The 245,000-nt window shown below is 40.9% G+C and overlaps 1 protein-coding gene across 1 annotated transcript; it reads left to right on the top strand.

Moving 5' to 3' along the window:
• Positions 1 to 80,401: 80,401 nt before the first annotated feature.
• Positions 80,402 to 207,949, top strand: mtnr1bb (melatonin receptor 1Bb). The gene is made up of 4 exons (XM_061740642.1): positions 80,402 to 80,651; positions 202,008 to 202,126; positions 202,222 to 202,566; positions 207,478 to 207,949. The coding sequence occupies exons 1-4, from the start codon at positions 80,402 to 80,404 to the stop codon at positions 207,898 to 207,900; spliced, it is 1,137 nt and encodes a 378-aa protein (XP_061596626.1). The 3' UTR covers positions 207,901 to 207,949.
• Positions 207,950 to 245,000: the final 37,051 nt, after the last annotated feature.

Genomic DNA, 245,000 nt, shown 5'->3' with positions numbered 1-245,000 from the left:
GGAAATAGGAAACACATGGGGAAATAAAGGCAGGACCAAGCAGAAAACAGGAAACACAGGGGGAAATAAAGGCAGGACCAAGCAGGAAACAGGAAACACAGGGGGAAATAACGGCAGGACCAAGCAGGAAACAGGAAACACAGGGGGAAATAAAGGCAGGACCAAGCAGGAAACAGGAAACACAGGGGGAAATAAAGGCAGGACCAAGCAGAAAACAGGAAACACAGGGGGAAATAAAGGCAGGACCAAGCAGGAAACACAGGGGGAAATAAAGGCAGGACCAAACAGAAAACAGGAAACACAGGGGGAAATAAAGGCAGGACCAAGCAGAAAACAGGAAACACAGGGGGAAATAAAGGCAGGACCAAGCAGAAAACAGGAAACACAGGGGGAAATAAAGGCAGGACCAAGCAGAAAACAGGAAGCACAGGGGGAAATAAAGGCAGGACCAAACAGAAAACAGGAAGCACAGGGGGAAATAAAGGCAGGACCAAGCAGAAAACAGGAAACACAGGGGGAAATAAAGGCAGGACCAAGCAGAAAACAGGAAGCACAGGGGGAAATAAAGGCAGGACCAAACAGAAAACAGGAAGCACAGGGGGAAATAAAGGCAGGACCAAGCAGAAAACAGGAAACACAGGGGGAAATAAAGGCAGGACCAAGCAGAAAACAGGAAGCACAGGGGGAAATAAAGGCAGGACCAAACAGAAAACAGGAAACACAGGGGGAAATAAAGGCAGGACCAAGCAGAAAACAGGAAACACAGGGGGAAATAAAGGCAGGACCAAACAGAAAACAGGAAGCACAGGGGGAAATAAAGGCAGGACCAAACAGAAAACAGGAAACACAGGGGGAAATAAAGGCAGGACCAAGCAGAAAACAGGAAACACGGGGGAAATAAAGGCAGGACCAAACAGAAAACAGGAAACACAGGGGGAAATAAAGGCAGGACCAAACAGAAAACAGGAAACACAGGGGGAAATAAAGGCAGGACCAAGCAGAAAACAGGAAACACAGGGGGAAATGAAGGCAGGACCAAGCAGGAAACAGGAAACACAGGGGGAAATGAAGGCAGGACCAAGCAGGAAACAGGAAACACAGGGGGAAATAAAGGCAGGACCAAGCAGAAAACAGGAAACACAGGGGGAAATAAAGGCAGGACCAAGCAGAAAACAGGAAACACAGGGGGAAATAAAGGCAGGACCAAGCAGGAAACAGGAAACACAGCGGGAAATAACGGCAGGACCAAGCAGAAAACAGGAAACACAGGGGGAAATAAAGGCAGGACCAAGCAGAAAACAGGAAACACAGGGGGAAATAAAGGCAGGACCAAGCAGGAAACAGGAAACACAGGGAAATAAAGGCAGGACCAAGCAGAAAACAGGAAACACAGGGAAATAAAGGCAGGACCAAGCAGAAAACAGGAAACACAGGGAAATAAAGGCAGGACCAAGCAGAAAACAGGAAACACAGGGGGAAATAAAGGCAGGACCAAGCAGAAAACAGGAAACACAGGGAAATAAAGGCAGGACCAAACAGAAAACAGGAAACACAGGGAAATAAAGGCAGGACCAAGCAGAAAACAGGAAACACAGGGGGAAATAAAGGCAGGACCAAACAGAAAACAGGAAACACAGGGGGAAATAAAGGCAGGACCAAGCAGAAAACAGGAAACACAGGGAAATAAAGGCAGGACCAAGCAGAAAACAGGAAACACAGGGAAATAAAGGCAGGACCAAGCAGAAAACAGGAAACACAGGGAAATAAAGGCAGGACCAAGCAGAAAACAGGAAACACAGGGGGAAATAAAGGACCAAGCAGAAAACAGGAAACACAGGGAAATAAAGGCAGGACCAAGCAGAAAACAGGAAACACAGGGAAATAAAGGCAGGACCAAGCAGAAAACAGGAAACACAGGGGGAAATAACGGCAGGACCAAGCAGAAAACAGGAAACACAGGGGGAAATAACGGCAGGACCAAGCAGAAAACAGGAAACACAGGGGGAAATAAAGGCAGGACCAAGCAGAAAACAGGAAACACAGGGGGAAATAAAGGCAGGACCAAGCAGAAAACAGGAAACACAGGGGGAAATAAAGGCAGGACCAAGCAGAAAACAGGAAACACAGGGGGAAATAAAGGCAGGACCAAGCAGAAAACAGGAAACACAGGGGGAAATAAAGGCAGGACCAAGCAGAAAACAGGAAACACAGGGAAATAAAGGCAGGACCAAGCAGAAAACAGGAAACACAGGGGGAAATAAAGGCAGGACCAAGCAGGAAACAGGAAAAACGCCTCTATTTAAAAAAATGCAAACAATAAAAGAAAAATGAATCAGATTCTCACTAGTGTTCTTTTTGGCCTTTTTCAATTTTAGTTTTAGTCTAGTCTTTGGGTCCAGCTATCGTTTTAGTTTTTATTAGTTTTAGTCACGTTCATTCTCCTTTTAGTCGTGTCAAGTTTCAGTCGACTAAAAGTCTGAGCATTTTAGTCTCGTTTTAGTCAGAATTGTCCATTTTAGTCTGGTTTTAGTCAAAGATTGTATTTATCCAAACCCATTTTACAATTCAAACAAGGTTATCTTATTATTATATTTATATTATTTTTACCTTATAGACTCAAGAATACATTCATTCCAGATACAAAAGACTCTCATTTGAGTTTAAAACATCTTTTTTTATGGATGGATGGATGGATGGATGGATGGATGGATGGATGGATGGATGGATGGATGGATGGATGGATGGATGGATGGATGGATGGATGGATGGATATGGATATATGCATATAAAGCCCTAAACGGCTTAGCTCTGCATTATTTACAAGACCTGATAGTGCCTTATGTTCCTGGCAGAGCTCTCCGCTCTCAGAGTGCAGGTTTACTCGTAGTTCCTAGAGTATCTAAATGTAGATTTGGAGGGTGGGCGTTCTGCTATCAGGCACCATTACTTTGGAACCAACTTCCAATCTGGGTTAAGGAGGCTGACACCACCTCCACCTTTAAAACTAAACTTAAAACCTTTCTGTTTAGTAAAGCCTATAGTTAGTGTTTAGTAAACCTCTAGCTGGTGTTGGTAAATCTCTAGGTAGTGTAAACTCTAGTGTGTTAGAGTCAGTAGTCATAAGCCCCTTTCACACAGAGATTCCGCAATATTGGTGTAAAGAAGTCCTGCCAATACGCCGCCTTTGTTGGTTCACACAGAACCATACAACGCCGGCATAACGCCGCTCCCGTCTGTAAATTCACACAGCATGCCGGCGTTCCGCAATCAGAGGCGTGACGACAGCGTCAGTCCGACCGTCATGTCAGCGGCATGCCGGCTGTGTCATTCACACAGACCCCGTTTCGGCTCTGTGACTACCTCCGCTGCCGGCTTATTGGTGGGGCCACTTGGCCCCCCCATTCCGCCTCCGTGACTTTCACACAGAACAGCGAGGCGGCTTAAAGGCGCAACGTTCCCGCCTCGAACTGGCTGTGTGAAAGGGGCTATAGTTGCAGCTATAGAACAAGACTATAATAGTTAGTCTCAAATATAGCTTGGTGGTAGATATGCTGCTATAGGCCTATGCTGTGTGCTGCTGTCATAATTTTTGAAAGCAACTTTAGTTCTCAGCAAGTCTTACATTAAAGAAGAGTGAAGAGGCTCGGGGTGGGAGTGAGACGACCTTGAGGACGACCTTGAGAACGACCTCTCGCCCTGGCGGGGGTTAAAGAGCGAGCAGCAGCCCCGTGATTTATCTGATTGATCTGATTTAGCGAGGGTTAAAGAGCGAGCAGCAGCCGCGTGGTTTATCTGATTGATCTGATTTAGCGAGCATCAGCATCAGCAGGAGCGAGCGCCGCCATAAAAGCTGACGTGGGAGTCTGAGTGTGAGTGTAACGCGATGCCCGGAGGATCAACCTCGACCTTGAGACGGAGGAGTTGATGCTCAACAGATCGGGAGGCGTTAGACGTTTCCAACACGACCTGCAGCCGGGGGAACGTTTCACTCGCGTGAAAATGAAAAGTAATGCTAGGAGGGAATCTGAAGGAAAACACAAAGCTGCACTGCAAAAACTCAAAATCTTAACAAGAATATTGGTCTTATTTCTAGTTAAAATGTCTCATTTTCAGTCAAAAAAAATCTCATTACGCTTAAAACAAGACTCATAACTGGAAAAAACAACAATTTTCACCTGTTTCAAGTAGATTTTCACTTAAAATAAGTAGAAAAATCTGCAAGTGGAACAAGATTTTTTTTGCTTGTAATGAAAATATAAATCTTGTTCCACTGGCAGATTTTTCTACTTATTTCAAGTGAAAATTTACTTGAAACAGGTGAAAATTGTCAACAATAACAAGTTATTTTTCTGGTAACGACTCTTGTTTTAAGTGTAATGAGATTTTTTGACTAAAAATGAGACATTTTAACAAGAAATAAGACAAATATTCCTGGTGAGATTTTGAGTTTTTGTAGTGCACCTCATCCTCCAACACCACAGAAATTATACTTTCACATTAAAACTATGCAGATTTACAGCACAGACGGTTGAGAGTGTAAAAGTCAATTTTGCTTGATAATTGCTAAGATAATTGCAGTAAGATGGAAACCACCACACACACTTAACATCTCCTATTGGTATTTGACTTTTCTTGATATTATCTATGTGGAAATATCTACAGCCCCAAGCCATGATGCAAAACAACAAAATATTTTATTTTGGTAAACGGCAGCAGATCAAATTAAAGCCAAACTTGAAAGATGTATTTAAAATTGATATAGACCTTGTTGCAGCTATCCTTGTCCAGTTTTTGATATTATGTTTTGCCTTTGTTTTATTTTGTCCTTTTTTTTGTTTGTTTGTAAGACAAATATTCCTGGTAAGAGTTTTTGCAGTTTTCAGGACAGATGAGGCAGAAGTGGACGCTGGATGAGAGGAAGTGGGCCGTCCATCACGGACCCCCCACTGTACAGATATTAACATTTAATCTGCACCCAACTACACAGAAATCAGAAAAGGCTTGAAACTCAAACTGTTCAAACTGTCAGCTCCTTTAAATCAGGGGTTAAAAACATTACCGTTTACTGAAGCGTACTCTTAAAGGAGACATATTATGGCATTTAATGTATATTTTAAAAAGGCCTTGAATGTCTTAAAAACAATCTAAAGCTTGTTTTTTCTACATAAATCAGAAATTCAGTCTCTGGGCCATGTCTATAGTTTTACCGCTTCTAAAGCCTTTTTCTGTGCTTCATTCTGAGGGGGGGGGATTTGATAATTATGCTCTGCTCTGATTGGCTGCTTGAATGACGTGTAGCAGGGGAAGGAACAAAGCGTCGCTCCGTAGCAAAGCGTGTCCACGGTTCTGCGTTAAATCGACGCGTACCCTACGCTGTAGTCTCTGCGTTGGTGTAACGCGGAACCATAAATCAGCCTTTAGTCACCTCGTCTTCACACAGGAAGATTGAATTTAATCCTAAACAGTTACACCACGGTTATTTACTCCAATTCCTCATCATTTTCACTTCTTATGTTACAAGACAAATGAATCCTGTAACTTTAAAGAAATCACAACACTGAATTTTCACAAATGGCAACTTTATTGTTAAAATATATAAATAACATGTATGCACTATTGCTGGCTCAGGAAGGACCGCGCGTCTTCTGAATGTGAACAGCTCCAGGTGCTTGAAAGATCTGAAACCACAGAAGAAAAATGTATTACGGTACTAATAGAGCCCCGAGCCCGGAACTCCGGGTTCGGAGCTCCGGGCCCGGGGCTCCTCGACGGTCCGGTCCGTTAGCAGCTCCGGCAGCAGCTCTGGTGCTCCGGAGATAAGCTAAATACCATGCAAAGATCATACTTTTTAGACAAATATAAATAACATAAAAAAATAACGTCACTTACCGCTGACTTGTGTGCAGTTGCCGGGTCCGTACTGTTGGAACTGATCCTTTTTTGAGGGTAAATGTCGATGCAAAACCTCATTTTAACTGTCCCTCGCTGTGGAAACAGCCAGCGCTTCTAAACAATGGCGGAGCTCCAGCCGGCGTAGCTGGCTGGTTGTGGGCGTGGTTTCAGCAGCGGAGGACGGCCTCTGGAAATCTGCTCCTGTCTTTACGTAACGACGGGAGGCTGAACGGCTCAAAAAAGTCACGTGACACTGGGGGATTCTGTCCGGCGGGGGTCACAGACCTTGCAGAAATTCATGGTATTTTGTCTCCCCTGTGCTGGCAGGGTGAGGGGAGACCACTTTATATATGTTAAAACAAGAAAAAACGTGTTTTTCATAATACAAAAAATACTTAAATACATAGCTGCTGGATCTACTGCCCTTACTTTTTAACAATTTGTGCTTTTTATTATTTTACCTCTTTTCTTATCATTTTATTTCATTTTATTTGTTTTTTTACTGTTTAATTGTGTCTTGCTGCTTTTAATGTTTATGTAAAGCACTTTGAGTTTAATTGCAAATAAACTTGCCTTGAAAGAGAGGACTGGACTCATGTAGACTCATGTAGACTCATGTAGACTCATGTGGACTCATGTAGACTCATGTAGACTCATGTAGACTCATGTAGACTCATGTGGACTCATGTAGACTCATGTAGACTCATGTAGACTCATGTAGACTCATGTAGACTCATGTGGACTCATGTAGACTCATGTGGACTCATGTAGACTCATGTAGACTCATGTAGACTCATGTAGACTCATGTAGACTCATGTAGACTCATGTGGACTCATGTAGACTCATGTAGACTCATGTAGACTCATGTAGACTCATGTGGACTCATGTAGACTCATGTGGACTCATGTAGACTCATGTGGACTCATGTGGACTCATGTAGACTCATGTAGACTCATGTGGACTCATGTAGACTCATGTAGACTCATGTAGACTCATGTAGACTCATGTAGACTCATGTGGACTCATGTAGACTCATGTAGACTCATGTAGACTCATGTAGACTAGACTCATGTAGACTCATGTGGACTCATGTGGACTCATGTAGACTAGACTCATGTAGACTCATGTGGACTCATGTAGACTCATGTGGACTCATGTGGACTCATGTAGACTCATGTGGACTCATGTGGACTCATGTGGACTCATGTGGACTCATGTAGACTCATGTAGACTCATGTAGACTCATGTAGACTCATGTAGACTCATGTGGACTCATGTAGACTCATGTGGACTCATGTAGACTCATGTGGACTCATGTAGACTCATGTAGACTCATGTGGACTCATGTAGACTCATGTAGACTCATGTGGACTCATGTGGACTCATGTAGACTCATGTAGACTCATGTGGACTCATGTAGACTCATGTAGACTCATGTGGACTCATGTAGACTAGACTCATGTAGACTCATGTAGACTCATGTGGACTCATGTGGACTAGACTCATGTAGACTCATGTAGACTCATGTGGACTCATGTAGACTAGACTCATGTAGACTCATGTAGACTCATGTAGACTCATGTGGACTCATGTAGACTCATGTAGACTCATGTAGACTCATGTAGACTCATGTAGACTCATGTAGACTAGACTCATGTAGACTCATGTAGACTCATGTAGACTCATGTAGACTCATGTGGACTCATGTAGACTCATGTAGACTCATGTAGACTCATGTAGACTAGACTCATGTAGACTCATGTAGACTCATGTAGACTCATGTGGACTCATGTGGACTCATGTAGACTCATGTAGACTCATGTAGACTAGACTCATGTAGACTCATGTAGACTCATGTAGACTCATGTAGACTCATGTGGACTCATGTGGACTCATGTAGACTCATGTAGACTCATGTAGACTCATGTAGACTCATGTGGACTCATGTAGACTAGACTCATGTAGACTCATGTAGACTCATGTAGACTCATGTAGACTCATGTGGACTCATGTAGACTCATGTGGACTCATGTGGACTCATGTAGACTCATGTAGACTCATGTAGACTCATGTAGACTCATGTAGACTAGACTCATGTAGACTCATGTAGACTCATGTAGACTCATGTAGACTCATGTAGACTCATGTGGACTCATGTAGACTCATGTAGACTCATGTAGACTCATGTAGACTCATGTAGACTCATGTAGACTAGACTCATGTAGACTCATGTAGACTCATGTAGACTCATGTAGACTCATGTGGACTCATGTAGACTCATGTGGACTCATGTGGACTCATGTAGACTCATGTAGACTCATGTAGACTCATGTAGACTCATGTAGACTAGACTCATGTAGACTCATGTAGACTCATGTAGACTCATGTAGACTCATGTGGACTCATGTAGACTCATGTAGACTCATGTAGACTAGACTCATGTAGACTCATGTAGACTCATGTAGACTCATGTGGACTCATGTAGACTCATGTAGACTCATGTAGACTCATGTGGACTCATGTAGACTCATGTAGACTCATGTAGACTCATGTGGACTCATGTAGACTCATGTAGACTCATGTGGACTCATGTAGACTCATGTGGACTAGACTCATGTAGACTCATGTGGACTCATGTGGACTAGACTCATGTAGACTCATGTAGACTCATGTAGACTAGACTCATGTAGACTCATGTGGACTCATGTAGACTCATGTAGACTAGACTCATGTAGACTCATGTGGACTCATGTAGACTCATGTAGACTAGACTCATGTAGACTCATGTAGACTCATGTAGACTAGACTCATGTAGACTCATGTGGACTCATGTAGACTCATGTGGACTCATGTAGACTCATGTAGACTCATGTAGACTAGACTCATGTAGACTCATGTAGACTCATGTAGACTCATGTAGACTAGACTCATGTAGACTCATGTAGACTCATGTAGACTCATGTAGACTAGACTCATGTAGACTCATGTAGACTCATGTAGACTCATGTAGACTCATGTGGACTCATGTAGACTCATGTGGACTCATGTAGACTCATGTAGACTCATGTAGACTCATGTAGACTCATGTAGACTCATGTAGACTCATGTGGACTCATGTAGACTCATGTGGACTAGACTCATGTGGACTCATGTAGACTCATGTAGACTCATGTAGACTCATGTAGACTCATGTAGACTCATGTGGACTCATGTAGACTCATGTGGACTCATGTGGACTCATGTAGACTCATGTGGACTCATGTGGACTCATGTGGACTCATGTAGACTCATGTGGACTAGACTCATGTAGACTCATGTAGACTCATGTAGACTCATGTGGACTCATGTAGACTCATGTAGACTCATGTAGACTCATGTAGACTCATGTAGACTCATGTAGACTCATGTGGACTCATGTAGACTCATGTAGACTCATGTAGACTCATGTGGACTCATGTAGACTCATGTAGACTCATGTGGACTCATGTGGACTAGACTCATGTGGACTCATGTAGACTCATGTAGACTCATGTAGACTCATGTGGACTCATGTGGACTCATGTGGACTCATGTGGACTCATGTAGACTAGACTCATGTAGACTCATGTAGACTCATGTAGACTCATGTAGACTCATGTAGACTCATGTAGACTCATGTAGACTAGACTCATGTGGACTCATGTGGACTCATGTAGACTCATGTGGACTCATGTGGACTCATGTAGACTAGACTCATGTAGACTCATGTAGACTCATGTGGACTCATGTGGACTCATGTAGACTCATGTAGACTCATGTAGACTAGACTCATGTGGACTCATGTAGACTCATGTAGACTCATGTAGACTCATGTAGACTCATGTGGACTCATGTGGACTCATGTGGACTCATGTGGACTCATGTGGACTCATGTGGACTCATGTGGACTCATGTGGACTCATGTAGACTCATGTAGACTCATGTGGACTCATGTGGACTCATGTGGACTCATGTGGACTCATGTGGACTCATGTAGACTCATGTGGACTCATGTGGACTCATGTGGACTCATGTGGACTCATGTGGACTCATGTAGACTCATGTAGACTAGACTCATGTGGACTCATGTGGACTAGACTCATGTGGACTCATGTGGACTCATGTAGACTCATGTAGACTCATGTAGACTCATGTGGACTCATGTAGACTAGACTCATGTGGACTCATGTAGACTCATGTGGACTCATGTAGACTCATGTAGACTCATGTAGACTCATGTGGACTCATGTAGACTAGACTCATGTGGACTCATGTAGACTCATGTGGACTCATGTAGACTCATGTAGACTCATGTGGACTCATGTAGACTAGACTCATGTAGACTAGACTCATGTGGACTCATGTGGACTCATGTAGACTCATGTAGACTCATGTAGACTCATGTAGACTCATGTGGACTCATGTAGACTCATGTGGACTCATGTAGACTCATGTGGACTCATGTAGACTCATGTAGACTCATGTGGACTCATGTAGACTCATGTGGACTCATGTAGACTCATGTGGACTCATGTGGACTCATGTAGACTAGACTCATGTGGACTCATGTAGACTCATGTGGACTCATGTGGACTCATGTAGACTAGACTCATGTAGACTCATGTGGACTCATGTAGACTCATGTGGACTCATGTGGACTCATGTAGACTAGACTCATGTAGACTCATGTAGACTCATGTAGACTCATGTAGACTCATGTAGACTCATGTAGACTCATGTAGACTCATGTAGACTCATGTAGACTCATGTAGACTCATGTAGACTAGACTCATGTAGACTCATGTAGACTCATGTGGACTCATGTAGACTCATGTGGACTCATGTAGACTCATGTAGACTCATGTAGACTAGACTCATGTAGACTCATGTGGACTCATGTAGACTCATGTGGACTCATGTAGACTCATGTGGACTCATGTAGACTCATGTAGACTCATGTGGACTCATGTAGACTCATGTAGACTCATGTAGACTCATGTAGACTCATGTGGACTCATGTGGACTCATGTAGACTCATGTGGACTAGACTCATGTAGACTCATGTAGACTCATGTAGACTCATGTAGACTCATGTAGACTCATGTAGACTCATGTGGACTCATGTAGACTCATGTGGACTCATGTAGACTCATGTGGACTCATGTGGACTCATGTAGACTAGACTCATGTAGACTAGACTCATGTAGACTCATGTAGACTCATGTAGACTCATGTAGACTCATGTAGACTCATGTGGACTCATGTAGACTCATGTAGACTCATGTAGACTCATGTAGACTCATGTAGACTCATGTAGACTCATGTGGACTCATGTGGACTCATGTAGACTAGACTCATGTAGACTCATGTGGACTCATGTAGACTAGACTCATGTGGACTCATGTAGACTCATGTGGACTCATGTAGACTCATGTGGACTCATGTGGACTCATGTAGACTCATGTGGACTAGACTCATGTAGACTCATGTAGACTCATGTAGACTCATGTAGACTCATGTAGACTCATGTAGACTCATGTGGACTCATGTAGACTCATGTGGACTCATGTAGACTCATGTGGACTCATGTGGACTCATGTGGACTCATGTGGACTCATGTGGACTAGACTCATGTGGACTCATGTAGACTCATGTGGACTCATGTAGACTCATGTGGACTCATGTGGACTCATGTAGACTAGACTCATGTAGACTAGACTCATGTAGACTCATGTAGACTCATGTGGACTCATGTAGACTCATGTGGACTCATGTAGACTCATGTAGACTCATGTGGACTCATGTAGACTCATGTAGACTCATGTAGACTCATGTAGACTCATGTGGACTCATGTGGACTCATGTAGACTCATGTGGACTAGACTCATGTAGACTCATGTAGACTCATGTAGACTCATGTGGACTCATGTAGACTCATGTGGACTCATGTGGACTCATGTAGACTAGACTCATGTAGACTAGACTCATGTAGACTCATGTAGACTCATGTAGACTCATGTAGACTCATGTAGACTCATGTGGACTCATGTAGACTCATGTAGACTCATGTAGACTCATGTAGACTCATGTAGACTCATGTAGACTCATGTGGACTCATGTGGACTCATGTAGACTAGACTCATGTAGACTCATGTGGACTCATGTAGACTAGACTCATGTGGACTCATGTAGACTCATGTGGACTCATGTAGACTCATGTGGACTCATGTGGACTCATGTAGACTCATGTGGACTAGACTCATGTAGACTCATGTAGACTCATGTAGACTCATGTAGACTCATGTAGACTCATGTAGACTCATGTGGACTCATGTAGACTCATGTGGACTCATGTAGACTCATGTGGACTCATGTGGACTCATGTGGACTCATGTGGACTCATGTGGACTAGACTCATGTGGACTCATGTAGACTCATGTGGACTCATGTAGACTCATGTGGACTCATGTGGACTCATGTAGACTAGACTCATGTAGACTAGACTCATGTAGACTCATGTAGACTCATGTGGACTCATGTGGACTCATGTGGACTCATGTAGACTCATGTAGACTCATGTAGACTCATGTGGACTCATGTGGACTCATGTGGACTCATGTGGACTCATGTGGACTCATGTGGACTCATGTAGACTAGACTCATGTAGACTAGACTCATGTAGACTCATGTAGACTCATGTGGACTCATGTAGACTCATGTGGACTCATGTAGACTCATGTGGACTCATGTGGACTCATGTAGACTAGACTCATGTAGACTAGACTCATGTAGACTCATGTAGACTCATGTGGACTCATGTAGACTCATGTAGACTCATGTGGACTCATGTGGACTCATGTGGACTCATGTGGACTCATGTGGACTCATGTGGACTCATGTGGACTCATGTAGACTAGACTCATGTAGACTAGACTCATGTAGACTCATGTGGACTCATGTGGACTCATGTGGACTCATGTGGACTCATGTGGACTAGACTCATGTAGACTCATGTAGACTCATGTAGACTCATGTGGACTCATGTGGACTCATGTAGACTCATGTGGACTAGACTCATGTAGACTCATGTAGACTCATGTAGACTCATGTAGACTCATGTAGACTCATGTAGACTCATGTGGACTCATGTAGACTCATGTGGACTCATGTAGACTCATGTGGACTCATGTGGACTCATGTGGACTCATGTGGACTCATGTGGACTAGACTCATGTGGACTCATGTAGACTCATGTGGACTCATGTAGACTCATGTGGACTCATGTGGACTCATGTAGACTAGACTCATGTAGACTAGACTCATGTAGACTCATGTAGACTCATGTGGACTCATGTAGACTCATGTGGACTCATGTGGACTCATGTGGACTCATGTGGACTCATGTGGACTAGACTCATGTAGACTCATGTAGACTCATGTGGACTCATGTGGACTCATGTGGACTCATGTAGACTCATGTAGACTCATGTAGACTCATGTGGACTCATGTGGACTCATGTGGACTCATGTGGACTCATGTGGACTCATGTGGACTCATGTAGACTAGACTCATGTAGACTAGACTCATGTAGACTCATGTAGACTCATGTGGACTCATGTAGACTCATGTGGACTCATGTAGACTCATGTGGACTCATGTGGACTCATGTAGACTAGACTCATGTAGACTAGACTCATGTAGACTCATGTAGACTCATGTGGACTCATGTAGACTCATGTAGACTCATGTGGACTCATGTGGACTCATGTGGACTCATGTGGACTCATGTGGACTCATGTGGACTCATGTGGACTCATGTAGACTAGACTCATGTAGACTAGACTCATGTAGACTCATGTGGACTCATGTGGACTCATGTGGACTCATGTGGACTCATGTGGACTAGACTCATGTAGACTCATGTAGACTCATGTAGACTCATGTAGACTCATGTAGACTCATGTAGACTCATGTGGACTCATGTAGACTCATGTGGACTAGACTCATGTAGACTCATGTAGACTCATGTGGACTCATGTAGACTCATGTGGACTAGACTCATGTGGACTCATGTGGACTAGACTCATGTGGACTCATGTGGACTAGACTCATGTGGACTCATGTGGACTCATGTAGACTCATGTGGACTAGACTCATGTAGACTCATGTAGACTCATGTGGACTCATGTAGACTCATGTGGACTCATGTAGACTCATGTAGACTCATGTAGACTCATGTGGACTAGACTCATGTAGACTCATGTGGACTCATGTAGACTCATGTGGACTCATGTGGACTCATGTAGACTCATGTGGACTCATGTGGACTCATGTAGACTCATGTGGACTCATGTGGACTCATGTAGACTCATGTGGACTCATGTAGACTCATGTGGACTCATGTGGACTCATGTGGACTCATGTAGACTCATGTGGACTCATGTGGACTCATGTAGACTCATGTGGACTCATGTAGACTCATGTGGACTCATGTGGACTCATGTGGACTCATGTAGACTCATGTAGACTCATGTGGACTCATGTAGACTAGACTCATGTAGACTCATGTGGACTCATGTAGACTCATGTAGACTCATGTAGACTCATGTGGACTCATGTAGACTAGACTCATGTGGACTCATGTGGACTCATGTAGACTCATGTAGACTCATGTGGACTCATGTAGACTAGACTCATGTAGACTCATGTGGACTCATGTGGACTCATGTAGACTCATGTAGACTCATGTGGACTCATGTAGACTAGACTCATGTGGACTCATGTAGACTCATGTAGACTCATGTAGACTCATGTAGACTCATGTAGACTCATGTAGACTCATGTGGACTAGACTCATGTGGACTCATGTGGACTCATGTAGACTAGACTCATGTGGACTCATGTAGACTCATGTAGACTCATGTAGACTCATGTAGACTCATGTGGACTCATGTAGACTCATGTAGACTCATGTAGACTCATGTGGACTCATGTAGACTCATGTAGACTCATGTGGACTCATGTAGACTCATGTAGACTCATGTAGACTCATGTAGACTAGACTCATGTAGACTCATGTGGACTCATGTAGACTAGACTCATGTGGACTCATGTAGACTCATGTAGACTCATGTAGACTCATGTAGACTCATGTAGACTAGACTCATGTAGACTCATGTGGACTCATGTAGACTCATGTAGACTCATGTAGACTCATGTAGACTCATGTAGACTCATGTAGACTCATGTAGACTAGACTCATGTGGACTCATGTAGACTCATGTGGACTCATGTGGACTCATGTAGACTCATGTAGACTAGACTCATGTGGACTCATGTGGACTCATGTGGACTCATGTAGACTCATGTAGACTCATGTAGACTCATGTAGACTAGACTCATGTGGACTCATGTAGACTCATGTGGACTCATGTGGACTCATGTAGACTCATGTAGACTAGACTCATGTAGACTCATGTAGACTCATGTAGACTCATGTGGACTCATGTGGACTCATGTGGACTCATGTAGACTAGACTCATGTAGACTCATGTAGACTCATGTGGAATCTTTCTTTCTTTCTTTCTTTCTTTCTTTCTTTCTTTCTTTCTTTCTTTCTTTCTTTCTTTCTTTCTTTCTTTCTTTCTTTCTTTCTTTCTTTCTTTCTTTCTTTCCTTCTTTCTTTCTTTCCGAAAATACGTACGAAAAAACGCCCCAAAAAATCGTACGAAAAAACGTACGAAAAAACGTACAAAAAAACGCACCAAAAAAATGCAAAAACGCAAGAAAAAACGCACCAAAAAACGCACGAAAACGCATGAAAAAACGCCCGAAAAAACGCCCGAAAAATCGTACGATAAAACGTACGAAGAAATGCAAAAACGCACGCAAAAACGCACGAAAAACGAACGAAAAAAAACGCACGAAAAAACACACGCAAAAACGCACGCAAAAACGCACGCAAAAATGCACAAAAAAACGCACGAACTCACGCAAAAACGCACAAAAAAAACGCACGAACGCACGCAAAAACGCACAAAAAAACGCACGAACGCACGCAAAAACGCACAAAAAAACACACGAACGCACGAAAAAACGCACGCAAAAATGCACGAAAAAACGCACGCAAAAACGCACAAAAAAACGCACGCAAAAACGCACGCAAAAACGCACGCAAAAACGCACGAACGCACAAAAAACGCACGCACGAAAAAACGCACAAAAAAAACGCACAAAAAAACGCACGCAAAACGAACGCACGCAAAAACGCACATGTGGACTCATGTAGACTCATGTAGACTCATGTAGACTCATGTAGACTCATGTGGACTAGACTCATGTAGACTCATGTAGACTCATGTGGACTCATGTAGACTCATGTGGACTCATGTGGACTCATGTAGACTCATGTGGACTCATGTAGACTCATGTGGACTCATGTGGACTCATGTAGACTCATGTAGACTCATGTGGACTCATGTGGACTCATGTAGACTCATGTAGACTCATGTAGACTCATGTGGACTCATGTGGACTCATGTAGACTCATGTAGACTCATGTGGACTCATGTAGACTCATGTGGACTCATGTGGACTCATGTAGACTCATGTAGACTCATGTAGACTCATGTAGACTCATGTAGACTCATGTGGACTCATGTAGACTCATGTGGACTCATGTAGACTCATGTAGACTCATGTGGACTCATGTGGACTCATGTGGACTCATGTGGACTAGACTCATGTAGACTCATGTAGACTCATGTGGACTCATGTAGACTCATGTAGACTCATGTAGACTCATGTAGACTCATGTAGACTCATGTGGACTCATGTGGACTCATGTAGACTCATGTGGACTCATGTAGACTCATGTGGACTCATGTGGACTCATGTGGACTAGACTCATGTAGACTCATGTAGACTCATGTGGACTCATGTAGACTCATGTAGACTCATGTAGACTCATGTGGACTCATGTGGACTCATGTAGACTCATGTGGACTCATGTGGACTCATGTGGACTCATGTAGACTCATGTAGACTCATGTAGACTCATGTGGACTCATGTGTTTTGCCTTTTTGCGTTTTTTCGTGCGTTTTTGCGTGCGTTTTTGCGTGCGTTCGTGCGTTTTTTCGTGCGTTTTGCGTGCGTTTGGCGTACGTTTTGCGTGCGTTTTGCGTGCGTTTTGCGGACGTTTTTTCGTGCGTTTTGCGTGCGTTTTTTCGTGTGTTTTGCGTGCGTTCGTGCGTTTTTTTCGTGCGTTTTTCGTGCGTTTTGCGTGCGTTTGGCGTGCGTTTGGCGTGCGTTTTGCGTGCGCTTTTGCACGCGTCTTTGCGTGTGTTTTTTCGCTCGTTTTTGCGTCCGTTCGTGCGTTTTTTCGTGCGTTTTGCGTGCGTTTTGCGTGCGTTTTGCGTGCGTTTTTTCGTGTGTTTTGCGTGCGTTCGTGCGTTTTTGCGTGCGTTTTTGCGTGCGTTCGTGCGTTTTTTCGTGCGTTTTGCGTGCGTTTGGCGTGCGTTTTGCGTGCGCTTTTGCACGCGTTTTTGCGTGTGTTTTTTCGCGCGTTTTTGCGTGCGTTCGTGCGTTTTTTCGTGCGTTTTTCGTGCGTTTTGCGTGCGTTTTGCGTGCGTTTTGCGTGCGTTTTTCGTGTGTTTTTGCGTGCGTTTTGCGTGCGTTTTGCGTGCGTTTGGCGTGCGTTTGGCGTGCGTTTTGCGTGCGTTTTTGCGTGCGTTTTTTCGTGCGTTTTTGCGTGCGTTTTGCGTGCGTTCGTGCGTTTTTGCGTCCGTTTTTTCGTGCCTTTTGCGTGCGTTCGTGCGTTTTTGCGTGCGTTTTTTCGTAATTTTTTTTGTACGTTTTTTCGTGCATTTTTTCGTACGTTTTTTCGTATGTTTTTTCATGCGTTTTTTCGTTCGGTTTTTCGTACGTTTTTTCTTACGTTTTTTCGTATGTTTTTTCGTACGTTTTTCCGTATGTTTTTTCGACTCATGTGGACTCATGTAGACTCATGTAGACTCATGTAGACTCATGTGGACTCATGTGGACTCATGTGGACTCATGTAGACTCATGTAGACTCATGTAGACTCATGTGGACTCATGTAGACTCATGTAGACTCATGTGGACTCATGTGGACTCATGTGGACTCATGTAGACTCATGTAGACTAGACTCATGTAGACTCATGTAGACTCATGTGGACTCATGTGGACTCATGTAGACTCATGTGGACTCATGTAGACTCATGTGGACTCATGTAGACTCATGTAGACTAGACTCATGTAGACTCATGTAGACTCATGTGGACTCATGTAGACTCATGTAGACTCATGTAGACTAGACTCATGTAGACTCATGTAGACTAGACTCATGTAGACTCATGTAGACTCATGTGGACTCATGTGGACTCATGTAGACTCATGTGGACTCATGTAGACTCATGTGGACTCATGTGGACTCATGTAGACTCATGTAGACTAGACTCATGTAGACTCATGTAGACTCATGTGGACTCATGTAGACTCATGTAGACTCATGTGGACTCATGTAGACTCATGTGGACTCATGTGGACTCATGTAGACTCATGTAGACTAGACTCATGTAGACTCATGTAGACTCATGTAGACTCATGTAGACTCATGTAGACTCATGTGGACTCATGTAGACTCATGTGGACTCATGTAGACTCATGTAGACTCATGTAGACTCATGTAGACTCATGTAGACTAGACTCATGTAGACTCATGTGGACTCATGTGGACTAGACTCATGTAGACTCATGTAGACTCATGTGGACTCATGTGGACTCATGTAGACTCATGTAGACTCATGTAGACTCATGTAGACTCATGTAGACTCATGTAGACTCATGTAGACTAGACTCATGTAGACTCATGTAGACTCATGTAGACTCATGTAGACTCATGTAGACTCATGTAGACTCATGTAGACTCATGTAGACTCATGTGGACTCATGTGGACTCATGTGGACTAGACTCATGTAGACTCATGTAGACTAGACTCATGTAGACTCATGTAGACTCATGTGGACTAGACTCATGTAGACTCATGTAGACTCATGTAGACTCATGTAGACTCATGTGGACTAGACTCATGTAGACTCATGGAGACTCATGTAGACTCATGTGGACTCATGTAGACTCATGTGGACTAGACTCATGTAGACTCATGTAGACTCATGTAGACTCATGTGGACTCATGTAGACTCATGTAGACTCATGTGGACTCATGTAGACTCATGTAGACTCATGTAGACTCATGTAGACTCATGTAGACTCATGTAGACTCATGTAGACTCATGTAGACTCATGTAGACTCATGTAGACTCATGTGGACTCATGTGGACTCATGTAGACTAGACTCATGTAGACTCATGTGGACTCATGTGGACTAGACTCATGTAGACTCATGTAGACTCATGTAGACTCATGTAGACTCATGTGGACTCATGTGGACTCATGTAGACTCATGTAGACTCATGTGGACTCATGTGGACTCATGTAGACTCATGTGGACTCATGTGGACTCATGTGGACTAGACTCATGTAGACTCATGTGGACTCATGTGGACTCATGTGGACTAGACTCATGTAGACTCATGTGGACTCATGTAGACTCATGTGGACTCATGTAGACTCATGTAGACTCATGTGGACTAGACTCATGTAGACTCATGTAGACTCATGTAGACTCATGTGGACTCATGTAGACTCATGTGGACTCATGTAGACTCATGTAGACTCATGTGGACTAGACTCATGTGGACTCATGTAGACTCATGTGGACTCATGTAGACTCATGTAGACTCATGTAGACTCATGTAGACTCATGTGGACTCATGTAGACTCATGTAGACTCATGTAGACTCATGTAGACTCATGTAGACTAGACTCATGTAGACTCATGTAGACTCATGTGGACTCATGTGGACTCATGTAGACTCATGTGGACTCATGTAGACTCATGTAGACTCATGTGGACTCATGTGGACTCATGTAGACTCATGTGGACTCATGTGGACTAGACTCATGTAGACTCATGTAGACTCATGTGGACTCATGTGGACTAGACTCATGTGGACTCATGTAGACTCATGTAGACTCATGTAGACTCATGTAGACTCATGTAGACTAGACTCATGTAGACTCATGTAGACTCATGTGGACTCATGTAGACTCATGTAGACTCATGTGGACTCATGTAGACTCATGTAGACTCATGTGGACTCATGTGGACTCATGTAGACTCATGTGGACTCATGTGGACTAGACTCATGTAGACTCATGTAGACTCATGTGGACTCATGTAGACTCATGTAGACTCATGTGGACTCATGTGGACTCATGTAGACTCATGTGGACTCATGTGGACTAGACTCATGTGGACTCATGTAGACTCATGTAGACTCATGTGGACTCATGTGGACTCATGTGGACTCATGTGGACTAGACTCATGTAGACTCATGTGGACTCATGTGGACTCATGTAGACTCATGTGGACTCATGTAGACTCATGTGGACTCATGTGGACTCATGTAGACTCATGTGGACTCATGTGGACTCATGTAGACTCATGTGGACTCATGTAGACTCATGTGGACTCATGTGGACTCATGTAGACTCATGTAGACTCATGTAGACTCATGTGGACTCATGTGGACTCATGTAGACTCATGTAGACTCATGTGGACTCATGTAGACTCATGTGGACTCATGTGGACTCATGTAGACTCATGTAGACTCATGTAGACTCATGTAGACTCATGTAGACTCATGTAGACTCATGTGGACTCATGTAGACTCATGTAGACTCATGTAGACTCATGTAGACTCATGTAGACTCATGTAGACTCATGTAGACTCATGTAGACTCATGTAGACTCATGTAGACTCATGTAGACTCATGTAGACTCATGTGGACTCATGTAGACTCATGTGGACTCATGTAGACTCATGTAGACTCATGTAGACTCATGTAGACTCATGTAGACTCATGTAGACTCATGTAGACTCATGTGGACTCATGTAGACTCATGTGGACTCATGTAGACTCATGTGGACTCATGTGGACTAGACTCATGTAGACTCATGTAGACTCATGTGGACTAGACTCATGTAGACTCATGTGGACTAGACTCATGTGGACTCATGTGGACTCATGTAGACTCATGTGGACTCATGTAGACTAGACTCATGTAGACTCATGTGGACTCATGTAGACTCATGTGGACTCATGTAGACTCATGTAGACTCATGTGGACTCATGTAGACTCATGTAGACTCATGTAGACTCATGTGGACTCATGTAGACTCATGTGGACTCATGTAGACTCATGTAGACTCATGTAGACTCATGTGGACTCATGTAGACTCATGTGGACTCATGTAGACTCATGTGGACTCATGTAGACTCATGTAGACTCATGTGGACTCATGTGGACTCATGTAGACTCATGTAGACTCATGTGGACTCATGTGGACTCATGTAGACTCATGTAGACTCATGTGGACTAGACTCATGTAGACTCATGTAGACTCATGTAGACTCATGTGGACTCATGTAGACTCATGTGGACTCATGTAGACTCATGTAGACTCATGTAGACTCATGTGGACTCATGTAGACTCATGTAGACTCATGTGGACTCATGTAGACTCATGTAGACTCATGTAGACTCATGTGGACTCATGTAGACTCATGTAGACTCATGTAGACTCATGTAGACTCATGTAGACTCATGTAGACTCATGTGGACTCATGTAGACTCATGTAGACTCATGTAGACTCATGTGGACTCATGTAGACTCATGTGGACTCATGTAGACTCATGTAGACTCATGTAGACTCATGTGGACTAGACTCATGTAGACTCATGTAGACTCATGTAGACTCATGTAGACTCATGTAGACTCATGTGGACTCATGTAGACTCATGTGGACTCATGTGGACTCATGTAGACTCATGTAGACTCATGTAGACTCATGTGTTTTGCCTGGGTTCGTGCGTTTTTTCGTGCGTTTTGCGTGCGTTTTGCGTGTGTTTTTTCGCGCGTTTTTTCGTGCGTTCTGCGTGCGTTTTTTCGCGCGTTTTTTCGTGCGTTTTTGCGGGTGTTTTTTCGTGTGTTTTGCGTGCGTTTTAGCGTGCGTTCGTGCGTTTTGCGTGCGTTTTTGTGTGCGTTTTTTCGCGCGTTTTTTCGTGCATTCTGCGTGCGTTCGTGCGTTTTTGCGTGCGTTTTGCGTGCGTTCGTGCGTTTTTTCGTGCGTTTGGCGTGCGTTTTGCGTGCGCTTTTGTGTGCGTTTTTTCGTGCGTTTTGCGTGCGTTTTGCGTGCGTTTTTGCGTGCGTTTTTTCGCGCGTTTTTTCGTGCGTTCTGCGTGCGTTTGTGCGTTTTTGCGTGCGTTTTTTCGTGTGTTTTGCGTGCGTTTTGCTTGTGTTTTGCGTGCGTTTTTGCGTGCGTTCGTGCGTTTTGCGTGTGTTTTGCGTGCGTTTTGCGTGCGTTTTGCGTGCGTTTTGCTTGCGTTTTGCGTGCGTTTTTGCGTGCGTTCGTGCGTTTTGCGTGTGTTTTGCGTGCGTTTTGCGTGCGTTTTGCGTGCGTTTTGCGTGCGTTTTGCGTGCGTTTTGCGTGCGTTTTTGCGTGCGTTCGTGCGTTTTTTCGTGCGTTTTGCGTGCGTTCGTGCGTTTTTGCGTGTGTTTTGCGTGCGTTTTGCGTGCGTTTTGCGTGCGTTTGGCGTGCGTTTGGCGTGCGTTTGGCGTGCGTTTTTGCGCGCGTTTTTTCGCGCGTTTTTTCGCGCGTTTTTTCGCGCGTTTTTTCGTGCGTTTTGCGTGCGTTCGTGCGTTTTTGCGTCCGTTTTTTCGTGCCTTTTGCATGCGTTCCTGCGTTTTTGCGTGCGTTTTTTCGTAAGTTTTTTTGTACGTTTTTTCGTGCGTTTTTTCATACGTTTTTTCGTATGTTTTTTCGTACGTTTTTTCGTATGTTTTTTGTATGTTTTTTCGTACGTTTTTTCGTATGTTTTTTCGTAAGTTTTTTCGTACATTTTTTCGTACGTTTTTTCATAAGTTTTTTCGTACGTTTTTTCATACGTTTTTTCGTACCTTTTTTCGTATGTTTTTTCGTACGTTTTTTCGTATGTTTTTTCGTACGTTTTTTCGTATGTTTTTTCGTACGTTTTTTCGTACGTTTTTTCGTACGTTTTTTCGTATGTTTTTTCGTCAAAACCTCTAACCCCCCCCTCTACCTTGACTCATGTGGACTCATGTAGACTCATGTGGACTAATGTGGACTCATGTAGACTCATGTAGACTCATGTGGACTCATGTAGACTCATGTAGACTCATGTAGACTCATGTGGACTAGACTCATGTGGACTCATGTAGACTCATGTGGACTCATGTGGACTCATGTAGACTCATGTGGACTAATGTGGACTCATGTAGACTCATGTAGACTCATGTGGACTCATGTAGACTCATGTAGACTCATGTAGACTCATGTGGACTAGACTCATGTGGACTCATGTAGACTCATGTAGACTCATGTAGACTCATGTAGACTCATGTAGACTCATGTAGACTCATGTAGACTCATGTGGACTAGACTCATGTGGACTCATGTAGACTCATGTAGACTCATGTAGACTCATGTAGACTCATGTGGACTAATGTGGACTCATGTAGACTCATGTAGACTCATGTGGACTCATGTAGACTCATGTAGACTCATGTAGACTCATGTGGACTAGACTCATGTGGACTCATGTAGACTCATGTAGACTCATGTAGACTCATGTAGACTCATGTAGACTCATGTAGACTCATGTAGACTCATGTGGACTAGACTCATGTGGACTCATGTAGACTCATGTAGACTCATGTGGACTCATGTGGACTCATGTAGACTAGACTCATGTGGACTCATGTAGACTCATGTGGACTCATGTGGACTCATGTAGACTAGACTCATGTGGACTCATGTAGACTCATGTGGACTCATGTAGACTCATGTAGACTCATGTGGACTCATGTAGACTCATGTGGACTCATGTGGACTCATGTAGACTCATGTAGACTCATGTGGACTCATGTAGACTCATGTAGACTCATGTGGACTCATGTGGACTAGACTCATGTGGACTCATGTAGACTCATGTGGACTCATGTAGACTCATGTGGACTCATGTGGACTCATGTAGACTCATGTAGACTCATGTGGACTCATGTGGACTAGACTCATGTGGACTCATGTAGACTCATGTGGACTCATGTAGACTCATGTGGACTCATGTAGACTCATGTGGACTAGACTCATGTGGACTCATGTAGACTCATGTGGACTCATGTAGACTCATGTGGACTCATGTAGACTCATGTGGACTAGACTCATGTAGACTCATGTAGACTCATGTGGACTCATGTAGACTCATGTAGACTCATGTGGACTCATGTAGACTCATGTGGACTCATGTAGACTCATGTAGACTCATGTGGACTCATGTAGACTCATGTAGACTCATGTGGACTCATGTGGACTAGACTCATGTGGACTCATGTAGACTCATGTGGACTCATGTAGACTCATGTGGACTCATGTAGACTCATGTAGACTAGACTCATGTAGACTCATGTAGACTAGACTCATGTAGACTAGACTCATGTAGACTCATGTAGACTCATGTGGACTCATGTGGACTCATGTGGACTCATGTGGACTCATGTAGACTCATGTGGACTCATGTGGACTCATGTGGACTCATGTAGACTAGACTCATGTAGACTCATGTAGACTCATGTAGACTCATGTGGACTCATGTGGACTCATGTGGACTCATGTAGACTAGACTCATGTGGACTCATGTAGACTCATGTGGACTCATGTGGACTCATGTGGACTAGACTCATGTAGACTCATGTAGACTCATGTAGACTCATGTAGACTCATGTGGACTAGACTCATGTAGACTCATGTAGACTCATGTGGACTCATGTAGACTCATGTAGACTCATGTAGACTCATGTGGACTCATGTGGACTCATGTAGACTCATGTAGACTCATGTAGACTCATGTAGACTAGACTCATGTGGACTCATGTAGACTCATGTAGACTCATGTAGACTCATGTAGACTCATGTAGACTCATGTAGACTCATGTAGACTCATGTAGACTCATGTAGACTCATGTAGACTCATGTGGACTCATGTAGACTCATGTGGACTCATGTAGACTCATGTAGACTCATGTAGACTAGACTCATGTAGACTCATGTGGACTCATGTAGACTCATGTAGACTCATGTGGACTCATGTAGACTCATGTGGACTCATGTAGACTCATGTAGACTCATGTGGACTCATGTGGACTCATGTGGACTCATGTGGACTCATGTAGACTCATGTAGACTCATGTAGACTCATGTGGACTCATGTGGACTCATGTGGACTCATGTAGACTCATGTAGACTCATGTAGACTCATGTGGACTCATGTGGACTCATGTGGACTCATGTAGACTCATGTGGACTAGACTCATGTAGACTCATGTGGACTCATGTGGACTAGACTCATGTGGACTCATGTAGACTCATGTAGACTCATGTAGACTCATGTGGACTAGACTCATGTGGACTCATGTAGACTCATGTGGACTCATGTAGACTCATGTGGACTAGACTCATGTGGACTCATGTAGACTCATGTGGACTCATGTAGACTCATGTGGACTAGACTCATGTAGACTCATGTGGACTCATGTGGACTCATGTAGACTCATGTAGACTCATGTGGACTCATGTAGACTCATGTGGACTCATGTGGACTAGACTCATGTAGACTCATGTAGACTCATGTGGACTCATGTAGACTCATGTAGACTCATGTGGACTCATGTAGACTCATGTAGACTCATGTGGACTCATGTAGACTCATGTGGACTAGACTCATGTAGACTCATGTGGACTCATGTGGACTCATGTGGACTAGACTCATGTAGACTCATGTAGACTCATGTAGACTCATGTAGACTCATGTGGACTAGACTCATGTAGACTCATGTAGACTAGACTCATGTAGACTCATGTAGACTCATGTGGACTCATGTGGACTCATGTGGACTCATGTGGACTCATGTAGACTCATGTGGACTCATGTGGACTCATGTAGACTCATGTAGACTCATGTAGACTCATGTGGACTCATGTAGACTCATGTGGACTCATGTAGACTAGACTCATGTAGACTAGACTCATGTAGACTCATGTAGACTCATGTGGACTCATGTGGACTCATGTGGACTCATGTGGACTCATGTGGACTCATGTAGACTCATGTAGACTAGACTCATGTGGACTCATGTAGACTCATGTGGACTCATGTAGACTCATGTGGACTAGACTCATGTAGACTCATGTAGACTCATGTAGACTCATGTGGACTCATGTAGACTCATGTGGACTCATGTAGACTCATGTAGACTCATGTAGACTCATGTGGACTCATGTAGACTCATGTGGACTCATGTAGACTCATGTAGACTCATGTAGACTAGACTCATGTGGACTCATGTAGACTCATGTGGACTCATGTGGACTCATGTAGACTCATGTGGACTCATGTAGACTCATGTGGACTAGACTCATGTGGACTCATGTAGACTCATGTGGACTCATGTAGACTCATGTAGACTCATGTAGACTAGACTCATGTAGACTCATGTAGACTCATGTAGACTCATGTAGACTCATGTGGACTCATGTAGACTCATGTGGACTAGACTCATGTGGACTCATGTAGACTCATGTGGACTCATGTAGACTCATGTAGACTCATGTAGACTAGACTCATGTAGACTCATGTAGACTCATGTAGACTCATGTAGACTCATGTGGACTCATGTGGACTCATGTGGACTCATGTGGACTCATGTAGACTAGACTCATGTAGACTCATGTAGACTCATGTAGACTCATGTGGACTCATGTAGACTCATGTAGACTCATGTGGACTCATGTAGACTCATGTGGACTAGACTCATGTGGACTCATGTAGACTCATGTAGACTCATGTAGACTAGACTCATGTAGACTCATGTAGACTCATGTAGACTCATGTAGACTCATGTAGACTCATGTGGACTCATGTGGACTCATGTAGACTCATGTAGACTCATGTAGACTCATGTAGACTCATGTAGACTCATGTGGACTCATGTGGACTCATGTAGACTAGACTCATGTGGACTCATGTGGACTCATGTGGACTCATGTAGACTCATGTGGACTCATGTAGACTCATGTAGACTCATGTGGACTCATGTAGACTAGACTCATGTGGACTCATGTAGACTCATGTGGACTCATGTAGACTCATGTGGACTCATGTAGACTCATGTAGACTCATGTAGACTCATGTGGACTCATGTAGACTCATGTAGACTCATGTAGACTCATGTAGACTCATGTAGACTCATGTAGACTCATGTAGACTCATGTAGACTCATGTAGACTCATGTAGACTCATGTAGACTCATGTAGACTAGACTCATGTAGACTCATGTAGACTCATGTAGACTCATGTAGACTCATGTAGACTCATGTAGACTCATGTAGACTAGACTCATGTAGACTCATGTAGACTCATGTAGACTCATGTGGACTCATGTGGACTCATGTGGACTCATGTGGACTCATGTAGACTCATGTAGACTCATGTGGACTCATGTGGACTCATGTAGACTCATGTAGACTCATGTAGACTCATGTGGACTCATGTAGACTCATGTGGACTCATGTAGACTAGACTCATGTAGACTAGACTCATGTAGACTCATGTAGACTCATGTGGACTCATGTGGACTCATGTGGACTCATGTGGACTCATGTGGACTCATGTAGACTCATGTAGACTCATGTAGACTCATGTAGACTCATGTGGACTCATGTGGACTCATGTGGACTCATGTGGACTCATGTAGACTCATGTGGACTCATGTAGACTCATGTGGACTCATGTGGACTCATGTGGACTCATGTAGACTCATGTGGACTCATGTAGACTCATGTGGACTCATGTAGACTCATGTGGACTCATGTGGACTCATGTGGACTCATGTGGACTCATGTGGACTCATGTAGACTCATGTAGACTAGACTCATGTGGACTCATGTAGACTCATGTGGACTCATGTAGACTCATGTAGACTCATGTGGACTCATGTAGACTCATGTGGACTAGACTCATGTGGACTCATGTAGACTCATGTAGACTCATGTAGACTCATGTAGACTCATGTAGACTCATGTGGACTCATGTGGACTCATGTAGACTCATGTAGACTCATGTAGACTCATGTAGACTCATGTGGACTCATGTGGACTCATGTAGACTAGACTCATGTGGACTCATGTGGACTCATGTGGACTCATGTAGACTCATGTGGACTCATGTAGACTCATGTAGACTCATGTGGACTCATGTAGACTAGACTCATGTGGACTCATGTAGACTCATGTGGACTCATGTAGACTCATGTGGACTCATGTAGACTCATGTAGACTCATGTAGACTCATGTGGACTCATGTAGACTCATGTAGACTCATGTAGACTCATGTAGACTCATGTAGACTCATGTAGACTCATGTAGACTCATGTAGACTCATGTAGACTCATGTAGACTCATGTAGACTCATGTAGACTAGACTCATGTAGACTCATGTAGACTCATGTAGACTCATGTAGACTCATGTAGACTCATGTAGACTCATGTAGACTAGACTCATGTAGACTCATGTAGACTCATGTAGACTCATGTGGACTCATGTGGACTCATGTGGACTCATGTGGACTCATGTAGACTCATGTGGACTCATGTGGACTCATGTAGACTCATGTAGACTCATGTAGACTCATGTGGACTCATGTAGACTCATGTGGACTCATGTAGACTAGACTCATGTAGACTAGACTCATGTAGACTCATGTAGACTCATGTGGACTCATGTGGACTCATGTGGACTCATGTGGACTCATGTGGACTCATGTAGACTCATGTAGACTAGACTCATGTGGACTCATGTAGACTCATGTGGACTCATGTAGACTCATGTGGACTCATGTGGACTCATGTGGACTCATGTGGACTCATGTAGACTCATGTAGACTAGACTCATGTAGACTCATGTAGACTCATGTAGACTCATGTAGACTCATGTGGACTCATGTAGACTCATGTGGACTCATGTAGACTCATGTAGACTCATGTAGACTCATGTGGACTCATGTAGACTCATGTGGACTCATGTAGACTCATGTAGACTCATGTAGACTAGACTCATGTGGACTCATGTAGACTCATGTGGACTCATGTGGACTCATGTAGACTCATGTGGACTCATGTAGACTCATGTGGACTAGACTCATGTGGACTCATGTAGACTCATGTGGACTCATGTAGACTCATGTAGACTCATGTAGACTAGACTCATGTAGACTCATGTAGACTCATGTAGACTCATGTAGACTCATGTGGACTCATGTAGACTCATGTGGACTAGACTCATGTGGACTCATGTAGACTCATGTGGACTCATGTAGACTCATGTAGACTCATGTAGACTCATGTGGACTCATGTAGACTCATGTGGACTAGACTCATGTGGACTCATGTAGACTCATGTGGACTCATGTAGACTCATGTAGACTCATGTAGACTAGACTCATGTAGACTCATGTAGACTCATGTAGACTCATGTAGACTCATGTGGACTCATGTGGACTCATGTGGACTCATGTGGACTCATGTAGACTAGACTCATGTAGACTCATGTAGACTCATGTAGACTCATGTGGACTCATGTAGACTCATGTAGACTCATGTGGACTCATGTAGACTCATGTGGACTAGACTCATGTGGACTCATGTAGACTCATGTAGACTCATGTAGACTAGACTCATGTAGACTCATGTAGACTCATGTAGACTCATGTAGACTCATGTAGACTCATGTGGACTCATGTGGACTCATGTAGACTCATGTAGACTCATGTAGACTCATGTAGACTCATGTGGACTCATGTGGACTCATGTAGACTAGACTCATGTGGACTCATGTGGACTCATGTGGACTCATGTAGACTCATGTGGACTCATGTAGACTCATGTAGACTCATGTGGACTCATGTAGACTAGACTCATGTGGACTCATGTAGACTCATGTGGACTCATGTAGACTCATGTGGACTCATGTAGACTCATGTAGACTCATGTAGACTCATGTGGACTCATGTAGACTCATGTAGACTCATGTAGACTCATGTAGACTCATGTAGACTAGACTCATGTAGACTCATGTAGACTCATGTGGACTCATGTAGACTAGACTCATGTAGACTCATGTAGACTCATGTGGACTCATGTGGACTCATGTAGACTCATGTAGACTCATGTAGACTCATGTAGACTCATGTAGACTCATGTGGACTCATGTGGACTCATGTAGACTAGACTCATGTGGACTCATGTGGACTCATGTGGACTCATGTAGACTCATGTGGACTCATGTAGACTCATGTAGACTCATGTGGACTCATGTAGACTAGACTCATGTGGACTCATGTAGACTCATGTGGACTCATGTAGACTCATGTGGACTCATGTAGACTCATGTAGACTCATGTAGACTCATGTGGACTCATGTAGACTCATGTAGACTCATGTAGACTCATGTAGACTCATGTAGACTCATGTGGACTCATGTAGACTCATGTAGACTCATGTAGACTCATGTGGACTCATGTAGACTCATGTAGACTCATGTAGACTCATGTAGACTCATGTGGACTCATGTAGACTCATGTGGACTCATGTGGACTAGACTCATGTAGACTCATGTAGACTCATGTGGACTCATGTGGACTCATGTGGACTCATGTAGACTAGACTCATGTAGACTCATGTAGACTCATGTAGACTCATGTGGACTCATGTAGACTCATGTAGACTCATGTGGACTAGACTCATGTAGACTCATGTAGACTCATGTGGACTCATGTGGACTCATGTAGACTCATGTAGACTAGACTCATGTAGACTAGACTCATGTAGACTCATGTAGACTCATGTAGACTCATGTGGACTCATGTGGACTCATGTGGACTCATGTAGACTAGACTCATGTGGACTCATGTGGACTCATGTAGACTCATGTGGACTAGACTCATGTAGACTCATGTAGACTCATGTAGACTCATGTAGACTCATGTAGACTCATGTAGACTCATGTGGACTCATGTGGACTCATGTAGACTAGACTCATGTAGACTCATGTGGACTCATGTGGACTCATGTGGACTCATGTGGACTCATGTAGACTAGACTCATGTAGACTCATGTGGACTCATGTGGACTCATGTGGACTCATGTGGACTCATGTGGACTCATGTGGACTCATGTAGACTCATGTGGACTCATGTGGACTCATGTAGACTCATGTGGACTCATGTAGACTCATGTGGACTCATGTGGACTCATGTAGACTCATGTAGACTCATGTAGACTAGACTCATGTGGACTCATGTAGACTCATGTGGACTCATGTAGACTCATGTGGACTCATGTGGACTCATGTGGACTCATGTAGACTCATGTGGACTCATGTGGACTCATGTAGACTCATGTAGACTCATGTGGACTCATGTAGACTCATGTAGACTCATGTAGACTCATGTAGACTCATGTAGACTAGACTCATGTAGACTCATGTAGACTCATGTGGACTCATGTAGACTCATGTAGACTCATGTAGACTCATGTAGACTCATGTGGACTCATGTAGACTCATGTGGACTCATGTAGACTAGACTCATGTGGACTCATGTAAACTCATGTAGACTCATGTGGACTCATGTAGACTCATGTAGACTCATGTAGACTCATGTGGACTCATGTAGACTCATGTGGACTCATGTGGACTCATGTAGACTAGACTCATGTAGACTCATGTAGACTCATGTAGACTCATGTGGACTCATGTAGACTCATGTAGACTCATGTAGACTCATGTAGACTCATGTAGACTCATGTGGACTCATGTAGACTCATGTAGACTAGACTCATGTAGACTCATGTAGACTCATGTAGACTCATGTGGACTCATGTGGACTCATGTAGACTAGACTCATGTAGACTCATGTAGACTCATGTAGACTCATGTAGACTCATGTGGACTCATGTAGACTAGACTCATGTAGACTCATGTAGACTCATGTAGACTCATGTAGACTCATGTGGACTAGACTCATGTAGACTCATGTAGACTCATGTGGACTCATGTAGACTCATGTAGACTCATGTAGACTCATGTAGACTCATGTAGACTCATGTAGACTAGACTCATGTAGACTCATGTAGACTCATGTGGACTAGACTCATGTAGACTCATGTGGACTCATGTAGACTCATGTAGACTCATGTGGACTCATGTAGACTAGACTCATGTAGACTCATGTGGACTCATGTGGACTCATGTGGACTCATGTAGACTCATGTGGACTCATGTAGACTCATGTAGACTCATGTAGACTCATGTGGACTCATGTAGACTCATGTGGACTCATGTAGACTAGACTCATGTGGACTCATGTAGACTCATGTAGACTCATGTGGACTCATGTAGACTCATGTAGACTCATGTAGACTCATGTGGACTCATGTGGACTCATGTGGACTCATGTAGACTAGACTCATGTAGACTCATGTGGACTCATGTAGACTAGACTCATGTAGACTCATGTGGACTCATGTAGACTCATGTAGACTCATGTAGACTCATGTGGACTCATGTAGACTCATGTGGACTCATGTAGACTAGACTCATGTGGACTCATGTGGACTCATGTAGACTCATGTGGACTAGACTCATGTAGACTCATGTAGACTCATGTAGACTCATGTAGACTAGACTCATGTGGACTCATGTAGACTCATGTAGACTCATGTAGACTCATGTGGACTCATGTAGACTCATGTAGACTCATGTAGACTCATGTGGACTCATGTAGACTAGACTCATGTAGACTCATGTAGACTCATGTAGACTCATGTGGACTCATGTGGACTCATGTGGACTCATGTAGACTAGACTCATGTAGACTCATGTGGACTCATGTGGACTCATGTGGACTCATGTAGACTAGACTCATGTAGACTCATGTGGACTCATGTAGACTCATGTAGACTCATGTGGACTCATGTAGACTCATGTAGACTCATGTGGACTCATGTGGACTCATGTAGACTCATGTGGACTCATGTGGACTCATGTGGACTCATGTAGACTAGACTCATGTAGACTCATGTAGACTCATGTAGACTCATGTGGACTCATGTGGACTCATGTAGACTCATGTGGACTCATGTGGACTCATGTAGACTAGACTCATGTAGACTCATGTGGACTCATGTAGACTCATGTAGACTCATGTGGACTCATGTAGACTCATGTAGACTCATGTAGACTCATGTGGACTCATGTGGACTCATGTAGACTCATGTGGACTCATGTGGACTCATGTAGACTCATGTAGACTCATGTAGACTCATGTAGACTAGACTCATGTAGACTCATGTAGACTCATGTAGACTCATGTGGACTCATGTAGACTCATGTAGACTCATGTAGACTCATGTAGACTAGACTCATGTAGACTCATGTAAACTCATGTAGACTCATGTGGACTCATGTGGACTCATGTAGACTCATGTGGACTAGACTCATGTAGACTAGACTCATGTAGACTCATGTAGACTCATGTAGACTCATGTAGACTCATGTGGACTCATGTAGACTCATGTAGACTCATGTAGACTCATGTAGACTAGACTCATGTAGACTCATGTGGACTCATGTAGACTCATGTGGACTCATGTAGACTCATGTAGACTCATGTAGACTCATGTAGACTCATGTGGACTCATGTAGACTCATGTAGACTCATGTGGACTAGACTCATGTAGACTCATGTAGACTCATGTGGACTCATGTAGACTCATGTGGACTCATGTAGACTCATGTGGACTCATGTGGACTCATGTGGACTCATGTAGACTCATGTGGACTCATGTAGACTCATGTGGACTCATGTAGACTCATGTAGACTCATGTAGACTAGACTCATGTAGACTCATGTGGACTCATGTAGACTCATGTAGACTCATGTGGACTCATGTAGACTAGACTCATGTAGACTCATGTAGACTCATGTAGACTCATGTGGACTCATGTAGACTCATGTAGACTCATGTGGACTCATGTAGACTCATGTAGACTCATGTAGACTCATGTGGACTCATGTGGACTCATGTAGACTCATGTAGACTCATGTGGACTCATGTAGACTCATGTAGACTCATGTAGACTCATGTAGACTCATGTAGACTCATGTAGACTCATGTGGACTCATGTGGACTCATGTAGACTCATGTAGACTCATGTGGACTCATGTAGACTCATGTAGACTCATGTAGACTCATGTAGACTCATGTGGACTCATGTAGACTCATGTAGACTCATGTGGACTCATGTAGACTCATGTAGACTCATGTAGACTCATGTGGACTCATGTGGACTAGACTCATGTGGACTCATGTGGACTCATGTGGACTCATGTAGACTCATGTAGACTCATGTAGACTCATGTGGACTAGACTCATGTAGACTCATGTAGACTCATGTAGACTAGACTCATGTGGACTCATGTAGACTCATGTAGACTAGACTCATGTAGACTCATGTAGACTCATGTAGACTCATGTGGACTCATGTGGACTCATGTAGACTCATGTAGACTCATGTGGACTCATGTAGACTCATGTAGACTCATGTAGACTCATGTAGACTCATGTGGACTCATGTAGACTCATGTAGACTCATGTGGACTCATGTGGACTCATGTGGACTCATGTAGACTCATGTAGACTCATGTAGACTCATGTAGACTCATGTAGACTCATGTGGACTCATGTAGACTCATGTGGACTCATGTAGACTCATGTAGACTCATGTGGACTCATGTAGACTCATGTGGACTCATGTGGACTCATGTAGACTCATGTAGACTCATGTAGACTCATGTAGACTCATGTGGACTCATGTAGACTCATGTAGACTCATGTAGACTCATGTAGACTCATGTAGACTCATGTAGACTCATGTGGACTCATGTGGACTCATGTAGACTCATGTAGACTCATGTGGACTCATGTAGACTCATGTAGACTAGACTCATGTAGACTCATGTGGACTCATGTAGACTCATGTGGACTCATGTAGACTCATGTAGACTCATGTAGACTAGACTCATGTAGACTCATGTGGACTCATGTAGACTCATGTAGACTCATGTGGACTCATGTAGACTAGACTCATGTAGACTCATGTAGACTCATGTAGACTCATGTGGACTCATGTGGACTCATGTAGACTCATGTAGACTCATGTAGACTCATGTGGACTCATGTGGACTCATGTGGACTCATGTAGACTCATGTAGACTCATGTAGACTCATGTAGACTCATGTAGACTCATGTAGACTCATGTAGACTCATGTAGACTCATGTAGACTCATGTGGACTCATGTAGACTCATGTAGACTAGACTCATGTGGACTCATGTAGACTCATGTAGACTCATGTAGACTCATGTAGACTCATGTGGACTCATGTGGACTCATGTAGACTCATGTAGACTAGACTCATGTAGACTCATGTGGACTCATGTAGACTCATGTGGACTCATGTAGACTCATGTGGACTCATGTAGACTCATGTAGACTAGACTCATGTAGACTCATGTAGACTCATGTAGACTCATGTAGACTCATGTAGACTCATGTAGACTCATGTAGACTCATGTAGACTCATGTAGACTCATGTGGACTCATGTAGACTCATGTGGACTCATGTAGACTCATGTGGACTCATGTAGACTCATGTGGACTTCTTTCTTTCTTTCTTTCTTTCCTTTCCACAAAAACGCGTGAAAAAACTTACGAAAAAACGTATGAAAAATAGTACAAAAATACGTACGAAAAAACGCCCGAGAAATCGTACGAAAAAACGTACGAAAAATCGTACGAAAAAACGCACGGAAAAACGCAAAAACAGAAGAAAAAACGCAAAAACAGAAGAAAAAACGCAAAAACGCATGAAAAAACGCATGAAAAAACGCACGAAAAAACGCACGAAAAAACGCACGAAAAAACGCACGAAAAAACGCACGAAAAAATGCACGAAAACGCATGAAAAAACGTACGAAAAAACGCCCGAAAAATCGTATGAAAAAACGTACGAAGAAACGCAAAAACGCACGAAAAAACGCACGAAAACGCATGAAAAAACTTACGAAAAAACACCCGAAAAATCGTACGAAAAAACGTACGAAGAAACGCAAAAACGCACGAAAAAACGCACGAAAAATCGTACGAAAAAACGCACGACAAAACGCAAAAACGCATGAAAAAAAGCAAAGCGTTTTTTCGTACTAACGCACGCAAAAACGCACGCAAAAACGCACGCAAGACGAACGCACGCAAAAACGCACGCAAAAACGCACGAACGCACGAAAAAACGCACGAAAAAACGCATGTGGACTAGACTCATGTAGACTCATGTGGACTCATGTAGACTCATGTAGACTCATGTGGACTCATGTAGACTCATGTAGACTCATGTAGACTCATGTAGACTCATGTGGACTCATGTAGACTCATGTGGACTAGACTCATGTAGACTCATGTAGACTCATGTAGACTCATGTAGACTCATGTAGACTCATGTAGACTCATGTGGACTCATGTAGACTCATGTAGACTCATGTGGACTAATGTGGACTCATGTGGACTAGACTCATGTAGACTCATGTGGACTCATGTGGACTCATGTGGATTCATGTAGACTCATGTAGACTCATGTAGACTCATGTGGACTCATGTAGACTCATGTAGACTAGACTCATGTAGACTCATGTAGACTCATGTGGACTCATGTGGACTCATGTAGACTCATGTAGACTCATGTGGACTCATGTGGACTCATGTAGACTCATGTAGACTCATGTAGACTCATGTAGACTCATGTAGACTCATGTAGACTCATGTAGACTCATGTGGACTCATGTAGACTCATGTAGACTCATGTGGACTAATGTGGACTCATGTGGACTAGACTCATGTAGACTCATGTGGACTCATGTGGACTCATGTGGATTCATGTAGACTCATGTAGACTCATGTAGACTCATGTAGACTCATGTAGACTCATGTGGACTCATGTAGACTCATGTGGACTCATGTGGACTCATGTAGACTCATGTAGACTCATGTGGACTCATGTAGACTCATGTAGACTCATGTGGACTAGACTCATGTAGACTCATGTAGACTCATGTAGACTAGACTCATGTGGACTCATGTAGACTCATGTGGACTCATGTAGACTCATGTGGACTCATGTGGACTCATGTGGACTCATGTAGACTCATGTAGACTCATGTGGACTCATGTAGACTCATGTAGACTCATGTGGACTCATGTGGACTCATGTAGACTCATGTGGACTCATGTAGACTCATGTGGACTCATGTAGACTAGACTCATGTGGACTCATGTAGACTCATGTAGACTCATGTAGACTAGACTCATGTAGACTAGACTCATGTGGACTCATGTAGACTCATGTGGACTCATGTAGACTAGACTCATGTAGACTCATGTGGACTCATGTAGACTAGACTCATGTAGACTCATGTAGACTCATGTAGACTCATGTAGACTAGACTCATGTAGACTCATGTAGACTCATGTAGACTCATGTAGACTCATGTGGACTCATGTAGACTCATGTGGACTCATGTAGACTCATGTGGACTCATGTAGACTAGACTCATGTGGACTCATGTAGACTCATGTAGACTCATGTAGACTAGACTCATGTAGACTAGACTCATGTGGACTCATGTAGACTCATGTGGACTCATGTAGACTAGACTCATGTAGACTCATGTGGACTCATGTAGACTAGACTCATGTAGACTCATGTGGACTCATGTAGACTCATGTGGACTCATGTGGACTCATGTGGACTCATGTGGACTCATGTGGACTCATGTAGACTCATGTAGACTCATGTAGACTCATGTGGACTCATGTAGACTCATGTGGACTCATGTAGACTCATGTAGACTCATGTGGACTCATGTAGACTCATGTGGACTCATGTGGACTCATGTAGACTCATGTAGACTCATGTGGACTCATGTAGACTCATGTAGACTAATGTGGACTCATGTAGACTCATGTGGACTCATGTAGACTCATGTGGACTCATGTAGACTCATGTAGACTAATGTGGACTCATGTAGACTCATGTAGACTCATGTAGACTCATGTAGACTCATGTAGACTCATGTAGACTCATGTAGACTCATGTAGACTCATGTAGACTCATGTGGACTCATGTAGACTCATGTAGACTCATGTAGACTCATGTAGACTCATGTGGACTCATGTAGACTCATGTGGACTCATGTAGACTCATGTAGACTCATGTGGACTCATGTAGACTCATGTAGACTCATGTGGACTCATGTAGACTCATGTGGACTCATGTGGACTCATGTAGACTCATGTAGACTCATGTGGACTCATGTAGACTCATGTAGACTAATGTGGACTCATGTAGACTCATGTAGACTCATGTGGACTCATGTAGACTCATGTAGACTCATGTAGACTCATGTGGACTAGACTCATGTGGACTCATGTAGACTCATGTGGACTCATGTGGACTCATGTAGACTCATGTGGACTAATGTGGACTCATGTAGACTCATGTGGACTCATGTAGACTCATGTAGACTCATGTGGACTCATGTAGACTCATGTGGACTCATGTGGACTCATGTAGACTCATGTAGACTCATGTGGACTCATGTAGACTCATGTAGACTAATGTGGACTCATGTAGACTCATGTAGACTCATGTGGACTCATGTAGACTCATGTAGACTCATGTAGACTCATGTGGACTAGACTCATGTAGACTCATGTAGACTCATGTGGACTCATGTAGACTCATGTAGACTCATGTAGACTCATGTGGACTAGACTCATGTGGACTCATGTAGACTCATGTGGACTCATGTGGACTCATGTAGACTCATGTGGACTAATGTGGACTCATGTAGACTCATGTGGACTCATGTGGACTCATGTGGACTCATGTAGACTCATGTAGACTCATGTAGACTCATGTAGACTCATGTAGACTCATGTAGACTCATGTAGACTCATGTGGACTCATGTGGACTCATGTAGACTCATGTAGACTCATGTAGACTCATGTAGACTCATGTAGACTCATGTGGACTCATGTGGACTCATGTGGACTCATGTAGACTCATGTAGACTCATGTAGACTCATGTAGACTCATGTAGACTCATGTAGACTCATGTGGACTCATGTGGACTCATGTAGACTCATGTAGACTCATGTAGACTCATGTGGACTAGACTCATGTAGACTCATGTAGACTCATGTGGACTAGACTCATGTGGACTAGACTCATGTGGACTCATGTAGACTCATGTGGACTCATGTAGACTCATGTAGACTCATGTGGACTCATGTAGACTCATGTGGACTCATGTAGACTCATGTAGACTCATGTAGACTCATGTGGACTCATGTGGACTCATGTGGACTCATGTGGACTAGACTCATGTGGACTCATGTGGACTAGACTCATGTGGACTCATGTAGACTCATGTGGACTCATGTGGACTCATGTAGACTCATGTGGACTCATGTGGACTCATGTGGACTCATGTAGACTCATGTGGACTCATGTAGACTCATGTGGACTCATGTGGACTCATGTGGACTCATGTAGACTCATGTGGACTCATGTGGACTCATGTAGACTCATGTAGACTCATGTGGACTCATGTGGACTCATGTGGACTCATGTAGACTCATGTAGACTCATGTAGACTCATGTGGACTCATGTAGACTCATGTAGACTCATGTAGACTAGACTCATGTGGACTCATGTGGACTCATGTGGACTCATGTGGACTCATGTAGACTCATGTAGACTCATGTGGACTAGACTCATGTGGACTCATGTGGACTCATGTAGACTAGACTCATGTGGACTCATGTGGACTCATGTAGACTAGACTCATGTAGACTCATGTGGACTCATGTAGACTCATGTGGACTAGACTCATGTGGACTAGACTCATGTGGACTAGACTCATGTAGACTCATGTAGACTCATGTGGACTCATGTAGACTCATGTAGACTCATGTGGACTAGACTCATGTGGACTCATGTAGACTCATGTGGACTAGACTCATGTGGACTCATGTGGACTCATGTAGACTAGACTCATGTAGACTCATGTGGACTCATGTAGACTCATGTGGACTAGACTCATGTGGACTCATGTGGACTCATGTAGACTCATGTGGACTAGACTCATGTGGACTCATGTAGACTCATGTAGACTCATGTGGACTCATGTAGACTCATGTGGACTCATGTGGACTCATGTAGACTCATGTAGACTCATGTAGACTAGACTCATGTAGACTCATGTGGACTCATGTGGACTCATGTAGACTCATGTGGACTCATGTGGACTCATGTAGACTCATGTAGACTCATGTAGACTAGACTCATGTAGACTCATGTGGACTCATGTGGACTCATGTAGACTCATGTAGACTCATGTAGACTCATGTAGACTAGACTCATGTGGACTCATGTAGACTCATGTGGACTAGACTCATGTGGACTCATGTAGACTCATGTGGACTCATGTAGACTCATGTAGACTCATGTGGACTCATGTAGACTCATGTGGACTCATGTGGACTCATGTAGACTCATGTAGACTCATGTAGACTAGACTCATGTAGACTCATGTGGACTCATGTGGACTCATGTAGACTCATGTAGACTCATGTGGACTCATGTAGACTCATGTGGACTCATGTGGACTCATGTAGACTCATGTGGACTCATGTAGACTCATGTGGACTCATGTGGACTCATGTAGACTCATGTGGACTCATGTGGACTCATGTAGACTAGACTCATGTAGACTCATGTGGACTCATGTAGACTCATGTAGACTTATGTGGACTCATGTAGACTCATGTGGACTCATGTAGACTCATGTAGACTCATGTGGACTCATGTGGACTAGACTCATGTGGACTCATGTGGACTCATGTAGACTTATGTGGACTCATGTAGACTCATGTAGACTTATGTGGACTCATGTAGACTCATGTGGACTCATGTAGACTCATGTAGACTCATGTGGACTCATGTGGACTAGACTCATGTGGACTCATGTGGACTCATGTAGACTCATGTAGACTCATGTGGACTAGACTCATGTAGACTCATGTAGACTCATGTGTTTTGCCTGGGTTCGTGCGTTTTGCGTGCGTTTTGCGTGCGTTTTTTCGTGCGTTTTGCGTGCGTTTTTGCGTGCGTTTTTTCGTGTGTTTTGCGTGCGTTTTGCTTGCGTTTTTGCGTGCGTTCGTGCGTTTTGCGTGCGTTTTTGCGTGCGTTTTTTCGCGCGTTTTTTCGCGCGTTTTTTCGTGCGTTCTGCGTGCGTTCGTGCGTTTTTGCGTGCGTTTTGCGTGCGTTCGTGCGTTTTTTCGTGCGTTTGGCGTGCGTTTTGCGTGCGCTTTTGTGTGCGTTTTTTCGTGCGTTTTGCGTGCGTTTTGCGTGCGTTTTGCGTGCGTTTTTGCGTGCGTTTTTTCGCGCGTTTTTTCGTGCGTTCTGCGTGCGTTCGTGCGTTTTTGCGTGCGTTTTTGCGTGCGTTTTTTCGTGTGTTTTGCGTGCGTTTTGCTTGCGTTTTGCGTGCGTTTTTGCGTGCGTTTTGCGTGCGTTTTTGCGTGCGTTTTTTCGCACGTTTTTTCGTGCGTTCTGCGTGCGTTCGTGCGTTTTTGCGTGCGTTTTTGCGTGTGTTTTGCGTGCGTTTTGCGTGCGTTTTGCTTGCGTTTTGCGTGCATTTTGCGTGCGTTTTTGCGTGCGTTCGTGCGTTTTTTCGTGCGTTTTTGCGTGCGTTTTTGCGTGTGTTTTGCATGCGTTTTGCGTGCGTTTTGCGTGCGTTTTGCGTGCGTTTTGCGTGCGTTTTTGCGTGCGTTCGTGCGTTTTTTCGTGCGTTTTTTCGTGCGTTTTGCGTGCGTTTTGCGTGCGTTTTGCGTGCGTTTTTCATGTGTTTTTGCGTGCGTTTTGCGTGCGTTTTGCGTGCGTTTGGCGTGCGTTTGGCGTGCGTTTGGCGTGCGTTTTGCGTGCGCTTTTGTGTGCGTTTTTTCGTGCGTTTTGCGTGCGTTTTGCGTGCGTTTTGCGTGCGTTTTTGCGTGCGTTTTTTCGCGCGTTTTTTCGTGCGTTCTGCGTGCGTTCGTGCGTTTTTGCGTGCGTTTTTGCGTGCGTTTTTTCGTGTGTTTTGCGTGCGTTTTGCTTGCGTTTTGCGTGCGTTTTTGCGTGCGTTTTGCGTGCGTTTTTGCGTGCGTTTTTTCGCACGTTTTTTCGTGCGTTCTGCGTGCGTTCGTGCGTTTTTGCGTGCGTTTTTGCGTGTGTTTTGCGTGCGTTTTGCGTGCGTTTTGCTTGCGTTTTGCGTGCATTTTGCGTGCGTTTTTGCGTGCGTTCGTGCGTTTTTTCGTGCGTTTTTGCGTGCGTTTTTGCGTGTGTTTTGCATGCGTTTTGCGTGCGTTTTGCGTGCGTTTTGCGTGCGTTTTGCGTGCGTTTTTGCGTGCGTTCGTGCGTTTTTTCGTGCGTTTTTTCGTGCGTTTTGCGTGCGTTTTGCGTGCGTTTTGCGTGCGTTTTTCATGTGTTTTTGCGTGCGTTTTGCGTGCGTTTTGCGTGCGTTTGGCGTGCGTTTGGCGTGCGTTTGGCGTGCGTTTTTGCGTGCGTTTTTGCGTGCGTTTTTTCGCGCGTTTTTTCGTGTGTTTTGCGTGCGTTTTGCTTGCGTTTTTGCGTGCGTTCGTGCGTTTTGCGTGCGTTTTTTCGCGCGTTTTTTCGTGCGTTCTGCGTGCGTTCGTGCGTTTTTGCGTGCGTTTTGCGTGCGTTCGTGCGTTTTTTCGTGCGTTTGGCGTGCGTTTTGCGTGCGCTTTTGTGTGCGTTTTTTCGTGCGTTTTGCGTGCGTTTTGCGTGCGTTTTTGCGTGCGTTTTTTCGCGCGTTTTTTCGTGCGTTCTGCGTGCGTTCGTGCGTTTTTGCGTGCGTTTTTGCGTGCGTTTTTTCGTGTGTTTTGCGTGCGTTTTGCTTGCGTTTTGCGTGCGTTTTTGCGTGCGTTCGTGCGTTTTGCGTGCGTTTTTGCGTGCGTTTTTTCGCACGTTTTTTCGTGCGTTCTGCGTGCGTTCGTGCGTTTTTGCGTGCGTTTTTGCGTGTGTTTTGCGTGCGTTTTGCGTGCGTTTTGCTTGCGTTTTGCGTGCATTTTGCGTGCGTTTTTGCGTGCGTTTTTGCGTGCGTTCGTGCGTTTTTTCGTGCGTTTTGCGTGCGTTCGTGCGTTTTTGCGTGCGTTTTTGCGTGTGTTTTGCGTGCGTTTTGCGTGCGTTTTGCGTGCGTTTTGCGTGCGTTTTGCGTGCGTTTTTGCGTGCGTTCGTGCGTTTTTTCGTGCGTTTTTTCGTGCGTTTTGCGTGCGTTTTGCGTGCGTTTTGCGTGCGTTTTGCGTGCGTTTTTCATGTGTTTTTGCGTGCGTTTTGCGTGCGTTTTGCGTGCGTTTGGCGTGCGTTTGGCGTGCGTTTGGCGTGCGTTTTTGCGTGCGTTTTTGCGCGCGTTTTTTCGCGCGTTTTTTCGCGCGTTTTTTCGTGCGTTTTGCGTGCGTTCGTGCGTTTTTGCGTGCGTTTTTTCGTAAGTTTTTTTGTACGTTTTTTCGTGCGTTTTTTCGTACGTTTTTTTCGTATGTTTTTTCGTGCGTTTTTTCGTGCGGTTTTTCATACGTTTTTTCGTATGTTTTTTCGTACGTTTTTTCGTATGTTTTTTCGTACATTTTTTCGTACGTTTTTTCATACGTTTTTTCGTACGTTTTTTCATACGTTTTTTCGTACCTTTTTTCGTATGTTTTTTCGTACGTTTTTTCGTATGTTTTTTTGTACGTTTTTTCGTATGTTTTTTCGTACGTTTTTTCGTACGTTTTTTCGTACTTTTTTGGGAACGTTTTTTCGTGCGTTTTTTCGTACGTTTTTTTCGTATGTTTTTTCGTGCGTTTTTTCGTGCGGTTTTTCATACGTTTTTTCGTATGTTTTTTCGTATGTTTTTTCGTACGTTTTTTCGTACATTTTTTCGTACGTTTTTTCATACGTTTTTTCGTACGTTTTTTCATACGTTTTTTCGTACCTTTTTTCGTATGTTTTTTCGTACGTTTTTTCGTATGTTTTTTCGTACGTTTTTTCGTATGTTTTTTCGTACGTTTTTTCGTACGTTTTTTCGTACGTTTTTTCGTCAAAACCTCTAACCCCCCCCTCTACCTTGACTCATGTAGACTCATGTGGACTCATGTAGACTCATGTAGACTCATGTAGACTCATGTGGACTCATGTGGACTCATGTAGACTAGACTCATGTAGACTCATGTGGACTCATGTAGACTCATGTAGACTCATGTGGACTCATGTAGACTCATGTGGACTCATGTAGACTCATGTGGACTCATGTGGACTCATGTGGACTCATGTAGACTCATGTGGACTCATGTGGACTCATGTAGACTCATGTGGACTCATGTGGACTCATGTAGACTCATGTAGACTCATGTGGACTCATGTAGACTCATGTGGACTCATGTGGACTCATGTAGACTCATGTGGACTCATGTGGACTAGACTCATGTAGACTCATGTGGACTAGACTCATGTAGACTCATGTAGACTCATGTAGACTCATGTAGACTCATGTAGACTCATGTAGACTCATGTGGACTCATGTGGACTCATGTGGACTAGACTCATGTAGACTCATGTAGACTCATGTGGACTCATGTAGACTCATGTGGACTCATGTAGACTCATGTAGACTCATGTGGACTCATGTAGACTCATGTAGACTCATGTAGACTCATGTAGACTCATGTAGACTCATGTAGACTCATGTGGACTCATGTAGACTCATGTAGACTCATGTGGACTCATGTAGACTCATGTAGACTCATGTAGACTCATGTAGACTCATGTGGACTCATGTAGACTCATGTAGACTCATGTAGACTCATGTAGACTAGACTCATGTAGACTCATGTGGACTCATGTAGACTAGACTCATGTAGACTCATGTAGACTCATGTGGACTCATGTGGACTCATGTAGACTCATGTGGACTCATGTGGACTCATGTGGACTCATGTAGACTCATGTGGACTCATGTGGACTCATGTGGACTCATGTAGACTCATGTGGACTCATGTAGACTCATGTGGACTCATGTAGACTCATGTAGACTCATGTGGACTCATGTAGACTCATGTAGACTCATGTAGACTCATGTAGACTCATGTAGACTAGACTCATGTAGACTCATGTAGACTCATGTGGACTCATGTAGACTCATGTAGACTCATGTGGACTCATGTAGACTCATGTAGACTCATGTAGACTCATGTAGACTCATGTGGACTCATGTAGACTAGACTCATGTGGACTCATGTAGACTCATGTGGACTCATGTAGACTCATGTAGACTCATGTAGACTCATGTAGACTAGACTCATGTGGACTCATGTGGACTCATGTAGACTCATGTGGACTCATGTAGACTCATGTGGACTCATGTAGACTAGACTCATGTGGACTCATGTGGACTCATGTAGACTCATGTAGACTCATGTAGACTCATGTAGACTCATGTGGACTAGACTCATGTAGACTCATGTAGACTCATGTAGACTCATGTAGACTCATGTAGACTAGACTCATGTGGACTCATGTGGACTCATGTAGACTCATGTAGACTCATGTAGACTCATGTAGACTCATGTGGACTAGACTCATGTAGACTCATGTAGACTCATGTAGACTAGACTCATGTGGACTCATGTGGACTCATGTAGACTCATGTGGACTCATGTAGACTCATGTAGACTCATGTAGACTAGACTCATGTAGACTCATGTGGACTCATGTAGACTCATGTAGACTCATGTAGACTAGACTCATGTAGACTCATGTGGACTCATGTAGACTCATGTAGACTCATGTAGACTCATGTAGACTCATGTAGACTAGACTCATGTAGACTCATGTGGACTCATGTAGACTCATGTAGACTCATGTAGACTCATGTGGACTCATGTGGACTCATGTGGACTCATGTGGTCTCATGTAGACTCATGTGGACTCATGTGGACTCATGTGGACTCATGTAGACTCATGTGGACTCATGTGGACTCATGTGGACTCATGTAGACTCATGTAGACTCATGTAGACTCATGTAGACTCATGTGGACTCATGTAGACTAGACTCATGTAGACTCATGTAGACTCATGTAGACTCATGTAGACTCATGTAGACTCATGTGGACTCATGTAGACTCATGTAGACTCATGTGGACTAGACTCATGTAGACTCATGTAGACTCATGTAGACTCATGTGGACTCATGTAGACTAGACTCATGTAGACTCATGTAGACTCATGTAGACTCATGTAGACTCATGTAGACTCATGTGGACTCATGTGGACTCATGTAGACTCATGTAGACTCATGTAGACTCATGTAGACTCATGTAGACTAGACTCATGTAGACTCATGTAGACTCATGTAGACTCATGTAGACTCATGTAGACTCATGTAGACTCATGTGGACTCATGTAGACTCATGTAGACTCATGTGGACTAGACTCATGTAGACTCATGTAGACTAGACTCATGTGGACTCATGTGGACTCATGTAGACTCATGTAGACTCATGTGGACTCATGTAGACTCATGTGGACTCATGTAGACTCATGTGGACTAGACTCATGTAGACTCATGTAGACTCATGTGGACTCATGTAGACTCATGTAGACTCATTTTCAATTCAATTTCAATTTCAATTTTATTTATATAGCGTCTAATACAACAGAGTTGTCTCTAGACGCTTTACAGAGACCCATACCCAGAACATGACCCCCGAGCAGATATTACATAAACAATGGCAGGTAAAAAACTCCCCTAGTGGGAGAAAAACCTTAAGCCAAACAGTGGCAAGGAAAAACTCCCCTTTAGGAGGGAAGAAACCTTGAGCAGGACCAGGCTCATCAGGGGGGACCCTCCTGCCGAGGGCCAGACTGGTGGGTCAGGGACGGCAACAGCACAGCAGGCAGGTGGAAGCAGCAACGGGATGACCGGGGGTGGGGACCGCAGGCCAGCACACAGCTCCCGAAGCTCCGGCCCAATCAGCAAGTCCCAGGTTGGGGTGCAGGGTCAGGAAAAGACTTGTGCTCCGTAATGCAAGCTACAAGCCACCCACGGCCACCTGCAGGACAAAAGAGAGAAAAGGGAGGAGAAGGGGGGGGCAGCAACGGGATGACCAGGGGTGGGGACCGCAGGCCAGCACACAGCTCCCGAAGCTCCGGCCCAATCAGCAAGTCCCAGGTTGGGGTGCAGGGTCAGGGAAAGACTTGTGCTCCGTAATGCAAGCTACAAGCCACCCACGACCACCTGCAGGTTCCGGTGTCCGGCAAAGGATGCTGCAACATGGACAAAAGAGAGAAAAGGGAGGAGAAGGGGGGGCCAGCACAAGAAACTACAGGAGCGACTCTGACACACTAAAGTTTACACTACCTAGAGATTTACCAACACCAACTAGAGGTTTACTAAACACTAACTATAGGCTTTACTAAACAGAAAGGTTTTAAGTTTAGTTTTAAAGGTGGAGGTGGAGTCAGCCTCCTTAACCCAGATTGGAAGTTGGTTCCAAAGTAATGGTGCCTGATAGCAGAACGCCCGCCCTCCAAATCTACATTTAGATACTCTAGGAACTACGAGTAAACCTGCACTCTGAGAACGGAGAGCTCTGACAGGAACATAAGGCACTATCAGGTCTTGCAAATAATGCAGAGCTAAGCCGTTTTGGGCTTTATACGCAAGTAATAAAATTTTAAATTGGATTCTGAATTTTACGGGTAACCAATGGAGCGACGCTAACACTGGAGAGACGTGGTCTCTCCTGCTAATTCCTGTCAGTACTCGTGCTGCTGCATTTTGGATCAGCTGGAGCCTATTCAGCAAATTACTTGGACATCCTGCTAACAACACATTACAGTAATCTAGTCTAGAAGATACAAACGCATGAACTAGTTTTTCTGCATCACTCTGTGAGAGGATTTTCCTAATCTTTGCAATATTACGGAGATGGAAAAAGGCTATTTTACAAACCTGATTGACATATGGTTTAAACGACAAATCCTGATCGAAAATAACACCAAGATTTCTCACAGTTGCACTGGAAGCCATCGCAACACCATCTAATCCCTTCCTAAGATGCTCTGGACCAAGAATGATAACCTCTGTTTTATCTGAATTTAGAAGCAGGAAATTTCTGGACATCCAGTCCTTGATGTCCCTAAGACATGCCTGAAGTTTAACTAACGGTTCTGTTTCATCCGGCTTCATAGACAAATAGAGCTGCGTATCATCAGCATAACAATGAAAGTGTATGCCGTGATTCTGGATTATACTTCCCAACGGCTGCATGTATAAACTGAACAAGATTGGCCCTAGCACTGAACCCTGCGGAACACCATAACAGACCCTTGACTGTTCTGAAGAAACCTCATGTACATGAACAAACTGGAGCCTGTCAGATAGATATGATTTAAACCAACATAGAGCTGTCCCTTTAATCCCAACAACATGCTCTAACCTGTGCAGTAAAATGCCATGATCTATAGTGTCAAAAGCAGCACTGAGGTCCAGTAGAACCAGTATGGACACTAATCCCTTATCTGAGGCCATAAGGAGGTCATTCGTGACTCGAACAAGTGCTGTCTCTGTGCTATGATGCATTCTGAACCCTGACTGAAAGACTTCAAACAGATCATTTCTATACAAATAGTCACATAACTGGCTTGAAACTGCCTTTTCCAGAATTTTAGACACAAATGGAAGGTTGGAAATTGGTCTATAATTAGCTAAGGTGTCTGGGTCAAGAGAAGGTTTTTTAAGTAAAGGTTTAATTACTGCGACTTTGAAAACCTGTGGTACATATCCTAAACTTAGGGATAGGTTAATTTGGTCCAGTATTGTCGTACCAATAAGAGAAAAAACATGTTTGAATAGACGAGTCGGGATGGGGTCTAACATACATGTGGTTGACTTAGCTCTATTAACGAGTGAAGTCAGCTCAGGGAGGTCTATAGGATCAAAACAGTCTAGAGACAAGTCAGAGCCTAGGGAAGTCGCTAAAGCTGAAGAAACGCCCACAACCGGCTGGTTGATTTCTTCTCTAATTCTCGTGATTTTACTGTTGAAGAAGCCCATAAAGTCCTCACTACTGAGAGCTGCAGGAATGCACGGCTCAACAGAGTTGTGACTCTTTGTCAGCCTGGCTACAGTGCTGAACAGAAAACGTGGGTTACTTTTGTTATCCTCTATCAGCGTTGAATAATAAGCTGTTCTGGCTTTGCGAATGGCTTTTTTATATACTATTAGAATATCTTTCCATTCACGATGAGAGTCTACAGACCTACAAGAGTACCACTTCCTTTCCATTTTACGCACGTTTTGTTTCAACATGCGGATATCTGAATTGTACCAGGGAGTTAAGCTCCTGTGGCTAGAAACCCTCCTTTTCAAAGGAGCAACTTCATCTAAAGCTGAATGCAACAAATCAGCAGTGTTACTAGCAAGGAAATCAACATCTGCAGAGGTAGAACCCAGGTCACTGGCCTCGACTACATCACTATTTCGCACTGTCGTAAGATAAGCAATGGCCTCCCTAAATTTAACAATAACTTCATCAGACAAACATCTGCTAAAATAATACCTCCTATTTTGCACTTCAACATCAACAAAATTAAATTCAAACGTTATTAAGTAATGGTCGGATAAAAGGGAGTTTACAGGTGACACCAACAGACCATCAGTTTCAACACCGTAGGTGAGAACGAGATCGAGAGTATGATTAAAACAGTGCGTCGGTTTATCCACTTTTTGTGAGATACCCATTGATTCTAGAAGAGAATCGAAGGCTAATTTAAGATTATCGCTTTCAACATCCATATGAATGTTAAAATCACCCACTATGATGAATTTATCTGTGCTGATCAATAATCCAGAAAGGAAATCTGAAAATTCAGACAAAAACTCCAGATACGCACCAGCAGGGGGCCGGTACACTACCACTAACACAACTGGCTTCTCTGATTTCCGGCTCGGAAATTTCAGACCAAGCATGAGGCTTTCAAATGTATTATAGTTGCACTTGGGTTCAATTTTTGTTTGGAGACCGGAGTTATAAATTGCTGCGACTCCTCCGCCTCGGCCCGTGCTTCTAGGAATGTGATGATTAAAGTAGCCGGGCGGAGTTGATTCATTCAAACTAACATACTCTTCCTCCTGTAACCATGTTTCTGTTAAGCAGAAAATATCACTCCTGCTCTCTGTAATTATATCATTTACTAACAGAGACTTAGAGCTTAATGATCGTATATTTAGTAGTCCGCATCTAATTTTTCGGTCTGTAATTGGTACCAAATGTGCATTGGTTTTAATTTTTACAAGGTTATCTTGGTTAACGCCTCTATAACGCTGCACCTGGTGAACTTTTGGAGGGCGGGGAACTGCAACCACTTCTATTTTGCTAGGCACCTGGCCAGAGTCGCCAATATCATGTAATCCTACAGTTTTAGAGTCGCTAATTACATAATGCAATCCTACAGTTTTGTTGGCAGGCGTTGGTCCTTGAGAAGCAACAGATGTGTCGCTGAGCCCTTTAAGACTACCCTTCCTCCGAACCGTCACCCAGCTGCCCTGCCTGGCCGGCTGCCGGGGAGCTGCAGGGGAGCGGTTACGCTCAGCTGCTACGGGCCGGTCCGCAGAGGATTCTATCGGACTATGGTCTGGTTGGCCAAACCGGACCTCTAACTGACTAAGCCTCGCCTCCAGCCCTGTTAAACTACAGCTCTGCATCCTGGCCTGGACCCTGGCCTGACTCATGTGGACTCATGTAGACTCATGTGGACTCATGTAGACTCATGTGGACTAGACTCATGTAGACTCATGTAGACTCATGTAGACTCATGTAGACTCATGTAGACTCATGTAGACTCATGTGGACTCATGTAGACTCATGTAGACTCATGTAGACTCATGTAGACTCATGTGGACTCATGTAGACTAGACTCATGTAGACTCATGTAGACTCATGTGGACTCATGTAGACTCATGTAGACTCATGTAGACTCATGTAGACTCATGTAGACTCATGTGGACTCATGTAGACTCATGTGGACTCATGTAGACTCATGTAGACTCATGTGGACTCATGTAGACTCATGTAGACTCATGTAGACTCATGTAGACTCATGTAGACTCATGTGGACTAGACTCATGTGGACTCATGTAGACTCATGTAGACTAGACTCACGTGGACTCATGTAGACTAGACTCATGTAGACTTATGTAGACTCATGTGGACTCATGTAGACTCATGTAGACTAGACTCATGTAGACTTATGTAGACTCATGTGGACTCATGTAGACTCATGTAGACTTATGTAGACTCATGTAGACTCATGTGGACTCATGTAGACTCATGTAGACTCATGTAGACTCATGTGGACTCATGTGGACTAGACTCATGTAGACTCATGTAGACTCATGTAGACTCATGTAGACTCATGTAGACTCATGTAGACTCATGTAGACTCATGTAGACTCATGTAGACTCATGTGGACTCATGTGGACTAGACTCATGTAGACTCATGTAGACTCATGTAGACTCATGTAGACTCATGTAGACTCATGTAGACTCATGTAGACTCATGTAGACTCATGTGGACTCATGTGGACTAGACTCATGTAGACTCATGTAGACTCATGTAGACTCATGTGGACTAGACTCATGTAGACTCATGTAGACTCATGTAGACTCATGTAGACTAGACTCATGTGGACTCATGTAGACTCATGTAGACTCATGTAGACTCATGTGGACTCATGTAGACTCATGTAGACTCATGTAGACTCATGTGGACTCATGTAGACTCATGTAGACTCATGTAGACTCATGTGGACTCATGTAGACTCATGTAGACTCATGTAGACTCATGTGGACTCATGTAGACTCATGTAGACTCATGTAGACTCATGTAGACTCATGTGGACTCATGTGGACTCATGTAGACTCATGTAGACTCATGTAGACTCATGTGGACTCATGTAGACTCATGTGGACTCATGTAGACTCATGTAGACTCATGTAGACTCATGTAGACTCATGTGGACTCATGTAGACTCATTTTCAATTCAATTCAATTCAATTTTATTTATATAGCGTCTAATACAACAGAGTTGTCTCTAGACGCTTTACAGAGACCCATACCCAGAACATGACCCCCGAGCAGATATTACATAAACAATGGCAGGTAAAAAACTCCCCTAGTGGGAGAAAAACCTTAAGCCAAACAGTGGCAAGGAAAAACTCCCCTTTAGGAGGGAAGAAACCTTGAGCAGGACCAGGCTCATCAGGGGGGACCCTCCTGCCGAGGGCCAGACTGGTGGGTCAGGGACGGCAACAGCACAGCAGGCAGGTGGAAGCAGCAACGGGATGACCGGGGGTGGGGACCGCAGGCCAGCACACAGCTCCCGAAGCTCCGGCCCAATCAGCAAGTCCCAGGTTGGGGTGCAGGGTCAGGAAAAGACTTGTGCTCCGTAATGCAAGCTACAAGCCACCCACGGCCACCTGCAGGACAAAAGAGAGAAAAGGGAGGAGAAGGGGGGGGCAGCAACGGGATGACCAGGGGTGGGGACCGCAGGCCAGCACACAGCTCCCGAAGCTCCGGCCCAATCAGCAAGTCCCAGGTTGGGGTGCAGGGTCAGGGAAAGACTTGTGCTCCGTAATGCAAGCTACAAGCCACCCACGACCACCTGCAGGTTCCGGTGTCCGGCAAAGGATGCTGCAACATGGACAAAAAAGAGAAAAGGGAGGAGAAGGGGGGGCCAGCACAAGAAACTACAGGAGCGACTCTGACACACTAAAGTTTACACTACCTAGAGATTTACCAACACCAGCTAGAGGTTTACTAAACACTAACTATAGGCTTTACTAAACAGAAAGGTTTTAAGTTTAGTTTTAAAGGTGGAGGTGGAGTCAGCCTCCTTAACCCAGATTGGAAGTTGGTTCCAAAGTAATGGTGCCTGATAGCAGAACGCCCGCCCTCCAAATCTACATTTAGATACTCTAGGAACTACGAGTAAACCTGCACTCTGAGAACGGAGAGCTCTGACAGGAACATAAGGCACTATCAGGTCTTGCAAATAATGCGGAGCTAAGCCGTTTTGGGCTTTATACGCAAGTAATAAAATTTTAAATTGGATTCTGAATTTTACGGGTAACCAATGGAGCGACGCTAACACTGGAGAGACGTGGTCTCTCCTGCTAATTCCTGTCAGTACTCGTGCTGCTGCATTTTGGATCAGCTGGAGCCTATTCAGCAAATTACTTGGACATCCTGCTAACAACACATTACAGTAATCTAGTCTAGAAGATACAAACGCATGAACTAGTTTTTCTGCATCACTCTGTGAGAGGATTTTCCTAATCTTTGCAATATTACGGAGATGGAAAAAGGCTATTTTACAAACCTGATTGACATATGGTTTAAACGACAAATCCTGATCGAAAATAACACCAAGATTTCTCACAGTTGCACTGGAAGCCATCGCAACACCATCTAATCCCTTCCTAAGATGCTCTGGACCAAGAATGATAACCTCTGTTTTATCTGAATTTAGAAGCAGGAAATTTCTGGACATCCAGTCCTTGATGTCCCTAAGACATGCCTGAAGTTTAACTAACGGTTCTGTTTCATCCGGCTTCATAGACAAATAGAGCTGCGTATCATCAGCATAACAATGAAAGTGTATGCCGTGATTCTGGATTATACTTCCCAACGGCTGCATGTATAAACTGAACAAGATTGGCCCTAGCACTGAACCCTGCGGAACACCATAACAGACCCTTGACTGTTCTGAAGAAACCTCATGTACATGAACAAACTGGAACCTGTCAGATAGATATGATTTAAACCAACATAGAGCTGTCCCTTTAATCCCAACAACATGCTCTAACCTGTGCAGTAAAATGCCATGATCTATAGTGTCAAAAGCAGCACTGAGGTCCAGTAGAACCAGTATGGACACTAATCCCTTATCTGAGGCCATAAGGAGGTCATTCGTGACTCGAACAAGTGCTGTCTCTGTGCTATGATGCATTCTGAACCCTGACTGAAAGACTTCAAACAGATCATTTCTATACAAATAGTCACATAACTGGCTTGAAACTGCCTTTTCCAGAATTTTAGACACAAATGGAAGGTTGGAAATTGGTCTATAATTAGCTAAGGTGTCTGGGTCAAGAGAAGGTTTTTTAAGTAAAGGTTTAATTACTGCGACTTTGAAAACCTGTGGTACATATCCTAAACTTAGGGATAGGTTAATTTGGTCCAGTATTGTCGTACCAATAAGAGAAAAAATATGTTTGAATAGTCGAGTCGGGATGGGGTCTAACATACATGTGGTTGACTTAGCTCTATTAACGAGTGAAGTCAGCTCAGGGAGGTCTATAGGATCAAAACAGTCTAGAGACAAGTCAGAGCCTAGGGAAGTCGCTAAAGCTGAAGAAACACCTACAACCGGCTGGTTGATTTCTTCTCTAATTCTCGCGATTTTACTGTTGAAGAAGCCCATAAAGTCCTCACTACTGAGAGCTGCAGGAATGCACGGCTCAACAGAGTTGTGACTCTTTGTCAGCCTGGCTACAGTGCTGAACAGAAAACGTGGGTTACTTTTGTTATCCTCTATCAGCGTTGAATAATAAGCTGTTCTGGCTTTGCGAATGGCTTTTTTATATACTATTAGAATATCTTTCCATTCACGATGAGAGTCTACAGACCTACAAGAGTACCACTTCCTTTCCATTTTACGCACGTTTTGTTTCAACATGCGGATATCTGAATTGTACCAGGGAGTTAAGCTCCTGTGGCTAGAAACCCTCCTTTTCAAAGGAGCAACTTCATCTAAAGCTGAATGCAACAAATCAGCAGTGTTACTAGCAAGGAAATCAACATCTGCAGAGGTAGAACCCAGGTCACTGGCCTCGACTACATCACTATTTCGCACTGTCGTAAGATAAGCAATGGCCTCCCTAAATTTAACAATAACTTCATCAGACAAACATCTGCTAAAATAATACCTCCTATTTTGCACTTCAACATCAACAAAATTAAATTCAAACGTTATTAAGTAATGGTCGGATAAAAGGGAGTTTACAGGTGACACCAACAGACCATCAGTTTCAACACCGTAGGTGAGAACGAGATCGAGAGTATGATTAAAACAGTGCGTCGGTTTATCCACTTTTTGTGAGATACCCATTGATTCTAGAAGAGAATCGAAGGCTAATTTAAGATTATCGCTTTCAACATCCATATGAATGTTAAAATCACCCACTATGATGAATTTATCTGTGCTGATCAATAATCCAGAAAGGAAATCTGAAAATTCAGACAAAAACTCCAGATACGCACCAGCAGGGGGCCGGTACACTACCACTAACACAACTGGCTTCTCTGATTTCCGGCTCGGAAATTTCAGACCAAGCATGAGGCTTTCAAATGTATTATAGTTGCACTTGGGTTCAATTTTTGTTTGGAGACCGGAGTTATAAATTGCTGCGACTCCTCCGCCTCGGCCCGTGCTTCTAGGAATGTGATGATTAAAGTAGACTCATGTAGACTCATGTAGACTCATGTGGACTCATGTAGACTCATGTAGACTCATGTGGACTAGACTCATGTGGACTCATGTGGACTAGACTCATGTAGACTCATGTAGACTCATGTAGACTCATGTAGACTCATGTAGACTCATGTAGACTCATGTGGACTAGACTCATGTAGACTCATGTAGACTCATGTAGACTCATGTAGACTAGACTCATGTGGACTCATGTAGACTCATGTAGACTCATGTAGACTCATGTGGACTCATGTAGACTCATGTAGACTCATGTAGACTCATGTAGACTCATGTAGACTCATGTGGACTCATGTAGACTCATGTAGACTCATGTAGACTCATGTGGACTCATGTGGACTCATGTGGACTAGACTCATGTAGACTCATGTAGACTCATGTAGACTCATGTGGACTCATGTAGACTCATGTAGACTCATGTGGACTAGACTCATGTGGACTCATGTAGACTCATGTGGACTAGACTCATGTAGACTCATGTAGACTAGACTCATGTAGACTCATGTAGACTCATGTAGACTCATGTAGACTCATGTGGACTCATGTAGACTAGACTCATGTAGACTCATGTAGACTCATGTAGACTCATGTAGACTCATGTGGACTCATGTGGACTCATGTAGACTCATGTGGACTCATGTGGACTCATGTAGACTCATGTAGACTAGACTCATGTAGACTCATGTAGACTAGACTCATGTGGACTCATGTAGACTCATGTAGACTCATGTAGACTCATGTGGACTCATGTGGACTCATGTAGACTCATGTAGACTCATGTAGACTAGACTCATGTAGACTCATGTAGACTCATGTAGACTCATGTGGACTCATGTAGACTCATGTAGACTCATGTAGACTCATGTAGACTCATGTAGACTCATGTAGACTCATGTAGACTCATGTGGACTAGACTCATGTAGACTCATGTAGACTAGACTCATGTAGACTCATGTGGACTCATGTAGACTCATGTGGACTCATGTAGACTCATGTAGACTCATGTAGACTCATGTAGACTCATGTAGACTCATGTAGACTCATGTAGACTCATGTGGACTCATGTAGACTCATGTAGACTCATGTAGACTCATGTAGACTCATGTAGACTCATGTAGACTCATGTAGACTAGACTCATGTGGACTCATGTAGACTCATGTAGACTCATGTAGACTCATGTAGACTCATGTAGACTAGACTCATGTGGACTCATGTAGACTCATGTAGACTCATGTAGACTAGACTCATGTAGACTAGACTCATGTAGACTCATGTGGACTCATGTAGACTCATGTAGACTCATGTAGACTCATGTAGACTCATGTGGACTCATGTAGACTCATGTAGACTCATGTAGACTCATGTAGACTCATGTAGACTCATGTAGACTCATGTGGACTCATGTAGACTCATGTGGACTCATGTGGACTCATGTAGACTCATGTAGATTCATGTGTTTTGCCTGCGTTCATGCGTTTTTGCGTGCGTTTTGCGTGCGTTTTTGCGTGCGTTTTTGCGTGCGTTCGTGCGTTTTTGCGTGCGTTTGGCGTGCGTTTTGCGTGCGTTTTTGCGTGCGTTTTTGCGTGCGTTTTGCGTGCGTTTTGCGTGCGTTTTTGCGTGCGTTTTGCGTGCGTTTTGCGTGCGTTTTTGCGTGCGTTTTTGCGTGCGTTTGGCGTGCGTTTTGCATGCGTTTTTGCGTGCGTTTTTGCGTGCGTTCGTGCGTTTTTGCGTGCATTTTGCGTGCGTTTTGCGTGCGTTTTGCGTGCGTTTTGCGTGCGTTTTGCGTGCGTTTTTGCGTGCGTTCGTGCGTTTTTGCGTGCGTTTGGCGTGCGTTTTGCGTGCGTTTTTGCGTGCGTTTTTGCGTGCGTTTTGCGTGCGTTTTGCGTGCGTTTTTGCGTGCGTTTTGCGTGCGTTTTGCGTGCGTTTTTGCGTGCGTTTTTGCGTGCGTTCGTGCGTTTTTGCGTGCTTTTGGCGTGCGTTTTGCATGCGTTTTTGCGTGCGTTTTTGCGTGCATTTTGCGTGCGTTTTGCGTGCGTTTTTGCGTGCGTTTTTGCGTGCGTTCGTGCGTTTTTGCGTGCGTTTGGCGTGCGTTTTGCGTGCGTTTTTGCGTGCGTTTTTGTGTGCGTTCGTGCGTTTTTGCGTGCGTTTTGCGTGCGTTTTGCGTGCGTTTTGCGTGCGTTTTTCGTGTGGTTTTCGTGTGTTTTTGCGTGCGTTTTGCGTGCGTTTTGCGTGCGTTTTTGCGTGCGTTTTTGCGTGCGTTTTGCGTGCGTTCGTGCGTTTTTGCGTCCGTTTTTTCGTGCCTTTTGGGTGCGTTCGTGCCTTTTTGCGTGCGTTTTTTCGTAAGTTTTTTCGTACGTTTTTTCGTGCTTTTTTTCGTACGTTTTTTCGTATGTTTTTTTGTATGTTTTTTCGTACGTTTTTTCGTATGTTTTTTCGTATGTTTTTTCGTATGTTTTTTCATATGTTTTTTCGTACGTTTTTTCGTACATTTTTTCGTACGTTTTTTCATGTAGACTCATGTAGACTCATGTGGACTCATGTGGACTCATGTGGACTCATGTAGACTCATGTGGACTCATGTAGACTCATGTGGACTCATGTAGACTCATGTAGACTCATGTGGACTCATGTGGACTCATGTGGACTCATGTGGACTCATGTAGACTCATGTGGACTCATGTAGACTCATGTAGACTCATGTGGACTCATGTGGACTCATGTAGACTCATGTAGACTCATGTAGACTAGACTCATGTAGACTCATGTGGACTCATGTAGACTCATGTGGACTCATGTAGACTCATGTAGACTCATGTGGACTCATGTAGACTCATGTGGACTCATGTAGACTCATGTAGACTAGACTCATGTAGACTCATGTAGACTCATGTGGACTCATGTAGACTCATGTAGACTCATGTAGACTCATGTAGACTCATGTAGACTCATGTGGACTCATGTGGACTCATGTAGACTCATGTAGACTCATGTAGACTAGACTCATGTAGACTCATGTAGACTCATGTGGACTCATGTAGACTAGACTCATGTGGACTAGACTCATGTGGACTCATGTAGACTAGACTCATGTGGACTCATGTAGACTCATGTAGACTCATGTAGACTCATGTAGACTCATGTAGACTCATGTGGACTCATGTAGACTCATGTAGACTCATGTGGACTCATGTAGACTCATGTGGACTCATGTAGACTCATGTAGACTCATGTGGACTCATGTAGACTAGACTCATGTAGACTCATGTGGACTCATGTAGACTCATGTAGACTCATGTGGACTCATGTAGACTCATGTAGACTCATGTGGACTCATGTAGACTCATGTAGACTCATGTAGACTCATGTAGACTCATGTGGACTCATGTGGACTCATGTGGACTCATGTGGACTCATGTAGACTCATGTAGACTCATGTAGACTCATGTGGACTCATGTAGACTCATGTGGACTCATGTAGACTCATGTAGACTCATGTAGACTCATGTAGACTCATGTGGACTCATGTAGACTAGACTCATGTAGACTCATGTAGACTCATGTGGACTCATGTGGACTCATGTAGACTAGACTCATGTAGACTCATGTAGACTCATGTGGACTCATGTAGACTCATGTAGACTCATGTAGACTCATGTAGACTCATGTAGACTCATGTAGACTCATGTAGACTCATGTGGACTCATGTAGACTCATGTAGACTCATGTAGACTCATGTGGACTCATGTGGACTCATGTAGACTCATGTGGACTCATGTAGACTCATGTAGACTCATGTAGACTCATGTGGACTCATGTAGACTCATGTAGACTCATGTAGACTCATGTAGACTAGACTCATGTAGACTCATGTGGACTCATGTAGACTCATGTAGACTCATGTAGACTCATGTAGACTCATGTAGACTCATGTAGACTCATGTAGACTCATGTAGACTCATGTAGACTCATGTAGACTAGACTCATGTAGACTCATGTAGACTCATGTGGACTCATGTAGACTCATGTAGACTCATGTAGACTCATGTAGACTAGACTCATGTAGACTCATGTAGACTAGACTCATGTAGACTCATGTGGACTCATGTAGACTAGACTCATGTAGACTCATGTAGACTAGACTCATGTAGACTCATGTAGACTCATGTAGACTCATGTAGACTAGACTCATGTAGACTCATGTGGACTCATGTAGACTCATGTGGACTCATGTAGACTCATGTAGACTCATGTAGACTCATGTGGACTCATGTAGACTCATGTAGACTCATGTAGACTCATGTGGACTCATGTAGACTCATGTGGACTCATGTGGACTCATGTAGACTCATGTAGACTCATGTAGACTCATGTGGACTCATGTAGACTCATGTAGACTCATGTAGACTCATGTGGACTCATGTAGACTCATGTGGACTCATGTGGACTCATGTGGACTAGACTCATGTAGACTCATGTAGACTCATGTGGACTCATGTGGACTCATGTAGACTAGACTCATGTGGACTCATGTGGACTCATGTAGACTCATGTGGACTAGACTCATGTGGACTCATGTAGACTCATGTGGACTCATGTAGACTCATGTAGACTAGACTCATGTGGACTCATGTGGACTCATGTAGACTCATGTGGACTCATGTAGACTCATGTAGACTCATGTAGACTCATGTAGACTCATGTAGACTCATGTAGACTCATGTAGACTCATGTAGACTCATGTAGACTCATGTGGACTCATGTGGACTCATGTAGACTCATGTAGACTCATGTGGACTCATGTGGACTCATGTAGACTCATGTAGACTCATGTAGACTCATGTAGACTCATGTAGACTCATGTGGACTCATGTGGACTCATGTAGACTCATGTAGACTCATGTGGACTCATGTAGACTCATGTAGACTCATGTGGACTCATGTAGACTCATGTAGACTCATGTGGACTCATGTAGACTCATGTAGACTCATGTGGACTCATGTAGACTCATGTAGACTCATGTGGACTCATGTAGACTCATGTAGACTCATGTGGACTCATGTAGACTCATGTAGACTCATGTGGACTCATGTAGACTAGACTCATGTAGACTCATGTAGACTCATGTAGACTCATGTAGACTCATGTAGACTCATGTGTTTTGCCTGCGTTTTTGCATTTTTTCGTGCGTTTCTTCGTGCGTTTTGCGTGCGTTTTTTCGTGTGTTTTGCGTGCGTTCGTGCGTTTTTTCGTGCGTTTTGCGTGCGTTTGGCGTGCGTTTGGCGTGCGTTTTGCGTGCGTTTTTGCGTGCATTTTTTCGAGCGTTTTTTCATGCGTTCTGCGTGCGTTTTTTGCGTCCGTTTTTTCGTGCGTTTTGCGTGCGTTTTGCGTGCGTTTTGCGTGCGTTTTTGCGTGCGTTCGTGCGTTTTTTCGTGCGTTTTGCGTGCGTTTTGCGTGCGTTTTGCGTGCGTTTTGCGTGCGTTTTGCGTGCGTTTTGCGTGCGTTTTGCGTGCGTTTTGCGTGCGTTTTTCGTGTGTTTTTGCGTGCGTTTTGCGTGCGTTTGGCGTGCGTTTTACGTGCGTTTTTGCGTGCGTTTTTTCGCGCGTTTTGCATGCGTTCGTGCGTTTTTGCGTCCGTTTTTTCGTGCCTTTTGCGTGCGTTCGTGCGTTTTTGCGTGCGTTTTTTCGTAATTTTTTTGTACGTTTTTTTGTGCATTTTTTCGTACGTTTTTTCATATGTTTTTTCGTGCGGTTTTTTGTGCGGTTTTTCGTACGTTTTTTTGTACTTTTTTTCGTACGTTTTTTCGTATGTTTTTTCGTATGTTTTTTCGTATGTTTTTTCGTATGTTTTTTCGTACGTTTTTTCGTATGTTTTTTCGTACGTTTTTTCGTAGGTTTTTTCTTTCTTTTTTCGTACGTTTTTTCGTACGTTTTTTCGTACGTTTTTTCTTACGTTTTTTCGTCAAAACCTCTAACCCCCCCCTCTACCTTGACTCATGTAGACTCATGTGGACTCATGTGGACTAGACTCATGTAGACTCATGTAGACTAGACTCATGTAGACTCATGTAGACTCATGTGGACTCATGTGGACTCATGTGGACTCATGTGGACTCATGTAGACTCATGTAGACTCATGTAGACTCATGTAGACTCATGTAGACTCATGTGGACTCATGTAGACTCATGTGGACTAGACTCATGTGGACTCATGTGGACTCATGTAGACTCATGTGGACTCATGTGGACTCATGTGGACTCATGTGGACTCATGTAGACTCATGTAGACTCATGTAGACTCATGTGGACTCATGTAGACTCATGTAGACTCATGTGGACTCATGTAGACTCATGTAGACTCATGTGGACTCATGTAGACTCATGTAGACTCATGTAGACTCATGTAGACTCATGTAGACTCATGTAGACTCATGTAGACTCATGTAGACTCATGTGGACTCATGTAGACTCATGTAGACTCATGTAGACTCATGTAGACTCATGTAGACTCATGTGGACTCATGTGGACTCATGTAGACTCATGTAGACTCATGTAGACTAGACTCATGTAGACTCATGTGGACTCATGTAGACTCATGTAGACTCATGTAGACTCATGTGGACTCATGTAGACTCATGTAGACTCATGTAGACTCATGTGGACTCATGTAGACTCATGTAGACTCATGTAGACTCATGTAGACTAGACTCATGTAGACTCATGTGGACTCATGTAGACTCATGTAGACTCATGTAGACTCATGTAGACTCATGTGGACTCATGTAGACTCATGTGGACTCATGTAGACTCATGTGGACTCATGTGGACTAGACTCATGTAGACTCATGTGGACTCATGTAGACTCATGTGGACTAGACTCATGTGGACTCATGTGGACTCATGTAGACTCATGTAGACTCATGTGGACTCATGTAGACTCATGTGGACTCATGTAGACTCATGTGGACTCATGTAGACTCATGTAGACTCATGTGGACTCATGTAGACTCATGTAGACTCATGTAGACTCATGTGGACTCATGTGGACTCATGTGGACTAGACTCATGTAGACTCATGTGGACTCATGTAGACTCATGTGGACTAGACTCATGTAGACTCATGTAGACTCATGTAGACTCATGTAGACTCATGTAGACTCATGTGGACTCATGTAGACTCATGTAGACTCATGTGGACTCATGTGGACTCATGTGGACTAGACTCATGTAGACTCATGTGGACTCATGTAGACTCATGTGGACTAGACTCATGTAGACTCATGTAGACTCATGTAGACTCATGTAGACTCATGTGGACTCATGTAGACTCATGTAGACTCATGTGGACTCATGTGGACTCATGTGGACTAGACTCATGTGGACTCATGTGGACTAGACTCATGTAGACTCATGTGGACTCATGTGGACTAGACTCATGTAGACTCATGTAGACTCATGTAGACTCATGTGGACTCATGTAGACTCATGTAGACTCATGTGGACTCATGTGGACTCATGTAGACTCATGTGGACTCATGTGGACTAGACTCATGTAGACTCATGTAGACTCATGTGGACTCATGTAGACTCATGTAGACTCATGTGGACTCATGTGGACTAGACTCATGTGGACTCATGTAGACTCATGTGGACTCATGTAGACTCATGTGGACTCATGTGGACTCATGTGGACTCATGTGGACTCATGTGGACTAGACTCATGTGGACTCATGTAGACTCATGTGGACTAGACTCATGTGGACTCATGTGGACTAGACTCATGTGGACTCATGTAGACTCATGTAGACTCATGTGGACTAGACTCATGTAGACTCATGTAGACTAGACTCATGTAGACTCATGTAGACTCATGTAGACTCATGTAGACTCATGTAGACTCATGTGGACTCATGTAGACTCATGTAGACTCATGTAGACTCATGTGGACTAGACTCATGTAGACTCATGTAGACTCATGTAGACTCATGTAGACTCATGTAGACTCATGTAGACTCATGTAGACTAGACTCATGTAGACTCATGTAGACTCATGTAGACTCATGTAGACTCATGTAGACTCATGTAGACTCATGTGGACTAGACTCATGTAGACTCATGTAGACTCATGTAGACTCATGTAGACTCATGTAGACTCATGTGGACTCATGTAGACTCATGTAGACTCATGTAGACTAGACTCATGTAGACTCATGTAGACTCATGTAGACTCATGTAGACTCATGTAGACTCATGTAGACTCATGTAGACTCATGTAGACTCATGTAGACTCATGTAGACTCATGTAGACTAGACTCATGTAGACTCATGTAGACTCATGTAGACTCATGTAGACTCATGTAGACTCATGTAGACTAGACTCATGTAGACTCATGTAGACTCATGTAGACTCATGTAGACTCATGTAGACTCATGTAGACTCATGTAGACTCATGTAGACTCGCTGGGCGATTTTGGACAAAAATAAAATCCCTATTTTTTTCTCTGTAAACCCGATTTTCGATTTCGATTTTGATTTTTTTGGTAAAACTACAAAAGACAATGGAATAAATTGTTTCAAATATTTTATTTTTATTTTTAAAGAAAAATAGCAAACTAATGTCCCTATTGGGAATGAAGTGCAATTAAAATATACTGTAAATCCTCTTTGAGTTTAGTAAAGTGACAACATTTACAATTTTCTTTCTTTCTTTCTTTCTTTCTTTCTTTCTTTCTTTCTTTCTTTCTTTCTTTCTTTCTTTCTTTCTTTCTTTCTTTCTTTCTTTCTTTCTTTCTTTCTTTCTTTCTTTCTTTCTTTCTTTCTTTCTTTCTTTCAGGCTCATTTCCCTGGACTGACTTGTCTTGAAATGTATGAAAAATGCAACTTTTAAATAAATGAATAAATAAACAAAACAGAGACTCAATTTAATTCACTTTGACTTCCTCGTCTGAGCGACAGCAAGAAGCCAAGACGTTTCATTTGTCAACTCCATTTCTGTTTGTTGATACATCCATTTTTACTGTTTTTTTTTATTTCAAGCCAACAATATTCCAAAAGAGTGAAGAGTGTCAGGTTGTGGTATATGAGGACCCAGATGCAGGAGAGCAGAAGGCAGGAGTTCCAAAAATGATGATTTATGAACTAAAACGGAACCAAAATGCTGCTAAGCAGGATACAAAAACATTCACCAAGAATCAAAAACTACAAAAGGACCAGAGGTTGAACATGATCAAAAAGTACAAAAACATGACACAGGGAGGACAAAACAATACGGACCAGGCCAACGCATAGTCAGAGCTCAGGGGGCCGTCCCCGGGCCGGGCCGTCCTCAGGGACATCTCTCCTCCTAGAAAAAGAGAAAAATAGAGAAACATATTTTCTCATCAACAAAACATATTTTACATAAACATATTTTAAATTTTTCAAGTAAAAAAATAACATATTTGAACCATTTTTTCAGATTTTTTCAGTTATTTTATTGTCTGAAAAATGGTTCAAATATTTTGTTATTTGAAAAATGTTTAATTTGTTTTGTTGATGAGAAAATATGTTTCTCTATTTTTATTATTTTTGTGAGGGGGATATATATTGTTTTTCGGCACTACCTTGTTCTCTATAGCTGATAGAATATGAATTACTCCTATGTGGGATCAATAAAGTTCTTATTTTTACCATCTGAGGAAATTAAATATATTATATTTGGTGCCTAACTGTTTCCCAAGTATATTAGTGCGTGTGTGAATGAATAAATGAGACGTAAAACGTACATTTCTTTGTAGAAAGGCGCTTTATGAAAATAAGGAAAAAAGAGGAAAAAAAGATGGGAAAAAAAGAGGAAAAAAGAGAAGAAAAGAGGGAAAAAAGATTAAAAAGAAAAAAAAGATGAAAAAAGATGAAAAAAGGAAAAAGAGAAGAAAAGAGGGAAAAAAGATGAAAAGAGAAAAAAGATGAAAAAATGATGAAAAAAAGATCAAAAAAAGAGGAAAAAAGAAAAGAGGAAAAAAGGAACAAAGAGGAAAAAAAAATTTAAAAGCGGAAAAAATATGGGAAAAAAGGAGGAAAAATAGAGGAAAAAAGTGGCGTGTGTGAATGAATAAATGAGACGTAAAACGTACATTTCTTTGTAGAAAGATGCTTTATGAAAATAAGTCCATTTACTTGTATTAGTTTACAGTCTTGAACATCCAATATGGCGGCGACGTTGACGTATCAGCAGCAGCTCTATGGGGGGGATACGTTTATGTCTATGGTCAGGACCGCAGGTCTGGCCCAGTAGACCTGGACCTCCGGGGGGGGGTCAGGACCTGGACCTGGACCTCCGGGGGGGGGTCAGGACCTGGACCTGGACCTCCGGGGGGGGGTCAGGACCTGGACCTGGACCTCCAGGGGGGGGTCAGGACCTGGACCTGGACCCGGACGCCCCCCTTCCCCGTCCCTCCTCTGTGATGTTGGAACAGTGTGGTCTGGTTTTGCATTCTCAGGTATTTTTCCGGCAGCTTTAACATCTCTGCTTCACGCTCCCATCACAGGTCACCCTCATCTTCAACCGTCTAATGATCTATTACTCTGGAGGAGCCTGTAAAATACTGTAAAATACTCCAAATACTCCCCAAACTTTCTTGATGAGCATTGTTTTGATGACTTGCATCTTTGCTCGTCTATGAATCAGGATGTTTGGAATTCATTCATTCATTCATTCCTTTGTTCAGGAAAATAAATATCCTCCCAACTTTTTCTGATTTGAGGTTTTATATATATATATATATATATATATATATATATATATATATATATATATATATATATACAAAGGACTGTCTCAGAAAATTAGAATATTGTGATGAAGTCCTTTATTTTCTGTAATGCAAAAATGTCATACATTCTAGATTCATTACAAATCAACTGAAATATTCCAAGCCTTTTATTATTTTAATATTGCTGATCATGGCTTACAGCTTAAGAAAACTCAAATATCCTATCTCAAAAAATTAGAATATTCTGGGAATCTTAATCTTAAACTGTAAGCCATAATCAGTAATATTAAAATAATAAAAGGCTTGCAATATTTCACTTGATTTGTAATTAATCCAGAATGTATGACATTTTTGTTTTTTTTAATTGCATTACAGAAAATAAAGAACTTTATCACAATATTCTAATTTTCTGGACAGTCCTGTATATATATATATATATATATATATATATATATATATATATATATATATATATATATATATATATATATATATATATATATATATATATATATATATATATATACACACATTTATGTGGCACATTTACGTATTTCAAAACATAAGTCAGAGCACAACAAATAATTTCTTTAACTGAAATCTAAAAACAATGTTCAGCGTCACGGTCGTTAGATATCTAGATATATAAGAAAATACATAATTTTAGAAACTGATTTTTTTTTAATTATTGAACTTTCCAACCACCTTCACTTAATATCCATCAATAAAAACAGTTTCTGCTGCGAGTGAGACGAGGAACGTTCGTTTATTTCTCACAATTCAACAACAAAGGGATTCAAAGCTTCACAGACGTCAGAACATCAGGAGGAAAAAAAGCACAACTTAAAATAGAAACAAGAAGAAAGGAAGAAAAAAGTGCTGTAGATAAAGACGGTGGTTTAAATGCCATTAAATGTGCAAACTGAAGCTTAAAAGTACCGGTGGAGGTTCAGTACTGGGTCAGGAGGAGCTTCAGTACGGAGTCAGGAGGAGCTTCAGTACTGGGTCAGTACTGGGTCAGGAGGAGCTTCAGTACTGGGTCAGTACTGGGTCAGGAGGAGCTTCAGTACTGGGTCAGTACTGGGTCAGGAGGAGCTTCAGTACTGGGTCAGTACTGGGTCAGGAGGAGCTTCAGTACGGGGTCAGGTGGAGCTTCAGTACTGGGTCAGTACTGGGTCAGGAGGAGCTTCAGTACTGGGTCAGTACGGGGTCAGGAGGAGCTTCAGTACTGGGTCAGGTGGAGCTTCAGTACTGGGTCAGTACTGGGTCAGGAGGAGCTTCAGTACTGGGTCAGGAGGAGCTTCAGTACGGGGTCAGTACTGGGTCAGGAGGAGCTTCAGTACGGAGTCAGGAGGAGCTTCAGTACTGGGTCAGTACTGGGTCAGGAGGAGCTTCAGTACTGGGTCAGTACTGGGTCAGGAGGAGCTTCAGTACTGGGTCAGTACTGGGTCAGGAGGAGCTTCAGTACTGGGTCAGGAGGAGCTTCAGTACGGGGTCAGGAGGAGCTTCAGTACTGGGTCAGGAGGAGCTTCAGTACGGGGTCAGGTGGAGCTTCAGTACTGGGTCAGTACTGGGTCAGGTGGAGCTTCAGTACTGGGTCAGGAGGAGCTTCAGTACGGGGTCAGGTGGAGCTTCAGTACTGGGTCAGTACTGGGTCAGGTGGAGCTTCAGTACTGGGTCAGTACTGGGTCAGGTGGAGCTTCAGTACTGGGTCAGGAGGAGCTTCAGTACTGGGTCAGTACGGGGTCAGGAGGAGCTTCAGTACTGGGTCAGTACTGGGTCAGGAGGAGCTTCAGTACTGGGTCAGGTGGAGCTTCAGTACTGGGTCAGGAGGAGCTTCAGTACGGGGTCAGGAGGAGCTTCAGTACTGGGTCAGTACTGGGTCAGGAGGAGCTTCAGTACTGGGTCAGGAGGAGCTTCAGTACTGGGTCAGTACTGGGTCAGGAGGAGCTTCAGTACGGGGTCAGGAGGAGCTTCAGTACTGGGTCAGGAGGAGCTTCAGTACTGGGTCAGGAGGAGCTTCAGTACTGGGTCAGGAGGAGCTTCAGTACTGGGTCAGGTGGAGCTTCAGTACTGGGTCAGTACTGGGTCAGGAGGAGCTTCAGTACTGGGTCAGGAGGAGCTTCAGTACTGGGTCAGGAGGAGCTTCAGTACTGGGTCAGGAGGAGCTTCAGTACTGGGTCAGGAGGAGCTTCAGTACTGGGTCAGGAGGAGCTTCAGTACTGGGTCAGCAGGTCCCTGGTGGGTTCTGGTCCTGGACAATTCAGAGCTTTATACACCAGAATCACAACTTTAAAGTCTGTCCTCTGACGGACAGGTAGCCGCTAAAGACCTCAGAACTGGACTGATGTGGTTCAGTTTTCTGGTCCTAGTGAGGACTGGACCAGCAGAGTTCTGGATGAGTTCTGGATGAGATGAGATGAGTCTTATTAGGGCCCGAGCACTTACAGTGCGAAGGCCCTAATGTGTCTGTAGGAATTATTATTTTTTTTTCCTTCTTCCGACTAAATTAGGTTCTTTTCCCCCTAAACGGGCCCCAAAAGTCACCAAATTCTGCACCAAGCCAGGCCTGGAGATAAATGTGATATTTAATGGTTTGCATTAATGGGCGTGGCCTAACGGCTCAACAGCGCCCCCTAGAAAACTTTGTTCCTCAAGCCCCACAATACGGTTTGACGTACATGCACAAAAATCGGTACACACCTGTATCATGTCACAACTTAAAGAAAAGTCTCTTGGCGTCATGGCCCAAACCCAACAGGAAGTCGGCCATTTTTAATCAATCGTGTAATTTTGGCGCAATTTATGCCATTCCTTCAGCCGTTTCTTCGCCCGAACCGTAACGTGCACCCAGGTGTGTTATACATCAAAATGTGCGTCTCCATCCTGCGACGATGCGCATTACTTTTCTCAGTCAAAAGTGTTACCGTGGCTACGATAGACGCCAAAAAGCGCGCCCCCCCTTCATCTGATTGGTCCATATTGATAGTTCCTACTTTCTGCCATAACTTTTGAATAGTTTGATAAAGAAAGTCATGGCTGGTTTCATCCACTAAATGAACAGGGTGCGAGGTGCCGTTCATCACTGCTTAGAGCTTTAATTGATCTTTTAGGTGGACTGTAAAGACGCTGTTACAATAAACAAGCTACTAAAGATGGATGCTGGACTAGTGTCTCCAGGTCCTGCTGAGACATCAGGGACCTCATGTACGAAACGTGTGGCGCACAAAAAACGTGCCTACGCCACTTTCTACGCTCACGGTCGGATGTACAAAAAATGACTTGAATGTAGAAAGTTTTGGTCTTTCACGCACACACCAAGTGTGGCGTACGCACTTTTCTGAGGTTTGGTCCGTTGGCGACACTCACTGGTGATGCAGTGAAGTGCAGAATATGAGGAAACGTAACGTCAACAATAAATTCACGACCACGTGAAGGACATGACAGTCCCCACATCACCAGATAAGTTACACAAGAGTGGAACTGCAACAATCTCACAATCAACCACATGATCTGAACAAACAACTAAAGGAGCTCAACGATGGAACCTGCAAATCCTGATGGAGCTTTGGCTCCGTTAGAGCAGGGGTCGGCCCAAAATGTTTTAGATCCATATGGGACCAAAAACACAAAAAACAAATATGTCTGGAGCCGCAAAAAATGAAAAGTCTTGTATCAGAATTAGAATGAAGAAACACATGCTGCATGTTTCTATATTAGTTAGAACTGGGGGAGGTTTCTTTTTTCCACTTTGAGAAAAAAGTCGAAATGTCGAGAAAAAAGTTGAAATGTTGAGATTAAAAAGGAAAGGAAAAAGAAGAAGAAAGGAGAAAAAAAGGAAGAAAAAGAAAAAGGAAAAAAAGAAGAAAAAAAGGAAAAAAGAAAGAAAGAAAGAAAGAAAGAAAGAAAGAAAGAAAGAAAGAAAGAAAGAAAGAAAGAAAGAAAGAAAGAAAGAAAGAAAGAAAGAAAGAAAGAAAGAAAGAGAGATCACATCTGCTGGTCCAGGACTAAGACTGGACCATCAGCTGGTTTAGTCTGGACTTTGTTATCGTCTTACAGGCCCTGACACACCAAGCCGATTTTCGGCCGTTGGGCCGTCGGTGAGCGTCGGTGCGTCTGTCGGGCTAGTTTCCCCGGTGTGTCCTGCACGTCACCACAGGTCGGCCTCCCGTCGGCAGCTTTTCAGCCGATTCCACATGTTGAATCAGAGTCGGCCATCGGTCAAACAGCTCACTGTGATTGGCTGTTCCCGGAATTTCCCAGAATGCTTTTCGTTTTCATTTGCGGACTGAATCAAAAAAAAAACATGGCGGACATTTCTTAGTGAATAAATCAATATTTTAAGTTAGTTTCTGTATAAAAATGCGTTTTGATTACATTTCTAGCGACAAATCTATATTTTACTTTCATAATATTCACTCAGTGAATGTACATAATCCCTTTTTTGTCCATTGTTCGCTAAGATCGCGCCGGAGTAAAGGCTGTTAGGTTACGTCGTAGGCTACGTAAGCGACGCCGTAGGCTACGTAAGCTACGCCGTAGGCTACGTAAGCTACGCCGTAGGCTCTGCATCGATTTGACTCGACGGCAAACAGGCAGAGTCGTCTCAGATTGTGACCGAGGGAGCAAGCATTTTTTTGTGGGAAATAGAGAGAAATAATCCTGTGACTCGTCAGATTTGTTTTGGATGTTTCTGATATAATAATTTTCAGAAACCACAAAGTAATCCAGCTGTTATCTGGGTAATTTACACACTTTCAGATAAAGTTGCTGAAGATCACGCCAGAATAAAGGGATTTATGGTTCCGTGTTACACCAACGCAGAGCCTACGGCGTAGGTTACGTACCCTACACCGTAGGCTCTGCGTCGATTTAACACAGAACCATAAATCAGCTCTAGAGCCGGCAGACAGAAATCTCGAAATTTCGGAGCAAATTTCTTAACAGGCGTAGCTACAACTGTTAGATTTCATCTATTAAACCAACATTTATCTTCCTAAATGATTTATTTCAGCCAGCGATAATTTTCCACAGAGTTTTGCTTGTCTGTTTTGTATTGCACTTGTGTTTTCTCAATAAAGCTTTGAAAAAAAAAAGCGCTGTCCTCCTCCTTGAGCCCCTGAATACAGACTAGCGCTGCCTGCTGGTCTGGAGGGGAATTACCTCTCACGCATGCGCAGAACGTACGTGCTAGTTCGCCGTCGGGTGTCGTATTTGCGGTGTGTCTAGTGAGCCCGACACAGCCCGACACAGGCGACGCGAGCCGACGCATCAGTCGGCCGAAAGCGGGCGACGTCGGGTTGGTGTGTCAGGGTCTTAATGTGTTTGTCCAGATTCAGGTCTGAGCTACACCCAGGTTCCTGTCCCGGTTGGTTTTCAGGTGTTAGATTGAATCTGGACGTGACCTGTGATCAGAAACATACAAAAACCTCACAGATAATTAAACTTACTCCTCTAAACTTGTTCAGCACTTAAGCATCAGATGTTTTTGTGCTGATTTTTTGGCAGGTTAAAGACTCAGAGGGTTCCCCTTGTTTCCTCTCACAGATTGGCCTCGTTCTCCCGTGTTTTCTCCAACATTTCCAGACATTTGTTGTGCTGGAACCATCTGGCCGTTTCCACTAACCCTCCACGGAACAATGAGTCAGGTCTGAACCAGGCCGTGTTATCAATATTAATACTCCATATTGTCCTGCTGAGAGGAAGCAGAGACCCGTCCAGATGGAGCAGCTGTTAGTATTAGTTTATAATACTAATATCAGAGTATTACATCACTAATGACGTATTAGTATACTAATACTAATATCAGAGTATTAGTATACTAATACTAATATCAGAGTATTACGTCACTAATGATGTTCTAGTATACTAACACTAATATCAGAGTATTACATCACTAATGACGTTCTAGTATACTAATACTAATATCCAGAGCCGCCTAGGAGATTTGCGAGGCCCTGTGCGAAATGGCTGGGGGGGCCAAAATTTTTGGGTTTTTCGGGTCGGATCGGGTGTCTATATGCACAATTTTAACTCTCCAATAATCAAAATACTGGATACCTTCCCCTGCCTCATCATCATCTCTTGCCTCGACGCGGGGCCCCACGGCTGCTTGAGACCCGGTCGGATCGGTGATTTTTGTAACAAATTTATCAAACGAGCCTTTCAGAGAGGCATTAAACTCTTCCATTTTCTTTAGTTTTTTTCTTTTTTCATCCCCTGATGGAAATTTCCTGAATCTGTCTCGTTCTCTCGACATTGTGTGACAGTTTGTTCCAACTCCACCGTCTGGATCAGAGCAGCTTGTGTCTGCGCTTGGTCTGATCAGTTGTATTGAACAACAGACACGCGCATCATTGCACATATATTTATTGATATGCACAAACTAGTAACATTTAGGTCTGTAATGGAACGTAACTGTTGATATTTATAAGGGAAAAAACGAAAAAAAAACGAAAAAAAAAATTGAAAAAAAAAAGTTTTGAAAAAAAAAAATTGAAAAAAAAAAAAAAACGGCCCATAGCGCGAGGCCCCGTGCGGCCCTGCTAATATCAGAGTATTACATCACTAATGACGTATTAGTATACTAATACTAATATCAGAGTATTACATCACTAATGAAGTTCCATACCACCGGTCTCTGATCCGATATTGAGTAAAATATCGGCGATACCGATACACTGTGCAAATACACCTAATGTCCCAGATAAATCAAAAAATGTGTGTATTTTAGAGAGTTTAAGAATACAACATGTCCTATCTCATATTAATTCCTGATAAATTGATGCGTATGTCTAAGGATGGATTTTTTTTTATCATTAAATTACAACTTTTGGTATTTTTTTTTTTGTTTATGCCCAAAAAAGGAATGTTTTGTTGGACACGAGAATAACTGGCGCCATGTTTTTGCCTTTAAATATGTTTAAAGGTATGAAAACATTTATACCTTTTTCAGTTATAATTGCATAAATTGTATATATTTCATTACTTTATATACTGTTTTGAGGTTACATTTGCATAAAATGGTAAAAACCAAATTCTCATAAATGGGAAAAAGTAAAACTGATTTCATCCGTCTCTGTTTGCTGCTCTGGATCTGTTTGGTACGACGGAGTATTAGGGCCAAATTTAGACAAAAACAAATTGGAAATTACGAGAATAAAGTCATAATGTCGAGAAAAAAGGCAAAATGTCGAGAAAAAGTCGAAATGGCGAGAAAAAAGTTCAAATTTTGTGAATAAAGTTGAAATGTTGAGAAAAAGGCGAAATTTCGATTTTACTCACAAAATTTCTACTTTATTCTTGAAATTGTACATGTATATATATATATATATATATATATATATATATATATATATGCATTGGCGGAGCGTGGGTCTCTTATGATAGTCATTTTAACGTTCAACAACACCTCATCCTACCCATCAAACAACATTTATTCTCACTTTTATTGAGCTAAGCCTATAGGCCTATGCTGCAGAAAGCAGAGTAAAGTAGAACACACACACACACACACACACACACACACACACACACACACACACACACACACACACACACACACACACACACACACACACACACACACACACACACACACATAGTCACGGACTGACTCAGTACATGCACGAAAATCGGTACACACCTGTATCATGTCAAAACTTAAAGAAAAGTCTCTTGGAGCCATGGCCCAAACCCAACAGGAAGTCGGCCATTTTGAATTAATCGTGTCATTTTGTCACAATTTATGCCATTTCTTCGGCAGTTAATTCAGCCCGAACCGTATCGTGAACCCAGGTGTGTTGTACATCAAAATGTGCGTCTCCATCCTGCGACGATGGGCATTACTTTTCTCAGTCAAAAGCGTTACCGTGGCGACGACAGACGCCAAAAAGCGCGCCCCCCTTCATCTGATTGGTCCATATGTGATAAAGAGTCATGGGTGGTGTCATCAGACTCGATTTTGAATCCTTGAACATAATTGCTGCAAATTAGCCCCGCCCCTTCTTCTGATTGGTCCATATCTGATATTTTCTACTTTGAATGTCCAGACCTGAAGAATCTACATCAAGTCATACAAGCTTCCACTGCAGCCTGAACGTGCACAAGGGTGGAGGACCGTTCATCACTGCTTGCAGCTTTAATTTCTAGTTAAAATGTCTCATTTTTAGTCAAATAAATCTCATTACACTTAAAACAAGAGTCATTACCAGAAAAATAACTTGTTATTTGACAATTTTCACCTGTTTTAAGTAAATTTTCACTTGAAATAAGTAGAAAAATCTGCCAGTGAGACAAGATTTATCTTCTCATTACAAGAATAGAGAACATGAACAAAAGAAATGAAAAAAAAAACAACCAAACAATTGGAAAGGAAATCAAAGAAATACAAACAATTTTCAATTAGAAACATAAAAAGACAACAAAGCAAGTAGTCAACAAGTTAAAAACTATTCATGTGTACACTAGGAATGGGTGATATTTTACCGTTCACGATAAACCGTCCAAAAAATTCCCCACGGTAAGAATTTGTATCTCACGATAAAAATGATAAATTCCTGTTGATGATGTTTTTGTGTAAAACTGATTTATGGAAGGAAGGAAGGAAGGAAGGAAGGAAGGAAGGAAGGAAGGAACGAAGGAACGAAGGAAGGAAGGAAGGAAGGAAGGAAGGAAGGAAGGAAGGAAGGAAGGGATGAAGGAAGGAAGGAAGGAAGGAAGGAAGGAAGGAAGGAAGGAAGGAAGGGATGAAGGAAGGAAGGAAGGAAGGAAGGAAGGAAGGAAGGAAGGAAGGAAGGAAGGGAGGAAAGAAGGAAGGAAGGGAGGAAAGAAGGAAGGAAGGAAGGAAAGAAGGAAAGAAGGAAGGGAGGAAGGAAGGAAGGAAGGAAGGGAGGAAGGAAGGAAGGAAAGAAGGAAAGAAGGAAGGGAGGAAGGAAGGAAGGAATGAAGGAAGGAAGGAAGGAAGGAAGGAAGGAAGGAAGGGAGGAAGGAAGGAAGGAAGGAAGGAAGGAAGGAAGGAAGGAAGGAAGGAAGGAAGGAAGGAAAGAAGGAAGGAAGGAAGGAAGGAAGGAAGGAAGGAAGGAAGGAAAGAAGGAAAGAAGGAAGGGAGGAAGGAAGGAAGGAAGGAAGGAAGGAAGGAAGGAAGGAAGGAAGGAAGGAAGGAAGGAAGGAAGGAAGGAAGGAAGGAAGGAAGGAAGACGTTTAGTATTTAGTATCTTTTAGAGCAGTGTTTTGGCTCCAAAGACTGAATGTGGTGATAGATTTATATTTACAAAGATGGAGTTGAATTGGTATTTTTTTTATCATCATTTTTATCGTTATCGGGATAAATACCAGAAATTATTGTGATACATTTTTTAGTCCATACCGCCCTAGTGTACACTGCTGATTAGATTTTAACTGATTTGAAGATTTTGACTGCATGTAAACGTAGTCATTGTGGCAAAAACTAATACAGATGAAACAAAGAAGCATCTGTGTTCGTGTTTAAGTGTTTAAGTGTGTAAGTGTGTTAGTGTGTAAGTGTGTAAGTGTTTAAGTGTTTAAGTGTTTAAGTGTTTAAGTGTTTAAGTGTGTAAGTGTGTAAGTGTGTAAGTGTGTAAGTGTTTAAGTGTTTAAGTGTTTAAGTGTTTAAGTTTGTAAGTGTTTAAGTGTGTAAGTGTGTAAGTGTGTAAGTGTGTAAGTGTGTAAGTGTTTAAGTGTTTAAGTGTTTAAGTGTTTAAGTGTGTAAGTGTGTAAGTGTGTAAGTGTGTAAGTGTGTAAGTGTGTAAGTGTGTAAGTGTTTAAGTGTTTAAGTGTTTAAGTGTTTAAGTGTTTAAGTGTTTAAGTGTTTAAGTGTTTAAGTGTTTAAGTGTTCAAGTGTTTAAGTGTTTAAGTGTTTAAGTGTTTAAGTGTGTTTGCCACTGAATCATCTCTCTGCCCCGTCAGTACCGGGACTGTTCATATTTACAGCTCCACAGTCACCTTGCATAAAGTACAATTGACATCAAAACAAAGAAAAGGTGATTTTATCAATTGATGAGCCATCTGTAAAATATGTCATGTTAGTGGCTGCAATTTCTGTCACGTCTTCTGACTCATTGTGCTATTCCCATAACAGAATTGTAAAACTAAATGTATGTGCATTGCTTTATAAGGGAATTGGTTTCATTAAAATGCTAAATGTGACAGTAGATAATAGGAAAGAATAAAAATAGGTGTTCATTTCTGGGACTGGTTGACAGCAAATGCAAATACCTTGTGTTGTATATTACTATTATCGACATAATGAGGGTAAATACTCATGGAAAACACTGTGGTACATTATGTGTTTCACTTTTTATGTGAAAATACGAAGGTTCAAATATATTTGTAAGCCAACTCGCTGCAAAGACGCGACTCGTCTATGCCTGTTCTCCATTTAACGCCACAATAACACTTTCTGAATGAACATTACAAAAGTTTTTGAGTCTTTCAATGAATTTAAACCATCGCTACACTGCAAAAACTCAAAATCTTAACAAGAATATTTGTCTTATTTCTAGTTAAATTGTCTAATTTTTAGTCAGAAACTCTCATTACACTTAAAACAAGAGTCATTACCAGAAAAATAACTTGTTACAGTTTTTCTCTATTGCCAAAACACAAAACCCAGTACTCTAAACCAAATGACCAGTTGCCTAAACACATTTAGAAAAACTACCCCCCTTTTGCCACAACCACAAACACAATTCACCTGTAGACACTTTTCACAAAACCCATCCCCTTTTTCTCAAAACTCTAAACACATTTTACCGTGCTAAAACACATTTTGCATATAACTCTGCTCCAATATCCATTGTGAAGCTCATGTGATGCAAAATGCTACCCACAATCAGCAAAACTTGAACACAATGAACATACCTGGTTTCAATCAGTAAACACAACTACTCATAATTGAAAACACCTATTGCAAATGATGTGACCACACCTATATAAGTCAGTGCAGTTTGCTGAAGGCTCAAAAACAAAAATAGATGATCAAGACAGAAGAAGAGGAGTTCGTGTCAGATGTGTTTGGCATTTGAGAAGGAAATACCATTTAGTGAAGAGTTAACACTGTTTTGAGGGTAGAGTGTGCTTTTGCAAGAGAAGTGTAGGATTTTGCATTTTGTGTGTGAGTTTTGTAATTTGTGTTTAGAGTTTTGAGAAAGTGAGGTAGTCTATCAGGAAATGTGTTTAAACAATTGTGAAAAACTGTAACATCAATCAGCAATTCATTAGTGTATGTCTGCCACCCTACTCTCCGTTCCTAAACCCAATAGAGGAGTTCTTCTCATCATGGCGGTGGAAGGTCTATGACCGCCAACCTTACACCAGAGAGAACCTTCTCAGGGCTATGGACCTGGCCTGTGATGATGTGGCTGTGGAGGCGTTCCAAGGCTGGGTGTGGCATGCCAGGGCATTCTTCCCACGTTGTTTGGCTATGGACAATATTGCCTGTGACGTTGATGAGGTCTTGTGGCCCGACCCAGCCCAACGTGATGCCGCCCCATGATTTCGGTGTCAACATACAACATACTGTGTCAATTTTCAAACGTACTGTAATAAAAGAAATCGCACCCTGAACATTGTGTTCTCAATTGTTACTGTACTGTATCTATTGTGTGTAATGGATCCTCTATGGAGTTTACAGTACTCATTTTTGCATTGAGTTGTGATATTACTGCATTTTCTGCATTATGTAACTATTCCCATGAAATGCACAAATCTATAGTAAATGCCCAAAACATATTTGAGAATAAATAAGGGTTGCTCAAATGCATCCTGGCAGTTGTGAAACTGTAAAAAGAACAGTCTCACACTGTGAACATTGTGTTTTAAATTTTTTTGGTAATGTGGTTAATGATGCTCAGTAGTGTTTACATTTTCACAGGCCTTGAGTGGTATTTTGGTGTCAGAGTTTGCTTTTGAGCATATGAGCAACTGTTTTGGTGTGATGGGTTGGTTTTTGTGCATATGAGCAACTGTTTTGGTGTGATGGGTTGGTTTTTGAGCATATGAGCATCTGTTTTGGTGTGATGGGTTGGTTTTTGAGCATATGAGCATCTGTTTTGGTGTGATGGGTTGGTTTTGAAAAGAAACTGTGAGGTTTAGTGTACGTAGCTTTAGAAAAGTGTTTTGTGTTTAGAGTTTTGTGAAAAGTGAGGGCAGTATCGTGAAATGTGTTTAAGCAATAGTGAAAAACTGTATTTGACAATTTTCACCTGTTTCAAGTAAATTTTCACTTAAAATAAGTAGAAAAATCTGCCAGTGGGACAAGATTCATCTTCTCATTAAAAGCAAAAAAATCTTGTTCCACTGGCAGATTTTTCTACTTATTTTAAGTGAAAATCTACTTGAAACAGGTGAAAATTGTTGTTTCTTCAGTGATGAGTCTTGTTTTAAGTGTAATGAGATTTTTTTTTACTAAAAATGAGACATTTTAACTAAAATAAGACAAATATTCTTGTTAAGATCTGGAGTTTTTGCAGTGGATCTGAGTTTTTGTTCATGGTCTGAGTTGCACTGCAAAAGCTCAAAATCTTACCAGGAATATTTGTCTTATTTCTAGTTAAAATGTCTCATTTTTAGTCAAAAAAATCTCATTACACTTAAAACAAGAGTCATTACCAGAGAAATAACTTGTTATTTGACAATTTTCACCTGTTTTAAGTAAATTTTCACTTGAGTAGAAAAATCTGCCAGTGGGACAAGATTTATCTTCTCATTACAAGCAAAAAAATCTTGTTCCACTGGCAGATTTTTCTACTTATTTTAAGTGAAAATCTACTTGAAACAGGTGAAAATTGTTTTTTTTTTCCATTGATGAGTCTTGTTAAATGTAATGAGATTTATTTGACTAAAAATGAGACATCTTAACTAGAAATAAAACAAATATTCTTGTTAAGATTTGGAGTTTTTGCACCCTAAGGCGCACCCTGCTGGAGGATCCGCTCCATCAGCGCTGCTGCGTGAACTTGAACACCTCCATAACTCCCTCGATCCACTGACGCGCACGTTGTTTTGTTGTTATTGTTGTTCATTCTAAGGATTTCACGCGAAAAAAAAAAAAAAAAAAAAAAAAAAAGCACCCATTTGAATCCGTCTAAAAATAGAGAAGTATGCGCGTCTTCTTCAGAGACGCGTCTCCTCCGTCCCGCGGCGCGCTGATGCGCTGATGCGCTGATGCGCTGATCGGACTGTGCTTCGCTGCGATCTGCGATCCGACCCCTCCCCACCCAACCCCCCCACCCCCACGAGCGGGGACGTCACGCGTGGATCCGGCAGCAGGAGCCGGGAGGAGGAGGAGGAGGAAGGATCCGGGTCTGCAGTCGGAGGAGAGACGCGCAGGGGACGTGGGAGATGAGCAGCAGCGGCGGCATGTGAGGGAGGATGTCTCGCCACGCAGCCCGTTAAACCCCCCCCCCCACAACCCCCCCAGCCCGATCCCAGCCCCACGGGAGGCTCGCAGGACCGTGGATGTAACAGAATCCTCGCGGTGTGGACGCGCTGACAGCTGACAGGACGCAGCGCGTCACGCATGAGCGGCTGCGCTTTGGGGACGCAGGACCGTCCAGATGTGAGGACCGTGGGAGATAAACACCCCGAGTAAAAGTACCGACCCCCGGCCCGTGGGGGGTGGTGGGGGTGGGAGGGGGGGCTCCCATGTTTCACCCCGGACCTAAACAGAGATGCCGGACGCGCTGACCCTCGTGAAGAACCGCACCGAGTCCGAGCCGCCGCCGCCGCCGCGGCTGCAGCTGCAGCCCGGCCAGCTGGAGGAGCGCGTCCTGGGGGTGGGGGGGCCCGCGGGGGCCCCGCGCCCCGCCTGGGTCATCGCCATCCTGGCCAGCGTGCTCATCTTCACCACGGTGGTGGACGTGCTGGGGAACCTGCTGGTCATCATCTCCGTGTTCCGGAACCGCAAGCTCAGGAACTCGGGTAAGACCCCCGGTCTCCCCCCTGGTTCCCCCGGTCCCCGGTCCCCCCGGTCCCCGGTCCCCCCCAAACCCCCTAAAGGTCACGCAGAGGTAACCCGGATGAGAGGTCGACCTCTCATCCTCAGGGACCCCCATCCCCTTCTGCTGCTTGTGGGTCACTGTTATTACATAGGCTACTGAATGCTTTGTTTACCTTGATTTGTTTGATTTTGACTATATAATTGAGTATTATATCAGAAATATTTGCATTATTTGAAGAGGTTGGATTACAGTATATGTATAGGAATAACTTAACCTGTTCAATTACTTCAATTAGTGATACGTTTTTTGCTTTATTTAAGACAAAATGGTTAAATGAGATTTTGTTTAAACCCAAATTACGAACATACATCCAAATCAAGCACAATTATGGCCCTGAACCTTCTGTTAAAGCAAAATAACAAGAAATCAAAGGTGTTTAATGGCTCAGCTGAGAACAGGAATCCTTCCCTTGAATCTTGAAGTTGGCAGATTTAAAAACATTCCCGAAGATGAAAGGTTGTGTGAATTATGTGAACTTAACGAAGTGGAAAGTGAATCACATTTTTTGTTATATTGCCCTCTGTATGATGAACTGAGAACTCCATTATTTACCGAAATGTTTGTTAAAAAACCGGAAATGTTCTGGTGCTCTGACCATGATAGAATGGACGGGTTGTTTAGCTTCAATGTTTTTAAGTTGGCTCATTTTGTTTCTGAAGCCTGGAGAAAGCGTCAGGATTGTTTATATGTTTAATTGGTACAGGGTCTGTTGTCTGGCTTTCATTTGCTTTATGTTCCTTTCTCTCTTTTTTGGTGTCTTGTAAGCCCACTCGGGCTGGGAACGTCATGTGCATGCCACGTAAATAAAAAGATCAAATAAAAAAATATATATATATATCAAGAGTATTAAGGCCAGGCAGGAGAAAAAATAAAAATAATATTTTAGAGGAGGAAGATTTTTTTTACATTATGCACTTTGAGAAAAAAGTCGAAATGTTGAGAAAAAAGTCGAAATGTCGAGAAAAAAGTCAAAATTTCGTGAATAAAGTCAAAATGTCGAGAAAAATGTCGAAAAGTCGAGATTAATGTTGAAGTAGAATTTCGAGAAAAAAGTCAAAATGTCAAGAAAAAAGTCGAAATGTCGAGAAAAATGTCGAAAAGTCGAGATTAATGTTGAAGTAGAATTTCGAGAAAGAAGTTGAAACGTTGAGAAAAAAGTCGAAATGTCGAGAAAAAAGTCGAAATGTCGAGATTAATGTTGAAGTAGAATTTCGAAAAAGAAGTTGAAACGTTGAGAAAAAAGGCGCTGGGGAACCTGCTGGTCATCATCTCCGTGTTCCGGAACCGCAAGCTCAGGAACTCGGGTAAGACCCCTGGAGAAAAAAGTCAAAATTTTGTGAATAAAGTGGAAATGTCGAGAAAAAAGGTCGAAATTTCGAGATTAATGTTGAAGTGGAATTTCGAGAAAAAAGTCGAAATGCCGAGAAAAAAGTCAAAATGTTGAGAAAAAAGACAAAATTTCGTGAATAAAGTCGAAATGTCGAGAAAAAAGGTCGAAATTTCGAGATTAATGTTGAAGTCCCCCGTCCCATCATCCCTTCTAGCTCTATCCAAGGATGTTAAAGGTTCTAGTTCTATCCAAGGATGTTAAAGGTTCTAGTTCTATCCAAGGATGTTAAAGGTTCTAGTTCTATCCAAGGATGTTAAAGGTTCTAGTTCTATCCAAGGATGTTAAAGGTTCTATCCAAGGATGTTAAAGGTTCTAGTTCTATCCAAGGATGTTAAAGGTTCTAGCTCTATCCAAGGATGTTAAAGGTTCTAGTTCTATCCAAGGATGTTAAAGGTTCTAGTTCTATCCAAGGATGTTAAAGGTTCTAGTTCTATCCAAGGATGTTAAAGGTTCTAGTTCTATCCAAGGATGTTAAAGGTTCTAGTTCTATCCAAGGATGTTAAAGGTTCTAGCTCTATCCAAGGATGTTAAAGGTTCTAGTTCTATCCAAGGATGTTAAAGGTTCTAGTTCTATCCAAGGATGTTAAAGGTTCTAGTTCTATCCAAGGATGTTAAAGGTTCTAGTTCTATCCAAGGATGTTAAAGGTTCTAGCTCTATCCAAGGATGTTAAAGGTTCTATCCAAGGATGTTAAAGGCTCTAGTTCTATCCAAGGATGTTAAAGGTTCTAGCTCGATCCAAGGATGTTAAAGGTTCTATCCAAGGATGTTAAAGGCTCTAGTTCTATCCAAGGATGTTAAAGGTTCTAGCTCGATCCAAGGATGTTAAAGGTTCTATCCAAGGATGTTAAAGGTTCTATCCAAGGATGTTAAAGGTTCTAGTTCTATCCAAGGATGTTAAAGGTTCTATCCAAGGATGTTAAAGGTTCTAGTTCTATCCAAGGATGTTAAAGGTTCTAGCTCCATCCAAGGATGTTAAAGGTTCTATCCAAGGATGTTAAAGGTTCTAGTTCTATCCAAGGATGTTAAAGGTTCTATCCAAGGATGTTAAAGGTTCTAGTTCTATCCAAGGATGTTAAAGGTTCTAGCTCCATCCAAGGATGTTAAAGGTTCTATCCAAGGATGTTAATGGTTCTAGTTCTATCCAAGGATGTTAAAGGCTCTAGTTCTATCCAAGGATGTTAAAGGTTCTAGCTCCATCCAAGGATGTTAAAGGTTCTATCCAAGGATGTTAAAGGTTCTAGTTCTATCCAAGGATGTTAAAGGTTCTAGTTCTATCCAAGGATGTTAAAGGTTCTATCCAAGGATGTTAAAGGTTCTAGTTCTATCCAAGGATGTTAAAGGTTCTATCCAAGGATGTTAAAGGTTCTAGTTCTATCCAAGGATGTTAAAGGCTCTAGTTCTATCCAAGGATGTTAAAGGTTCTATCCAAGGATGTTAAAGGTTCTAGTTCTATCCAAGGATGTTAAAGGTTCTATCCAAGGATGTTAAAGGTTCTAGTTCTATCCAAGGATGTTAAAGGTTCTATCCAAGGATGTTAAAGGTTCTAGCTCCATCCAAGGATGTTAAAGGTTCTATCCAAGGATGTTAAAGGTTCTAGTTCTATCCAAGGATGTTAATGGTTCTAGTTCTATCCAAGGATGTTAAAGGCTCTAGTTCTATCCAAGGATGTTAAAGGTTCTAGTTCTATCCAAGGATGTTAAAGGTTCTAGTTCTATCCAAGGATGTTAAAGGTTCTAGTTCTATCCAAGGATGTTAAAGGCTCTAGTTCTATCCAAGGATGTTAAAGGTTCTATCCAAGGATGTTAAAGGTTCTAGTTCTATCCAAGGATGTTAATGGTTCTAGTTCTATCCAAGGATGTTAAAGGCTCTAGTTCTATCCAAGGATGTTAAAGGTTCTAGTTCTATCCAAGGATGTTAAAGGTTCTATCCAAGGATGTTAAAGGTTCTATCCAAGGATGTTAAAGGCTCTAGTTCTATCCAAGGATGTTAAAGGTTCTATCCAAGGATGTTAAAGGTTCTATCCAAGGATGTTAAAGGCTCTAGTTCTATCCAAGGATGTTAAAGGTTCTATCCAAGGATGTTAAAGGTTCTATCCAAGGATGTTAAAGGTTCTAGTTCTATCCAAGGATGTTAAAGGTTCTATCCAAGGATGTTAAAGGCTCTAGCTCTATCCAAGGATGTTAAAGGCTCTAGTTCTATCCAAGGATGTTAAAGGTTCTAGTTCTATCCAAGGATGTTAAAGGTTCTATCCAAGGATGTTAAAGGTTCTATCCAAGGATGTTAAAGGCTCTAGTTCTATCCAAGGATGTTAAAGGTTCTAGTTCTATCCAAGGATGTTAAAGGTTCTATCCAAGGATGTTAAAGGCTCTAGCTCTATCCAAGGATGTTAAAGGTTCTAGCTCTATCCAAGGATGTTAATGGTTCTAGTTCTATCCAAGGATGTTAAAGGTTCTAGTTCTATCCAAGGATGTTAATGGTTCTAGTTCTATCCAAGGATGTTAAAGGTTCTATCCAAGGATGTTAAAGGTTCTATCCAAGGATGTTAAAGGTTCTAGTTCTATCCAAGGATGTTAAAGGTTCTATCCAAGGATGTTAAAGGCTCTAGCTCTATCCAAGGATGTTAAAGGCTCTAGTTCTATCCAAGGATGTTAAAGGTTCTAGTTCTATCCAAGGATGTTAAAGGTTCTATCCAAGGATGTTAAAGGTTCTATCCAAGGATGTTAAAGGCTCTAGTTCTATCCAAGGATGTTAAAGGTTCTAGTTCTATCCAAGGATGTTAAAGGTTCTATCCAAGGATGTTAAAGGTTCTAGTTCTATCCAAGGATGTTAAAGGTTCTATCCAAGGATGTTAAAGGCTCTAGCTCTATCCAAGGATGTTAAAGGTTCTAGCTCTATCCAAGGATGTTAATGGTTCTAGTTCTATCCAAGGATGTTAAAGGTTCTAGTTCTATCCAAGGATGTTAATGGTTCTAGTTCTATCCAAGGATGTTAAAGGTTCTAGTTCTATCCAAGGATGTTAAAGGTTCTATCCAAGGATGTTAAAGGTTCTATCCAAGGATGTTAAAGGTTCTAGCTCTATCCAAGGATGTTAAAGGTTCTAGTTCTATCCAAGGATGTTAAAGGTTCTATCCAAGGATGTTAAAGGCTCTAGCTCTATCCAAGGATGTTAATGGTTCTAGTTCTATCCAAGGATGTTAAAGGTTCTAGCTCTATCCAAGGATGTTAAAGGTTCTATCCAAGGATGTTAAAGGTTCTAGTTCTATCCAAGGATGTTAAAGGTTCTATCCAAGGATGTTAATGGTTCTAGTTCTATCCAAGGAGGTTAAAGGTTCTATCCAAGGATGTTAAAGGCTCTAGCTCTATCCAAGGATGTTAAAGGCTCTAGCTCTATCCAAGGATGTTAAAGGTTCTAGTTCTATCCAAGGATGTTAAAGGTTCTAGTTCTATCCAAGGATGTTAAAGGTTCTATCCAAGGATGTTAAAGGTTCTATCCAAGGATGTTAAAGGCTCTAGTTCTATCCAAGGATGTTAAAGGTTCTAGTTCTATCCAAGGATGTTAAAGGTTCTATCCAAGGATGTTAAAGGCTCTAGCTCTATCCAAGGATGTTAATGGTTCTAGTTCTATCCAAGGATGTTAAAGGTTCTATCCAAGGATGTTAAAGGCTCTAGTTCTATCCAAGGATGTTAAAGGTTCTAGTTCTATCCAAGGATGTTAATGGTTCTAGTTCTATCCAAGGATGTTAAAGGTTCTAGCTCCATCCAAGGATGTTAAAGGTTCTATCCAAGGATGTTAAAGGTTCTATCCAAGGATGTTAAAGGTTCTAGTTCTATCCAAGGATGTTAAAGGTTCTAGCTCTATCCAAGGATGTTAATGGTTCTAGTTCTATCCAAGGATGTTAATGGTTCTAGTTCTATCCAAGGATGTTAAAGGTTCTAGCTCCATCCAAGGATGTTAAAGGTTCTATCCAAGGATGTTAAAGGTTCTAGTTCTATCCAAGGATGTTAAAGGTTCTAGTTCTATCTAGGGATGTCCCGATCAGGTTTTTTTGCCCCCGAGTCCGAGTCCGAGTCCTTTGATTTTGAGGACTTGCCGATACCGAGTCCCGATCCGATACTTTTATAAAACAATAAAAAATGAAGAAGAGAAAAGAAAATTATGCAGGATGACCCTTTTATTATATTTTAACATGTGTACTGTAAACTGAGCACATAGGAGGTAGGCAGCTTGAACATTCTTAAGTCAGTATAAAAAAATCCTCGTTCACTCTGAAGTAATTCCACACAACAGACATGATAGCATAGGGCTGCTTCAGCTTCAAAACAAACAGGCGTGCTCTGCGCGCATGCGGTGTATGGCTGCCGCTCCGAGCCCACTACTCCACGTGTGCGTTGATTTATGGTCCCGCGTCACACCAACGCAGAGCGAACCCTACGCTGTAGACTCTGCGTCGGTGCGACGCGGAACCATAAATCAACGCACACGTGGATGTCGGCGCCGCAGCTCCGCTTCCTCCCGGCTCCCGGCACCGGGGCTCGGCGTGTCCCTCCGCGGTGCTCCCGGGGACTCTAGTCCCTAGTCCCGCAGCCCCAGTGAGTATTTTCACCGGACATTTTGACCGGAGAGATTATAAAATACCGGACTTCTGCATATTTTACCGGACAACGGAAACCCTGATATATATATATCCGATTCCTGATCGGCTCATAATGCCCGAGTCCGGATCGAGTCTGCAATCACGTGATCGGCCCCGATTTCCGATCACGTGATCGGATCGGGACAACTCTAGTTCTATCCAAGGATGTTAAAGGTTCTAGTTCTATCCAAGGATGTTAAAGGTTCTAGTTCTATCCAAGGATGTTAAAGGTTCTATCCAAGGATGTTAAAGGTTCTAGTTCTATCCAAGGATGTTAAAGGTTCTAGTTCTATCCAAGGATGTTAAAGGTTCTATCCAAGGATGTTAAAGGCTCTAGTTCTATCCAAGGATGTTAAAGGTTCTAGTTCTATCCAAGGATGTTAAAGGTTCTATCCAAGGATGTTAAAGGTTCTAGTTCTATCCAAGGATGTTAAAGGTTCTAGTTCTATCCAAGGATGTTAAAGGTTCTATCCAAGGATGTTAAAGGCTCTAGCTCTATCCAAGGATGTTAAAGGTTCTATCCAAGGATGTTAAAGGCTCTAGTTCTATCCAAGGATGTTAAAGGTTCTAGTTCTATCCAAGGATGTTAAAGGTTCTAGTTCTATCCAAGGATGTTAAAGGTTCTAGTTCTATCCAAGGATGTTAAAGGTTCTAGTTCTATCCAAGGATGTTAAAGGTTCTAGTTCTATCCAAGGAGGTTAAAGGTTCTATCCAAGGATGTTAAAGGTTCTAGTTCTATCCAAGGATGTTAAAGGTTCTAGCTCCATCCAAGGATGTTAAAGGTTCTAGTTCTATCCAAGGATGTTAAAGGTTCTATCCAAGGATGTTAAAGGTTCTAGTTCTATCCAAGGATGTTAAAGGTTCTAGTTCTATCCAAGGAGGTTAAAGGTTCTAGTTCTATCCAAGGAGGTTAAAGGTTCTATCCAAGGATGTTAAAGGTTCTAGCTCTATCCAAGGATGTTAAAGGTTCTAGTTCTATCCAAGGATGTTAATGGTTCTAGTTCTATCCAAGGATGTTAAAGGTTCTAGTTCTATCCAAGGATGTTAAAGGTTCTAGCTCCATCCAAGGATGTTAAAGGTTCTAGTTCTATCCAAGGATGTTAAAGGTTCTAGCTCCATCCAAGGATGTTAAAGGTTCTATCCAAGGATGTTAAAGGTTCTAGTTCTATCCAAGGATGTTAAAGGTTCTAGTTCTATCCAAGGATGTTAAAGGTTCTAGTTCTATCCAAGGATGTTAATGGTTCTAGTTCTATCCAAGGATGTTAAAGGTTCTAGTTCTATCCAAGGATGTTAATGGTTCTAGTTCTATCCAAGGATGTTGCATCCGGAGTTCGGACAGGGAGATGGCGACGTGCTAGGAAGCCAGAAAACCAAGATTCACCTAAAACAGTAGATAATACATTATTATAAGATTAAGCTTTGTGGCAATATCAGTTCGTTAACCTACAGTACACAATCATGTGATCTCTTGCATACCCTAGCCAACCTACACATTGGTTCGTTGTCCAATTGTCAGGGACAGGGATATTGTTTTTATTTGCATATTCAAATGCCAGTTGGCGGCACTTGAGTGGATTGAGGCCACGGCACTGGTCAGATACTTTAGTCTATATTCTGATCCTTGAAGTCCCTTAAGGACTTCTTTCCTGCATGGACCTTCTCCATCTCCTCAAAGGATGTTTGGCCCCAGGTCATCTTTCTGGTGTACTTTATTGGCATCATGGCTTCTACAATGGTTAAAACATAAAGAATAAAACAAATGTAATGTAATATAACTTTAAAATACCTTTCAGACTGAAAGGTATTTAAAGCCAACTTGTTATCTGTTAAAAGCTGCTCAGCTCTGTAACCATTAATGTGGCCTCTCTTCTGGGTGTGTGTATGTGGGATAAGGGGATGGGTGGGTGGGGGCGTGTCGGGGTGGGGGGATTGCACGTAGATGTGTGCAGCCATGTTGTTTTAAATTGTGTTTTAAATATCCGTGTATTTCTTTTGTTACTGTATTTTTTTATTGTGACCTGCTAAGGGACTGCAGATGCAAATTAGCTTAAAGCTATAATCTGGTACAGAGCATCAGATGGCAGCATTTATGTTTTAACTGTACACTGTCCCTTTTTAAATAAGATTGAATTGAATTGAATTGAATTGAATTGAATTGAATCACCCTCAGGGACCCCCCATCCCCCGCCCCCCCCCCCCCTCTTCCCCGGCCACCCCCTTGTCCCTAGTCCCGCCCCGGAACTCTGGCGTGTTTCTGCTACTTGTGGGTCACTATTATTACATAGGTAATGTGAGACACTTTTTACATTTCCTCCCCTCCATGCAAGCTAAAATGATATATCAATACTATTTGCACATTTACTATTAGTTCAGGATGTTTTCTAGCAACATACATAGTCAGAATGTGTTTAGGACAAAGGGCAGTGAAAATACGATTGTTTTTAGAAAAGTGGTCAAGTGAGACGGACCAGAAAAGTCAAGGGTGTAAAGTGAGACAGCTTGGGGTAAATGATACACTTACCTTTTCCCCTTAAAAACGACCATAACCACATGTTGTAGCAGTAAGACTCCTGACAGCTATACATTCTAGAAATAATGTCACACTGTTAACAGAATAATGGGGATTGGTCAATAAGCACAAGTTTTTCTCAACACTTGAAATCACTCTAAACAAAATCAGAATCAGAATCAACTTTAATGTTGAAAAACTTTAATGTTGGAAAATTGTCTGTACAACAGTTCTGTTTGCTGCAATAAAAGGGTAGTGAACATTCAAACGACAGAACCAATTAGATTAGAACACGTGACCCAACTATTGCTAAGTCTGGGGTAGAACAATTCAATTCAATTCAATTTTATTTGTATAGCGTCTAATACAACAAAAGTTGTCTCTAGACGCTTTCCAGAGACCCAGAACATGAACATAAACCCCCGAGCAGTTATTACATAAACAATGGCAGGTAAAAACTCTCCTAGTGGGAGAAAAGCCTTAAGCCAAACAGTGGCAAGAAAAACTCCCCTTGAGGAGGGAAGAAACCTGGACCAGGACCTGGATCATAAGGGGGGACCCTCCTGCCGAGGGCCAGACTGGTGGGTCAGGGACGTCAGCAGCACAGCAGGCAGGTGGAAGCAGCAACGGGATGACCAGGGGTGGGGACCGCAGGCCAGCACGCAGCTCCCGAAGCTCCGGCCCAATCAGCAAGTCCCAGGTTGGGGTGCAGGGTCGGGGAAAGGTTTAGCAGGGGCAGGGCCAAGGAGAGGAGTCTTGACGGACAAACCTCTCCCCCGCCTGACCGGGCCGTTACCCTGACCGTTACCCTGCCCCTCTCACTCCCACGCTGCAGGATCCGGTGTTTTGCATTCAGAGATGCTCTTCACCACCAGCAGAGGATGCTGCATCATGTACAAAAGAGAAAAAAGAGAAGAGAAGGTGGGGCCAGCACAAGAAACTACAGGAGCGACTCTAACACACTAAAGTTTACACTACCTAGAGATTTACCAACACCAGCTAGAGGTTTACTAAACACTAACTATAGGCTTTACTAAACAGAAAGGTTTTAAGTTTAGTTTTAAAGGTGGAGGTGGTGTCAGCCTCCTTAACCCAGATTGGAAGTTGGTTCCATAGTAATGGTGCCTGATAGCAGAACGCCCGCCCTCCAAATCTACATTTAGATACTCTAGGAACTACGAGTAAACCTGCACTCCGAGAACGGAGAGCTCTGCCAGGAACATAAGGCTCTATCAGGTCTTGTAAATAATGCAGAGCTAAGCCGTTTTGGGCTTTATACGCAAGTAATACAATTTTAAATTTTAAATTATATAAATATTATTATTACAACAACAATTATTCTTATTATTGTAATCGTTTCATATAATATGGAGCATTATATATATATATATATATATATATATATATATATATATATATATATATATATATATATGGTTTTGTATCACACTAATTTCCTGTATCTTTTGATTATATTGGATTTATACATCATTTTACATTTATTTATTGAACTACAGTTTTTTAATTCATTATTTAGGCTGTTCTATATTTTATATGCATCTTTCTTTAGTATTTATCCTGGTTTTGGTTGTTATATGTGGCAGGGGTAGGAGGTGATAAGTGTTTACGTCATTCCTGCTCTGTTTCCAGCGTGTTGGTGGATCCGTGAGTCCTCCCTCCCCGCCCACTAACGCGTGAGTCCTGCCCTCCCCGCCCACTAACGCAGCTCCAGCGTCATCGCTCGACCTGCTGATTAAAAAGTGCAGATTTGACTAAACACACAAACGTGATCCTGAGCAGAAGCTTTTAATGCCCCTAACTGACAGAAGTGACGCGATCCAGACCAGCAGAGGATTTAGAGGAAATGTTGCTGCTGCTGCCGGACATCTGGACCAGAGTATCACTCCATCCCTCCATCACTCCGGACATCTGGACCACAGCTGGGATTCATCATGACGTTACACTCTCTGTCAGAGTATCAGAGTATCACTCCATCCCTCCTTCCCTCCGTCACTCCATCACTCCATCCCTCCATCTCTCCATCACTCCATCCCTCCCCCTGATCAGCTTCACCAGCGCTGCGCGTTCAGGCGACAACAAAGATGCGCGAGTCATTTTTGTAATGTATTTATTTCCAAACAGGGACAGTAAGACATTCCTCTTTTACAGCAGAACAGCCTATGATTGGTCCAGGTCGTAGCAACTTGCTATTTTCCACCTGTACTGTCGTCCCTGGGCAGGTTGGTGGAATAGTGCATACAAATTAGTAGTTATAGAAAAAGAAAAAATAAGTAAAAGAGCAGAACAAAGTAAAGAGACAATAGATGAAATAGATAAATAAAAACGTGGGAGCAGATTCAGCAGAGCTGTCAGGTGTTGACACCTATTGAATCCCCACCCGTAGGGTTTGGTGTCCATCCTAGATGAAAACATCCAAATTGGCTTCCCCGTCCCCTGGACGCATAAGAATGCAGTGGGAGGAGGAGCTAGGGATAGAAATGTCCGATCTGGAATGGCAGCGCAAAATAAAATTTGTACGCTCGTCTTCTGTGTGCATCAGACACGAGTTACAGTTTTTCACAATTGTTTAAACACATTTCCTGATAGACTACCTCACTTTCTCAAAACTCTAAACAAAAATTACAAAACTCACACACAAAATGCAAAATCCTACACTTCTCTTGCAAAAGCACACTCTATCTTCAAAACAGTGTTAACTCTTCACTAAATGGTATTCCCTTCTCAAATGCCAAACACATACATCATTTGAGTAGACATTTCTAAGCACCCACTGAACACTGATGTGCAGAATGGAAGACTATAGTATGAATGGAAAACACTATATGAATGTCTCAGTAGAATCATGCATTTGTATGTTCAGTGTTACACCTTCAGCTGTTGGATGTAATTTATCACCATATAGTATTCATATGTATAGGCTACTCAAATAGAAAACACACGATTCTTTACTGTAACAACAAATAATATCTTACAGTATTTGGACTCAAAATGTGCAGTCCACTGGACATCACAGCAAGCTGTGGATGAAAACTTGACAGAAAATAGAAACAGAACAAAAGTTTTAGGCTGCATCCTGCCTTTCATCCCTGGCTGGCCACAGGACCTCGTCCACGTCGCAGGCGATGTTCTCCCTGGCCAAGCAGCGGGGGAAGAATCTCCTACAACGCCGCATGAAGCTTGACAGACCTCAGCAGTGACATCGCCCCATGCGTCCTCCATGGCCTGCAGCAGTGGGATCCGTGACTGAGGATTTCTCTCATATACCTTCCATCTCCAGGCAGAGAAAAACTCCTCAATTGGGTTGAGGAAGGGAGAGTATGGAGGGAGATATAGGACATCAACTTCTGGATGGACCCTGAACCAGAGCATCCCAATGGAAACTGACATTGTCCCAGATAACAACAAACCTGACCACCTCTGTGTCCTCCATCTGGTCTGGCTGGACAATGATGTTGTAGAGCTGGTCCAGGAATGCTAGTAGAAGTGCAGTGTTGTAGGGGCCAAGGGTGGCATGGTAATGGAGGACGCCGTGGTGATTGATGGCAGCACACATTGTTATGTTCCCTCCACGTTGGCCAGGGACCTCTGTGATGGCACGCTGGCCGATGATATTCCTCCCTCGGCAACTTCTTTTTACAAGGTTGAACCCCGCTTCATCAATGAATATCAATTCAATGGCAAATTGCTGATTGCATATTGCACAACAGCCTTTGGAGTTTAGAAATGTGACTGACTGTGTGTTCTGTGTGAACAGCAACAGAGAGAATTCAGGAAGAGTGTGCAGGGTATTGGGAATTGTGTGTAGTGTTGTGAGAAATGTGTGGTATGGAATGGGAATGTGAGTCTAGAGCAGTAAATGTGCTTGGAGTTCAGCAGGAGGTTCAGCCACCTGAAACATGAGTTTCAGGTTGTGCACATTGTGTCTGATGTTCCAATAAATGTGTTTAAACAATTGTGAAAAACTGTAATACAATTCAAGGTGCTCTATAGGATGATCTATAGGGGGGGAGACACTGATCTATAGGCTACATCTGTCCAGGAGCAGACTAGCCCTAGATGTAACCTGGATCTGATCTCAGACACATGTTCTGTTCTGTCCCAGGCTGGCTAAGTTCTGGGCAGATGTATTCCAAACCTTCTCATCTGTAAACCCAACAGGAAGTCGGCCATTTTTAATTAATCGTGTAATTTTGCCGCAATTTATGCCCTTTCTTCGGCCGCTTCTTCGCCCGAACCGTAACGTGCACCCAGGTGTGTTATACATCGAAATGTGCGTCTCCATCCTGCAACTACGCGCATTACTTTTCTCAGTCAAAAGCGTTACCGTGGCGACGCTAGACGCCAAAAAGTGCGCTCCCCCTTCATCTGATTGATCCATACAGAAAAAACTTTGTGCCTCAAGCCCCACAATACGTTTTGACCGTACATGCACAAAAATCGCTACACACCTGTATCATGTCACAACTTAAAGACAAAACTAGACGCCGAAACGCGTGCCCCCCTTCATCTGATTGGTCCATATTTGATAGTTCCCCAAAATTCACCAAATTTTGCATGCAAGCCAGGCCTGGCGATAAATTTGATATTTAATGGTTTGCATTAATGGACGTGGCCTAACGGCTCAACAGCGCCCCCTAGAAAACTTTTATCTGCCATAACTTTTGAAAGGTTTGACATAGAGAGTCGTGGGTGGTGTCATGGGACTTGGTATTGAGTCCTTGACCTTCATTGGCCTGAATTAGCCCCGCCCCTTCTTCTGATTGGTTGTCCCTTTTTTCTGCTATAACTTTTGAATGGTATAACATAGGAAGTTGTGGGTGGTGTCATTTCTGATATGCTTATGGGGGACGGTGGCCGTGAGTGCGAGGGCCCGTTCATCCGTTCATCGCTGCTTGCAGCTTTAATTTTTTTTTTTCCTTTTTCTTATACTTTCATTTCTTTTTTTTATTAAATGTAATTTATTTTTATTATTTTTATTTTATATATATATATATATATATATATATATATATATATATATATATATATATATATATACATACATACATACATATATATATTTATTTATTACTTATCTATTTACTTATCAATATTACATTACTTATTTTAAGCCATAGGCTGCTTTTTTTGCTGCTTTGTACTTTGTACTATTGTGCTGCTTCGTGTTTGAATGTTTTATGTGAAAATTCAATAAAAAACATTTGAATAATAAGATGTTGGCACCTAAGATTTAAAGCTAAAACACACACAGACACACAACACACTTCATAAATGTACACACACCTGTCTTGACAGTAACCAACGCTTGGCCAGATGTGAGAAGGTGCTGGACTTCTACCTGAATAAATTCTGTTGGCAGAGTTTTCCATTGAGTCATTATTACAGGAGAACGATGAATGTGCGTGAATCCGTCTAAAAACACTGTAATCCTGATGATGAACTGATGAGAGAATAAAAACATTAACTGCCACATCATTTAAGGGAATGTAACGCTGCAGGTAAAGCTGCAGCTCTTCCTGCTGACGGTAGTTTTTTTGTTCTACTTCAGTTGAACTCAGCTCAACGACGCTTCATTAATCCCCGGAGGGAAATGAGATCCAGTGGTCACCATATGCTCTACGTCCCCGTTCCCAGCTTTCTCACTCTAATCTGCTCCACAGACGTATTTGTCTTTTCAATTAATGAAGCCAAACATCAGTATTTCAGCCTCAAACATCAGTATTTCAGCCTCGCGTGACTCACAGGGAATAGAAGATTCACAAACTGACAAGATGGATATTTTCTGCCACCTTTGCTGAGTGGCTGTTTCGTGCTTTTATCAAACAACAATTAGGGGCAGGAAATGTGCATTTATTTGCATATCCCATAAATCAGCAAATATCTCTTCAGTAACCACAAGTTGTCTGTTCTCCCTTATTAATTAATAGTTTAAAAAGTTATATCCCAAAAGCAGCAGCTGCATGCTTGGAATTGAGAACATAATAAACACGTTTTTGTATTTGCTCAGATTTTACACTGCAAAAACTCCAAATCTTTACAAGAATATTGTTCTTATTTCTAGTTAAAATGTCTCATTTTTAGTCAGACCTTTTTTTTTCTTTTTTTTCCTTTTTTCTCTTTTTTTCTCCCTTTTTCCTTTCCTTTTTAATCTCAAAATTTCTACTTTTTTTTCAACATTTCATCTTTTCTCTCAGAATTTTGACTTTTTCCTCGAAATTTCAACTTTTTTCTCGAAAAAATCTCATTACACTTAAAACCAGACTCATCACTGGAAAAAAAACAACAATTTTCACCTGTTTCAAGTAGATTTTCACTTAAAATAAGTAGAAAAATCTGCCAGTGGAACAAGATTTTTTTGCTTATAATAAGAAGATAAATCTTGTCCCACTGGCAGATTTTTCTACTGATTTCAAGTGAAAATTTACTTGAAACAGGTGAAAATTGTCAAATAACAGGTTATTGTTCTGGTGATGACTCTTGTTTTAAGTGTAATTACATTTCTTGACTAAAAATTAGACATTTTAACTAGAAATAAGACCAATATTCCTGGTAAGATTTTGAGTTTTTGCACCGTACATTTTATTAGAGCGAATCTTTTCGAGTCTGAGTCATTTTGCTCTTTAGGAGGGTTTTATTTGGTCCTAACCTTTAGTTGAGGTTGATCACATGATTCTGAATCATCTTGATCGGATATTATTGTGAAAAAATACTTTTCTCTCAGTCTTTTCTTGAGTTTATGTGCAGAGACAGACGTGTGATCGCTGCACGCCGAGGCTTCTGTCTCCAGATCTGAGATTAAACCTCCTTTTCTGTAACAGGAAGGTATTTTTAACAACTTATCTCTGCTCCTTTTCATTTCTACTCATGCAGAACATGGCAGGACCTGTTAAAACAGAATAAAACACACTGGACACTTGAAAGAAACGCCGCTGCGTTTGGATTCAGCTGAGCGGCTTTAATGGTGAAACTGGTGTTTGAATCTCAGACTTTCAGAGGGAACGCCTGCGGCTCAGATATGTTTCTAAATGTGAGAACTTGTGGGAACAACTGCACTCGCACGAATGCAGGATAAATTCAGAGTTTAATCATACATCTATAGTCTAATGTTCCCAGACCGCTACAGTCATCTTTAAACGGAGTCAGGGAGCAAACGACCCTTTTTACTCCTTTTTACTCCTTTATTTCCTCTCAAAGAGCGACTGACGGAGACGGGATGGGTCACAAGGGCTTTCTTTATCGTTTAATCGTCTTCCTATAACTTGAACACAACTGCCATGTAAAGAAAGGTTTAACAAATCAAGTGTACTTGGATGTGGTGTAGTGGGCGGCTACGCCAGGGGTCGGTAACCCGCGGCTCTTTAGCGCCGCCCTAGTGGCTCCTGGAGCTTTTTCAAAAATGTTTGACCTTTTTTTTCTCTTTTTTTCCTTTTTTTCTTCCTTTTTCCTTTCCTTTTTAATCTCAAAATTTCAACTTTTTTCTCAACATTTCATCTTTTTTCTCGAAATTTTGACTTTTTTCTCAACATTTAATCTTTTTTCTCGAAATTTTGACTTTTTTCTCAACATTTCGTCTTTTTTCTCGAAATTTTGACTTTTCTCGCGAAATGTCGAGAAAAAAAGTCAAAACGTAGAGAAAAAAGTCAAAATGTTGAGAAAAAAGTGGAAATGTCGAGAAAAAAGGTCAAAATGTCGAGAAAAAAGTGGAAATGTCGAGAAAAAAGTGGAAATGTCGAGAAAAAAGGTCAAAATGTCGAGAAAAAAGGTCAAAATGTCGAGAAAAAAGTGGAAATGTTGAGAAAAAAGTGGAAATGTTGAGAAAAAAGTTGAAATTTCGAGAAAAAAGTCAAAATATCGAGAAAAAAAGTCGAAATTTCGAGAAAAAAGTGGAAATGTTGAGAAAAAAGTGGAAATGTCGAGAAAAAAGTGGAAATTTCGAGAAAAAAGTCAAAATATCGAGAAAAAAAGTCGAAATTTCGAGAAAAAAGTGGAAATGTTGAGAAAAAAGTGGAAATGTCGAGAAAAAAGTTGAAATTTCGAGAAAAAAGTCAAAATATCGAGAAAAAAAGTCGAAATTTCGAGAAAAAAGACGAAATGTTGAGAAAAAAGTTGAAATTTCGAGGAAATAGTCAAAATTTCGAGAAAAAAGGCAAAATTTCAAGAAAAATCTCGAGAAAAAAGTCAAAATGTCGAGAAGCTTCCACCATTTTTCCGTAGCGGTGTATCGCGTCATTCAGGCAGCCAATCAGCACAGAGCCTCATTATCATAGCCCCGCCCACTCAGAATCCCGCATAGATAATGAGGTTAGAGAATGGGAAGATAAAGACATGGATTAGAGGCTGAATTTCTAATTTATTTAGCAAAAACAATCAAAAGCTTGTTTTTAAGAGATTCAAGGCCTGTTTAAAATAGGGATTAAGGCTGATTTATGGTTCCGCGTTACACGCACCGTACGGTGCGTGTAACGCGGAACCATAAATCAGCCTTAAGATGCCATAATAGGTCGCCTTTAACTCCTCAGGCCACATGTCAAGCTCAGTGATGGGCGGGTGATGACTTGAGCTGGGTTTGCAGCTAAACCCGAGACCGTGCGTGTGAAAGCTGACGCTTGGCTGAAATCCATTCATCCAACAGGAAAACCATCCCGAGCACTCCAGCAGAAAATGGAGAAGAAGAAGAAAAATACAAGTGTTGCAACAGCCCAAAGTCTGTACTGATTAAACCCCTGCAGCAGAGAGCTGTGCATGAGAACAACAGTGAAGTGAAGCAGCTGTAAAAAGGGACGTGCATCCCTTCACAACCATGTGAGAGACTGCTAATGTCGTACAGAAAACAATTACTGCCCAGTATTTCATCTGAAGGTGATTCCACAGGTAATCCAATCACGGTTTGCACTTTTGCTGAGTCTTTGTTATTGATAGTGACATAGTTGTTCATCTGAGTCCGTGTTTACCAAGTTGTAGGACGTGTTCTGGACCAGAAAAAAGTCAAAATGCAGAGAAAAAAGTGGAAATGTCGAGAAAAAAGTCAAAATGTCGAGAAAAAAGTCAAAATGCAGAGAAAAAAGTCAAAATGCAGAGAAGAAAGTTGAAATTTCGCGAAAAAAGTCAAAATTTCGAGAACAAAGTCAAAATGCCGAGAAAAAATGTCAAAATGTGGAGAAAAAAGTCAAAATGTCGAGAAAAACGTCAAAATGTCGAGAAAAAAGTCAAAATGCTGAGAAAAAAAGTCAAAATGTCGAGAAAAATGTCAAAATGCCGAGAAAAAAGTCAAAACGTCGAGAAAAAAGTCAAAATGTGGAGAAAAAAGTCAAAATGACGAGAAAAAAGTCAAAATGTTGAGAAAAAAGTTGAAATTTCCAGAAAAAAGTCAAAATGTAGAGAAAAAAAGTCAAAATGCTGAGAAAAAAGTCAAAATGCCGAGAAAAAAGTCAAAATGTGGAGAAAAAAGTCAAAATGTCGAGAAAAAAGTCAAAATGTGGAGAAAAAAGTCAAAATGTCGAGAAAAAAGTCAAAATGTGGAGAAAAAAGTCAAAATGTGGAGAAAAAGTGGAAATGTCGAGAAAAAAGTCAAAATGTCAAGAAAAAAGTCAAAATGTCGAGAAAAAAGTCAAAATGTCGAGAAAAAGTGGAAATGTCGAGAAAAAAGTTGAAATCTCGAGAAAAAAGTCAAAATTTCGAGAAAAAAGTCAAAATGCCGAGAAAAAAAGTCCAAATGTAAAAAAAAAGTGTTGCAACAGCCCAGAGTCTGTACTGCTGATTAAACCCTGCAGCAGAGAGCTGTGCATGAGAACAACAGTGAAGTGAAGCAGCTGTAAAAAGGGACGTGCATCCCTTCACAACCATGTGAGAGACTGCTAATGTTGTACAGAAAACAATTACTGCCCAGTATTTCATCTGAAGGTGATTCCACAGGTAATCCAATCACGGTTTGCACTTTTGCTGAGTCTTTGTTATTGATAGTGACATAGTTGTTCATCTGAGTCCGTGTTTACTAAGTTGTAGGACGCGTTCTGGACCAGAGGGTTTTATATTCTGCCCTGCTGTAAAACATTACTGGTGAAATGTTTACTCTCTTTTACGCAGGACGGCCTGCTTTGGGTGTTTTTTTTCACCCACATGCTTCGTTTCTGCCTCCGAGCTGATCTCCTGCGACACCAACAGCCCACTCAGCACTTCACAAACTACTCCCGACTCACAATCATCCACTCGCACGCCGGCTACCGGAGACTGAAACAGCCCGTTGAACATTTGAAATGGGAAAACACTTGGCCCTGTACCTTTAACCAGTACTGGAGTTGAGGGGGACGAGGGGAGATGGCATCCCCCCTGAAATAAAAACAGTTAAAATCATCCCCCCCTGAAATAAAAACAGTTAAAATCATCCCCCCCTGAAATAAAAACAGTTAAAATCATCCCCCCTGAAATAAAAACAGTTAAAATCATCCCCCCCTGAAATAAAAACGGTCCAAATCATCCCGTCTGTAAAACTGCCATCCCCCCTTTCCATCCTTTATGTCATTTCATCAATGAATGTGGTTTTACACTGCAAAAACTCCAAATCTTAACAAGAATATTTGTCTTATTTCTAGTTAAAATGTCTCTTTTTAGTAAAAGAAATCTCATTACACTTAAAACAAGACTCATCACTGGAAAAAACAACAATTTTCACCTGTTTCAAGTAGATTTTCACTTAAAATAAGTAGAAAAATCTGCCAGTGGGACAAGATTTTTTTGCTTGTAATGAGAAGATAAATCTTGTCCCACTGGCAGATTTTTCTACTTATTTTAAGTGAAAATTTACTTGAAACTGGTGAAAATTGTCAAATAAAAATTGTCAAATTATTTTAATACAACTTATTTTAACATGAACTTTGAACAGAAACCCCGGCTCACGTGCCGCTGCAATTAATCATAAAACCCAGTCAAAGGTTAAATCAGCGAGTTACAACATAATAGTTCCAGTGAAGTCAAATCAAATCTGCTCTCATGATAAAAACAATCCAGTCATTCCAAATATTGTAAAATATGTCCCGCTGTGTTTTTCGTTGGAAGGTTAAGCTTTTCCCACTGCAAAAACAAGAATATTTGTCTTATTTCTAGTTAAAATCTAGTTAGTCAAGTTAAAACTTAAAACAAGACTCATCACTGGAAAAAAACAACAATTTTCACCTGTTTCAAGTAGATTTTCACTTGAAATAAGTAGAAAAATCTGCCAGTGAAACAAGATTTTTTTGCTTGTAATGAGAAGATAAATCTTGTTCCACTGGCAGATTTTTCTACTTATTTCAAGTGAAAATCTACTTGAAACTGGTGAAAATTGTCAAATAACAGGTTATTGTTCTGGTGATGAGTCTTGTTTTAAGTGTAATTACATTTTTTGACTAAAAATGAGACATTTTAACTAGAAATAAGACAAATATTCCTGGTAAGATTTTGAGTTTTTGCAGTGTACATTTTATTAGAGCGAATCTTTAGAGCGAGTCATTTTTTAAGTGAAAATCTACTTGAAACAGGTGAAAATTGTTGTTTTTTCCAGAAATGACTCTTGTTTTAAGTGTAATGAGATTTTCTTTGACTAAAAATGAGACATTTTAACTAGAAATAAGACAAATATTCTTGTTAAGATTGGAGTTTTTGCAGTGTGTTTTTGAGAAACAAAAGTTCTGATTTTACTCAAAAGCATTTCCACAGAGTTACTGCCGCCGTGCAGAAACATACAGTATCAAACGGGGGGGAAACTACGGTTGTACAAATGTTGTGATAATACGCTCCGGCTCATATCGCATTTGTGTATTCATAAAGTATCTTGTACGCTCGTGTGGGGCAGGGGGGGTTTTGTCCCCCGAGATTTGTCTTTGAAGACGCTTAGGTGTTACAAACCTCAAAGAGAGTCAGACAGGATCACACATTACACTGCTCTTCTCTTCAAAGAGACTTTATTTACATCATGCTGCGCAACCCCTCCCTCTTATTCCCTCTCAAGATACTCTTTTCTAAAGCTTTCTGTCTTGTACAAAAATAATACTTAAAATATTCCTTGCTTTAAGAGTGAGAAAAGGAAAAAAAAGAAAAGAAAAGGAGCTCTCCACTGGTTCAGAGCTTGATTTCCAGCACCGCTGTCCATGGTGCTGAAACCTCGACAACATCTTCATCTCGCCGCCTCATGATACTGAAACAGACACAACTAAATCACTTTTCATGTTCCTAACTGCATTCTTTTGAACGTGTTTGAACATCACAAGCCGCGGAAACTGTTTCTTTTTCCACTGTGCACATAGTGGAACGCAATCCCAACGAACATACAGTATTTTCTTGCCTTTTCTTCTCCTTTAGAAGCAAAATTAGATGATTAATTCAAAATGGCCGACTTCCTGTTGGGTTTGGGCCATGGCTCCAAGAGACTTTTCTTTAAGTTGCAACATGATACAGGTGTGTACCGATTTTCGTGCATGTACGTCAAACCGTATCGTGGGGCTTGAGGCACAAAGTTTTTTCTGTATGGATCAATCAGATGAAGGGGGAGTGCGCTTTTTGGCGTCTAGCGTCGCCACGGTAACGCCTTTGAAAGAGAAAAGTAATGCGCATCGTTGCAGGATGGAGACGCTCATTTTGATGTATAACACACCTGGGTGCACGGTACGGTTCGGGCCGTATTAACGAAGGAATGGCATAAATTGCGCCAAAATTACACGATTAATTCACATCATGCTGCACAACCCCTCCCTCTTATTCCTTCTCAAGCTACTCTTTTCTAAAGCTTTTTGTCTTGTACGACGGAGTATTAGGGCCAATCTAAGACAAAGAAATGGGAATTACGAGAATAAAGTTGTAAAATTACGAGAATAAAGTCATAATATTTTGAGAATAAAGTTGTAATATTTTGAAAATAAAGTCGTAATATTAAATATATTATAAATATATAAATATAACTTCACAAGATGCTCAATATTCCTCATTTTAACACAGGGAGAAGATGCTCTTCCTGTTAGAGTTCTCATAAATTACCACTTTATTCTCGTAATGTTACAACTTCATTCTCATAAATTACGACTTTATTCTTGTAATATTACGACTTTATTCTTGCAACATTATGACTTTATTCTCGTAATTTCCATTTTTTTTGGTCTAAGTTTGGCCCTAATACTCCGTCGTAGTCTTGTACAAAAATAATACTTAACATATTCCTTGCTTTAAAAGTGAGAAAAAGAAAAAAAGAAAAGAAAAGGAGCTCTCCACTCGTTCAAAGCTTGATTTCCAGCACCGCTGTCCATGGTGCTGAAACCTCGACAACATCTTCATCTCGCCGCCTCGTGATACTGAAACAGACACGACTAAATCACTTTTCATGTTCCTAACTGCATTCTTTTGAACGTGTTTGAACATCACAAGCCGCGGAAACTGTTTCTTTTTCCACTGTGCACATAGTGGAACGCAATCCCAACGAACATACAGGATGTTCTCGCATTTTCTTCTCCTTTAGAAGTCGTGAAGTTGAGTATCCCAATTTGTTCAGTACACTGCAAAAACTCAAAATCTTAACCATAATATTTGTCTTATTTCTAGTTAAAATGTCAAATTTTTAGTCAAAAAATCTCATTACACTTAAAACAAGACTCATTGCCAGAAAAATAACTTGTTATTTGACAATTGTCACCTGTTTCAAGTAGATTTTCACTTGAAATAAGTAGAAAAATCTGCCAGTGGAACAAGATTTTTTTTCGTTGTAATGAGAAGATAAATCTTGTCTCACTGGCAGATTTTTTTACTTATTTCTAGTGAAACTGGTGAAAATTGTCAAATAACAAGTTATTTTTCTAGTAATGATTCTTGTTTTAAGTGTAATGAGAGTTTTTGACTAAAAATGAGACAATTTAACCAGAAAGAAGACAAATATTCTTGTTAAGATTTTGAGTTTTTGCAGTGTAGCGATGGTTTAAATTCATTGAAAGACTCAAAAACTTTTGTAATGTTCATTCAGAAAGTGTTATTGTGGCGTTAAATGGAGAACCAGGCATAGACGAGTCGCGTCTTTGCAGCGAGTTGCTTACAAATATATTTGAACCTTCGTATTTTCACATAAAAAGTGAAACACATAATGTACCACAGTGTTTTCCATGAGTATTTACCCTCATTATGTCGATAATAGTAATATACAACACAAGGTATTTGCATTTGCTGTCAACCAGTCCCAGAAATGAACACCTATTTTTATTCTTTCCTATTATCTACTGTCACATTTAGCATTTTAATGAAACCAATTCCCTTATAAAGCAATGCACATACATTTAGTTCTACAATTCTGTGATGGGAATAGCACAATGAGTCAGAAGACGGTGACAGAAATTGCAGCCACTAACATCACATATTTTACAGATGGCTCATCAATTGATAAAATCACCTTTTCTTTGTTTTGATGTCAATTGTACTTTATGCAAGGTGACTGTGGAGCTGTAAATATGAACAGTCCCGGTACTGACGGGGAGAGAGATGATTCAGTGGCAAACACACTTAAACACTTAAACACTTGAACACTTACACACTTACACACTTAAACACTTAAACACTTAAACACTTGAACACATAAACACTTGAACACTTGAACACTTGAACACTTGAACACTTGAACACTTGAACACTTGAACACTTGAACACTTGAACACTTGAACACTTGAACACTTGAACACTTGAACACTTGAACACTTGAACACTTGAACACTTAAACACTTGAACACTTGAACACTTAAACACTTAAACACTTACACACTTACACACTTACACACTTACACACTTACACACTCAAACACTCAAACACTCAAACACTCAAACACTCAAACACTCAAACACTCAAACACTCAAACACTCAAACACTCAAACACTTAAACACTTAAACACTTAAACACTTAAACACTCAAACACTCAAACACTCAAACACTCAAACACTCAAACACTCAAACACTCAAACACTCAAACACTTAAACACTTAAACACTTAAACACTTAAACACTTAAACACTCAAACACTCAAACACTCAAACACTCAAACACTCAAACACTCAAACACTCAAACACTCAAACACTTAAACACTTAAACACTTAAACACTTAAACACTTAAACACTTACACACTTACACACTCGAACACTCGAACACTCGAACACTCGAACACTCGAACACTTAAACACTTAAACACTTAAACACATAAACACTTAAACGCTTAAACACGTAAACACTTAAACACGAACACAGATGCTTCTTTGTTTCATCTGTATTAGTTTTTTCCACAGTGACTACGTTTACATGTCAGTCAAAAAAAGTGGTTAAAATCTAATCAGCAGTGTACACTAGGGATGGGCGGTATGGAGTAAAAAATGTATCACGATAATTTCTGGCATTTATCCCGATAACGATAAAAATGAAGATAAAAAAAAAAATACCAATTCAACTCCACCTTTGTAACTATAAATCTATCACCACATTCAGTCTTTGGAGCCAAATCACTGCTCTAAAAGATACTAAATACTAAACTACACCAATTAAACTGAATTAATTATTTCTTTCAGGCTCATATCTTTCTTTCTTTCTTTCTTTCTTTCTTTCTTTCTTTCTTTCTTTCTTTCTTTCTTTCTTTCTTTCTTTCTTTCTTTCTTTCTTTCTTTCTTTCTTTCTTTCTTTCTTTCTTTCTTTTCTTTCTTTCTTTCTTTCTTTCTTTCTTTCTTTCTTTCTTTCTTTCTTTCTTTCTTTCTTTCTTTCTTTCTTTCTTTCTTTCTTCCTTCCTTCCTTCCTTCCTTCCGACTTTAAACAAAAACATCATCAACAGGAATTTATCATTTTTACCGTGAGATACAAATTCTTACTGTGGGGAATTTTTTTGATGGTTTATCGTGAACGGTAAAATATCACCCATTCCTAGTGTACACATGAATAGTTTTTAACTTGTTGACTGCTTGCTTTGTTGTCTTTTTATGTTTCTAATTGAAAATTGTTTGTATTTCTTTGATTTCTTTTCCAATTGTTTGGTTGTTTTTTTCATTTCTTTTGTTCATTTTTTTCATTTTCATTTATTTATTTTATTATTTTTATTCTTTTCCCATTCTTGTTATGTTAATATTTTATTGCTCTCTATTCTTTTCAAAAGCTGCCCATGGACAAGTGTTGCGAATTAGCACTTGTGCTAAAACACTTAAACAATGCATCTGGTTTGTCCAATGGAATTGCTATGTCCATATCAAATAAACATAAAAGAAATGCATTGCATGAAGTTAAGGTCAATATTCCAGTTACTGAAACATTGGGAATAATGTGTTTCCATGCGTGAGCAAACAGGGTTATCCCTGTAAACATGGTGATTAATCATTCAGGATATCTGGATTAAACCAGCGACGCACGGAGAATGTCATGACGCAATTCCCCTCATTTCTGCTTCTTCTTCCTATATCCAAATTCAAAACAACAATTAAAGCTGCAAGCAGCGATGAACGGGACCTCGCACTCACGGCCACCTCCCCCCATGAATATATCAGAAATGACACCACCCACGACTCTCTATGTCAAACCATTCAAAAGTTATAGCAGAAAATAGGAACTATGAAATATCGACCAATCAGAAGAAGGGGCGGGGCTAATTTACACCAATTATTGTCAAGGACTCAATACCGAGTCCAATGACACCACCCATGACTCTTTATGTCAAACCGTTCAAAAGTTATGGCAGAGAAAAGTATTCTAGGGGGCGCTGTTGAGCCTTTAGGCCACGCCCATTAATACAAACCATGAAATATCAAATTTATCGGGTGGAAAATTTAGTGACTTTTGGGGAACTATCAAATATGGACCAATCACATGAAGGGGGGGCGCTTTTTGGCGTCTATCGTCACCACGGTAACGCTTTTGAAAGAGAAAAGTAATGCGCGTCGTTGCAGGATGGCGACGCATATTTTGATGTATAACACACCTGGGTGCACGTTACGGTTCGGGCGAAGAAGTGGCCGAAGGAATGGCATAAATTTAGCCAAAATGACGACGATTAATTCAAAATGTTGAAAATTGCTGACTTCCTGTTGGGTTTCGGCCATGGCGCCAAGAGACTTTTCTTTAAGTTGTGCCATGATACAGGTGTGTACCGATTTTCGTGCATGTACGTCAAACCGTATTGTGGGGCTTGAGGCACAAAGTTTTCTAGGGGGCGCTGTTGAGCCGTTAGGCCACGCCCATTAATGCAAACCATTAAATATCACATTTATCACCAGGACTGGCTTGGTGAAAAATTTGGTGACTTTTGGGGCACGTTTAGGGGGAAAAAGGACCTCATTTTGTCGGAAAAATAAAAACAACGAGAACGAGAACAATTCCTACAGATACATTAGGGCCCTAGCACTGTCAGTGCTTGGGCCCTAATATCAGCAGCACGGAGGATAATCAACAGCCCAGTAGAAGTCGCCTTTTTCAGCGTCTTCCAGCGGAGCTTCATCTGGTCTGGCGTTCCTACAAATGCTGCTTCGTGCAACTTTTCTCTCACCTTCTTGTAAATCTTCTATCCCGGTACTTTCTACCGTCTACAAATGCAGAAATGTTCATATCCTTCATTACATTTATGAAGTGATTAGTCTCCTCCTGGTCTTGGTTTCTCCGTGTTTATAAGAACTTGGACTCAAAAGACCAGGATTCCTTGTGAACAGAGCATGTGCAGAAAACAAATTCCTGTTCCGTTTGATGGGGATATTCCGTTTGGCGTTTACATGACCCAATATTTGGGTTAGAAAAGGACTAACCCAGGGCTCATATTGGGGTTTTTAAAAACCCGAATATGAGCAAATTCAGGTTATTCAAAGGGGTTTATTGGTGTTTACATGGCCGTGTAACCGGGTTATTGCAAATATTCCGGTTAGAAAAGGATTATTGATGCTGGAAACGTAGTCGGTGTTTTCACATGATCCTTCCTGCGTGCAACATTCTGCCAGCTCTAACTTACACATGTCTATATCTGCTCTCCAAGCTGTATTCACGTTTTAAACACTTGCTGTAAAACAACAACAACAACCAGAAGCAGCCAGCTGAAACACCGGGGCAGGAATGGAAAACGGTGGTGCGATAAGACACAGACGCTCGCTGGTGAAACAGATGGATGTTTCTATGAATAACGGAGACTAGGATGTAAATGTGGAGACTGGCAGGTTCAGAGTGGCATCACTGGCAGTTTAGACGGGATTGTTTCATCGTAGTTTTATCCAAACCCCCACAACCTCAGGAACCAGGACCAGGACCAGGGCTGGGGTTAGGGCTGGGCGGTATGGACTAAAACATTTATCACAAAAATTTCTGGCATTTATCCTGATAACGATAAAAATGACGATAAAAAAATACCAATTCAACTCCATCTTTGTAACTATAAATCTATCACCACATTCAGTCTTTGGAGCCAAATCACTGCTGTAAAATATACTAAATACTAAACTATACCAATTAAACTGAATTGATAAAAACAGTGAAATGACTTACACCTGTACTGCAAAACTGGAATGATTCTATCCTTTTTTCTTTCTTTCTTTCTTTCTTTCTTTCTTTCTTTCTTTCTTTCTTTCTTTCTTTCTTTCTTTCTTTCTTTCTTTCTTTCTTTCTTTCTTTCTTTCTTTCTTTCTTTCTTTCTTTCTTTCTTTCTTTCTTTCTTTCTTTCTTTCTTTCTTTCTTTCTGGCTCATTTCCTTCCTTCCTTCCTTCCTTCCTTCCTTCCTTCCTTCCTTCCTTCCTTCCTTCCTTCCTTCCTTCCTTCCTTCCTTCCTTCCTTCCTTCCTTCCTTCCTTCCTTCCTTCCTTCCTTCCTTCACGTACGTTGTGTGTGGATTTAACGCAGAACCATAAATCAGTTTTACACAAAAACATCATCAACAGGAATTTATCATTTTTACCGTGAGATACAAATTCTTACCGTGGGGAATTTTTTTGACGGTTTATCGTGAACGGTAAAATATCACCCATTCCTACTGGGGATCCATTCAAATGTCAAGAATCGATTCCATTCAGATTCCTAAGATTCAGAATCCATTATCACGCTTTGATTCGATTCCAATATTGATTTGGGTTAGTGTTATTAAAACAGTTTTTTGAGCTGTTGCATGAATGATATGAGTGTAGTTCTGCAACATATTAATACTAGTATTATATTGAGATTCAACAGCAAGTATTGCAGCTAATGTTGAAGTACAATTTCAAGAATAAAGTAGAAATTTCGCCTTTTTCTCAACATTTCAACTTTATTCACAAAATTTTGACTTTTTTCTCAACATTTTGACTTTTTTCTCGACATTATGACTTTATTCTCGTAATTTCCATTTTTTTTTTTGCCCTAATGCTCCGTCGTACCAAACAGATCCAGAGCAGCAAACAGAGACGGATGAAATCGGTTTGACTTTTTCCCATTTATGAGAATTTGGTTTTTACCATTTTATGCAAATGTAACCTCAAAACAGTATATAAAGTAATGAAATATATACAATTTATGCAATTATAACTGAAAAAGGTATGAATGTTTTCATACCTTTAAACATATTTAAAGGCAAAAACATGGCACCAGTTATCCTCGTGTCCAACAAAATATTCCTTTTTTGGGCATAAACAAAAAAAAAAAAAAGTTGTAATGTAATGATAAAAAAAAAATCCATCCTTAGACATACGCATCAATTTTTAGGAATTAATATGAGATAGTAGAAAGAAAAAAAAAAGGAATTAATATGAAAATCGATTTAGAATTGGAAAATCGATCTTTTCAACTCAGGCCTACAGGTATTTATATATATATATCTATATATATATATATATATATATATATATATATATATATATATATATATATATATATATATATATATATATATATATATGCAGTTTTTGTCGACATTTCAGCCCAACTGTGCAACTATCTCTGATGCATCACTTCAAGTTGCTGCTAAAAAACAGGTTGTAGGAGGAAATAAAACATCTTATATGTAAAACACAAAGTTAACTAACTCTCCGGTGCCATGCATGTCCAATTTAAATAATATATGTCCAGTGCAGGGATATCTGTGTGTAAATTCCTCCAGCTGCTGGATCTGGATCTGGGCCTGCTCTGCATGTTAAGCCCTACAGAACTGAAATGTCATTCTTTTATTTATATATTTTGTTTTGTTTTGGGCTTTTTTTGCATTGCATGTTCAGCTTTATTTTCAATGACAGATTTAGTCCTCTTGGGCACGGAGGATAGCACTCTTTCAGGAATCTGCAGAGGAATGTTCTCGTTGCTGCCGGGCTTATTCTGCTCTCCGTTCTGAAATAACCACGGCTTCCTCGGCCACATCTTGTTCTTATTTCATGTTTCTCCGGCTTTAACTCTATTGTGTGGTCGATGATGATCCCCCACAAGAAAAAAACAAGAAAAACCTGGCAGACAGTCAGTCGTGTTTATCGGGTGTCGTATTTAAACACGTGATTTCCTGGAGTCCTCAGGCTCATCGTCCCATTCAAACCTGTAATTGTATCTGGAGGAATTTTTATTTTCCTCGTTTTTCTTCTGACGAAATGATGGCCTTTTTCCCCCTAAACGTGCCCCAAAAGTCACCAAATTTATCACCAAGCCAGGCCTGGTGAAAAATGTGATATTTAATGGTTTACATTAATGGGCGTGGCCTAACGGCTCAACAGCGCCCCCTAGAAAACTTTGTGCCTCAAGCCCCACAATACGGTTTGACGTACATGCACGAAAATCGGTACACACCTGTATCATGTCGCAACTTAAAGAAAAGTCTCTTGGCGCCATGGCCCAAACCCAACAGGAAGTCGGCCATTTTGAATTAATCGTGTAATTTTGGCGAAATTTATGCCATTACTTCAGCCGCTTCTTCCCCCGAACCGTAACGTGCACCCAGGTGTGTTATACATCAAAATGTGCGTCTCCATCCTGCAACGATGCGCATTACTTTTCTCAGTCAAAAGCGTTACCGTGGCGACGACAGATGCCAAAAAGCGCGCCCCCCCTTCATCTGGTTGGTCGATATCTGATAGTTCCTACTTTCTACCATAACTTTTGAATGGTTTGATACAGAGAGTCATGGGTGGTTTCATCTGTTAAATGTCCAGTTCTGAAGAATCTACATCAAGTCATACAAGCTTCCACTGCAGCCTGAACCTGCACAAGGGTGGAGGACCGTTCATCGCTGCTTGCAGCTTTAATTCCTCATTACCGTTCTTTTTTCAGCGATGTCCCGTAGCCCCGTAGCCCCCGCCGGGCATGTGCCGGACGCCGTGGGATGCAAATGTCTTTTTTAAAGGTTTCCAACTAAGTTCCGCCCAGATCCAGCAGCTTGTGTTCAGATTACGGAGCAACGTTGTCTCCAGTGATGGATGTCATGCAATTCCTCTGGGATTGGTTGAGAAGTCACTGATGATCCTCGTCCTCAATCACAAGCAATAGTCTGTTTACGTAAAGGTTCATGTTATGTAAAAAGCTAAATCTGCATAAAGTCATAAAGCAAATGAACCTCTAAGACAGGCCTGTTTGTACCTTGGATGACTATTAATTTAGCCGGTTGATCATTTCAGGAGTCAGTCAATCCTGTGGCAGAATTTCTTAAAAAAAATATTTTAATTTGAGGTTTAGATCAATGTTCCTTCTGCAAAAACGATGAAGAAACACTGGATCATTTGTTTTATCAATGTCCTTTGTCTCATTGTTCTGGACAGACAGACACAATATCTCTTAAAATTAATAATGTTCCACCTTTTGAATTAAGCCGTATTATTTTCTTCATGGATGATTTGGAATGTTCTGTTTCTGATATTATTAATATCATTTTGTTAAGTCCCATATTCATTGTGCCAAATGGAGAAATTGCAAACCCTCCTTCCTTCCGGGGTTTTATTAAAGATTTTTTTCACGTCTCAAAAGAGTAGAAAACAAAAATGCAAGTAAAATAAGTCTAGACATTGCTGGTTATTTGTTATTCTAATTGAATAATTCCTCTCCTTTTCTATGCTCCATTATGTGAATTTAAAGGCTTAATTTGGTTTGGTTATTCATATGCACCTTTTAATTCTGAGAGCGCCTTGTTTTTGTTTTTTTTGTATTCCTTACAAGAATCCCCATTTTTATTTGTATTTTCCTTTCTTTTCATATTGCATTTAAATTGATATTTGTCCATTATATTATTATATTAAGTTTTGAATGCTGGTTCAGCTCCAGCCGACCCCGTGACCCTGAAAGGAATTAAAGCTGGAACGGATAATGGAGGGAGGTTTTTTTTTCCACCAAAATGATCAAATAAAAAAAACTAAACCGATGATACTGTTGATTTTGACGTAATCTGGTTCTCTCTGTTTTTCCATGTCAATAACCCTTTTCTAACCGGAATATTAGCAATAACCCGTCTGCACACGGCCATGTAAACACCAATAACCCCTTTGAATAACCAGAATTTGCTCATATTCCAGTTTTTAAAAACCCCGAATATGAGCCCTGGGTTACTGCTTTTAAAACTGAATATTTGCTCATGTTCTTCATGTTGTTTTGAGTCCAAGTTCTTATAAACACGGAGAAAACGCAAGACCAGGAGGAGACTAATCGCTTCATAAATGTAATGAAGGATATGAACATTTCTGCATTTGTAGACGGTAGAAAGTACCGGGATAGAAGATTTACAAGAAGGAGAGAGAAAAGTTGGGCTTCTTGTTTTGGTCAATGAAAATGAAGACACATTTTAGCAGTTTTTATTTTGTAAACTACATTTTAGTCTGGTTTTTATTCCTCTACGATATTGCATTATATATTTAATCATCGTTATCGTCACATGACCAGCATTTTTGTTGCGTCTCGTCTCGTTTTCCTCAGTTTAGTTCAGGTTTAGTTTAGTTGCATTTGTAGGAACGCCAGACCAGATCAAGCTCTGCTGGAAGACGCTGGAAAAGGAGAACTACAGGGACGAGAAACAAAACGACTTCTACTGGGCTGTTGATTATCCTCCGTGCTGCTGTTATTAGGGCCCAAGCACTGACAGGTCGAAGGTTCTATTGTATCTGTAGGAGTTGTTCTCGTTCTCGTTGTTTTTATTTTTCCGACGAAATTAGGGCCTTTTTTCCCCCTAAACGTGCCCCAAAAGTCACCAAATTTATCACCAAGCCAGACCTGGTGATAAATGTGATATTTAATGGTTTGCATTAATGGGCGTGTCCTAACGGCTCAACAGCGCCCCCTAGAAAACTTTGTTCCTCAAGCCCCATAATACGGTTTGACGTACATGCACGAAAATCGGTGCACACCTGTATCATGTCACAACTTAAAGAAAAGTCTCTTGGAGCCATGGCCCAAACCCAACAGGAAGTCGGACATTTTGAACATTTTGAATTAATCGTCATTTTGGCGAAATTTATGCCATTCCTTCAGCTGCTTCAGAGCACGAACCGTAACGTGCACCCAGGTGTGTTATACATCAAAATGTGCGTCTCCATCCTGCAACGACGCGCATTACTTTTCTCTTTCAAAAGTGTTACCGTGGCGACGCTAGACGGCAAAAAGCGCGCCCACCCTTCATCTGATTGGTCCATATTTGATAGTTCCCCAAAAGTCACCAAATTTTCCACCCAAGCCAGGCCTGGTGATAAATTTGATATTTCATGGTTTGCATTAATGGGCATGGCCTAACGGCTCAACAGCGCCCCCTAGAAAACTTTTCTCTGCCATAACTTTTGAATGGTTTGACATAAAGAGTCGTGGGTGGTGTCATTGGACTCGGTATTGAGTCCTTGACAATAATTGGTGTAAATTAGCCCCGCCCCTTCTTCTGATTGGTCGATATTTCATAGTTTCTTTTTTCTGCTATAACTTTTGAATGGTTTGACATAGGAAGTCGTAAGTGTCATGTCTGATATGCTTATGGGGGGAGGTGCGTTGTCAACGCGGCGGCTCGAAGCTGTGGACGCAAGGTCTCCGGTGCCTGTCGTGGCGGCAATCCTAGAACCCGGTGGTGGACACCGGAAGTACAGGATGCCGTCAGACTGAAGAAGGAGTCCTACCGGGCTATGTTGGCCGGTGGGACTCCTGACGCAGTAGATAGGTACCGGCAGGCCAAGCGGGCCGCGGCTCGGGCAGTCTTGGAGGCAAAAACTCGGGTCTGGGAGGAGTTCGGGGAGGCCATGGAGGAGGACTTTCGGTCGGCCTCGAGGAAATTCTGGAGGACCGTTCGGCGCCTCAGAAGGGGGAAGCAGTACTCTGCCGGCACCGTTTATGGTGCTGGTGGGGAGCTGTTGACCTCGACTGGGGACATTGTCGGACGGTGGAAGGAATACTTCGAGGATCTCCTTAACCCGACTGACATGCCTTCCACTGAGGAAGCAGAGGGTTGGGGCTCGGAGGCGTGCTCATCCATCACCCAAGCCGAGGTCACCGAGGTGGTTCGTAAGCTCCTCGGTGGCCGGGCACCGGGGGTGGATGAGATTCGCCCTGAGTACCTCAAGTCTCTGGATGTCGTAGGGCTGTCTTGGTTGACACGCCTCTGCGACATTGCATGGAGGAAGGGGACAGTACCGCTGGGGTGGCAAACCGGGGTGGTGGTCCCTCTGTTTAAAAAGGGGGACCGGAGAGTGTGTTCCAACTACAGGGGGATCACACTTCTCAGCCTCCCGGGGAAAGTCTACGCCAGGGTACTGGAGAGGAGATTACGGCCGATAGTCGAACCTCGGATTCAGGAGGAACAATGCGGTTTTCGTCCCGGTCGTGGAACACTGGACCAGCTCTATACCCTCCGCAGGGTGCTCGAGGGTTCATGGGAATTTGCCCAACCAGTCTACATGTGTTTTGTGGATCTGGAGAAGGCATTTGACCGTGTCCCTCGTGCCATTCTGTGGGGGGTGCTGAGTGAGTATGGAGTCCGGGGCCCTCTATTAAGGGCTGTCCGGTCTCTGTATGATCGAAGCAGGAGTCTGGTTCGCATTGCCGGCAGTAAGTCAGACTTGTTCCCGGTGCATGTTGGACTCCGGCAGGGCTGCCCTTTGTCACCGGTCCTGTTCATAATTTTTATGGACAGGATTTCTAGGCGCAGCCAGGGGCCGGAGGGGATCCGGTTTGGGAACCTCAGGATTTCATCTCTGCTTTTTGCAGATGATGTTGTCCTGTTGGCTTCATCAGACCGGGACCTCCAGCATGTGCTGGGGCGGTTTGCGGCCGAGTGCGACGCGGCAGGGATGAGAATCAGCACCTCCAAGACCGAGGCCATGGTTCTCGACCGGAAAAGGGTGGCATGCCTTCTCCGGGTGGGTGGAGAAGTCCTGCCTCAGGTGGAGGAGTTCAAGTATCTCGGGATCTTGTTCACGAGTGAGGGAACAATGGAGCGTGAGATTGACAGGCGGATCGGTGCAGCGTCCGCAGTAATGCGGTCGATGTACTGGACCGTCGTGGTAAAGAGGGAGCTGAGTCGAAAGGCGAAGCTCTCGATTTACCGGTCAATCTACGCCCCTACCCTCACCTATGGTCATGAACTTTGGGTAGTGACCGAAAGGACAAGATCGCGGATACAAGCGGCCGAGATGAGTTTCCTCCGCAGGGTGGCTGGACGCTCCCTTAGAGATAGGGTGAGGAGTTCGGTCACCCGGGAGGAGCTCGGAGTCGAGCCGCTACTCCTCCACATTGAGAGGAGTCAGCTGAGGTGGCTTGGGCATCTGTACCGGATGCCTCCTGGACGCCTCCCTAGGGAGGTGTTCCAGGCATGTCCCACCGGGAGGAGACCCCGGGGAAGACCCAGGACACGCTGGAGAGACTATGTCTCTCGGCTGGCCTGGGAACGCCTCGGACTCCCCCCGGAAGAGCTGGAGGAAGTGTCTGGGGTGAGGGAAGTCTGGGCATCCCTGCTGAGGCTGCTGCCCCCGCGACCCGGTAACGGATAAGCGGGAGAAGATGAGTGAGTGAGTGAGGGGGAGGTGGCCGTGAGTGCCAGGAACCGTTCATCGCTGCTTGCAGCTTTAATTGTTGTTGTGGATTTGGATACAGGAAGAAGAAGCAGAAATGACGGGAATTGTGTCATGACGTTCTCCGTGCGTCACTGGTTTGATCCAGATATCCCAAATGATTAATCACCATGTTTACAGGGATAACCCTGTTCGCTCACGCATGGAAACACAATATTCCCAATGTTTCAGTATCCGGAATATTGACCTTAACCCCAACTTTGATGCATGTAAACGTAGTCAGTGTTGGAGGGAATTACAGAAGTCCTGCCTGACTCCCGGAGCACTTAATGCTCCAGTCGTGTCCAGAGTTGGTAGTAACGAGTTACATTTACTCTGTTACATTTACTTGAGTACGTTTTGGGAAATGTTGTACTTTTAGGAGTAGTTTTGAATCACTATACTTTTTACTTTTACTTGAGTAGATTTGTGAAGGAGAAACTGTTCCTCTTACTCCGCTACATTAGGCTACGTTGAGCTGTTACTTTTCTTTTATCCCTTTTATCCGCGTACGCGTCAATCTCATGAATCACTGGGTGATTCTTTGGGAAAAATGTTTGTTTTTGCATGTTTTGTCACATTTACACAGACTCAAACACACACAGAGTTTCTATGAGTTCATGTTTGTTCTAGTTCTGCCTGGTTAAAAAAGAAAAGTACAAAGGCTTGACATTTTGTGCTACTTGTGCTTGATTCTGTTATTTTATTTATTTTATTATTTATTAAAGTACTTGAATTTACTTTAAGATTATTTTAATTTAAGCTATTTTTTATTAATTTTAAATTATTTTATTATTTTATTAATTTAATTTGCCTGAAGATGATTATTTTGTACTTTTATCTGTTTGAATGGTTGTGTTAAAAAAATAAATCAGACGTTACTCAACAGTTACTCAGTACTTGAGTAGTTTTATCACCAAGTACTTTTTTACTTTCACTCAAGTAATTATTTGGATGATTACTTTTTACTTCTACTTGAGTCATATTATTCTGAAGTAACAGTACTTTTACTTGAGTACAGTCTTTAGCTACTCTACCAGCTCTGGTCGTGACCAACCTTCACTTCTGGCTAAATACTTAGTAATAGGGCTGGGCGATATGGACCAAAAGTCATATCTCGATATTTTCTAGCAAAATATCGATACTCGATATATATCGATATTTTTTCTGTGCCATAATTGGGGTTTCCCCCAAAGCATTATAGCATAGCATCTCTGTTAGCATCTCTGTTAGCATCTCTGTTAGCATCTCTGTTAGCTCCATTTTTTTCTGAGGCAAACCCTTAAAGAAACAGTCAGTTTTAATACAAAGCCTCGTGCCAAATGTCACACAGGTTCCTTTATTAACAGGTCTGCACAATATCAACATGTATAAAACAAATGAAATAAAAAAGAACTGTCTGCATATATAGAATAAAATGCTTCTTGAATAAAATAAAACAAATATCCCTTTCCTGCATAACAATTAAATTAAAATACACTGTAATTAATACAATGTAGACAGTAACAGGCAGACTTTTCCACTGAGGTTGACATTTGTGCAAATCTCAAATAAAACATTCAAGTCAATTTGTTACAAAATAAGCTACATCAAAATCGTAAAAAAAAAAAAAATAATCGATATAAACGATATTGTCTCGTACCATATCGCGTTTGAAAATATATCGATATATATTAAAATCTCGATATATCGCCCAGCCCTAGGCTAAATACTTACTAAGACAAAAAAAAAAAAAAAAAAAAAAAAAGCAGTAATGCCAGATGATGAAAGAATTATATGGCAAAGCCTAAAACACACACAGAAAATCCCCAAAAGCCGCGCAGACACTCTTCTGCCATGCATTATAGATCAGTGGTAACTCAGCTCCCTATGGATCCCACATGGAATGACATGATGAAACCAGACTGAGTGGCTAATATTTGTCACAATGGGATGTATAATAGGATGTCAAATGCAATTTTCATGCGTGATTCCGAATGATTCAATATCAAGTAAATGGATTAATTCAAATCAAACTAGGAACAGAGCCCCTGCGTCTAATCTCTTCCCCTTTTCTTTTTGAGCTGCAGCTTAACATCCCTCTATTTCCATTTCATTTGCTCGGTGAAGTCGCCCTCTCTCTAGCTGCTTTTTCTCCATCTTGTCTGCCGTGCACATGAAAAAGGGTTGTTGGGCGGATGGTGCGACTCTCGCCTTCAGCTGTCTGCTGCACGGGGAGAACTTTACCGCTTAGAAAGCTCTTCAGGAGTGGAAAATAAAGAAATAAATCCCGTTGAGCTGACAGTTCAGCGTGCCTGAACTTCTGTTCTGATTTCAAAGAAATGAAATCAAAGGTGCCGGCGCTCCCCGACGGCAGGAACCTGGTCTGGTGCAGGACTTGAAGCAGAAAGCAGAACGAGTGGAGGATCTGGGATCTTATGATGCTATACTTGCTGTTTTAAAAGGGAAGAACTGATTATTAAAGCCCACACTGCAAAAACTCTAAATCTTACCAGGAATATTTGTCTTATTTCTAGTTAAAATGTCTCATTTTAAAAAAAAATCTCATTACATTTAAAACAAGACTCATCACTGGAAAAAAACAACAATTTTCACCTGTTTCAAGTAGATTTTCACTTAAAATAAGTAGAAAAATCTGCCAGTGGAACAAGATTTTTTTGCTGGTAATGAAAAGATAAATCTTGTCTCACTGGCAGATTTTTCTACTTATTTCAAGTGAAAATTTACTTGAAACAGGTGAAAATTGTCAAATAACAAGTTATTTTTCTGGTTATGACTCTTGTTTTAAGTGTAATTACATTTTTTGACTAAAAATTAGACATTTTAACCAGAAATAAGTCATTTTGCTCTTTAAGAGGGTTTTATTTCGTCCTAACCTTTAGTAGAGGTTGATCACATGATTCTGAATCACCTTGATCGGAAAGTATTTGTGAAAATATCCTTTTCTATCAGTCTTTTCTTGAGTTTATGCGCAGAGACAGACGTGTGATCGCTGCACGCCGAGTCATTACCAGAAAAATAACTTGTTTTTTGACAATTTTCACCTGTTTCAAGTAAATTTTCACTTGAAATAAATAGAAAAATCTGCCAGTGGAACAAGATTTATCTTCTCATTACAAGCAAAAAAATCTTGTTCCATTGGCAGATTTTTCTACTTATTTTAAGTGAAAATTGACTTGAAACAGGTGAAAATTGTTGTTTTTGCCAGTGATGAGTCTTGTTTAAAGTGTAATGAGATTTTTTTTACTAAAAATTTGACGTTTTAACTAGAAATAAGACAAATATTCTTGTTAAGATTTAGAGTTTTTGCAGTGTAAATAATTAATCACCATGTTTACAGGGATAACCCTGTTAGCTCACACATGGAAACAGATTAATCTATAACTATAAGAGTTTTTGCAGTGAATCCTGGCTGAAAGAAAACAAACTGGATCAAGGTTGAGGGATGTTTACCGAGAGGACAAATTAAATCAACAGGAAGCTTGAGTTATAAAGTCAACGGAACGAGTCGGTCGTGGACGTGTTGCAGGAAGAGGAACGTCGTTCTTCTTTGTTGAAAAAAGGAGCCGTTTCAGGCTTCTTTTTTTTTTGTCACTTTGTCTTTATTGAGATATTATTTATCTTTATTTTCAAGTTATTACAACTGCACATTTTTACCAGATTACAAAGATTATCTGTATAATCACCGTGCAACAAACAAACAAACAAAAATAAAAAGTAGAGAAACATGAACATAAACTTGTGGGTTAGCGCATTAATAATCTATCCAGAAAAAAGAAAAGAGAATGAAAAAAAATCCTGGAAAAAACAACAATTCTCACCTGTTTCAAGTAGATTTTCACTTAAAATAAGTAGAAAAATCTGCCAGTGGAACAAGATTTTTTTGTTTGTAATAAGATAAATCTTGTCCCACTGGCAGATTTTTCTACTTATTTCAAGTGAAAATTTACTTGAAACAGGTGAAAATTGTCAAATAAGTTATTTTTCTGGTGTTATTTTTCTGGTGATGACTCTAAATGTTGAAATAGCAGTAAAACCACATTCATTGATGAAATGACATAAGGGATGGAAAGGAGGGATGGCAGTTTTACAGGGGGGATGATTTGGACCGTTTTTATTTCAGGGGGGGATGATTTGGACCGTTTTTATTTCAGGGGGGGATGATTTGGACCGTTTTTATTTCAGGGAGGATGCCATCCCCCCTCATCCCCCTCAACTCCAGTACTGAGTATAAGACAGTACACGTCAATGTAATCTCATATCCAAGTACTTTTTTCAAAACTGAATGTAAATATTTCCAGAAAGATTTCACTTTATCACAATTCTATAAAATCTGTGCATGATGTGATGATTTAAAGAACCACATTGTCTCCAGCAAGGCTTCATTTTTTGAATAGAAAACATGAAACAAATCCCTGCAGTATGAAGGTTGTTAAAAGCCTGTTGCTACGACTGACAGCTAATGTAGCGCCGGTAATAATTATCAGCACAGATAGGGCAGCAGGCTAGGGTTTAATATGCAGAGCGGGAGCCGGCGCTAGTTCTGCCAACAGCTGTATGTCCTGTCAAAACGTCTGCGAGCGAGACACGGAAATCCCCCAACGTGCTTATTCATCGCTAGACGCTCTGGATTAACGCCGGCAGCCCAATGCTGAAGATGTAGAAATGTAAAGATGAGAAATACAGACATGGGAACTTTTCCAGTATGCTAAACAGCTGAGGCTGCCCATTAGCAACCCCTGCGTGAGTCGTCTCTCCGCTAATGCTAACGCTCTCCTCACGTCCCCCCACCCAGGGCAGCAACGTCCCCTCACAATCAAACACACTTAGTTCCCACGTTTCCACTTCCACATGTGCAGAAGTCACCGCAGGTTAGAGCAAACAGGGTTATCCCTGTAGACATGGTGATTAATCATTTGTGATTTCTGGATCAAACTAGCGACGCACGGAGAACGTCATGACGCTATTCCCCTCATTTCCGCTTCTTCTTCCTGTATCCAAATTCAAAACAACAACAATTAAAGGTATTTTTTTTTTATTTTAGAGAGCTAGCAAGATTTGAAAGGCACCTCCTCTAAGCCCCGCCCCCTCCTCCCCCTCCCGTCAGCGCTCCGTCCAAAGCCACGCCCCCACAAACTTTGGGGAACGCGCATTTGCAGGAGTCCAGTTTTCCAGGACATTTTGGACAGCACATTTTCAACAAAACTACCCCATGTCTCATTCACCTGTAAGCGAGGCCGGTTTTAGAGGGGGGAGGGCATGGGGGGGCTGTGCCCACCCAAACGTGCATCCTGCCCACCGGCGTCTCCATCCCGGCGAGAGTGGAGAGCAAAGAGCGGAGAGCGGCTGGCGGTGCGCTACAGGCTCTAGAGCGTACCCTAGGCTACGGCGTAGGCTACGTCATGCAGGCATCTGATTGGTTCTTTTCCCCCCTGCCAAGCCTCTGGTCCTGGACCAATCCATTTCATTCGGACCGAATGAAACGGATTGGTTAGAGTTTTTACATGATTTAAGCTGGGAGCGGGAGGAGGGGGTGGGGCTTAGAGGAGGTGCCACTTTCAAATCTTGCTAGCTCTCAAACATTGCATACTATAACTTTAAAGCTGCAAGCAGCGATGAACGTTCCTCCACCCTTGTGCACGTTCAGGCTGCAGTGGAAGCTTGTATGACTTGATGTAGATTCTTCAGACCTGGACATTTAGTGGCGGCCATGGCGCCAAGAGACTTTTGGTTAAGTTGCGACATGATACAGGCGTGTACCGATTTTCGTGCATGTACGTCAAACCGTATTGTGGGGCTTGAGGCACAAGGTTTTCTAGGGGGCGCTGTTGAGCCGTTAGACCACGCCCATTAATGCAAACCATTAAATATCACATTTATCACCAGGCCTGGCTTGGTGCAAAATTTGGGGACTTTTGGGGCACATTTAGGGGGAAAAAGGCCCTAATTTCGTCGGAAAAATAAAAACAACGAGAACGAGAACAATTCCTACAGATACAATAGGGCCCTAGCCAGAGGTGGGTAGAGTAGCCAAAAATTGTACTCAAGTAAAAGTACTGTTACTTCAGAATAAAATGACTCAAGTAGAAGTAAAAAGTAGTCATCCAAATAATTACTTGAGTAAAAGTAAAAAAGTACTTGCTGAAAAAACTACTCAAGTACTGAGTAACTGTTGAGTAACGTCTGATTTATTTTTTAACACAACCATTCAAACAGAAAAAAAGTATAAAATAATCATCTTCAGGCAAATTAAATCAATAAGATAAAATTAATAAAAAATAGCTTAAATTAAAATAATCTTAAAGTAAATTCAAGTACTTTAATAAATAATACAAATAAAATAACAGAATAAATAAAAAAATAAATTAAGGCAAACAATGAAGACACTGCATACTGTTGCTGGTGTTTCCCACCATTTTTAAAGTGCACATGCTTTTAATGTGAGGCCAGGGGTGTTCCTTTTCTTCTGCGTCTGCATGGTCTGCGTTGCTGATGATGAGTGCCATTTTCGATTAATTTTATCTGTAGACAATCCTGTCCCCCCGACTGAGGTTCAATATGGTCACGTGACGAGACTACACGGCACAGCTACGTTTGATTGGTGAAAGACAGTCACGTGGTAGAGCCTGGCGGACCCCTCTCTCGCTCTGACTAAAGCCTGATTTATGGTTCCGCGTTAAATCGACGGCGTAGCCGCCGGCGTTGGGTTAGCGGCGAGGCGCAACGTACGGTGTGCGTCGCCGCGTACCCAACGCCGTAGGCTCTGCGTTGGTGTAATGCGGAACCATAATTCAGCCTTCAATAAATGCGCCCCTCTCTCTCTGAGAGAGAGAGAGATTGACGCGTACGCGGAGGGGATAAAAGAAAAGTAACAGCTCAACGTAGCTTAATGTAGCGGAGTAAGAGAAACAGTTTCTTCTTCACAAATCTACTCAAGTAAAAGTAAAAAGTATAGTGATTCAAAACTACTCCTAAAAGTACAACATTTCCCAAAACTTACTCAAGTAAATGTAACGGAGTAAATGTAACTCGTTACTACCCAACTCTGGCCCTAGCACTGTCAGTGCTTGGGCCCTAATAACAGCAGCACGGAGGATAATCAACAGTCCAGTAGAAGAAGAAGCCTTTTCCAGCGTCTTCCAGCGGAGCTTCATCTGGTCTGGCGTTCCTACAAATGCTGCTTTGCGTAACTTTCCTCTCACCTTCTTGTAAATCTTCTATCCCGGTACTTTCTACCGTCTACAAATGCAGAAATGTTCATATCCTTCATTACATTTATGAAGGGATTAGTCTCCTCCTGGTCTTGGTTTCTCCAGAACTTCCTGGACCAAGATTCCTTGCGAAAAGAACACGTGCAGAAAACAAATTCCTGTTCCTTTTGATGGGGAAATCCTACGGAAGAGTATGTTGGGTCATGCAGGAGAAAAAATATTTGACTCATTTTGATTCATTTTCATCAATGAATGTGGTTTCACTGCTATTTCAACATTTAGAGTCATCACCAGAAAAATAACACCAGAAAAATAACTTATTTGACAATTTTCACCTGTTTCAGGTACATTTTCACTTGAAATAAGTAGAGAAATCTGTTCCACTGGCAGATTTTTCTACTTATTTCAAGTGAAAATCTACTTGAAACAGGTGAAAATGGTTGTTTTTTCCAGTAATGAGTCTTGTTTTAAGTGTAATGAGATTTTTTTTACTAAAACGAGACATTTTAACTAGAAATAAGACAAATATTCTTGTTAAGATTTGAGTTTTTGTAGTGTTGTGCAACTCAGAGGGGCTTTAGCTGATCCAGTTATCAAAGGGTTATTAATAATTTTATTAATAATTATTAATAATTAATAAAGTCGACTATTTATCAAATTAAATGACCAATATGATAAATAAAATCCTCGGGGCACCACCCTGTTCCTTAAGCAGGGAAATTATAACTTTTACAGCAGAAAATCAGTCTCAGAAATGAAGGTTTATGCCTAATACAGTAATTGAAGGGTGAGATTCGAGCACTGAGCTCTGTCAAACAAATCGATTGTGACCAAAATTTGTATGAAACAACACAAAAACAACTCTTTAAAAATCAATCAGAATTTATTTACATACAGGTATCAAAGCAGATGTAAATAAATACCCAAATAAATCCTGATGGCACACTACGTTATTATAAAACCATTAATTAACTAGAAAAACATCAATAGAAATGAAATGAAAGTTAAATGCACGGAATGAAAAAGAAATCAAAGCAATAATAATAAAGATGATAAAGAACACAATAATGATAATGTACAGTAATACGCATACAGTAATCTCATTAAACATAAATTCAGCTTTACACCGCTCTAACTGACTGATCGCCCAAACACAACCTCACGTCTCCTCTGGATTCTGGATCTGGGCTGCGGGTTCTGTCGGGGGTTCCAGTCCGATGCAGCCTTGTTTCTCTCGGCTTTCAGTCCAAGCAGTCTCTCGTCTCTCTCTCTTCTCCTTCGACTCTGAAATAAAAAGACAGGGGTGCAGCGTGCAGCAGCCGGGCGATCCCGCCCTGGTCAACGGAGCCTATCACGGCGTCTCGGTGCGTGCGGGGTCCGGTCCATTCGTCGGACATGCGGGCTCCCGTCCGGGCTGATGAGCGCGTGGGCCTCACGGACACAGGTGGCTGGTCGCTTCTCGGGCTGAGCGCAGTGCGCTCCGTGGTAACGGGTCTTACGCTCCGCCGGACACTCCAGGCTCGAAGCGCCCCCCCCCTGTCTCGTCGCAGCGCTCAGGAATAAATGGGTAGATGCGGCCGTGGCTGCCTCGGTCGGCAGGCACGTCTTGTCCGGTCCGCTGGCTGAGGGAGAGAGAGTGAGCGCTGGGCAGGAACGGGAGTTTGAGTTCCGCGGGCTGCGTGACGTCACCAGCCCCTGGCCAGTGATTGGGTGCTCCCCGCTTTTGGGGTTGGGGGCGGTTTTACTGTAAGAGACAGTTCCCCCCCTTCAGGACTCGCAGGACCCCCCCTGGTTTCCTGGGGGCTCCACTGCGTCTGAACCCCCCTGGTGTCATAACCCCAGGGAGTCTGTTCTCTGGTCCCTTTGCGTTGTCTTTTCCTTTGTTCCCACCTCAGGTCTGGCAGGAACCCTGCTGATTTTGTGGGGCTGCACTGTGTCCGACCCCCCCCAGGTGTCATAAACCTTAGTCCTGGCTCCGGGGACTTTTCGCTGTCCTCCTTTGATCTGGGGCCATGCAGCGGGGGTCATAAAACTCTGGCCCTAAGACGAAACCAAAGTCTGGCTTTCACTTGGAATTCATAATCCTGAAATGTTCATATACATTTATAACAGTCCACATGATCACTGGGTGTGGTCCAACAGCAATGATCCATTTTACTTATCCTGTGAAGGACAGAGTCATATTGATAAGTTCAGAAAAGTGTTTTTTATTGTTGTGTTTTGATGTATTTGATGTAAGCCCAGTGGATATTTAAAGCTTACAGAAGGCTGCATTTAACTGCTGCTATGTCATTCCTGCAGTATTTCTGCAGCTGTTTTGGTCACTGCTATTATTTGTAATATATTATATTATTTGTAATCAGCACAAATTATCTGTCCCCATATGATAAAATCCACCATCCCCCCTGATTGTTTTTTACAACTCCAGTACTGGTTATTGACTGCACGTAAACGTAGTCACAGACAGAAAAAAACAGGCCGAGTTACAGTCGATGGAAAACAGCAAGGACGGAGCGAAAAAGGGAAGCTTTGGAAAAAAAAATCTTAAGGACACGGGCTGTAAAATGCGGAGTGACAGCCCAGCATTTAGCGAGGAGAGCAGCATGAATGAAAAGCAGGAGAGATGATGGCGTGTTTCAGAGCGACCGCCAGGACGATGTAAGAACTACTGTCATGTGTCATCACAGTCACAGTCGTTATCAGCACTTTAGTGCTGAGCTGGGCGGTGATTCAGGAGCAGAAGTCTGAGCTAGGCTCGCGCTAACACGCACACATCCATCCAGCAGCCGACAGGACAATTCCTTTTAATCTTAATAACCGCGAACATGATAGATTTACCCTTTTAATCTGGAATGTGAATGATTGGACATTTCATTCATGGTTTCCCCCCCCCCCCTCCCCCTCCCCGTCCCTCCCTTATCAAATCCCATAACGCCTGCTGTATCTGGCCGTATCCATAATGCATGCATTGTGATAATTTGAAGTGCATTATGTAAGAGTTTTCTTTCAAACCCCTCCGGCGAGCAGCGGCAGCAGCAGCAGCAGCAGCGCTGGGTGAAGAGGTGGAAGGAGCTTCAAGAGAAGGAGGGGAAGGAAGAATGAAAGGAGGAGGGAGGTGAAATGTAGAAGATGTGAAGAATCAAGGGCAACCCAGGATGAGGAAATGAGACTAGGACTAGGGCGGAAGAGGGGGATGGGGGGATCACAACTGTATCCATGCAAATGATCCAGCAGCAGAAAACAGGCGGCCGGGGTGTTTGTTTGGGGGAACGGGAGAGACGCCTCCTAATCCCTGCAGAGACGGAGGTGGAGGTGGAGGCTGCCGATGCGAGCGGAGAGGGATGCTCCCCAAAAGGCACCAAATTTTGCACGCAAACCAGGCCTGATTGGTCCATATTTGATAGTTCCTACTTTCAGAACTTTGTGCCTCAAGCCCCACAATACGGTTTGACGTACATGCACGAAAATCGCTACACACCTGTATCATGTTGCAACTTAAAGAAAAGTCTCTTGGAGCCATGGCCGAAAAACAACAGGATGTCGGCCATTTTGAATTAATCGTGTAATTCTGGCGCAATTTATGCCATTCCTTCAGCAGTTAATACGGCTCGAACCGTAACGTGCACCCAGGTGTGTTTTACATCAAAATGTGCATCTCCATCCTGCAACAACGTGCATTACTTTTCTCAGTCACATTCTGCAAACGCATTCTGCGTTTCTATATTAGTTAGAACTGGGGAGAAAAAATGTCAAAATGTCGAGAAAAAAGTCGAAATGTCAAGAAAAAACGTTGAAATTTTGAGAAAAAAGTCAAAATGTCGAGAGAAAAAAGTCAAAATGTCGAGAAAAAAGTCAAAATCTCGAGAAAAAAGTCGAAATGTCGAGATTAAAAAGGAAAGGAAAAAGGAAGAAAAAAAGAGAAAAAAAGAAGAAAAAAAGACAAAAAAAAGAAAAAAAGAAAAAAAAAGATGAAAAAAGAGAAAAAAAACGAAAAAAAGAAAAAAAAGATGTAAAAAAGGGAAAAAAAAAGGTAAAACATTTTTGAAAAAGCTCCAGGAGCCACTAAGGCGGCGCTAAAGAGCCACGGGTTGCCGAGCCCTGCTCTACACCAAGAGTTTCAGTTTCTCCATCGGGTACTTTGCTCAGACTTCTACTTGTCAAAACTTATGTCCCTTATGTCAAAACAGACATAAACATTATTTTGTTTCTTCTGCATCTCCTTCTCAATTCCATGAGGAAAATGTAGCTGTTGTGGTGCTTGGATTTTTACATTTAAACTCGTTGTCGTTTACTATGTGTATATGTGTATATATTGCTGCTAAATTAATTGCCCCATTGGGGACAAATAAAGTTATGGATTGATTGATTGATGGATCAGTGTCTCCAAAACTGTGACGGAGGACCGACCTTGACATGAACCGAACTCCGAACGCCTCCATAACTTCATGTCTGATTAATACAGGAACGTGTGCGTTCATTGAAGTTTGACTTTAGTAATACTTGATCTGAAACACCTCGCTGCACGACTGATGCATCACAACCGAGTGGCAGCAAAGAATAAAGGTTTATTTTTAGGAAGTATCAGCAGAACTTGGAGTTTACACTGCAAAAAATCTAAATCTTAACAAGAATATGTGTCTTATTTCTAGTTAAAATGTCTCATTTTTATAAAAAAAAATCTCATTACACTTAAAACAAGAGTCATCACTGAAAAAAAACAACAATTTTCACCTGTTTCAAGTAGATTTTCACTTAAAATAAGCAGAATAATCTGCCAGTGGAACAAGATTTTTTTTTTGCTTGTAATGAAAAGATAAATCTTGTTCCACTGGCAGATTTTTCTACTTATTTCAAGTGAAAATTTACTTGAAACAGGTGAAAATTGTCAAATAACAAGTTATTTTTCTGGTAATGACTCTTGTTTTAAGTGTAATGAGATTTTTTGACCAAAAATGAGACATTTGAACTAGAAATAAGACAAATATTCCTGGTAAGATTTTGAGTTTTTGCAGTGTAACCAGGACGTCTTGTGCAGCCTGATGTTGCTCATGTGGTTCATGTTGGTATTTATGACGGGATGCTTCGTTTAAGACAATTAAGAAGTAAAAAGAGTTCATTTGCCACTCAGTTAGCGTTCCATCCGTTCGACCTCCGAGTCGTGTTAACGACGCGTCTCAGATCTGGTCTCTAACCCGAGAAAGGCACTTTGAATTAAAAAGAAGAAAAAAAGTCAAAAGGAAACCAAAACCTGCTCTGATTGATTTCAGATACCTTGAATTTAATACTTAATCAAAATGGATTGATTTAAAACTATGCAGTCTTTCAAGCTCCAGCTGAAGATATTCAAGGTTGAACAGCCAGAAAGTGAATAACATTTATTTCATACATAAATTCATTTTCACCTTCTGAAAGTTTTTTGACTCCTCGTGTGTACTTTCAGTATTACTGCAGCCGAATGCATTCAGAATGACAATAAGGACGAATACGATGTCAAATTTGTTCTAAAAGGACGTCCAATCCAACTGATTTTATACAAATGCACCTGCAAAAGCGAATCAGACTGACTTTCTGTCTAATTACTGTCACAAGGCTGCAGCTAAATACGGAAGAGAATCAGGGCCAGGCAGGAGAAACATGAAAATAATATCTTAGAGGAGGAAGATTTTTTTTTTCATTATGCACTTTGAGAAAAAAGTCGAAATTTCGAGAAAGAAAAAGTCGAAATGTTGAGATTAATGTTGAGGTACAATTTCGAGAAAAAAGTCGAAATGTCAAGAAAAAAGTCGAAATGTCGAGAAAAAAGTCCAAATTTCATGAATAATGTTGAAGTTTTGAGAAAAAAAGGTGAAATTTCGACTTTATTCAAGAAATTTCGACTTTTTTCTCAAAATTTTATTTCAACAATTTCGACTTTTCAACTTTTTTCTCGACATTTCGCCTTTTTTCTCGAAGTGCACAATACAAAAAAAAAATGTTCCCCTCTCAAATATTTTTTCTCATGCATGGCCCTGATTCTCTTCCGTAGCTAAGTGCAGCGGGGAAACTTCTGACTACACAAACAAAAACAGAAGTCCGATTCTTGGAGTGCTCCCCCGTTCCCAACCCCAGATCAGATCAGGCATCATTACGGCCCGAGGCCTATTGTATCTGTAGGAAGTTTTTTTTTCTCATTTTTATTTTTCCGACGAAATGACGGCCTTTTTGCCCCCCTAACAATGTGATATTTAAGGGTTTGCATTAATGGGCGTGGCCTAATGGCTCAACAGCGCCCCCTAGAAAACTTTGTGCCTCAAGCCCCACAATACAGTTTGACGTACATGCACGAAAATCAGTACACACCTGTATCATGTCACAACTTAAAGAAAAGTCTCTTGGAGCCATGGCCCAAACCCAACAGGAAGTCGGCCATTTTGAGTTAATCGTGTCATTTTGGCGCAATTTATGTCATTTCTTCGGCTGTTAATACGGCCCGAACCGTAACGTGCACCCAGGTGTGTTATACATCAAAATGTGCGTCTCCATCCTGCGACGATGCACATTACTTTTCTCAGTCAAAAGCGTTACCGTGGCGATGATAGACGCCAAAAAGGGCGCCCCTCCCCTTCATCTGATTGGTCCATATTTGATAGTTCCCCAAAAGTCACCAAATTTTGCATGCAAGCCAGGCCTGATTGGTCCATGTTTGATAGTTCCTACTTTCAGAACTTTGCGCCTCAAGCCCCATAATACGGTTTGACGTACATGAACGAAAATTGGTACACACCTGTATCATGTCACAACTTAAAGAAAAGTCTCTTGGCGCCATGGCCGAAACCCAACAGGAAGTTGGCCATTTTGAACATTCTGAATTAATCACGTAATTTTGGAGCAATATATGGCATTCCTTCGAGAATTAATACGGCCCGAACCGTATCATGAACCCAGATGTGTTATACATCAAAATGTGCGTCTCTATCCTGCGACTACGCGCATTACTTTTCTCTTTCAAAAGTGTTACCGTGGCGACGATAGACGCCAAAAAGCACACCCCCCATTCATCTGATTGGTCCATATCTGATAGTTCCTACTTTCTGCTATAACTTTTGAATGGTTTGATATAGAGAGTCGTGGGTGTTTCATCCACTAAATGTCCAGGCCTGAAGAATCTACATCAAGTCATACAAGCTTCCACTGCAGCCTGAACCTGCACAAGGGTGGAGGAACGTTCTGCTTGCAGCTTTAATTCGGTTTGAAACCATAAATCGGGGCGTCCAGAACGCAGTATTTTTCTGGGAGAAGACAGAAAGCCCCGGGAAATGAAAGCCCCGGCTGCAGCCGGTCAGCCGGACGTAATCCTGAGAGAAGTGATGTGGAGAGACAAAGGCAATATTTTTACATAATTAGAGAGGTAGCGCCAGAAAGAAGGTCTTCGCTGGTTTCACAATCAATAATGTCAATAAGCATTTCTCCTTTTGCGCACTGCAGCATTATTATAGACTTTTATTTTCCCCCCGATGCTCCTCTTTTATAAAGATGAGCTCAGACAGCTTTCTGATTGAATCATCTGCTTTGCTGTACGGTTCAGGCGTGCACTTCAAAGGTCAATCTCCCAGGACTACCAGCACTTGATGTTTCCCTGCTGCACTCAGTGGAGATGCCAGCGAGCCGCAGAGCCGTTATGGGGGTCCAGCGAGCCGCAGAGCCGTTATGGGGGTCCAGCGAGCCGCAGAGCCGTTATGGGGGTCCAGCATGAGCGTACGCAGCACCTGCTCAACGGGAAATGTCACAAACCTCCTCTCTCTGATCGCAGCACGTAGCCGCCGCCGCGGCGTCCTCTCCAGGGGCGGGCAAAAATATCGATATGGCAATATATCGCGATACTTTTCCAGCTGATTCAATATCGATATTCAAAATTTGAATATCGATTTTTTTTTTTTTTTTTTTTTTTTTTTTAATATTTTTTATCTCCGATTTTTTCCCATTTCATCCCCCAGTGCTCCTACCTAAGCTACAGTCCTGGACATTGCCACTCTCTACCAACCCCGGGAGGGCCCTGCACTGGTTTTATTTCACGTTTTATTTCATTTTATGATTTATAAGAATATTTGTCTTATTTCTAGTTAAAATGTCTCATTTTTATTAAAAAAAAATCTCATTATACACTTAAAACAAGACTCATCACTGGAAAAAAAAAAACAATTTTCACCTGTTTCAAGTAGATTTTCACTCAAAATAAGTAGAAAAATCTGCCAGTGGGACAAGATTTTTTTTGCTTGTAATAAGAAGATAAATCTTGTTCCACTGGCAGATTTTTCTACTTATTTTAAGTGAAAATCTACTTGAAACAGGTGAAAATGGTCAAATAACAAGTTATTTTTCTGGTAATGGCTCTTGTTTTAAGTGTAATGAGATTTTTTGACTAAAAATGAGACATTTTAACTAGAAATAAGACAAATATTCCTGGTAAGATTTTGAGTTTTTGCAGTGTAACCAGGAAGTCTTGTGCAGCCTGATGTTGCTCATGTGGTTCGGGTTAACGGCTCATGTTGGTATTTATGACGGGATGCTTCGTTATTTTTTATATAACACAATTGCCTGTCCTTAAAAAATGAAAAATAATGGACAGAGGTTTATTTATTTATGGATTTATATCTATACTGGCTGATCACTGTGCCTGTCCTTGGTTTTAGTTCCATCTTTCTTGTGTTTATTATCATTTGCCACATAATTAAAGCAACCTCATACTAAATTTAATGTTATATATCCTTTATTTAACCAGGTAAAAAACTCATTGAGATTAAAACCTCTTTTTCAAGAGTGACCTGGCCAAAATGGCAGCATAAAAAGAATAAAACAATACATACAAACACAGACAGTCAGTCACACATTCCGGGGAAACAATAGTAAAACAATAGTAAAATTTACACAACGGGGCAGTCACAAGAACCGACAGAGCTAATTTCTCTGTCTTTTAAAATGGATTTAAATTTACCCAAGGATACAAGCTCAACCAGTTTCAAGTCCTTCTGCGCATCATTCCAGGTTGACGGGGCAGAAAACTTGAACGCTTTTTTACCCAGTTCAGTTCTGGCTCTCGGGACCTGCATCTGAATAAAGTTCTGTGAGCGCAGGTTCATAATGGCTGACGTTTCTACACATGTGCACGCACAAATATGTAGGGAGACGTCCCAAAATAGATTTGTAAATAAAAGTCAGCCAGTGGGAGAGTCTACGGACGGGCAGAGAAGGACGATTGGCAGCAGCAACAAAAAACAGTGTAGTACCTGATAGCTGCAACCGGTGACAAAACGCAGAGCACGATGATACACAGTATCTCATTTCTTTAAATACTGCTCAGGAGCGTTCATAAAAAGCAGATCGCCATCGTCCAACAAGGGTAAAAAAGTTGTTTTGATCAAATGTTTCCGGACCCGAAATGAAAAACATGATTTGTTCCTAAAAAAGAAACCTAATTTTAGTTTCAGTTTAGAAACAAGGTTATCATTATGAGATTTAAAAGACAAGTTGTCATCAATCAGAATGCCTAAATATTTATAAGAACTAACCAATTCAATTTCAATCCCCTGAACAGTTAACAACCTTGGAAGGAGAGATGGAAGCTGCTGGCCATTTGAAAAAAGCATGGCCTTGGATTTATCTGCGTTTAATACTAGTTTATCTGAGTCAGACGGGATTGAACAGCATCAAAGGCAGTTTGCAAGAACTCACAATTAACTATGTTAATTTCATATGATGTAAATAATATGAAAAACATATACAAATATGTTGTAACTTTAGCTTGTATAGTTATAATAAAACATTGTTTTGACTAGTTTGTCCCATGAATTGTCACTATAATCTGATGAACGTGCAACTCGGATTTTAAGATCCATAAAGCTTTTTACAGTTTTCAGCAAACTTTATACATCGCAATATATAATTAATATGTGCATTTACACTGTTAATGTTTGTTGTGCCAAAAATTTTATAAAAAAGATAAAAAATAAATAAATATCACAATATATCGCAAAATTTGGATATTGCAATATCGTATCGTGACTCAGGTATCGTGATGTGTATTGTATCGTGAGGTCCTAATACCCACCCTAGTCCTCTCCATAAGCTTATGCAGTGTCACGTTTATTTGCATGAAGAATCGCCTTAAATGCTCCCTTGATGTATTAAATTAGGTGTCATTTTCTCCCAGCAGATCCAGAGATTATGAAAGGGTTAAGCTCTGAAGTAACGAGTGTGAAAATGATGTCTCATGCTGCCTGAGCCGCTCGTTCACAGCATGAGCCCCATGAATTCTGGCATCGTCGTCTTGGAATATGCCCGTGCTGTCAGCGGAGAAAAAAAACGCTGTTGAAAACCTGGTGATTCAGTGGATACAGGTATTAACTGACCTATTTTATTTGTGTGTGGTTAGATAAGATTGCTGAACTTAAATCAAGGCGGTTTCGGATCATATTGCCTTAAAAAATGAGCACTCTGGGCACGTGGGGTGAGTTTGGTTCCTGGTAAATGGGTTGAATATGAACCTCGTGTCTTTATGCTTTCTAACAAATAAACCTTTTTTTTAATCAGATTTACTGGTTTTCTCAGTAATAAACAGCAGTTTCATCCCAGTATCTTGGATTCGACAGTCAAAAAAAATTCCCCACGGTAAGAATTTCTCATCTGGCGGTAAATGATAAATCCCTGTTGATGAAGTTTTTGTGTAAAGATGATTTATGGTTCTGTGTTAAATCCACGCACAACGTACGTGAAGGAAGGAAGGAAGGAAGGAAGGAAGGAAGGAAGGAAGGAAGGAAGGAAGGAAGGAAGGAAGGAAGGAAGGAAGGAAGAAAAAAAGAAAGAAAGAAATGAGCCTGAAAGAAAGAAAGAAGGAAAGAAGGAAAGAAAGAAAGAAAGAAAGAAAGAAAGAGAAAAAAAAGAAAGAAAGAAAGAAAGAAAGAAAGAAAGAAAGAAAGAAAGAAAGAGAAAGAAAGAAAGAAAGAAAGAAAGAGAAAGAAAGAAAGAAAGAAAGAAAGAAAGAAAGAAAGAAAGAAAGAAAGAAAGAAAGAAAGAAAGAAAGAAAGAAATGAGCCTCAAAGAAAGAAAGAAAGAAAGAAAGAAAGAAAGAGAAAGAAAGAAAGAAAGAAAGAAAGAAAGAAAGAAAGAAAGAAAGAAAGAAAGAAAGAAAGAAAGAAAGAAAGAAAGAAAGATAAAAAAGAAAGAAAGAAAGAAAGAAAGAAAGATAAAAAAGAAAGAAAGAAAGAAAGAAAGAAAGAAAGAAAGAAAGAAAGAAAGAGAAAGAAGAAGAAAGAAAGAAAGAAAGAAAGAAAGAAAGAAAGAAAGAAAGAAAGAAAGAGAAAGAAAGAAAGAAAGAAAGAAAGAAAGAAAGAAAGAAAGAAAGAAAGAAAGAAAGAAAGAAAGAAAGAAAGAAAGAAAGAAAGATAAATTCCCATTGATGATGTTTAGTATTCAGTATCTTTTAGAGCAGTGATTTGGCTCCAAAGACTGAATGTGGTGATAGATTTATATTTACAAAGATGGAGTTGAATTGGTATTTTTTAATCATCATTTTTATCGTTATCAGGATAAATGCCAGAAATGATCGTGATAAATGTTTTAGTCCATACCGCCCATCCCTAATGGACGGACTGATTCTGCCACACGGAGCACGGTGAAAGGAAACAAGAGAAACGGGCAGGTTCTACTTAGGCCTGTGTTGAAAAAAGCCGATTCTAAATCGATTCTCATATTAATTTCTAAAAATCGATTCGTATGTCTAAAGATCGATTTAATTTTATTCATTTTTTTCCATCTTTACATTACAACTTTTGGTATTGTTTTGTTTATGCCCAAAAAAGGAATGTTTTGTTGGACACAAGAATAACTGGTGCCATGATTTTGATTTTTCAATTATAATTTAAATTAAAGCTGCAAGCAGCGATGAACGGGCCCTCGCACTCACGGCCACCGCCCCCATAAGCATATCAGACATGACACCACCCACGACTTCCTATGCAGAACCATTCAAATGTTATGGCAGAGAAAAGGAACTATGAAATATCGACCAATCAGAATAAGGGGCGGGGCTAATTTGCGCCAATTATGGTCAAGGACTCAAAACCGAGTCTGATGACACCACCCACGACTCTTTATGTCAAACCATTCAAAGGTTATGGCAGAGAAAAGTATTCTAGGGGGCGCTGTTGAGCCGTTAGGCCACGCCCATTAATGCAAACCATGAAATAAACCATACATTTTTCGCCAGGCCTTGGTGCAAAATTTGGTGACTTTTTGGGGGCACGTTTAGGGGGAAAAAAGGCCCTCATTTCATCGAAAGAAAGAAAGAAAGAAAGAAAGAAAGAAAGAAAGAAAGAAAGAAAGAAAGAAAGAAAGAAAGAAAGAAAGAAAGAAAGAAAGAAAGAAAGAAAGAAAGAAAGAAATGAGCCTGAAAGAAAGAAAGAAAGAAAGAAAGAAAGAAAGAAAGAAAGAAAGAAAGGAAAGAAAGAAAGAAAGAAAGAAAGAAAGAAAGAAAGAAAGAAAGAAAGAAAGAAAGAAAGAAAGAAAGAAAGAAAGAAAGAAAGAAAGAAAGAAAGAATAAAAAAAATTCCTACAGATACAATAGGGCCTTCGCACTGTAAGTGCTCGGGCCCTAAAAATTGTCTATATTTCATTACTTTATATACTGTCTTGGGGTTACATTTGCATAAAATTCTAAAAACCAAATTCTCAAAAATGAAAAACCGAAATAGACCAAAAATGGAAAATTAAAATGGAAAGTGGAAAAAAATAAAGCCGATTTCATACAGAATCTAATCGAATCGAATCGCATCAAATCTTGATAATGATAAAAAAAATATTTGTCAATTTTTTGTAAATATTATCCTTTTTTTTTTTTTGGTGTTCACTATTTTTTATTTATTTTTTTTCTCTCTTGTACATACTCTTTTTTACTTTTTATATTGCTCTTTTTATTATTTAACTATTAATTGGTTATTTCTATTTTACATTTTTTGTATAAAGCGTGTGTGTTTTCGCTGCTGCACGACTGAATTTCTCCTCTGGGAGATCAATAAAGTCTTCTATTCTATTCTATTCTATTCTATTCTATTCTATTCTAATGGATTCTGAATCTTAAGAATCGGAATTGAATCGATACTTGACATTTGAATGGATCCCCAGCCCTGGTTCTGGTTCCTGGTTCTGGTTCCTGGTTCTGGTTCCTGGTTCTGGTTCCTGGTTCTGGTGCCGTTTAGCGGGTGTTGGGGAGGAACATTGGTCGGACTTGAGTTCATACTTTTTTGCGATCTTTGAAAATGCACAAATGAAATAAAAGCATGTTATTTGCTGAACATTCAACAGATTTCCTCTGGCTTTAGCAGCAGCCTGAGCTGGATTACTAGCTTTGCAAAAGATGAACACTTGGCAGTGATGTCACTGTTAGCTTAGCATCTGCTAATCTTTTTTTTTTATCATTTAGTTCTTCATTCACTAGCTAAACCTAAAGTTTTCCATTCCCGTACAAGTCTGCAGAATAATCTAGTGGGGATTTGTGAACAAGCCATCTCATAATAGCCAGTGGAGCATGGTTTTATTATTATCCGCAAACTATAATGATCATTTTCCCAAACTGGGACCGATTGACAAAAGTAATTGGGAATCGCACTACGTGGACGTATTCGCTCTGAGCGGCGCGTCCTCAGCAGGATTCCATTAGCTGAACCGTTTGGGAGCAGCTTTCCCTTTTCCCTGTCTCTCTTTGCATATTATCTCAAATAATGTAAAACACAGACAGAAAAACATACACACAGATGCTGTTGATCACAAAGGATCCTCTGAGGGCCAATCCACAAACATTTATGGCTATCAGGTTTTTTTTTTGTTTGCCAAAGTCGGTCTGTTGTGGTTTCATTGTGGATGTACCACGTTTTATGTTTTTAATCCTTTAAGGTTTACAGATAATTATCGGGCTCCGGGAGTAGTACTAGTACTAGCAGAACTGAAACCAGGACTAGTAGAGCTGAAACCAGGACTAGTAGAACTGAAACCAGGACTAGTACAACTGAAACCAGGACTAGTAAAGCTGAAACCAGGACTAGTAGACCTGAAACCAGGACTAGTTACTGAAACCAGGACTAGTTACAGAAACCAGGACTAGTAGAACTGAAACCAGGACTAGTAAAGATGAAACCAGGACTAGTAACTGAAACCAGGACTAGTTACTGAAACCAGGACTAGTAGAACTGAAACCAGGACTAGTAACTGAAACCAGGACTAGTAGAACTGAAACCAGGACTAGTAACTGAAACCAGGACTAGTAGAACTGAAACCAGGACTAGTAACTGAAACCAGGACTAGTAGAACTTAAACCATGACTAGTAAATCTGAAACCAGGACTAGTAGAACTGAAACCAGGACTAGTAACTGAAACCAGGACTAGTAGAACTAAAACCAGGACTAGTAACTGAAACCAGGACTAGTAGAGCTGGAACCAGGACTAGTAGAACTGAAACCAGGACTAGTAGAGCTGGAACCAGGACTAGTAGAACTGAAACCAGGACTAGTAGAACTGAAACCAGGACTAGTAGATCTGAAACCAGGACTAGTAGAACTGAAACCAGGACTAGTAGAACTGAAACCAGGACTAGTAGATCTGAAACCAGGACTAGTAGAGGTGAAACCAGGACTAGTAGAACTGAAACCAGGACTAGTAGACCTGAAACCAGGACTAGTAGAACTGAAACCAGGACTAGTAGAATTGAAACCAGGACTAGTAAATCTGAAACCAGGACTAGTAACTGAAACCAGGACTAGTAACTGAAACCAGGACTAGTAGAACTTAAACCATGACTAGTAAATCTGAAACCAGGACTAGTAGAACTGAAACCAGGACTAGTAGAACTTAAACCATGACTAGTACATCTGAAACCAGGACTAGTAGAGCTGAAACAAGGACTAGTAGAGATGAAACCAGGACTAGTAACTGAAACCAGGACTAGTAGAGATGAAACCAGGACTAGTAGAACTGAAACCAGGACTAGTAGAACTGAAACCAGGACTAGTAGAACTTAAACCAGGACTAGTAACTGAAACCAGGACTAGTAAATCTGAAACCAGGACTAGTAGAGCTGAAACAAGGACTAGTAGAGATGAAACCAGGACTAGTAACTGAAACCAGGACTAGTAGAGATGAAACCAGGACTAGTAGAACTGAAACCAGGACTAGTAGACCTGAAACCAGGACTAGTAGAACTGAAACCAGGACTAGTAGAACTGAAACCAGGACTAGTAGAGCTGAAACCAGGACTAGTAGAGCTGAAACCAGGACTAGTAGAACTGAAACCAGGACTAGTAACTGAAACCAGGACTAGTTACTGAAACCAGGACTAGTAGAACTGAAACCAGGACTAGTAGAACTGAAACCAGGACTAGTAGAGCTGAAACCAGGACTAGTAGAACTGAAACCAGGACTAGTAGAGCTGAAACCAGGACTAGTAACTGAAACCAGGACTAGTAGAACTGAAACCAGGACTAGTAGAACTGAAACCAGGGCTAGTAGAACTGAAACCAGGACTAGTAGAAACCAGGACTAGTAGAACTGAAACCAGGACTAGTAGAGATTAAACAAGGACTAGTAGATCTGAAACCAGGACTAGTAGAACTGAAACCAGGACTAGTAACTGAAACCAGGACTAGTAGAGCTGAAACCAGGACTAGTAGAAACCAGGACTAGTAGAACTGAAACCAGGACTAGTAACTGAAACCAGGACTAGTAACTGAAACCAGGACTAGTAGAACTGAAACCAGGACTAGTAACTGAAACCAGGACTAGTAGAAACCAGGACTAGTAACTGAAACCAGGACTAGTAACTGAAACCAGGACTAGTAACTGAAACCAGGACTAGTAGAACTGAAACCAGGACTAGTAGAACTGAAACCAGGACTAGTAACTGAAACCAGGACTAGTAACTGAAACCAGGACTAGTAGAAACCAGGACTAGTAGAACACCAGGACTAGTAACTGAAACCAGGACTAGTAGAACTGAAACCAGGACTAGTAGAACTGAAACCAGGACTAGTAACTGAAACCAGGACTAGTAACTGAAACCAGGACTAGTAGACCTGAAACCAGGACTAGTAGAACTGAAACCAGGACTAGTAGAACTGAAACCAGGACTAGTAACTGAAACCAGGACTAGTAGAACTGAAACCAGGACTAGTAGAGCTGAAACCAGGACTAGTAGAACTGAAACCAGGACTAGTAGAACTGAAACCAGGACTAGTAGAAACCAGGACTAGTAGAACTGAAACCAGGACTAGTAACTGAAACCAGGACTAGTAACTGAAACCAGGACTAGTAGAAACCAGGACTAGTAGAACACCAGGACTAGTAACTGAAACCAGGACTAGTAGAACTGAAACCAGGACTAGTAGAACTGAAACCAGGACTAGTAACTGAAACCAGGACTAGTAACTGAAACCAGGACTAGTAACTGAAACCAGGACTAGTAGAACTGAAACCAGGACTAGTAGAACTGAAACCAGGACTAGTAACTGAAACCAGGACTAGTAACTGAAACCAGGACTAGTAGAAACCAGGACTAGTAGAACACCAGGACTAGTAACTGAAACCAGGACTAGTAACTGAAACCAGGACTAGTAGAACTGAAACAAGGACTAGTAGAACTGAAACCAGGACTAGTAGAACTGAAACCAGGACTAGTAGAACTGAAACCAGGACTAGTAGAAACCAGGACTAGTAGACCTGAAACCAGGAGTAGTAGAACTGAAACCAATAAATTAATATATATATCCAAAATAAACTCTGAAGATGTTCAGCAGCGAGGAAGAGAAGTGTGGATGTGATTAGCAGATAAATTCCTCAGCGATCGTGACCTGAAATAAACTCGCTGGTAAATCTCGTACCTTCAAGGCCAAAGAAATCAAGGAGTGGATGCTCCGCAAACCTTTTTATCTCCTCCTGCTTTGTTTCCATATATTAGTCAAGCCGGTGACACGTTTGTAATGTCGTCTTAGCCCGAGGCGTCGCTGAAGTAAGCGGTTGTTACGTCGCCACGGCAACCGCGGGGGCCACACACGGCTCCAAGGAGACCGAATGAATTTATGTTTCAGACGTTTTTTTCCACAAACATTCTTCAAAAGCGTATTTAGTGGGAATATCCTTCTTCATGATTTACGGCACTGTTGGACACCGACATCTTTTTCTCCAGCTGCATCAATCAGGAAGATACATAGTTTGTATTTGTTGTATAGATGTCCTGCAACAACATTTGTCTACATGAAATCATGTTTTCACAGGGAAGGAGCACAGGAAATGAACATGTATAAATCATGGATGCATGTGTTTACTGATAAGCCACAACATTACAAACATCACAACATGTACAACTAGTGGTGTTTCTGTCAGCCTGTTTCAGTTTTAGTTTCAGTTTCACTTTTAGTTTTAGTCTAGTCCAGGGGTCGGCAACCCGCTGCTCTAGAGCCGCATGCGGCTCTTTAGCGCCGCCCTAGTGGCTCCTGGAGCTTTTTAAAAAGAAATTTACCTTTTTTTTTCCTTTTTTTCTTATTTTTTTCTTTTTTTTTCCTCTTTTCTCTTCCTTTTTCCTTTCCTTTTTAATCTCGCCATTTCGACTTTTTTCTTGAAATTTTGAATTTTTTCTCTGCATTTCGACTTTTTTCTTGAGATTGTACTTCAATATTAATCTCCAAACTTTGACTTTTTTCTCGACATTTTGACTTTTTTCTCAAAATTTCGACTTTTTCCTCAATATTATACTTCTACATTAATCTTGGCATTTCGACTTTTTTCTCGAAATTTCAACTTTTTTCTCGTCATTTCGACTTTTTTCTCGACATTTCGATTTTTGCATAATGTGCAAGTGCATAATGAAAAAAAAATCTTCCCCCAGTTCTAACTAATATAGAAACATGCAGCATCTGTTGTCTTCATTCTGAGGCTGATACAAGACTTTTCATTTTTTGCGGCTCCAGACATATTAGTTTTTTGTGTTTTTGGTCCAATATGGATCTAAAACATTTTGGGTTGCCGACCCCTGGTCTAGTCTTTGGGTCAAGCCATCATTTTAGTTTTTATTAGTTTCAGTCACGTTCATTAAATAATTCGATCCATCCATCCATCATCCATCCATCCATCTTCCATCCATCCATCCATCCATCCTTCCATCCATCCATCCATCCATCCTTCCATCCATCCATCCATCCATCCATCCATCATCCATCCAACCATCCATCCATCATCCATCCATCCATCCATCCATCCATCCTCCATCCATCCATCCATCCATCCATCATCCATCCATCCATCCATCCATCCATCCATCCATCATCCATCCATCCATCCATCCTTCCATCCATCCATCCATCCATCCATCCATCCTTCCATCCATCCATCCATCCATCCATCCATCCATCCTCCATCCATCCATCCATCCATCCATCCTCCATCCATCCATCCATCCATCCATCCATCCATCATCCATCCATCCATCCATCCATCCATCCATCCATCATCCATCCATCCATCCATCCATCCATCCATCCATCCATCCATCCATCCATCCATCCATCCATCCATCCATCCATCCATCCCTCCATCCCAACATTCTCTTTTTAGTCGTGTCAAGTTTCAGTCGACTAAAAGTCTGAGCATTTTAGTCTTATTTTAGTCCGAATTGTCCATTTTAGTCTAGTTTTAGTCAAAGATTGTATTTAGCCAAACCCATTTTACAATTAAAACAAAGTTATCTTATTATTATATTTAGGGCCCGAGCACTTACAGAGCGAAGGCCGTTTTGTATCTGTAGGAATTTTTCTCGTTTTTTTTATCCTGGTTTTTCTTCGACCAAAGAAGGGTCTTTTTTCCCCTAAACGTGCCCCAAAAGTCACCAAATTTTGCACCAAGCCAGGCCTGGTGATAAATGTGATATTTAATGGTTTGTATTAATGGGCGTGGCCTAACGGCTCAACAGCGCCCCTTAGAAAACTTTGTGCCTCAAGCCCCACAATACGGTTTGACGTACATGCACGAAAATCGGTACACACCTGTATCATGTCACAACTTAAAGAAAAGTCTCTTGGCGCCATGGCCCAAACTCAACAGGAAGTCGGCCATTTTGAATTAATTGTGTAATTTTGACGCAATTTATGCCATTCCTTCGGCAATTAATACGGCCCGAACCGTAACGTGCACCCAGGTGTGTTATACATCAAAATGTGCGTCTAGATCCTGCGACGATGGGCCTTACTTTTCTCTTTCAAAAGCGTTACCGTGGTGACGATAGACGCCAAAAAGTGCGCTCCCCCTTCATCTGATTGGTCCATATTTGATAGTTCCTACTTTCTGCCAAAACTTTTGAATGGTTTGGTATAGAGAGTCGTGGGTGGTGTCATCGGACTTAGTTTTGAGTCCTTGAACATAATTGGTGCAAATTAGCCCCGCCCCTTCATCTGATTATTATCTTCTGACATATATATATATACATATATATATATATGAATATAAAAGTGGTTCAAATGTAACAGTTGTTGTTTTGTACAACCATTCTCTTAATTAAAGCCCGAGCAGCCTTCATGAATTGTTTTACTTTTCGTGGCTCGGCCAGAGTATTTTTTCTTTCGTTCTTTCTCTCTTTTGACCGACACCAGCTCATTAATTCCACTTTAATTATCTCCTGATAGCCGGTCCATTCCGAATAATGTCAGATCTTTGGTCCCCTCTTGCTGGAGTGAATGTCATTGTTAATGCGTCGGGTCCTCGGATAGAGAAATTCAACTTTAAGGGGGAGAAAAGGAAGTGCAGATCTGATCAAACTGGCGCTGGTGGTTGGAAGCTGAGCCGGCCAGGACTTCAGCAGAGCCCATGACAGCTCATCTGCCAGAATGCAACTTTTCCAAATTAACTAGCTGTATTTACATAGCGTATTTTCATCACAATTTTGAAGTAAAGCCAAAGCAAATCACAGGCTGTTGCATTTCGGACAACATGACAGAGACACAAGAGCGACGGCGTCTCACAGTAATGGGCATTCGGGATCTTGTTGAATATAAACTGAAATAATAAGACGCAAGTAGAACAGCCAAAAAGGATTCGTGCTCATGTGACAAACATCTTACTAAAAGTTATGAAAACATGATTCCTCTTCAAGTTCAGTTTTCTTTTGGTTCAGAACTGCAGCTAAAAGTCACTTGAGGACACTGTAGCAGCACATTAATCCTCCTCCAGCATAAGTGCACCTAGGGCTGTTCGATTAATCGATTTTAAATCGTAATCGCGATTATGTAATTAGAACGATGTTAAAACGTGAAAATCGTAAAATCGATTTTTCACTTTTTTTTTTTTTTTTTTTTTTCTCCCTTGTCTGCACACATATTAATGATTGATACCATATTAATGATTGATGGAAATACCTCTCAATACCTGCGACCAGTGCCCCATGGGAGAGGCTCTTTAGTGTAGGAGGGGCCGTTGTAACCATGGTGATATACTAACACGCCACCGCTAGACCGGCTCGTGTTCCAGCAAAAAACTTGCAAATGTGAATAACAAATGTAATTAAAGCTGCAAGCAGCGATGAACGGGCCCTCGCACTCACGGCCACCGCCCCCATAAGCATATCAGAAATGACACCACCCACGACTTCCTATGTCAAACCATTCAAAAGTTATAGCAGAAAAAAGGGACAACCAATCAGAAGAAGGGGCGGGGCTAGTTCAGGCCAATGAAGGTCAAGGACTCCATACAGAATCTGATGACACCACCCACGACTCTCTATGTCAAACCATTCCAAAGTTATAGCAGAAAATCGGGACAACCAATCAGAAGAAGGGGCGGGGCTAATTAAGGCCAACGAAGCTTAAGGACTCATTACAGAGTCCCATGACACCACCCACAACTTCCTATGTCAAACCATTCAAAAGTTATGGCAGAGAAAAGTATTCTAGGGGGCGCTGTTGAGCCGTTAGGCCACGCCCTTTAATGCAAACCATGAAATATCAAATTTATCGCCAAGTCTGGCTTGCATGCAAAATTTGGTGACTTTTGGAGAACTATCAAATATGGACCAATCACGTGAAGGGGGGGCGCGCCTTTTGGCGTCTAGCGTCGCCACGGTAATATTTTTGAAAGAGAAAAGTAATGCGTGTTGTCGCAGGATGTAGACACACATTTTGATGTATAACACACCTGGGTGCACGTTACGGTTCGGGCTGAATTGTAAACCATTAAATATCAAATTTTTCGCCAGGCCTGACTTGCATGCAAAATTTGGTGACTTTTTGGGCACGTTTAGGGGGGCAAAAAGGCCCTCCTTTCGTCAGAAGAAAAAGAAAGAAAGAAAGAAAAAATTCCTACAGATACAATAGGGCCTTCGCACTGAAGGTGCTCGGGCCCTAATGAGTGACATTACACACCTCTACCTCCTTCATGGGTTGATTATTATTTAGCATGCAAAGACCCAGTTTAGTTTAATTAGAAAATGTCTTGTTTTATTTAATTGGAAATATAACTTACTGTATGTTTGCAAGTGCTGATTTGCTGATTTTTTTTTCAGAGATAAAACTTTATATTTTATTATATTTTTTAAAACTTTTTTTCAACTTATTTTACAGAGTTTTTCACTTTATTCATTCATTTTTGGTTTAATAAGAGCAAAGTTTGCACTTAAAGCCCAATGGGGCAAATGTTCAATAAAAAAACAGCATATTTGAAATAATTTTTTTGCCTTTTGTCAATTCACAAAATAATTGTAATCGAAAATCGGATTTTGAGAGAAAAAAATCCAGATTTTATTTTTGGGCAAAATCGAACAGCCCTAAGTGGACCCTTCACCCAAAGTTTATAACTGTTACAAAAGCACAGGTTTGGCCGTTTTCGTCCAGGTTTGAAATTTACATTATGTTTTTAATATCTTGAAGATGACAGTATTTCCAACAGTACCTCAAGGATCTGTCTCCGTTTCCTCTTCATCCTCTACATCTCTGACTTCCGGTTTGATTCTGGGTCCTAGCCCCCTCCAAAAGTCTTCTGATGACTTCTGGATAGTTGGATGTTACGGAAGAGAATCAGGGCCATGCAGGGGAGAAAATATTTGAGAGGGGAAGATTTATTTTTATTGTTCACTTCGAGTAAAAAGTCGAAATGTCGAGAAAAAAGTCGAAATGTTGAGATTAATGTTGAAATACAATTTAGAGGAAAAAGTCGAAATGTTGAGAATAAAGGCTGAATTATGCTTCTGCGTCAAAATGGCGCCGTGCCTACGGCGTGTGGTTTGGATCGACGCAGACGACACGCCGTCAACTGCGCCGTCTCTGACGTGCACCTCCCGAAAATTGTAACTACGCGTCGAGGAGACGCCGACCACACGCAGACCGAGAGGGCTGTGATTGGTTCGTTTGAAAGCGAAGCATTTCCGGTTTCCGGTTTGAAGCAGTAGTGAACTTCCAGGGCTCTTTTCTTCGTTTATATGTGATTTTTTTTGTTTTTGTTTTTTGCACAATAGTTGTCCTTATCTCTTTGATTTACTGTGACCGGAAAAAGTCGGATAAACCATTCAGAAAAAGATCGCTAACTAGCGGTCGCGGGGGGAACTGCACCGCGACCAAACAGAGAGACGGAGAAGTCAGAAGGGTTCAGCACGGCGTCACGGCTGCGGCGTATGCTCTGCGTTGGTGTGACGCAGAAGCATATTTCAGCCTTAATGGTGAAATACAGTTTCATGAATGAAGTCGAAATTTCGTGAATAAAATCGACATTTCGAGAATAAAGTGTAAATGTCTCCTGACAGCTATGCAGAAGGAGCCGTAACTAACTAACTTACATCTTTTGAGTGGAACCTTAAGCTAACGTTTCTGAAGTTGTGCAACTGCATATGTGTGATATGTGTTTCACATCAATATCGACTTTTTTCTCAACATTTTGACTTTTTTCTCGCAATTGTACTTCAACATTTATCTCAACATTTTGCCTTTTTTCTCGAAGTGCATAATGAAAAAGAAATCTTCCTCCTCTCAAATATTATTTTTAATTTTCTCTTGCCTGGCCCAAATACTCTTCCGTACGGATGTATCCGCATTGAGGATGAAGAAAACTACCGTGGACTGGTGGAGTTTCGTTGTGTGGTGGACTGGTGGAGAGACTTGTGTAGAGGACTGGTGGAGAGACTTGTTGTGTAGAGGACTGGTGGAGAGACTTGTTGCGTGGTGGACTGGTGGAGAGACTTGTTGCGTGGTGGACTGGTGGAGAGACTTGTTGTGTGGTGGACTGGTGGAGAGACTTGTTGTGTAGAGGACTGGTGGAGAGACTTGTTGTGTGGTGGACTGGTGGAGAGACTTGTTGTGTGGTGGACTGGTGGAGAGACTTGTTGCGTGATGGACTGGTGGAGAGACTTGTTGCGTGGTGGACTGGTGGAGAGACTTGTTGTGTGGTGGACTGGTGGAGAGACTTGTTGTGTGGTGGACTGGTGGAGAGATTTGTTGTGTAGAGGACTGGTGGAGAGACTTGTTGAGTGGTGGACTGGTGGAGAGACTTGTTGTGTGGTGGACTGGTGGAGAGATTTGTTGTGTAGAGGACTGGTGGAGAGACTTGTTGCGTGGTGGACTGGTGGAGAGACTTGTTGTGTGGTGGACTGGTGGAGAGATTTGTTGTGTAGAGGACTGGTGGAGAGACTTGTTGAGTGGTGGACTGGTGGAGAGATTTGTTGTGTAGAGGACTGGTGGAGAGTTTTGTTGCGTGGTGGACTGGTGGAGAGACTTGTTGTGTGGTGGACTGGTGGAGAGACTTGTTATGTGGTGGACTGGTGGAGAGACTTGTTGTGTGGTGGACTGGTGGAGAGACTTGTTGTGTGGTGGACTGGTGGAGAGACTTGTTGTGTGGTGGACTGGTGGAGATATTCGTTGTGTGGTGGACTGGTGGAGAGACTTGTTGTGTGGTGGACTGGTGGAGAGACTTGTTGTGTGGTGGACTGGTGGAGAGACTTGTTATGTGGTGGACTGGTGGAGAGACTTGTTGTGTGGTGGACTGATAGAGAGACTTGTTGCGTGGTGGACTGGTGGAGAGACTTGTTGTGTGGTGGACTGGTGGAGAGATTCGTTGTGTGGTGGACTGGTGGAGAGACTTGTGTGGTGGACTGGTGGAGAGACTTGTTGTGTGGTGGACTGGTGGAGAGACTTGTTGTGTGGTGGACTGGTGGAGAGACTTGTGTGGTGGACTGGTGGAGAGACTGGTTGTGTGGTGGACTGGTGGAGAGATTTGTTGTGTGGTGGACTGGTGGAGAGACTTGCGTGGTGGACTGGTGGAGAGACTTGTTGTTTGGAGGACTGGTGGAGAGACTTGTTGCGTGGTGGACTGGTGGAGAGACTTGTTGTTTGGAGGACTGGTGGAGAGACTTGTTGTGTGGTGGACTGGTGGAGAGACTTGTTGCGTGGTGGACTGGTGGAGAGACTTGTTGTGTGGTGGACTGGTGGAGAGATTCGTTGTGTGGTGGACTGGTGGAGAGACTTGTGTGGTGGACTGGTGGAGAGACTTGTTGTGTGGTGGACTGGTGGAGAGACTTGTTGTGTGGTGGACTGGTGGAGAGACTTGTGTGGTGGACTGGTGGAGAGTTTTGTTGTTTGGAGGACTGGTGGAGTGACTTGTTGTGTGGTGGACTGGTGGAGAGACTTGTTGTGTGGTGGACTGGTGGAGAGACTTGTTGTGTGGTGGACTGGTGGAGAGACTTGTTGTGTGGTGGACTGGTGGAGAGTTTCGTTTTGTGGTGGACTGGTGGAGAGATTTGTTGTGTGGTGGACTGGTGGAGAGACTTGTTGCGTAGAGGACTGGTGGAGAGACTTGTTGTGTGGTGGACAGGTGGAGAGATTTGTGTAGAGGACTGGTGGAGAGACTTGTTGCATGGTGGACTGGTGGAGAGACTTGTTGTGTGGTGGACTGGTGGAGAGACTTGTTGCATGGTGGACTGGTGGAGAGACTTGTTGTGTGGTGGACTGGTGGAGAGACTTGTTGCATGGTGGACTGGTGGAGAGACTTGTTGTGTGGTGGACTGGTGGAGAGACTTGTTGTGTGGTGGACTGGTGGAGAGTTTCGTTGTGTGGTGGACTGGTGGAGAGACTTGTTGCATGGTGGACTGGTGGAGAGACTTGTTGTGTGGTGGACTGGTGGAGAGACTTGTTGTGTGGTGGACTGGTGGAGAGACTTGTTGTGTAGAGGACTGGTGGAGAGACTTGTTGCGTGGTGGACTGGTGGAGAGACTTGTTGTGTAGAGGACTGGTGGAGAGACTTGTTGTGTGGTGGACTGGTGGAGAGACTTGTTGTGTGGTGGACTGGTGGAGAGACTTGTTGTGTGGTGGACTGGTGGAGAGACTTGTTGTGTGGTGGACTGGTGGAGAGACTTGTTGCGTGGTGGACTGGTGGAGAGTTTCGTTGTGTGGTGGACTGGTGGAGAGACTTGTTGTGTGGTGGACTGGTGGAGAGACTTGTGTAGAGGACTGGTGGAGAGTTTCGTTGTGTGGTGGACTGGTGGAGAGACTTGTTGCGTGGTGGACTGGTGGAGAGACTTGTTGCATGGTGGACTGGTGGAGAGACTTGTTGCATGGTGGACTGGTGGAGAGACTTGTTGTGTGGTGGACTGGTGGAGAGACTTGTTGCGTGGTGGACTGGTGGAGAGTTTCGTTGTGTGGTGGACTGGTGGAGAGACTTGTTGTGTGGTGGACTGGTGGAGAGACTTGTTGCGTGGTGGACTGGTGGAGAGTTTCGTTGTGTGGTGGACTGGTGGAGAGACTTGTGTAGAGGACTGGTGGAGAGTTTCGTTGTGTGGTGGACTGGTGGAGAGACTTGTTGCGTGGTGGACTGGTGGAGAGACTTGTTGCATGGTGGACTGGTGGAGAGACTTGTTGCATGGTGGACTGGTGGAGAGACTTGTTGTGTGGTGGACTGGTGGAGAGTTTCGTTGTGTGGTGGACTGGTGGAGAGACTTGTTGCATGGTGGACTGGTGGAGAGACTTGTTGTGTGGTGGACTGGTGGAGAGACTTGTTGTGTGGTGGACTGGTGGAGAGACTTGTTGCGTGGTGGACTGGTGGAGAGATTTGTTGCATGGTGGACTGGTGGAGAGACTTGTTGTGTGGTGGACTGGTGGAGAGACTTGTGTAGAGGACTGGTGGAGAGACTTGTTGTGTGGTGGACTGGTGGAGAGACTTGTTGTGTGGTGGACTGGTGGAGAGACTTGTTGTGTGGTGGACTGGTGGAGAGACTTGTTGTGTGGTGGACTGGTGGAGAGACTTGTTGCGTGGTGGACTGGTGGAGAGATTTGTTGCATGGTGGACTGGTGGAGAGACTTGTTGTGTGGTGGACTGGTGGAGAGACTTGTTGTGTGGTGGACTGGTGGAGAGCTTTGTTGGACTGGGGGGGAGACTTGTTGTGTAGAGGACTAGTGGAGAGTTTCGTTGTGTGGTGGACTGGTGGAGAGACTTGTTGTGTGGTGGACTCAATCGTGGTCCACCCAGGGCAATCGTGGTCCACCCAGTTCAATCGTGGTCCACCCAGTTCAATCGTGGTCCACCCAGTTCAATCGTGGTCCACCCAGTTCAATCGTGGTCCACCCAGTTCAATCGTGGTCCACCCAGGGCAATTGTGGTCCACCCAGTTCAATCGTGTCCACCCAGGTCAATCGTGGTCCACCCAGGGCAATCGTGGTCCACCCAGTTCAATCGTGGTCCACCCAGGTCAATCGTGGTCCACTCAGGTCAATCGTGGTCCATCCAGATCCAGGACTGAACAACTCAGGCCCCGTTTACACGGAGCAAAAACGGTGGCGTTTTCATGCGTTTTGGCCGTTCGTTTACACGAAAACGAAGCTCAAAGTCTCCAAAAACCATCATTTCTGAAAACTCCGGCCGAAGTGGAGATTTTCAAAAACTCAGTTTTCACGTTTGCGTCTAAACAGAGAAAACAGAGATTTAGGCTTCAGAACGTCTCATTATGCAACAGAAACGTCACCAGCATCATTTGTGCGACCTGTGTTTACAATTAGTTTGTAACCGTCAATATTTTCTTGTATTTTACCTGTTTTATATTCTAAAGTCACACTTAAAAGTAACTCCACTTCTCTGTCACTCCAAACCAAAGACTCTCGTTTCGTCTTGGAAGTAAAGCCTGAATTATGGACCCGCGTTAAATCGACGCAGAGCCTACGGCGTAGGGTACGCGGCGATGCGCGCCGTACGGTGTGCGTCGCCGCGTACCCTACGGCGTAGGCTCTGCGTTGGTGTAACGCAGAACCATAAATCAGCCTTAACTGGAAGTTACACGTGTCATTTGTTGATGTTTTTTCCAGGATTCTGATTGGCTGGCATGACGTTAACAGCGTATTTATGCGGATTCGTGTAAACAAAGAGATTTTGAAAACGATCTCGTGTAAATGATGGAATTTTTCAAAACGTAGAGGGGGAAATATCTGTTTTTGTAAATATGTGTAAACGTGGCCTCAGACTCAAACTGCCATCAGACTTTATAATAACAGCTTGATTTAACCTCTCCCTGCTCTGTTGCTGTGTGTGTGTATATATTTGTATTTTTTAAATGTATTTTCATTGTTGTCTATTGTGTTGTGTGCTGCTGTGAAACTGGGGCATCAATATAGTATATATTTATCTTTACGTAAGAGTGTATGTCAAAACTAGTGTGATTGTTGTGATGTAAACATCGGTTATGAAGGCTTCGTGCTGACAGTCATTGGAGGAGCAATTGATTTGTTTCATAATGTGTGTACAAAAGAGGTGGGTGCAATTCATCAATGTGTCGATGCATCGCGATGCGTCACGTGACGATTTGGAATCGATTAATTAAAATAAAAATAAAAATAAATAAAAAATTAAGTTATCCTATCCAGATTCCAGACGGAATAAACTGCTGAATAATTTCATTTTCAAGAATGCACATTTCTTATTGTTCACTTGAAATATGGCAGATATGTTTACACTAAGTACATATCTAGTTTACTTGAATTAATGAACTCATTAAATCCAGGGCTTGACCATTTTCAGTGTTTTCACCAATAGAGGGCGCTCTCATGCAAGTGCAGCTTTCCCTGGTCAAAGTTAAGGAAGTCAAAGAGCAAATGTTTACATAGTCATAAAATACATTATTTTGTGTCTTTGAAAAATACATGTCAAATGTTCAAAAAACCTTGTATTTACTTAAAGGTATGTGACATGAAAAACACATTTTTCTTGATTTTTTGTGTTTTGTTGGGTTGGCTTGACATCAATTACACCCAAAAAAAACCAAACTTTTAACATTCAGTGTATTGTGTGCTTTCTGGGATTTTCCGCACAATTATGCAAAAACGGCGCATCTGGTTTGGTGGCGGGTCGTTACGTATAGATCCGCTAAATCACCGCCCCCTCCACCCAGCTCCCTGCCTCCTCTCCTCTCCAGCGCACCATAAAGGCTGATTTATGGTTCCGCGTTACACCGACGCAGAGCCTACGGCGTAAGGTCACGCGGCGACGCGCACCATAGGCTTAACCCTACGGCGTAGGCTCTGCGTCGATTTAACGCGGAACCATAAATCAGGCTTAAGACGGAGCTGTTTAGAGCCTCTTCTGTTCTCATCACCGGAGGAAAACTGCTAAGAAGACCCGCGGCCACTGACGGACTTAAGATAAGGGGACACTGCTGCTTCGCATGCCTTTATTTTTGTGATTGTTTGCTGTGGACTGTCTGCTTCGCCGTGCTGCTTTTCTGTGCATGCTTCGCCTGTCGCTCCCGGCTTAACTCTCCGACGCCGCTGTGAGCGCATTCCTTGCGGGGAGCTACGGTGCTTCCAGTCCTCTGGTCACGGACTTCATCCTCGGGCTGTAGTCGCCCTGTCTGGGCTGTGTGTGTGGGTGTTTGTGGTTCGGTGTGCGCGCGTGTGTGTGGAGACGGCAGAAGTGTGTAGCAGTTGGGTTGGAGGAGGTTGGGAGGAGGAGCGGGGCAATGATTGACAGGAAAGGGGGAAAAGGACACGTTTTTCACGGCGCAAAAAAACACCGTCATAAAAAGCCAGGCATGGAGTACTGGAGTGAAGTTTTTCTTGTTATACCTTTTTAGACACATTTGCGGGATATTGGCCAAGACTTTTAATAGTGTTAAAAGCATGTTAAAAATTATGTCACAATACCTTTAATGAGTGTTGTTAGAGGAACTGAGTTCATTGATTGGCTATTTATTTACAAATGTAGCCACAGATGAAGACAAAATCAATCTTGTCTGGAAAAAAGCATTAAAAATCACAATAATGGAAGAATCGTGGCACCAATAATCGAATCGAATCGACAATCGTTATAATCGAAGAATCGAAGAATCAAAGCTCCAATAATGGAAATCGAATCGAATCCTGGTACCCTTGTTTGCACACCCCTACAAAATACTGTACCTTCTTTAGTGGACTCCATGTATGTGTGTTATGCAAATAATTAGATATCTGTAATGTTTGTAGTCACTTCATGAATGAGCTCCTACTGGTTCTTAGCAGTGTGTTAGCGTTGACATGAGCTTAGCAGCACAAACCGTTGTTAGCTCATGTTAATTTAAGTACAAGATAAAACAACTCAGCATAGTCTCTGTGATGCAAATGGAGCCTTTTTTTCAGTCTCCACATTAACATTAAATAGACTCTCCCATTAAATAAACATTAATCATTAAAAGCATTGTATCACCAGCCGCTTATCTGCGCTGCCTGGTGAGCCCCCAAGACCCGTTTTAATCTTTGATACTATCTCAGCGCAGCACTCACTTACGGAGGTCAGAGCTGGGATGTTGGAGCTTAACACTCACGTCTGGCCTGCACATCAGTGTGCACTTCGTACGCTGCATGAACTTGAACTTTCCAGCACGGAGTCCTTGAAACTTGGGATGTTTCTTTAGCGATTGACCTGATCAATACGGCATTTTATCTTCAGCGCAAGACTCGGAGCTCCCAGGTTTCACCGATGCTTTCTGTGATCTTCTCCAAAGATTCAGCCCGGTCGTGTTTTTGGTTTCATTTCTCTTTTAATCGAGTCCAAATTAAGTTCACGATGTTGATCTTATGTCACATCAACATGCACTGCAAAAACTCAAAATCTTACCAGGAATATTTGTCTTATTTCTAGTTAAAATGTCTCATTTTTAGTCAAAAAATCTCATTACACTTAAAACAAGACTCATTACCGGAAACATTTTCACCTGTTTCAAGTAGATTTTCACTTGAAATAAGTAGAAAAATCTGCCAGTGGAACAAGATTTATCTTCTCATTACAAGCAAAAAAATCTTGTTCCACTGGCAGATTTTTCTACTTATTTTAAGTGAAAATCTACTTGAAACAGGTGAAAATTGTTTTTTTTTTTCAGTGATGAATCTTGTCTTGTTCTTGTTTACTAAAAATGAGACATTTTAACTAGAAATAAGACAAATATTCTTGTTAAGATTTGGAGTTTTTGCAGTGTAACAAGAATATTTATCTTATTTCTAGTTAAAATGTCTCATTTTTAGTCAAAAACAAATCTCATTCCACTTAAAACAAGACTCATCACTGGAAAAAACAACAATTTTCACCTGTTTCGAGTAGATTTTCACTTAAAATTAGTAGAAAAATCTGCCAGTGGAACAAGATTTTTTTGCTTGTAATGAGAAGATAAATCTTGTCCCACTGGTAGATTTTTCTACTTATTTCAAGTGAAAATTTACCTGAAACAGGTGAAAATTGTCAAATAACATGTTATTTTTCTGGTAATGACTCTTGTTTTAAGTGTAATGAGATTTTCTTTTTACTAAAAATCAGACATTTTAACTAGAAATAAGACAAATATTCTTGTTAAGATTGTGAGTTTTTCAGTGTGGACACACATTTTTCGTGATGACCCGGTTTGTTCACGTTTGGTTCTTTTTATAAAGCGTTTCTAAACCAGCATGGTTTTCCTGTCCTCCTAACGACCTCCAAAACGCGCTGTCAGCGCTTTTCTTAATCAATATGCTATCGGCAAAATGGGGTTCACATTAATGGTCCAGCGCATGTGAGGATCTAACTCTGTTTCAAAAGCAAAGGAGGCCAGACAGATGATTGGGGTTGGAATTATTACCAAAATCCATCATTTTCACTCTGATCGCCAACATGCTTCCCTTCTGTGTTCTAGTGATACTTTATTCTTTTCCTGGCAGTTTCGCATGTAGCAGTGTTATCTATCTTATATAAGACTGTATATAAGCTGCTGTTCTCATTTTTGATCGACAATGTGTGTAATGACAACGTTCGTTCCCACTGGAATCGAAAAGGGAATCTTTTGCAAAATTTGCCAAGGATTCCAATGAATTGAAACATTGGGAACCGGCTCTGAACAAGGACCGGTTCTGGATTCCCATCCATACGTACATGTGTTGAGCAAGTTCCAGGTGGAAGTGCTTTCATCCTTTTTGTTCCCTCATAAGTAGGGGTGTGCAAACAAGGGTACCTCACGATTCGATTCGATTTGATTATTGGTGCCACGATTCTTGGATTATTGTGATTTTTAATGCTTTTTTCCATGCAAGATTGATTTTGTCTTCATCTGTGGCTACATTTGTAAATAAATAGCCAATCAATGAACTCAGTTCCTCTAACACTCATTAAGTAAATAACAAGGTTTTTTGAACATTTGACATGTATTTTTCAAAGACACAAAATAATGTATTTTATGACTATGTAAACATTTGCTCTTTGACTTCCTTAACTTTGACCAGGGAAAGCTGCACTTGCATGAGAGCGCCCTCTATTGGTGGAAAACACTGAAAACGGTCAAGCCCTGGATTTAATGAGTTCATTAATTCAAGTAAACTAGATATGTACTTCCATCAAATTTATTTAGTGTAAACATATCTGCAGTATTTCAAGTTAACAATAAAAAATGTGCATTCTTGAAAATGAAATGATTCAGCAGCTTATTCAGTCTGGAATCTGGATAGGATAACTTAAAAAAAAAATTAATTAATTGATTCCAAATCGTCACGTGACGCATCGCGATGCATCGACACATCGATGAATTGCACCCACCTCTACTCATAAGCAGATGAAATTTCTTGATGTCTTGGTGTCACAGCAGGGATGGACTGGCCATCGGGCATACCGGGCAATGCCCGGTGGGCCGATGGTGATTTTGGGCCGGGCCGGGCCAAAAAAAAAAAAAAAAAAAAAAATTTTTGTTTTTTTTTTCCAAAATTTTTTTTTTTTTTTTTGGCCCGGGCAGGCCCATCGGCCCATTTGATTTAGTTTTTTACCTGACAACAACTGGTACCACTGGCCGATTGGTTATGATGAGTTAGATTGGTTATGGGCTGGAGTCAGGGTCAGGGGGTGTGCGAACCGTGTGACCCCAAGGGGCCTCGCGCCCCAAGGGGCCTCGCGCTATGGGCCATTTTTTTGTTTTTCAATTTTTTTTTTCTCGTTTTTTTTTCGTTTTTTCCCTTATAAATATCAACAGTCACGTTTCATTACAGACCTAAATGTGTACTAGTCTGTGCATATCAATAAATATATGTGCAATGATGCGCGTGTCTGTTGTTCAACACAACTGATCAGACCAAGCGCAGACACAAGGTGCTCTGATCCAGACGGTGGAGTTGGAACAAACTGTCACACAATGTCGAGAGAACGAGACAGATTCAGGAAATTTCCATCAGGGGAGTTTGATGTCTCTCTGAAAGGCTCATTTGATAAATTTGTTACAAAAATCACCAATCCAACCGGGTCTCAAGCAGCCGTGGGGCCCCGCGTCGAGGCAAGCCAAATGATGATGAGGCAGGGGAAGGTATCCAGTATTTTGCTAATTGGAGAGTTAAAATTGCGCATATAGACACCCGATCCGACCCGAAAAACCCCAAAAATTTCGCGCGCGTGAGCGTAGCGAGCGCGCGAGGGCCCCCCCAGCCATTCCGCACAGGGCCTCGCAAGTCTCCCAGGCAGCTCTGGCTGGAGTAGTCACAACATTAGAGCACGTGGCTTATTATTGATATTATTAGAAGAATGATGAGTTCATATTCAATATCTTATATATTCTATAAAGCTAAATTAGCAACTCCAAATTTAAGTTGCTTTTTTGACAGGGACAGTGGTGTTTGGATTCCTGATTGTCACTAAATTTTAATAATGCTGTGATTAATAGTGGGTGGGTGAAATAATACATCAATCTTTTTGGAGAAATGTTTACCTACAGTGATGCCATCGCAGCAAAGACTTTGTGTATATATACATATATTGGAAGAACCCACTGTTTAGGCAATTCATGGTCATTAGTTAGTAAAAACAGAGGCAGCGCTGCATTCCCCCTGTTTAAAATGTCAAATATGATGATATCAGCCTGAAAATCACAGGACTTATCTGTGGTGGTGAAAGAATTCAGCAGTATGAATTTGAAAGATGTGTGAGCATCCCTTCATGATAAACAGAGGGGGAACGCATTCTGACAGCAGTATTTCACGCTGTCAGAATGCGTTCCCCCTGTTTAAAATGGGTTAATATATCATTGTAGATATCTGAAATGTTTCATTTTCTTTCCATCAATACCTGGTGGGCCGGTCTAGGCTCAAAATGCCCGGGCTGATTTTTTGTCCCAGTCCAGCCCTGTGTCACAGTCTTCGTCCATAACACTACGAAGACACGATACAACAGCTCCTTTTTATCCATGTCCTCACATCTCTGTTCATAGAAGCCTCGGCCCCGATCCACCGCCCTCCTTCATGCACTAGGCCTTTTTTCAGATGTATTTCTGGACAAAAGTGATGCATTTTGATTTCTTTGTTAAGAAGGAATCCCTTCCCTTTCTGTTCAAAATAAATCTCCCTTTAACAGTAATGCGGTTGTGAGTGTAATATTACATGAAAAGAAGGAAAGACCCTGAATGCAGGCCGAGGTAAACGGTTCTAGAAACCCTTTCTGCGTCACAGTGTGTGGGCATGACACAGAAAACCACTTTTACGCAAAGCTTCCTGAGGGTTTTTTGGTTTCTGTGTGAGATTAAAAGCAGCTGTAAGTGCTTGATTTACCCCTTCACCTAACAAGCTTTTTATCATACCACAGCAGCGTATCGTTGCTCTGCCAGCGCTGCCCATATGTCCGCTGTCTCGTGTGCAGAGTTCTGGCCCGGGAAGTCCAGACCTTCGTAAACCCCAGAGCACTTTCCTGACCGCAGCACATTCACACTAGAACTAACCATGCAGTGGACACTTTGGCTTTTTAGACAGCGGGGTAATAAAGCCAAAGTACAATTACGTTTACTATTCGGCTGGGGATCGATTCAAATGTCAAGAATCGATTCAATTCTGATTCTTAAGATTCAGAATCGCTTATCAGGATTTGATTCGATTCGATATTGATTTGGGTTAGTGTTAATAAAACAGTTTTTTCAGCTGTTGCATGAATGATATGACTGTAGTTCTGCAACATATTAATACTGGTATTATATTGAGATTAAACAGCAAGTATTGCAGTTAATGATGCTGTAAGGACCAATCAGCTCCCAGAATGCTTTGCAGAAACATCGTGGGGCAGAATTATCAAACAGATCCAGGGCAGCAAACAGAGATGGATGAAATCGTTTTTATTTTTTAACAAATTCCGTTTCTATGTTTTCCACTGTCTGTGTTTTTCTGTTTTTAATTTTTGAGAATTTGTTTTTTTAGCATTTTATGCAAATTTAACCCCAAGACAGTATATAAAGCAATGAAATATAGACAATTTATGCAATTATAACTGAAAAGTTTAATGTTTTTATACTTTTAAACATATTTAAAGGCAAAAACATGGCACCAGTTATTTTGGTGTCCAACAAAACATTCCTTTTTTGGGCATAAACAAAAAAATACTAAAAGCTATTTGTATGAAATAAATAACTAAGAAATAAAGAACTATTTCAATATCCATTTAAAGTGCAATAAAAGAAAGAAATTGCAACAGCTCAACAGTGCATGTGTGAATTAAATGATGTGACTAATGGGATTAAAGTTCACCGGCCGAAAAAGTAACAATGAAAAAAAAAAATTAAAAATCGATCTTTAGACATACGAAACGATTTTTTAGGAATTAATATAAGAACCGATTTAGAATCGTAAAAAAATCGATTTTTTTCAACACATACCTAGTTTACAATCACGATTAAGTTGCAGAACTTAAAACTAGTGATGCACCGATTGTTCGGTAACCGAAATTGTTCGGCCGAAAATGGCAAAAAAACACTTTCGTTGTTCGGTGGAATAAGTGGGAAAAAAAACGAACAATTAATAACGGCGTTGTAAAATAAGGAAATAGACTTACCGCTCCGTAACTGTTGCACCACAAACATAAATCGTTGGCCAACCAAAATCTAACCACATAAGAATTTAACTAACATTCACCAGCAGGTGGAACCAAAACAACATAAATCAATCTATTACATCTATTAATGTCTGCTGGAATATTTAAGAAATGCTGGGAAATTTAAAAATCAGTTTTTATGTTCAACAAATGTTTTCTACCTTGTAATTTTGTAAAAGATTTTTTTCTTTTAAAAGCCTAAATCAAATGTATTTGATTTATGCAATGGTGAAAAAATTGGCAAAATAAATGAAAAACTGCAAAGAACCATGTTCGGTATTGTTAGGTATTCGGCCAAGTGTTTATTATTATTTTCGGTTTCGGTTTCGGCCACACATTTTCATTTCGGTGCATCACTACTTAAAACTATGAGCTTTTGCTTCCAGACTCTCCGTCTGATGAAAGTCCAACGCTGCACACCCTCATGTTTATGCTAATGAGGCCCGTTCTCCCTTCATCACACGATGCACAACCATCTGTCACTTCGGCTTCTGCAGGTACTGTACGCTGGAAACTGCATGTACAACCACAGCTCGTTTTTTTGTTTTTTATCACGCCCTCTTTCCTGATGCGGCTCTGTACGTGTTCTAAACTTAGACTCGCTTGTTTATCATTCAAACCTACCAATTATGCAAATGGCAGAAGACACCTCAAACTGAACTACAGTCAATGTTTAGATACGCCAACAAATCTGTTGTGCACTCCGGCACATTATAGTTGTTTTCAAATTATTTTTCCCACTGAAATCTCAATGCATTTATACATATATTATAAATAATTGAGCTAAACATTAGAGCTCAAAAAATAAGCTCCTCTGTCTTCCACTCAAATTATTTGTCATGAAAATTGCAGCTTGGCACGCTATGTATACGGTGTAGAGCAATGAGCCGCTGGATTGCAGGCTGATGCCAAAGGAAGTGCCTTTTTTTCCAAACTGCACATAACATTTTGAATAATTTATTGTATGTGCAGTTACACTTTAGAGGCATTATCGTCACAGAACCAAGTAAATGAACCCAGCTGCTCAATTATACAGAGGCAACACCAGTGCGTTCACCGGCGCGGTTCATGCACTCAGATGGATGTGGGATCACTGAGGTAATGCATATATTACAAGCACTACACTGTTAAGCTCGCGCAAAATAGAACAGGATTGTGTTTGATAAGTTAGCGTCAGCAAGCCATTTCACGTGGAGTATGAAGGGATAAACTGCATTAAACTGAAATGACGTTCTGCCCACTGAGAGCTCTATTGATTGTTAGCTTAATATGCAAAATTGTCGTCGTGCCAGGACAAACCAGGGCCTTTATTTGCACGATCAAATATTTATAAAACTCTGTACAAACACTCAACTGCTTATTTCAATGCCCTCATGAGATTTAATATGTGGACCGCATTAATAGTCTATAAAGTAAAGTGAAGTTAAGTGTTACATGTGCATTTGTACGGAGTTAATGTAGAAAAAACAACTTTACTATTATAGTTTTTTTCGCTGTACTGCTTTCATTGTTAAAAATGCAGTTTCCTTTTTTTAATGGGCATAGATACTGTAGCAGCACCTTTTTACTTCTTTGTGCCTGACGAGCCGTGATTTAAGTTGTTTTCTCATTATGGAGGGCATCTGCTCAGCAGTTACAGCTCGCTCAACTGTTTCCCCCGAAACCAGGGCGATGCTGTGAGGTAATAAATTGCTCCTCCGTTCATCAGCATACAGCACGAGGGCTGTGTTTGTTTTTGCGGCCGGTGCGCTTTGTTACCCCTCAAAGCTTTGAAAGAGCAGAAGCAAAAAACTAAAAAATCAAAAGCACACCAAGCTGCTTTCTAAAAAAAACATGCTGTAAAAAAAAATAGTGCCTTCTCAAAGCAGAATGAAACAATTCAAGAGAAAATACTTATTATTCTTGTCATGCACATATTCCTTCATGTGTGTTATATTTCTATGAATAATACAGCTTCTACACAATTGATTATTGCAGTTATTGAAGATTATCGCAATCAAATTAATTCATGCTTGAGTATTGATTTAAAATGCAGTGGGGAAAAAAAACAAAATTAAATGTTTTTCTACATCAATTTGCCATAAAATGTGATTGGATCTTAATAAAACAACACAATGTGCTAATCTGATAAGGCAATCTATTAGAATGTCTCGTGTATTTATTGAGGAGACCTATTAGATATATACAGTGCTGAATAAAGTAAGCGAATTACTTTAGTGAAAGCTTTTTGGCATTAGTTAGGGTTAGGACTAGGGTTAGGAATAGGGTTAGGACGAGGGTTAGGGTTAGGGTTAGGACTAGGGTTAGGACTAGGGTTAGGGTTAGGACTAGGGTTAGGACTAGGGTTAGGGTTAGGGTTAGGACTAGGGTTAGGACGAGGGTTAGGGTTAGGACTAGGGTTAGGTTTAGGACTAGGGTTAGGACTAGGGTTAGGACTAGGGTTAGGGTTAGGGTTAGGACTAGGGTTAGGGTTAGGGTTAGGGTTAGGACTAGGACGAGGGTTAGGACTAGGACGAGGGTTAGGGTTAGGACGAGGGTTAGGACTAGGGTTAGGACTAGGGTTAGGGTTAGGGTTAGGACTAGTGTTAGGACGAGGGTTAGGACGAGGGTCAGGGTTAGGACGAGGGTTAGGACTAGTGTTAGGACTAGTGTTAGGACTAGGGTTAGGGTTAGGACTAGGACGAGGGTTAGGACTAGGACGAGGGTTAGGACGAGGGTTAGGGTTAGGACGAGGGTTAGGACTAGGGTTAGGGTTAGGGTTAGGACTAGGACGAGGGTTAGGACGAGGGTTAGGGTTAGGACGAGGGTTAGGACTAGGGTTAGGACGAGGGTTAGGACGAGGGTTAGGATGAGGGTTAGGACTAGGGTCAGGGTTCGGACTAGGGTTAGGACTAGGGTTAGGACGAAGGTTAGGATGAAGGTTAGGGTTAGGACTAGGGTTAGGACTAGGGTTAGGGTTAGGACTAGGGTTAGGACTAGGGTTAGGACTAGGGTTAGGGTTAGGGTTAGGACGAAGGTTAGGTTTAGGACGAGGGTTAGGACTAGGGTCAGGGTTCGGACTAGGGTTAGGACTAGGGTTAGGACGAAGGTTAGGACGAAGGTTAGGGTTAGGACTAGGGTTAGGACTAGGGTTAGGGTTAGGACTAGGGTTAGGACTAGGGTTAGGGTTAGGGTTAGGGTTAGGACGAAGGTTAGGTTTAGGACGAGGGTTAGGACTAGGGTTAGGGTTAGGGTTAGGACGAGGGTTAGGACGAGGGTTAGGGTTAGGACGAAGGTTAGGACGAGGGTTAGGACGAGGGTTAGGATGAGGGTTAGGATGAAGGTTAGGACGAGGGTTAGGGTTAGGACGAAGGTTAGGACGAAGGTTAGAACGAGGGTTAGGACGAAGGTTAGGACGAGGTTTAGGGTTAGGGTTAGGGTTAGTGAACCGCATTATAGCGAGGGATACTGTACTACTGATGATTTGAAGATTGTGTTAAATGTAAAAATATAACATTTGGGTACTGATATTGGCCATGCAGATTATTATCAGTTATTGGTTTACATTTTTCATATTTTACATCCCTATTTCATTTCAATTAATGGAATGATCTTGTAGGTTTGCATTAGGGTCACTTTGATATAAGGGGCTCAAACATTTCAAGTTGTTTTGTTTATAAGAAGCTGCTAATGTTAATTTGTGCTCACATAAAGGAGGTTTCTGAATATGTAAGATAAGAGTCGTGGCTCTGCATATGGCTGGAAAGATAGAAAGTAATCTCTAAGTGCTTATAGGCATCCATCAGTCCAGAAATGTCTGTATAAATTGAGACAGCTTAGTACTGTTGCTATTCTTCCTAAAAGTGGCAACTTTGCCAAAAGTACCTTTGCAACACTACCAGGGAAATGTTTTATAGACTGATCGTCCATTGGATTGTTTGGCAAGAATACTTAACACTCTGGTAAACAAAAACAACATCCCAACAGGGAACTATGGTGTGAAGAATGACATGATGTGTGCGACCTTCACTATATCATGGCCTGGACAAGTTGCTATGATAGAGGAATTTTCCAGTTTACCCAAAAGTCTTCAGGGTAGTGTGAGGTTAATCAACGTTTTTGAACAAATTTGTCATTATGAAAGTAACGGAATCAAGTCAGCTCAGAGAAGCTGACTGCTGCGTTTTTCACATCCTTACCATTGTTAACAAAAGTCACAGGACAGGCCACTCCCTGAGGGTATTTAGGGGGGTTGTCTGCTCTGTTAAACAGTTGACTATTGTGCAGTTGGACACATCTGTCCAATACTTCCTGTTGACCCCTTTGACTCTTCGTGTTTCTTAAAGACTTTACCCTGACTGCTGGTTATCACATGTTAACAGATGACAGGGCAGCCCTTCCTGAGTTTGGGCTGTCCATTAACTATCCCATTGTTAGTTGACCATCTGATGACAACAAAAACCCCTTGACCATTTAAGGTTTCTTAAAAGGATGTCTGTTGCTCTGCACACCACAGATAAGTTGCTTATTAACTGAAAAGTCATAGGTGTGACTTTTCAACCATCATCTGATACCATGTCTGTTTCTCCATCTGCTTCTTCTAATTGTTCATTGTTTACCAAATATGTTTTTTCCTGTCACCCTTGCTCAAATAAAAAGGGCTGTGTTGCCCTGAAGCTCCTCAGGACTTCTCTCCAAGCTTCTGCAGAAGTGCCTTGAAAATCATTTCTAACAGTCTCTGTGTCTTTTCCTAAGTTATTAATTTATGTTGATGATTTAGGAACCTAACAGTAGTTCCAGGGGTTGAGTCTCAAAAGTTGGATTCAATTCAATTAAATTTTATTTATATAGCGTCTATTACAACATAAGTTGTGTCTAGGCGCTTTCCAGAGACCCAGAACATGAACCCCTGAGCAGTTATTACATAAACATAACAAACAATGGCAGGTAAAAACTCCCCTAGTGGGAGAAAAACCTTAAACCAAACAGTGGCAAGAAAATCTCCCCTTTAGGAGGAAGAAACCTGGACCAGGACCTGGATCATAAGGGGGGTAGAAACCTGGACCAGGACCTGGATCATAAGGGGGGACCCTCCTGCCGAAGACCAGCCAATGATGATGATGATGGTCATCATCATCATCATCATCATCATCATCAGCATCATGATGGATGATGCAGGTCTGATTTTAAGCAAGTGACATAATTAGCTTGAAGTTATAGCTACCAAAGGAAATTTGACCAGCTAGTAACTGCAAGGAATCCCTTACTTTCTCCTTGATTTTTTAATTGGACTGTTCAATAAAGACACAAGAAATGATGATTATTTGTGATCCATCAGTTTATTCACATTGTCTTTGTCTATATCTATAATGACTTAAAGGTCAATAAGATAACATTTTATGGCAAATTTGTGAAGAAAATCACTTTCAATTCCAAATACCTGTTTTTTTCATAGGGTTGGTGAATTATTAAATAAGGCTATGATGGTGGCATACAAATTAGAAACATTGATAATTGCAACAATTCGACGGTTCCAGTGATCAATTATAGATATTATAGGCAATTATATGAAATATAAGTAGATGATAACCACAATGGAAAGTCACTTATTTTAGATATCATGCAGCTTTTTTTCATTACTGTAACTTGATGACTAATTTGTAAATGAGGCTTCATATTGAACGTTGCACGGTGTTTCCAGTGTAAACAATCTTGTCACAGTGCTTTAAAAAGAGGAGTGATGGAGGCAGTGAAAGAGACCTGAAGGAGGCAGCTAAAAGAGGAGCTTTTTTTTTTCAAAGCCGGGTTCAAAGCGAAGTCGATCAGTGGCTCCTACACATCCCTTAGTGCATTTTATCTCAGTAGCACTTACAGTAACGTAACGCCAGTTAAGAATACCTGCTGACCTCCAGGCGCTGCCGTGCTGCAGCACCGAAGAGTTGATAAATGTGACAGATGCCACGTGTTTCGGGGGTGGTCAGAGCGGCAGCTGGCAGGAACTACTCTTCGGCTTTTATGTCGCAGGTAAAAGCATGTGGACAGAGACTGTCCTTAGTAGAAAAATAGCAGCATCAGCAGTTGTTTGCTTCCTAACAAGCAACCTCTTGAGGTAATGTGAATAATAACTCCCAACCTCAATGCAGCATCAGCGTGCCAGCGTAGGAGACTGCAGCTAAAAATGTCAGGCATTTGGCAAGAAAAGGTGAACAAAGCTCAACTCTTCCCCAGGCCACAAAATGACATTCCTGGCCAAGGTGTTGCTTCAGAAATGCACATTGAAGTATCTCGACCAATTATCTGGTGGAATCTGCACCAATAACAAAAGCATAAGAAGGAAAGGTTGCTATTGGAACTTTCTGGGGATGTAAAGTTCTGTTTCTGATGGAATACACCTTATTGTAGCCTAGAAACATCTCCTCTTAGTAGGTATTGGAGTTGAATCTAGGAACTCTTTAACATCAGTGACAATGTTTTGCTTCCATTTACTTACTGAAAGCTTTAATTTGCTTTTGTATAATTTTGTATGTGATACCAGGTAGTTATATCTACCTGAACTGAACCAAAGAGTTCTTGTATCACAAAAGAACATTTTATTCTCACTATAGGATGATGTTTGTTAGGAAATGAGGTTGGAGTCGGACCCAGATGTAGGAGAGAGCAGGAGGCAGACTGCAATCAAACAAAAAGCGCTGCTTATTAGCAGGATGGCAAAAACCCAGAACATGAATCAAAAGCTACAAAACCTGACATGGAAACACGGAGGGAGGAAAGAGTACGGACCAGCAGGGAGCAGGACAAAAACAAGACCAGATATACACAAGGGTTAAGGAGACACAGGTGCAGACAATCAGGGCCGATGGGAAACAGGGTCACGGGGTCTGCTGGAGCCGATCCCAGCTTATGTTCAGGCGAGAGGCTGGGGTCCCCCGAGCAATTATTACATAAGCAAAACATAAACAATGGCAGGTAAAAAACTCCCCTGGTGGAAGAAAAACCTGCAGCCAAACAGCTGCTAGAAAGACTCCCCTTTAGGAGGGAAGAAACCTGGACCAGGACCTGGATCATAAGGGGGGTAGAAACCTGGACCAGGACCTGGATCATAAGGGGGGTAGAAACCTGGACCAGGACCTGGATCATAAGGGGGGTAGAAACCTGGACCAGGACCTGGATCATAAGGGGGGTAGAAACCTGGACCAGGACCTGGATCATAAGGGGGGGGCCTCCTGCTGGAGGCCAGACTGGGCAGAGCAGGAAAAGAGAGAACAGACATAGAAAACTCCTGAAGCTCCGGCCTGCAAACATGCACGAAAGAGAAAGGGAGGGGTGGGGAGGGGGGAGATACTTATAATTAACTAGAAAATGTCAGGAAATTTTTATATGGGAATGCCCTACTGCCCATTTGTCCCCTCTTGCTGCTTTGGTTTGGGGCTGTAGTGGTTGTGTAGTGGTTGTGTAGTGGTTGTGTAGTGGTTGTGTAGTGGTTGTGTAGCGGTTGTGTAGTGGTTGTGTAGTGGTTGTGTAGTGGTTGTGTAATGGTTGTGTAGAGGTTATGTAGCGGTTGTGTAGAGGTTATGTAGCGGTTGTGTAGCGGTTGTGTAGTGGTTGTGTAGTGGTTGTGTAGTGGTTGTGTAGTGGTTGTGTAATGGTTGTGTAGTGGTTGTGTAGCGGTTGTGTAGTGGTTGTGTAGTGGTTGTGTAGCGGTTGTGTAAAGGTTATGTAGCGGTTGTGTAGTGGTTGTGTTCGGGTAGTTCTATGTCAGTTTGAGGTGTTTACGGTTGTATTTCATTAATTCCTGTGCTCCCCACAGGGGGTGTGGTTTAGGGTTGTTAATAAACCACACCCCCTGCTTCGGGGTTGTGTGGTTTAGGGTGATTAATAATTGCCAAGAAGTAGTTTAGGGTTGTTTATAAACCGTTAAATGTTATTGATAAACCTTTGGGCCATTTGGCAGGCATTTTGACTTAAAATTTATGTAAATCACAGCTTTATGAAATTCGAATATGTTGTAGTCCACAGCAAGGTGAGTTTTGAAACATTTGAATCATGTTGCTATGATAACCTGTGGCCTAGCAACAAGCGTCCAAAGTCAAATGGACATTTTTTTTTCTTTATTGAAAGTTTAACATCTCAAAAACTGTAATAATTGGCATAATGAGGTTGAAAGATGTTTTGGTCCGAAGCGAACCGAGTCTGGGAACATTTGAATGATGTCTCTACGACAAAGTTCGGCCGAGCAATAAGCGTCCGCTTCTTGGCATCTAGCTTGGCCACGGTAACGCTTTTAGCTGAGAAAAGTATTGCCCTTTGAGGCACGATGGATCCACATGTGTTGATGTATGCTATGTGTGGGTGCATGTTCCAGTTCAGGCTACGTTAACGGATAGGTTTTCTTTTCACCATGGTAAAAAAAAACATCCGAATGAATGGGGCCATTTGGCATGGATTTTGACATAAAATTTCCTTAAATCACAGCTTCATGAAATTTGAATATGTTGAAGTCCACAGCGTGCCCAGTCGGGGAACATTTGTACGATGTCTCTACGATAATCTGTCGCTTAGCAACAAACATCCAAAGTCAAATAGAATTTTTTTTTTAAATTGAAAGTTAAATATCGCAAAAACTGTAATAATTGGCATAATGAGGTTGTTGCAGCATTTCTACAACAAAGCTATGTTTGAGACAAACTATTATAGTCTTATTATATAGCTGCAGCTAGGACTACTTAGTTTACACCAACTACAGGCTTTACTAAACACTAACTAGAGGTTTACTAACACTAACTAGATGTTTACTAAACACTAACTAGAGGCTGTTACTGGCTGTTTATCTAAATGTGCTCCAGGTGGTCTGACTCCATCAGCACTTCTCAGGTAAATTAAGATGGTCAAATCCAAAATGACAAACTACTCTATATGTTTCTATTAAAATGCAACCTCTGGGATGTTTATACTAATGAACTGATTCAATCAATTGACTTTGGACAGAGAGTATAGGAGGATCAAATCAATGTGTGTCTGAAGCCAAATACACGGAGAGTAAAACTGGTGAGCCGTGGACAAAACACACACTAGGACGTACTCTGGGCTATTTTTGCCCTGGCTGCAGCTGAGACTCTAACCACGTATCTGCCGGAGGTGTTATCTGCTATTCAGAGGGAGCATACATGTCCTGACAGGGCAGACTCAAACTTTTCCGGCGTTTCACCACCTCTGTGAACTCCCTCTTTCTTATTTGTCAAAAGGGTAAAGAGGTAATTTTGTTCTCGTAATGACAAACACACCATCCACTCGGGTCCTTTTCAGACCTTTTGACCACACTCCAGCTGCCACCTCGTCGTCTGTGTGTTCAGTCTCTTCTTTAAAGAACCACTCTCCTCTTCTGGAAGAGGTCTAAATGCGGTGAAGGAATGCCTGTTGGGGATGATTAGTGCTGTTCAACACTAGCTATTGTTGGCTAAGATTTTAAAGAGCAGGTGATTTGAAAGCTTAAAAAAAGTGACATGGATGAAATGATGGAATCTACTCAGAGAGACTGACATGTCCAAGGCTGTATGATTTTGGAAATTAAACTTAAACTTTATTTATTTATATAGCACTTTTCATGCAGCTGGAGTGCAACACAAAGTGCTTTACATTGATGCATAAAAAAACAATCTCCCTTGACCCCCCCACTCCTTGTACCCTCATTCACAAGACAAACACACACATACACACAGCGTACTATACAGATTCAATTCAATTCAATTTTATTTATATAGCGTCTAATACGCTAGGAACTACGAGTAAACCTGCACTCTGAGAGCAGAGAGCTCTACCAGGAACATAAGGCACTATCAGGTTTTGTAAATACTGCAGAGCTAAGGCGTTTTGGGCTTTATATGCAAGTAATAAAATTTTAAATTGGATTCTGAATTTTACAGGTAGCCAATGGAGCGACGCTAACACTGGAGAGACGTGGTCTCTCCTGCTGATTCCTGTTAGCACTCGTGCTGCTGCATTCTGGATCAGCTGGAGCCTATTCAGCAGATTACTTGGACATCCTGCTAACAACACATTACAGTAATCTAGTCTATAAGATACAAACGCATGAACTAGTTTTTCTGCATCACTCTGCGAGAGGATTTTCCTAATTTTTGCAATATTACGGAGATGGAAAAACGCTATTTTACAAACCTGATTAACATATGGTTTAAACGACAAATCCTGATGGAAAACAACACCAAGGTTTCTCACAGTTGCACTGGAAGCCATCGCAACACCATCTAATCCCTTCCTAAGATGCTCTGGACCAAGAATAATAACCTCTGTTTTATCTGAATTTAGAAGCAAGAAATTTCTGGACATCCAGTCCTTGATGTCCCAGATGCAGACACACCGGCACCCCCCACCCTTGTCAGATTTAAGTTTAAGGTCTCAAGTTTGTAGACCTCTCCAGATGTAGCTCCGCATGTCGTCTTTTGCTCATCTTTTTTTTTCGGAGAGAGGCACTCGTCAATCCATTCATCCATCGTTAGCTCCTCCCCGGAAATCAAAGTTTACCGGGAACACGCCTAATTAATTGTTAACGGAAATGAAAAATAAACTTTTACACCAGCTACTTTTTGCTACCTGCTGTAAGCATCAAAACATATATAACAGTTGGTTGTTGTCATGGATACATTGTTGCTTCTCTGACGTGGAATTAGTGCTGGGCGGTATGACCAAAAATATATATCACAGTATTTTTCAAAATAATATCGGTTTCACGGTATATCACTGTAATTTTTTTTTTTCATGCACAACTGGGTGTTAACCACATTTTCTAATGATTTGGAAAGGAATTGCTGCAGTAAATTGGCTTAGAATGGCCTATTTTACTGTCATGAGGAGGATGCCCAAATCAAATAAATGTGATTTAGGCTTTTCAAAGAAAAAAATCTTTTACAAAATTACAAGGTAGAAAACATTTATTGAACATAAAAAACTGAACATTTTTTAGTGTCCCAGCATTATGTTGTTTTGGTTCCACCTCCTGGTGAATGTTGGTAAAATTCTTATGTGGTTACTTTTTGGTTGGCCAACGATTTATGTTTGTGGTGCGCAACTGTCTATTTCCTTATTTTACAACGCTGTTACTAATTGTTCGTTTTTTTCCCCACTTATTCCACCGAACACCGAAAGTGTTTTTTTACCATTTTCGGCCGAACAATTTCGGTTACCGAACAATCGGTTCAACACTAATGCGCAACACGTTCCGCCGCGCGGCACGGCGGAACGTAGCGCACGCGGCGGAACATAGCGCACGCGGCGTTCCCAACGTTGTGTACGCTACTGTACATACTCACCGGTATTACGGTATATGAAACATTCATATCATAAGAAAAATAAACACTGGTATTCGGTATGAACCGGTATACCGCCCAGCACTAGGTGGAATGATATGCTGTGATGAGGCTTTAGAATAGAGGCCGTGGTATATGCTCATTATACCACAGTTAACAACCAATCAGATCATTATACCACAGTTAACAACCAATCAGAGTGCAGGATTTCACCTTTCCGTTTTCTAATGGTATTTTTATGTCTCAGAGAGAGCAGGGAGTGAGGGATCATGGGTATTTTTATGTCTCAGAGAGAGCAGGGAGTGAAGGATCATGGGTATTTTAATGTCTCAGAGAGAGCAGGGAGTGAAGGATCATGGGTAGTTGATGTGGCTCTTTGCAGTAACACAGTAACCAATTGTGGCTCTGACTGGTTGGACACCTTTGCCATAGACTATATGCCTTCGTTTCAAGTCTGGCCTATTTTAAACTAGTCAGTAAATACCATAAACAGACTAAATAATTGTCACAGTTCTGAGTTAATGTTACGGTTTTTCACAGTTTTGGTATTTTGGTTTGAAACCCCATGTCTTTGTGTTTTAGTTACGTCTTGACTTCCCTTGTTCCCATCTGCCCTGATTGTCGTCACCTGTGTCTCGTCAAGCCTTCCGTGTATATCTTGTCTGGTCTTTCCCTCCCTGCTGGCCCGTACTGTTTCACCCTCCATGTGTCATGTCAGGTGTTGGGGTTTTTGTCCAGCAACTCGGTCCTTCTCAGCCACAACCTTGACAATTATAATATAACTAATGTAAAAAGTTTTAACCAGATAACTTCAGCACCTCCAACCAACATCTACTACCTCAAAGATAAGGTTTAAATTTGAAACTACTGGCAAAACAATGACGGTTGTACTTATTTGGAAGAGTTAATTGGGTATTTTTAATAAAAATTCAGATTTTACTAAATATTTAATATTGGAACCGATCAAAAAATGTTGAAATTGGACTACTTAACATTTTTCACAAATCAAATAATAAAAGAAATTCATGTGTCCCAGAGTTACTTTAAGCCTAGTTTGACCAGTTTAAGTATTGTGTTTTTTTAGCTGGACTTGTTCTAATACGTTGTTCCTCTAAAATGCAGTGGAACGGTCCTATAGTCCTTGTGATGGTGCAGAAACTAACGTCTGCGTTGGCAGAGACACTTTTCCTCCATTTCAAAGTGAGACAGTTCAACTCACCAAAAGGCTCAAAGAAATTGAAATCAGATATGATGTTGTTACACCTTTTTAAGCGCCTCTTTTCAAGATCACATGAATTATCAATCTTTTATTCCCGATCTGAGAACTGAGACTGATCAGCGCCTGTTTTTGATCAGAGCTCTGATAGGCAAATAGTTTAGTGTCTAATATCCTACAGCGAGAAAAGAACCATCAAGCAGGTTCATTGACTTAATTGTTGGGAATATTGTTTAAATTATTAAAAAGATCATGAGAAAGATTTGTTGCTGAAGATGTGCGTCTGTAGCACCCTATAATGTAATAATTTCCTGAAAATGTAATAACGCCTGAAAATGTAATAAAATTTGCACTTAACTCAATTGAAAATGTAATAAAATCCAATAATGTAATAACTTCACCAATAATGTAATAAAATATCCTGACTGATATTGTAATAACATTTTTACCGATAATGTAATACCTTATTACATTATTGGGAATTTATTGCATTTTCAGGTGGGTCTTTTTTTTTTCAAAACTGATAATGTAATACTTGACAGATAATGTAATATATAGGCTATGTTCATTTTCAGTCCAGAGTTCTAAATTTTGTGTTTTAAGTATCTAAGAATGTTTTATACGCTGGATTTGAAACACCGGAATGACTATTGGGTTAAATTGCAGACTTTGAGTACCATGTAATACATTCCCGAACAACATAATAAGGTATTACATTATCGGTAAAAATGTTATTACAATATCAGTCAGGATATTTTATTACTTTATTGGTCAAGTTATTACATTATTGGGTTTTATTACATTTTCGATTGAGTTGAGTGCAAATTTTATTACATTTTCAGTCGTTATTACATTTTCAGGAAATTATTACATTATAGGGTGCTACAGCGTCTCATGATGCGGCTAAAACCCCAATCCAGTTTAACTCTTTCTGTACGGTTTATAATTGTCGTGAACCCAGGCTTGCTCACCGCGCTAGCACCATATCTTCAGCTAAAAACTTATTGGCCGAGTGATTTTCCTGTAACATTTTAACTAGTGATGCACCGATTGTTCGGTAACCGAAATTGTTCGGCCGAAAATGGCAAAAAAACACTTTCGGTGTTAGGTGGAATAAGTGGGGAAAAAAACAGAAAAATGAATAACGGCGTTGTAAAATAAGGAAATAGACTGGCCGCTCCGTCCCGTAACGTTGCGCACCACATAAATCGTTGGCCAACCAGCCCATAAGACTTTTACCTAATAGACTGGCCGCTCCCGTAATAAATCGTTGGCCAACCAAAAACTAACCCCATAAGAATTTTACCTAACATTCACCAGGAGGTGGAACCAAAACGACATAATGCTGGGAAATTAAAACATTTTAATTTTTTTATGTTCAATAAATATTTTCTACCTTGTAATTTCGTAAAAGATTTTTTTCTTTGAAAAGCATGCCTAAATCAAATTTATTTGATTTATGCAATGGTGAAAAAAAAATATAAATGAAAAACTGCTGAAGAACCATGTTCGGTATTGTTCGGTATTCGGCCAAGTGTTTATTATTATTTTCGGTTTCGGTTTCGGCCACAAATTTTCATTTCGGTGCATCACTAATTTTAACTAAGATTTGTTGCAGTTCCTCAACTGACCAATAGAGGCTGGCTCCAAAAGTGAGTCAATCTCCATCAACCACCATGTTAAAATGTAGAAAACATGCAAAAAACAAACATCTTTCCAGCCTGGTCCAAAATAATGATTTGTTCTCAATCATTGGATTTTACATCCATGACAACAATGAATTTATTTCTATGATGATTGATTGGCAGTCAGCACAGCTGATCGCTGGCCGCTATCACTTCATTATCTGTAATCGTCGGCTAAATGCTGCATCCCGCTGTAAACGCATGACAGCAGCTCTGCAGATATTTCGGCTGAAGGACATGGGAGCAAAGCTGACTTTGATTGACATGCAGTGGGCATGATCCTGGCAGCTTTCTGAGCAACATGGCTGCGCGCTGTATGGTGGATAATTAGGGCCCGAGCACTGACAGTGCGAAGGCCCTATTGTATCTGTAGGAATTTTTTTTCCTTCCGACGAAATGAGGTCCTTTTTTCCCCCTAAACGTGCCCCAAAAGTCACCAAATTCTTCACCAAGCCAGGCCTGGAGAAAAATGTGATATTTAATGGTTACATTAATGGGCGTGGCCTAATGGCTCAACAGCGCCCCCTAGAAAACTTTGTGCCTCAAGCCCCACAATACGGTTTGACGTACATGCACGAAAAATCGGTACACACCTGTATCATGGCACAACTTAAAGAAAAGTCTCCTTTTCGCCATGGCCGAAACCGAACAGGAAGTCGGCCATTTTGAATTAATCGTGTAATTGTGGCGCAATTTATGCCATTCCTTCGGCAGTTAATTCAGCCCGAACCGTAACGTGCACCCAGGTGTGTTATACATCAAAATGTGCGTCTCCATCCTGCAACAACACGCATGACTTTTCTCAGAAAAGCGTTACCATGGCGACGATAGACGGCAAAAAGCGCGCCCCCCTTCATCTGATTGGTCCATATTTGATAGTTCCTACTTTCTGCCATAACTTTTGAATAGTTTGACATAAAGACTAGTGGGTGGTGTCATCGGACTCGGTTTTGAGTCCTTGACCTTCATTTGCATGAATTAGCCACGCCCCTTCTTCTGATTGGTCGATATCTGATAGTTCCTACTTTCTGCCATAACTTTTGAATGGTTTGATATAGAGAGTCGTGGGTGTTTCATCCACTAAATGTCCAGGTCTGAAGAATCTACATCAAGTCATACAAGCTTCCACTGCAGCCTGAACGTGCACAAGGGTGGAGGAACGTTCATCACTGCTTGCAGCTTTAATGGGTTTTAAAACCAGTCTTCAGAAACCAATTGGTCATGTGACCGACTGGTTCGGCCATTGTTATAAACAGTCTATGGTTCGGCCCTAATGTGTGATCACACGGCGCACAGGGCATTGGAAGGACGACGTTAATAATGTAGAACTAAAGGTATGCAGAGACATGCACTTCACAATAGCTGGTGTATACTGGTGATGACAGGAATGTTTACCTTTCCTACAAAGCTCTGAGAGAAAAAGTGCTTATTTTCATCGTGTTCTCTCCTCTCCTCCTGCACCGTTAACAATGCCATCCTCTGGGGACATTTAATCTCCTTTTATGTTTTGCCATCTTCCTAATTTTACATTTCCTTTTGACAGCTTTCTTTTCAATAATCTCTACAGACTCGGGGAGACACGGTTATTTCGCTTCTTGTTTCTTGTTCTTTCATTCAGCAGATTGAAAACATGAGCAGAGGTGGAAGGTTCATCAGAGTCTTTTGAATACCCAGATTAAGTTCTGCATTATTCGTCCACCCTTTTTAAGTCTTACCCCCACCCCCACACCAGAGAAACTTTTCACTCATAGCCTTTCCACATGAAAATGCAGTTTTTATCATGCCGGACCATTTTTCCTCCACCTCCCTCTGGACTTTGCCTCTTTTTTTCTTTTTTTGCCACCGTTCCTTTCCCGAGAATGAATTTAAATGCAAACAAGGAAGAGCTGCCTAGCATGTCCTCCCACAGGAAAGACACGCAAAAAAGCTAATGAGAGGAAAATCATTGCAATCTCTCCCCCTGGGAACTGGCTTACCGACATGGAGAGAAACTGCACAAAACCACTTTTTGGCTGTAATACTGTTCATTACAGTAATCACTCACGCATTGCCTTTTGTGAAAGACGAGTAAGTTTCGGTGAACAGTTCTGCATGCAGCTGTGCACATGCAAAGTTATCATGCTAAGAGCCGTCCAAACGTCCGCCGGAGGAGTGTCCTATCCAGTACTCGAGTTGTAAAAAAGAAATCAGGGGGGATGGTAGATTTTATCATATGGGGACAGATAATTTGAGCTGATTACAAATAATATAATATATTACAAATAATAGCAGTGACCAAAACACCTGCAGAAATACTGCAGGAATGACATAGCAGCAGTTAAATGCAGCCTTCTGTAAGCTTTAAATATCCACTGGGCTTACATCAAATACATCAAAACACAACAATAAAAAACACTTTTCTGAACTTATCAATATGACTCTGTCCTTCACAGGATAAGTAACATGGATCACTGCAAAAACTCACAATCTTAACAAGAATATTTGTCTTATTTCTAGTTAAAATGTCTCATTTTAGTAAAGAAAATCTCATTACACTTAAAACAAGACTCATCACTGGAAAAAACATAAATTTTCACCTGTTTCAAGTAGATTTTCACTTGAAATCAGTAGAAAAATCTGCCAGTGGAACAAGATTGTTTTGCTTGTAATGAGAAGATAAATCTTGTCCCACTGGCAGATTTTTCTACTTATTTCAAGTGAAATTTTACTTGAAACAGGTGAAAATGGTCAAATAAGTTATTTTTCTGGTGTTATTTTTCTGGTGATGACTCTAAATGTTGAAATAGCAGTAAAACCACATTCATTGATGAAATGACATAAGGGATGGAAAGGAGGGATGGAAGTTTTACAGGGGGGGGTGATTTGGACCGTTTTTATTTCAGGGGGGATGCCATCCCCCCTCATCCCCCCTCAACTCGAATACTGGTCCTATCCCTCCATGAAGCTTAAAGGGAAGAAAAATACATCATTTACAACTGTACGATAAAGAAATGCTACTGCAGATTACTCTCAACACTTCAAAGTCTTTTAATAGTAAATGTTTTTCACCCCACCCCACCACCTTCCAGGTCGTGTCTTAGTGAATTAAATTAGAGCGTAATCTAACTATGGTTAATATTGTTTGGATTATAACGAATTGGATTTAATTGGAACATAAGTGGATTATAACTGGACGAAGGTGGACGGATGTATTTGGACTTGCTCTGACCTTGTTGGGTTTCTCTGTGAAGTGCCTGAGACGACTTTTGTATCGACTCTAAACACTCAAACAAGCATATTCAGGCTTAAACACTCATTTATAAATAACTACCAAGTGTGATGATTATCATAATCCATGGCTCGTGGAACAGATGGTTGAGAAACTCTCACAGGTGCGTCAGCATGCACCGGTGTGCGCTCCCCACATGTGAACACTTGTTTGCTGTGTTATCAAATGGCGCAGCACTTCCTGTCAAGCTTATGGCAGAGTAAATAAACCAAATCGCTGCAGCTCTCACGAATGCACGAAGCCAGATCGTGGACGTGAGAGCACTGCATATGTGCCAATGGCCGCATATCTATTCTCCATCCATCATCAAATAAGTCCTAAAGGTCCACAGTGTTGATCACAAAGAAAATGTCTCTATTCAGTAAAGTTCACTGGTGGGGTTACAGAAAATAGACATTTATCTGGAGAAAAAAGCATACAAATGTATATTCCCCTGGTTTCTTCGGGCCCTTTTGGTTTTCAATAGAAGGAATGTGCATGACGTCACAGATGCGACTTCACAGCAGGTTTCGCCCCCTGAGTGTCAGAAAGACTGAGTGTCAGAAAGACTGAGTGTCAGCGTAAACTTTCAGTTTGAGCAACTGGAAAACATCTAAAATGGGAAAGAGCTGTTGTGCGATCGACTGTATTCATAGATTTAGCAAGAAATCGGAGTTATCGTTTCACAGACTGCCGGAAAATAAGCTTAAGAGAGACAAATGGATTGCTGCAATTCAGAGAAACAACTGGATTCCAGGCACCTAAACGTGGATTTGCGGTTCCCATTTTGTATCAGGTAATGTTGGATTTTTGGGTAGCTAACGTTAAACAGTCAAATCATAAAGTTCGGTGTCGTCATCACTTTAATTTCTACAACAAATCCTGCCTTGAAGTCGGACCAAGCGTCAAGACTTTTGTAAGCCTTCAAGCTTTGCTTCGTGTATTTCCCCGAGGTAGAAATTAAGTACATATAAATATCAGGAAACTGGATTCCTGGCCAAATATTAATGTCCATGGACCACTGGTTCTTGGTAACTGTACCAAATATTAATGTCCATGGACCACTGGTTCTTGGTAACTGTACCAAATATTAATGTCCATGGACCACTGGTTCTTGGTAACTGTACCAAATATTAATGTCCATGGACCACTGGTTCTTGGTAACTGTACCAAATATTAATGTCCATGGACCACTGGTTCTTGGTAACTGTACCAAATATTAATGTCCATGGACCACTGTTCTTGGTAACTGTACCAAATATTAATGTCCATGGACCACTGGTTCTTGGTAACTGTACCAAATATTAATGTCCATGGACCACTGGTTCTTGGGGTAACTGTACCAAATATTAATGTCCATGGACCACTGGTTCTTGGTAACTGTACCAAATATTAATGTCCATGGACCACTGGTTCTTGGTAACTGTACCAAATATTAATGTCCATGGATCACTGGTTCTTGGGGTAACTGTACCAAATATTAATGTCCATGGATCACTGGTTCTTGGGGTAACTGTACCAAATATTAATGTCCATGGACCACTGGTTCTTGGTAACTGTACCAAATATTAATGTCCATGGACCACTGGTTCTTGGTAACTGTACCCAAATATCAATGTCCATGGACCACTGGTTCTTGGGGTAACTGTACCAAATATTAATGTCCATGGATCACTGGTTCTTGGGGTAACTGTACCAAATATTAATGTCCATGGATCACTGGTTCTTGGGGTAACTGTACCAAATATTAATGTCCATGGACCACTGGTTCTTGGTAACTGTACCAAATATTAATGTCCATGGACCACTGGTTCTTGGTAACTGTACCCAAATATTAATGTCCATGGACCACTGGTTCTTGGGGTAACTGTACCAAATATTAATGTCCATGGATCACTGGTTCTTGGGGTAACTGTACCAAATATTAATGTCCATGGATCACTGGTTCTTGGGGTAACTGTACCAAATATTAATGTCCATGGACCACTGGTTCTTGGTAACTGTACCAAATATTAATGTCCATGGACCACTGGTTCTTGGTAACTGTACCCAAATATTAATGTCCATGGACCACTGGTTCTTGGGGTAACTGTACCAAATATTAATGTCCATGGACCACTGGTTCTTGGTAACTGTACCAAATATTAATGTCCATGGACCACTGGTTCTTGGTAACTGTACCAAATATTAATGTCCATGGACCACTGGTTCTTGGTAACTGTACCAAATATTAATGTCCATGGACCACTGGTTCTTGGTAACTGTTCCAAATATTAATGTCCATGGACCACTGGTTCTTGGGGTAACTGTACCAAATATTAATGTCCATGGACCACTGGTTCTTGGTAACTGTACCAAATATTAATGTCCATGGACCACTGGTTCTTGGGGTAACTGTACCAAATATTAATGTCCATGAACCAATGGTTCTTGGTAACTGTACCAAATATTAATGTCCATGAACCACTGGTTCTTGGTAACTGTACCAAATATTAATGTCCATGGACCAGTAAGACAAAGTGTGCTGTAGTATGTATGTCTGTATGTGTATATGTATGTATGCGTATGTATGCGTATATATGTATGTATACTAAATATAGTAATAATGCACACATATATATATATATATATATATATATATATATATATATATATATATATATATATATATATATATATATATATATGCCTTAGGTTTTTACAGGCATGGTATCAACCATTAATATGTGTGTAGACAAAAAAAAAATATTTTTTTTTGTCCCTCTGTCTGGGCCCCTCCCCTGTCAATCGGGCCCTACCCACATGCCTAGTTTGCCTTTGCGTTAATCCGGCTCTGGGCGGAGTTCATCCCCTCCCAAAACCCCGGCCACCGCCGAGCTTCCTAACTACCCCGGCAGCCTCGGCCCAATTAACGACGGCTTGGATACCAGAATCCTACAGAATCATCCTCCTCGGTTGAAGACGTATTCGTAGGGTGGAGGGAACGGGGAAGCACCAGCAGAAGTCATTAGGGGGAGCAGGAGGAAGTGAAAATCAACAGGGACAGAAAGAAAAGCAACGACTGACCGAAATAATAACAAATGTATTGATTGTTTAGTAGCTGTTACGTTCTGAGGCCTAAATAAATCCATGATTGAACAAAACATGCAAGCATTTATTTATTTATTTTTGTTTCGTGCATGGTGGTCAATCTACACACCCATGACCGAAAAGGAGCAGGATGAAGACAAGTCTTATTTTACCTGCCCCTTATTCAATACCAAAACAAAAAGAACAGTCAATGTAACCAATATTTACAAAAATATACACTTAAATAGAAACCAACCACATATATCAATAATACTGCTTAATTCCCAGTCTATTCATGATCATATAACTTAAATATTTTACCTTTATACATTTTTTTTTAACCTAAGTAAATTTGTGCATTCCTTTAAATCATTCTGTAGAGAGTTCCACAGTTTTACTCCCACAACTGATACACACATCTGCTTGAGAGTGGTCCTTGCATGCTGATGTTTGAAATTATATTTCCTTCTATGTTCTATAACTTCTGGATTTGAAAAAACAAACAACTGCTGTAGATTACTTGGTAATAATTTTCTTTTTTCCCTATGCATAACTAATAACGTCTGTAACTCAACTATTTCTTTAAATGTAATAAGTCCTGAATTAATAAATAATCTGTTTGTGTGTTCTCTGTAATCTGCTTTATGAATAATCCTCACCGCTCTTTTCTGCTGGATAAACAATGGATGTACATTGCTAGTATAAGTGTTGCCCCAGACTTCCACACAGTAATTGAAATAAGGTAAAATCCCTGGCACTTCGATGGGCAAGGTGCCATTAAAGTAAGATTAAATAAAGATATGGGTAAATTAAACAGTATGTATGGGCTTCTTTTCAGGTTCAGGTTCGTCTGGCAAAGTGAAAGACTGGAAAGATGGAAAGCCCTCGATCATGTCTTCTAAATTCAGTGGCAGCCTTCAGGGTTCACTCGGTCATCAAAGGTAAAAATCAAATATCGAAATACGCGGTCACCGAACAGTGAGATTTTATAAATCATATTTTTGCATTCTTTGGCAACCCCTGTATCAAGGTATTAGGTTTTTGACAACAAGTTTGTCCATCTAAAGTCAATATCTACTTGTTAAGACACTCCTAATATCCGCAATCAATATGCCAATATGCAGATTTGGGGCCTCAAACCCTGTTGAGAAAACTTTCGTTGTTTGGCTTATATACACACACACACACACACACACACACACACACACACACACACACACACACACACACACACACACACACACACGCATGATCATATACATACACACACACACACACACACGCATGATCATATACATACACGCATACACACACATAGACATACACACTGGCTTGTTCACCTGCATGCTTGCTCTGTAGTTTTTGGGGTTAGGTAGCGGTAGCGGTAGCTTAGCTCAGACTGCGATCAGATCTCAAGATTTAGGTCGATTGCTATTGTTGTTTTGGTTGGCTCCATGCCGGTTTCGTGTTTTGTTTGTGGTTTTTTGTTGCAGATTTCCAGTGCCTGACGTGTGTTTCCGTGTGTTCCTGCTTCCTGGATTGGCAGTGGATGTCGTCACGTCATGTCGCTGCAGCTGTCGACCGATTTGTCCGAAATCCATACTGGCTTTCATTCAGCAAGCCATTCTTTTCTATAAAACTATCCAATTTTTTACCAAACAGCTTTTCAATCACTTTAGAAAATTGTGAGAGCAAGGATACTGGTCTATAATTTGTAAACCTGTACTTTTATCCTGATTTAAAAAGTGGAATAACCTTTGCTACCTTCATTCGATCTGGAAAAATACCTGTATGAAAAGAAAGATTACAAACATAACGTAGGGGTTTAGTTATACAATCAATAGTCTTTTTCACTATTATCATATCTATCCCATCACTATCAGTAGATGTCTTATTTTTTGATTTTGATACAATAGATACAAATTCATGTTCACTAGCCTCTCCTAAAAACATAGACTGCAACACTTTACATTCCCCTTTCCATATGCTGTCTATTTGCCCATCTTTATGTTTTGCAATGGAACTTGCCAGATTAGGCCCAACATTTACAAAAAATTAATGAACTTAGTTTGCCACTACATTCATATTTTTCATAATCTTATTGCTATCTTAATATTATTGCTTATTGCTTTCATTCATGAAGTAGCTGGGCAGGTCCGCAGACACGGCTGTATTTCCTATAACCTTCTTTAAAATGTTCCAGGTACCTTTGATATTGTCTTTATTTTTTATTAACAACTTGTTATAGTATTCTTTCTTAGCTTGTCTCATTATTATTATCAGCTTGTTCTTGTAAACTTTGTATTTCGTTTCCGCAGCCGTTGTTCTAGTTTTCATGAAGTCTCTGTAGAGATTGTTTTTTTTTTGCATGCATTCTGTAAAGCCTTAGTTATCCAAGGCTTCCTGTTGTAGCTACCCTTTTCTTTGCACGTTACTGTTGGACAATGTTTTTCATACAGTGATAAATAAGTGTTCAGAAAAGCCCCGTATGAAGCATTAACATCTTGTACATAAACCTCTTTCCACTCTTCTTTTAAGAGGTCAGCCCTGAACCGGTTTATTGCCCCATCTGTTCGTACTCTAGTGTTTCTTGAAACATTTGCCTGCCTCTTACTGTATTTCATTTCACAGACATATGTTATAAAAATGGGTAAATGGTCACTTATATCATTCATTACTAATCCACCTGTTATATTCTTATCTATATCATTTATGAAAATATTATCAATTAGTGTTGCACAGGTTGCTGTTATTCTACTGGGTTCTGTAATCACTGGGTACAGCCCTCTACTGTACAGTCAATCCATAAAGTCTGATGTTGTTTTATGTTTAGATACATTTAAAGCATACTCATTAAAGCATAACTCATTAAAGCATATCTCTGTGGCAATAACAACTATCCTCCATGTCCTGATAAAAGCCATTATAGAATATAAATATTTATTTCACTGAGGTATCACATCTTGTTATTCACTCTTGGTTAAAGAAATTGCTTTAACAAGGAAAAAAACTCCCAAATAAGCTAGAATTAAAGCCCAGTAACCCTTGAACATGTACAGATTTGTGTAAATCATGTTACTTTTCACATGGAGTCATTTATCAACGGCACATTACGATGTTTAACGTCCTCTGGAAGAGAACTTGGTTCTGCTGCGACGACGGGACTTTAAACACTTTAAAGTCCGAGCACACAACCGAACCGTTTCCGCTCAGAAAGGTGACTCCTCGGTTCAACATGTAAATTGAAAATGAAACCTTTTTATTCACGGTCATTCCTCGCTCAAAGCTTATGGAGAAAATTGTGGGCAAGTTTTGGATAATGAAGTCATTTTAAAGGACACAATGTTCAACATATGCAATATAAAAACTATTTAACAAAAAGTTGGCTTCTTTTTTCCGCCGTTGACTTTGATAGTTGATAGTTTGTTCTTCTCTTTTCCGTACTCTTTAAGACCGTGCAGTCTCATCTCTGATTTAAAGGTAAAGCTGTAATAATGATCACGGCTGTTAACTCCTTTTATTTGTATTACAAAACCTACACCTTGATTTCAATAGCGTAACATTTTTATATTGTTACCATTAATCTCGTAACATACGGAAGAGTATCAGGGCCATGCAGGAGAAAAAATATTTCAGAGGGGAAGATTTTTTTTTATTGGAGCTTCAAGAAAAAAGTCGAAATGTCGAGAGAAAAGTAAAATTGTCAAGATTAATGTTGAAATACAATTTCAAGAATAAAGTCAAAATTTTGCCTTTTTTTCTCAACATTTCAACTTTATTTATGAAATTTTTACTTTTTTCTCAACATTTCGACTTTTTTCTCGAAATTGTACCTTAACATTAATTTCAACATTTCAACTTTTTTATCCACATTTCGACTTTATTCATGAAATTTTTACTTTTTTCTCAACATTTCGACTTTATTCATGAAATTTTTACTTTTTTCTCAAAATTTCGACTTTATCCTCGAAATTGTACCTTAACATTATTTCAACATTTCAACTTTTTTCTCAACATTTCGATTTTTTTTCTCAAAATTGTACTTTAACATTTAAACTTTTTTCTCCACATTTCAACTTTATTCATGACATTTTTACTTTTTTTCTCAACATTCGACTTTTTTCTCAAAATTGTACTTCAACATTTTGACTTTTTTCTCCACATTTCAACTTTTTTCTCAAAGTGCCTGAGGGGAAAAACATCTTCCTCCTCTAAAATATTATTTTTATTTTTCTCCTGCCTGGTACTAATACTATTACATACTTAACATGCTCTATTATTCATGCACTATTTAGAGTTGCTCCTAAAGCACATGAAAGCAACTGTGCTTTGTTTAAACAGTACGGTAAAATATCGGCCATACTCCATTGATTCTAAAACTACGTAGAAGAAGCTAGAACTTTAAGAAAAAGCTGCTGAAATATGTTGTTGTTGCAGAGTCTCAAATCTCTTTTCTGAGGAGAAAAAAGCGAGATGGCGGGTCCAGTTATTTCAATGCTTTCCATCTTTCACTGCCCACACCGGCGTGGGTGCATAGGGGGAAAAAATGACCAGAATTGGATTATAAAATCTTATCAGCCTATAATTGAAGGTGGCATGGAGAATTACCCATGAACCCGCACATATGCTGCTGTCAACACACATTTTTCTTATCAGCGTACGTTTGGCTGCCAAACGTGCCCCACACACCCAGTTATGACTGGTAATTGTGTTAAATGATTATCACACTGATAGTGGAATTACCCGGCGAATGTCACTGTGGAACAATCCCTGCACGTCACACTTTTCCTGAAACTGAAACGCCTGGCCGTTTTTCCCTGGCGGCTGTTTGGTCTTTGTCAGGGATTATTTGGTCACATATTTGTTTCAGGGATGCAGCTCCCCCATTTCTGATGTACAAAAAACAATATAAAACCTACATCTTAAAGAGCATAACTGTACACTGCAAAACTCCAAATCTTAACAAGAATATTTGTCTTATTTTTAGTTAAAATGTCTAATTTTTGGTAAAAAAAAAAATCTCATTACACTTAAAACAAGACTCATCACTGGAAAAAACAACAATTTTCACCTTCTCAAAAATTAAAAAAGCGAAATAGACCGAAAATGGAAAAAATTGAAACGGAAGCGATTTCTTTCGTTCTCTGTTTCCTCCTGGATCTGTTTGGTAATTCTGTCCCATATGATGTTTCTGTTTCAGTTCTATCAGCATTCTGGGAGCTGATTGGTCCTTACAGCATCATTAGCTGCAATACTTGCTGTTTAATCTCAGTATTAATATGTTGCAGAACTACAGTCATATCATTCATGCAACAGCTGAAAAAACAGTTTTATTAACACTAATCCAAATCAATATCGGAATTGAATTGGATCAAATCTTGATAATCAATTCTGAATCTTGAGAATCGGAATCGATTCTTGACATTGGAATCGATTCCCAGCCCTACTGTATAGTGTAATTAAATGAAGACTAATGAATAAACATTGTTAACCTTGTTATAACTAAAATATCAAAACATGTTCCTGTTTTTTTTAGACTGCAAAAACTCAAAATCTTACCAGGAATATTTGTCTTATTTCTAGTTAAAATGTCTCATTTTTAGTCAAAAAAATCTCATTACACTTAAAACAAAAGTCATTACCAGAAAAATAACTTGTTATTTGACAATTTCCTCCTGTTTCAAGTAAATTTTCACTTAAAATAAGTAGAAAAATCTGCCAGTGGAACAATATTTTTTTGCTTGTAATAAGAAGATAAATCTTGTTCCACTGGCAGATTTTTTTTTTTCGGATTGTGATAATCGATTCTGAATCTTAAGAATCGGAATCGAATCGATTCTTGATATTTGAATCGATCCCCAGCCCTAACACGAGGGATATATTTTTGCGCACGTCTGTAATGTATGGAGGATTTTTTGTGCCAAAATTAAATAAATAAATACATCATTAATTAACTAAAATGGGAATGAAATATATAATTAATCAATTAAATGTGTCAATAATTAATTAAAATTAGAATGAAATATGTCATTAATTCAGTCATTTAATTTTACATTTACATGATTTAATTTAATTTACATTAATTAATTAAATGCTGAAATAATAAATATATATTTTTACTTAAAATGAATTGTATTTGAATTAATTAATGACATATTTCATTCTAATTTTAATTAATTAATGACACATTTAATTAATTAATGATATATTTCATTCCCATTTTAATTAATTAATGATGTATTTATTTATTTAATTTTGGCACAAAAAATCCTCCATAGTAATGACACCTCTTTGTTTGGTTATAATTGATCTGTTTACTCATTTAAACTCCACTTGTGAAAGTTCAGCGTGCATGAGCACATGTACCCCGTGTTATCGCTGCATCTCTGCATGAGACCACTGCAGCGGGAGATAAGTCTCCCCTTTATCACGTTTGCTCAGAGCACTTTCTGCTTCTCCGAGCGTCGCGTCCTCTGAAGTGCTGCCCGCTTTACATTTCCTGATCTGTGCTTACACAGCAATCATGATCAATCCGACACCCCGCTGCGTCTGTGATGTAAGAGCCGCTCTAATCCCACGGGGTGGTAAATAAACGACTTAACTCAACATGTAATGGAACAAACATTAATGACCTGTGTGACAGAAGGAGCGTATTTTAGCCGTAATGTCGTCTACACGCTCATTAAAGTCCACAATTAGTCCATGCATTTAACCCCCTTTCATTCTTTTGTGTTTGAGGAGAGGAAATATTGCTTTACACTGACAGCTAAATGCAGTTTAGGTATGAATTAACTGTTGATTTATTGAAAAGCGGGGGAATATTTCACTCCTTAATCTACAATTGATCCGAAATACAGTAAAGCAACGTTGTAAATCTACAGTAACTGCAGCAATTCATTACGGTGTATAAGCAGCACATCTCTATTTCCCTCAAGACTTCGTACAGGAGCTACTGAACTGATGTCTCCTCTTTATAAATCACCGTCCGTGGTGACATTTCTGGGTTGACAAACAAGACCCACATCGTACATCCTGAATTTAGCACAGAAAGTAAGGAAATGACACAGATCAGTGTTTGGTAGATTATTTCTTCTTTTGTAACAAGAATTGTAACAAAAGGGAAAAAGAAGTACAAAGAAAAAAGAAAAAAAAGAAAAAAAGTCGAAATGTCGAGAAAAAAGTCAAAATTTCGAGAACAAAGTTGAAATGTCCAGATTAATGTTTTTTTTTTTTTTTTTTCTCCCTTGTCCGCACACATATTAATGATTGATACCATGATGGTAGAAACCAAAAGTATATATATGTGCATTATTACTATATTTAATATATATATATATATATATATATATATATATATATATATATATATATATATATATATATACGCATACATATGCGTACATATGGCATGCCGTTCAGGAAATTAATATTTGAATATATTGAATGAACCTTGAATATATTGAATGAACCTTGAATATATTGAATGAAACCCCGAATATATTGAATGAACCTTGAATATATTGAATGAACCTTGAATATATTGAATGAAACCCCGAATATATTGAATGAACCTTGAATATATTGAATGAACCTTGAATATATTGAATGAAACCCCGAATATATTGAATGAACCTTGAATATATTGAATGAACCTTGAATATATTGAATGAAACCCCGAATATATTGAATGAACCTTGAATATATTGAATGAACCTTGAATATATTGAATGAAACCCCGAATATATTGAATGAAACTCTGAATATATTGAATGAAACTCTGAATATATTGAATGAACCTTGAATATATTGAATGAACGAACCTTGAATATATTGAATGAAACTCTGAATATATTGAATGAAACTCTGAATATATTGAATGAACCTTGAATATATTGAATGAACGAACCTTGAATATATGGAATGAACGAACCTTGAATATATTGAATGAACGAACCTTGAATATATTGAATGAACGAACCTTGAATATATTGAATGAACGAACCTTGAATATATTGAATGAACGAACCTTGAATATATTGAATGAACGAACCTTGAATATATGGAATGAATGAACCTTGAATATATTGAATGAACTTTGAATATATATATATACCTTGACTGACGTCATCATTAACGCCATCTTGAACATCATATTTGCTGCTGCTGCAAATATGAGCCAGTCAGCTCCAATCTAGCCACAGAAACCAGAGAAAAAAATATCAGTATCATGTTATAACATGAAACGTTTATTGTTATAACAATAAACGTTTCACGTTTATGTACTATTCATCACATGATAGTTTGTTGTTGTGGCTTGAGTCGGGCCGGGCTGAGTCTCATGTGTTCCGGTTGTGAACTGGCATCACCACGACCCAAAACATGGATAAAGTTACTCCACTGTTGAGCTTTCTACGAAATCGCGGTGTACCAGAAGAGTTCCTCTCACGCATGGAACAAGAACATGTAAGTGTATAAAACTTCTTGTGAAAACTTTATTTCACTGCTGTCAAGGCTCAGTCATGCAGCTAGTATAACCTAACTTAGTCAGCCAGCCAGGGTTACCGGGTAACACCGGTACTATGCACAGTTTTGCATCCCTGCCCTGAATTACCATGTGATTTCTATCAACCTTTGATTTTAAAGTGTCATTACTGAGTGTTAATGGGTTGAGTTGCCGCGCGGTGACGCAATTCTAGCAGGGATGCAAAACTTGGCATAACACCGGTGCAGTTACAACAATTACCAGGAGAAAGAGATGCTGCTGCTTCAGGTCCTCTGTATGAACCGAACTGAACCTACATTCAACCAGAATGACCCCATTTATACAAGAAACCACATTTAACGTTACGTCAAAACAATCAACAGTTATTGGGCTACTTATAAACTGTTTATCCCATACATACAGCCCAACATCTGCCAAGTAATCTGTCAACTATTTAGCACTTTTAAAACAGTATTACAAAGTGCACCGATTTAAGCTTCAGGCCCCAGTATAGTTGTGTATAGTTACAGGTAAAGGTAAAAGGTAAAAGGTAAAGGTTAAAGGTAGGTAGGTGTGTGTGTGTGTGTGTGTGTGTGTGTGTGTGTGTGTGTGTGTGTGTGTGTGTGTGTGTGTGTGTGTGTGTGTGTGTGTGTGTGTGTGTGTGTGTGTGTGTGTGAGAGAGAGAGCATGCACATGGCAGGGTTCCCACAGTGTCCCCTCATTTTCTCCTCCTCTCCTTGTACTCTCTTGCTCCTCCTCCTCTCCCCATCACTCCTTCTCTTCCTCTCCTCCTCCTCCTCCTCTCCCCATCACTCCTTCTCTTCCTCTCCTCCTCCTCTTCCTCCTCTCCCCATCACTCCTTCTCTTCTTCTCTTCCTCTCCTCCTCCTCTCCCCATCACTCCTTCTCTTCTTCTCTTCCTCTCCTCCTCCTCTCCCCATCACTCCTTCTCTTCTTCTCTTCCTCCCCTCCTCCTCCTCCTCCTCCTCCTCCTCTCCCCATCAATCCTTCTCTTCCTCTCCTCCTCCTCCTCCTGGAGTAAGAGCCTCATTATTGCGCCCTATGATCTATATATTGTTCTGCTTATTTTAAACTACTATTAAAGTCATGGAAATGGCATCAAATATTATGGAAAAGTTTAGAAAATGAATTGATAAAACTGTGGGAACTGTGGTGGGAGGATGTTGTCTTGTCCTTGAGTTGTAATAATTCTGTCTGTTTTGACAGATTGGTGCCACAGTCATTGACTGTATGGATGATGACACTCTGGCTGGAACATCCCAACATATGGAGATCAGATATCAGGAAGACGCTTCTGTATGGAAAATCAAGGTGCAAGTGCAAGAGAACCAAAATAACATTCACTGCTTGAAAAACTAAAGAAAAAGATGGGCATTGATGGGAAGAATGATAAGAAATCTGATCAGGAGGACACTTCTTCTCCAAAGCAGAAAATACGTTATCGAAAAAACAACAGATCGGCTGAAAAGAAAGACCAGAAAAGTTGAGTTAGGGTGGATTCATGAAGGTAAACAAGTGAGGAAATGTAAAAGAGGCGGAACAAGGGCCATTGATGTACCCAAAGAATCAATAAAAGCTGACATGTTACAGTATGCTAAAGACCTTTTTTCCCCACACGGAAAAAAGAAATTTGGAAAATTTGAGACATTTAGTCATGACATATTAAACTATCAGGAGGAAGCTGTATTTGATGAAAATATCACAGTTGGGGAACAGTGCACGGTACTAAGAATGGCGGAATGAATCAATATGGTTAAGTCTATGTTTTAGACACGTCATTTTGTGATATTATATATGATATAAGATGCATGTTGCTACAATGCTTAAATGAAAATAAATGAATAGTTTCAGCTTTCAAAGTGAATGTTCACTGTCATTTTTGGTCTTTCATAAAATTTCATTTTTTTCTCTTATGTGTATTCATAGAAACCATATCAAATTAAGACCTCTCTCGTTCTATATGAACGAAAATAATGACAAGTGCATGACAAATGTACATGTTTTATTTATTCTTAAATGATTTTGACATTTTTCATATTTTGGCATTTGACAGAAATCTGTCAGTAAGTGAGTGTTAGTAGTTTCACTGATTATTTTCATCCAAATACGATTTAAAACAAATCCACATTGGAAACATGAAGATTGACAAATGTTTTTGGTATCAACAGTGAAAAAATGTCTGTTTTATATCATGAAAACAAAAATAAAGGGATACAAACAACACAACAGTCTCAGAGTTTGGGCAGGAAGAACCTCTTCTCATGATGAGCAGGACACAGCACTGAATGAACTCTACTGCCACGTGGGACTCAGGAGCCTGGCCCCTTTTTTTGTTTTAAGTGAGCAGATGTGCAGTGCAGGCAAAATAATTTGTTAAACCCATTTAGATATTCTCTTTTTCTGCACAGATTAAGACATGCAAACTGGTCTTATACATTTTCCATCTGCCAAACTGTTTATCAGCAAGTTGTTGCATATGACAGCAAACGTGTTGTCACCCAATTATTATTTTTTCCTACTTAATGCAAATATTTGTAAACAAACAAATCTCCATGGTTATTTAAAGTTGATAATTTCTTTGAATTTAACTGGAATTTGTGTCTTTTTCATTACCAGTGGTGTTTATTGCACTGTGATTGACGGTGCAGAAACAGATGTCTTTAAAAAATGAATATAGGATATAAAGAATATAGGGCTGTGGGAACATAGAGCTGTGGGAACATGTAGACACGCTCCCGCACAACCAGTACACTTCATTTCAGTCAGCAGGTCAGAATGCTTGTCTGTGATTTCCAGACAAATTTATAAGGCTTTAAGTATGTATGTTCTCAGGAAGGGTGTAAGAATTTATCTGCCATTATTACAAGCTGAATATAGTTTCATCACAAGGATAAGGTCCTCTTTGTTGGCATTCTTGTTTACAAGCCCACTGCTTCCTGAGAGACCTCTTTCAGGTGATCTTGTCCTCCAAATAGACGAGGGATGGTGTACATAAGAATTGGACGTCCATTTGGAGCTACTGCATTTCTGCTGTTGCGGATAATGTGGGTATTCCATAAATGCGCACCTTGCTGCAGCTCTTCCTGTAGAAGAAAATACCAGTAAGAACAAAGATTAATGTAATGCTTCCTGTTATGAGTTAATATGATACATGCAGATATGCTCTCTTACGGACACACACACACACACACACACACACACACACACACACACACACACACACACACACACACACACACAGCTACCTTTAACAACTATACTGGGGCCTGAAGCTTAAATCTGTGCACTTTGTAATACAGATGTAGATGTAATACAGATTACTTGGCAGATGTTGGGCTGTATGTATGGGATAAACAGTTTATAAGTAGCCCAATAACTGTTGATTGTTTTGACGTAACGTTAAATGTGGTTTCTTGTATAAATGGGGTCATTCTGGTTGAATGTAGGTTCAGTTTGGTTCATACAGAGGACCTGAAGAACCAGCATCTCTTTCTCCTGGTAATTGCATCTCTTTCTCCTGGTAATTGTTGTAACTGCACCGGTGTTATGCCAAGTTTTGCATCCCTGCTAGAATTGCGTCACCGCGCGGCAACTCAACCCCCTTAACACTCAGTCAGTCAAGGTATATATATATATTCAAAGTTCATTCAATATATTCAAGGTTCATTCATTCCATATATTCAAGGTTCGTTCATTCAATATATTCAAGGTTCGTTCATTCAATATATTCAAGGTTCGTTCATTCAATATATTCAAGGTTCGTTCATTCAATATATTCAAGGTTCGTTCATTCAATATATTCAAGGTTCGTTCATTCCATATATTCAAGGTTCGTTCATTCAATATATTCAAGGTTCATTCAATATATTCAGAGTTTCATTCAATATATTCAGAGTTTCATTCAATATATTCAAGGTTCGTTCATTCAATATATTCAAGGTTCATTCAATATATTCAGAGTTTCATTCAATATATTCAAGGTTCGTTCATTCAATATATTCAAGGTTCATTCAATATATTCAGAGTTTCATTCAATATATTCAAGGTTCGTTCATTCAATATATTCAAGGTTCATTCAATATATTCAGAGTTTCATTCAATATATTCAGAGTTTCATTCAATATATTCAAGGTTCGTTCATTCAATATATTCAAGGTTCGTTCATTCAATATATTCAAGGTTCATTCAATATATTCAGAGTTTCATTCAATATATTCGGGGTTTCATTCAATATATTCAAGGTTCATTCAATATATTCAAGGTTCATTCAATATATTCGGGGTTTCATTCAATATATTCAAGGTTCGTTCATTCAATATATTCAAGGTTCATTCAATATATTCAGAGTTTCATTCAATATATTCAAGGTAGGTTCATTCAATATATTCAAGGTTCATTCAATATATTCAGAGTTTCATTCAATATATTCAGAGTTTCATTCAATATATTCAAGGTTCGTTCATTCAATATATTCAAGGTTCGTTCATTCAATATATTCAAGGTTCATTCAATATATTCAGAGTTTCATTCAATATATTCGGGGTTTCATTCAATATATTCAAGGTTCATTCAATATATTCAAGGTTCATTCAATATATTCGGGGTTTCATTCAATATATTCAAGGTTCATTCAATATATTCAAGGTTCATTCAATATATTCGGGGTTTCATTCAATATATTCAAGGTTCATTCAATATATTCAAGGTTCATTCAATATATTCGGGGTTTCATTCAATATATTCAAGGTTCATTCAATATATTCAAATATTAATTTCCTGAACGGCATGCCATACGTACACATACATAAATATAAACATACAAACCCAGTGATTTTTATTTATTTATTTTTTTTTTTGGGGGGGGGGGGGGGGGGGCGGGTGACGACATCCACTGCCAATCCAGGAAGCAGGAACACACGGAAACACACGTCAAGCACTGGAAACCACAAACAAAGCACGAAACCGGCACGGAGCCAACCAAAAGAATAACAGCAATCGACCTAAATCTTGAGATCTGATTGCAGTCTGAGCTAAGCTATCGCTACCGCTACCTAAGCCCAAAAACTAGAGAGCCAGCATGCAGGTGAACAAGCCAGTGTGTATGTCTATGTGTGTGTGTGTGTATGTATATGATCATGCGTGTGTGTGTGTGTGTGTGTGTGTATATGCGTGTGACTAAGTGACTGTGTGTGTGTGTGTGTGTGTGTGTGCGCGTGTGTGTGTGTGCGTGTGTGTGTGTGTGTGTGTGTGTGTGTGTGTGTGTGTGTGTATGTGTGTGTGTGTGTATATGCGTGTGACTAAGTGACTATGTGTGTGTGTGTGTGTGTGTGTGTGTGTGTGTGTGTGTGTGTGTGTGTGTGTGTGTGTGTGTGTGTGTGTAATAAACCAAACAAAGCTCCACCTGAAGTGTATCTATAGTGGGGGAGGGGGGGGAGCAACCCCGCCACCCGCGAGACCAGGGGCCGACACGGAAGAGCCCGGAACCCAGGCCACCGGCAACCCCACAGAGGGGAGAAGTAGGAGGGAGGCAACCCACCGCCTGCGAGCCCCCCCCGGCGGCGGCCGAGGGGGCCCGCGGGCGGGGCCCCCACGGTGCGGGAAGAAGCAGCCAGGGATCCCGCGGCGGCGGACCGCGACCCAGGCAATCCCCGGCCACCCGGTCCGGGCCGGACACGCGGCCAGGAGGCCCTCACCCTTCAGGCCAACGACCCCCACCCGGCAGGGGGCCAGCCTGCCCGGAGAGACAGAGCCGCCCCGGCCGCCGACGCGGGCAGGCGCACCCGCCCCCCACGAAGTGGCCCTCCAAGACCAGAGGGGCGCCCCGCCGCAGAGGCAGCGGGGGGGACCGGAGACGGGCCCGGAGAGAGAGAACCCCCCAACAAGGCGACACCCGTGCAGGCCCGACAACGGAGGGCCCCAGACCCAGGCATCCCATTCATTCATCCATTCAACTATCCGATATCTATACTTATAATAATATGATATACTATACATAATAATAATACTAATAATAATAATAATAATAATAATAATAATAATAATAATAATAATAATAATAATAATAATAACCATCTTTGTATAATATAATATTGATAAATTATTAAAGGGATTGTGACATGAAAAACACATTTTTCTTGATTTTTTGTGTTTTGTTGGGTGTCTTGACATCAATTACACCCAAAAAACAACGAACTTTTAACATTCAGTGTATTGTGTGCTTTCTGGGATTTTCCGCATAACTATGCAAAAACGGCGCAAAGGCTGATTTATGGTTCCGCGTTACACCGACGCAGAGCCTACGGCGTAGGGTTACGCGGCGACGCGCACCGTACGCTGAACGCTACGGCGTAGGCTCTGCGTCGATTTAACGCGGAACCATAAATCTGGCTTAACACGGAGCTGTTTAGAGCCTCTTTTGTTCTAATCACCGGAGGAAAACTGCTAAGAAGACCCGCGGCCACTGACTGGATTTAAGATAAGGGGACAGTGCTGCTTGCATGCCTTTATTTTTATGATTGTTTGCTGTGGTTCGCCGTGCTGATTTTCCGTGCATGCTTCGCCTGTCGCTCCCGGCTTAACTCTCAGACGCCGCTGTGAGCGTATGGCTGGAGGAGGAGGAGGTTTGGAGGAGGAGCGCAGCAATGATTGACAGGAAAGGGGGGAAAGGAAGCGTTTTTCACGGCGCAAAAAAACACTGTAATAAAAAGCCAGGAATAGAGTACTAGAGTGAAGTTTTTATTGTTACACTCTTTTAGACACATTTGAGGGATGTTGGCCAAGACTTTTAATAGTGTTAAAAGCATGTTAAAAATGATGTCACAATACCTTTAAGTTTTGTTGTCCTGCCAATGGAGGCTCAAATCCTCCATGGCAGGACCCTTCCATACCGCATTCTCACCGACACAGACACACAATCACGCACCGTTTCCCCCTCCTCGGAGGGGTCCAGCACCGTTTCCCCCTCCCCGGGGGGGTCCAGCACCGCCAGAAGGCGCCCCAGGCTGCACGGCGAGCCCCGCCAGGCCCGGGTATCCCGACCCACCTATCCCAGGCCGGTGAGGGAACGCGGGTGATGTGGGACCCCCTCCCGCCCCTGGTGTTGAGTGCATGTGATTAATGCCATAAAAACAGGGAGGGGGAGGGCCAAGTATTGATTTGACACCGACCCCCCCCCTCCCGAACTACGTGTCCTTGTCAAATGTATTTATTAAGTGTTGAATGTGCAGTGTCTATTTTGCTGTTAAAACCGTGAGGCGGGGAGTGCCGGGCCACGCGGGACGGTGCCCCCCACAACCCGGACCCCCCGCCCTTCGCCTATGTGCGTATGAATCGTGTAGGGGGGGAAGGAGGGGGAGCGGAGGCCGAAGCCAGGAGGCAGGACCAGCAAAGCCGGCCCTGATAAGACACCCGCGTCCCCCCACCGGCCATCCAGTAGACGGGGCCGGCCCTCCGAGCCGGGCCAGGGCCCCACCGTACCTCCACGCGCGCCCCCGGCGCCGCCGGAGCCCCCAGACGGAGGGGGAAACGGTCCAACATCCTCCCATTCTTACTGACAACATAAGACATAGACACCTGGGAATGGTGCCACCCCGCCGCCGCGCCCGCCCGTGCACCCCCCGGTCAGGGGAGGCCCGATCCCCGGACCCGGCCCCACCCCCCCCCCGAGGCCACCCCGGCGGACACCCCAAGGGTCACGGAGTCCCCACATCCGCAGGGGCACTCGGCCCCCACCCAGCGCAGACAGCCACTCCCCACCCAGGCAGGGCCGGGCCTTCCGAGCGGGACCACCACGTCCACTCCCCAGCCCCCCCCGGGGGACCCGGAGACGCCCAAGCCACAGCCCCCCGCCCGAGCCCTCCCCAGCCACCCCCCCCACCGCCATGAGGCAACCCCCCCCATAGGCCCCCAAGGCCCCCACCGGCCAGGGACAGGGCCCCGAGGGCCCCCAGGGTCCAGATTAATGTTAAAGTACAATCTCGAGAAAAAAAAAACGAAATGTCGAGAAAAAAGTCAAAATTTCAAGGAAAAAAGTTGTAATATCAAGATTAACAAGGAAAGGAAAAAGGAAGAAAGACATTTTGACTTTTTTTCTTGAAATTTCGACATAATCCACCCCTTTGAACATGAACCTTTACCAAATGATTGCATCATTGTTTTTAGTTTTACCGACTAGCACGTCTTTGGTAACTTAGCAGTAGCCTGACATTTGTATCTGTCACCATCAATAGGTTAGGGTTAGAATTAGCTACTGTACATCACCATAAAGGATATTATCTTGTTGTATGGATGTTATATGTATGGATATTATACATTATATAATTTCTGGCGGTTGACGGCACCGTAGCTTGAGGAAAAGTATGGTGAACTACTGCGTGAACCTTTTTGAAAAGCAAGGAAAGATGGAGAATGAAAAGAGAATTTTGAACGGCAAGTTCACTTTCAAAAAGATGCCAGATGGCAAAACCAGACAGCGCTGGATAGCAGCTGCAAAAAAGGCGTTTTGATCCCACTTAGGAGAAGGGGATATTTTTTGAACTTTTAATTTTCCTCCATATGAGGTCAGACATAATTACATGGAAAATTAAACTGACCAATGCACTTCTTGTACGATGTTTGTGATGCATATGGTTCATTGTTTTACTTTGAGCTGCTTAAAAACACAAGGAATCTTAAGTTAGTCTTTACAAGTGTAAAGTTGGGACTACATTGTGTTTGTATTTATGAAGGAATGTTACATTCAGGTAAAAACCTTTTTTTTGTGGAAAGTTGAATAAACATTGGCATAAAACAGCATATTTGCCCTTTCTCATGTTGTTAATAAATGTGAAATTAATATGGGATGAATCGCGAGTTAACTATGGAACACGATTAATTGCGATTAAAAAAATGCATCGACAGCCCTAATATATATATATATATATATATATATATATATATATATATATATATATACATATATATATATATATATATGTATATATATAAGTTCTTTATTTTCTGTAATGCAATTAAAAAAACAAAAATGTCATACATTCTGGATTCATTACAAATCAATAAAGCCTTTTATTATTTTAATCATGGTTTACAGTTTAAGATTAAGATTCCCAGAATATTAAATTTTTTTGAGATGGGATATTTGAGTTTTCTTAAGCTGTAAGCCATGATCAGCAATATTAAAATCATAAAAGGCTTGCAATATTTCAGTTGATTTGTAATGAATCCAGAATGTATGACACTTTTGCATTACAGAAAATAAAGGACTTTATCACAATATTCTAATTTTCTGAGACAGTCCTGTGTTTGTGTGTGTGTGTGTGTATATATATATATATATATATATATATATATATATATATATATATACATATATATATATATATATATATATATATATATATATATATATATATATATATATATATATATATATATATATATATATATATATATATATATATATATATACATATACAGTGCCCAGCATAAATGAGTACACCCCCTTTGAAAAGTAACATTTTATACAATATCTCATTGAAAACAAACAATATTTCCAAAATGTGCACAGATTACGTTTAATACAGCATCTGTTGAACTTTTGACTTAAAACAAAGGTTAATAATATAACTCAGATGCCATATTTTCCTTTTTTAGTCAAATTAGTGTGGTGCAAAAATGAGTACACCCCACAACAAAAACTACTAAATTTAGTACATTTAGTACTTTGTATGGCCTCCATTATTTTTAATGACAGCTTCAAGTCTCCTGGGCATGGAATACACAAGTTGGCGACATTTGGCAACATCAATCTTTTTCCATTCTTCTACAATGACCTCTTTCAGAGATTGGATGTTGGATGGAGAGTGATGCTCAACCTGTCTCTTTAGAATTCCCCAAAGATGTTCAATTGGGTTCAGATCAGGTGACATACTTGGCCACGGAATCACTCTCACCATGTTCCTTTTCAGAAAGCCAGCAGTGGCTTTAGATGTGTGCTTAGGATCATTGTCGTGTTGGAAAAGGGCACGACGACCAAGGGCAAGAAGTGATGGAAGCATCTTAGTTTTCAGTATAGAGCAGTACATTTCTGAATTCATGATGCCATCAATGAAATGCAGCTCCCCAACACCAGCAGCACTCATGCAGCCCCACATAAGGACACTACCCCCTCCATGTTTCACTGTGGGCACCATGCACTTTTCTTTGTATTCCTCACCCTTGCGACGCCAGACAGTGTTGAAGCCATCGGTTCCAAAAAGATTGATTTTGGTCTCATCACTCCACAGTATGGAGTCCCAGTAGCGCTCACCTTTGTCGGCATGTGCCCTGGCAAACTCTAGACTTTTTGGAACTCGACATTTCGGCTTTTTTCTCGAAATTTAAACTTTTTTCTTGACATTTTGACTTTTTTTCTCGACATTTCTGAGACAGTCCTGTGTTTGTGTGTGTGTGTGTGTATATATATATATATATATATATATATATATATATATATATATATATATATATATATATATATATATACATATATGTATATATATATATATATATATATATATATATATATATATATATATATATATATATATATATATATATATATATATATATATATATATGTGTATGCAGGTCAGGATGCAGCTCCTGAAGCTCTGGCCTGCAAACTATCCATCCATCCAACTATTATCTTTACCCGCTTTATCCTCTGCAGGGTCACCAGGGTCTGCTGGAGCCCGTCCCAGCTCATTTGGCCTCCAAACTATATATATATATAAGAATTTTTAGCCCTACAACTAAAGTGTATATATTTTTGGCCATCCAGCTGATATTTCAGGCTTTCTACTTTTTCAAAAGGTCAGCCTGGCTACAACCGTGGCGTCACCTTTCACTACAGAGCTGCAGAGTTGAGCCTCTTGCTGCCACAGCATACGATTAAAAAAGCTCAACTGCAGCAGGTACAAATGACCCTTTAGAGAGTTTTATAGAGCAGGGAAACACGAGCAGCTGCTGCTGCAGAAACTGTTCAATCCACCACAGGCACTGTGGGGGGGTTGGGGAGGTCGTCTTCATATTTCATAATGTTTCTCAATTTTATGCATGTTCTCCTCTCCAACGTAACCTCCAAGGAACCTGGAGAGGAGCCAATGATGGCGTCGGCTTTTTGTTGATCAGGTTATTTATCTTCCCCGCTGAGGGGAGACCACTTTCTATATGTTAAAGCAAGAGAAAACCTGGTTTTCATAATAGGTCCCCTTTAATCTCAAAATTTGGACTTTTTTTTTCTCAACATTTTGACTTTTTTCTTGAATTTTCAACTTTTTTTCTTGACATTTTGACTTTTTTCTTGAAATTTCAACTCGACATTTCGACTTTTTTCTCAAAATTTTGACTTTTTTCTCGACATTTTGACTTTTTTCTTGAAATTTCAACTCGACATTTCGGCTTTTTTCTCGAAATTTAAACTTTTTTCTTGACATTTTGACTTTTTTTCTCGACATTTCGACTTTTTTTCTCGACATTTCCACTTTTTTTCTCGACATTTCCACTTTTTTTCTCGACATTTCCACTTTTTTCTCGACATTTCCACTTTTTTCTCGACATTTTGACTTTTTTCTTGAAATTTTGACTTGTTTCTCGACATTTTGACTTTTTTCTTGAAATTTCAACTCGACATTTCGGCTTTTTTCTCGAAATTTAAACTTTTTTCTTGACATTTTGACTTTTTTTCTCGACATTTCCACTTTTTTTCTCGACATTTCCACTTTTTTCTCGACATTTCCACTTTTTTCTCGACATTTCCACTTTTTTCTCGACATTTTGACTTTTTTCTTGAAATTTCAACTCGACATTTCGGCTTTTTTCTCGAAATTTAAACTTTTTTCTTGACATTTTGACTTTTTTTCTCGACATTTCGACTTTTTTTCTCGACATTTCCACTTTTTTTCTCGACATTTCCACTTTTTTCTCGACATTTCCACTTTTTTCTCGACATTTTGACTTTTTTCTTGAAATTTTGACTTGTTTCTCGACATTTTGACTTTTTTCTCGAAATTTAAACTTTTTTCTTGACATTTTGACTTTTTTTCTCGACATTTCCACTTTTTTTCTCGACATTTCCACTTTTTTCTCGACATTTCCACTTTTTTCTCGACATTTCCACTTTTTTCTCGACATTTTGACTTTTTTCTTGAAATTGTACTTCAACATTAATTTTGACATTTCCACTTTTTTCTCGACATTTTGACGTTTTTTCTCGACATTTCCACTTTTTGTGGAAATGTGGAAACTTTTTGTGGAAATGTGGGGGGGTTGGGGGTTCGTCTCCATATTTCAGAATGTTTCTCAATTTTATGCATGTTCTCCTCTCCAACGTAACCTCCAAGGAACCTGGAGGGGAGCCAACGATGGCGTCGGCTTTTTGTTGATCAGGTTATTTATCTTCCCCCTGTCCTTTTCTGTTATCCACGCTTCCATAACAAACCCAACGGAGAGGACGACTACATCAGTGTAACGTGGGGTATTGTGAGAAAAAAAACCCACATTACACTACCGTGTGACCAGTACTCGAGTTGTAAAAACAAATCAGGGGGGATGGAGGATTTGATCGTATGGGGACAGATCATTTGTGCTGATTACAAATAATATAATATATTACAAATAATAGCAGTGACCAAAACACCTGCAGAAATACTGCAGGAATGACATAGCAGCAGTTAAATGCAGCCTTCTGTAAGCTTTAAATATCCACTGGGCTTACATCAAATACATCAAAACACAACAATAAAAAACACTTTTCTGAACTTATCAATATGACTCTGTCCTTCACAGGATAAGTAACATGGATCACTGCAAAAACTCAAAATCTTAACAAGAATATTTGTCTAATAATTTGTCTAATAATATTTGTCTTATTTCTAGTTAAATGTAAAAAGAATCCAAATCAAACATTACATTTAAAAGAACAATTAAAGCCTGTATGTTAAGGAAATATAACGAAAAATGTTGAGTTTGATTGACATACCCGTAGGCGGTGGTCATTTTATTTAATGTTATTTTAATTTTATTTTAGTTGTTTTTATTCACTTAGTTGTTTTTTTTTATTATTATTTTTAATTTATGTTATTTGTGAAAGGGGCAGATCAGATAAGATTCTTCTTCTTTCTGCTCCCTTTTCATTCATAAGTTAGGAACATTTGTATTTGTGTTTGTATTAAATTGTTTTGTTTTTTGAATGAAATAAAGAATAAAATGAAAAATGAAAATGAAATGTCTAATTTTAGTAAAATAAATCTCATCACACTTAAAACAAGACTCATCACTGGAAAAAACAACAATTTGCACCTGTTTCAAGTAGATTTTCACTTGAAATAAGTAGAAAAATCTGCCAGTGGAACAAGATTTGTTTTGCTTGTAATGAGAAGATAAATCTTGTTCCACTGGCAGATTTTTCTACTTATTTCAAGTGAAAATGTACTTGAAACAGGTGAAAATGGTCAAATAAGTTATTTTTCTGGTGTTATTTTTCTGGTGATGACTCTAAATGTTGAAATATCAGTAAAACCACATTCATTGATGAAATGACATAAGGGATGGAAAGGAGGGATGGCAGTTTTACAGGGGGGATGATTTGGACCGTTTTTATTTCAGGGGGGATGATTTGGACCTTTTTTATTTCAGGGGGGATGATTTGGACCGTTTTTATTTCAGGGGGGATGATTTGGACCGTTTTTATTTCAGGGGGGGATGCCGTCCCCCTCATCCCCCCTCATCCCCCTCAACTCGAGCACTGCGTGTGACATTTAATTGAGTGTCCACAATTAGATGTCACAAAGAACCTGATAGCCTGAGTGGATGATGAATTAGCTTTTAATAGTGAGGCGAAGATAAAGCTGTTCAAGTAAGGAAATCCGCTGGCAACGTTGGCGATTGTTGTACCGAGCAAAGTGGTGTGTTTGCACCGTCAGATTTCTCTTTTCGGGGGTGGGAGGAAGCAGGACGAGTAAGGGCTAGCGTGCCCTGAGTGCTTCGTCCCTCTCCTCCGTCAGGAATGGGACTCTGCCAGTCCTGATAAAACTTTGTCCCTGGCCAAGGCAATCAGCTGTGGAGCGCAGCCCTAAAACCTTTTGTAATCTCTACTTTTTTTTCTGCCAGCAATCACACAAAGCTGGATGTTGAGAGATAGGCGCCCCCTGAAAAATCACATCACATGCAACAGCCTGGTATTTGTTCGGTTTGGACAATGCATGAGCCAAGAGCATTCAGAACTGGTTTCCACTGGGGTGTGCAAACAAGGGAACCTCACGATTCGATTCGATTTCAATTATTGGAGCTTCGATTCTTCAATTCTTCGTTTATAACGATTGTCGATTCGATTCGATTATTGGTGCCACGATTCTTCGATTATTGTGATTTTTAATGCTTTTTTCCATACAAGATTGATTTTGTCTTCATCTGTGGCTACATTTGTAAATAAATAGCCAATCAATTAACTCAGTTCCTATAACAACACTCATTAAAGGAGCATGAGGCTCCTTTTAAGAAATGAGACTCTCTAGCGCCACCCTTCACCACGACGGCCGTTGGGGGTACTGCAGCCAACAGTGAAGCCGGCACGGGAGAACGGGGAGAACGCACATGCAGCGTCATGTGACGTCACATCCGCAGCCCAGCGCGGGAAATTCGGGATTGAATTGCAGCACATTTTGCAGCACACAGCCTGTTCAAGGCAAAGGAGAGATACACTAGAGGAATCATTCTTTTGGGTTTGGAACGCTTCATCTGACATTATTACTAGAAAACTTGTATAAAAAAATGTATACGAATTTTTTTCATAAATCCTGCCTCAATCCTGCCTCAAGCTCCTTTAATTAATCGATTCCAAATCGTCACGTGACGCATCGCGATGCATCGACACATCGATGAATTGCACCCACCTCTAGTTTCCACCAGTTTAATGTGCTTATCCTTAATGGCCACTCACAATAGTGTAAATCTGCAAATCTCTCCCTGATACTCTTTATATATATATATATACAAGCTTTATCCGTGGATCTAAACACCGAGCATGGACGGGGAAATGGGTGCTCTGTGATGAGAACATGAGACATTAGAGATGCCGCTACTCGTCTGACAATAACGTAAATGTATGTGAGGTGAACTGACCTCGTCTCTCTGTGTTTTCTTTTCCAGGTAATGTGTTTGTGGTAAGCCTTGCATTTGCTGACCTGGTGGTCGCCTTCTACCCGTATCCCCTGGTCCTCTACGCGCTTTTCCATGACGGCTGGGCGCTGGGAAACACACAATGCATGGTAGGACCGCATCACTCCGAACCTGTTTTCCTTTTATTATCACTACATTAACCAGTAAACACAATCCCACTTTCCCCTTCCTGTTCTCCATTCAGGTCAGCGGGTTCCTGATGGGGCTGAGCGTCATCGGATCCATCTTCAACATCACTGGCATCGCGGTGAACAGATACTGCTACATCTGCCACTCCTTCTCCTACAGCCGACTGTACAGCTATCGCAACACTTTGCTGTTTGTTGCCTTAATCTGGGTGCTAACAATCGTGGCTATTGTTCCAAATTTCTTCGTTGGTTCCCTGCGCTACGACCCGCGGGTCTACTCCTGCACCTTTGCCCAGAATGTCAGCAGTTCCTACACAGTGGCCGTCGTGGTCGTCCACTTCCTGGTTCCCATTGCCGTTGTCACTTTTTGTTATCTACGCATCTGGGTCCTCGTGATACAGGTGGGTGTCCCTCATTGCCGCCGGCATCGCCGTCTAAAGAGTTGGCACCAACCACTGCTACCTTTAAATGATGCAAAACCCATCCAAGTTTGTCTCATGATGAAGACGTTGACATTTTAGGTTTTTAAATTCTGTCCTCTAATGAAAGAATCATTACTAAGGGCCAAATCCATAAAAGGATTGCGCGGCTTCTGCGGCCACTAAACTGGTGCAAATTAGACAAAAAGAGAGTGTCTAATTCACAAAGCAAAAAAAGGGCGAATTGCACCACAAACTGCGCTGCCAAGCAAATAGTGTCATGGTGCGCCTGTGCCATTTGCATGCATGTAAATTGGGTAATATTCATACATTCCTTTCTATGCAAATAAGCCTCATTGCAAAAACCGTCTAATTCACAAAGGCCAGCGCTATTTGCCACACGCAAAAATAGTGGAGCAAATACCGTCTTTTTGAAGCGTGTATTAACTGCGCGCAAACTCACTCCTCAAGGCTGATTTATGGTTCCGCGTTACACCAACGCAGAGATTACGGCGTACGGTGCGTGTTGCTGCGTACCCTACGCCGTACCCTACGCCGTACCCTACGCCGTACCCTACGGCGTAGGCTCTGCGTCGATTTAACGCAGAACCATAATTCAGGCTTCACTCCCCCTCTGTCTCTGTTTCTCTCTCTCTTCAATATCATTCAAGCCTGTGTGATACTGAATGATATTAAGGGTGAAATATACAGTCAGACATGACTGTAAACAGTCAGATCAAGTGGGGTTGTGGACTTATCTCGGATTTAAAAATAAAAATAACAGGACGGAGCTCAGTATTCATCCATACATAAGGGGCTGCTTTATTACAAACAATTCCACCATATAAACATATAAATCTAGAATGTGTGTGTTTAACAGCTGACCTGTAGGTGTGTGTAGCAAAACACAGAACATGAATTACCGTCAGATTCTGATTTTCACCCGCTTTATTTTTTATTTCTGCAGTTTTCATTATGTACTGTTGTGCAACTCGGGTAGCTTGGCTGATTAGTTATCCAAGGCTATAAATGAATATTATTAATAATTATTAATAATTAATAAAGTTGACTATTTATCAAATCGTATTATCAATATGATAAATAAAATCCTCGGGGCACCACCGCCGGGCCTTGCTCCGGTGGAATTGTGATAACTAAACAGCCGAAAATCAGTCTCATATGATTTGAATTATCCTGCAGAACAGCAAATCTTACTATATCTTACAGAATAACAATGAAGGCGTGATATCCGAACACTAGGCTCTGCTTAAACAAATCAATTTGTGACCAAATCTTGCATGAAATAACAACGACCACTCATGAAAAATCAATCAGGATTTATTTACATACAGGTGTCAAAAGATGATGAACGCAACACCCCAAATAAACCTGATGGCAGAAATGGCTTAGGTATTATAAAACAATTAATTAACTAGGAAAACAACAATCAATAAAATGAAATGAAAGTTAAATGCATGGAATGAAAAGAAAAGAATCAAATGTAATAATAATAAAGATGATAAAGAACACAATAATGATAACGTACAGTAATACGCATACAGTAATCTCATTAAACATAAGTTCAGCTTTACACCGTTCTAACTGACTGATCGCCCACACGCCACCTCACGTCTCCTCTGGATTCTGGATCTGGGCTGCGGGTTCTGTCGGTGGTGACCGGGTTCCTGCCGGGGGTTCCCGGTGTCGGAGAGGTCCGGTTCAGCTTTGCCCCCACTGCCGATCGCTTCTGGCGGGGATGCTCCGATAGCGAGCGGTCCCTCAGTCTCTGTCCTGCTCCTACTTCAAAAAGAAAAGGGCAACAGTTGCTGCAGCGGCGCCTCACGCCGGCTCTCTGGTCCTGACCGCGGCCTCAACACCGGCCTCGATGCGACGGGGGGGCCGGTTCCTCCCTCGGAACGTCGGCTCACGTCCCGTGTGTGCCGCCGGGCTGCGGGAGGGGTTCGCGGGTCCAAGGCTGGAGCTTCTACGGCGGGTTCTGGCGGAGCAGTCGTCCTGGACGCACGGTCCCTGGTGTGGGGAAAGTGCTCAAAGAGGAAGAAAGGAGTTAGCAGACAGAGAGTTGAGAGCGCCGCGCTCTTGTATCGGATTTTACGCCCGGCCTGTTAATGCAGGTCCGGAACGGCTCCCCCCCCACCCCAGGCTCTCGGGGAGTAGATGCGGCAGCGGCTGCACCGTCGGCAGGCACGTCTTGTCCGGTCCGCTGGCTGAGGGAGAGAGTGAGCACTGGGCAGGAAGGGAGCTTTTGAGTTCCGCGGGCTGCGTGATGTCACCAGCCCCTGGCAAGTGATTGGGTGCTTCCCGCTTTTGGGCTTGGGGCGGTTTTACTGAGAGGGACAGTCCCCCCCTTCAGGGCTCGCTTCCTGGGGCTCCACTGAGTCTGAACCCCCCCTGGTGTCGTAACCCCAGGGAGTCTGTTCCTGGTCCCTTTGCGTTGTCTTTTCCTTTGTTCCTCCAGGTCTGGCGGGAACCCTGCTGGGTTTGTGGGGGCTATACTGCGCCTGACCCCCCTCCTAGGTGTCGTAAACTTACTATCTCGAGCTAGGCAGTGGGGGGTCGTAAACGGACTAACCTCGGCCGAGATCACCAGGAGGCACATTGCAGCCGATTTTCAGCTGAGCAGTTTCAAAGTTGGATATACACATTCACAAAATGTTCATACACATTTATAAGTCCAGAGTTCACGTGGGCGACGCCCAACAGTACCAATCTGTGTGCTGAAATACGGAGAACACTGGAAACAGCTCCGCTCACTTACTCAGACAAGGGGAAATTGCACTCAGCTGCAAAACTTTATGGGCGTGTTTGCATATCATTAGAGCAAAATCTTTTGTGAATAGGACCTTAAAGCGGGGCAAATTGCGGGCGCAAATGCGGCGCAATTCACAGCGCTATTTGCGGGAGCAATGTATTCTTTGTGGATTTGGCCCTAACAGTTTAAACATTTACCAGGCGAGGTACCGTATTTTGCGGACAATTAGGCGCATGGCATTATAAGGCGCAACATCAATGAATGGGTCTATTTTCATACATAAGACACATGATAAAACATATAAAGCTAAATAAAACAGTCTGGTACTGTAAGTCAAACTTTATTCAACTATGAATATCATTCATTTGTGACTAAAACAGAAAAATAAACTCACATTTTAAATCATTTGTCGTCCACGAATCCACCAATAAAATTCCAAAAGATTCCAAATTTGATTATAACTGGATAAACTGGATTTAATCTAAAAACCTAACGATGACATCTAATTACAGCAAGGTAACACTGACTAGATGTATGTTTTGGGAGAAATCTCACTTAGGTTCTAGAGGGGTCGGCCTCTGCAAAAGTGAATCAGACACACACTCGCTTTTGTTATAAGATATGAATACATTTATTAGCAAAAAAGCAAGCATTTACATAGAAGACATCCACAAAACTACCCGTTTGCTAGGATAACTTGTCAAGTTATCCCCCGCAAATGACAGAGCAACATACAATCACATAGGGGCTAGGCCTTGATAAACGCTCACCCTAACACAGAGGACTGGGAGAGCCGAACAGTCCGGGCAGAGGCAGCCATCAAAAACCCCGGCTGGGCGTCCGTGCACTAGACCCACAGCAGACTCTCACCGGAACTTCCGGCTCTCTGTCTTTTATACTTTTCTCGCGGAAGGGGTTGCCCCTTCAACCCCCGCCTGCCAATTCCCACGCTAAGTCCAGGTTCACATGGGAGTTCTCCCGTGCGAACCAAGCGCTTCTCTCACAGTTTACAATAATACTAAACAGCAGGTGCAGACTGTGTTTTGGGAATTCAGGACATCTTCAGGACACAAAACATATTTTTTCTCCCTTCAATGTTGGATGATGGTGGCTTGCAGCGCTGCATAATTAGTTATCTAACGATGTCTGACGTTGCACCCCGTATCCAACTTTAATGTGTCAGCTGAACGGTCCGACATCAATCAAGCGCAGCGGCTTCGTTGCTTACGAAACATCAAAGATTTGTAAATTATAATATCAAGGTGAAGACGTGATGCTGTACTGCAGGGGGGGGTTGGATTGAAGCTCTCGAGGAACAGGATCTCGATATTTTGACTTTTTTCTCGAAATTTTGACTTTTTTCTTGACATTTCGACTTTTTTCTCTAAATTGTACTTCAACATTAATCTCGACATTTTGACTTTTTTCTCGAGATTTCAACTTTTTTATCGAGATTGTACTTCAACATTATCGATATTTCGACTTTTTTCTCGAAATCTTTACTTTTTTCTCGACATTTCGACTTTTTTCTTGAAATTTCGACTTTTTTCTCGAGATTTCGACTTTTTTATCGAGATTGTACTTCAACATTAATATCGACATTTTGACTTTTTTCTCGAAATCTTTACTTTTTTCTCGAAATCTTTACTTTTTTCTCGACATTTCGACTTTTTTCTCGAAATTTTGACTTTTTTATCAAAATTGTACTTCAACATTAATCTCGACATTTCGACTTTTTTTCTCGACATTTTGACTTTTTTCTCGAGATTTCGACTTTTTTATCGAGATTGTACTCCAACATTATCGATATTTCGACTTTTTTCTCGAAATCTTTACTTTTTTCTCGACATTTCGACTTTTTTATCGAGATTGTACTTCAACATTAATATCGACATTTTGACTTTTTTCTCGAAATCTTTACTTTTTTCTCGAAATCTTTACTTTTTTCTCGACACTTCGACTTTTTTCTCAACATTTCGACTTTTTTCTCGAAGTGAAAAAAAATCCTGGCAATCCTGGTCCTCGAGAGCTTCTGCCGCCACTAGGGCGGTGCTAAAGAGCCGCGGGTTGCCAACCTCTGATCTACTCTCTAACTTACCCTTCGTCTGCTCCGTCCCGTCCAGGTTCGGCGTAAGGTGAAGACGGAGGAGAGCCCGCGCCTCCGGCCGAGCGACATGAGGAATTTCATCACCATGTTCGTGGTGTTTGTGCTGTTCGCCATCTGCTGGGCGCCGCTGAACCTGATCGGCCTGGCGGTGGCCATCGACCCGGCGCGCGTGGCGCCGCGCATCCCCGAGTGGCTGTTCGTGGTCAGCTACTTCATGGCCTACTTCAACAGCTGTCTCAACGCCGTCATCTACGGCCTGCTCAACAGAAACTTCAGGAACGAGTACAAACGCATCGTCACGTCCGTGTGGGTGAACCGGCTGTTCGTGACGGAGACGTCGCGCGCCGCCACCGACGGCCGCAGCATGCGCAGCAAGCAGTCGCTGCCGCCGCCGCTCAACAACAACGAGTCGGTCAGAGATCGCGCCAACAAAGAATGAAACCAGGATTATACGGCCAGTCGAGTGGTGCACTGCAAAAACTCACAATCTTAACCAGAATATTTGTCTTATTTCTAGTTAAAATGTCTCATTTTTAGTCAAAAACAAATCTCATTTAAAAAAACAAGACTGATTACTGGAAAAAAAAAACACTTGAAACAGGGGAAAATTGTCAAATAAGTAATTTTTCTGGTAATGACTCTTGTTTTAAGTGCAATGACATTTTTTGACTAAAAACGAGATATTTTAACTAGAAATAAGACGAATATTCCTGGTAAGATTTTGAGTTTTTGCAGTGTGAAAGGGTTTGCAGTCTCTGCCGTACACTGCAAAAACTCAAAATCTTAACAAGGATATTTGTCTAATTTCTAGTTAAAATGTCTCTTTTTTTAGTCAAAAACAAATCTCATTACACTTAAAACAAGACTCATCACTGGAAAAAACAACAATTTTCACCTGTTTCAAGTAGATTTTCACTTGAAATAAGTAGAAAAATCTGCCAGTGGAACAAGATTTTTTTGCTTGTAATAAGAAGATAAATCTTGTCCCACTGGCAGATTTTTCTACTTATTTCAAGTGAAAATTGACTTGAAACAGGTGAAAATTGTCAAATAAGTTATTTTTCTGGTAATGATTCTTGTTTTAAGTTTAATGAGATTTTTTGACCAAAAATGAGACATTTTAACTAGAAATAAGACAAATATTCCTGGTAAGATTTGGAGTTTTTGCAGTGTAACTCCTGTTTTTATGTGATATCCAGAAAGTTGTGCAGCTACAGAGTAAAAAAAAAAAAAAAAAAAAAAAAAAAAATAGCAGATGAAACTGAAAGACATGGCTTTGTTTTCTACTTTGCATTTGAGACTTGAACACGTTTTTGAAATGATCAAGAGCTAAATAGGGATTTTTTTTTTTTTTTTTTTTTTTTTAATTGCTATTTACATCAAGAAAGAAAAAGCCCTTTAGAGATGTTGTTTCCCTGGAGAACTGAGCTATGCATTGCAGTTTCATGTTGTTATTGTTACTCTAACAATGTGAATGGTACTTAAATATTACATTGAAAATGTGATATCCTTTAATGTCTGCTGCTGTAGACTCTTAGACATTTGTCACAAAACTGGGTAACCACCACTGTTAAAACACACTTCTTTAGTAACTTCAAAAAGCCTCAAATAGTTCAACTCGCCTCACCTGAATGCTGTAGATTAATTAGTAAAGGAGACGCGATGAGTCAAACGGGAGAGAATTTTACACGGAAGTGGAAGAAAAAGTCAGATTTACACTCTTCGTCTAAATGCTGCAGTAGCAAATACTTTATACTGCCTAGTCTGACCTTCTTGCACTGAAAAGAACAAGAAACAAAACAACTTAGTAATAACATTGTTGATTTTATTCAGTTCACTTATGGTTGATACAGATCATGCACTGCAAAAACTCAACATTTCACCCGGAATATTTGTCTTATTTCTAGTTAAAATGTCTCATTTTTGGTCAGAAAATATAATTACACTTAAAACAAGAGTCATTACCGGAAAAATAACTTGTTATTTGACAATTTTCACCTGTTTCAAGTCAATTTTCACTTGAAATAAGTAGAAAAATATGCCAGTGGAACCAGATTTATCTTCTCATTACAAGCAAAAAAATATTGGATTGAAAAAAAGAAGAATAAAACACTTTTCAATTCACTCGTTACGGAAAAGTCGAAATGTCGAGAAAAAAGTCAAAATGTCAAGAATAATGTTGAAATACAATTTCGAGAAAAAAGTCTAAATTTCATGAATAAAGTCGAAATTTCACCTTTTTTCTCAACATTTCAACTTTACTCACGAAATTTTGACTTTATTCTTAAAATTGTACTTCAACATTAATCTCGACATTTCGACTTTTTTCTCGAAATTTTGACTTTTTTCTCGATTTATCTATCTGGCTGATTTTTCTACTTATTTTAAGTGAAAATCTACTTGAAACGGGTGAAAATTGTTGTTTTTTCCAGTGATGAGTCTTGTTTTAAGTGTAATGAGATTTTTTTACTAAAATGAGACATTTTAACTAGAATAAGACAAATATTCCTGGTAATATTTTGAGTGTTTGCAGTGTGCGTAGCGCCGAGCCGTTGGGATTGGTGCTCATAATTAACTTCTGTGTGTTACTTTGTGAGCGTTGTGCGTATGATGTGGTGGTGGAGGAAACGTCTGCGGTTGCTGCTGTTTCTGTCGGTGCAGACATCGTTACAGCTCCAGCTTTATCCAGCGTTATGTAACGTTTTATCCCAGAACCAACATCATGGACCTTTACACGAGGAAGAGATGTGGTCGTCATCTTAAAGTTCCATGTTCTGATGTTATATAGCTAATTAATTAAAATACTCACCAGTATTAGTTTATAACAGATAACAGTTATCTGCAACTTTAACATTTTGAGACGTGAGAAGAACTTGGTGAACCTAAACATGTCACTCATTAGTGTGTTTAATATATATATATATATATATATATATATATATATATATATTAAACACACTATATACTATATACTATATAAACACACTATATATATATATATATATATATATATATATATATATATATATATATATATATACATATATAACGACGGAGTATTAGGGCCAAACTAAGACAAATTACGAGAAAGTGGAAATTACGAGAATAAAGTCATAATATAATGAGAATAAAGTCGTAATATTACGAGAATAAAGTCGTGAAATTACGAGAATAAAGTCGTGAAATTACGAGAATAAAGTCGTAATATTACAAGAATAAAGTCGTAAAATCACGAGAATAAAGTCGTAATATTACGAGAATAAAGTCGTGAAATTACGAGAATAAAGTCGTAATTTATTAGAATAAAGTCGTAATTTATTAGAATAAAGTCGTAATATTATGAGAATAAAGTCGTAATATTACGAAAATAAAGTCGTAATATTACGAGAATAAAGTCGTAATATTATGAGAATAAAGTCGTAACATTACGAGAATAAAGTCTTAATTTACGAGAATAAAGTCGTAATTTATGAGAATAAAGTCGTAATATTACGAGAATAAAGTCGTAAAATATTACGAGAATAAAGTCGTGAAATTACGAGAATAAAGTCGTGAAATTACGAGAATAAAGTCGTGAAATTACGAGAATAAAGTCGTGAAATTACGAGAATAAAGTCGTGAAATTACGAGGATAAAGTCGTGAAATTACGAGGATAAAGTCGTAATATTACGAGAATAAAGTAGTAATATTATGAGAATAAAGTCATTATTTATGAGAATATAATTTATGAAGAACTCTAACAGGAACAGCATCTTCTCCCTGTGTTAAAATTAGGAATATTGAGCATCTTGTGAAGTTATATTTATATATTTATAATATATTTAATATTATGACTTTATTCTCAAAATATTACGACTTTATTCTCGTAATTTCCATTTTCTTTTGTCTTAGTTTGGCCCTAATACTTTTTCATATATATATATATATATATATATATATATATATATATATATATATATATATATATATATATATATATATATATATGATACTATATCATTTATATGATACTATATATGATGGAAAGTGTGTCCACGGTTTCCACGGCGATGGAGAGGTTGAGTAATTAGCTACTGCTGCTAATAAAGTGCGTTTGATTAACGGGATCAATGGATTATTAGCAAGTGCGTCGTCTTCTGGGAACGTTTTCCATTTGCCGGTCTGGAGTTTCTCTGCCTGATGTTGACAAAATGCCAACGAGAACAGACATCAACAATATGTTTAGAGAAGCAATCGCTGCTGCCAATCAATCCCCGGAAGGTTAAAAGGCCATTTACAAACAATCTGGACCTCATCATTCAGCGGTCTGAAGGATCGTCTGCAGACGGCACAAATACCTGCCATTCCCTGCAGGACCGGACAATGAGAGCAGGGTCAGCTCAAGGTCGCACTGAAACGCTCAGATAAATTACAAACCCCCCCCAAAGACTCTGCAGGCCTCGGGGAAATGGTAATGTGTTAAAGTTCATGACGCTGCAATTGGGGAAAAGACTAAATGTTGGAGCTAAGAGAACGCCTGTTTCTCAACAACAACAAAAGAAAATTAATAACATGACAACACATCTTAGATTTGTAAAGTTGCATCTGAAGAAAAACTTCTGGAACTTTGTCCTTTACAAAGACCAAGTGAAGATTTTTGGCAAAAATAGAGGCTTTATCAGCAAAAATGCTTCATACCAACTGCTTTTTTTGTGGCTACAAGTCCTGGATGCCATATATGTATATATGTATATATATATATATATATATATATATATATATATATATATATATATATATATATATATATATATATGTATATATGCCATGGATACATGGCATGTACCGTATTTTCTGGACTATAAACCGCTACTTTTTCCATAGGTTTTCAACCGTGCAGCTTATACAAAGGTTTCTATTCTGTGGATTTTTCTTCCACCGCTCGGGGCGCTCTAACCGGAATTAGAATCAAAACTAAGACAAAATAAATGCAAAGAAGAATACACTACTTCTTCTTTAGCAGATAGAAGTAGAAGCAGATTTCAAACAGATAAATAGATAACTTTCTCGACATTTCAACTTTTTTCTCAACATTTGGACTTTTTTCACAAAATTTCGACTTTTTTCACAAAATCTCGACTTTTTCGCGAAATTTCGACCTTTTTTTCTCGACATTTTGACTTTTTTCTCAAAATTTCGACTTTTTTCTCAAAATTTCAACTTTTTTTCTTGACATTTCGGTAAATGCTCGGGGCGCTCTAATCGGAATTAGAATCAAAACTAAGACAAAATAAATGCAAAGAAGAAAACGCTACTTTTTCTTCAGCAGATAGAAGTAGAACCAGATTTCAAACAGATAAATAGATAACTTTCTTGACATTTTGACTTTTTTCTCGACATTTCGACTTTTTTCTCGACATTTCGACTTTTTTTTCGACATTTCAAATTTTTTCTCGAAAATTTGAATTTTTTCTCGACATTTTGACTTTTTTATCGACATTTTGACTTTTTTCTCAACATTTCGACTTTTTTTCTCTACATTTCGGTAAATTCTCGGGGCGCTCTAACCGGAATTAGAATCAAAACTAAGATAAAATAAATGCAAAGAAGAAAACGCTACTTCTTCTTTAGCAGATAGAAGTAGAAGCAGATTTCAAACAGATAAATAGATAAATAAATACCGGTTATTTTCTCTTGGTTCTGTCCCGTTTTAATCAGCAAAGTTGCTGCCGTGTTAAAAGACACTGTTAGAAAAGATCTATTTAGGTACAAACATGTACATCATTTACAGTTCAGAATCCTTCTGTACATGTAGTAAATATCTAATCTAACAACACAAATATCTGCGGCTAAATATCTTTTTTTTAAATAGAGATGATGCGGCTTATATGCAGGTGCGGCTTATAGTCCAGAAATACGGTATATATGTGTTTCAACGCTCCAGTCAGAGTCCAGACAGCAGCATGATGCTCATAAACGAGTGACCACAGGTTATTAGTTTTTTTCACACACAGGTTCTGCACTTAAACATAAAAAATACTTGTATATAAGTGAGTTTTGATATTTTTACTACAATTAAAGCTGCAAGCAGCGATGAACGAGCCCTCGCTCATGCAATTTTCACCAATAAAGGTCAAGGACTCAAAACTAAGTCCGATGACACCACCATGACTCTTTATGTTAAATCATTCAAAAGTTATGACAGAAAGTAGGAACTATCACATATCGACCAATCAGAAGAAGAGGTGGGGCTGATTTGTAACAATTATGTTCAAGGACTCAAAACTAAGTCCGATGACACCACCCACGAGTCTTTATGTCAAATCAATCAAAAGTTATGACAGAAAGTAGGAACTATCAAATATGGACCAATCAGATGAAGGGTGGGCGCGTTTTTTGCCGTCTATCGTCGCCACAGTAACACTTTTGACTGAGAAAAGTAATGTGCGTCGTCGCAGGATGGAGACGCACATTTTGATGTATAACACACCTGGGTGCACGTTACGGTTCGGGCCGTATTAACTGCAGAAGGAATGGCATAAGTTTCGCCAAAATTACACCATTAATTCAAAATGGCCGACTTCCTGTTGGGTTTGGGCCATGGCTCCAAGAGACTTTTCTTTAAGTTGTGACATGATACAGGTGTGTTTTAAGTATATCATGACTCAGCTCTTTTTATTTGGGCATACAATTAAACTCCTATGAAGCAACAACGACGGAGAGACTTCAGACGACGACGGCAGATATTCCATATTCTTATTAACATTTGGTCAAAATCTCAATGCAATATTTATGCTTAGGTTGACCAAACAGCCGAGCGCTGCGTCTTTATGCACACCAACACTTTGTTATGCAATCCAAAGAACAGCAGGAATAGCAGCCCAAAATATCAAACATCAGTTGTTTCTAAAAAATATATATATATACACTGCAAAAACTCAAAATCCTAACAAGAATATTTGTCTTATTTCTAGTTAAAATGTCTAATTTTTGGTAAAAAAAAATCTCATTACACTTAAATCAAGAGTCATTACTGGAAAAAACAACAATTGTCACCTGTTTAAAGTAAATTTTCACTTAAAATAAGTAGAAAAATCTGCCAGTGGAACAAGATTTTTTTGCTTGTAATGAGAAGATAAATCTTGTCTCAGACTGGCAGATTTTTCTCTTGTTTTAAGTGTAATGAGATTTTTTTGACTAAAAATGAGACATTTTAACTAGAAATAAGACAAATATTCTTGTTAAGATTTGGAGTTTTTGCAGTGTGTATCTGTTCCATCAGCTCAGTACAGACGTATTTAAGATGTCAAAGCGTATTATTGATTCCCTGTAAGTGATGCTGGTTCCACTCTACATAATAACTAAAGATCCATTGACGCTGGAGTAAAGTCGACCCCCGGAGGACGAATAAACACGGTAATTGAAGTCACAGCGTGAAACAGACGAGCTTCCTCCGCTCCCACATCACACGCTGCACAGTCTGTGCTCGTCTTATGCACTGGTGGCTCGTATTCCTCATCCTGAAATACTTATGCAAAACCTCAGCTTTTCATTTTTATTGGTAATTGATTGTTTTATTTTGAAAAAACTTGATTTTTTCCAGGAACATATTTTGATGCTTTCACTGTGGATATAAAACAAAGAAAAATGGAGTAGATCAAGGAACACTGCAAAAACTCACACTCTTAACAAGAATATTTGTCTTATTTCCAGTTAAAATGTTTCATTTTTAGTCAAAAAAAATCTCATTACACTTAAAACAAGACTCATTACCAGAAAAATGACTTGTTAATTGACAATTTTCACCTGTTTCAAGTAGATTTTCACTTGAAATAAGTAGAAAAAACAAGATTTATCTTTTCATTACAAGCAAAAAAAAAACTCATCACTAAAAAAAACAACAATTTTCACCTGTTTTAAGTAGATTTTCACTTAAAATAAGTAGAAAAATCTGCCAGTTAAAGATTTTTTTCCACTTATTTCAAGTGAAAATTGACTTGAAACAGGTGAAAATTGTCAAATAACAAGTTATTTTTCTGGTAGTGACTCTTGTTTTAAGTGCAATGAGATTTTTTGACTCAAAATGAGACATTTTAACTAGAAATAAGACACATATAAGAGTTTTTGCAGTGAAAGGGTAGGATTTGATCACTTCGGTTGTACTACATTAGAATAAAGAGTGATATTCATCGCTTCTTCTACTTAAAGAGTGTTTTAAACTATGTAGATTGTTGGAGACGTACAGCTCATATCTGTATTCCCATCTCAGGGTGCCTACTGAACATTTTGTTGTGTTATACACTCGTCCAAAACATTAGCAGTGGATAAGCTGCCGCGCGAGGGAGTCTGAAGACATTTCAAAGAGATATTTTGTAAATTAGTGTACGTGTAATTTTTAACTGTGGTATAACTGTTATCGGAGATGTATTCAAAATGTGTTTTTATATACTCAAAGCTCAATAACCCCCTCACAATTTACAGTTGGTTATTGGCTAGTGCTTAACGTCTCTTCCTATTAGCTCGCCACATTTGCAAAGTGCATCTAAAACAGACTCTTAAATACTCTTAAATATGTTCATTTTCAACTTCAAATTGCACAAAAATGGCAAAAAAACTACATTGAGCATTAAAAAAAAAAAGACCTGTTTTGCTTTTAACATTTAAAATGAATTTTTAAGCACACGCGGGTGCTTCTAAACAGGGTAAAATGTGCAAAGCCATAGGTCGGGATCGGTACTGTGATAGTACATTTATATAAATATATAAATATTCAGATGTGAAATCACCGAAACACGTGGAGGCAGACGAGACATTCATGCTAAAAAAAGGGAAAAAAAATGAAAAAATACAGATAAAAATCGCAATGTCATTTCCAATAAAATGACAATAAAAAAAATTGTTTCGCATGTATAAATAATAATAATAATCAAATATAATAATATAAGGTAAAATAAAGGAATTTTTAAAAAATCCTTAAAAAAATGTGAATATAATTCAATTCAAAATAATATTAAATATTCATCCCTGAAGGGAAAGTGATTATCCTCAATAACAATCATTACAATAGTCTAAAAAAAAAGTTTGAACTGTCGACCTTTTTTTAATTCCAACCTGCTCCTTAAATGGAAAAAGCAGTTTTGGACCAGAAGTTCGAATGATTAGTTATAAATAAAGTATTTGCATGTTTAAGGTTCAACTGGACAGACAAACCTATTTGTTGCCTGATTTGGGGAATCACATCTTCCAGGGCAATGATCAAACGTTCTTCTCTGTTTTTGTAAGGTAATTATCTGATAACCACTTATTGATTCCATGAAACTATTAACCAAGTAGTAAAAAAATAAGAAAACATGCACAAAACTCTCAGGATATGTTGCTGAAATGGCTCATAATCTGTCCTAAAGGAAGAATGTATAGCGTAAACGTTATGGGCACCAAGTGTGAACCCTGAGGAACTCCACATGACTAGATATCAGTCAAACTCTAAAACTCTCGCCAGAGAGATGAGATGATAACTATTAATTAATTTTCACGAGGTCCCGCTTTTTCAAAATACATATTTGGCCACAATTCTTTGGTTTTGAGAGGAGATCCAAACTGGGTTTCTTAAGCACAGCTTGAAAAAGACTGATTTATAATCTCTACAATGCCGGAGTCTGTTAATTCAAAGGCTTTTATCAGTAAAGGACTTGAGAGGAAGTTGCAATTGCTTGAAGATGGGATCTTTTTTTTTACAAGAGCATTAATGTCTTGCAAAGGTATCAGTGAAAGAGGAGCAGGTTTGGGACAAGTTCATTAATGGATTTAAAGGATAATCTTACTGGTGAAACAGCTGAGAGTGTAAGTTTTTGGGACAGGAAACACAACAAGAACGTTAAGTGATGTGTTACAGAGTAAAAAACAAACGCTGAAAGAAACGGGGGATGTTTTAGATGCACTTAGGAGGAAGTAAGACTTAAGTTTAAACCAAAGACATGTGTATAGGGTAAAAAGGGGGAAGCTGTACATACACTTTGTCATGTTCAAATATACAAACCACCTTTTTCCTCCTCAATGTCTGTTTTTGTTTCTTTTTCATGCAAAAATACTGCCTTACAGTCAATACAGTTGTGTCAAAGTTTAAAATCTGATGGCATGTGCCATATTTACCATGACCCCCACCTGCTTCTTGTTGTGTATTCAGGACGGTTGTGTTTCTGAAGCTTTTCTTTGCAGGAAATTCACATGCAAGACCTGCAATTGATGAAACAGAAGAACAAATATTATCCTTTTCCTGCTCTATTTTTTATCCTCCTACATGCCTGGTGGGGAAATGATGTAACCGTTTCTGTTCCCTACCGTATGTTCCCTGTCATGTCACCGAACGGCAGCCGAAAACGCCGTTTTCCATCAGCGAACAGTAAAGCACAACCTGCGCTAACAAACTCAGCTCAGCCACATTGATGTGATTATTCAGCTTTCTAAATATTATGAGCAGTCATACGTTTGGACAATGTTAAAATCATATGTTGGGACTATTTTTTTACGGAAGAGTACCAGGGCCATGCAGGAGAAAAAATATTTGAGAGGGATTTTTTTCATTATGTGAAATGTCGAAATGTGGAGAAAAAAGTTGAAAAGTCGAGAAAAATGTCAAAATGTGGAGATAAATGTTGAAGTACAATTTTGAGAAAAAAGTCGAAATGACGAGAAAAAAGTCGAAATGTTGAGAAAAAAGTTGAAATGTCGAGATTAATGTTGAAATATAATTTCAAGAATAAAGTTGAAATTTCGTGAAATAAAGTCGAAATTTCGCCTTTTTTCTCGACATTTCAATTTTATTCACGAAATTTTGACTTTTTTCTCAACATTTCGTCTTTTTTCTCGAAATTGTACTTCAACATTTATCTCCACATTTTGAAATTTTTCTCGACTTTTTTCTCCACATTTTCACATTTTTCTCGACATTTCGACTTTTTTCTCGAAGTGCAGGAGAAAAAGTATTTGAGAGGGATTTTTTTCATTATGCACTTCGAGAAAAAAGTCGAAATGAAGAGAAAAAAGTCGAAATGTCGAAATTAATGTTGAAATAACATTTTGAGAAAAAATTCGAAATGTCGAGATTAATGTTGAAATACAATTTCAAGAATAAAGTCGAAATTTTGCCTTTTTTCTGAACATTTCGACTTTTTTCTGAACATTTCGACTTTTTTCTCGAAGTGCATTATGAAAAAAACATCTTCCTCCTCTAAAATATTATTTTTATTTTTCTCCTGTCTGGCCCTAATACTCTTCCGTAATCTTTACACCAAGCGGCATGCTGAAATAATTAAGGTATTAATGTGCTTGCGCTTTAACTGTAAAAGAAATCAGAAGTTTTTTTACTTCTAAAAATCGAACTTGACTTCACATCTGTCAGTGGATTGAAAAAAAAAACACTTTTAAATCCACTCATTAGGAGTGTAAATATAGTTTTCCTTAAAGAAAACAACAGCGTGCGAGCTGGCGGTGACGGCTGTCGCTCTCTCCCTCGCTGGGAGATGAAACGTTTGTGTTTCTGTTCTCACACTCGGGTGTGCTGCCTATTAAAACTCTGTTACGTAATTACCGTTCGTCTCTCGCCTCCTCAAACGAGCGCGGCCGCCGTCTCGGGAACGACTTTCCCCGTCGATTCTGACTCTTACGTTTCAGCCGCGCGTCCTGGAGGAGAAGCAGCGGCTGCTTTGCATCTTCTGAGGCCGATGTTCCCGTCCGCCATCCCATAATTACAGCTGCTCTAGTGGAATAAATGTGTTTCCTCAATGCAATGCCATCCCATAGCAAAATATTCAGAAAGAGGAATTTAATCAGATTATTTTGATCTGGATAGACGCGACATGGTGTGTGTGTGTGTGAGAGCGTATGAGTGAGTGAGTGTGTGTGTGTGATTAATGGATGATTTAACAGCATGAAAACACCAGCTGACGACTAAAAAAGAACTGTGGCGCCACACTGACACCTTCACAAAGATGAGATCAGTGGTCGGCGCTGAGAGTTGAGCTGAAAGCCGCTGTCAGAGCGACGATGCGTTCGTACGTCCTGCACGCCGTTAAAGACGGGCTGCAGAGACGAGATTAAGGCCACGTTTCCACATAGCCGGGTATTTACAAAAACTGATATTTCCCCCTCTACGTTTTGAAAAATACCATCATTTACATCAAAAATACGCTGTTAAGGTGCTATGAGCAGCCAAACCTACAGGGGGCAGTGTAACGAGAAGATAAAGTCATGCTAGCCAATCAGAATCCTGGAAAAAAACATCAACAAATGACACGAGTAACTTCCAGTTACTTCCAAGATGAACCAGAGTCTTTGGTTTGGAGTGACAGAGAAGTGGAGTTACTTCTCAACATTTTGACTTTTCTCTTGACATTTCGACTTTTTTCTCAAAATTTTGACTTTTTCTAAAAATTTTGACTTTTTTCTCGACTTTTTTCTCAAAATTTAGATTTCTTTTCTCAAAATTTCGACTTTTTTCTCAAAATTTGGACCTTTTTCTTGAAATTTCGACTTTTTTCTCAAAATTTCAACGTTTTCTCAAAATTTTGACTCTTCTCAACATTTCATCTTTTTTCTCAAAATTTCTCAAAAACGGATATTTCCCCCTCTACGTTTTGAAAAATCCCATAATTTCCACGAACCTGCATAAATATCTGTTAAGGTGCTATGAGCAGCCAAACCTGCAGGGGGCAGTGTAACGAGAAGATAAAGTCATGCTAGCCAATCAGAATCCTGGAAAAAAAACGACAAATAACACGAGTAACTTCCAGTTACTTCCAACAGGTCACACACATGACGCTGGTGACGTTTCGGTCGCATAATGTTTATGTTTTATAATGTTTTACTTCACGTTTACAAGCAAACGTGAAGACGGAGTTTTTGCAAATCTCCACTTTGGCCGGAGTTTTCAGAAAAAATGATGGTTTTTGGAGACTTTGAGCTTCGTTTTCATGTAAACGAACGGCCAAAACGCATGAAAACACCACCGTTTTTGCTACGTGGAAACGTGGCCTAACGTGTCTGAAAAGCTGCATTTCCACTTCCACCTGCGACGACCACGTTAATCAATCCGCCGCTCGTTAGACACAGGTGGCGTCTCCGTCCACCTGCCGCGACCCGTCCCGCTCACACCGACCTGATGCTGTTTCTACGGAACATCCATTAAAAAGATGTGTTCTTAGTAAATGGACTATGTAACTGCTTAAATGTGGCAATCGAGTCTGTATCTTAATGTCATAAATGGTTTTTCTGTAAAGAAAAAAATAAAACGTTTGTTATGCTTTATTATCTTTTTTTTTGTGTGCGTGTGTGTTAGCAAAAACCGGATTAAAGCGGACGACTAAAATGTCGTGAATTTGGCGGCTGAACTTGGCCGCTCGTGTCTTGCTAATCGTCTTCTGTTTTTCGGGGCCGTGTGAATGTGCATGCTTGTCCGGTGTTATTTATGGCCAGCGATCGCCGTCGAGAGCGGCCCGCGAAACGAGGGGCGGCCCGGGAACGAGGGGCGGCCCCCGAAACAAGAGGCGGCTCGCGAAACGAGGGGCGGCCCCCGAAACAAGGGGCGGCCCGCAAAACGAGGGGCGGCCTCCGAAACAAGGGCCGGCCCGCCAAAACGAGGGGCGGCCCGTGAAACGAAGGGGCGGCCCGCAAAACGAGGGGCGGCCCCCGAAACGAGGGCCGGTCCATGAAACGAGGGCCGGTCCAGGAACGAGGGCGGCCTGCGAAACAAGGGGCAGCCCCCGAAACGAGGGGCAGCCCGGGAACGAGGGGCGGCCCCCGAAATGAGGGGCGGCTCGCAAAACGAGGGGCAGCCCGGGAACTCGGGGCGGCCCGGGAAACGAGGGGCGGCCCCCGAAACGAGGGCGGCCCCCAAAACGAGGGGGCGGCCCCCGAAACGAGGGGTGGCCCCGAAACGAGCCCAGAGGACGGTCCGAGCAACCAAAGGGAAACCTGTGGAATGTAACGGAGTTGAAACATTTAACACTAACAGACTCGGCGGAGACGCCGAGGCTCATGGAACTGTGTGTGTAAAGATCTGCATCATGTGTACAGTTCTCCTGAAACGCTGTGTTATTGAAAATAAACTTGATATATGCTATGTTCCTGCTTCTGCTCACTTGTCCGTCTGTAAAAAAGGGCATGCTGGGAGTTTTTATTGCTCCCTTTTCTAGCAGTCTTCCATATTTCATACCTCACTTTGTGATAAAAAGGTAGATAAAAAGAAATACATTTAGGGTTCAGACTTTTTAGGGTAACTTTGAGCAACAGATCTGCCGGAGAAGCTTTTCTCTGCTCGTGTCGCGTTTAAACTAGTGATGTTGGATATCACCGTTTTCCATTCCGATCCGATTTTCAGTAAAATTCAGGCTGGTATCAGCGATTCCATAACGATACATTGTGCAAATAAAACTAATGTGCCGGTAAATCTAAAAAACATTTGTGTATTTTTTTATAGTTTAAGAATACAAGACATGAGAGTCACTTATATATACTTATATACTTATATATAATATATATATATATATATATATATATATATATATATATATATATATATATATATATATATATATATATATATATATATATATTAATAAAATAAATATAATATATACATATTATATATAAAAAGTGCATATATATATATATATATATATATATATATACTTTTTATATATAAAAAGTATATATATATATAATGTATATATATGTATATATATTGATAAAATAAATATAATATATTAAAATATATACGTCACATATTATATATAAAAAATGCATATAAATATATATATATATATATATATATATATTAATAAAATAAATATAATATATTAAAATATATACGATACATATTATATATTAAAAATGCATATATATACATATATATATGCCTTAGGTTTTTACCAACATGGTATTAACCATTCATTTATGCAAAGTAAATAAATGAATAATAAACAAAAATAAGAACTACTATAAAAATGAAAAAGGCAGTTCCAGCAGCGAGTCATTTATGCAAAATCTGAATAGTTTAGTTACTTTATATTTCTGTTACTGATATACATGATCACAAATGACGGAAGTGTCAAAATTATCGATATTTTAGTTTGAGAATCGATTTTAGAACATATGGATCTGGTATCGGAGGGATCGATATGTCAGTATTGATCAGTATTGATCCAAAACATCACTAGTTTAATCTCCCTGCTGCTTCTCACCTGCGAGGGAACGTCCACCTCTCCTCGTACACGTGATGGAGAGGTGGACGGATTTGTTTCAGGAGAGGTTAAACAAACGTGAAGAACCCAGTGTAAGTAGCAGATTCATGCCCCCCCCCCCCCCCCCCCCCTAAAGTCCAGGAAACGGCTCCGTCCTCGGGTGGATCCGTCATGAAGGAGAAGAGAGAGCTGCTACAAGCGAGGAAACACCGCGAGGAAACACCTAAATGATGTACATGTTTGTACCTAAATAGATCTTTCCTAACAGTGTCTTTTAACACGGCAGCAACTTTGCTGATTAAAACGGGACAAAACCAAGAGAAAATAACCGCTATTTATTTATCTATTTATCTGTTTGAAATCTGCTTCTACTTCTATCTGCTAAAGAAGAAGTAGCGTATTCTTCTTTGCATTTATTTTGTCTTAGTTTTGATTGTAATTCCGGTTAGAGCGCCCCGAGCATTTTTTCGAAATTTTGAGAAAAAAGTCGAAATTTTGAGAAAAAAGTCAAAATTTTGAGGAAAAAAGTCAAAATGTCGAGAAAAAAAGTCGAAATTTCGCGAAAAAAGTCGAAATTTTGTGAAAAATGATTTTTAATTTGTTATTTGTGAATTTATTTCTTGGAAAAAGGGGCAGATTAGGTAAGATTCTTCTTCCTTCTGCTCCCTTTTCAATCACAATTTATGAACATTTGTGTTTGTATTTGTATTGAATTGTTTGTTTTATTTTTTTGAATGAAATAAAGAATAAAATGAAAAAAATGAAAATGAATGATGATAAGAATTGAACTCTAAAAATAATGATGAAAGTGTCTGGGTGACGTTAACAGAGAGCATATGACTTTATACATCAGGATTCCTGTTTGATACTTATTCACATGGTAGATTGTTAGTATTTGTCATTTTTAAACGGAGGTGTGGATAATATTCTCTCTGATAATCACCATTTCTCATTTGTGGGAGGACTGCAGATTCCAGACATTAAACATGAGCCTTTTTCATTAAAACTCCCTCCGACCGCAGCAACGCCGCTGATTAGAACGTCAGCAGATCTCCCAGTGATTAAACGAGAAACTTTTAATCATCTTCTTCCAACCGTTCCCTCGGAAAGGGTTTGCAGTCTCTGCTGTTTCTGCAAAAACTCACAGTCTTAACGAGAATATTTGTCTTATTTCTAGTTAAAATGTCTCATTTTTAGTCCAAAAAAAGATCTCATTACACTTAAAACAAGAGTCATCACTGGAAAAAACAACAATTTTCACCTGTTTCAAGTAGATTTTCACTTAAAATAAGTAGAAAAATCTGCCAGTTGAACAAGATTTTTTTGCTTGTAATGAGAAGATAAATCTTGTTCCACTGGCAGATTTGTCTACTTATTTTAAGTGAAAATTTACTTGAAACAGGTGAAAATTGTCAAATAACAAGTTATTTTTCTGGTGATGACTCTCGTTTTAAGTGTAATGAGATTTTCTTGACTAAAAGTGAGAAATTTTAACTAGAAAGACAAGTATTCCTAGTAAGATTTTGAGTTTTTACGGTGTAACTCCTGTTTTTATGTGAGATCCAGAAAGTTGTGCAGCTACAGAGTAAAAAAATAATAAAAAATAGCAGATAAAACTGAAAGACATGGCTTTGTTTTCTACTTTGCATTTGAGACTTGAACACGTTTTTGAAATGATCAAGAGCTAAAAAGGGATTATTATTATTATTTTTCTGGTAATGACTCTTCTTTTAAGTGTAATGACATTTTTTTGACTAAAAATGAGACATTTTAACTAGAAATAAGACATATATTCCTGGTAATAATTTGAGTTTTTGCAGTGTAGCAGCCGCGGTGAATATCACGGGTTCAAAGGTCACGACCTCACGTCCCCCCGTTGCCGGGGGCGACGCTCATGCCGGCCTTAGACGACTGCTTTCTGTTTGCTTTTCATAATACTCATTAACATTCAACGCGTCAAAGAGGACTTTAATTGCACCTAATGCATGGATTAACAAATATAATCCATGCCTTAGATTAAGTTGGTTAATCCACCTATTAATTTCATTCATAAATAATAAATGCAATTTCATTTCATTTCATTTCAGAGCAGAGATTAGAGCGGAGCATTTCCATGAAAATCACAAGCCCCTTTTTCTGCATCATCCTCACAAACACCAGCGGAGCCGCGGTGTTGATTCTGCTCACACTGAAAAACTACAAATCTTACCAGGAATATTTGTCTTATTTCTAGTTAAAATGTCTCTTTTTTAGTCAAAAAAAATCAAAAAAAGAGTCATTACCATAAAAATAACTTGTTATTTAACAATTTTCACCTGTTTCAAGTAAATTTTCACTTGAAATAAATAGAAAAATCTGCCAGTGGAACAAGATTTATCTTCTCATTACAAGCAAAAAAAAAAGATTTTTCTATTTTTACGCCTGAAAAAATATTAAAACTTAATAAAGTGGCATATTAACAGCGCTACAGCTGAAAAATTAGGCCTTTACACTGCAAAAACTCAAAATCTTACCAATATTTGTCTTATTTCTAGTTAAAATGTCAAATTTTTAGTCAAAAAATCTCATTACATTTAAAACAAGAGTCATTACCAGAAAAATAACTTGTTATTTAACAATTTTCACCTGTTTCAAGTAAATTTTCACTTGAAATAAGTAGAAAAATCTGCCAGTGGGACAAGATTTATCCTCTCATTACAAGCAAAAAAAAAAGATTTTTCTACTTATTTTAAGTGAAAATCCACTTGAAACAGGTGAAAATTGTTGTTTTTTCCAGTAATAACTCTTGTTTTAAGTGTAATGAGATTTTTTTGACTAAAAATGAGACTAGACTAGATATAAGACAAATATTCTTGTTAAGATTTGTAGTTTTTGCAGCGTGAGGTGCAGGAAGGAGGATGGATGAGTTCGTGCAGCTGAAACCTGGTGCTGCTTTGACCTTTGACCCCCTCACATTTGAGAGAGGGAGCAGACGTTTAGAGGGAGCAGATCAGATGTGAGTGGGTTTGTAATCATAACAGTTGTATTTGTACGTGTTCAGTCCTGGTTTCCATGGTTACGGCTGCACGTCTGAGCTGTAAACTACGATCAGACACGACAAACACGGAGGATTTCTGACTTTCTGAGGAGAAACCCAGATGTGAGAGAACTAAAGTTGCTTTTGTCAATGAAAATTATTACTAAATATCGTCGTTAACGAACCTTTATCACCTGAGGAAAACGAGACCAGACGAAAATGCTGGTCATGTGATGATAATTCAATAATGCAATATCGTAGAGGAATAAAAACCAGACTAAAATGTAGATTACAAAATAAAAACTGGGTTTTCTAAATTGGGTTTTCTAAAAAAATAGAAAACCAAATGTGTCGTCGAAAAAAAAAAAGATGGGGAGAAATGTGGAAAAATAAATATGTTGTAAACTGAAATTAAAGTCTGTTGTATCTGGAATGAAATTATTCTTGAGTCTATAAGGTAACAATAATATAATAATAAGATAACCTTGTTTGAATTGTAAAATGGGTTTGGCTAAATACAATCTTTGACTAAAACTAGACTAAAATGGTCCTGGACAATTCTGACCAAAATAAAACTAAAATGCTCAGACTTTTAGTCGACTGAAACTTGACACGACTAAAAGGAGGATGAACGTGACTAAAACTAATAAAAAACTAAAATGATAGCTTGGTTCAAAGACTAGACTAACTAGATAACTAGATAAACTAGACAATTTCCTCGCAGAAATGTTGAGAGTGCCACGGCGGGCTGCTGCACATTTGTGTACATTTTGCAAGCAATAAAGGTGAAGGACTCACAACTAAGTCTGATGACACCACACAGGATTCTCTATGTCAAACCATTAAAAAGTTATAGCAGAAAATAGAGACAACCAATCAGAAGAAGGGGTGGGGGCTAATTTGCACCAAGGAAGGTCAAAGACTCAATACCGAGTCGAAGATAAAGACATCGTGAGAGACATAGAACCCGGCACATTCTGAAAATCTTAATTTTATTCAGAAATTCCTTAAAATGTGTTAGTAACGGCAGTACGAAAACAAAGTGAGATTTTTTTGAAGAAAACTTTTTTTTACATTGCAGTCAATGGAGAACGAGGCAGGAATTGGCATGGCTGTTAGCCCCCCCGTTTAAATTTTGTGCATACCCCGCCTGTGAAAGTCACATTGTATGAATCCCAACACCTATGTCTATATTCTGACCGAAAATTATTTGTCCAGCTTTTACGGTTCGGCCGGGAGCTCGAGTTACAAATAAAAATTATGGCCATTTTTTTAATGTTTCTCTCACTCTAAATAATTAGAGCTTCACTCTAAATTTGGCAAAAAAGTGATTTCCAGTCCTCGCTTGAGCGCTCATATCTTGAGAACTGTACATCTTAGGAAAAAACAGTTTCAGGTTTGGAGAGAGAAGAGAAGTTTTCCTCCGTTTTGCAGTTTGAATGACATTTCTACGTGCAAGTATGAGAAAGATACGTGACTCAGAAAAAAGGTGAATTTTGTCTTTTTTTCTAAACATATTCCCATCCGCTTTGAATGGCGCCATAGAAATACATGGGAAATTTAGCTCCCCATTAGTTTGGAAATTTGGAAATGTTTTTGCACTTCGTGCAAAAACTATTTGTGCCATCGCTCTGAAAATCCACAGGACTGTAGTTAAATTCAGGGCCTACAACTTTCTAAATCAGTTCAGAATTTTTCGAGTAACGGTGTGCGAGTGGTGAGGCCCCAAAGTTCTCCCAATGCATTCTGGATGGGGGTAAGCTCGCACGTTTTTGCACGTTGCGCAAAAACGTGCACGCCAATCGCTAATAAAAGTCATAGCACACGATTCCCGCTTAAGCCGAACGCGTTTTCTCAAAGCTGCGGGACTAGTTACGCGCTGAAGTTTTGTCCGGAAAATGAATAAGATGAAACGCACACAATAACAATAGTGCCTCTGGCTGCGCCAAGAGGCACTGCTCCTCCATAGCTATTGCATAGGTATGGAGGAGGCGTGGCACTAACTAATAGAAACAGGCCAAAAACAACACTAGTGATGACGAAGTCTCCTTATGTTCGTTTGTTTGTTTCTCTGACTTTGAAATGAGAACGAAGTCGACTCAGGTGCGACTTTGTTCCTCGTTCCGACTCCCAACGGAGCTAAATGAATAAAACAAGGTCCGACGACGCTGCTGGAAAGCATTCGCTGTTGTTTTCTTCGTCACCCTCATTCATTGTTTGCTGCCTCTCGAGGTGTAAACTATTCCGAACACGGCGTAAAGTTTCCACCACTTTAATTAAAACTAAACTCCCTTAAGTTATCTACAGCTCAGAGAGACGTTGTTAAAGTAATTCTCTCAACTCTGGCCGACCTCCAGTATCCCTGAAAATCAGTGCTGTCTCTTCCTCTGTAATCAACCCAAGAAGATGCAGTTTTTTCTTTTTATGGCGTGGAGGCGTCTGGCAGCGAAGGATATTTCACTCCTGAGGTTTGTGTCCTTGTTTCTTTCTCCTCCGCCGGACTAAACCCTGAATCCGGCATTAAAATGCAGCATTCTGTGTTTTCCGTCGGTTTACACGTGTCCGGCGATGCACTTTATTTTTTACAAGGCCCATTTCAAATTTGTAGAAGGCAACATCAAAAGTAAAGAGAGTAAAAAACCAGGCAGGGTAAATGCAATAAACAGAAAACAAAAATAATGAGCAAATCTCTACTGGAGCTGGATTATACTGTACGTTCAGTTCAAAGCGGAGAGTCTTTAGGAAGGATTTAAAAGTGGCCAATGTTTATAGCAGATTTGATTTTGAAAGAGTAATCTGTTTCAAAGCTTAGGGGCAGCAACTTCAAATCTATAATCCTGCAATACTTTTTATCTTGGGTTTTTGGAACCACAAGGACATGAAAACGCAGGAGGTTTGGACAAATGCATTGGACCGAGCCCAATTAAAGATCGGCCGAGCCGAGAAGCTAAAAAGCAGATAAAGAAAAACAAAGTAAGAGAAGTTGAAAGCACAAGCTGCCAGCAGATCTATCAAGGTCCTGTGCCAGATTACATCTGGCCGGGAGTGACCGGCTTGATCTGCTCCGGTCTCTCATCTGTCCTCAGGGACGGCCGACAGGTCGGGTCACCGGCCGAGTTTACACGGCAGAATAAACGCAGCTCTGGCTCTTATTCCATCAAAACTCAAAGGCAAAAATACTTTCTCTGAACTTTCTTTTTTTTTTTATGACCAACTTTTAGTAATTTTAGCCCATGTGAGGCAGGATAACAATGAAGAAAAAAAAAAAAAAAAAAAAATATATATATATATATATATATATATATATATATATATATATATATATATATATATATATATATATATATATATATATATATATATATATATTTCAAACAATATTCAAGAAGAGCATCAACATTTCGAACATATACTTGTAACAGTATAAAATGTATCAAAGGAGGATGCTCAGCAATTATAATGTGCACTGAATCCACCCCCTCCTTTCTTGTCTTGATAAAATACATTCAAGTGTTATCAGACTTAACTTAAAGCAGCACAACGTAACTTTCAGCTTTTCTGAGTTTGGCGGCATCTTTTGGACAAAAGCGGTAGTGCTTTACCAGAAAGAACACTACGTTTCCCATGAGCACCAGCGCGTACTGCCGGAAAACTCCTGTCCCGTCGCTGCATTTGTTTTGAGAGAAGACGGGATGCTTTTCTGTTTCACCAAGTGAACAGAAGGAACGCAAAAAAAAGATGTTAAACTGCTGGAAAGGAACTGGAATTTACCGGAATACCTTAAACAAGGAAGCCAGGGAGCGGTATATGGAAAAAATAATGATTATTAACGGTTTGGATCCATATGAAATCCCTACTAAAGAATGGAGCTCCTCGTCGGAGCTGCACTCTTTATAAGGGATTTACTGCTGCAGTTCTGCAGAACCACCGTCTTACTACCTTGTTTAGGAGTGTTTGGCAGCTGCTTTGGTAAATGTTTGACTCGCCATGTGTTTCAATAAATTAGTATAATAGTACAACATACAGTACATGTTTTGTATCACTCTTACTTCTCTTTTCTTTTTTTGACTGCTATAATATGCTGAAGAGGCTCCGAGGCGTGAGCGATATTTTTGTTTTCCTCGTGAGATTATTTTTTTCCTCTGCAGCTACAAATAAGAGTTAATATTTTTTCCTCAACAAACTAGTTTTATCTGAAGATTGGGGTTAATTGCACCGCAGAGAGCTGGCCAGCGACTGCGTTTAGCTGGCGAAGTGGGGAATAAAACCCGTGTTTTGATCCGACCCGGTCTGTGTGAGTGTTTGTGGTTTACTGTGTGGAAGGTGTTTGGTCGTTACAGCCACGATCCAAGCGAGCTGACGACGCTTTCACTCTTTTACTCTGTTATCTCAGATACTTGGCCTGCGTGGTTCTGCCTCCGAGCAGGAAACCGTTGAAAAGTGAAACCATTAGGATCTTTTTCCCATGTCTGTTGTGTGGAGCTGCTGCAGCTACAACAGCAACGGGTTACCAGCTTCTGCGGAGCTGCGCTCCACGCCCCGCCCATTTTCGTCTCGACTGCGAATTGGGAAGGAGGGGGAAGTGACGTATGCCGTAAAGCAGTCAAAGTCGTAAAGATTTGTAGTTTTTTAGTGTGGCAGGGTTCCTACCATGCTCCTCAAAGTTACATAGTGCCAGTGAAGGCGATACAGACCCCTCAGACCATGACAGAGGTTCATTAAACCTGTTGGAAGTTGATGTTCCATCACAATGATGATGATGAAATATTAGATTAAGGTGGAAAAGTTACATAGTGCCGCTTTAAATACTACATGAAACACAATCGTTATATGAAAATACAAAACAAGCACCAACAAAAAATAGAAAAAACATAAAAATACACATTACAATTACATCTAACTCATTTTTACAAAAGAGAATGTGCTTTCTGCACTGCCTTAGATAAGGCATCTACAGATTCTTTTGCTGCACCGTGTAATCGCACAATTGATAGTTCCAAAGACAGAACATCCAAAAATAATGAAAACCAGTGACATATATTCAAAACATTTGGAGTTTTCCATCTCATGACTAGAATTTTCTTAGCTGCTGTTAGTCCACATAATAATATGTTAGAGTGATAGAAGAGTCATCGTTTAACAGTTTAATATTAGGAAGACAAGGTATATGAAGGTCAACTATCTCAGATAACTTATTTACAACTTGCCGCCAAAAGGAGTTAAGACCTGGACATTCCCACATCATATGGGTTTATGTTCCAATTACATTCAAATAACATAAAGAACAGACTTTCTGTGAACTTTCCTGGGAAACTTCTCGTCCTTTATGAGGCGGTTAGTCGGCTGCGTTTACCAGCGCGGCGGGAGCCGGATGTGTTCAGCCCGCCGGCGAGCTGCACATCACGCTGAAAAGAGGTTTGACCTTTTCTTCAGACCAGCAGGGACGACTGTAATTACGGTGGAAGACTTTTCAATAATCCTCCCGCCCCGACTTTCCCTGTCCTCACAGCCAGATTCAGAAATGTTTTCCTTGGGGATCAAGAGTCGGAAACACAGAATCTGGACGGTTTGGTCCAAGGTGGCGTCACCAACTAGGCCTGTGTTGATAAATCGATTCTCATATTAATTCCTAAAAATCGATTCGTATGTCGAAATCATCATCATTACATTACAACGTTTTGTGCTTTTTTGTTTATGTCCAAAAAAGGAATGTTTTGTCGGACCCCAGAATAACTGGTGCCATGTTTTTGCCTTTAAATATGTTTAAAGGTTCAATTCAATTAAATTTTCAATTTTCAATTTCCGGGACCGCAGGCCAGCATGCAGCTCCTGAGGCTCCGGCCTGCAAACATGCTCAAAAGAGAAAAAAGGAGGGCCGGCACAAGAAACTACAGGAACGATGGACAAAAATGATAGCTATGAGATATTTATAATAAATAAAAATGGAAATGGAGAAGAGAGGAAGGGAAGAGGAGAGGAGAAGAAGGGTGAGAGGCACCGCCCAGCGGATCATGTCGGTGCCCCCTGCAGCATAAGCCTATAGCAGCATATCTACCACCAAGCTATATTTGAGACTAACTATTATAGTCTTGTTCTATAGCTGCAACTATGACTACTGACTCTAACACACTAGAGTTTACACTACCTAGAGATTTACCAGCACCAGCTAGAGGTTTACTAAACACTAACTATAGGCTTTACTAAACAGAAAGGTTTTAAGTTTAGTTTTAAAGGTGGAGGTGGTGTCAGCCTCCTTAACCCAGATTGGAAGTTGGTTCCAAAGTAATGGTGCCTGATAGCAGAACGCCCGCCCTCCAAATCTACATTTAGATACTCTAGGAACTACGAGTAAACCTGCACCCTGGGAGCGGACAGCTCTGCCAGGAACATAAGGCACTATCAGGTCTTGTAAATTCTGCGGAGCTAAGCCGTTTTGGGCTTTATATGCAAGTAATAAAATTTTAAATTGGATTCTGAAATTTACAGGTAGCCAATGGAGCGACGCTAACACTGGAGAGACGTGGTCTCTCCTGCTAATTCCTGTCAGCACTCGTGCTGCTGCATTCTGGATCAGCTGGAGCCAATTCAGCAAATTACTTGGACATCCTGGTAATAACACATTACAGTAATCTAGTCTAGAAGATACAAACGCATGAACTAGTTTTTCTGCATCACTCTGCGAGAGGATTTTCCTACTCTTTGCAATATTACGGAGATGGAAAAACGCTATTTTACAAACCTGATTAACATATGGTTTAAACGACAAATCCTGATCGAAAACAACACCAAGGTTTCTCACAGTTGCAATGGAAGCCATCGCAACACCATCTAGTCCCTTCCTAAGATGCTCTGGACCAAGAATGATAACCTCTGTTTTATCTGAATTTAGAAGCAAGAATCACCAGTATCATCATCATCATCACCATCATCCGTCTCTTTCCCGAGGACCACGGCGGCCTGAGGAAACAGCTGTTAGCTGCTGAGACCCCCAGCATCTCCCTGCGGTCGCCATGACGACAGACGCTGCAGACACCAACCCCTGTTCTGTAAATACCAACGGTCCTAAACAAACTACAGCCGAGAGGCGGCCGGCTCGCTCATCCGAACCGGGGCCGAGCGCTCAGCATTGGTGATTAGCCGCCGCAGCAGTCGTTCATCGGTTTTCCAATCTGTTTCATCACAACATAACGACCAAAGTCAACGGCTTCAGCCAACATCCGTTAGGCCAGAGCCGCTCACGGACAAATGAAAGGTCGTTGTGGCTGCGAGTTTGAGTTGAGCTGAAGTCTTGGCTGCAGATTCTGCTGCTGGAGCCAGATTTTCCCCGGGAATCGTTTGTTTCCTCGACACTAACAGCTTCATATCCCCAGTCTGACCGATTCTCCTGCCACCGGGTCCGTCTCCGAATTTAAGGATGGATTTAATAAACTCAAGCTTGTTCTTGTAGCAGAAATTAACTTTTATGATAGCAGTGATATTGTACGACGGAGTATTAGGGCCAAACTAAGAAAAAAAAAGAAGGAAATTACGAAAATAAAGTCATAATAATATGAGAATAAAGTCGTAATATTACGAGAATAAAATCGTAATATTAAATATATTACAAATATGTAAATATAACTTCACAAGATGCTCAATATTCAACGTTTTAACACACTCTTCCTGTTAGAGTTCTCATAAATTAACACTTTATTCTTGTAATATTACGACTTTATTCTTATAAATTGCGACTTTATTCTCGTAATGTTACGACTTTATTCTCGTAATTTTACCACTTTATTCTCGTAATATTACGACTTTATTCTCATAATATTACGACTTTATTCTCGTAATATTACGACTTTATTCTCGTAATATTACGACTTTATTCTCGTAATATTACTTTATTCTCATAATATGACGACTTTATTCTCATATTACTTTATTCTCGTAATATTACGACTTTATTCTCATAAATTACGACTTTATTCTCGTAATGTTACGACTTTATTCTCATAAATTACGACTTTATTCTCGTAATGTTACGACTTTATCCTCGTAATTTTACGACTTTATTCTATTACGACTTTATTCTCGCAACATTATGACTTTATTCTCGTAATTTCCTAATTTTTTTTTTTGTCTTAGTTTGGCCCTAATACTCCGTCGTAATATTGACTATGAATGACTGAAAGAATTTAAAACATCCTTTTTACCGAAATAACTATGTTCGCTTCAAAGGTGCTGATGATATTCTGCTGAATGCAGAGTTCTCTCGTCTCGGTCGTCTTTACGAGACAAACCTCAGTGATTTACCATTAAAGGCGCTTACATTATACATTTATCTTCATTAAAACTGTATTATTACATGCACACGCACATTGGACTTCCAATCTGCGGCTGTAATTGTGTGAATAAGAGCATGGAACCACCGCTACTCCATCAGCCAAGAGGACAAACTGTTTCAGAGATGAATGTATTAGACCTTTGAATCATAACAAATTGGACTAAAATAAAAGCAACGATCCTTTCCTGCAAACTTCCCACGACGGCCGTAGAGAGGAATATTAAGACAGAACTGTACGTGTGAAGCAGCCTCGTGTCATTTAGCTGGCAGCCATAACAGTTCTCACGCAGCAGTAGTTGCTTTAATGGCCAATAAATTAACTCCAATGTGCTGCATACCGCGAAATGTTGGAGCAACAGCACGGAAAGACGGATGCAAACAAGAGCAGCAGTTCATCAGGGCGCTCGTAGGAAAACACAAGCATCAATATCATCCCACAAGGACGCGTTTTATTAGAACAGGCTTCTAAAACGAGGATATTGTACTATTTTACTCTCTGAAAGTGCCTTTTCATAAGATCTACACCGTCAGTGATGCTGTTTACTCGCTCGGCAAAGAACTTGAGAACTATATACTCTGTAAAACAATACATAAAATCAAACATTATCACTTATTTTGAATTCAAAGAAAAGAAGTTATGTACTATTATCAATCTTTATATTTTAATAGGAAAATTTCACATCCATAAATGTAAATTTCCAAACTCTTCTCCATTATTTGATTGTTTTTGATTGAGGTTGATTATTAAGTCTCTTAAGTATCATATAAGAAAAGTATATCAATGATGGATATCCATTCTGTATTTTCAATCATTAAGCTGTCACAAATATAATTCTCATTTTATGCGAGATATTATGAAGTCTGTCACACCAAGGTTTTGTTTCTTTGATGTATTTATTTATTTCATTAGTTCCAAGCACTTACAGTGCAAAGGCCTTTTTGTATCTGTAGGAATTTTTTTTATCCTTGTTTTTCTTCCAACAAAATAAGGTCCTTTTTTCCCCCTAAACGTGCCCCAAAAGTCACCAAATTTTGCACCAAGCCAGGCCTGGTGATAAATGTGATATTTAATGGTTTGCATTAATGGGCGTGGCCTAATGGCTCAACAGCGCCCCCTAGAAAACCAACAGGAAGTCGGCCATTTTCAATTAATCGTGTAATTTTGGCGCAATTTATGCCATTCCTACGGCAGTTAATTCAGCCCGAACCGTATCATGCACCCAGGTGTTATACATCAAAATGTGCGTCTCCATCCTGCGACGATGCTCATTACTTTTCTCAGTCAAAAGCGTTACCGTGGCGATGATAGACGCCAAAAAGCGCACCCACCCTTCATCTGATTGGTGGATATTTGATAGTTCCTACTTTCTGCTATAACTTTTGAGTGGTTTGACATAAAGACTCGTGGGTGGTTTCATCTGCTGATTGTGACTGATTGTTGTACATTGTTTGTATATTAAGGAAAAGTATTAGGGCCAGGCAGGAGAAAAACAAAAATAATATTTTAGAGGAGGAAGAATTTTTTTTCATTATGCACTTCGAGAAAAAAGTCAAAATTTCGAGAAAAAAGTCGAAATGTCGAGATGAATGTTGAAGTACAATTTTAAGAATAAAGTCAAAATTTCGTGAATAAAGTGGAAATGTTGAGAAAAAAGGCGAAATTTCGACTTTATTCACGAAATTTCGACTTTTTTCTCGAAATTGTATTTCAACATTATTCTTGACATTTCGACTTTTTTCTCGACGTTTCGACTTTTCCGTAATGAGTGAATTGAAAAAAAAAAGTTCTTCTTTTTTACAATCCACTGATAGATGTGAAGTCAGGTTCGATTTTTCAAGTTTTCTTTTACAGTTAAAGCGCAAGCACATTACTACCTTAATTATTTCAGCATGCCGCTTGGTGTAAAAATTACGGAAGAGTATTAGGGCCAGGCAGGAGAAAAATAAAAATAATATTTTAGAGGAGGAAGATTCTTTTTTCATTCTGCACTTCGAGAAAAAAGTCAAAATGTGGATAAAAAATGTGAAATGTTGAGATTAATGTTGAAGTACAATTTTGAGAAAAAAGTCGAAATGTTGAGAAAAAAGGCAAAATTTCGACTATTCTTGAAATTGTATTTCAACATTAATCTCCACATTTCCACTTTTTTCTTGACATTTCGACTTTTTTCTCGAAGTGCACAGTAAAAGAAACAAGTGTCATCACCAGAAAAATAACATGTTATTTGACAATTTTCACCTGTTTCAAGTAGATTTTCACTTAAAATAGAAAAATCTGCCAGTGGGACAAGATTTTTTTGCTTGTAATGAGAAGATAAATCTTGTTCCACTGGCAGATTTTTCTACTTATTTTAAGTGAAAATTTACTTGAAACAGGTGAAAATTGTCAAATAACAAGTTATTTTTCTGGTAATGACTCTTGTTTTAAGTGTAATGAGATCTTTTGACTAAAAATGAGACATTTTAAGTAGAAATAAGACAAATATTCCTGGTAAGATTTTGAGTTTTTGCAGTGTAGGTAAAGTGGGATTCTGCCGATCACATGAAATATTGAATTATTGATCATCAGCAGGCGTGAGCACGCGTGGAGTTCAGGTGCATCGTTGTGTAGCAACACAACGCCAAAGGGGAAAGACACGCGTAATGGTCTTGGAGAATCGATAGTTAGCCGCCCACATCTCTGACAGGGTCACGAGGTCATCGTTGGATGGTTTTGTTCCGCGGGGACAAACATTAAAAGTGGCTACCGGTCAGAGCTTATCCCAGCGAGTTCACACACAGACGCACGACTCAGCACGACTCAGCACGGGGAATGTTTAACGGTCACGACAGTTCAATTAGAAAACGACTGCACAAATATGCTTTGTTTGGCTGAGCCGCCAGAAGAAAGTGTCTCCTCGCTAAAAGGAAAGTGACACAACCGTTTAGGCCTGCGGAGCCCAATCGAAACACGGGACGTTTAGTCCAGGAACAAGTCCTCAAAAAGGCTTTAGTTTTCCAGATACCCGAGGTAGAACCAACCACAGCAATGATTTTTATTATCTTTAGGGTCTCCTATTAGTGAAATTGGATGTTGCACTGCAAAAACTCCAAATCTTAACAAGAATATTTGTCTTATTTCTAGTTAAAATGTCTCATTTTTAGTAAAAAAAAATCTCATTACACTTAAAACAAGAGTCATCACTGGAAAAAACAACAATTTTCACCTGTTTCAAGTAGATTTTCACTTAAAATAAGTAGAAAAATCTGCCAGTGGAACAAGATTTTTTTGCTTTTAATGAGAAGATAAATCTTGTTCCACTGGCAGATTTTTCTACTTATTTCAAGTGAAAAGAAAAAAGAAAGAAAGAAAGAAAGAAAGAAAGAAAGAAAGAAAGAAAGAAAGAAAGAAAGAAAGAAAGAAAGAAAGAAAGAAAGAAAGAAAGAAAGAAAGAAAAGAAGAAAATAAAAAAGAAAGAAAGAAAGAAAGAAAGAAAGAAAGAAAGAAAGAAAGAAAGAAAGAAAGAAAGAAAGAAAGAAAGAAAAGAAGAAAATAAAAAAGAAAGAAAGAAAGAAAGAAAGAAAGAAAGAAAGAAAGAAAGAAAGAAAGAAAGAAAGAAAGAAAGAAAGAAAGAAAGAAAGAAAGAAAGAAAGAGAAAAAAGAAAGAAAGAAAGAAAGAGAAAAAAGAAAGAAAGATTTTTTTGCTTGTAATGAGAAGATAAATCTTGTTCCACTGGCAGATTTTTCTACTTATTTCAAGTGAAAATTTACTTGGAACAGGTGAAAATTGTCAAATAACAAGTTATTTTTCTGGTAATGAGTCTTGTTTTAAGTGTAATGAGATTATTTGACTAAAAATGAGACATTTTAACTAGAAATAAGACAAATATTCCTGGTAAGATTTGGAGTTTTTGCAGTGCACATTTCTCCCCAGCAGGTGCAGAACTCTGTGCAGGAAAGGACGGACGAGACCGTTGGAGTCCTGCTATCACTTTTCTGCTGGTTGGTGGTTTTCAGAAGAACAGACTCCTCTTCTGAGGAATTAATGATGTATAAAGAAAACAAGGAGATTCTGTTACGATTCATTCACCTCCTCGGGTCCCAGGATGCTGCTTCATGCGACGGGAGGGAAGCGGTTTACACAGATGAGCTGCGTTTAGGACGTCTCTCCCCGGTAGTTAAACATGCACCAGCACCTCCCGACTCCAGGAACTGCCCCCCCATCCCGGAGGGACGGGGGGAAAGCTCCAGCAGCCATATGCCCCGTGGGCCTGGAGACCACACTGCAAAAACTCACAATCTTAACAAGAATATTTGTCTTATTAGGGCCCGAGCACTGACCGTGTGAAGGCTCTATTGTATCTGTAGGAGATGTTCTCGTTTTTATTTTTCTTCCGACGAAATGAGGGCCTTTTTTCCCCCTAAACGTGCCCCAAAAGTCACCAAATTTTGCACCAAGCCAGGCCTGGTGATAAATTTGATATTTAATGGTTTGCATTAATGGGCGTGGCCTAACGGCTCAACAGCGCCCCCTAGAAAACTTTGTGCCTCAAACCCAACAATACGGTTTGACGTACATGCAAGAAAATCGCTACACACCTGTATCATGTCACAACTTAAAGAAAAGTCTCCTTGCGTCATGTCCGAAACCGAACAGGAAGTCGGCCATTTTGAATTAATCGTGTCATTTTGGCGAAATTTATGCCATTTCTTCAGCCGCTTCAGATCCCAGACCGTAACGTGCACCCAGGTGTGTTATACATCAAAATGTGCGTCTCCATCCTGCGACAACGCGCATTACTTTTCTCTTTCAAAATCATTGGCTGGGGTGACATCCGCTGCTAAGGAAGCAAGAACACACATGGAGGCGCAAGTCGAGCACTGGAGATCTGCAACAAAAAAAACCCAAAATAGAATCTTTGTATAGTAATAATATGAATACATTATTACATTTTGTTTTCCTGCCAATGGAGGCTCAAATCCTCCATGGCAGGACCCTTCCATACCGCATTCTCACGACAAAGACGCACAATCACGCACGTTTCCCCCTCCCCGGGGGGGTCCAGCACCGCCAGAAGGCACCCCAGGCTGCGTGGCGAGCCCTGCCAGGCCCGTCCCAGGCCGGCGAGGGGTAAACACAAGGAGGGGCAACGAGGCCGAAGCCAGGAGGCAGAGCCAGCGGTGCCGGCCCTGGAAAGACGCCCACGCTCCCCTGCCGGCCATCCATGTTGACGGGGGCCGGCCCTCCGAGCCGGGCCAGGGCCCTACCGTACCTCCATGGGCGCCCCCGGCGCTGCCGGAGCCCCCAGGCGGAGGGGGAAATGGCCCAACATCCCTCCATTCATACTGACGACATAAGACATAGACACCTGAGAATGGCTCCACCCCGGCACCCCTTTTGTTTCCAATTCATTAAAATGGTTTTCTTTGCGATACATAAGGCAGTGAGAACCAAGTGTATCCGGTTAGGTTCCATGTGAATGTCTCCCAAGTGACTTAATATGCATATTGTGGGGCACACTGGAATTCTGTAGTTGATCCATGTGGATAAATCCTCACAAATCTCTGTCCAGAACCTTCGTACCGGTGTACAATTTAGTCATAATTTTCATTGACGAAAGCAACTTTAGTCTCCAGTTCTATAGAGGGTCTGCGTTGACGTCACTTCCCCACTGGACCAGCCCCCTTACTCACACTGAGGGGCAAAAACAGCTGCAACTAGTGGAGAAGATGGGATAACAGCCGATTATCGGCTTAAATTAGCGTCAGTTTGACTTGACAGTGACCCGTACAGTTACCTCAAGAACCAGTGGTCCATGCACATTGATATTTGGTACAGTTACCCCAAGAACCAGTGGTCCATGGACATTAATATTTGGTACAGTTACCCCAAGAACCAGTGGTCCATGGACATTAATATTTGGTACAGTTACCAAGAACCAGTGGTCCATGCACATTGATATTTGGTACAGTTACCCCAAGAACCAGTGGTCCATGGACATTAATATTTGGTACAGTTACCCCAAGAACCAGTGGTCCATGGACATTAATATTTGGTACAGTTACCAAGAACCAGTGGTCCATGGACATTAATATTTGGTACAGTTACCCCAAGAACCAGTGGTCCATGGACATTAATATTTGGTACAGTTACCAAGAACCAGTGGTCCATGGACATTAATATTTGGTACAGTTACCAAGAACCAGTGGTCCATGGACATTGATATTTGGTACAGTTACCAAGAACCAGTGGTCCATGGACATTAATATTTGGTACAGTTACCAAGAACCAGTGGTCCATGGACATTAATATTTGGTACAGTTACCCAAATAACCAGTGGTCCATGGACATTAATATTTGGTACAGTTACCAAGAACCAGTGGTCCATGGACATTAATATTTGGTACAGTTACCAAGAACCAGTGGTCCATGGACATTAATATTTGGTACAGTTACCTAGAACCAGTGGTCCATGGACATTAATATTTGGTACAGTTACCTAGAACCAGTGGTCCATGGACATTAATATTTGGTACAGTTACCAAGAACCAGTGGTCCATGGACATTAATATTTGGTACAGTTACCAAGAACTAGTGGTCCATGGACATTAATATTTGGCCACGAATCCAGTTTCCTGATATTTATATGTACTTAATTTCTACGCGGGGAAATACACGAAGCAAGGCTTGAAGGCTTACAAAAGTCTTGACGCTTGGTCCGACTTCAAGGCAGGATTTGTTGGAGAAATTAAAGTGATGAGGACACCAAACTTTATGATAGGACCGTTTAACGTTAGCTACCCAAAAATCCAACATTACCTGATACAAAATGGGAACCGCAAATCCACGTTTTGGTGTCTGGAATCCAGTTGTTTCTGTGAATTGCGGCGATCCTTTTGTCTCTCTTAAGCTTATTTTTCAGCAGTCTGTAAAACGATAACTTAGATTTCTTGCTAAATCTATGAGTACAATCGATCGCACAACAGCTCTTTCCCATTTTAGATGTTTTCCAGTTGCTCAAACTGAAGTTTACGCTGTCACTCAGTCTTTCTGACACTCAGTCTTTCTGTCACTCAGTCTTTCTGACACTCAGTCTTTCTGACATTCAGTCTTTCTGACACTCAGTGGTTGTAACCCGCTGTGAAGTTGCATTGTGACGTCATGCTCATTCCCTCTATAGTCACCCACTCTGCTAGCTCCGCCAACATGGCTGCTACAGGCCGTTGATGTCTAATAGAAGTTGGAAAAAAGTTCTTCTGAGCACTATTTTAGCCTATGAAAGTCCCTGCCTCGCCTCTCCGTTGTGCAGTCGATGCCTTTGAGCCTGCAGCAAACTCCTGTAATTGCTGCCTGAGTGCACAGTTCGGCTCCCAGGTCCAGGGCGTGTTAAACCACGGTTTTACCAGGGCCTTGCGCCTTCTTTTCTCATCGATGAGGTCCAAGATGGTGCAGCTTCCTGCCAAACAGCAGCTTAACTCTGCAGATGATGCCGGTCCAGCGTTGCAACCAATAAGACTGTTAGTTAGAGAAATAACAGGCAGAAAACAGGTGAATCGTTCAGTTGCGGCTACAAGCACCAAAATTGGCACACATACTCCTTAGGGGTTGCTCTTTTGATAAAACCATTGTGCCAAAAAAAACACACACAAAACCTCTAACAATACTAAAGTATACACTGCCATCCATTTTACCAGTGTCAAACATACCAAAAAAAAATCAAATTTTGCAGACTATTATGTAGGGCTGTGCGATTAATCGATTTTAAATCTAAATCGGATTTATTAATCAAGACGATGTTAAAAAAAGGAAAATCGGAAAATCGATTTTTTACTTTGTTTGGTCAAGAAGAAAATTGTAAATGTTGTCACTTTACTAAACTCAAGGAGGATTTACAGTATATCTTTCAGTTGCACTTCATTCCCAATAGGGAAATTTGTTTATTTTTCTATCAAAATAAAGATAAAATATTTGAAACAATTTATTCCATTTTCTTTTGTAGTTTTACCAAAAAAATCGAAATCGAAATCGAAAATCGGGTTTACAGGAAACATTTTTTTTATTTTTGTCCAAAATCGCCCAGCCCTACTATTAGGATTCTGGGACTGATATATGGTACAAGCCAAAGTGTAAGTCCATGGGTCCAAATTTAGATTCTACATAGTGAAAAGGTTATGATTTGACACCAAGATCATTCCAATAGGACAACTCTATTGGATTTTATTGCAAAATGCAATATTACTGTATATTCGATGGTGGCCATCTTGAAAAAAAGGCCGCCATCTTTTTTTTTTTTTCTGGCACAATGGTTTTATCAAAAGAGCAACCCCTAAGGAGTATGTGTGCCAATTTTGGTGCTTGTAGCCGCAACTGAACGATTATTCCTGTTATTTCTCTAACTATGTCCCGTTTGGACTTTTTCGAGTCTCTTACTCACCTCTTTTCCACTGCAGCTTTGTGTGGAAGCGGTACTCAGAGCTAGATGACAGCTCCTAAAAGTCTGCAAATAGCCCTTCAAATGAAATTGATAATGATGCTTGAACATGGAAGTAAAAGTCCTTATTCCCTCTTTAAGTGATCCGGACACGAACAAAGTGCCCCGGTCAGTCTGAGTTTCTTTCAGGATTCTGTTACGGAGAAGAATTGCTCTGCAGAGGCTCTGCACTTCCGAGTATTGCAATGCATAATCCGCCTGAACTAACGCGAAGTGACAGTGGTGAGCTTTCTGTTAAAATCACCTTATTAAAACCACAGCGATGTGTTCAAACAGCCGCTCTATTACCAGCCGGGCCACGGGTGCACTTTCAGCATAATGAGAGGATTGACCGGCTTAATAAACACAGTTAATGGCTGCGCTAAGACAAGTTCAAAGTCTGGCATGCCTATATATATATATATATATATATATATATATATATATATATATATATATATATATATATATATATATATATATATATACACACTGATATATATCACTTCGACAGATGCAGGAAAAATGCAGAGAACAAAACATGCCGCTATATGTAGCCTTCATCGATCTTACGAAGGCATTTGATCTTGTCAGCAGAAATGGACTATTCAAGATATTGAAGCGCATCGGCTGCCCGGCGAAACTTCTCAGCATAATAGAGTCGTTTCATGCAGATATGCGGGGTATGGTGCAGTACGAAGGTGATCTCTCTGACTCGTTCCTTGAGGAGTGGAGTAAAACAGGGCTGCGTCCTTGCACCAACTTTGTTTGGAAACTTCTTTGCTATGCTTCTGAAGCATGCGTTCAGCGACTCAACGGAAGGAATATACATGAGAACGTGATCTGATGGCAACCTGTTCAACCTGAGCAGGCTGAAAGCCACATCTAAAGTACGCGAGGTGCTGATCCGCGAGTTGCTGTTTGCGGATGATGCCGCCGTCGTCTCCCACGCAGAGCAAGGGCTACAAGCACTGATGGGTCGCTTTTCGGCAGCCTGTGATGAGTTTGGCCTGACAATCAGCATCAAGAAGACCAACGTTCTTGGCCAAAACCTAGTGGAGCCACCATCAATACTCATCAATGGAAACGCGATTGATGTTGTTCACGACTTCCAATACCTCTGATCCACCATCAGTGACAATCTCAAACTCGATACCGACATCAACAAACGCATTGGGAAAGCCTGATCGACCATTGCACGTCTCAAGACCCGTGTCTGGGAAAACCGCAAGCTGACTACAGCAACAAAACTGTCTGTGTTCAATGCCTGCGTTATCAGCACTCTGCTCTATGGCAGCGACGCTTGGACTACATACGCCCACCAAGAACGGAGACTGGCTACATTCTACATGCGAAGCCTGCGACGAATACTCGGCATTACCTGGCAGCAACGCGTAACAAATGTGGAGGTACTCTCACGTGCTGGCTTACCAAGCATGAATGCGTTACTGAAGCAACGGCGACTACAGCGGTTAGGACATGTCTCACGTATGGCGGATGGCCGTATCCCAAAGGATGTACTCTTTGGTGAGCTGAAAAACGGAAAGCGGAGGCTGGGTAGGCCAAATCTCCGGTATAAAGATGTCTGAAAGAAGGATCTGACTGTAGTACCGAACCACAGCGAATGGCAGAGGCTGGCAGCAAATCGTGAGGCATGGAGAGACACAGTGAAAGAGGCTACGGTAGCAGATGACACCAGACTTGCACAGAAACACGCGTCAAAACGGCGTCACGCTCCAAGTCTATTGCAAAGTGAAGAATACAAGTGTGATCGGTGTGGACGGATCTGTGCTTCACCAATAGGCCTACACAGCCACAAACGGTCAAGGAAGTGCACTGGCAAGCATCCATAGTCGATAAACGACTGACTGAGGCCGATATATATATATATATATATATATATATATATATATATATATATATATATATATATATATATATATATATATATATATATATATATATATATATATATATATATATATATATATATATACATACATCTATATATATATATACATACATCTTTATATATACACACACAAGACTCTCTTTCTGTAAGACAGTCAGCTGAAATGCAACCGTCACCATATGGCTCCATTTCCTGTCCTCTTTTATCCACACTTTCAATTTCACATGTATTAGAATGATTTAAAATGTGACTTCATTTGGTTTCCTTTACATTTTTCTCTTTGATTGGGGTTATGAATGAGCCTTGCACGTATTTAATCAAACTGATTACATGATATTCATCTCAAATAACCATTTAGTCTACATTGAACTCTCTTTCGGCTTAATGAATGCAGACGCTTCGCCTTCTTTCATTTTCTGCTAAATATTCACTGAGTACCGAGTAGAGTGCATTGTAATGACGGTGTCATTCCTCTCCGGATTTATGCGTATAAGCACCAGGGGGATGTACATACAGCTATGATTTAAACCTGACATCCGCTGAGTCAACACTCTTAGGATGGGAATATTTCACTCTTTGCTTTATTCTGTTTTGCTCCGTTGATAAATGCTGAGATTT

This window comes from Cololabis saira, chromosome 14 (assembly GCF_033807715.1).
Source record: "Cololabis saira isolate AMF1-May2022 chromosome 14, fColSai1.1, whole genome shotgun sequence".
Taxonomy (NCBI): domain Eukaryota; kingdom Metazoa; phylum Chordata; class Actinopteri; order Beloniformes; family Belonidae; genus Cololabis; species Cololabis saira.
This window is presented reverse-complemented; position numbering and strand designations above follow the sequence as displayed.

Coding starts and splice junctions, on each gene's coding strand:
- mtnr1bb (XM_061740642.1), top strand. CDS start 80,402: ATGCCGGACGCGCTGACCCTCGTGAAGAACCGCACCGAGTCCGAGCCG. Junction 80,652..202,007: donor CCGCAAGCTCAGGAACTCGG/GTAAGACCCCCG, acceptor TTTCTTTTCCAG/GTAATGTGTTTGTGGTAAGC. Junction 202,127..202,221: donor TGGGAAACACACAATGCATG/GTAGGACCGCAT, acceptor TTCTCCATTCAG/GTCAGCGGGTTCCTGATGGG.